The sequence below is a fragment of the Rhipicephalus microplus genome, chromosome 1, assembly GCF_043290135.1.
Source record: "Rhipicephalus microplus isolate Deutch F79 chromosome 1, USDA_Rmic, whole genome shotgun sequence".
Classification (NCBI taxonomy): domain Eukaryota; kingdom Metazoa; phylum Arthropoda; class Arachnida; order Ixodida; family Ixodidae; genus Rhipicephalus; species Rhipicephalus microplus.
Window position 1 is genome coordinate 261,334,667 of NC_134700.1, and position 288,358 is coordinate 261,623,024.

At 45.3% G+C, this 288,358-nt stretch overlaps 12 protein-coding genes across 23 annotated transcripts in view; 7 read left to right on the forward strand and 5 right to left on the reverse strand.

Annotated features, from left to right (window-relative positions):
- Positions 1 to 25,937: 25,937 nt before the first annotated feature.
- Positions 25,938 to 47,342, forward strand: LOC142769607 (lachesin-like). The gene is made up of 8 exons (XM_075872652.1): positions 25,938 to 26,054; positions 35,496 to 35,703; positions 37,759 to 37,917; positions 39,412 to 39,540; positions 41,116 to 41,406; positions 42,671 to 42,781; positions 42,981 to 43,067; positions 46,348 to 47,342. Exons 2-8 carry the CDS (start codon positions 35,505 to 35,507, stop codon positions 46,446 to 46,448), a joined length of 1,077 nt encoding a protein of 358 aa, XP_075728767.1. The 5' UTR covers positions 25,938 to 26,054; positions 35,496 to 35,504; the 3' UTR covers positions 46,449 to 47,342.
- A 9,095-nt stretch (positions 47,343 to 56,437) lies between these two features.
- LOC119186953 (uncharacterized) lies at positions 56,438 to 171,289 on the reverse strand. Of its 10 annotated transcripts, XM_075894060.1 has the most exons (28): positions 171,151 to 171,289; positions 154,728 to 154,869; positions 107,041 to 107,259; positions 99,241 to 99,350; positions 98,368 to 98,502; positions 96,813 to 96,896; positions 95,339 to 95,442; positions 94,031 to 94,150; positions 93,851 to 93,947; positions 91,420 to 91,553; positions 90,930 to 91,076; positions 90,134 to 90,441; positions 89,325 to 89,511; positions 88,868 to 89,201; positions 88,597 to 88,782; positions 86,080 to 86,256; positions 80,339 to 80,464; positions 77,039 to 77,148; positions 74,467 to 74,547; positions 69,918 to 70,032; positions 69,474 to 69,823; positions 68,058 to 68,156; positions 66,116 to 66,325; positions 62,358 to 62,477; positions 60,751 to 60,780; positions 60,625 to 60,645; positions 57,658 to 57,868; positions 56,438 to 56,853 (listed from the first exon to the last, which is right to left on the reverse strand). In XM_075894060.1, the coding sequence occupies exons 2-28, from the start codon at positions 154,835 to 154,837 to the stop codon at positions 56,600 to 56,602; spliced, it is 4,179 nt and encodes a 1,392-aa protein (XP_075750175.1). In that variant the 5' UTR covers positions 154,838 to 154,869; positions 171,151 to 171,289; the 3' UTR covers positions 56,438 to 56,599. The 10 variants fall into 10 exon arrangements, with proteins under 10 accessions (XP_075750175.1, XP_075750125.1, XP_075750122.1 ...); XM_075894010.1 differs by lacking the exons at positions 154,728 to 154,869; positions 171,151 to 171,289 and adding an exon at positions 125,061 to 125,653 and having other exon boundaries at positions 56,438 to 56,850; XM_075894007.1 differs by lacking the exons at positions 154,728 to 154,869; positions 171,151 to 171,289 and adding an exon at positions 125,061 to 125,653.
- A 429-nt stretch (positions 171,290 to 171,718) lies between these two features.
- On the forward strand, positions 171,719 to 179,741 carry Tbca (Tubulin binding cofactor A). Its single transcript, XM_037435297.2, has 4 exons — positions 171,719 to 171,917; positions 172,196 to 172,301; positions 174,393 to 174,479; positions 179,079 to 179,741. Exons 1-4 carry the CDS (start codon positions 171,865 to 171,867, stop codon positions 179,166 to 179,168), a joined length of 336 nt encoding a protein of 111 aa, XP_037291194.1. The 5' UTR covers positions 171,719 to 171,864; the 3' UTR covers positions 179,169 to 179,741.
- A 1,871-nt stretch (positions 179,742 to 181,612) lies between these two features.
- On the reverse strand, positions 181,613 to 184,450 carry LOC119164723 (chitinase-3-like protein 1). Its single transcript, XM_037416935.2, has 3 exons — positions 184,135 to 184,450; positions 183,424 to 183,552; positions 181,613 to 182,900 (listed from the first exon to the last, which is right to left on the reverse strand). Exons 1-3 carry the CDS (start codon positions 184,318 to 184,320, stop codon positions 181,869 to 181,871), a joined length of 1,347 nt encoding a protein of 448 aa, XP_037272832.1. The 5' UTR covers positions 184,321 to 184,450; the 3' UTR covers positions 181,613 to 181,868.
- Positions 184,451 to 192,545: 8,095 nt separating this feature from the next.
- Chsy (Chondroitin sulfate synthase) lies at positions 192,546 to 206,520 on the reverse strand. Its single transcript, XM_037435298.2, has 5 exons — positions 205,818 to 206,520; positions 205,105 to 205,349; positions 204,724 to 204,963; positions 202,678 to 202,818; positions 192,546 to 198,145 (listed from the first exon to the last, which is right to left on the reverse strand). Exons 1-5 carry the CDS (start codon positions 206,299 to 206,301, stop codon positions 197,030 to 197,032), a joined length of 2,226 nt encoding a protein of 741 aa, XP_037291195.2. The 5' UTR covers positions 206,302 to 206,520; the 3' UTR covers positions 192,546 to 197,029.
- A 2,881-nt stretch (positions 206,521 to 209,401) lies between these two features.
- LOC119186998 (F-box only protein 33) lies at positions 209,402 to 214,692 on the reverse strand. Its single transcript, XM_037435304.2, has 3 exons — positions 214,209 to 214,692; positions 212,833 to 213,518; positions 209,402 to 210,218 (listed from the first exon to the last, which is right to left on the reverse strand). The coding sequence occupies exons 1-3, from the start codon at positions 214,643 to 214,645 to the stop codon at positions 209,932 to 209,934; spliced, it is 1,410 nt and encodes a 469-aa protein (XP_037291201.2). The 5' UTR covers positions 214,646 to 214,692; the 3' UTR covers positions 209,402 to 209,931.
- Positions 214,693 to 214,894: 202 nt separating this feature from the next.
- On the forward strand, positions 214,895 to 216,652 carry fh (frataxin). Of its 3 annotated transcripts, XM_075894099.1 has the most exons (6): positions 214,895 to 215,089; positions 215,120 to 215,183; positions 215,887 to 215,984; positions 216,058 to 216,181; positions 216,248 to 216,345; positions 216,458 to 216,652. In XM_075894099.1, the coding sequence occupies exons 1-6, from the start codon at positions 215,040 to 215,042 to the stop codon at positions 216,588 to 216,590; spliced, it is 567 nt and encodes a 188-aa protein (XP_075750214.1). In that variant the 5' UTR covers positions 214,895 to 215,039; the 3' UTR covers positions 216,591 to 216,652. The 3 variants fall into 3 exon arrangements, with proteins under 3 accessions (XP_075750214.1, XP_037291207.2, XP_037291214.2); XM_037435310.2 differs by having other exon boundaries at positions 214,895 to 215,183; XM_037435317.2 differs by having other exon boundaries at positions 214,895 to 215,183; positions 215,887 to 215,969.
- Positions 216,653 to 220,567: 3,915 nt separating this feature from the next.
- Positions 220,568 to 222,394, forward strand: LOC142769623 (uncharacterized). Its single transcript, XM_075872653.1, has 2 exons — positions 220,568 to 221,064; positions 221,840 to 222,394. Exons 1-2 carry the CDS (start codon positions 220,696 to 220,698, stop codon positions 222,149 to 222,151), a joined length of 681 nt encoding a protein of 226 aa, XP_075728768.1. The 5' UTR covers positions 220,568 to 220,695; the 3' UTR covers positions 222,152 to 222,394.
- Positions 222,395 to 227,506: 5,112 nt separating this feature from the next.
- LOC142814855 (uncharacterized) lies at positions 227,507 to 240,592 on the forward strand. The gene is made up of 3 exons (XM_075894102.1): positions 227,507 to 227,533; positions 237,060 to 237,240; positions 239,946 to 240,592. Coding segments are annotated over exons 1-3 (513 nt in total). The 5' UTR covers positions 227,507 to 227,531; the 3' UTR covers positions 240,276 to 240,592.
- A 10,898-nt stretch (positions 240,593 to 251,490) lies between these two features.
- Positions 251,491 to 269,027, reverse strand: RIOK2 (RIO kinase 2). The gene is made up of 10 exons (XM_037435322.2): positions 268,820 to 269,027; positions 268,485 to 268,626; positions 268,267 to 268,380; positions 267,788 to 267,842; positions 266,895 to 267,015; positions 266,630 to 266,718; positions 260,590 to 260,781; positions 258,564 to 258,656; positions 253,494 to 253,566; positions 251,491 to 252,214 (listed from the first exon to the last, which is right to left on the reverse strand). The coding sequence occupies exons 1-10, from the start codon at positions 268,883 to 268,885 to the stop codon at positions 251,546 to 251,548; spliced, it is 1,614 nt and encodes a 537-aa protein (XP_037291219.2). The 5' UTR covers positions 268,886 to 269,027; the 3' UTR covers positions 251,491 to 251,545.
- Positions 269,028 to 269,242: 215 nt separating this feature from the next.
- Positions 269,243 to 273,703, forward strand: LOC119187034 (prostaglandin reductase 2). Its single transcript, XM_037435326.2, has 2 exons — positions 269,243 to 270,076; positions 273,000 to 273,703. Exons 1-2 carry the CDS (start codon positions 269,330 to 269,332, stop codon positions 273,378 to 273,380), a joined length of 1,128 nt encoding a protein of 375 aa, XP_037291223.2. The 5' UTR covers positions 269,243 to 269,329; the 3' UTR covers positions 273,381 to 273,703.
- An 898-nt stretch (positions 273,704 to 274,601) lies between these two features.
- Positions 274,602 to 288,358, forward strand: part of LOC119164733 (receptor-type tyrosine-protein phosphatase F) — an 18,046-nt gene continuing 4,289 nt past the window's right edge. The window contains exons 1-6 of the mRNA XM_075894100.1: positions 274,602 to 274,839; positions 282,553 to 282,931; positions 283,560 to 283,874; positions 284,913 to 285,209; positions 286,284 to 286,634; positions 287,395 to 287,676. Of these exons, the coding sequence (XP_075750215.1) occupies positions 274,738 to 274,839; positions 282,553 to 282,931; positions 283,560 to 283,874; positions 284,913 to 285,209; positions 286,284 to 286,634; positions 287,395 to 287,676 (1,726 nt within the window). The 5' untranslated portion in view covers positions 274,602 to 274,737. The remainder of the gene's footprint in view (positions 274,840 to 282,552; positions 282,932 to 283,559; positions 283,875 to 284,912; positions 285,210 to 286,283; positions 286,635 to 287,394; positions 287,677 to 288,358) is intronic.

Sequence of the window (288,358 nt, forward strand, 5' to 3'; positions counted from 1 at the left end):
CAGGATGCGAACCTCCAACTTTTGGCCGATCGAAGGAAAACTGCACGGCTTAACTTTTTCCGCCTTTTATACTTTTCCAGATCAGGATTGCATGCACCAGATTACATAACACAGGACACAACCAGGTCTTCACGTCATAAACATAGTCATAGCATTACACCTATATTTGCACGCACTAACATTTACAAGTATTCATTTTTCCCGAGAACTGTCTCTGATTGGAATGCTCTGCCCCATGATTCCCCTATGCTCAACACGCCGAGATGAAACTATACCCTCTTCATGTTGCTTAAGTCTGCTTCTTTGCCTGTATTTGTCCCTTGTTTTTCACGAATTTTTAATGTACATGAATTTTGTTCTGCAGTGAATGTATACTGCAGCGGAAGTGTATGTATGTAGAAGAATTTTGAACTGTATTGCCCTCTCCTGCATGGACCATACTTGGTCCGCAGTATGTGATAAATAAATAATAAATAAATAAATCAGAAAATGTTAGCCGGAGGCATCAGCAACAAAACTCTACAGCCCCGCACTATAGTCTGCCGGCATGTGCGATAGGTTTCAAACAATGCCATCAGTGACAGTCACCACAGCTAGTACCTCAAACGTAAGTTGACAAATAAGCCGTTCCAAAAGTGACTTTACTGAATAAGCCCCCCGCATTGCATCTGGGACATGTCTTGCTCTTGATTCAACGACAGCCATTGGAAGAGTTCGTGTTGCAACCGGAGTAAAGCTTGCGATGGCCGCATTCCGTCCTCATGAAATCAGCTATAAGCACAGTGTAAGAATTTTTTTTCTTACACAATTTCTGTAAGGCAATGCAAGGTAGCACAACCACTGGCGTTATGCCTCGGCATAAAATATGAAGGCTCCGTAATATAGCTCTGAACGAGCGGTCAATGACCAGCCATGTCGCCAGCGGCGATGGCGAGGCATGTGGGATTGATAGAGCGATCTTTAAAATAAAATAATGAATAAAGGTTCATTTCATCTCGCTCGTGGTTACGCAGCTTTCACCGCGCACTTTTGTACATTAGTTTCGATACCGCTCAACCACACCCCCTTTTCCTCTCTTTTTTTTCCATTTATTTTTTCTCCCTAGTATCATATCTTAAACCCCTTACATCAGTTTTTTTAGGGGGATCTCCTGCGGAATTATTCAGAGCGCTCGTTCAGCCGTTGCGTTGAATAATTGAGTCTCAGAACGGCGCGACACTTCACGCTCCCCATCGTTCAACGTGTTGAAGGATGTTTACAGAGCTGTTGCAATCAGAACAGTGCACTTTCTTTTTCTTGCTTGCTTCATTTATTTTTTTTCGAATCCTGACGTGCACTGCCAGTCTTATCTTTATACCATTTTATGTGAATATAGTTTCGGTCTCTCCAAAAGGCAGCGTCTTCAAGATCACTTTACGCGTGCGTCGGGGTTAAAAAACACCCCGTATTCCCAACGTGAATGACGATGAGTGGGCGAAAATCAAAGAGTTCAGGCATTCATATACGTTTAAAACGTTTTTCTACGTTTCCCCTGTGTGTTTCAAAGCAGGTATGTGATCAGGTTTGGGTGGGTAGCAGTAGCCGTATACGTAACGTTTATTAGCGGGACTTTGCGTGCCAACAAAGAGTCTTTACATACAGAGTGAATCACGTACTCACTGTGAGCACTAAAGCGGGACCATTGGTTCTGAATGTTAGCATTTTTTGTCCAACTATTGTAAAACCACAAGCAATCGCAAACTTTACAACTGGGCCCGAAACTTCAATCAAGAAAGTCGCGCTTCGACCGCGTATCGGCGCCACCGACCTCTCTTAGCGACCGCATTCGGCATGTTGCATCCGCTTCCCGTCCGATTCCACTCTGCCAACAAGCTTGCTTCAAAATCGGGAAACCAAGTCAGTAGGGAGTTTTAGAATAATGTACTCAATGTTTGCGTTCGTCGTGGTCGACCGCTATGTCCGTCATATAACGGGGGCTTGCAAGAGAATAGCGTATGACGCATGCGCAGTGAAGACAAGCATTAACGCAAATCATACTGCACGATATTCTAAAACTGCATTATAAGGTCGAGCATAGAAAAAAAAGCCACCAAGAACACTCATGGTGCGCCCTGGTAATAATAGCATGCTCTCAAACTAGCGCATCTGCCCTCGTTCCTACTTCCTTCTGTGCTCTCGTGGATTGGTCTCCATTAAAAAAAAAATCTGTACCCACTTGACACCATGTGGGACATTTATGTGTGCTTCTTTATGCTATCCAACATACATGAATGGCGCTACTAAACATAAAACCCTTCAACTCCAGAAAGAAGAAATGGGGGAGCGTCAGTGAGGTTAACTAAGGTTAACTGTAAGGTTAATTAAGTAGCTGTGTTGTGTCCTCTCATCCCTTCTCACACGTTTCGTGCTGTGCAACTATGCATGCACCTTAAGTGCACCCTGTGACGGGTGGAAAGTCCCCATCTATGTGCTGTTGTTATATTGTTAAAATTACTATGCTCCTAACCTAAACTTCTAGGCCGCCAGGTCTTCTCTAGCTATTTCTCAAGTTGCTGCCTTAGACTTCGCCGACGAGCAGTAGCTGAGTAGTCTGGTCCCTTCGACCGCAACCGTACGTTCGGTGGCCTGAATTTTTAATCTCAACCGATGTAAGGAAGCTTGGGCCTCTCAATATGCAGCGAGAGTTCCGTAGGTTGCTCAGAATGTACAATTTTAATCAATGTTTCTATGGCCACAGGAAACGCTCGTTGATATTTTTTTATCTCCCTAGCAACAAGCGAACAGTATATAGACTATCCTTCTAGCAACGGGTGTTATCTGTGTCTGAGTTCCTGAACGGCATGTTTTCTTTTCGTTGAAAAAAGTTCTACCGAGTGTACAATCTCCTAAAAACGTGCATTTTTCGTTTACTTTTCTGCATGGATGCAACTTTAATTGAGTTTGACCACTGTGAGATTAAAAAGTGAAGCATGATAAAGCACAAGAACAAATATCGAAACATTGAAGACTGAAGGTATTTTCACTTTGCTTAATTACCTTAGTAGGTTCGTATTTTATCTATAATAATAATAGGATTGTTTAACGCGTTGAAAGACGGTGGAAATACCAGAAAGCGGCACGCAGAAGACATGCGTGTTCCGCATATACGGCGTAGTTTTGGTCAGTCAATGCTATAAGCGTTCACCAGGCTTCTGAACGAGCTTCCAAACCATCAATCAATTCATGAAAACGAGAGAGTAATGCGAAACGGAACTTATGCCCTCACGTTGGTCTAGAGACTACGGTGCTCGAACCCGAAGGTCGCGGGTGCGAATCACGGCTGTTGTGGTCAAATTTCAATGGAGGCGAAGTGCTAGAGGTCAATAGACTGATTTATGTGAAAGATAAAGCACAGGATGGGGTTAACTGACAAAACATTAGAAAGACCTTCGACCTTCGGTGGGTGACGTCATGCTGATGATAATGATAAAGAGCACCAGATGACCAAAATTTCCGCAGTCTTCCACTATGGCATTCGTTATAATCTTATCGGGGTTTTAGAGTGTAACCCCACTCCCCTCTCTACCTCCCCACACACGCTCACAAAAAAAAAATGAAGAAAACTTTTTATTCGTGCTAACAACAAATAACAAATGGGTGGGTATCGGACAACAAAACGCGCAGTCACGCGTGCCGACTATAAAACACGTAGCTAGATTTTAAACACAACCACGCAGATATGTGACGGAAAGAATTAGCACGATCGGCAATATTTCTCGCGTGCTTGTAACTGACGTTCTTGGGATAGGGTTGTTTGTCACGCGGTTCACATCAGGATGGCAGATACCTTCCTAGAGCTGTGTATGTTCATTCCAGTACAAAAAAGGGGAAAAAATGTATACTAAATATCTCTCGAATATTTCTTCGCGTAAGATGCACTTTCTAGTTTAAATCAAAGTTTGTAAAGTTCTCTAGATGTTGCTGCAGGTGGCTGCTCTTGTCTGACCGAATTTTTCGCACTGCAAACTTAAACAAAATTGCAGCGTATCCAGTGTGATCACCTCTAACTGAAGTTTTGCGTGTTATAGTCAGGCAAAGTACTTTCGGATAATCATTTTCAGTCAAGTAAGTTCACTTCCAGATTCCTTTTGACAATAGGTTGGAGGACCGGACTAAATAAAGTTTTCCTGTTTCCAGCTGCGAATTTCAAACTTCATGCCGACCGGCTGATGTAGGCTACCGACTAAGGTGTTCTCCTCCTTTATGACCTACAAAAAAAAATGCTGAATAGAAGACGATTTCTGAATGCGTCTGTGCAAAAATACGGCAGGTTTCACGCCTTGTGAGAACTAGCTTTTTGTGAAGCATTCAGCCACTAGTTCTATGTTGCATCCTTTGGTTCTGAGCCACGGGTTATCGTGTGACGGGCTTTTGTACATTAGGGCGTTGTGTGCACATTCGGCTCCCCAGGTACGACGATTACACTGGCGTTCAAATGATAACTTATGGTCTAACGTAAAAATTCGGGGACCCTTTAGCTTCGCCTTTAAGAGTTGAACGCGATAGCAAAATCCGGTCCCTAGTGCACCTTTCAACCGCTAAGTGCATACTTAATAATATATTTTGTTACATACACACACGCACGCATGCACACACACATGCACACCGTAGATCATACCAGCGTACGCGCCCGAATGGTACATACAGGTTTTTGATCGAAAGCAAGAGTCGCATGGCCTCCAAGATACACGCCGCGCGCTCACCCTCTCGGAAGCCATAAAAAGTCTCACAATGCCTCACAGATGGCAGCACACTATCTAGCGTTTGCTGTTTGCTTGGTCAACGCCTCTGGAAAGGCATGATATGTTTTCCGCCAAATGGACATCGTTTTCCGTTTTTAGAGTTGTTTGAAAGTTCCTGTGTGTTTTTAGCGGCGATGGCTGCACTATGTCGGCCTTTTTCGACGTAGTTTGAGGCTTCCCTATTGCGCCTACAAATCGCTGAATGGGTTCGTTTTCGTCGTGACACCTGTAGAATAAAATGCGTCATCGGGGCCCTGAAACACTTTTTCAAGTAACCATGGAATGAATTCACTAGAAGAGCTTATTGCCTCACAAATTCAACACCGCAATTTTCTTTAAGAATCCATCCAATATGAGTGGAGTTACAAAGGTTTGTCGCATGCTGCAATTTCACTATTTTTTCTCTCGTCCCGACGAAAGCGCTGAAAGCCAAGCAAGGAGGCGTGGCAGGGACAATGAAACTAGCGCGCCTCGTGACCTTGAGCACTTTTTTTCCTTCGAATACGTGGTTTATTCAGTGTAATTGCGTGCCCACGCATTGACAAGTAGCGGCCTCCCACGGCGATCTCTGACTTGCTTTTTTCGCTCACAGACGCAAAGACGATTTTTCGCTCACAACCAATGGGGCCGACGCCGAGATTTTTGCGACAGGAGCTCTCTAACGCTATTGCGTTAAAATAACAATTGCTGGGTTTAACGCCCCAAATCTACGATATGATAGTGAGAGATTCCGTACTGCTGGGCTCCGGAAATTTCGGCAATCTGGGTTTCATTAAACTGCACTCAATCGAAGTACACGGTTCTTGAGCTTTACTGGCTTCACCAAAAATGCGGCCACAGCCGGGATTCGATCCCTTGACCTGCGGGTCAGAGTCAAGCGACATAACCACTAGATCACTGTGGTGGGTCTGACGTGGGATCACCACTCATGTTAAAGGGCAGAAGTCTGTTATACGTGCGGTATACACATCATCGCGTGCACTTTGTTTGATTTGATTGATATGTGGTGTTCAACGTTCCAAAACCACCATATGATTGCGAGAGACGTCGTATTGGAGGGCTCTGGAGATTTCGACCACCTGGGGTTCTTTAACGTGCACCCAAATCTGAGCACACGGGCCTACAACATTTCCGCCTCCATCGGAAATGCAGCTACCGCAGCCGGCTTTCGATCCCGCGACCGGCGGGTCAGCAGCCGAGTACCTTAGCCACTAGACTACCGCGGCGGGGCAGAAAGAGATAAGAGCGCATTGTTAAATATGAAGCGCTCTGTGAAGGCAGGCGATTTTCTTTGCGGTACAGTAAGTTTGCCAGACTGTTCAAGTAAGTCTCTGCTGTATAAACCGGAAGTCGCTTTATATAACTAGCTTTTTTCGGGAGATGCTTTTTGTCCTATTTTCCATTCAGTTACGGTAGGCCGTCGCTGTGGCCCACGAAAGATGGCGCTACGTGCACAGGTCCCCAAATCCTGGTAAATAATGACATTATGCCTGCATATAGCTTTTATATGTGAAGCAGTTCTTTGACTAGTCTGCGTAATGCTGTCCATCCGTGTCTCCACACCAACACGCCGCACCGTGCCCCCCCCCCCCCCCCCCGCAGTTGTTGTAACGATGCCAGGTAGGTCAAGTCACAGCTGCGCGTTAACGTCCCTATCTCCCTCATCCGCAGTATCTGCCGGCTCCCCCCAACACACTTAGGTGGTGTTGCTCCTCCACCTGCTTGCAACACACCTCTCTCGCTCCACCCTCTCCACCGCCCGAAGCGCTTGACCACACGCCGAGTGGACACGCTCTTGCAGCTCGTTTATATGCGGTGAAACTTACCCGAGACCCCACTCGCCTTCCGTGTCTTAGGCACTGCGCCGTGCTCCCGACTGGGTTGCAGAAATTAGGTGCCTTTTCTCATCTTTTAACCACTACCACCACCCTTCCGTGTCTTTGCGTTTCAAAGAAACGTTCACTCGAGTAATGCCTACGTCGAGTTTGGTTTCAAACCGTTCTTCTAGCACCCGCGTCAACGCCCGTTTCAACCGGGTCAACAACATGCGCACCGCTGCTGCTTCGCATTCCATCATGGTTCCTTTCGGGGAGATGCTTCATATTTTTTTTCCAAAATAACTTTTAGACCTGGCGTGGCTCTGTGACAAGATACCCGACTGCCACGCAAAATTCTCGAGTTCGATTCCTGCTGCAATGCTGATTTCTATTCTTTGCACTCGTCTATTCTACGCTGCCGGAGTCAAATTTTCTTAACGCTCTCAAATTAAAAAAAAACAGTGCCCGTTTCGCTGTTGCTGGGTAGATGTAAGTTGTCAATCACATGTGGCGTATACCCGCGTATCACGGCTCTTGGTGTGCGGGCATATACCACACATATCTGGAAGAAAGGGTTTGAGGACGTACGTGGTAAGAATTTTTTTAGTAAATTACTGCTTCGAGACACACAAAACACCATGCTTGCTGCCAGAATTCTCTTCACAAGCGAGAAAATGCGCAGGAATGAAAATCCGGATTGTGACATCATTTTGAACTTCTCGCACCAGTCGCCGTGACGTCATAGATATCAACGGTGCCTGCTGGGGCGTACGTAGCTCTTAATCAGTGAAATGATATACAATGTATTCTGAGAGAGCCATAGACTTAATATACCAGCGTCTAGGGTATTTAGTTCAACCACTGTGGTGATAATACGAATAAGCTGCTGGAAACTTGTGACGCCACCATTTGAGATTTCAACTGGCATTTTAAAAGCGAAGCTTTTGACGTAACTTTTATCATGCGCAAAAAAACCGACGAAGATGAAATTGATGACCGTAGCGTTTTCCAATTAGATTTTATCAGTCTGAACTACCTGGTTTCACTTGAGTGCCCTTTTAAGATGAGTGCGTCAAATATAGCTGCAGGAGACCAATACTTCTCTCTATCTCATGCTGTTCTGATGTCATGGCTCATGTGGACGTGGCGTAAGCCCTTGTCAAGCTATTGCCACCATGGGGAAAATAAACTGGGCAGATCTCACACATTGTAGTAGTCAGCTTCATGCCGAGCAGTGGGCTAGTAATTGTCTACGATGCATTTTTAAAGATGGTAGTCTTGGGGTACTTCATCGCAGAAATTTTGGTCTGTCTGTCTATCCGAGTGCCTGTTTTTCTTCTTTTCCCCCCAATTCAGTATAGAATGGTGAAAGCGTAACCCTTTCCTAAGCAACCTGCCCTCCTGATCTGACTGCCATGCCGAATGCTTCGGTTTCATTCTTGCTAGAATTCTGATATTTATTCATTTCATCCGGGGTCGACGCTTGCAATGTTGGATTTTCTTAATGGCCACAGGTTTAAATAACCAATGTCTGTTCTCATCGCTCCAGGGTATACGCATAACATGTGACTAACTCGGGCGCATACCGCCACACCACGTCACGTGGTATATGGGTACCTGCAACACGTGTCTAGAGAAAAGGGTTTGACTACGTAAGGTGACAAGATTTTCATATTATTCACGTCATGACCCGTCAGTCATAATCATCAAGTCCTTTTACCTTTCCGTACTTATTTTGGCCCACACCAAGTCAGGAAAATGATCGCAAGGGCACTGCAGAGCTAGGCGGCGAGAGATACGTGCGGATAGAAATGCTTTAAGTGCCGGAAGTTCACCAAGGAATGCTTCACATTTAAAAAAAATAAATGTCTGGCTCACCTGCGTGGAATTTCGATGGCACAGAAAAGAACCTTGCATTGAGCACATGGTCTCGAAGGGAGGGTAGTCGACCGCACTAAAGCAACATGCAAAACGAAGATTCTACCAAGGCATTTAAGACACCCGTCACATATCAACATTATTGCTTCATAGGATTCCACTCAACGGTAGAAAACAGGAAACAACACGAAAAAAAACGAAGTGAACAGGCAAGGTACCGGGATAAAGCTAACTTATTTCCGAAATCAGCCGTTCTTCAACGCAACAATCGAGGGCACGCACAGAAATACTAAGCATCTTTGCAAGGCAGTCCCGTTACATACGCGTTACTTTAATCGAGAAAACGTATCTCATTGTCGATTACATAGAAGGCGCTCTCACATTTTCCTGATTCAAGCCAGACTGTCTTTGCACACGACAAAGCGCCAGTTTTTTTTTATTAAAATGTTCGTCCAGTTAGCGTGACCACCTTATAATTATTGCAGTGTTCGGGCACATGTTCCAGTTTCTTTTCTCGAGGGACGTCATTTCCTGAAGCGAATCAAGTTATTTCAGGAACCTTCACCCGCCATGGTATAGTCTTGATGTCCATGGTGCTTGATTCCTGACTTGAAGGTCGTGGGATCGAATCCCGGAAACGTCGGGCGCATTCCGATGAAGGCAAAATGCTAGAGGCTTTTTCTGAAAGATGCATGGCGTGAACACGGACACAAGAAAAAAAACTCCGCGAGGACATCACAAACGCCAACTAACCATTTAACCCACCGTGGTGGTCTAGTGGCTAAGGTACTCGGCTGCTGACCCGCAGGTCGCGGGATTGAATCCCGGCTGCGGCAGCTGCATTTTCAATGAAAGCGAAAATGCTGCAGGCCCGTGTGCTCAGATTTGGGTGCACGTTAAAGAACCCCAGGTGGTCGAAATTTCCGGAGCCCTTCACTACGGCGTCTCTCATAACCATGTGGTGGTTTTGGGACGTTGAACCCCGGATATTAATCAACTAACAATTCAAGAAGTGCACAACGGCGGGAAAGAAACAAGGCACGAAAACTTATCTGCGCGTGCCCATGCCATGTGTGAACCTACCAATCTGGCACGCGAGGGGGCCTACGCGCAAGATAACTGTTCAGACATTTCGTGTCATCATTGTGCAAGTTAATCGATAGTTGGTTCACGTGTGCGCTTCCGCTAATATCGATAAGCGATGCCTCCATCAACAGACGCGTTCCTTCATTCCTGTGACGGTACAAAACTGTGTATAGGAGCGCGCCTATGTACCGGAGACCGTCTATTACACATGCACACAAGGCAGGGCCCAATAGAGAAAACAACGCAGAACAAGGATGGGCGGGAAGAATGACGGCGGAGAGGAGGACCATCGCTAAGAAAATTAGCTAGCCTTGGAGCCGGCTGGACAGTCCTCCACTTAAAGACAAGACTGGAGGGGTCTCGAAAAGTAAAACCAGCTTTATTTCAATGTCAAAAACTATAGACTAAAAGTGGTTGTAGAGTTTCTTTTATAATATTTTACCCAGCCAGAGAGATATATATTTGTCAAACATGTATACCTTTAGGCAATTTTAAATTTGGAACAATCTCATTTTTTGCTCGCTAGATCGCTCTCCATGTGCCTTGTGCTAAACAAATGAAATTGTTCTAAATAGACTCAACAAAAAAACTAGATCTCAGAACTCAAACGAGAGCCGTTTATTACCACGTTTTTTGATTGCCTATTTATTTTTGTCACGTAAACCTGTGTACTTGATAAATCAGTCAAGCAGTCAGTCACCTATTTTAATTGATATGTGGGGTGTAACGTCTCAAAACTACCATATGAATAAAAGAGACGCCATAGTGGAGCACTCCGGAAATTCCGACCTCCTGGGGTTCTTTAACAGGCACCCAAATCTGAGCACACGGGTTTGCAGCATTTCTATTGTGCTCAGTGTCTTGTATTATTTCTTTTTATGTCTGTTTATGACCAGACGGGTCAGCTTTTGACTTCTTTACTGATGATACAAGACACGAGGGGGGGGGGGAGAATGCAGCGTGACGTCTTCCTTGCTTTCTGTTCCATTTCTTGTGATTAATTTTTGTTGCGTTAAATTTAGCGCAAAGCATTGTGAATACACCACACTGCTTGCTATTAGAGCTCTCGTTTTCTTTTTTACTAAGATCTCAATTATTTATTTATTTATTTATTGACCTATTTTACTAAGATGTCAAATATTCATTTATTTATTTCTTTATCTTCTGTTTATCTCTGGCCCGCCTTGTGGAACGTAATTAATACTGCCCAGACCACTTTACGACGCAAACCTGCTTTGACAAAGGCGGTAAGCAAACCCGAGGGCAGCCACCGCAACTCTATTGAAAGAGCCGGCGTCCGCGACAGCACACTGCGGCGGCGGAGGGTCCCGCTTTGGGGATCGGCCGCGCGGTGGCGGGAACGGCGTGGCCGGCGCTCGACCCGACGAGCCCTTTTCCGAGCGAAACGGGAAGCGCGCGCAAACTCTAGTTTCGGGGGCTGCGCATCCCCAACCGACGCACCGCCGACCACGCTGCCGCAGGAAGCTGCGGATGCGAGTTTTTTTTTCGCCCGCACTGCTCGTAAGCTCTGCTCAAATGGCCCCCATGCGCTGACCGGTAAGAGCCGCGTGGACAGCGTTTTGTAACCTTAACCACCGTGTGGTCCCTCTCGTCAGCGTTTGTAAAGTCACGTGCGCACTGAAGGGGTTTTTTTTTCTCTAACCATTTCCCGAGGAGAGACTTTCCAAGTAGGACACTGCTACGGAGAACTCGCAAAGCCATTACTTTGTTTAGCACACTGAATTTCGTATCACTCATGTCATAGAGATGGCCGCGTGGTTCATCTGCTTCTGTGGCCCACGGTGGAGAGAACTCCGGGCATCTTTTCTGCTTCTCTTCATCTCATTTTGCATAGCAGGTAAGTAAAACGTTCACGTTCCTACCTTTATTTCACTTGACTTCTCAATGCGCCCTGTTGTCTTTTCTGTGGAAGCGTTGTATACTGTTGCAAAACCTTCCCGTTGCTTTACAATAGCTCCTCCAACGTTACTTGACCAGCCTCATAGCGGCTTGTTGATCCTATTACTGCTTCGACAAAATGTAATAAAGACGCATCGCAATGCGCTTTGTCATTCTTTTTGTTTTATATCTATCTGAGTTCATTTTGGGACAGAAATGACAGATTTCTCAATGCGGAAAGCTTCATATTGAATTACATGAAGAGCCTCGGCTCAGTGTGTTGCAGAAACAACTGGCTCGCGGAAACATTGCGATGTATTCAGAGGTGCCTCGTAAGGCACTCGCAAAAAGGACAATGAACGTCGAAAAAACACGCGGCTGCATGCACTGACCTTCAGCAGAACTTCATTCGGACCCAAAGGGAAGAAAGAAACGAATGTAATGAATGACACGTGCGGGCCTCTACGAGTAATTCACTTCCGGAAGCAAAAGCATACGCGCTGCGCATCGTCAAAGCTCTTCTTGTGCTACCGCACGTGCTGATCAATAATTGATATTCTCTGTCCCACGGCCGGAATGACTGCTGACTGACACAACCACTTCGTCCGATTGTGAAATTTCCGATGGAGGCGGAAATGTTGTAGGCCCGTGTGCTCAGATTTGGATGCACGTTAAAGAACCCCAGGTGGTCAAAATTTCCGGAGCCCTCCACTACAGCGTCTCTCATAATCATATGGTGCTAATATGGTGATTTTGAGACGTTAAACCCCACATATCATGATTATCATCGATCGTTTGTGAAGGACATTGATCACTTCGCACGCGTTCTCTCTGTGTTCGTGCTTCTATAATATCATCGCATCGCTAAAAGCTTCTGCACAGCTTGCAATATTTAGCGTGAAACTTGGTCGCGCAGCAGCGCTGGTGGGCACGTTTTAGCTTCTCTTGATAACCATCTTTACAGCATACATAGGTTGCGGTTCAGCATGTTTTGGTTGATGGCGATGGTAGTATTTTATCTACGACACCCGGCGAACCTCGCCCATAACAGTTTTAAAGTGGTGCACACCCACACTCTCGGCAATTAGCTGCTAAATCTGATGCCTTGGTTTCGAGCAGCGATCGTTTATTCTGGCTGAGTCTCCCGTTCAAGCTCCTCCCCTTGAGTCTGCATACCTTCGTACTCACGAACGTGAAGCTTGGCACGCGGATCCAGTTTCAACGTAAACACAAGAACAAAATAGCATAACTCTGCATCAGAGAGAAAAAAAAGATCGAGACAATCATAATCACAACAAAATGTAAGCCCAATTTTCGCCCTTCACTCGTGCGTGTCAGACAGTGCGCAAATAACTTTAGTAAGTGCTGGAAAGAAGCGTAAGTTCAAGGGCTTGTTTTCTTTATTATTGGCAAGATTAATGAGAACCTATCATTGAGAAGTATTATGAATTACCAAATAATGGGAACAAGTAAGTGCTGGCATTTTGCTCGGTGACCGGCCCGAAGCAGCAGACAGCATAGCTTGCCAGAAAGTGTGAATAAAGTCGTCACAAACGCGACGGCATAGATGTGTTATTTCTCGTCTTCCGCTTCGCCATTGTCATTTTCATACGAGTGACCATGACTCACCAGTGATACATTATACTTAAGGCTTTCAGAATACGACCGTGGAAATCACTGGGAAGACGATGTTTCGGGGTGTTGCTTTCCGGAAGAATATGCATCTCCAGTGTGAGTTAGGTACCGTCCTTTCATTTTTTTTTAATTTGCACGGCGCTTAGACGCGTTCGATTCAAGTGAGATGCAGTTGTAGATATGCTTCAAGAAACACAACTTTAAACATAACCATGACAAGAAAAATGAGCATTATGCCTTTTCAGATATGTGCGCTACTCGCGCATACAATATTGCCACTCTTGGTCACTATTCTATCTATAATTCAACCCTTCTTTTCACGGATGCGAGGTATTACCATGCACGGCGTCGGCCGAAGAAGAGTCCATGAACCTGGAGGCGAAAACGAGCCCAAGTCTAGTTGGCGATCCACCACGTAAGATAAGCAGAAAAAAGAACAGAGACGTGTGATGGCAATTCCGGGCTCCATCCATCTCCAGTGATTTGGGGATAAAATATGCAACCCGGGCCGGTGTGTGGCTGCGGCCCAAAATCGAGTACTGAGTCGGTGCGCACTGGGGTCTTTCGGATTGCGAGCGAGTCTATGTGTGAGGGCGAGGGGGAGGAAATGTACGTGCAAAAAGAATAGGAACACGAGCCATTTGGACAGCTCGTTTTGGTTTGACCAGCAACTGCTCGAAAAACACGGTGGCTACGGCTTGGCAAGTGCGCCTACATGCGAGTGGCCGACGTGACAACACGGTCGAGTACTACACCTAATCATAGGGCGTCACGTGACTCGTCAAGGCCTGCGGGCTGTTCGAGCCCTTCGCGTAAAAATGTAAAAAAAATAGAGCATCTTTTGTTACTGAGAATGATAAAAAACGGTGGGAAAGAAGGATACAGAGTGGAGAACTTGATCGATCGTTTTACCCAAGGGCGTGTTTTCTTTCTGTATCTGTCTAGCTTTCCTGGTCATTTTTATTTTTTACACATGAGCACTTCGAGAAAAAAAAAGGACTAATAATGGATATTTATTCGTACGGTCCTGAACGGTGCTCGAAAGGTCGCACACTATGAGCTGCTTTTTCCAACATCTTGGAATAATGGCTTATGAGCAGTCGCCACGAAAGCTCCCGCTCGCATCATTGATATGACACTGCCTTAATGTATCACTAAATGACTTCCGTAATGACGTGGACAGTTCCTACTCGTGTCGTTTCTTGTGCACCGAAAGATATGGGGCACGTTGCGCCTCTAGTGCCGCGCAATATTAACGAGATACACAAGGAAACCGTTGAGCCGCCTTGCACAAGCCGCTGTTCTAATCGCAGCACAGGTATTAGCATGCGTAATAGTGTTCGTCTTTTACGGGCGAAGCTCCTTAAGCCATGGGTGGTTCGGCCGTCACCTGTATGTATGCATGTATGTAGTAACCACATCACAGCGTATCCACGGAGTGAATAATTATGAGTGGGGCGAAGGTTCGAAGGGTTTTATTGGCAAACCGTGAATCATCCGCTGGCCGCGTCCGTCCGTGGTCTGTCTGTCTGTTTGACGCACGGACAGACGGATGCACAGATGGACAGACACACGAACGGATGTGCGGACGGATGCATGGACGGACGGAAGCAATAACGAATGGACGGACAGAAGCGCTGACGGACTGACGGATATTTCGCCCCACTCATCATCATTCACTTCGTGGATATGCTGTGATTTTTATTGTTTTTCAGCATTTCGAAGTATCATCATTGCATTTTCGACAAGCTATACATCGTGGAAGAAACTGCTATGTCACACAATATCATTAGAAGCAAAGTCACAGCAAGCAGTTTGAAATGTTTGCACACTATTACATTCTTATATGTTGTCATGTAATTACCCCATATCGATTGACTCACTGAAAAAAAATGCGCAAGGTTGGAGCAGAGCAGTACTGGTCGATACTCTGCTGATGCTGGCTTGATGAGGCACACATGCATTCACAACCCGATGCAAGAAGTATTTACGGGATCACATTGCAAATCCCGATTATTCAATAGGTATCTAACGGGTTCTATCAGTGGATGTCTCCATTTCTTTCAATCTTTTTTTATTTCACTCTCTCTTTCTTTATTTCTTTTTGTCTCAAGTCAGTGATACCTTTCTTTGTTTCTCTCTCTTCCTTTGTTTCGCCTTCAGTCATGATTTGTTTCTCTGTATTTTTCGTGTTTGTTTCTTTTCCTCTCTCAGATTTGGGTGTACGTTAAAGAACCCCAGGTGGACAGAATTTCCGGAGCCCTCCACTACGGCGTCTCTCATATTCATATAAGGGTTTTGGGAAGTTAAACCCCACAAATCAATCAATCTTTTCCTCTCTGTTTGTTTTTCTTTTCTTTTCTCTCTCTCTCTCTCTCTCTCTGTGTGTATTTCTACTTTTCTTTATGTCTACTTCTCTTTATCTCTGTTCGTACATGTTCTCTCGCCCATCCGAGTTATTGCACCCCGCACCGGACATATCAGCGCAGCGGGAGGGCGTGCGCCTGGCACACTTATTCAGGGAGCGAAGCGGAAGATGACAAAGTGGGCACGCGCTGGCATAGTGATAATAGCTTTGTAAAGACGACAATCTATCTTGGAATATTTAGACGCAAAAATTTAGTTCTGTCAGTCTGTCCATCCGATTGTCTGTTTGTCCACCGAAACGGTACCCGAAAGGGCCAAAATTCCCACCCCATCTGCAGCACCCACCAATATTGCTCAAGGTTCAGCGTTCATTCATATTTGTGCGATCGTCAATTAAAATCAATTATTGAGCATATCTGAGGCACAATAACAACACGTCAATATTGCGTATGTGTTTTTTTTTATAGAGAAGGCATACATAAATAATTCTAAAGACCGTAGCGTTTATGACGCTGCGCTGACAATGCAACGCTATGCACAAAAAGGCAAGCGTCTCCAACGCTTTGCTAAAACGACACGGTGGTGGCACCTACCCGTCACCTTGTGTTCTACACCTTATCGCATTCGAGACAGGCACGCATACCATCTTTCGTTTTCGAAGATAACTGCCAGATAGCACTCGTGTCTCACGTGCCTCAATGCACTCGTTCGCCTCCGCTGCACGGATCACTCTACATCGCCTCCAGAATAAATTCACCGATGTTCTCGCGCAGAACATCGAATTAACGTTTTGTTTACTCTCTCCAGACGCCAGACTATCGTCTTTCGACGACATTTGCAGTGAAACATGCAGATATGGGGTCAAGTTTTTAGGGGCGAAGCTTCTTAAAGCGTGGGTCTGTACATCCTCCGATGTTGTTGTACGTAGCCACCGGTGGCGCATACCCGCTCTGAGCCACTGGGGATGCAAGATGTGAGATGACGGTACTTGGAGTGTTCACTAGATAAACGCACGGACGGACTCCTGAACAGACGAACAGACAGACTAGCAGACGTACGGACGGATGGATGGACGCGCGGAGCGGGTATGTGCCACAGAGGATGCGAGATGCGATATGGCGGCACTTGGAGTGTTCGCTAGGGGGACGCACGGATGGACAAACAGACGGATGGACGGACTCACGGACGGACAGATGGACGCACGAACGGAAGGTCAGACTAATGGACGGGCTCACGGACGGACGCTTGGACAGACGGACGGACACGTGGATGGACGCACGGATTTTCGCGCGGACGGACGGAAGCAAAAACGAACGGATGGACGGAAGCAAGGGCGGGCTGACGGACGCTTCACCCTACTCATCATAATTCCCTCCGTGGATATGCTGACTTTTTTTTTTTTTTTGGTCCACACCGCTGACTGGGCAAACGGCGGGCATAACAGCTCGGCTTTAAAACACTTAAAGTAAGCATTGAATGGCGACCAAGAGCCCCAGGCCCAGCGTACACAAGTTCGGAGTAGCTCATCTACCAAGCCACCAATCAAATTTTGCAGGATTTGCAGTATCTAAGCTCTGTGTAGGACGTACGCCTCCGATATCACCACGGAAAGCTTCTAAGATTTCTTCAAAATCCGAAACTCTTCCCTTTTTTTATTCAATGTGACGTGTGAACGATCTATAAGGAAGGAAGTTTCTACGCAGGCACAGTAAAACGCAGTACCGTTTGTTCAAAGCTTGACTCGGTATCGGTCTTCCTGTTTTTACGTGAAGTTACGACAAGAAAGCTTACTGAGCTCTTATCTTAAGTATGATGTATTAGTCTCTGCGCTAGACGTTCAGCCGGCAAGCCAAGGAAATCAATATTGGCCAGTCAGCACACGAGTCAACAGTGAACACCGCTCCCGCAACTCGGAGTAAGATTGTTCGATGTTAGCTATGCTTTCCCCGCTACTCGACAGTTTATGTCGGGCAAGGCTGCATGTCAAGAGTTATATTTGGACGAAACGTGGACAGCGTAGAACGTACACGTGCTGCGTACGTCCCTCGGCGTCTCGTTCGTGCAAGTCAATGAGCTCGTTCCACAGGGCACAAATAGCGCAATCGCTAACTCGGCGGAGCTCGTCCCCTCAGATATCGCACACTTCGCTGTGCCGATATCCACACAGGTATGCTCGGTTACTTATCGGCACGGACGACAGTGCGTTGTATCGACGCTGGCGCGCAAGCGTAACTCATCCGTTCCTTGAACCGGAAGGAAAGCCATTAGCGCGCACTCGCATCATTGCTTCTGAATCCCTAATGAAGGCTCCCATCTCATCGTCCTGACGTGAACGACGAAGGGAGCGCAACCGCGATAAGGCGTGACAGGCGAGCAGCGCAGCCGGACCTCAGCGACCTGTCAAACTTGCCGTCAGGCTAATTTGGCCGTTGACCCGCCGTTAAATACCGTTCTTCCTGTGTGACCTCGTATACGCACACTATATACCGTTATCCCACGGACAATCATTTTAAACAGTCATTTGTCGAGCGAACAAAACTGCGTTTGAGACAACTTAGCTCCCGTCGCAAGGTTGCCCTTTAAGTGTCGCAATTCATTTGCGATTGTACTTCATTCAGAACAACGATTTGTGCTTAAGCGTTAGGTAAACACAGGCACAGTTATCGGACCGCATCACTCATTTAGAAAAAAAAAAAAGGAACTCGTAACATAAGCTCGTCGATCGCTCTCTTTCCTTGACCATGAAAAAGTTCACTGAAGTTGAGCTAGCCTCCCGCTAATGTAAATTGAAGTACGCGCGAAGGCTCCAAGTTTATCAGGATCTTTTTGTAGATTCCATAACCCCAATATTTGGTTACACAAGGCGAAAACAATCGGGACGAATACCGTGCTACTGGGTGATCACATTTATATATATATATATATATATATATATATATATATATATATATATATATATATATATATATATATATATATATATATATATATATATATATATATATATATATATATATATAAACAAACAAACGCCCCGCCGCGGTGGTCTAGTGGCTAAGGTACTCGGCTGCTGACCCGCAGGGCGCGGGTTCGAATCCCGGCTGCGGCGGCTGCATTTCCGATGGAGGCGGAAATGTTGTAGGCCCGTGTGCTCAGATTTGGGTGCACGTTAAAGAACCCCAGGTGGTCTAAATTTCCGGAGCCCTCCACTACGGCGTCTCTCATAATCATATAGTGATTTTGGGACGTTAAACCCCACATATCAATCAATCAATCAAAACGAACAATGATGCCAAGGAAAGTATGGGGGAAGTTATTAGACCGGATTGTAATGTAAGAGTGCAGAAAGAAGAGTGGGTGAAAAGATAACTTGCCGTGGGCAGGAACCGAACCTGCGACCTTCGAATAACGCGTTTGATGCTCTACCACTGAGCTATCACGGCGGCTATCCTCCCAGCCACTTATTGGGTATATATTTTGAATTAAACGTGGCAGTTAGTCTGCGCCACCTACGCCAAGGCGGCGAGTGTGGCACACTCTTTATGAGCCCGTTTGGCGTCACGTAGCACGTGAACTTATTACGACCTGGCAGCTGACCAATAGTCTCTCGTATACAACCTAAAGTAAAGACCCCAAGTCTGCCAGTACGAGACCCTCGTTAGTGAAATTGTTACTATATATATATATATATATATATATATATATATATATATATATATATATATATATATATATATATATATATAGTTAGTGGTTATGGTTATGCTACTCGACTGCTGAAACGCAGGTCGCAGGATCGAATCGCTGCCGCGATGCCAGCATTTTCAATGGAAGCGAGAATGCCTGAGGCACGGGTGTACTTAGATTGAGGCGCAAGTTAGGGGACCTTAGGTGGCCCTCCACTACGGCGTCTCTCATAATCATATCATGGTTGTGGGAAGTTAAACCACAACAATTATCAGCATTCTGCAAAGTGAGCCAAATTTCAGTCCTTCCGGTTCTTGTCTAAGCTTGTCGAACGCACGTGAACCATTAAAGAACGGGACATACAGAGCCTGTTCAGCCTAAAGCAAGCTCATTTCTTGTGCCGACTATTGTTTCAAAGTCCCACTGGGTCTCACAGGAAAAACAGGCAGTACGCGGGTTTTAGGCTCTGACATATCAAAAGACAAAAAAGGGGGCTTTCAGCGCATGCTTAGATCATAAAAATCATAATATTTATGTCCTTTTTTGTCGGTAAGTACTGACGCAGTTAACACGGATCATCAAATATGAAAGATATTCATATTCAGATATCTGTGTCATGAATATTATTATTATTATTATTATTATTATTATTATTATTATTATTATTATTATTATTATTATTATTATTATTATTATTATTATTATTATTATTATTATTATTATTATTATTATTATTATAAGGCCATTTAGTCAACACTTAAAAAAAAGAAGTGTAAATTTAAAGGCTCGTATTTCATTGTTGTTGTTGTTGTTAAACAATCAGTAACATATAACCAATACCCGTTGTTTTCGTAAGTTTCCTAATACAGTTCCAGCTACTGACGTACGGAACACACAGAAAGGTGCGTACACCTAACATTTTGTCATTGTTCAAGAATTCCACACTATTTCTTTATTTCGGAGACTGCAAAGGGCTTGGTTACCATTATTTTCCTTCCCGTTGTTTCTGTCTTTCTATAGTTGGGTAATTTACCATACGAACCGACCTACAAGGTCACCAATTATTACTGACATCCCCTACACGTATTTCTTAGCGCTAAATTTTTGAAAGTTCAGGTTTTTATGAGAGTTTAGTGGTTTACATATTATGAACGAAGAACCTTAGGGTCTCGGCTTGTCGGCGTTGATAATATGTGAGGCTTAACATCCCAAACCCACCATATGATTATGAGAGACGCCGTAGTGGAGGGCTCCGGAAAGGCTTGTCGGCGGGTCACGTCGTCGTCACAGTTCATTATACGCGGGTACGAACAACAAAAAATGAATAAATCTCACTACTCCTCATCGGTTTATACTTGGCATATTATGAGTTAGAGGCTCGTCGTTACTACACAACACGTTCTGTTTGGCTCAACAACAATGTCATAATTCTCGATGGAATCCACCATGGTGCTCAAGCTTCTTCTCAAAGACTATGATACGAACCAGCAAATATACGGTAAGGTCATTCATAACACCACTTCTTGAAACATATCTGCAAACTGATGGTGCGTTATTGGAACGGTGGCGAGTAAAGCAGTTTTAAAGAATTAATATTTTGCTGCAAGAAACACCAGCGCATGCAACATGCTTCGCCCATACCCGTGTTTCTCGTTCATGGAGCTGAAACAGCCTTCCATACGTGAACTTTTGCCACAATTTCTTTATTCGCATTACAGTGAGCGCAAACGTAGCACGAAGTATTTTCCAACTCACTCAACTTTCTACCCTATTTGATATTTTATTTTTGAATAGACTTTCTATTTATTTCTCGCATTTCTTCGCAAGCTCCATTTCTGTATCCCACCAGTCGTGTTTTACTTCGGGTTTTTATCAAAATAGAAAGCACTCGGTCGCACGAAATGAAAACACTTCAATCGCTCTGAGTTTACTCGACAAATACTCGGCGTTGACGCATTGCCTACGCTGCTTCTGAGGGTATAGGCTACTTGGCTTTTCAATTATTTCTAGCAAGATGTTTCGGTTCGTTTATTTCCTGCTTTCTAGTTTTCGATTTTGTGCAGCTGCTTTCTAGTTTTCGATTTTGTGCAGCCGGTGAAAATGCTGCCCCAAGCAGCGCGCCTATAGCACGCACGAAGAGGTACATAAGATCAGACATCTTGGCAAAACTTTGCTCGCAAGATAAACAACGAGGTCTTTGAGTTACCTTCGTTGTGTCTGTAAGCGCGAGTAACTTTCGAGAGAAAGGATTATATATACGATAAGCGAGGAACGTCTGCGTTGACAGTCTGCGAGTCTTTTACTGCAGTACCACACGTAACTCGACTTAATGGGATGGTGCTGGCATGTCTGAGCATTATCTCGGTAGAGCACTTGTACTCTGCACAGCGAAGAAGGCTTTATTAGGTCCATTTCTAATCGACTGGTCAGCGATGCCGATAACCGCCCGCAGCGGGTCACGTCCGCCTTTGTTCGAGAGGTAAGCGTGAGCGTAAAACGGGCTTCTCTAATCATTACTGCGACTCTTCCGGTGCCCAGTACCCCTTTCGAGAAGCACAGCGGTGACTCAAGTGCGCCACTGAGTCTCGAGTTCCTGCAAGTTCACTGTGAGATCATTTGCTTTGGTTCAATTTTGATGATGACCGTGCAGTTAATATGAGCAACAGACGTGATAAAGAATGTTGGCTGTAGTGATCATTTGGGCGGCACTTTTTTTTTGCGTCTCCTGCCTCTGCCTTTCAATTCCATTATCCCTTTCTTGCTCGGTGAAGAATAACCTAACATTATTGGATCTCGTCAACTTCCCAGTTGTTATCTCAGCGCTTTTTTTTTCTTTACTTTTGTGTAGGTTGGACATTCGAGACAGCGCGACGTAGTGCTTCTCAGGGGAAGGAAGTCGGTGCTTTCGTCTATATACCAGGCACCTCTTCAAAATCACTGCATTACCTCGACACTCTTCGCACTACTGCATTACGAAGTTTCGCTTTTTTGTGTGCGTGCATTCGATACCGCGTTATGTATTGCGCAACAGCCATTCCTCGAAGGCGACAGTCGCTCCACTCATGCCACGAAAAATCCTTTCGGAGGCACGCGCAGTGTGAAGCGCGCGACACGACTCGCCCAAGCGCCATCACCGTTGCCAATTATTTTCAGCACTTTGCGCAAGGGCGATTGCGCAATGAGAGCTCCGAATCGCGTGCTGAAGTGCAGTGATGGCGCGTAGTAATGACAGTGTTGCGAAATACGAGTGTGGTTTGCCGGTACGTGAGACGGCAGCTGCTTTGCCTGAGGCGTCTCTTTTGGGAAAGTAGGTTCACCATGCTTGCGCGTGTCGACACCCACGAGAAGGCATGTCGCAACATCTCTCCGACGAAGTGAGGCTATTTGTCCCATCTCATTAATGCGATATCGTTAAGTAACGCGTGTCGAAGAAGATGTGGTGTCACCGTCGACGTCGTTGGCTATGAACGATAAGTCGGCGTTCAAGTTAGCGGGGAATCTGGATAGATACGCAGTTAGAATCAAAGTTTTTAACCGGAATCATGTCCAAGTATACACGTGGCAGTCGACTATGCTACCACAAAGAAACGACAGTGCTTGGAACTCCACCGGACGAGGACATGGTACAGTCTTCATGTCGGTAAAGAAGTCAGTTAACATGTGTAACATTGTAAGGGGCGTGAAAAAAAAGCGTCAGGCGTCACACCATGTATTTTTCATATCGCGTGTCGGCTGACAGCTATCGATCCATCATGAAAGCCTGGGCTACAATCAGTCATCGTTATCGCCACACCATCGACAAAATGGGTATCTACATAGGTGCGCATACCGCCGCACAGTAGCGTAGATTGTGTTTGATTGATATGGGGAGTTTAACGTCCCGAAACCGCCATATGATTATGAGAGACACCGTAGTGGAGGGCTCCCAAGATTTCTACCACCTGGGGTTCTTTAACGTGCACCCAAATCTGAGCACGCGGGCCTACAGCATTTCCGCCTCCATCGAAAATGCAGCCGCCGCAGCCGGTATTTCATCTCGCGACCTGCGAGTCAGCAGCCGGGTACTTTAGCCACTAGACCACCGCGGCGACACCAGACCACAGCTTCTAGACCACTGCAGCTGTCATTGCAGTAGGCGACCATGTAGAGTTTATACAAGTCAATGTCATGCTCGCAGACGTATACCTTCACTCGACGAATCTTTTAGGTGTCCATCTAGGTGCAAAACAAGGCACGCGAATAAAAAAGCGATGGGAATGAGGACTGCAACGCTGCCTCATTTCACTATTCAATGTGAAGAAGATAATTGTATCGCGCAGAGTAACAGAAATGAAATGACTAAAATCATCTGGGACTTTATTTTGAATATAATATGCATGATGAGTAGTTGAAGCGTTGTGGCTTGGTGAGATAAGTGATTCGAATTCATCAAAAAGTTACGCAGTGCAGTGACGCGGGAACAGAATGTCACTAAACATTGCTGTGTTATCAATAAATCTTCCTTGTGTCTATTGTTCCCTTGCGTTGGCGTTGCGTCGGCTTTGAGTAGGTTGTTCTTTTGTTGTTGTTGTCGTCGTCGTCGTCGTCGTCATTGCTGTTGTTGCTGTCATTGCTGTTGTTGTAAAAAACATATAGCTAGCCCCGCCGTGGTAGCCCGATGGCTAAGGTATGACCCGCAGGTTGTGGGATCTAATCCCGGCCATGGCGGCTGAATTTTCTATGGAGGTGGTCCTTTCTATTATTCTCCCTTTCCCACACCTTAGGTGTAGTGTAGTCATTCGAGCCAACCTTGGTTAACCTCTTTGCCTTTCCTCTCCATTTATTTATCTCTCTTTCTTCTGTGGAGGCGAAAATGCTGTAGGCCCGAGTGCTCAGATTTGGGTACACGTTAAAGAACACCAGGTAGTCAAAACTTCCGGAGCCTCCCACCACGGCGTCTCTCATAATCATATGGCGGTTTTTGGACACTAAACCGCAGATGTCATCAAAACGTATTGTAATGCAGGCAGTAAATTCTGTGACTGCAAAGAAGATTCATTTCGTGTTATTTCGTAAACTGCTAGGAGTTACTAAACAGCTTTTTAGAAGCTTTGTGTAGCTTCAATGCATATTGCACACACAGGGAACAGCCTTGGAGGAAAGGGGCATCTAGCCACGCCGCTGCTCTAATAATTAAGAAAAATTAAGGAACAACCAAACTAGCTTCTTTTTTTAGGACTGCTTTGTTGAAGTGATACCATTCACAAAAGGTGGATATAAATGTAGACTAAAATGGTGGAGAGATTCAGCATGGTCTACCCGGCTCGCATTTTTAACACGTAAAGCCAAAATTGAAGTAAATCATGCATGCATTACCCTACCCATGCATGAAAACGACGACCACAGAAACATTTAAAAAAATGACAGCATATCCACGGGGTGAGAGATGGAGAGTGGGGCGAAGCTGTGTCCGCATGCCGCTACCGCGCCGCTTCGGCCTCCCGTTCTCGTACGCCGGGATCTTCTCGGCGGCGCCGCGCAGCTTAATGGCGCGCTTCTGCCTCGCGCGCTCGCACATTGGGGTTCCGTCTTCGAGCGTGAGCCACCGCCGCCTTGCGCGCACGCCGCTTTGCAGCTTTGTCCATCCGCCGATCCTCTCAGTGAGCGCGCGTGCCAAAACGTCCTTTATTACACTACACCGCGCCCTCTAGCGTATGGCACCGCCGATGAACATGCAATTGCCAACGCCTTCGTGTGAAGTCATTCCTATTTTCTCGCGCGCCCGCACGTCTGGGTTCGTCTTCGAGCGCGAGCCACTGCCGCCTTGCGCGTGACACACTTTTTATCGGCAAACCGCAAATCATCCACTGGCCACATCCGTCCGTCGTCCGTCTGTCTGTATGACGCACGGATGTACGCAGAGACGGATGCTCGAACGGATGGACAGGCGGCCGCATGGACGAACGCAAGGACGGACACACGGATGGATGCACGAGAGGACGGCCTGATGGATGCATGGACGGATGCACGAATGGACGGACGCGTGGACGCGCGGATGAACGCACAGGCAGATGGATGGATGGACGGACGGATGGACGTATGAACAAACGCCGGGAGGGACGTACGGTTGGATGGACGGATGGACGCACAGATAGACACCCGGGTGAAAGCACAAGAGGACGGACGGACGAACGCACGGATGAACACATGGACACATAGACGGACGGAAGCAAGAACGAACGGACGGCCGGAAGCATGAACGGAATGACGGACGCTTCGCCTCACTCATCATCATTCGCTTCATGGACATGCTGTGATTTTTATTATTTATCATACTATGAGTAAAGTCCTACAGTATCATACCATTTGCATTTTCCAGCGTATATCCATTTCGTTATATGTGCAAGTACCGCTTTCTACGGCAGGTTCAAGAACTAACAAGAGGTGGCTATATACGATTACTACGGGACGCTCAGCCAAAGCCTTAAGAAGCTTCGCTCCCGGAAAATTCTCCTGAGTGATCGTGGCAAAGTGTTTCTCTTTTCTTTTGTCGACCAAGTTTTGCGCGCCTCCAACAATATATTCATGGTAACTTCATAACTTCATGTTCGTGTGCATTTTCACGCACAATGGGTACCGGTTCGACCTCGTGACCTTATGAACCTCTTCTGCATATTTTTTTCTCGTGTATGCTTTGCGAACTCAGATAAACTCTTACTACGTACAATTACGCTGCCTCGAAACTCAGTTCTTCGCTAATACCTTTTTTTGCAACACAGGTATAACCACAATGGTGACCCAAGCAGAACCCAGCGTAACGCCCCATGCTGAACCACTGTTCGCGGAGCCGATACAGAACATAACGGTGCCTGTTGGCCGAAAGGTGACCCTGTCTTGCGTCGTCGACAACCTCAACAACTACAGGGTGAGTTATCTCCTTGGTGGCGCGCTCATCCCAACATTTCGAACGTACAGGTCAATTTACGAATGGAAGGTCGAGAAGCAGGAACGAAGCTGTGCACCGTCCGCCTCAGCGAAACAGTGGCTATAGTGTACTCGGATGCTGACTCGAAGACCGTGGTTTCGATCCCAGCTGCGGCGCTCACATTTCGATGGAGGTGAAGTGGCACTGTCCCATGTACTGTGCGATGTCGGGGCGCGTTAAAAAAAACAGCAATAGGTCAAAATCCGGAGCCCTCCACTACGCGTTTCTCATAATCTTATGGTGGTTTCCGGATGTAAAACCCCATATATTATTTTATACTATGAAGTTCTATAGAGGGGTCTACTTAAGACAAGCATCACGCACAGTTTGTTGCGAGGATAACATTGAAATAACGCGCAACCGTACAGTTAGAACTACATAGGTTCGTCTCTGTGGTGTCTGACAGCCGCGCTTTTATTTAAAAAATGTAGCGCTGTGCAATTTCAGCGTTGTGTAATGTTGAACGTATTAAATTTTGTTTAACGCGATTTGAAAAAGCTAGGATGACAATGTCCTACTTATCCTTTGTTAATTTGCTTATTGCATAATGCACAAGATGGCAGCTACATGTCTTATTAATCTTCAGTATCTCTTCATTTTGCAACGTAATTTGCTTTGAGCCTAATCCAGCCATCTATTTCACTAAACTTTACTGTAGTGAGCTGAACCAGCAAAATAACGGTTCGCCCCTTTTGTCAAGCCACATCTTAAGTGTGCCTGAGAAATTGCGGTAATCTCCCTTACGCTGAGCACAATCCTGACATTTAGCATATACGCCCCATATTTTTCACGCGTTTTTGTTGCTAACTTCTCCAACAAGCCAAGCTGATTAAGCCAGCCAGAATTTTGTTGCTGCAAACCCACGCCCACTAAGATATCTGAATTTACAAACAACGCAAACAGCGTACGGTTTTACGGCGTGATCGCTTTGAAGCAGCAGAGGGAAATTCTCAAGGAGAGCCACGGTGACTGTTATGCGAGCCGAAGGAACCTCGCATAAAAGTAAGACCTCTTTATCTTATCGGGAGGGCACACTTGAAGTAATCACTCGGCGTTTTCCGTGAGATTAGTGTGTTCCTTATATCTCCACAGAGTGGACAATGAGGCAGAGGCTTACCATCTCGTACGAGCTTCCAGCGACAATAGATGAACGCCATGCGTGCGCCACAGTACGCGCGACCACGAAGCGCTCAACGCGCGATAAAAGCAGACCCGCTTCGCGCACCTAATTCAGCTGTCTATGGCAACATCATCGCCTGCTGACACCCTGACTGAGAAACGGGATGCGTCTTGTTTGCGCACACAACATACGCTAAGCGGCTTACCGGCGATCACAAAAGCTATGGCTTGCGAACGGAAGCTCCCACGCACGAAGCTCTGATCAGCATAAGCGGTGCGACGCGCGCGACTGAAAGCATTGCTTTTAAGCTCTTTATCACCCTCGTGTGGATGGCGTTAGAACCAGACTATAGCTGTCGCTCTCGGATTCCACTGTCGTTTTTTCTTAATCGGATAAAAACTTTAGTTAACGCGACATTCGAGAGATAGTCGCTGCAGTCGTGTGCGCTCATTGCTGTCGGCACCCGTTTATGACGTGCGGGGCACAAATGAATGAAACCGTTGTATTACAGAAGGACACTCCTCCGACTGTGTCGGGCATATTACATCACACCGCGAATGCGCGAAGTTTCAGTGCAAACGAGAAAACTGCAGAGGTGAAAGAGACGTAGACGTGGGGTCACGATTAGTTGCTGTGCTTGACGTTTTCATCCATGTTACGGTAAAAAAAAAAGCTCTTTCGCTCTTTTTTTTCTTTTTGCTTATCTTTCCTCACTCGTTAACCTGTAGAAACTGAGCGAAAAATTCGGCAGATCTCACGTACCTTGGGAATCATTCTTACGTGAAGCATGCGCCTGCAAGCTGACTGTGTTGTAATTTTTTATCAGGCAAAACGTTACGAAGTTGCGCTAAAGATATGTACATATTCACGCACTGACATACGTTAAACATACGCATATGTTTTATATTACCAGTTGTTCACAGTTGCATAATGATGCCAACAGCACCATGGATATTAGCAACACCATAAGCGATAAGCTGATATAAAGCGCTGCTGCTCGCGAGGATCGTAGCCCTGGACACTGCTTCATAAGTAAGCTTAAGCGCATGACACCTGACTACAATTGATATTTACCCGACGTTATTGCTGTATCGCAAAAGTACATATGTAATGTTTATAAAATTTGAAAGCCAGCACTGCAGCCACTGACGTTTCACGAACATTAGGGTCTGTTTCAAAAGTAGTTCCGAGACTTGGCGCGGCTCTGTGGTAGAATATTTGTTTACCACGCAGAATGTTGGGCTTCGATTCCTGCTAGGACCCCGACATTCAGTCTTTGCATTCATCGAGTCAATGTTACCAATGTCAGATTTCTTCTTAACGCTCGCGCAGTGAAGTTACCCATGTCATTTGGTGCAGAAGACTGAGGCGCGAAAAACATAACGTGAAGAATGATGAGCAGGAGAGAAGACATAACAGCGCCAACTACCAACTGTTTAATGACCGTCGAGGAAACGCACTGGAAAGAAGACAAAACCGCACATGCGTGCACAGCCAACAAACATCGCACAGCGTCATGAACAAGGCACTAAAATATCTGTCTTCTCTCCTGCTCATCATTCTTAACGTTATGTTTTTTGCGCCTCAGTCTTCTGCACCAAGTATGCACCAACTAGCCCAAAAACAAGTCCTTTTGGATTACCCATGCCAGTTCTCACTGCTCATGTTTAAATATGAACTGTCAATCACCTGTAGCATATACCCGCATAGCTGAGGCAGCGGCCGAACTGCCGGAGGAAACAACGGTGGCTCGTTTTCGCCGAACGGGGGAAAGGGAGGAGTCAACATCTGGAAGCAGTTTCAGCAGCCGATCCATTGCGGGTTCGGAGCGCTCGTAACACAGGGGTGCTTGGAACACAACACTTTCTTTTTATACCTCAGTGTATTTATTTCCTTTATTTATATCTGCTTTCAAGTTCCTCTTCCTTTCTGCCGCTTTATTTCTTTGTTTTTTTCCCTCCCTTTCCGACCTCTGCCTGCTTATGAAGCATCATCATGTGCTGAAACACCCCCTTTCTCAATTTCACGCCTCGTAATAGATCAGTAAACAAAGCTGCAGCATCAGGTGGGCTAGTGGCACTTGTATTACTATTGTAATACTTGTATAGAACGAAACACAAAACATAGAAAGAAACTAGTGCTTGTGGGACTATTCAGGGGCCGTCACTTCAGCTGCCTTACGTGATCACTCTGAAGTCAGGTAGTTCATGACATATATAGGATCGGTGTAGAAAAGCATGTTCTGTCAAAGGGCATCTACCCGCAACTGGCGGCGACCTTGGTAGCCCACATGCACTCCACGACACCTGTCGTGTAGTGATATGCTGGACGCTGCCAGATTCCGCCATCTAGTCAAAACTCTGTTACGGCTGCATTTAAAGGCAATCAGATCAGCCGTCGCAGCCTTGTGGGCCAAGCGTAATGCCGAGCTCCTTCTCAAGTTCTTGCTATCGCCCCATTACACGTCTGGATACTTCGTTGCGCAAACCGTACCGAATGATTAGAAACCAGCGAGATAATCTTAGAAACTTCCGACGCAATTACGAGTTTCCGTTTCGTGGCCACAAGTTCGGCCAAATAAAGAGAAAACGCTGACTGCTGCCTTTTTCAAAGTCATGATCACGTGACAATATTTGACCAATGGAGGAATATGAAAACGTAGTGGCATTAGACAACGTCCAGTTCAAATCCCGGCTGCGGCGGCTGCATTTCCGATGGAGGCGGAAATGTTGTAGGCCCGTGTGCTCAGATTTGGGTGCACGTTAAAGAACCCCAGGTGGTCGAAATTTCCGGAGCCCCCTCACTACGGCGTCTCTCATAATCATATAGTGGTTTTGGGACGTTAAACCCCACATATCAATCAATTAGACAACGTCCAGGACAGCATGACCGGGTCTGAGCTGGACAATACGGTCCCCATACTGCCCTGTAACAAACCTAAAAAAAACCTCGAACCGGAAGTCACGCCAGGGGTGCGCAGAAATTCGCAGGATTCACCGAGTTCTGGGTGAACAGAATTTCAAAAAATGAGGTATGAATGAACGAACCAGCTAGCGTTATCAGTGAAATTACAGAATTGGATAACAAACAAACAAAACGTACAAGATTATCAAGGTATCGTGAAGGGTAAAGCGGCGGCGAGATTACTTCTAGAAAACCGACACCGGCGTTTGGAAGCGCGCACTGATGGATGGGAAGGTGCTGCATTATCTTTTTTTTCTCTTTTTTATTTTTCTATCAATCTTCCAACGCTCTTCGTTTCGCGGCCCGGAAACGACGAGATCCATAAATGCGAGACGCGTATCTACGAATTGCCGAGAGACCTGCGCGTCCGTGTTGACGAAGACAAATGCGACGTTGCAAGCGCGCCGACGCGCGCCACGAAATATGTGCTTCGTTACTCGCACGTGTGTTTGGGTATGAGAAAGTAAGAGGGCTGGGTGCAGCTACACATTTTGTGCACGCGCGTACGCGCATGTGCGCTGGATGCGTGCCCACGCACGACGCGCGTGTGTTTGTATAAGCGTGCCAGAAGAGTAAGTTTCGCATTTAGCGCGTGTGCGTGAGTGTGAACGCGATGTGCGCCCACGCAGGAGGCACGGAAAGCCCGAGACGTAAATCTGAGTGCCGCGCCAAGGAATCGAAATTCATACCAGCCCTTCGCTCCAAAGGTATAGCGAGACGTGGATTTGCGAGGTCTGCCAATAGTGCAGACTAATTGAGCAGTGTAGAAAGCCAGATAGATGACGATCTTACTCTGCGTCCACCTGATGATTGATTGATTTGTGGGGTTTAACGTCCCAAAACCACCACTTGATTATGAGAGACGCCGTAGTGGAGGGCTCCAGAAATTTTGACCACCTGGGGTTCTTTAACGTGCACCCAAATCTGAGCACACGGGCCTACAACATTTCCGCCTCCATCGGAAATGCAGCCGCCGCAGCCGGGATTCGAACCCGCGACCTGCGGGTCAGCAGCCGAGTACCTTAGCCACTAGACCACCGCGGCGGGGCACGCGTCCACCTGAAACTTTACATGCAACGTACAATACAGCCTCACTTAAAAGCCCCTCATAGCTCATCGATTCCACTGCAAAAGTTTTTGCTTTACGAACTGTTATACAGCGGTGAAAATAGACCTGACGTCGCATGAAAAGAGGCGATTCTTGTGACTTGAGTCCATCGGATCCAGAGCTTGCCGTAGTGTCGATTCAGCTTTCCGTCGAGAATGAAGTATAGGGTACATACCGAGGCACGCAACGCTGCAATCTCTCTGACGCGGAGTGTGACCTGGCTCTTGGCGCGTGAAATGGTGTCGCCAGCACGGAGACCAAAGCCCTCGCTTCGATGGATGCGATTTGTAAACAACTATCGGGCGTGCCACTGAGAAAGAACAGCTGCGTATTTCATCTCCCACAGACTCGCTGCACGCTACCCCTGGGACAAAAAAAAAAAAGGGGGGGGGGGGGGCTGCGTAGTTCACGAAAGGCACTTTGTTGATTTAACGCGAGGACAAACCAGTCGCACTGTGATGCAAAAAAAAAAAAAAACTGAGAAGCTTTGGTTTCAAGCAATCGTCGAGTGCTGTAGACTAATAATGATGGCGTGTGGGGAATCGTCGCGTAGACATTGTAATATAAAAATTTAGCACCAATATCTATTGCTTTGTTACTGAAAAGAAAAAGTTTTAAGAGCAGCAAAATTTAAAACCCTGCATGAAAAAGTATATTACACGTAAAAAACTCTTAATTGTCGCCCGCGCACGCGCGCGTGCGCGCGCGCGTGTGTGTGTGTGTGTGTGTGTGTGTGTGTGTGTGTTTGTGTGTGTCTGTGTGTGTGCGTGTGTGTGCGTGTGTGTGTGTTTGTGTGTGTCTGTGTGTGTGCGTGTGTGTGTGTGTGTGCGTGTGTGCGTGTGTGTGTGTGAGTGTGTGCGTGCGTGTGTGCGTGCGCGTGTGTGTGTGTGTGCGTGCGTGCGTGCGTGTGTGTGTGTGTGTGCGTGTGTGTGTGTGTGTGTGTGTGTGTGTGTGTGTGTGTGTGTGTGTGTGTGTGTGTGTGTGTGTGTGTGTGTGTGTGTGTGTGTGTGTGTGTGTGTGTGTGTGTGTGTGTGTGTGTGTGTGTGTGTGTGTGTGTGTTTAATCGGAGGTAGCGCTGAGCTTGTATGGAAGTCGACAGCATCACAATACCAACTGCTTATGTGCTGCGTGTTAATGATGGTTCGTTATTATGTGTTAAGGTATATGCGTATCGGTTAGCTATTTTTGCTTGAGATTCAGAGCTCAAGAGAGGAAAATTGTGGTGTACCGACAAACCATTATTGCCCGTATGAGACGAAAGCCAACTGCTGTCGTCACGGATTCGTCACGAACGTGCGAAGTGACTTAATCTGGAGCGCGACCTCGGCAGCTCGCGCCTCGCAGACAAGCGCACAGCGAGATGCGCCGTTACGCCACGGCGATTTTCTCGACTCTCTCGCAATGCCGCGAAATATATAGCACGTATAAATTTAAGAGGCGCGCTCGTCTCTTCAAACTGAAACTTTATGGCACCAGATAACAGATCACGTGTTTCTGCCCCACCCGGCCCGAACATTCTCGGACTTGGACGTGGAAAAACAAGACGGCATAAATCTCACCTCGCCCCTCGGGGCACATCCTTAGAGGCAACCTGCGTGGCTCCAAAGTGTTGTAATAATGGACCGACGCTCGCTCGAAGACGCCCGCCGCCGTATTCGACGCGAAGACGCGACTAGAGAGGAAAAGATGATGAAGAAGAAAATGGCTGTCAGTCGTTTTTTACAATCAAGCATTGAAGCAATGTCCTCCGTGCTCAACTTGTTTTTAAGCGTGGAATTCTCTTCATTTTATCTGCCGCTTCTCTTTCTTCTTTTGTGTCTCGCGCGGCCGGTTGTGTCTCCGCCATTCCCCTCTCTCTCTCTTTCGTCAGAAGGAGAGAGAGAGGAGGGCCACGAGCGAGAACTCGGCTGACGTGCACACGCGCCGCTCGTAATATATGTGGGCATTTGCCCGAGATCGTTTTTCAAAAACCTGGTATCCTCCGCTCTTTGACGGTTGTTGATCCCACGAGAAAACTGAGCGGGCGCCTCGTCTCTGAGTGAGGAGCGTGATATGCATAGTGTATATGAGTAGCCGGGGCCCGGGCACGTCACTGGTAACAGAGTAAGCACTCCGCCCTTGTTTCGCCTTGTTCTGTCAATATTTATGTCCAATCAATCGTTCCTGTTTTTTTTTTTAACAGTGTTTGTGCCCTCTTCTATTTTGCTTTAGCCCTCCCCGAGCGAAATTTACGGTCAACGTTCAGCCAAGAATGTGTGAATCGAAGCAAATTTTGACAAACTCGGTTCCAGTGTCTGTATAAACAGGACGTTGTCAGTATGCAGCCTGGGTGAACGCCTTTTCGCGCCATACGCTACCAGTTTAGTTGCGTTGCACTATTTATATTACCAACATGGCTTCCTTTTTTGGCTGTACACGAAGTTTTGTTGCCTACTACAGCAACCTTAGCATTCGCGAAGCATGTACGGCGTATTGCGATGTCATTTACGTCATTCAGAGCGGCGCGTAAAAGTAGTCACTAGTTAGGTAACGTTAACTAACTGAATTACGCAAACTGCTTTGTTCTAAACTGTCCGTAAAAAATCCCGCATATCACACTTGATTGCGCTTTGTAGAATATCTTTAACTTATATAGAATGAGTACTCCTTCATTTTGGAAACAGCAGGAATGTTGAGAGTGCTCCTTGATCGGCTCCTTGATCAGAGTTTTGATAATAAAATGTTAACAACACAGCAAGCAATAGCTTCATTGTCGGCGGATTCTCTCCTTGTAGTGAAAACTGTTCAATGGCGCTATTCGAAGCATACAGAAAAAATAATTGCTGGTTACAGACATATGCCTCTTTTTTTTATGTGATGTCTGCTGGTGCATAACTCAGTATGAACAATCTTTCGGCGGCTATATTTTGAAGGAATATTCTTAAACCTCATCAAACAAATGCACGCTCTAAGACTTACTAATTTGCTCTTTACAACTCCTATTTCACCACCTCTTTGCAGGGTACCAAACCGGTTACTTTTACCAGGTTTACCCCCAGCGTTTTCTTTTCATCTATTTTTCTCCGTTTATTTTGTTTCTTTGTCGTTATGAAAAATACTAGGCACCACGAAATTGTAGAAAACTTTCAATCACTCTAATTATGTACGGTAATTTAGGTGATTCTGTACCTAAATCTTACTTCGCAGTACGCGAGTAACTACTGCAAAGTAATATTGAGTCATTTTAATGTTGACAGAAGGTATTGAATTTGAAACAATATTTCGTCTTGACAGTTGTAAGCCAATCTTGCGTCGCTATTCCCTTCTCAAACTACAATGCATAGCATGCCTCTAACTTGTACTGTGACCTCAAGCAAACTTTCTGCACACCATATATGAGATGATGCTCGGCACTCTATAGCATGCAGCCAGGAATGAACGTAAACGATTGATAATTACCGGACAGTGATTATACCTCGCCGCGCAGAATTATTTTCTCTCTCTACAGTGGCACACGGTGAGCGTGCAAAAAATAAAAACGGCCACAACTGAACATATGCAGTTATCTAAAAACGGTAATCATCCTAACAATCACTTCAAAGAGAGATGCTTATATGTACTGGCCACGTGGACGAGAAGATTCTTGAATTTCTCCCGTTCATCCCTCCACTCCAGGCAAAAGTGATTGATTGATTGATTGATTGATTGATTGATTGATTGATTGATTGATTGATTGATTGATTGATTGATTGATTGATTGATTGATTGATTGATATGTGGGGTTTAACGTCCCAAAACCACCATATGATTATGAAAGACGTCGTAGTGGAGGGCTCCGGAAATTTTGGCCACCTGGGGTTCTTTAACGTGCGCTCAAGTCTAAGCGCATGGGCCTACAGCATTTACGCCTCCATCGCAAATGCAGCCGCCACAGCCGGGATTCGATCCCGCGACCTCCTGCAGGTCAGCAGCCGAGTACCTTAGCCACTAGACCACCACGGCGGGGCATCCAGGCAAAATTGAAAAAGCATTCATGTCATTACGATCGTCACCGCGTCAACGTTCTCTTTTGCCTTATAGTTTATTCTCCTCTTCGAGGCGGGAAAAACTGTTCACCCACTGGTCAAACAAAAGTACGAACCGCTATATCATAATTGTTCGTACGCGCTACTGCTTCACGCCTTACAATGCGGAATCGTCGACTGCGCAGGTGGCCTGGATGTACGTGGAGAAGTTCACGCTGTTGACACTGGCGAAGAGCGTGATCACGCACAACTCCCGCTTCAAGGTGACCCACAACGGCCACCGCACGTGGCACTTGCACATTCACCGCGTCCAGGAGAGGGACCGGGGAGCGTACATGTGCCAGATCAACACATCGCCCATGAAGTCCCAGGTCGGATACCTCAACGTCGTTGGTAAATATGCGCGTATTATATATAAACACGCTTCTGTTTACTGCTGTCCAAGAAGTGGTGGACGTGTACTTCTCAGTGACGCGATATCCGCACCTCTCACCCTGTCTGTCAGAAGCAGCAGTCATTTTTTTAGCAGTGTTAGCATCCTATTACTTGTTACTGAATGAATGAATGAATGAATAGACTATATTTAAAGTCCGGCAGTTTTACCGGTCGAGGTGAAGGAAGAGGGGATTAACCCCTGTCCCTTCCCACTCTCCCTTGATCATGATGGCGGTGCCTCAGGTGACCGCTCGAAGTCCTTGCACCCGGGCGCCATCCTCGGCTTGCCGGACGGCCCGAAGCTAGTCGGCCAGCTCGTCGCTTGTGAGTGCCGCCTCCCAGCGGCAGCGCAGCTGACGCCGCTGATTGGCAACAGTGAGCCACAAAGTTTTAAAACACGGTTTAATTTTTTACCATGCAGTTCTGAAACGTCATAACTCATTTGGAACCGCTTCTTATTCTGAAAATTTAGTCGCATTTGCAGCTCAAATAGACCGTAAAGGGGAATGCGCACCGTATTCCTAACGTTTTTGTCCTTGTGACCCCCTTTCATATATTTCCTGTTGCAAAACAGTTAATTGATCTACTTTTTTTTTCAACCTTTCCCAGGTGTTAACAATGTAGTGACATCTATTCCAGAGCTTTTTTTCTCGTTGGCTGAAGCCTACTTAGTAAAGAACCCGTAGTTGCCGTTCTAGATGAAACATCAGACCACAAGTTTATAATACTGACGCTCAATCTTGGCCATGAGCCCAAAGAACGAAACGAAGTGCGAGTTGTCCCTGTTTCTGCACTTGCAAATGACGTCATCATTATGGATGCACTTAACGAACCATTTTCGAACTTCTTTTCTTTCTATCGATCAGGTGGCTGAATATGTTGAGTAGTTGTGGACATTTTTCAAAAATCTCGTCTTAAGTGCACCAAAAAATTTTCACCTATAAAAAGAAAATGCATAAAGATTTCAAAGCCCTGGCTTACTAACGAAGTCGTTCGCTTTAACGTGAAGAGCCCCGCCGTGGTGGTCTAGTGGCTAAGGTACTCAGCTGCTGACCCGCAGGTCACGGAATAGAATCCCGGCTGCAGTAGCTGCCTTTTCGACGGAGGCGAAAATGCAGCTGTAGGCCCGTGTTCTGAGATTTCGGTGTACGTCGAAGAACCCCAGATGATCGAAATTTCGTGTGCCCTCTACTTCGGCGTCTCTCGAAATCATATGGTGGTTTTGGGACGTTAAACACCACATATCAATCAATCAATCAATCAATCAAGGATGACAAAAAATAGCATAGTGAATGCCGGCGTACCACCCCAAAATTTTTATTATTAATGCTGTAGTGGGTATAAAGCAAGTGTGCTTACAGCAGTTACCCAATGAGTGTTTCGAAAAGGTTTTGAAAGGCCGCTCTTCTAGCTTTCGCTGTGACTGTGCTGCGCCTTCCGCTCAGGCCAAGCGTTTTTTTTTTTTAACTTGCGAGTGGTATGAGAACAGAATGAGCTTCCCGCAGATCTCGTCGAACGCTTGACCACAGCAGATTTCATTCAGGCGCCTAATGCTCTTTTGTCGAGCCTTAAAGTATAATTTAAATATTTCTTTTTTTTTTGCCAATGTTAACTTGCATGTGTCTACGTAAGTACAATTTTTTTTGTTTTTTCACAATACACAATTTCAGTATCGATAATCTTAAGTTGGACAAAGTACATAAATTATTTATGCGGTGTGCAATATGTATTACTAGCATATCGAAGATAACAGTTATAGTGTAAATAATTACAACGGTGATTATCGTTGTAAGTGTTGGTATTATTGCTGTAAAAAAGTAGTGAAAGGTGTGTAGCATGTCATTATCGCCTATTTTGTGTAGTATGTACGTATTGCATTTTTTTTGTATTACTACTCCTGCTTAAAACCTCTTTAGGTTAGCAGAATATTACAAATAAAATAAACTTTTTTTATGAAAATATGAGTTGCCAAAACTATGATGCAGGAAATTTTCAACGTGTCGTGAATCGCAGTGCCGCCCAAAATCGATAAAAATCTGACAAGTGACAGCACGGAAGTGGCTGAAGGTGGCGAAGTGGCATTGCGCTGCGTGGCAAATGGGACACCGGAACCGGAAATCACGTGGCGGAGAGAGGACGCCCAGTACATCTCACTTGACCCATCCAAGAAAGGTCAGAGACGACTTTCGTAAGGCCAGAATGCCTAGCGATACGCCATGGAAACACTGTGGAGATGCACAACCTTTTTTATGTGCTCCCTGCGGTTTTGACCGGAACTACGAAACTCGTATATATAGCTTTCCTAAAATGCAAATTTCCCCGCCGCGGTGGTCTAGTGGCTACGGTACTCGGCTGCTGACCCGCAGGTCGCGGGATCGTATCCCGGCTGCGGCGGCTGCATTTCCGATGGAGGCGAATAAGCTGTAGGCCCGTGTGCTCAGATTTCTGTGCACGTTAAAGAACCCCAGGTGGTCACAATTTCCGGAGTCCTCCACTGCGGCGTCTCTCATAATCATATGGTGGTTTTGGAACGTACGTTAAACCCCACATATCAATCATCAATGAAATCTGAATTGGACCTGAGGTGCTGGCTGATATACTTTCATTATCCACTGGTTCGAGATTTAAGGCAGTCAAATAGGTCTTAGTAACTTTGTCAGCCAATAACATCTGTCAGGATGATGAAACCGGGAATAAGCGCCAAGTATGAGCCGCTTAATAAACCCCATTGTGCTTCCCATATAGATACACTCTGCTTTGTAGATTCTATTCTTCAGACGCTGTTCGTTTCGGGCCTCGGACACATTGCTGTAGCGGAACGCGCTTAAAAAATATTGAACATATTATATAAATTCGTTGAACTAAGAATGTCGCTGGACCTAATATTTCGACGTGTGCACTTGTCTTCGTCAAGGCAGCAACTGTTGCTTTCGCTTCATTTTACACAGTAATGGCATAGAGAAACATACATAAAGAGCGGATACTCCCGTAGGGCCCTGCGGCCCAGCTAGTGTGCTGCTTTCAGCGCCACGAGTCAGACCCGATAACGTCTCCAGCATAAATAAAATAACAACTTTTCTTTCTTTCTGACGCTGGAATTTGAAACCGTGCCCTCACGCTCCGAAAGCGAGTCTTTACCACTACGCTACACTCCCATGCGTCCTCAAAGGGAATACATGTACAGTCCAACTAAACCACATGAATGTGCCTCTTTGTGCAAAACAAATGCAGAAAGACAACACTTTCTAGTCATACTTTACTGTTTTCTGTTGTAGGGCATTAAATGTCCTCAGCGGCACATGATGTACAGCAGATATGGAAAATTGCACAAATTAATAAAAATTTTTCTTTGCAAAAAATTGATGCCAAACTTGGGTATTCATTGTCCTCCTGAGGAGGCTATTACATCTCAACAAAAAAAAGTAAAATTGAGCACGGGTACGTCATCTAGTGGTTAGTCAGACCCTTTCTTGCTGGGCCGTGATCGGCTCCAGTGGCCACTCTTTATATAGTATGTTTCTCTATGGTAATGGACTAATTTCTGAGCTTCTTGGCTAAGCCGTGACTCTCGGTGCGCGCACTGCGATAATCATATCGTGCGCGCATAGAGTGCGTCTGTATGATTGCACTTCTCGTAACGGTCGTGTACTCCTGTCCGGTTCGCAGCATTGTCGGTGAGAGGCACCTGGCTAAACATAACGAAGGTTTCCCGCCTGCATATGAGTGCCTACTTGTGCATTGCAACCAACGGTGTGCTGCCCTCGGTCAGCAAGCGGATCATCCTTGCAGTCAGCTGTGAGTACGTTAGAAGTCATTTGAAGTCCGTTGCTGTGCATATGAAGAGCCTGAAATTATATTTGCATTTGTAAAGTATATGAGGCTGTTGTGTGGTAGGTGGCGAGGGAATGATATAAGCATATCAAGTCAACACGAAATAAATTTATAACTATGTGCAGAGATCATGTCTACATGTGATGGGCTGACTCTTCCTAACTTGTCTCATAAAGAGGAAGAACGACGGCCCTCTAGAAACAAGTTTGTTCAATTCCCGTAAGGTCATTCATGCAATCTGAATCACACAAACATGCTTTACTCTATAAGCTATTTCGTCAACTTAAGAACTATATTAGCGCCATTTTACATCGCTGTACAGAAAGGATATATATTCAGTGATCGCTAGACTCGATAAAATTAAACAGCGCCATTGAAGGCAACTTCGACCGCGGTGGTTATTCAAACAAACATGTTCGACTCGCAGTAAGGAACGTTCAGTAATAGAAGAAAGTTGAACAAGGACTTCTAGCATACCCCGTTTTAATAAACTATCAATTTAAATACATGCCGATGAAGGCAAATAAACATCCGTTTCTTTCCGTCTTCTGGTCTTCAACCGGAATACCAGCATGTTCTCCAGCGCGTACCAGGCAGTATGTTGTCAAGAGAAACTTTAAAGGGAAAGGTTTCAAACAGCTACGAGCTAGAACACGCATGGCCGCTCCTTTCGCGAGTGCCCTTTCGAAACGCCACGAAGCTGCCTAATCAGTATCACAAGGGTGCTCTAGAGCCAACGACCTTCGTTATCTGAAAACCTCGAGGATGGGAAAATGGGGGCTCTCAATGCAAAGTAGTATTCAAATAAAACAAAACGATGATAAGATCACATTACAAGTTGGTGGCACGGTAGCTTATGTTAGAGGAAAAGGATTAAACTTTACGGTAATCCCTGCTTAATTGGTGGGGGAAATTCCGCAGTGTCTGCAGAACCTCAGAATTATCGTGGTGGCAGTGAAAGTCATTACAAGCCAATGTTACTCGTGCAAGAAGTTAAATTTATCTCGTGGCTCCAGCCTACAATAATGTTATCTCTCAGAAAAACAGCGCCGTCAATCTGCTGAACGTAACACCACTTTGCGCGCTGTGCATCTTTTTTGTTCTGTATATGCGCGAAAGCTTATCCCCCTCCCCCAACCCTTGCATTGTGATTTGTGAAGGATGAACGAAGAACGCTAAGGGATGGCACCATGACCTATCCTATTTACCTGCATACTAAAAGTACGGCTTCTCATTTGTCTAATATTGGCTCAGGCTGGTTAAATGATGAGTAACGTATACGCTAATGTCAAACATGAGCTATACGATATAGCTGGTAATCGCTGATTTCGCCTAATATAGGCTATTCGCTGTGGTAACAACGCTAATTATTCAATCTGAATCAAATCATGCTCTCGCATACGAATAGGCAAAACCCTGAGTTCACTGTGCCTCAAGTTTTATCTTTATTTTATTCGTCGAAGAAGAGACAACCTCCGCACAACTTAAACTGAGTAATTTTCAAGCTAAAGTGCCAACGTTTGCCCTCTGTCGCTCTAGTCGCACCCATGATCTGGATCCCGAATCAGCTGGTCGGTGCGAGCGTCGACTCGGACGTGACCCTGGATTGCAACCTAGAGTCTCACCCAAGATCGGTCACCTACTGGACTCGGGGGGCGGACCGTTTGATACACCAGAACGTCAAGTACTCGGTGGTCACCATGCAGCACACCATGTACAAGGTGCGCATGCAGCTAGTCGTACACAGGCTCAAGCCGGAAGACTACGGAGAGTACCGCTGTGCCGCCAAGAACACTCTCGGCGAGACCAAGGGCACCGTCAACCTCTACGGTGAGCGACGACGATTATCATTAGCTGCTCCTTAACAGAGCTCTCAACGGCCCATTCGGACCAAGTTCTTCGCAATCCAGTCGCAGATTTCTGCCTTTGTAATCCTAGAGACAACCTTTGCGATCATTAAATCGAATCAGCCCACACTGATGTCTTATCATATTTTTCTTTCTTTGTTGTCGCTGTTCTTCTCATTTCACGTTTCTTTTTCACTCCTATAACAACGCAGCTTCATTCCTATTGTTGGTCGTAAAATTTCATGGCGTAAACGCAAAACGCCAGAGTGAAGGGCCTTTAACCACCAACTTGCGCGTCCCTCTGCTAGTACATGCGCTCCCTCCTTGCGTTTTCACGTCGCACGATGACGAGGGGCATTCGTAGAGCGGAGCAGACGAACCAACGAACGTGTTCCCTCTAGACTCATGCTCATGCACAACTGCAATGCCGCAACTGAACTTCGACCTCCGTTTTAGGGGCGCGTTAACAATTGAAGAGAAATGGCATATTTTTCTTTGCAATCAGGCATACAGGATATAACCCGACATTAGTTTCAATAAAGAAAACCACAAGACAAGCATAAAAATCACGTGCTGGATGAAGAGGTACTTATGAACGATGGGAACACACTACCCCGCATATCCGGTAAAGATTAGGTGGCAGCTGTTTTGCGCTTCACACGAGGGCTTCGAATGACGTCAAGCGGCCCTGCATTATCCCCGTATATGTTTCCTGCTCTCGTATATAAAAGTACGGCCCGTATACCAACTCATTGAGTTCAATCCAAGATGGATATGGGTAGACAACGTTAAATTAAACACAAGCTAGGACAGCGTGAACACAATGCTCGACAAAATGAAGAAACTCACCTTACTGAAAATTGCTGCGCAACCAATCACGGTCTACACCAGCGACCACAAAGCGATTATCGCTACCATTACTATTTGGTAATAACAAAACATACACCCCTCCTCCACATCAGCATGTGTGGTGTTTGATACAGTTTCACTGACAATTCACGCTCGCATGGCGGGACGGCAGCGATTTCCTCAAGTTTAGGTTAGTCCCCGCGTATTGGTTATTATTTCATATAGCCATGTGCTCTACACTGTTATCGTGGGCAAGTTCCTATTCACACAGTTCTCCAATTCTGTAAGCTATAGAAATAAAAACGTGGCGGCCAAATATCACATTCCTCAAAGCATGTAAGAGGCGATTATACCACAGTTATTGTATACAATTAAACCTTGTCTACGTTTCTCAACAGAAATACCTGCAAGCTCGGGGCCTACGTACCACTCGACGCTTATCTCAAAAGGACTCCACGCAAAGCTACTTGACAAGGAATGGAATAACTCGCCACATTCCCGCAGCCCTGGTGAGCGAGTCATATGGTGCTTCTCAGAGAGTAGCACACGTCACGAATCGCAATGCACGCGACCCTCGTTTTCTTTTGAGATTCATTCTCCGTATTTAATTTACTCTACGGTACATTTTATGTGCGTGATAGGAGTTTCGAACTCAGTTTTCTCGCGTTTCTATTGTTTGAATATTAATATATTAATGTCGTCTTGCAGGCTCGTCGCGTGACTGGTGGCTCAACTTGTACGGTAACGAGACAGATCCCTGGTCTCCACTTGCGCCTGCTGTGGTGAACCTTGAAGGTGCGCGATCACTTCCGTGTACGTCACAAATTGCAATGCACGTGACCCTCGTTTCTCCTTGAGGTTGATGCTCTGCATTTCATTTATTCTACAGGACACTTATTTTATGTGCGTGGTAGGAGTTTCGCTTCCCCTATTCAACCACTTCTGCTATTCCAAGCGCCTCTAATGTTCTTCCGGGCTACTTCTGTACCACGCAAGCCTAGATTGCACGTCGTTGCTGTCCGCCTTTGCTCCGTATCAAGAGAAATGCATTCTTTTATCCTAATGCCGAGCTTGAATCACGTGAATATTTACCGATTGCGTGAAATTGTTAAATTTATATTCTTAAAAATGTGAAGCATGTAACGTAAGCACGTAAGTTTCCCAGCTGCATTTTGTCTAATAAAAAATTATGCCAATTGGACATTTCACATCTGTAGATGCTCGCAGAGTTCAGCTGAAGTAAACACGCGGACGAAAAGATTTTGCGAAGCACAGCTTCGGAAATACGTGAATAAGGTCACACAAAACAAGTGTTTGTCAGTGTTTCATTAAACAAGCGCAATAATATGAAAATAATCTGTATGTACAAGTAAGGTGGTTAAGACGGAAAGTGTGGCTAGTTTGCACCAAACCTAATTGGACATTGTTACTATAGCGTAGCAGAAGACGGGCTCGAAAATAAAATAAAAAAAAAACATGTGGTCTGGAGTGGCTCCTTGTCTTTTCGTCCTAATCTCATTTTACGATATAGTAATCATCTCTTATTATAGCTTGGAAGGTATTTCAAACCAATTTTGAAGTTTGCTGCTTAAGTGGTTGACTTCATCGTGCTGTTGACACCCTCAAAGGGAACTGTTGGGGACCCACTACTTCCCTCACGTAACCACGCTGCAGCAAGAAATTATACGCGTAAATTGTACACCCTTGCCATTTATTTTACAACATCAGGCTACCGTTATTAGAAGCGCCCAATATAGGCACGAAGTAACGCGATTTCTTGCATGATGCGCTAATTCAGAAAGCACAGTGGTTCGCAAGCACCACACGCTACACTGCTAAACGCAAAGCATTTATTTGCGGACTATCTATCTATCTATCTATCTATCTATCTATCTATCTATCTATCTATCTATCTATCTATCTATCTATCCATCTATCTATCCGCCTGCATCTAGGTGTCCACGTGATCACTTTCTTAACTTAGGGTAGACCAAAATTCGTTTGGGGAAGCAAGAGATTTTCGCAATTATGACTTTCTGGTCATGACATCAATAATCTAAAAATTCCGTCGCATACGACATCGATACTTTTTTGCAGACACATGTGGCACATACCCACACACCACGGGCCGCAGTAGGCGTGTATGCGCCACAAATGTTTCAAATTTTATAGGTACATATAAACGATGAGAAAACCGCCTATGGCCCACGCCCGTCGCCTGGCTGCCCGTTGTGCGCGCACGAACGGGCCGATATGGCACATATACTTTGGCAATGCGAAAGAGATGCCACGAGAAAGGACGACGTCAACTGATGGACCCACCGAAATGGGGCGCCTTACTGAGCGATGGCAAGCCGCCCTTCTCAGCGAGGCCCTCAAAGACCAGGTGTGGGCCGTCCGGCGGGCCAGGGCCGTCGCCGAGGAGCTCAGAAGATGTTCATCGAACGATGTGTCCCTGGCAGCCTAGCCCCGGACACAGCAACAACCGTTGGGCAAATAAAGTTTATTCAACTCAACTCAACATTGGTAATTTTAATTTCAGAACGTTCCGCAAAACTGACATAGCCAGCGGTGACTCGACGAATGCAAATGGTATATTTTATGGTCCCAGCAGGAATCAAACCCAATAATACTGCGTGACAATCAAGTATTGTACCACAGAGCCACGCCAGGTCTCAATACTCCTTTGTAAGAGGACCATATGCAGGCGTAACGTTGGTAAAACGTCGATTGTGGTTGTTGTGCTGCCAATCTAATATTATGATTATGTATGCACTGCAATGATACAGGCGTCATCTCGGATTGGCGTAGATTCTATTTAAACGTCACCCACTGAAGTTGGTCTATGTAAACTATCCAGGGCCAGGGGCGAATCTAGCGACTCATTTTAGGGGGTGACGGTTGCCTGAAGTTACAGAAGTAACACCAAATTGGGGGGGGGGGGGGGGTCCTGATTTTGTTTTGTTTTTAGTAGCATGAAAACCCTGTCATAGCCGAAATACTGTTAATATGTGATCACAGTAGTTCCACTCAATTGTTCTAATTGGTGAAATTAGTGATAGTACATGGATGAAAAGCACTGAAGAGAGGGGGGTGCCGACACAGGGGGTTGGGGGAGACGCGATCACCCCTACCACCCTCCCTCTGGATTTGCCTGTACCCAGGGCTGCCATCCTCGCAAGCACAAGCGCAACATTTCATATTACTCTTTCTGGTATTGGTAATACCCATGTTGCTCTTGACGTCGTTACGCAACAGCAAACAACTGGTTATGTAAGCATATGCGACTTTTCAACATATATGTCTGTATGTACAACATTTCTACATATGTTTAACATCATTTTATTTTAAACAACCCCAGGTGGTCAAAATTTCCGGAGCCCTCCACTACGGCGTCTCTCATAATCATATGGTGGCTTTGGGACGTTAAACCCTACAAATCAATCAATCAATCATCAATTTTTTAACAATTCGCTCTACGAAAAAAATATTGTTCATCTTGGAATGTTTGCGCACGCACACGGGGACACAGAAAAGAGTACAAACGGGCGCAAAATATTTCCTCCGTGTCCCCATGCATCCGCGCAAACATTTCAAGATGGGTTTATTCCAACTAGGCCGACTCGCAGTTTTACTTCAAAAAAATTAGGCCACAGTCACCTTCCCTCCGCATGTATTGCATGACAACGATTCACATAGTACGGGGGATCTGCCGAATTTTTTCGCTTAAAAATGCGCACGCACTATCATCCTCGTCTGTGTGATCACGTGTTAAAAAAGTTGATGCAACGCTGGTGTCATATCGCTGATGTTGTTGCACCTCGTTGATATTAAAAACGTCCACGTACAGTGGTCGACATGCGCAAAATAATATTAAAAGTTTGCAAGCGTGTACATTGTAGATTTAGAGCAACATAAATAAATGTCATTGTTGTCATTTAGTTCTAAGGCGTTTATTATAAGCCTTACCTTGTGAGTGAGTTCAACGACGCTTTATCTTAAAAATAAACCAGAAATCTTTCTGGCTCATGATACCTCATGATGTATTTATATATATTTGAATTCGCTTTTGCAGCCACTGCAAACTGCGGTGCATGTCCCAGCACCACAAGCGCAACGCTTCCCGCCAGGCTGCTCGTGAGCTTATTGTCACTGCTAGCAACTGCAGTTTCGTGATCACCGACAGAGAAGCCTTCAAAATGAAGCCTTCATCACACACATCTCACTGCCACGCAAGGCACTCCGGGACACATATCCTGCTGCTGCAAAGACACCTGCCATCTCTGAGTGTTTGTGTGCGGGTGCGTGCGCATGTGATAGACTCCGTGCAAAAGTCTTGGACCCGGTCTCTTTGTCAAACCTTCCAACAAATTCACCACCTATAGTTAACTACATCCGCTTCAATGTTTTCTACGATCTCGCGGTCACAAGCTCACCAACGTTCATCAGATCTGTGAACACCAAGACTTTCCTAGGCGTTCAATGAATCCGCCATTACTGGTACATGGCACATATCATTGCGTGTTCTGAATCAATTTTCCTTTAACTAAGATCAATCTGTTGAATCACTGCAGCGCATCAAGCTATCCAAAGCATTTCCTTTGTGTACTGTCATTACATGTGTTACATTACATATGTTGCATGTGTTCTGTCATTACATGCACGCCATGAACAATTCATGCTAGACATTCACGCAGAGCACTATGAAAAGAGGCATAAAGCTACCATCCACTGGTCCTTCGTTTTCCTTTTTTTATTGCCATTGTGCTGTTTCCTGGCCCTTTGTTATCAAAACGTGGGGTAAAAATAAAAGATACAAAGATGAAACTGCGAAATGATACGATCACAGCCAATGCTAGTAGGCAGCCTCGAAAGCCCAATTTTGTATTGTTTTAACTTGTAGTGCGCGGTAGAAACGGAGGGATTCGGAAAACAGTCTGGTTCATCTGAGAGCAAATCAGCTTTTCTCATAAACAGTGTCCTGTGTTTACTCACAGTTTGGGTGAGTATATTCGAAACACGCTTCACACAAAACCTCGCTCTCGAGTTTTTGCTTGTAAAGCGTGCTTCGTTGCAAACGTATAAGGACCGCAGAAAAGCCAACAGTGCTGTTGACTGGGGGAAATTGAGCGACATCGTCCTTCCCAAGCAAAATGTTGTTAATAATAATAATAATAATAATAATAATAATAATAATAATAATAATAATAATAATAATAATAATAATAATAATAATAACATTTTGCTTGGGAAGGACGAAGTCGCTCAATTTGCCCCAGTCAACAGCAATTATTATTATTATTATTATTATTATTATTATTATTATTATTATTATTATTATTATTATTATTATTATTATTATTATTATTATTATTATTATTATTATTATTATTATTATTATTATTATTATTATTCAGGAAAGTGATACGACCGCTTTTTTTTCTTCGAGTTACGAATAATTCAAGCAAATAAACCTCTCGGCAAGCGAAACTGAGAGCTCAGAAATAAGTACACCTATATCAGACAATATGCACAAAATTTTGAAAACGTCTGACTTGCCATTCTACATGTCTCAAGTCACTTAACAATATTCGTTTTATATACAGCGCCAGAGACACAAACACTGGAACACCCTACATGAAGCTGTTTCACTATTATTCTAACTCGTACACCTCTCTCTACTTTTGTAACAATAATTTGTCGCCAATACGTGTTCTTTGTTTAGTAAAGATATTAGACTGCTAATTTACTTCATTTAGTCAGTCACTGTATCCTTGTGGCTCATATATTGTATGCTCATTAGTTATGCATTGTGCCATTACAAAATTTGAATTATGTTTACTTCACAGTGTCTATCGAAGCTGGAGCCTCATCTTGCTGTTATCGCAGCTGCGTTCTCGTTAACGGGTGTGCATAGCTCACCTTACAAGTCTAGGCATTTTTAACTAAGTGTCTGTAGTGTTTACCTTTAATCGCCGTTACATGTCATACATCCACTGTCGCTAAAACTTAGAAACTGGTATACGAGTTTTATGCCCGAAATTGTTGCCTTGTGCCACAAAAGAGCGGAGACGTGTCCCAGCCGCCTCTTTGGTGCTTTTTCCCACGGCGCTGCCATGAAATTTGGAAAAAATAAATTGCTTGATTGGGATATTCATCTCCATTACAGAAGCGGAGTCTAGTTGACTAACCTACAAACACATCAACATTCGTATTCACTCATAGAAGATACCACTGCCTGTGAGACATGCGAGATGCAGGTATGCCAGAAATTATTTGCGCGTCATTGTCAACGAAGACCTTGGTATGTGTGCGTGTTTTTTTTTTTTCTCCTCCATACTTTTCCCGGTGCGCGGCAAGACGCAGACTTGCAAATGTGACTTCGGCCCTGCGCGTCCGATGTTGTTAATCTGGCTCGGCCTCAGCTGGCGCCGATGATACTCCAGCATTATACAGAGCGACGACCGCAGTGCGCGTGCTTCCAGAATCTAGGCCACATCATTACCAACTAGTTCGGAAGCCACGTGGCACGCAGAGCGAGGTGGAAAGCGCTGACGCCGGGCAACGCCATACTGAAAACTCATTTCAAATGCGTTTCACGGGGTAACACGTGGTATGCTTTAAACTTCGGACAGTCTAATGAGAGTATGAATATCATCTCCTGACTAGACGAAGGAAATCACAAATAACACGCTAAGTTTTAAAATGTCATGCACGTTTTGAAAGCAATATGTCTGTAGGTGACGTCAGTGAGTGACAGGATTTAAGTTCGGAACATAGTCGATGAAACCTCACCTGCGCACCATTCGCAGCGTCTATAGCTACGACACGAACAGCATCTCCGACACATGACTTCACTGCAGACTTTCCGATGCTTCACTCAAGTTTCCCTTTCTTCCTGTTCCAGAACTTCATAACGTGCTTTTTTTCCCTTCAACATCATATATCTTCCTTTCGCAGAACTCACACATTATGGGGTGTTTAGGCTTCATAATTGGTAATAACACGGGACAAAAACAATAACGGGAAGCGACATTACAGGCACTAAAATGAGTTACTTCTTTTAAACGCGTTACGGGCACATCTTACCTGGAATCGACTTCGACCACTTGAAATATTTAACCACAGTTTCCGCCGATTTCATTTCTGTCAGAAATGGAAACTCAAAAGCTCGCAAAGTTTAACGTGCCTAGATTTATATATGTACGTATTTTAAGTTCACAATTTCAGTTACCAACGAGGTAAAGTTTGTGTGGCGGCTTCGGGGCAAACTATCGTATCTTTTCCTAATTACTTGATAACTGACTTACCGACCTTGATTTGCAGCTTTGAAATTTGAGCGCAAGCTTTGTTGTTCGCTGATGTGATTTGCAGAAATTTCAAGCTGAAAACGGGCTCACCTTCTTTCTAAATCAGCGCGTTTTCTGTAATGTATTTCGCCTGGCTATAATAAACTTCTGCTCTCCTTACACTATCCACAGCGTTAAACAGTTTTTTAACTACTAGATGATTGCGCCAGGGCACCAAATTCACAAGTTAACAATAATGCGTTTTTTTTTTTTCTTGCGAAGGACGAAAACGCTCCATTTTTTTCTCTTCAATAGCACTGTTGGCTTTTTTTGCAATACATTAAAGTTTGCCGCAAAGCACGCTTTACAAGCACACAGCCGGACAACGCATTGCACGCAAGCGACTGTCGTTAGGTTACGTTTACCGAACCTTCAATCAAGTGTAGTTCGCTAAATTTAGTCGTATGAAAATTATGTTCACACACTTAAACACCAAGCGAGAACAAAACTGAGTATTCTCAAAACATTCGACCAGTTTTGAGAAAGTGTAGCAAAACGACCTATATGCTTCCGATAGCCAAATCCAGGTACACCGCGAACAAAAACAGTGGGGTGGGGGGTGGCGTTCTTGTGAAACACTTCCAAATACTAACGAGGGAACATGAGTGATCTGCTTTTCCAAAAAAAAAAGCTTATATTATTGAAACCCACAACTCATCGCAAGATCGTCTCGTTCCCGAAGTGTAGGCGCCGACATTGATTGCATTTTCCAATATTGTCGCTATCTCACGTAGAATGCCACCCTTTGCCATGATATGGCACGATTAACTGGGAAAGTGTCGTCACTAGTCGTCGCGTTGTAAGTACTGGACGTCACGCATTCAGTGCGTGAGAACAGCGTAACACGCTTTTACGTCTTCTAGGGGGAAAACGCTTTCGCCAGAAAACTGCAAGAAACGTAATTACAAGTTGACGACAGGAAAGCTCCTACTTATTTGTGATCTTTCTTCACTCCCCGCGTACGCATACCTCTGCGTGCAAGAAATGCGAAGCGCTTGTAATTTAGCATTCCATCGTACTTCGGGAAGTTCACTGCGCGCCTGAATGCTCAAGAGAGTCATTTTTTAGGGACTGCGGAAAGTCGCAAGAAAAGCTTAACTTTGGTTTGTTTGTTTTCAAGACGCCCTCATTATTATTTTTTCCCCATACCTCGACAATGCCTTATGAAGCTCAAAGAATGCTCTCCTTCACGAAAGTAGCAACGAGTAACAAGAGTGCACGGGATTTCAAATTTTATTTTTAATTATAATTAGCGCGTACAACTGCATTCAGTCTACGACTACCAAAAATGCCCGCTAACACACATCGAGTAGGATATAGGCGAACTGGAATACTTTTGACGAAGGCGATCGTCAGATGACCAAAATCGCTTTTTGGGAGTCAAATTGCACAAATCCAATTTCCTCACGTTTCCGCGTTTTCAGTGATCATTTTAGCTATAATTCCCTGGCCGATGAAATAAGCATCATTTTGTAGATATCAGCCATAAATCAAGTAAAACATACCTTTTGAGCCGAGAGCCCAAAAGGTATGCATTTTAATGATTGCCCGTATTCTCTGAATGTATATCTATTATGCTTTGAAAGTGCTCATTCCTTCTAGAGAGATAGAAACTTTATGTCGCACTTCAATGATAAACATTTTCTCCTTCGTAGTTCACTAACCAACATTGATTTTTGCTTTTTTCTATTTTTCTTGCTTCCAGTCTTTGCCTGTTTTTTTTTTTCATCTGCTGTTTATACGTTTTCTAGGTTGAACAAACTGTAACTCTCTCAAAATTCCTATTGTAAATATCTCATTTCATTATAGCATTTTTCATCAAGACAGAATTGTGCATTATTCTGTGCTATGAGCAATTTTTCTTGTAAATTCTAAAAAAAAAAGTCTTTGCTGGCAGAAAAGCATTCCTCTATATCGCAGTGTTACTGAGAGCGCGAGACAAATCTCGTAAGTTGTACCGAACTGCTGCTTTTTGTGACCACGACATATCTGTCCACAGCGTATCAAACCTGTGTTGGTTGTCGTCAAAATGTGCAAGTTGTGTCTCTGCAGTGCTAGCACACCATCACGTAGGAACAATGGGCTAAGACTGCTAGCACACGTGTCATGCTGGCTCTCATTAAGAACTACACGTGCTAGAGTTAGTTGCCTGCGACCAGCTTCCAACGACAATGCGCACACAGGGTCCAAACAGTTTGCACCACAGTCAATTTATCCAACACTTTCTGTAGACAAGCTTTGACGAAAGGCATGCAGCCCTTCTTGAAATTAAAATTCAAAATGCGATCACTTGTTATAGCAAAACTCAGTTTTTTGCCGAGAATATGTATAACACTACATTCGTAATATATACGGGTATGCACGTGTCTGTAGTCATCAGCTTAAATGATAGGTCGGTGCCATTGAAAAGTTCTCTTTCAATGCGATAACTATATGTACACTACAGGAGCATTTTTGTCATCGCCGTCATGTCCATTATAAAGTTAAAATTTATAGCATCAGCTAACGCTTGGTACAACCTACCTCGGTGTAAAAACACGCGAGCACTGCCGCAACGAGCACGGTTCGAGCAAAAATAAAATAGGCCGACCAGCTGCATCGCACAAAAATTGCAAGATAAACGCCGACACAAGCGTTGCAAGGAATGCTACTGTGGTAAAAAACGTGCGCTAGGCAGGACGCTCGCGCGGGTTAATCCCTCCAGTGCTGTATTAGAACGAGCTCCAAAACCAGCCTCCAAAATACGAGAACCTTAAATGCACCGTTTGTCGGGAGTTGGAAGTTGCACATCCGGTGCAAGCTTCATTCCAGACAACTCATCCTTCTCCGGCCAGGATCTTCTAGTGACAAGCAGTTATCCACCAAAAGTTTGCAACTTTCGGTTTTCATTTTATTTGTTTTTAGATGCGAAGCGTCTTATTGTCAAGCTTACTGGTGTGCGGCATGACCACCCGTACAGCGAATGCGCGGCCCTCCTCCTCTTTTCTCTCGTGTCTTCCGCTCTCTCCTCGCAGAGCCGATGCAGCCAATGTCTGCTAGCGAGTTTATTGATTTAAAAACCAATTGCTTGCGCAGTTCAACCATTCACTGGATCTTGACCTCCAAAGCAGTGCCGGTGGGAGATCTGTCTTGTGCGTTGTCGAACGACCGAAATTCGAAGCATGCACGTTAACTAAACGCGGACTGCGAGCCTCTGTGTCCAGTCGCAGTCTTTTGTCTGTCATTGCCCATTAGCAGCGACTAGCATGTTACAGCTAGAAACACCGGTCCATCACTGCGAGCTTTGCGTCTCACCACATTTCTTTCCTGCGCAACGCGGCGATGAGCGCCAGTGTCAACACATCTGCGCATGGTTCTATTTAGCAGGAGATGGTGTAATTTTTTTGCTCTCTGGTGAACCTCCGTATCCTCCCGTGTTCATGCCTCACTCCTGGTACAACTCTTCTGGATAATGCAACCCGGCCTAATGGCACACCCTCAACAACAAACCCGTAAGTTTACGAGTGCCAACGCATTGGCTACGATGCTAACTATAATAAACGCAGAACCTACACCTACTACACATGCCTGAGCGAGAGAATCACAAATTCTGACATCTTCTAGGAAGTGCTGCACGCTAGCAGGTGCCTAAAATAACAATGACATTTGTACTCATGCAAAAAAAAAAAACACTGAGACCCTTTTTTTACCTGGGCCTATCATTCAGGCAGCACAATGTCACACAGATTCTACATAGTGTTAGTTTCTGCAAGCAAATGGCTCAAAAAGAAGGCAGATTTCAGAGGCAGAAATGTAGAATATGGCACTTAAAAGCATTCGCTTGTCGCAACAAAAGAAAATAAAGAAGCTGGCTCGTGACACTTCTACAACGCATCTCGAGGATGCAGTCCAGTCCAGTTGACACAATCCAGTGACTTGCAGTAGTCTTTGCATAAAATTTTGAGCAGCGCGCAGGAGAATCTTGGCACTTAGCGAGAGCATGGAAACTTACAACTACAGATAATTACACAACAGCCTACAAAGTACAGTGTTTATTTAATTCACCGCCCACTGCAGATTGCGCAAGATTATTTACAGTCGCACACTGGCACCAACACATTGTAGGAAGTGGTTCTGTACACTGCAGCCTTTCACTTGAAACAGCTTTGTTAACTTGCAAGCACCCTTAGAAGTGCATAAGGCACAGGACTCTCATTAGGAAGAGCAAAAAAACTTCAGAATGAACGGCTGTTTGAAGCTGCCACGATTGAAATGGTGGGAGACAATAAAAGCCCCAAAATAGCTTGTTTTTGTGAAATAAAGTAAGGCTAAGAAAATCCTGGCGAGAGGTACAAAGACCCTGAATTAGTGTCCGAAGCATCACGTTGGCAAAAACAAACATAGGAAACAGAAACAGCAGATTTGCCCTATTTGTGCCTAATTAGATTTTGGCTACCAGTCTACACAGCAGAGTTAATGACAATGTCTTTAAACACATATGCTGCTGCCTTGGCATTATCAGAGGCTGTTGGAACAATACTATCACAAACAATACATTCTGGAATGTTGCGAATTCACAATCAAATGTGGTGTGTGCAACAAAAAACGAGAACAGTGAAAACTTAATACACGACAACAGGTACATGCAGTTTGCCTGCATGGTGAAAATACTGTGCAGCTCTGACGAGGAGATTCCAAAAGGCATTTCATGAACAGAATGTTACTGCAGGAATGTGAATTCCTTCCATTGTGGTAAAGGCAACAGCCCAAATGTAGATAAATTGAGGCAGGGCCACCCACTTGAAAAAGAGCAGAATGTGTTGCCTGCCATGTCCGGAATGTTTGCCATACGTCCACAGCAATGTTGCTATGGCACACAAACACACACACACACACTAACCCTGACTAGCTGTGTGCTCAATAATCAATACGTAAAAACATATCTGTCAGTGGTCCTTTAGCACGTAATTACCTGAACCCTATGTTAGTTCCCAGGCAATTATTCTTTGTATACATAGAGAGTGTGTATATGGTGTACATATATGTGTATATATATATATATATCTATGTATAAATTTCTTTACAGCCTAAATACATACAAAATACTATAAAGACCTTCCTGAGGCAAGTAGGCACACTAGACACCTGTCACACTATACTGTGAAACAGACAGAAATCAATAAATTGATCACTAAAAGTGGCCCATAGCTACCATGTTTTATAGCGGCTGCAAGAACAGTGAACAAAGTGATTAGCTAGTTAATGTCCACCACTTTTGCACCAAATAATGAAGCCCTTTACCAGTAAGTAAAGAGTTAGCATAATTAAAGATATAACCTGCCTTTTCCATTTTTTCATCTACTGCTGAACGAAATATAGTGAAAGCCCAGCATTTTCGAATTGTCAGCCTTAATCTTTTGGCACTTGGAAAGAAAAAGAAAATAAAACACAACTTCTAATCAATTTAGCTTCGAACTTCTGCAAACTGTCTTGAGACAAATGAGTGCTATGCACTCACCTCAGTAATATGACTGAATCATGACAAATACACATTTTTCTGCAGCAAGGGTAACAGGCTCATTTTTAAACCACTAAAGAGTAACTCTAGCAGTTTAGGCATACCAATTCATGATCGCTGTACTGAAGGAGCAATTGTTACATAACGATGACATAGTTTCACTCTTCTGCAAATCATCTACTGCTCTACAGTTGATGACATACCACACTCACAGGGCTCAACAAAATTGATGCAAAGTTTGTTGGCAAACACAACATGAAACATAGATTGCTAGCTGTCATTTTCCTGCTTGCCTTCACAACAAATTTGCACTTTTCATAGACACTATGTTACACATACGGCAGGTGCAAAAGAAACGTAACAATGATGAAACCAAGTTCGGGAAAAATACAGCAGTGGCAAGCAAATCAAAAGCACGCATGAAAAAGTTTAAAAGCACACAGCAGCCAAGCATTTATTAACAACTCGTGTGAAGTTCACTAGAATACTTGTGCGATGAGAGCAAAATTGCGCGAAGCTGTGGCCTCAGTTGTTGTAAAAATATTGACGCCACACAATGAAAAGCACAAGTAATAATTATGAGACACAGCAACATTCGTGCAGTCCAAAAGTTTCAAATCGCTTGCACACTAATGAGGCAACATGAGGCAATCAGCAACATTGCTTTACGACATTCAGCCATACATTGGTAGTATTTTTTTAATGGTCTTTCATCAAAATGACCAGGTGCGGTGAAAGCATAGGAAGCAGGAAATGACCGTAAGGTTATAATCAAATGATGACCTGTGCTGGCATAAAACCAATACATAGGCTTAACGTTCCTCAACGAATGCAGCTTAGCCAGTTTCACCAAGTAAAAAGCAAAGGGCCTCATCAAATACTGCAGCCCACCATAGACACATTCAACAATCAAAGGAAGTATGTTAACAACACACAGCAGACATGTTCGGCAATGATCATTTGTTCTGCACATTTCGCACCAGACTGGCACAAAGCAGTTTGGTGTGTACAACAAAACACAGAAATAAATCATATTTAGTTGTACCATTAAAAAAATACATATGTAACCCATTGGCAAAGCTTCAGTTTTGCAGAGGCAATGATGCTTTTACAAAATAAAACACTTAAAGCAGGGAAATGTAAAAAAAAGAAAAAAGGTGGCACTCCGTGCCATGCAAGTGTGCTAAATCAAAAAGAATGAAGAATGAGAGTGTGGCGTGTGCCTGAAAACTTGTCAGTACCCATTTTCGGGGATGATAATTACGATATGCCACCTTTGCATGCAAAAGGAAGAAAAGGGTTCAAGCAGAATCAACAGCTTCTTCCTACACTATACTATCAAGCTTTACTAAAACAGAGAAAAAAAAATTGGTATAATGAAAAACAACCATGTTAAAGTGGCATACCTGAAGTATACGTGGGGGTTCGCATGTGCAAATGGCATAATGGCAAGGCAAGGCGTGATCACTATCCTAAGACCTTTAGGACTTGGTAGTTTTGTCCGAATGTCCCTCATGGAGTGGAGGAAATTCCTCAGTAACTGAGCTATCTGACAGAAGCCCCTGTTCAACCCGGCGGTCCCAGTAGGAGCTGCGCTGCAGAATTCCGCGAGAGGCAGCAACTCGAGGTCGGCGCTTGCTGCTTGAGGGATGCCTGGGAACCCCGCTGCCTCCACCCAGCGACGAGCTTGTGGAGCTCTCGTCGGAAGCATAACCGGGTGTGACATCCCCAGCTGCTGTGGCAGGAAAACATCACAGATACAGAATAACCCTATTAGAATGTTGTATGTACAGTAGACAAATCTCCTATAAGTGACCATAAAGTCACTTCACCTCCATGAACATGAATGAGCTGGACTCACTCAAGCATTTGAGAAAAAAATATCACGGGGTGACACCAGCTCAGCAGGTATACATTACACTTTATTTCAAATTCTTCCACAATGCGCTTGGGTTTTAACTCAGTGATAAGTAAGAGACGTGTTGCCTCAAGAGTGATGAAACAGTTTACACCGTCTTTCATAAAACAGTCTACCAAAAATAATCAATATAGCCACTTCTGCCGAAAATCAAGGATGACTGCATGGAGCGCTTAGAAAATCTGCAGCGACTTCACAAGGCTAAACATAAAAATTAATGTTAGGCATTACTTTTGTGCAACTGAAGAGGGTGAGCTCACTCATCCAAAGTTTGACAAATTACTAATATGCGACTTCTTGTTACAACTGGTTGCAAGGCACAACCAAAACTGAAATTAGAACTAACAATTTTTCTTCCTTCCTTTAAAGAAAACTCAAGGCAACTTTTCTTATGTTAGAAGGATGGGCCACTTGGCATTTTATATGATTGAGAAGCACTAGTCCTAGGATATTACAGGCTAGTCAGCCTAATGTAGTGATGACCATTATCTTCAAGTATTTCTATCTAATGATAGAAGTTATAAGAGCAAACTGCAGGACAAGGTTTTCTTCAACTGTCATGAGCTACCACCACCGAATCCATGTTAAAAGCACCACAGCAATAAATCAGTTGCAACATACCGGAAACATTATTGCTGTTGTTTCTGTTGCTGTTGTTGGCTGCTGGCACTTGCAGTGGCTGTGGCTGGAACACTTGTTCGGATAGAGTTCCCGAAGCTGGTGGGGACGTGGGCGATGTGACAACAGTGCGGTTCATTTGACGTGGAACGAGATTTCGTTGAGCGTGCTCCCTAAACTCCCGAGGCAAGCTGCGTGCTGTAAGGCTGTGAACCTAAAAACAGGAAAACAAGCCCAAAGCATCCATAAAACAGGAGAACAAACTTTGTTGTCTAAAGATATTTCAATAGTTAGTCTATCTATTTACTAGCATACAGTTTTATATATGCGTAAATAAGCCTGTAAACTTGCCAACTAATTTTCTTGCAGTATGCTTGGCTTGTCAGCATGCTTTTTGTTTAAAAAAGTTATTAGGCAAATGTTATTAGGCATATTTTTGTGCCAATCTAGTTTCTTTGTGCCAATCTAGTTTCAATCTAGTTTCTACACAACAACTAGTTTCTTTTATTCCCTGTGTATAGTATCTCCAAATTCAGCTGTTTGCCAGAAGATGCACAGGAGATAAGGAATGTGTATGCATAGTATTCATTCAATTACATTGAAAATCTTAAATAATTCTGAGAGTGTAATGCACATTATCAAAGCTTTTGTTCAAACCTAAAAAAAAAAGGACAGTGCACAATCAGCATGACAGAAAACACATAACACATACCATGTGCATAGACAAAATTACTTGTATTGCAAGTGCAAGAAGCAGTGTTGCAAGACGATAGCAGCCCAATATTGAGAACAAACGAGCAGTGCACTCCATGCAGTGTGTGCACAGCAGCGTAAAAGCAAAAAGAAAGATTGACAAAACTGGTGAGCATACTGGCTTTGGATGCATGGCACTGCCATCAAAGTCTGCTATAAAGTAGGCATTTCTTGTAATGCTTGTCACACAACAACAAAAAAAAACTTTGTAAGTTTTCCCCCCACCCCCTTACGCATTCAGTTTCTACGAAAACAACCGATGAACTTTCGTTGTGGTTTTTCCATTTAGCTATTTCTTGTCATTTATTTCTATTACTTATGAATGTACTCATGAACTTTCGTTGTGGTTTTTCTATTTAGTTCTTTCTTGTCCTTTCTTTCTATTACTCATGTATGTATGTAACTATGTACTGCTCTCCTGCATGAACCTACACTCTGCAGTATTGTATAAATAGAAAAATTTTTAAAAATGAAGTGGAACACTGCAACCTAAAAATCTTCACGCATGATGTGTGCTAGAATCTTAAATCACACCTTCATATTTGTTGTTCTCCTATTAGTTAAAAGCAGGCTCCAATTCACTCCTGGCATAACAATCAAAATTCTCCATATTGTCACGGGCAAATATGGAAGAGGATGACGTCGACGAAGTGCTGAGTGGAGCGCACTGAAACTGGCAGCGTTGTATGTTTTGTTATTGAAAATACACTGTGTATAAAGTTTCTTTCCCGTGCTAACATCTTCGGTGAAGCTGCATTAAAAGCAAAAACTTGGGAGCCTATACCCCAATGGATGTATTAATCATAGCGGAGAAAGCATAACAACCCAGCAAGCAGCCCATGTTGCCTTGTAGGAACATTCTACGAGTACCTAACTATAAAGAAGGTAACAAACGAACATGCATCCATGAAATATCTTCTGCTGCATATGCAGTCCACCTTAAGATACATAACTCATTTGCACTAAGTGAGCAAGCTAACAATACAATGGACTTCTTACCCCTAAGTGAGGGTTTTACTCCTCAGTTTTAATTGAACCTGACTTCTTAGATATGTTTCGTTAAAAAAAAAAGATACCATGAGCCCGCTATCGCTTCTTTCAGTACCCAAGCTGCCGCAGTGTTTACTTGGAATTTCGTCAATGCCATAAGTTGTATGTCTGCCCCTATGAAAGCACATAGAAAGCTGAAGTAGCTTAACAACACCGCTTTGCTTACTTTTGAACTTCAACTGAACACTAATGCAGCATGCTCCCTTTTAATTTAAGGAGTTTGCTAAATGCCAAACTAACTTCTCAAGAGGATGTTAAACCAATTTTCTAGGTAATCATAGAACGATCTTAGTACTAAGCCTCGCAAATAGATTGCTGCAAGAACCTCGCTAGTAAACTGGATACAAGGAGTAACAGGGATTTCTTGCACGCTTCATATGCTTACTCGCTTCTCTCATCTCAGTGAATGCGCCGAATTCTACAAAGGGACAGATGGCTTGAGAAAAAAAGGAAAGTCAGTGGGACTCAAGATTTTTAGCACACATGATGAAATACAATCACCCTTCTCAGTTGCAATTTTTATGTGCGCTAGTGTGCCTACTGCGTAACGCTAGCAGCCTATGCCACGGCACCGGCACGTGGTGGCGCCTCCTGTTGAGAAGGAGCACACCTGATCCAAATGCCACTCTTGATTTACAGAGGCTATCAGCCAATAGCATGCTATCTATTGATGGCAACGAAAGTGCTTTAAGAGTGAGAACCCACGTGAAAAGAGTGCACCTGAGAAAATGAAAGCTTCGCACACCACTCTCTCCCTGCCATACACGATTGCGATATTTGGCTAAGCTGTTCATAGTGTCTGCTTTCCACATATTTCACCAAGCTTAAGGGACACTTTTTTGATCACCTGTACACCTGCTGTCTGAAAACTTATAAAAACACGAGCCTCTGATATGATGAATAGACGACCAAGATATCGCACTTGGTAAAAAAGTTGTAAAAGGACAAAAGCCATAATACTCTCAACGTGTTCAATGCATAAGGGCACAGGAACAAGCACACGAATGCTGTGTATACAGGCGTGTGCACACAGACCCATGCATACAACAAGGTGGTCTTCACATAAAGCAGCAGGGAAGTGACAAGGAACACAAGGACAACATTTAAGAGTCAAATCACGAACATGCAACTGCACACGCATTGAGTGAAGTGGTTTTTTTTACGAACCAGACTTTTTCTCGGCAGTGGCTGAAAAGGGGCAACATGTTCATGTTAACAGCAGTGCAAGAGCATTTAGCATTAGCAAAGCTTGATAAGTGAGCTCAAATATTTTGAACAGGTACATTGACTGACCTGGGGCCTTATTGATGGCTCATCAGAATCCTGCAAGTCATAAACCACACGCAGACATCTATTAAAAGCAAGCGCTGCAGTAACATAGACAATACAGGACCTTACCGGGACAACTTTTAGTTCTTTACAACCATCTCATGCTACCTGTCAATTTTTACCAGGGTTATAAGAGCTCTTTGTTTTGTTTCAAAATAATAAAGGACAAAGCGAAACTCGTTTCTCAGACCTCGCATGACCAGATCTTAAAGTTTGCAAAACCAAAAACAAAATGCATTTCTCACTTTTATTACAGTGTTTTCCGATGTATAAATCACAGCTTTGTATAGGACACACCCCCTATTTTTCACAACTGCCGCAGAAAAACATTATATATAAGACACACATTTTTAAGCCAGTCAACAAGATAAAACTATATGATGCACACATCGATTTAATCATCGCAAAATGCATAGCCCCGCACAACACTGAATATCTATAAGCGGCATTATAAAATTCATAAACAACACTTTCCTAATAAATATAAAACCAACATTTATTGCCCTTCACTCAAAGCCACATCCTCCGGTGCACTGTCAAAAGTTCTGCCTCGGTTGGCAGCATGGCCAAGTTGGGTGCTGTTGTCGGCCTTTGAACAACTCATTCCCGCGGCACTGTAAGCACCGTAGAGCGCATCGTTGGCATTGGCTCTAGGAAATATGAGGCTCGGTGGAGACATGCAAAATCACACAGCACACTCAACATCGCAACTACTGAAACGGTGAAACTACTGAACAAAAGCGCACAAAAGGTAAATGGCAACAGGAAGCCACAAGCTTCGACTACTGTTGAATTGCCAAGAAGTGTTATATGGAAACTGGTGATGGCAACAAAGTGGTGCTTTGGTTGTAGTAACTGGTGAATCGTGTAGTAACTGTTGAATCGTCCCCCGTAAAACATTGAGGTTGGTTAGTCAAACTTCATTACAAGTCCTGAGAGATGCGAATAACACACAGTAGGGTGCCCTTTATTTAATGCATCAATCCTGTGGGTTTAATGCTTTATGAAGAAACAACTAGGGCAGCAAGATAGCACTTGTGATGGCATCGGCCTTTATTGGGGCTAATATCTCCATGGTCGCTGTGCTGCTTTAACGGCAATTGGCCGGCATCCGAGATCACAGTTTTTTACAAATGCTGTCACGTGCAGCTTAGCAGGATTACAGGCAAAATATGGACACTCTGGTCGCTCAAGATCGCATGAAACTTCGTGTATATAAGACGCACCTGCGAAATGTTTACAAAAAAGGTGCATTTTATACTTTGGGAAATAGACTATACGTGTAGATAGGAAACTCCTCATATGAGTATGAAGCTTTCCCAGTGATTTACCCCATAAATTCTCATGTAGGTCAGACTCGTTTTGTTCCCCTATAGATAAGCACATCTTTACATTTGACATTTTACCCAACTGAACATTGTGGCTGATGAAAATCCTATGTGACATTTCGCAAGCTTGCAGTCATTTCTAAAAAATTACACATCGTCATTCAAATGCGAATACATGACGCCACACAATTCAGAGCATCAGACAACAATGAAGATGCAACACCTGTTTATGCAAAAGTTTACCTTTTTGATAGACCAAGAATCTTGATGTTTAGCTGCTACATGACGTTCTTTTTGAATAGGGTTCCCCTGGCCATTGAGCGCCTTTTCTTCTAAGATCACTTTCTTATCAGGAAATATGCTCTGTGAGGCAAATGGAAAAAGTTCAGTAAGTGAGTTTAGTTCTCGTTCAAATAATTGAAGCAAACAAAAAAGTAAACCAACATAAGGTCCCACATCCCAAAATACAAGTTCTTGATCTTGTCATTTATCGTAAATATTTTTTTTAAAAAGGTGAGTGAGTGCGCAGGCAACAAAGACTAAAAAAATCTATATCCACCACCAGATACAAAAATGACCAGCAAGGCAGTTGTCACGATCATTAAGACGAAATGGTTTCATTTGATTTGGCTGCAGTCTCTGAACCAGGCTTGTGACGACCTGGCTTCCTTCTTGAGTCCATGTCTGCTCGCACTATCTCTTTTAGAATGGATACAAACCAACTAGCTCAGGTCTCTGTAATTCTAAGTTCTTGAATACTTGAGCTGTGCCACACGAGTTCACTGAGTGCTAAAGTTGAGCATCATTTTTGTGCTTCGTGGCTGCTAATTAAATGAAAAGTAGCACAACAAAATAGGCGGTCTCATCAGCTGGCGATGGCCAATCATTTTGACTCATGGATATGAATCGAAATTAATTTTGCATTCATTCATTTTGCACTCATGGATATGAATGCAAAGAGTTTCTTCTGTTCACTATTGCAGTGCTTTTCAACGTTGAAAATGACAACCTAGAGGTGCCCATTGACGCCACTTTTTCATACAGAAATGCATCTCGGAAGATGTTGCTGAAATAGAACTAGTCTTCATGAGTTCCAAGAGCACAATAATATATGCTCACAACTACCAGGCCATCAAACTTGCAACTTGTTTCTCTTTAAACTAATGTGAACAAAGAGATAACCATACCTGCCAAGTTCAAGGATTCTAAATTCGGGAGATTTCTGCAATTGGGGAGGGGAGGGTTGAGCCAATTTATTACCCCCCCCCTCGTTTTTTGCACAAAAAGAAGCATAAAACATCACAAAAACAAAACAAGGCGGGGAAGTCTATAAACATCAACGATGCATCATTATAATGGCTTGGAGTGGCTGAACACATGAAGGTAGAGTTTCCCAACTGCAGTAGAGGGTGTGAGTCTCAAAGGGGGTGCACAAATATTTGTATCTCCCGAAATTTGGTGTCATAAAAAAACTAAAAAAATCTATTTCTGTCAAAAGAACTTGCATATGTCTTTCTGGGACACACATGAATGAATAGGACGGTGCAACCAGCTTCCAGGAAAGCGTGGGTTAACGCTTCGCTTGAGGCCAACTGAAAACTGAATGTCGAAGTATAGCCAAAGTACATAGACTGACAGGAACGTTACTTAATTTTTTGAACAAAAACGCCAATATGCTTCTTGCCTTTATCACGTCTTTATTGCCTTTAATCTACTGCAGCATTAGCCCTCGGCTAGTACCATATTTACTCTCATAATCCTTGCACTTTCTTTAGCGGAAAACCGATGCAAAGTTGGGGAGTGCGAGATTTCGCGAGGAAAACGTTCCATGAAAACGTACAGAGCGAAAAAGAAAACGAAGTGGCCACAAGTCGGGATTCTCAAGCCAGCAACTAACAGCAAGCTTTGAGAAGTACTAATTAAGACTTACCTCAACAATAAAAGCACAGGTTCAACACAAGGCAAGACTTATTTGAGACACAAAAAGTACAAGCAAATAGTTGAGAATTAGGATACAATACGCAAAGCTTGTGGGTGTAGCGGTAGCGTACGTCGATCAACAAGAGCCCTAAAAAGGTTAGCGTAGAACGTCAGTATTGAGCTGATGGCTATTAAACAGAATCGTCTACAGTTTCCTTCTGAAAAAATAAAGTTTACCATCAATTCCTGTCTTAGGCACACAGAAGGCCCAAGACATCTAGGTGGCTTTCAGCTGCCGTCACCAGTAGCGAACACAAAACTCATCTACTCCGAAGGGCCTACCGGCAGCGCTGTTGCCGTTGTTTAGTGCATCATCAATCACTTTCAACTTGAAAGCAGCCGTGTAGCTTCCATATCGCCCCATAAGGTTACAAGATTAAAGACAACATACAAATCACGCCGCAATGCGCACTTGCCACTTTGGCTTGAATTGGATTGGATTGAATCTCAGTGCAATAATAGTACCCTATTTGCTTAGGAGATGGCCCCAGAAGACGCATGCTATCATCATCAGTAGCTAGAACGAGCAGACGACATTATTGCGGCAATTTTCGGAAGTGCGATAATTACTCGAGGAAAAAAATAAATATTTTTGCCCAGCGATGTGAGGGGTGCGAGTTTTATGCGAGTGTGAGGATTATGCGAGTAAATACTGTAGTCGCTATTGATCGCATCGCAGTGATCACAGTTTCGCACGCGGCCGTTGCGGAAAACGGCACGTTAGTTTTCAATCCGCATGTGCTAACTGCACATGTGCCTTCAAACCAAAACCTATTTATGACAAAGTCTATCTTCAAAACAAAGCTATCCATGATCGCATCTGCCGTGGTTGTGTCCACAGCATTTGTGGAAAGCAATGTTGCTTTGAGTCGTCAAGCGTTGGACGCGCGTGCACTTTAGAGTTCTGACAGTAACGCCATTGCCATACATGCTCATGTCAAGAGCAACCACGCTTTCCTCCACAGCGGTTGTGGCAAACGATAACCACAGTTCTGGCGGTGCGTGCGCTGGCCACACCTATCTTTGCAAAGTTTCGAGCACACTGCCCTCAGCCTTCATTTGACATTTTCGGTACTAAAGTTCATATTACCCGCCACGATGAGGAAAAGTGTTCGGAACATCTGAATTTTCGCACTATGGACACAGTGAAATTTAGCTGAGAAATTTCACGAATTCATGTCTGCCAATTTCGCATCACTGAGTTTCTACAGTACATTTAGACGAATGCCACCCAAATTCATTTACAATAAAACGCAATAGGTTCGCAAAAAGCCTGGATAGAATTGGGCTGGATATTTGTCAATGCGGCCACATCATGCACAGAAATTTCAATTTCCAAAAGATTGTCTATGCTAGTGATCAACTAGTATTGCGTCGTGTCTGTTCCCAAAAGTCAAGTAAATGTCTGCATTTCAGAAGAGCAGGAACTGGCTTCAGGATGTTGCCGAATCAAAGAGTATTGAATCAGTGATGCGTCTTGCACTTTAAATCAAGAACTAAAGTTCTCCATTCCCAAAAATAGAGCAGAAAGTGCAGCCAAAACCAAAAGGCTTGAAGCCTGCTGAGGTGCAACCAGTAACTACTGGAAATACAATATATTTTAAGCAACATAAAATAGAGCTCTGCCACAAAATAAAATCATATTTTTAAGCAAAGCCAGACATGGGTGCCCAAGAAAGAGGAGAGAAGCGGGATGACGTGCCCTAGGTAGGAAAAGCGATAGGGAAAGAGCGGTTTCCAGGAATCAAGCTTTCTGGGAAATAAAAGAAATGCCGTGCTCACATCACCATCACACACTCAGTTATACATAATTCAAAATTGCCTCTAAAGATTAGGTGCAATTTCTAAAATTTCTGGAAGCAATTTTCAGCAAGCTAGAGCAGAGATGTGTTTAGGAATAGGTGTGGACAGATAGTGAAACACCGCAAAGCATTTCAGTGTCTTAGCACTGCTACCACCACCTTGCACAGTCTCTGCACATTTTCCCGCGGCCATATCCAGCGCTCAAGGCCAAGGCAAACCTGAAACTCTTGACCAGGACTGGGAAGGCTCTCTGAATTGGAGCCATCGATGGCTGACTGAGCCGACTGGCTGGCAAACTTGAGCACCAGTTCCCGCACCGAGGGCAACGAAGGGTCGCCCAGCTCCTCTCCCAACTCCTCCTCTCCTTCAGACCTTCGACGCCGACGCCCCGTCCCATTGACAGAATCAAAGGCACCCATGCCGGAACCCTGGTATCAAGAGGCCAGCAGACAAGGGTTGACCTCTCCAAACAAAGTTGACAAAGCACACCTCCAACTCACTTCTGAAAAGCTTTGCACGTCCATTGCCTTCGATAAATGGAACCACACAGGAATTAACTTCGCAAGAACTAGGACTTGGAACGGGCTACCAGCTGTATTCAGTAATTTTGCGAGCATCCCTAGCACCTTGAAACAATATTTTCTTTCTGTGTTAGAGATATAGTAAATTATAAATACTTTGCTAGTCCTGTATAAATATATCTTTTTACTCCTCATCCTGTGCAATTACTGTCACTTAATGTTGTATTACTATGCAACAAAAAAGTTATTCCTCTTGTTCTGCTGATTACATACGTATTTTGCAGTTCAATAGACATGTCTTGTCTATTTATAAAGGCTTGATAGATAATTGTACAGCATATTTTTTAATGTGTCACTATTTCAATGTATCTGGGTGTAGCCTTTGGCACTCTGATATATGTTAGTTCTAAGTTCTTTTATTTACTTTGTATTTACGAGAAATCGACATTGACAGTTTTTTGTTTAATTTGAGCATGACGACCTTCAACTGCAATATGACCTTCAATCGCCTTTGGCTACAGTTATGACGAGTGTTTGTCATCTTTATGGCGACATGAAATAAAAACTTTGATTTGATTTGATCTGTCCACTGATATATGTTTTCATAACACAGACAAATACTCACGACCTAATTCTGCCACAAGAAACCACGAATACATGTACATTTGACTTCATAATTTCCAACTTGCTCTCTTATGCACATTGGCCAATAAATATCAGAAGAAAATATCCTAGTTTAGAAAACAAAAAGGTGTAAACAATACTGTGCAATGAAAAACCACTGCCTACAATGTTGGCAGCCTCAACTATATTTTTTTCAAGTTGCCATATGTTGCTTCTTTATTTCCTCATTCGCTGAAACCTTTTATGTATTACTGGCTTTGACTAGATAGACGCTGAAACCGCTTTGCAGAGACAAGTTGTGAGATTATGATGTGCTCTAGCTTTACAGACCAGTTAATTTTCATTTCTTTGTCTATCCCATTGGTTCTGCCACAAGCTAAATGGCCCTACCGGCACTAGTGAAGCAGCAACCTGATCCACTTCACGAGCGTTTTGCTAAAGTATTCCTACAATAATATCTATGGTGATAAATGCGTGACTTGAACAACAACCGAGGCTTCCTTTGATGCAATGAAAAAAATGCAGGACATATGACATAAAAATTATCACGAAGCAGCAGTAAATTAAAGCCTTCACAGGAAAGCAATGCAGTGATAATGCAAAAATGGCAAACTGAGGACAAACAGCATCAGCTATAATAATCGCTATGACCATTATATTAACCTACAGAGATGGCGCAAGTAATGACTTTTAGGTTCTGGTTTCAGTTTTACCAGCAACCCAGCACGAACAAAACAAAGACTTCATTTTCGTGCTGTTCTTGATGCAGGCTCAGGCTAATTTTCTAGAAGAGTTCAGAGGTATTCTCCAGCAAATGGGGCTTTAGCAGAATGATGTGCACAACTGTTTTTCGCAGAATGTAAATTAGTTACCCAAAGGCTACTTTTCTACCATATATGCAACTGCGGTACATGTAAACAACACCCTGTAAGCAACAACAAAACTCTGTTGTAAAAACACAAATGCTGGAAAAAACGTGTGTTCTAAAATTACAAAAAGTATATATAAAACTCACAGTTGCGTCTTCGATGTTTAGGTGAGGAGTGCTGACAGCTGCTGTGAGTGTCCGCATGTGTACAGTTGGGCGGAATGCCTTTCTAGGACTAGAGTAAACCTTTAAAAAAAAAGTGTTCACTTTGTAAGCACCGCGAAATCACCCTTTTCAGCCACACTCAAGCGACAAAACCGAGACAAAATTTTATTTACTGCAGACATGTTTACCGTATGTTTTAAAAGGTGGTTATTTCTCGGATAAAAGAGCCGCACTGAAAATAGCACCTCCAGAGTCAACGTTGTTATCTACAGCTGCAGTAAAAAAAAACGAAGGCTGAAAAGTAATCTTTGCAAAGTGAGTGTGAAAGCTGGCTTCACTATACAGAACAATGAATTTGAGCAAATACAAAAGACTTCTTCCTCTAGGTGCCAGCTATAATGATATACTCTGAGACAAAGGCAGTACGTACCGTAAAACCATGCTCAAACAAAATCAAAACAAGGCAACAAGTTTGTCTCTAATCAAGACCCTTGCTAGTAAGCTTATGTAGTATAAAGGGCACAGCTTACTTACCGTTATAACTTAGCAGTAGCAATGACCTACTATATTTCTAAAGAACTCATTTTCACTATATGCACATTAATAATATCTGGGCTTTTACGTGCCAAAACCATAATATAATTACGAGGCTCTGGAATTTCAACCCCCTGGTGTTGTTTAACATGCACCGACAACACAAAGCAGATGGTCCTCCAGCATTCTGCCTCCACCAAAATGCAACCACTGTGACCTTCGGGTTCGCAGCTGAGCAATGTATCCAGTACACCCCTGTGGTAGACTGGCTTACATTTTTGCAGAGCTCACAATCATCCCTAGGTGAGAAGCTTTGCACGACTAGCATTTCATCTAACTGTATACTTTTAACCACGTAAATTTCATTTAGAAAGACAAACCGACAAAATAAAATTTGGGAGACGGGTATGAAACAAACCGATGAGTTATTGGCTCTTATTTCTCCTATAAATAATGTTCATGAAATGTATAAAATCACTGAAGTTGCTGCAATGGCAGTAGCAGGTGGCAGTGCAAGTAACAATGTCTTCCAACCATTAGCCTTCCGACACTTGCCTAACTTGACATCTTTTGATTGATTTCTAAACTAGTTATTGCTATAATAAAGCACTACCTCTGCAGTACTTTATTTATGGTGTTTCCTTTTCTATATAATTTTGTACGAGATGGAATTTCTATTGTGAATTATTGGAATTGTTAGCAATTGAATACCACAAACAATATGTTAGTTTTGATAAACCGAATGTTCAGAAGATATACATTTATTTCCAGGCTTCATTATTGCTAAACAGGCCACATGAGATGCTAAATCGTCTGGACAAATGTAACATCAGTAAATTTTGCTCCAAGCTCTTTCAGACTGACCTGTTCTTCAAATGAATGCAGAGTTTCCTCAGGGTCCCCAGACGACGTCAATGATTTTGCACTTTGTAAAGATGATCGCCGTGTAGATGAGGCTTCCACTTGTGCAACAAGCTTAGGATTATTGATGTAGTAATCCCGCAGGTAGGAAGAAGGAAGCACAGGTGAGCAGAAACCATCTTCCTCATTGTCATCTTCGAGTGGTGTGTCAAACGACGAGCTCGTTTTGGCAGTGGTCAGGGAGTCTCGGCGACTTTCACTGGCCCGCCTCGACAAGTTTTCTACGCTGTAGGGGTTGTTCGGCAATGGCACGGCATTCAGCCACTTGGCATGTTCACGCTCTGCTATAGTTCCTGCAAGGGCAAAGAAAAATAAATGTACAGATCAGGAAGAATATGTAAATCAGCAGATATGTTTATGCATTATGCCAAGATGACATGCACTAACCGGGTTTTGGCGGTGCATTCAGCAGTTCAACCGAAGGCACAAGCTCTGTCTGCTCATCAACATTCTTGAATGTTGATGTGTTGTCGTAAGTAAGAGAGCTTTCCCCACTTGCGACCTGCAAAATAAATGTACCTAAGCAAGAGGTGCAATTGAACATGCCAGGAAAAGTAGTCCATGCCCCTAACCTCTTCATTAAAGTAATTATGCAAGATCATTTATTGTCCACTTTACTACCAGAGAATAGTCTTGATGAGTAGAAACATGATGAATGTGAGCAATGCAACCATTAAATTACGCCCACAATCAATTTTAGCTTCTGTCTAGGTACTATATTCAAATGCGTGCATAGACAGAAAAAGGCTGCTAAAGTACAGCAGTGTAGACACACTTCACTTTGCCGAAGCTGCAGAAGTTTATTTGTTTAATCGCAGAACAGTTAGCTAAGGTGACAGGAATTCATCGTGAAGGAGTTGCACTGCAATCCAGACGTGGTTGTAAAAAGTGTTAGACCAAAATTTGTGTCGGGGCGAATCTTCAAAAATAAGAAGTGGTCAAATATGAAAATTGTAAACGCAATCAGCAAAAGGCACAGCCAATGTGCAGTCAATATGCAGCCTATACTAGAGGAAATCGTTACATAAACCTTTAGCACAGTATTCAAGTTATAAAATAGGCAACAATTGGTAAACTAGTTGCCCAAACCACATTCTGCACTGTTCTAGAACAGCACAGAAGTAAAAAAAAGGGAATATCAAGGCTTCAGCATGCTCTCTAAAATGTAAAGAGATGTTCAATAATACTGAGCTATCCATAAGAACCATCAAGATATTTAATCACTCATAATTGAAGGACCCCGACACCAAATTTGGAAACAAGAGATGCTTGTGTAGTTTGAGAGCCTTGTATGCACTTCTGACCGATTATTAGTGATGAGCATTGCCTATAAGATATTTTAATTTGGTTTTAAAGTAAGGGTGCAAACTCGTCTAAGTATTTAGGTGCAATAGACATATTCAGTGCTTTGACGTAGACAGGGGGCACCTTAGTGACATTGCAGACGTCAAGCAATTATTGATGGTATCAGAGTACATTTTCGGGGCGTGCACAATACCCCAAATGGCACCCGGTAAGGACTATTGTTCGTTACCCCTCTCGCTCTGTTGTCGGGCTGCCAGGAATGCTTTTTTTTTTTCCCTGAGAGGAGCATGCTCAAAGCGTCTACATCGTTTCACTCTTCACCACCTGCGGGTCCCACTATTAGAAACGAGCGTTTTCAATGTCACCGAAGCTTGAGCCCACATAGTCTCAGGCGACGCCCCGTCGTGGGGCGCTAGTTTTTTAATAGTATTTAGGTGGCTGTTTCAAACTGGTACACAATCATTCTGAATTAACTATGCTGGCATAAATTATACAATGCTTTATAGCATTTACGTTACAATTTCAGTATTATCATATGCAAAGCTACAAATCACTGAAAAAATATCGCAAACAAAACTTTAGCTGTGAGGGGTCCTTTAAGATTGTACTGATGAACAATAGCTACATTTTTATTTTACTGCTCAAAAACAAGCTGGCATACATGATTAATGCCCACGAAAGACACAACAGTAAAACATGAAGATACAGTCTCCTGAATTTGCAATATTGCGATCCAACTATAATATTTGTCTTGTTCGTGGACGACACTAGACCTGTATTCCTGATGTGCAGTTACCTGGTTGGATCATGTTTGCAGTCAATATTGCCACGTTCCATTTCTCAAGTTTTGTTATCGCCCCAAAACGCTACACAATTCTCAGCGCAAAACTTGCGTGCAGTTTTCGAGAAGCTTCCAGACTTTAGTAGATCATTTCAATAAGATCACGCCCACTCTGCGAACTGTACAGATTATTCTGGAACCTACGCCACCACCAGCGATAACGCTAGAACATTCGATGGCAAGAGTATAAATGCCGACGCACTTCGCCGCTTGTCAGTAGTTGATCGACGGCCGACGCTCCGTTCACTGCTATCTGTGCAAGACTGCTGCTGTAATCGGACTTTCCGTATACCAGGCACAGGTTCGCCCAAATAAACAGTTAAATCCCAATGAACATAAGTTCATTTCTTCAATCATGTATTTTATTTCTATCGCCTTTCGGCATGGTTTCAGCTGTGTATAATGGCTACAACTTGCTTTGTATCTTGTGATTATTGCATACATTGTGTATTAATAACATAATTAACGTTTAACTTCTGCACTGCTCAACGATTATATGATCCTCATGTCCTGTTATTATCCTTGCATGTTCTCACGTCTACATCCTTTTTTTGTGTGTGTAAAAAATTACTGCATTGCCCAACTGCCACGCTCTCGAAGGAGAGTAGCAGTATTGTAAATAAATAAAATAAATAAATAAATACAAAGTATCCTGTCTTCGGCCACGTCATGACCCATTGACAATATGACGGCAGATATTGTGATTCAAAGGACATAAATAATGTGATGACTCTCATGGAAACAATTTATTACGTATTAACTACCAAGATGTGTACTGAATGTAAAAAAAAGCATCACTAATTTGTAACTTATCTGCAAGAAAAAAATACATTCCTTTCCTGGTGTTCAATATTACACAAAATAACTGATGATTGTTTTTCACTACTTTCATAAGTTTTGCTATATTAAACATCATGCAGGCTTTTATTGAACAGCTGTCAATTTAGCCAATTTTGCAGAATTTGTTACACAACAGAAAATTGAGCACTCAGCATGGCAGGTATATAGAGCACAGGAGAGTCCTCTATTTATTAACTAAAATCTGAACTGCATACATATCCTACACCTCAAAATTCAATATCTGCTGATAACAATCGCACCAACTTCTTTAAAGCACAGCAACAATCTGCGGGCGCCACTGTCTGTTTTCTCATTTAACATAAGAAACCTGAAGAGCTCTAGAGAAAGCCCAGACCATCACATTTGCATTGTCTATAGCATAAGAACATTTCGCTGAACATGTAGATAGAAACGTCGGCAGTGACAGGGATATTTTACAATGCTGCCTTTAACTAAACCATTCCCAACTTATGAGAATGAACAATTACCATATTTACTCTATTCTGATGCACAATCTTTACTAAAAGAGAAAAAGAAAAAGAAAGATGCTTGTGCTAAAATTAAGAGCTATAACAGAGTTTTAGACATACCTCATTGTGACAGACATTAAAGTGGACCAACGCAAGGGTTTCTCTGCATATAAAAATGCTCTGCATTCTCTGTGCAACATGTGCAGTGATTCCATGCAAGCAACGCACACATCAAACATAAGTTTAGTGCAATTTAATGGTAACAGTACATGTGTGTGGTGTTGCTAGGCGTACCCCACCTTCAATATAATGACTGTTGGAAAACAGATGTTTTTAACACGAAATTCTGTAACTACTCGTGTGGCTAGCACTAGACGAGTAATTGACGCCATTAAGAAATTTTTGCAGTGGCCTGGATTTGCATCAGATTGCATCGAATTCGTGAAGTGAAGAAACAGTTGATATCCACTTTAATAACAACTACACTGCACTGTCAAGCACGTGGTTGCGGGTTCAAAGTGCAAAAATACGAATCTGTGAGGCAATAGGAGCATATTTAAAAAAAAATGTTACAGGAAGGTAAACCTGAAGCAACACTCCACGGCATTTTTCACAGCTTTGCGTCACTCTGGAATGTGCACGAACTTGAGAAGTCACTTTTAGATCTAGGAGCCCATCTATCACAGAGGCGATCAGTGTGATCACTGGGCAATATCCAACGTGCATCTCACTGCATCCTGACATGTGACAATAAAGCCCAGCAGTCCGTGTGCAAAACTAGCACTGACGTTTGTAGTAAAGAAAAAAAGACCTCGATAATACAGTACTTCTGCATACAGAACAAAAGGATTTCTGCAGATAAATACATAGTAGCAAAGTTTAGCTTTTCAGAGGTCTTCAAACCAAACTGTCAGATAACACTAAAGGTATGCCAAAATTGAGTAAATATGCCACATTGTACCTACCTTCTGAGGTAAAGATTGTCAATTAGGTTATAGCCTTTTTGAAGGCATTTCCAGCTTTTTAAACTCACTAAAAGTATGCCAGAATTGAGCAAATATACCACGTTGTATCTACCTTTTAAGGTAAAGATTGTCAATTAGGCTATAGCCTTATTGAAGGGATTTCCAGCTTTTTAAACTCAATCAAAGAGAGTGATATTTGCCCAAACGCATCTATTGCACACTGCTCAACCACAGCATCACGGTACCATGAGGTGCCACCCACAGAGCGGTCTGCACCCTTGGAGTTTTTGGTATTGTTAGAATGCTCTCACACAGGCCCTTACTATAACCTTAAGCTCTACAAAATTTGTTTCAGCAATTAGTTTTCTTGCACACCAAATCTAAATTACTAACATGTTATGCTCTAGACTAGCTTCCCGCAAGCACCCCATCCAAAAAGCCAATGTACTATACACACCCACACATGCCACAATACAAAGACCACCGAGGTGTTAACAGCAACAAGTCAGCTTTACCTTAGCAGGCTGCATCGCTGCCTGGCGCTCAGCCCATGTGCGCTGTATGACCACAGGTGGATGCCGCCCGACTGGCAGATTCTGCCACACGGGATTCCAAAACCGTGCGAGGTTAGTGCATAACAACAAAGCGCATTGGAGAAAGGCCGCACCACAAGCAAGACACGAAACAGCCACCACAAGATGCAGCAACAAAAGCAGGCATGCAGATAACCACCAGTGAGTAGCCCTTGAGTGCAAGCTTAACCAATATGCAAGTGAGAGTGAACAACCGGCTTATTATTCTCGACACAATTAAGGTAGATATTGATTTGGTAATTATTTTTTAAAGATAATGGGCAAATTCACTAGTTACAATACGTTACATTTAAAATATGAATTCATTATACATGTGATTAAGGTAGTCTACTGTTGTTTTTGTTGCTGGTAAAACAAGTGATGGCACAATAATTATGATTGCACGGTTATATAATGCAGCAGTACAACTAGTAACCTGTTTTTGAAGAAGTTTCTAGGGCTTGAACAGAAATAGGATTAACTATTTGTTTCAGTGCACCGATTTCTCCCGACGTCATTCGCCCCCTCACACAAGCCTTGAGTACATAAATGGAGTTGTAGAAACTGTGACAATGAAAAGAATAGGCAGTGCAGCTCTTATATGGGAAGATCAGATACAATTTTTCTTTATTTCAGCAGAACAAGGTTAACAGGTAGTAACTTTGAAATCAGCTGTTAAATACTGTCGAATTTTGCCTAGAAACTTTGAATACAATGGCCCTGGTGAATATCGAAACACTTGGTTTCATATTACCACACATACCATAACAATTACTCGTGGTGCAACAGCATTACTTTAAATACATGTAGTTTCCCCAAAATAAACATTTCTTTTAATTTTGTAAAAAAAAATATACCCAGCAGTTCTGATGCAACACTTCTTTAGCTAACTTGCATTGCCTTCGTCAATGAAAAATAAGGGCAGGGAAACAATTCGTTGGCTCGTGCTTACTTTAAACAAGCAGCCCAGTTAGCAATACGTAATTCACTGCAATGTTCGGAAAAAACGCACAAGAAATGAAGCTTGGCCTGAATGTGCAGAGATGCAGAGCTACATATAGAAGCATGAACAGATGCATTTACATAGCAGAGGTCACATGTACAATGTTAATAGGTCGTGCCCTGCTCTTTATAAGCTCCTGTACCGAGATCAATGTACACAAATATTACACATAGCAACGACCACTCATTCCCGGTTCCTGCCGCTATACAAGAAGGAAAGCGAGTTCCTTGCAATTTCCACCATTTCCCATCACAGAATATATCAGGCTTGTAGATTACTGGCTCAATCTTACCTCTTACTTACTTAAATTATTTTTTTGCTATGTACTGCTACAGTACAAACATTGAAAAGAAATCAAAACTGAATGCAACCTTACGAAGAAAAATTTATCGCACAATCGAAGCCACCACCACTACAGTTAATGAAGTACCTGTCATGCAAGCTCTATAGAAAACAGCTAGAAATAGTAGAAGCATTGCAGAATGTTGCATCAACACATAGTGATGTACAGCTCTACAAGTTTATGCTCACGTGACAATGCCACCTGACATAAGCCGAGGGGAGTATTCATAGAAATGCCGTTGACCTGGGAAAAAAAAATTCTTGCCCAGTAGTTCCTATATTGGAAAATGCACACAAATGTCTGCACAGGCTAATTTAACTCGCACTCTCTAGTAAATGGCCCAGACTTGCATGTACATCTCATGAAATCATCATAATCTTGGAGAACTGTACACAGTATAAAGCAGAAAACTAGTTATGCACTCCAATGCCCTGCAAGAAAAACTGATTCAATCAGCTAAGCTGGAAGTGGACATACCCATTGCTACAACAATCTCAGCAACAATGGAGATAGTTATACTAAGCATGGTGTCTAAAATATTATGCAGCAACAACGTGTTCTAAGAAAATTCACCAGAAAATTCACTTGCAAAGTAAAATCTGTTGGGTAAATTTTCAGCACGATTCTTAGAACCAGTACAGTGCCTATAGACAACTTATTGCACAAAGCTATGTTTTTCATTTACTTCATTCTTAAACACAGTTAGAAATACCTGTTTAAGCAGAAAGGCTGATTTCTCTGCCTTTCTGTAAATAACATTCTCTCTCTCTCTCTCTTTCTGTCTCTCTCAAATTTTTGTCAGGGCCACAACATTGCAATCTATGCACTACTGGTCAATGGTGATATGTAGGTTAATAAGCAGGCTAGCAGTGGTATTAAGTCAGATCTAAATCAAATTTCAACTTGTGCCGGTTGTTCTACCCAAGGAAGCAAACTACACAGACCTCTTAGACTGTAATAGACAGGATATGAACAGATATTACTGCTTAATTAAGCAGACCACCACTTCTGCATGAGAACATCGCAAATATTTTCTCTTAAAGCACACAATTCATTTAAATCACTGTAGTAATTTAGTTAGACCTCAGTGCAGACTAGATGTTCATAAAGAAGTGCAGCCCTAAATGTCCATTATGCACACTACCGAACTTGGGACAAGAAAGTCTTACTCCTTCAGATTCTGCCTTCTCCACAGTGCTCTTTGAAGGCTGGTGATTGTTTACGTGAGGACTGGATGCTTTGGCTGGTCGTTTGCAAGCTGGCTTCACCTTCAGATCAGCTGTAACAAATGCAGGAAACGAAAATGCTATTCACTTCCCCAGTTTTATTCAACTCACTGAAATCTATAGTACGGCTTCCTAAGAATGAAAAAGTATGGACCCTCTCCCCAAAGGGAAGCGTAATGGGATGCTAAGCAACAGCGGTACGCATGCTGTTGACCCAGCTGAAACGAACGTGGATGTGGGTGCTGAAAGAACGGTTTAAAACGATACCCTGAGTAGCCTTTACTCAAGCTAACGTTTCTTTGAAACGCAAATACACGGGAGGTGGGTTGGGTTTCGTGTAAGTTTCATAACAGATAAACGAGCCGAAAGAGTGTTTTCACTCGATGTGCACTCGGATGTTGCAAGCGATGGAGAGGGTGAAGCGAGATAAATGACACGCGGCAAGCGCGACAGGATAGAAAGAGAGTGACGTCGATGCGCGCGCACTGCAAGGGAAGACATCACCTACTTGGCACCACCTCAACACCTGCAGCCAGGGGAGCATGGTGCGCATGGAGGGACAGCATTACGCGGGCTAATCAAAGAGCTGCTACGCCTCTAAAGAATTTCATGTGGGTCAGGATCGTGAGAATTGCGAGATTCAGTTTCATATGAAGCATCCAGCGAGTAACTGTCAATGCTGCATTTCTTGGCATTGAGTAAAGTATTATTATTTGGATCCAAGAGTATTCCAAACGAAGTAGTTGTGTGCACATTATGCGCTCACCAAGCATGCTGACTACAACGACGTTTAAAGGGTAATTCATGGCCTGTCATAACATCAAAGCTCCTGTCACAGAGCAGAAGTCAGTTTTACTGAAACGAACTGCATACTACATTGGGATTTCACATGCAGTTGTGTGAATACCATGCGTAGCATTCGGTAGTGTGTTTCTCTGGGGTTTAGTAACGATAAAATATGGCTTGCCAAATCATCAGAGTACATATGTAGAGTTTGCTGCACTGTTGTAAGAGTACACTAAAACCCAAATTGGTGTTAGCTAACATGTCTGTATCATAGAAGTACACAGGTAATGTTTATTATCCTGCCATAAAATTGGATAGCCATCACTGCAACTACAATTAACATTGAAAAGACACTACTGTTGCACAGGGTCTTCTTACAATATAGTTTCAAGACCAGGTGTGGCTGTGTAGTAGAAAATAATTGATTGCAATGCAGATTCCCTCGGTTCAATTTCCGCTGCGTCCCAATTTTTATAGCTTTTATTTGTTGGGTCAACACAGCTGATGCCACAATTTCTTGATTATCTACCAATGTCTGCTTTCGCTGTTCCTGGGTACACAAACTGAATCCCCTGCGGGGCATACCCGCATAGAGCAGGCTGCATGTGATATATAGGTTTGTGCCTCATGTGACTGGAGGAACAGGTTTTGGTATGTCCACACCCCAATTTTGGCACTATTTACATGACGACCAGAGAGTCATGATCAACATTCACACCCACGCTTCTCTGTTAATATTGATCATTATCAACTGACCGACATGTATATAAATGTCAAGCCAGAGCAATGGCGCTACAAAAACATTATCAGACAAATGACAATGCAGTCTATGTAGATGCCACAGAATGCCTCAACAAGCCTATGTCTTGAGCGTTGTTTCTAACACTCCACCGAATGGTGTCTAGTTCGACCAATGCTCTATCCTCTCTAAAGGCGGAGGAATCTGCAATCACCTTGGCAATCTCCTCAACCATTGCCATAGTAATCTTTAGTGACTCGAAAACAGCAATCCATAATTTTGCATGAGGCAGGGTTCACAGGTGAGCACCCGAAATTCTGAATTCAATTCAACCCCCGATTAGATGAAATCAACTCCAATGGATAACGGCTCATGCGGGCAACCCAGGAAATGAAGCAACCCACAACACAGTTCGAGCGCACGTCAATCGAGCAGGGCCAACTACAGACCCAGGGAGCGCAATCGAAAGCATGGTTGATTACAAAGAAATCTCCACTACAAGGAGATCCAGCTTCAATATCCCTTCCTCCCTTCCCCCACAAATCGCTCTATAAACTGGAGCAGGTGACCTGGCATGAACTTCAATCGAAGTACCCTTTCATCCCCAGCTCCCCTTGCTCTAATCAACCCTGGCCTCTTCTCCCCTGAATGCACACTCAGATTTTCACCACATCATATACATGAGCGCCGAGTTCCAGCCACTTGTAGAATGACAACTCACCAATGTAGAGCAATGAAAGATAGCAGGGTCCAGCTCTAGGCTGCACAGAAACAGCTGGCAGGCTGGGCTCCAACACTAGCTGAGAACCACAAGCTCCCAGCCACACTATGCGACATCCAGCCGGCCCATCAAAAGGCTGTCATCACAGGCTAAAATAATATATTTTCACCACCACCGTCACCATAAACGCTAAAAGTGCCTTTGTTTCGCTCAGAAATGCTTCCCATTTAGTGCAATTCTGGGGAAACAAATAGCACGGACATTGCGGAGAATATAGAGGACACGGCGCTAAATAAAAATAAATACACGCTCCACTCGCAGTACTGCGGAGCGCCTTCCATTCATCTGTATAAGAGAGTCATGCTTGGTAGTTTCCACTGTAACAATAAATACTTTTTCACTGCTGATTCAATTGATTGATATGTGAGGTTTAACATCTCAAAACTACCATATGATTATGAGAGACGCCGTAGTGGAGGGCTCCGGAAGTTTCAACCACCTGGGGTTCTTTAACGTGCACCCAAATCTGAGCACACAGGCCTACAGCATTTCCGCCTCCATCGGAAATGCAGCGGCCGCAGCTGGGATTCCATTCCACGAAATACCAGACAGCAGCCAAGTACCTTAGTCCCTAGACCTACGTGGCGGGGCTTCACTGCTGATGCAAATGCTAGGCATGTTATGAATTAAAAGTTCACTGTCCCTGGTTAAAATATTATGCTTTGCTGAGCAGTGAAGCCAGAAAGTCCAAGTTTCAAAAGCTACTAGCACCAATATGTACCTGTATAGAAAAGCCACCTACGTAAAATGCACGAGATACGCTCGGCGTTATGTAAATAAGCAATCGCGATTGCATCAGGCACTTATGCAATACTTCTGGGGGTAGAACAGCAGCTAAGGGCGGAGCTTACAATTATCCTTAAGTTGTAGCCAACTTAATAGAGAAGAAGGACGGAATTCTCATATCTGGGAAAAGAGAAGGAAACCACAAACTCACACAGGCGGAAGGTGATTGAGCTATGAGCTCTGCCAACACTGTTCCCAGCCACAGCAGTATATTTGGCTTCATCTTCAGGTGTGGGGCTTTGCATCCTCAAACACCATTCCCCATAGCCTTTGTTCTCTATAGCCGAAGAAAACACACCACATTATCACAATTTTGTTTACTGAACAATGTTGATCAATTGATCAAACACAACTCAAAATGCACCTCACACCCATCACTAAAATATATTTTCACCTATTTAAGCTCTTTAAATTTCAATTAAAAGATCAGTAATGTCGTCAGTAATGTTAATTAATAAAATTCTATAAAGCATGGAAGTATCAAGAAAACATTCATAAGGAATTATTGTTTCAGTAAGCCAGCTAGATTTCTCAGCTGATGACTAACATGTATGTCACAATAACTTTTATATATGTGAGAGCACAACTTAGCTCATCAGTGAAGGCAAGTAGCAGTGATGTAATACAGTCTATTCCCTATATATCAAACTCGGATGTATAGAATTACCGACTATATCAAACAGTTCACAAATCCCCTAGAATTTCCCATGCAAAAGTATGGTAGCAGTGCACCCATATATCGAACTGCCCCGCAGCAGAACATCCACTATATTGAACGCTGCACCACGCCAAAGCCCAAAAAATGAATTTTTCCTAGCAACTACTGATCAATTATCGGCTGGGTTGTAAGAAGTTCCAGTCCCTTTTCGCACACAGGTGGCGAAAAAGGCGGTGTTGTTCTATCGCGCTAATCTGCTCCGTTGCACGGCGCTTGCCATTGCACCTTTATGTTTGATGCGTACATTCTGCAGGTCTTGACACGCGGGCACAGTGTTTTCAAAATGACCGATTGCAGAGGACACCTAAATAAGAATGCAAAGTGATTCGGCCCAATGTCCGCACTCCCTTCCTTGTTTGCTAGCGCACAATGGCATGCAAGCCTGAAAAGCATGGCTTTCAAGACGTGCAACCTTGCGACGTATTTTGTGTTTTCGGTTTTGAAATGCATGTCTCAGAGAATACGCTTTTTCAAGCTTTTCGAATCAAAACACCTGAAAGCAGCAGCTGCACGCTACAAAGCCATAAGTGACATCGGCAACGCGAACAACGTCAACGGAGGGAACTCGACGGCATGGCTCGGCGTTGCCTTTTGCGCCTTGTGGACTTGTGTACTTCTTGCTTCATTCCTGATAAATCCTCATTAGAGAGTCGAACAGAACATTGACCCACACGCAGCGATAGAAATTATGACTGGCACTTGGAGCGACAATAAGTCAAGCAACGTCGTAAACTTTCCTTGCGAGCCAGGTAACGACTTCGGGTGCGTCATGACTGCTGACAATGGCATGCGGTGCCTCAGTGAATTCTGCGACTTATCCGCATTTCCAGGCCCTATCTCGGACAGCGAACGACTTCATCAGTGCAGATGACAATGTAGCCGTTTCTGACTGCATCGATGCGGAGATTATGGCTGCCGTTGTTGCCGTGGAAGTGAACCAATGCGGTTATGAATATACCACTTCCTCTGCTGCCGCCGCTAGTCAACATTTGGCCGCACTACAAAGCTTGCAGCGGGAATCTGCATCAATAATCGTTGTTGTGGCTGAAGGAGCTGGATTCGCTCATTTGAAAAGCTTCAGTGATATTGAAGCTGACTGGAACTTGACGGTGCGCAACAAGTGAGACAAGTTTACGAACTACAGTCAAACCCGCTACAACGAGACAAGTTTACGAACTACAGTGAAACCCGCTACAATGAAACTGACGGGGCACGGAAAAATTTTTTTAAGCGAAAATTTCCTTGTAGTGAAATCGAAAAAATATAGCTGATCTGAGCTAGCAAAACAAAGGAACCTTTATTCTCAACATTGAAAAAATGTCTGCTGCTTCCTATTCTTCCCCAGCAGCGTCACGACGTGATTCTCACCCATGCATAGCGAGGCCATGGTGAAAAGCACGCTGAAACAAAGCCTAAAACCACCTTCGTGAACGAACCAAACAGTTGCATTAACACGTTAACACCAGTCCGCCACCAAAAGTATCCGACAATGCCGAGATGGAGGCAGGGTATCATGGAGCGGGGACTTTTGCATTATTCTATGCCATTCTCATCATCCATCACTCGCAGCTAGCCGATTTTGTCGAAAATGCGGACGAACAGCCGCTCTTATTAGTTACCACAGTGGCAAAGGGGGAACATGATAAGCATCGGGATCGGAAAAAGCATCATTCCGCGGTTGCACCCAGCAGCTGCGTCAATGAAACCATGAACTGAGCGACTGAGCTTCAGCTTCGGACCGTCTGCGGCTCAAAAGCAAGCCAGTGGCAAAAGCAGGGCTAAAGTTGCTACACTCTGGCAAGGCAGTCTCATTGCCATCACTATCAAGCAATCGCAGCGCCCATACTTGCTGAACAGTGGCGGTGTAGCGGCGGTTTCTGGTGGTGCCAACGCATGTTTTAGACTTCGTTGACCCATTTTCAGGCTCTGTCAAAGATTGGGTTTACTGCATAAAAATAAGTATCTGAGCCTGGAATTGCATCGTGAAATTTCGTTGAAGTGGGACGATCGAAGAAAAAGTGTTCATTGTGGCAGCAATATTTATGCATTGACTCCTATGGACTGCTGACGGAGAATCGTGAATTTTTCATTGTAGCGGAAATTTCGTTGAAGCGGTGTTCGTTGTAGCAGAGTTCGACTATTTTCATGCGAAATAAATTGCGGTAACTTGCAGTTGTCTCCTTGTTCTTCATTATACTGTGAGCAAATCATTGTATTAGCACTTGTAACGATTTCAAAGGCCTAAAATGCATTAATTTAGGCCCTAAGCATGCCTATTTTGTATTTCAAATTATCAATACATCAACTATTTCGCGATCCCCTGCGAGTTTGATATATCTGGGATCGACTTCACACAATACAATTTTACACTACTGAACAACACTCTAATCAGGACGCTGTATTGAGAAAAAAAAAATAAGATTTTAATTTTGTTTAGGGTGCCCCATTTCACTCTGGTTCAGCGCTAGTTTCGGGAACAAAAAGTTTATAGCTTTTCATGAACCATTTAGCAGCACTTAACTGGTTCACAATATGGTTTAGAACAGTAAAGTTTATCATCAACGCGTTGTACAGACTTAAATGTGCCAAGCTGAAACACCCTAGGTAGCAGTACTCAAGTGAATGCACTCGCTTGTTGACGATGACTTGTATTTGGCAATTTTTGTTAATTTTCTTTGTCATTTTCGATCAAAGCCTTGAGCTAAATATATGACACGTCATCAAGTTCTGCAAGGAAGTGCACGAAACACATGAAATGATCGTGTTGGCAGGTTTGAAACAGCAACTGAAGTTTTTGTATAAATATCTGTGAAATTCAGAGAACTGTAACAGCAGGCATACTCATAAATGCAGCCATCTTACAAGCACTGCACTGGAAGGCAAGCCTACGCTGATCCTAAATGCATCCAACTCTAAGCTTTCAAAAATTTATTTCCATCACCGAATGTACTGAAAACAGTAGCAAAGCAAGTGAGTGCTTGCAGAGTAAATCCTCAAGCCATATCAAACAGCAATGTTAGAGAAAACAGCCATCAAATATTGACCTAAACAACATAAAAATAAGAGTCTTGTACAATCAGTTCATATCGCTACTACATAGCAACACGCAAATTTGAGACATGCACACTACATTTAACTAAGCAGGATTGTACCTGGTGCAAAATTATATTAAAATTAATGATAGAAGCAAGACTAGTACAACATAGAAGTATCTAATATGAAGCGTAGTGCTAGCTGTGTTGACCTAATCGTGTATCACTTCAAGAAATTTGAACATGTCAAACATGGCAAAGTAATAAATTGTTTTGACTAAATCGGGACAGTTAATTCATAGACTGCATAAAGTCTGCATGAAACTTCCTCAATGGAGGATACCTATTTCGCATAGGTTACCTCTCACGTGCTTGTACAGAAACTCGGTTCTTTTGAACAACAGCACTGGCACATCGAAATTGCTTAGATAAGCCTGCATTTAAACCAGTCCTTCTGTGAAGACTATAACACTGTTGTCACTTATACGTAAACCAGCAATCAATATTTTTCTCATGTGATGTATGATCAGGTTCAGGCCCATTCCAAGAACATTGTAGTGGGATCAGTTACACCCCAATGCATAATAGTAGTAACTTGTTTGCTAAGTAAAAAGGATGTACAGTTGTAATTAAATAGCTTGAAAACCCAGTCACGAAAGTTAAAAAGCTGAACATCCTTGCATCACAGAGAGGGAGACGAATGGGTATGTGAACTGCATAAAACCAACTTTTCAGCATGTATTTCAATCCCAGGTAGCACACCTGCATTGCAAATACTACAGAACTTGTCACATTTCACCATGTTATGTTTTGTGGGAGCTGCATGTGCAAAAAACAAAGGAGCAATGAACACTGAACAGTAAGCATAGAAAAGATAGCAATGTACACACACCCAATGGCGAAGAAAGGCTAAGCATCAGTCAGCAGCAGTCGGGAAATAGGGGAGAGAAAGAGAGAAGACATGAAAAGAAACATGCACACATGTGGCAGTTGCAAAGAGAGAGAGCTCATATATAAGTAGGAGAAATAGCGTAAACATGCAAAGAAGAACCAATCTCAAATGACTATATTAAAATTGAATGTAATCATCACATAATGTCATCATATTTCACCCCTGCACCTAAAACACTTGAAGAATCCCATACGCTTCACTAAAGAGGATTCAAAGGCGAAATCCATTCATGTAGTGCCGCTATTTAATCATCACCATCATTGTCATCAGAGAGAATTCATGTGTCTAGCTTCAACATTAGCTGATGCTGTGGCTGCTGCTGCTGCTTATGAATTATAGCTCAGCTCTCTGTAACGGGTTAATGATTCCCCAACGCTCACTTGTTATGCAATTCACATGGTGCAATTCTATGCTCATGTCACGCATTATTACATTTCTTAATGACGCTCACTGACCAACATAAAGACTGCATAAGGTGTTTTTCAAAAGCTGTTTCGCGCACTACAATGGCTCTTTGGTAGAATACCTGACTGCCGCGCATATTACATGTGCGCTCAATTCCAGCTAACTGAAAAAAAAAAAAAGATTTCAGACTTTTATGGAATTACGTGGGTTCTTGTACCACATGCCATATTTTTAAACATCAATGTCTGATGAAGAACTTGAGGCTTTCCCTTCAATAAACTAATTTAATGCAACTTACCAGTTATAGTGTTGACTTATGACACAATATACAGTACTCTCATTAAACGGAACCTGAAGGGACCGGGAAAATGTGTTCCATTTAACAGGAGTTCCGTTTACTAAAAGGTGAGCTGGGTTGCAGCATTCAAGTATGAAAGCAATCATATCAGAAGCAGTTGTTCCATTTAAGCAGCAGTTCCATTTAACAGATTTCGGTTTACTGAGAGTCCACTGTATTGCTATTGACACTGACCACACCCTGATTGAAATTATAAATCTCAAGCGCCGTACAAATTTTATGCACAACTGGGGGAATTATAGATATTTATCATCGAGATACTATAACACAAAAGAATATTAAATTTATAAAATAGTCAAGATGTTGATTCTATCTAAGAACATATGTAAAATAGGGCACTGCAAAGCGCCAAATGTCCACAGTCGTGTCAAGATGGCTTCTGCCAAAATTTTGTTACCTGCGGCAAATTTACAGAGGCCCCGCTCACCTACACAGAACCTTTCCTCTTCACTGTCAGGAAGGGGTAGGTCATCCCGTAGGAACCAAACTCGTGGCTCAGGGTAACCGCTCACAGTGCACGAGATTTGCACCCAGGGATCTCCAGTCAGCTCTACTATGTGCGGAGCCACCGTGAAGTCTGGTGCATTTGTGGCACGGCTCGTAGCTGTGGCATAAAATGGCAACGCTGAGTTACTTCCTCACAGACATTTTTTCATCACAACCATAAATATGAAACTGATAGAGCCAAAACAAGGCAACATAAATCAGGCGAAAAAGTTCCTTTTTTTTTTATATGCACCCCTTCAATTTTAGCACACAAGTCAGCTGAATGTACTTATTAAGTAATGCATTTCATTTATAACAATTTCTTTTATGGCCAAGTTTTGATAAGACCAACAGGTTTTCTTGGTTCCTTCAAACTCCTTTGAGCAGAATTCTGCAGCATGCAATTAACACCGAACCATGGCAAGCCTTGTTCTGTTTGGTACACTGAATAGTAACGATTTATCACAACATCAAATCTACAGAAGTCTCCCCCAATGAAATCTTCCCAATTACACAATGATTTGTAAAAAACAGCACTGAAAGACAGGATGAAGAGAAGGATAAGTAAACCATAGTGCCAGGATTTGTGTCCTTTTTTTCATAAAATGTTTCAGCACTCTTTTCTACAAATCGTGAACTAACTACCTGAAATGCACACCCTACTACACAAGCAAAGTTGATATGGATGCATATTCATGTAAACAGCACAAGTTTACAACAGAAAAAATAACAAAACAGACATAAGCAGTAAACTGGGCAGGCAGGTATAGGTCCATATTATAAATGTAACGTGAAGGATAATAACCTGCAGCACAGGTACTGTATCTTCATGTTTGTGGGCCCTTTTATTTGCACCACATAGTAATGAAGGAGACACATGGGGGTTAATTAAAGCAGGTAACTCTTTGACAACAAATTTTTTTGTGTGTGAAATGTGTGTCTCAGAAATGTGTATCTGTTACTGAACCATCCATCAGATGAATCTATTTTTAAAAATTGTAAAAAATTTCTGAGTGACCACAAAGGAACAGAAAGTCATTTGTGTTGTTACATACAGGTTCCTTATTTGTGAGTAATAGCAAACAAAATACTAAAAAGTGCTTACACATTTTACCAACAAAAATTATGCATTGTAATAAACATGGCTCCCCACATATTAAGATAAACTCAGAAGAGTACTTTTCCAGTAAATATTTTTGCGCTCTAACTCAAAGCTTCTCAGTGTCTTTAAAGCATGGCTCCACACAGAGTGGTTTTTTGCACTCGAAACACCTGTAGCGTGTTTCTTTACTGAAGTTTCTGTCACCGAGTAGCATTGGCAGACATAGCATCTCCTCTGGATCCTGCTTCCTTTAGCATCGGTAGGCAGAAACTTCCTTGCAAAGCGCGAGGCATGCACTTCTATTGCGTAAGTGAACTGCGTGCGTTAGTGAGCACACAAAACTGTTTGGTTGTGAATCCATCCGAAAATCAAAACAAGTGAAAAAGCTGTAATATTCCTTCGTCTTATCTCCAATGAGATGGAGTTAGCTTTCCTTTGTGCATAAAACAGGAACCACAACCATGACGGCATCGTTTGTGTAATTTAAACTATACAGAACCAGACTAAAGCGCGCCCTGAGGAGCCATACACGAGCGACTAACAAGCAGTCACCCTTTCAGAGATCAGAAACCCGACGGTCGTCAGCTTTGCTGGTGCAAGCAGCGATAATCGCCCGAAGGAGGAAATGAAAATCAGCCGCGCTATGATGCACATTCGGATTGCACAAGCAAAATCCGGTGAGTTGCTGTGGCAAGGAAAAAAAATAATGGAAAGACAATAAAATTCTACGTATTCCCAAAGTGCAGCACATGCAAAGAAGGAGAAATGATCGAAAAAGGCACACTTTTTAAACATACATGCGATGACACATGTGTACATCTTTCACTGTCTTAAGCCTGTTTGGCATACCGTACATGTGCGTATTCACCCATCCTATGGTTACTACCCAGTCTCTACGAAACAAAAGTCCTTACAAACACAATAGAGAGCTGTACAACCCTTCTCTCTCTCACACACACACATATGCACACACGCACACATGATTGATTGATTGATTGATTGATATGTGGGGTTTAACGTCCCAAAACCACCATATGATTATGAGAGACGCCGTAGTGGAGGGCTCCGGAAATTTCGACTACCTGGGGTTTTTTAACGTGCACCCAAATCTGAGCACACGGGCCTACAACATTTCCGCCTCCATCGGAAATGCAGCCGCCGCAGCCGGGATTCGATCCCGCGACCTGCGGGTCAGCAGCCGAGTACCTTAGCCACTAGACCACCGCGGCGGGGCGCACACACGCACACATGCACACACTTGTATTTAGTAGTACATGTACAATATGGCTCAGCCCATCTTCATAAATTGGCCATTCGTACTATACTAAAATAAGAGAATCAAGAAAAGGTGCACACCTCTTACAGCCAAGGCAAAGTCGCACCAGACTTCGTCTTTGTCGGTGTAGGCAACAGCAGAGTAGGTGCCTTCATCGCTTTTGCCAACATTGTAAAGCTCTAAGACATATTCTTTTCCACGAATCCTAGTAATTCGACAATGGTCGTTTGGCACCAGCTGATTCTTGCCTTGAAACCAGGCAACACCTGCAAAAAGCATTGCCAAAGATAAATACTGCAGCTTTTCCTAGGGCTCGAAAAAACAAAAAAAAAATGTTCTCATTATACTTGCCCAGCAGCTTGGGTGTTGACACCTCACAGACAAACTTGGCAATCTTTCCACAATGTAATGTGGTCTTGGCTTCTGGATGCAAATTGAAGTGCAGTGTAGGGTCTCTGCACTGTTTTCTTGCACCAGGATCAGAGTAGGCAGGTATCCTCAACTGTTTCAAAATTATCTTGGCAGCTGAAACATGCTCTTTTTTGTCCTTTTTTGGAGTTGATGTCAATGGCCACCCAGAACTCTTGGAGTCTTGCATCATCTGCAGCGAGGCTCTCAGCTGTGGCTTTGGGAAACCCCTGTTGTCTTTTTCATCCTCTACGAGTGATTTGTACTTCCAATTGGTCTGCACATATTGGAAGCAACAGGCATTACATACCAGAAACTGGGCAATTTAGGTTACTTAATAGGCTGCAAAAATAAGTGGTTAGAAGTAAGCATGGCGAAGAAATAGAATGAATGCTTTTACCGGAGCATCAACAGATTTCCGTGGGCCTGTGGCACTCTTGCCGTTACCATTGATGGTGGCTACTTTCGTGGCCTCCTTCTCAAAAACCTCATTCGCACCCAAGTCCTCTTCAGAGTCCGATGCACTAGACAATTCTAAAGAACCAACAGAAAGCTTCTCAGACATTTCTGAAAGTTCATCAAGGTCCCTGGAACGAAAATGCCAAATCACATTAACGCCAGTACTTAACAGCGAGTTAGCACTACGTGGAAGCCAACAATGTGTACATCAAGTCGCTCGTCTTTTACTAGCACCACTTTCACAATAAAGATCCAAGTAAGGTAGAGCATATGAATACAGATAAGGACACTGTAAAAGGCACGTTTCTCAATGCATCATGCTCATATGCATGTTACTGGTTTAGTTTCAGATAAAAAACTGTCCTTCTGCGGTCAGGAACTTAAAAGGGCACTACAGAGACCAGATGTCATTACATTACACAAATACATTGCCTCTCAACTATAGCTTCACGTACACCTAAACACCTTCACGGATGTTTATCACTTGTGTGCAATAACTTTCCCACATTGAACTCCACTCTAACCATTCTAAATGTGCTTGCAGCCCTACAAGCTCTGTTGTCAAACAGTTGAAAGAATGGTGTCAGACTAATGGTGCCCTACATAGCAAAAGGACAGTGGCCAACATTTGAGAAAAGAGCATTTGCTTGGCTACCCCATTAACTTTACGATAACTAGGTAGGTATCCCAAGCAAATGGCAGTTTTTATGTCTGAACTCTACAAAAGTCCACAAACACACCGATCTTTACCTGCTTCCCAATCGTACCCGTCCGCAATCATCCGAGGGATTAGGAATGACCATGTTTATGGGGTCGTAGTAGGCTGCGTAGCGACCACCCCTGAAGGCACCAAGGGCAGCACTGCGCTTTCGCTGTCGAAACAACCAGTTGTCCTCCCAATCCTGCACACACGTCGTCCAGATGCGAGCTGGCGTATCATCCCCACTGCCTTTGGCACTGGCCTCGTGGCCATCAACATCATCTCCTTCTAGCTCTTCCTCGTCAGAGTCCAAGGCATAGGGAGTGACAATGTCCACACCCATCTCTGGAAAGGGAACCTGCAGAAACGTGAAAAAGGAAGCCGTGTATTGCATTCTTCACCAAACGTTTTTGTTCATGCAGGACATATGTATTCGCCTGGCTGCGTGGCATCTCTTCAGAAGAGAAGCAGAGAGCACTCATGGTTGCGTCTAAGTTTCATTGTCAGTATTGCCATGCGCACACGGTGCCTACTATTACCCCGGCATTACTGCTGTAAGCTATAAAAGTCATGTCATTCTGCAGCTGTACTGCAAATGCATTGTCTCTCCCAACCCATTGTTCTTTTAACTGTGTTTCATCCCGCTTACAACATTGAAAATGTAAGATTAACATTACTTTGCAATTTCATGTTCATGGAAGGTCACATAAAATAAACCATAACCATGCAAGTGAAGGTCACAGTTCATTGTCTCAAGCAAGCTATACATGCATGTTAAAGATAATACACTACTCATTTAACAAAGTAAAAACAGCGAACAAACAAAAGCACAAATAGCGCACCTACCCTATGCTCTCGAGATAAATCCAGGGTGAAGGGAACTTGCATGCGAGAACTGCTGGTGCACTCCTCGGGGTCAGAAAGAGCTCTATTCCTGTCGTCGTCAGATTCCGTGTAAGCCTCGGTGATTTCCTCCTCAATTTTTTCCTCAATCTGTAGATAGAAAAGCGAGCACATTAAAAGTTGTGTAAGTGATTTGAAGGACGTGCTGTCATGAGCCAAATGAATTTTGCATTTGACTCGGAGACACTGGAATGACATGCTTTCACACATTAGCATACCTTCAGCATTACACAGACGTAGTTTTCAGTTTAGCTGTACTTTTAATGTCACTAACAGGAACAAGGACACTAGCTACATAGCCCATGGCAAATGGAAAAGTTACGTGAGGCACAACGCAGTCCATTGAAGGAAGACCACTTTTCAGTTCCCTACCAAACTTTGAATTTTCAGCAGAAGCTTCCATATTCAAGTGCACAGTATTTTAAGAACTCACAATATACTTAAACGGGTCCTCCTTGACACGTGACCAGAAGAACTCGTCAGACTCAGTTTCCTCCGTGAACTCTTCCTCTTCCTGTCCAGAGTCAGACAATGGGATGTCTGATTGGCAGCCGACATCAATATGTTCTGCAAATAAGGCACATGAAAGTGAGGAGCTGGATAAGATACTTATTAACCCTTTCATAACCGTAAGAAAGAAAATTAGAAAAAATAACAAAAAGAAATTTTTCTTGCTCAATTTGTAGAACTTTTTTTAATCAAGCTGTACCATTCTTTCAATGCAATAAAGTTACTTTATGTACCTAATCGTGTTGAATAAAAGATTACCTCAAAGGTGGCTTCATTGCATGGCAATGAAAAGGAACATTAATAATAATAATAATAATTGCTGGTATTTTAACATCCATAAACCACCATATGATAATGAGTGATGCCATTATTAGATAATGTTTTTCTTTTTTTCTAACGCAATAAAATGAAATACAAGATACCAATGGCCCAACACAGACAAGTATGGCTGCCTAGCGTCAAGAAACACAAGTATGAGATAGTACAAGGTGGTTCCATGAGGGACAAATTTTCGTTGATGACGAGTATAGTCTTCACAAGTCATTTTGTTACAAAATCTCAAGATGACTATAGTCGTCAACAGTAGCGAATAGGTTAAAAATCAACGAAGCACTACAGCAAATGTGCTTCTCGCTTCATTTTCCAAGTTACTTCGTTACGTCGGCACAATCTCTGCGCCAAGCCAGCGAACTCCTTGCTCCTTAAATGCTGCATGTTCCTGGCTTGCTTATGTTTACCCGAAAATTCATTCAATCATGACCATTTGTAGGACCAGACACATATGACATTTTTCATGGAACTACAGAAAAGAAATATTCATTATGCCTTGCTGCATCTGCAAATAAAACTGGCACGCTGGATATTCTGAGCTACTTTGAACAATTTCATTTTTTGACTGTTGTATCTCTTAGTGTAGGACCTGGCCTATTGTATGAACTGTTACAAATGTTGACAGGGCTTGTTGCTGAGCTAGTTGCTTCATATTTAAGGGGAAAAACAGATACAGCGTAGTAGACAAATGTTACAAATGCCCATCAACTATTCCTACATGCACCAACACTGTGTAGTTTCTGCTATTATTACTCATCTTCGAGCTACAGTCAGAGACCGATAAATCGGACACCGATAATTCGGACAGCTGCCAGATCTGCATTCTGGACTATGTCCTGCAATCTGGACTGGACTAGGTCCTGCAATCAGGACTATGTTACGAGGAGGGCGCACCGGATCAGCAGCCATTATCTCCTCCGGTACAGACACTATACAAAGTATGGCCTCAGAGATAAAAAATGAAAGCAAACTGGTGATCTCTTAGGATTTATTTCAATTGCCTCCCACCTTTATATTATGGAATGCCAATCTTGGAGGCACTGCTCAACTGTGGGAGGTCATATCAATATCGCGACCTCCTATGTTCCGGTTCCGCTATCCCCACGCTGTTACAACGCTGTACTGCTATCGCCGCCATTCTGTCGCATGTGTCTGCGGTACTGCGTTTTGCTGAATTCTGCGTGCATTCGGTTTTGCGTTGGGACCTGCGTTATTTTGCGCTCTGCTGTCTCAAAAGATCTGAGTTAAATGTCAACAACGGTCCTTCACAGCCAGTGCCGAAGGCAACATTGACGGCGATGAAACACAGCAGACATACACAATGCTAACTATGGGCAAGAAAAACTGCCATCTATCTGCAAGTGCTCAGTGGTCGCCAGCAAGTCGAAGTTGCCCGAGAGTTCAACGTTTCCGGAGTTCAAGAACCCGACACTGCAACTGAAGAGCCGGACTTGCCGCCCAGCACAATGGGCTAAAGTGCAAAAGTTATTGACGACCTGCGAGGCTGCGGTGTGCCATTCCTGATGCAGTTACGTTTGAAGACTTCCCAAACGTGGACAGTTTTGTATCGTCGTGTGCCGAATTAAACGATGACGACATAAATGAGCTGGTTCTTCAACCGGCAAACAGTGAGTCTGACTCTAATGATGACGACGCACCGTGGGCTCCGGAGCCGTCACATGCGGACCTGTCTTGAGCCCTTGCAATTCTTTCGTTGTCCTACCTGTTGTCCTAAAGCGAGCATACCACACTGGTAGAAATACACACGGACTTATTGCATGTAAGCGGAAAGGTGTGCAGTGACGCATTGACAGATTTTTCTGGCCACCGGATCACTGAAGCCTCAATAATTTTTTTTCTGACGCATTTGTTTTTTCGGACATTATATAATTCGTACTTATGTGCATTCCCCGTGGAATCCGTATTATTGGTCATCGACTGTATTAAAACAAGTAAAAAGGTAAATTCTGAAGTTCCTTCAAGCTTCCCACACTGTGAGATCACTGTTTTGTGGCATTTCTCACCTTTTTTTGCTGTCCTGATGATGTCAGGTTCACATGCATTTTTCAAATCCCCAGCTGAACCGTCCGTTGCGTATTTACGTTGAGCCATTTCAACAGCCTACAGGAATAAATAATAAAAGACACAAATGTCTTATGCATTGAACGCACAGCGTTACCTGAGAAAGAGAATAATCAACGTACCTTATTGATGACAGCCACAACGAGAAGCTCCTCATAAGTGTCACAAACAACATCTTCATCATCACTGCCAGAAGCATCAGAACAGGCAGATGCATCTTTCGTTTTCAGGTTACGTTCCTCCTTGGAAGAAAAAGACTTACATGAGCTTTAAATGAGTGCAGATAAAAGACAAGCTTGTATGAATCAATTGACATCTTCGACTGAAGTGCACTGGCACCGTGACGGTGGAAACAAAGTTACGTCAAACACCGCTCGAGTTTCACGCCCCGCTACGGGCCAGACGAAACGTGTGAACCACAAGACTCAAATCCATGACATGCCATCTGCGAAAGACGCCATTGAGCAGACGACAATTCGCAGCGTCCCCTTTGTACTGGGAATAAAAGAGCAAACAACGGAAAACCAGACAATAAAAGACACTTGCGAGATGCTACGTGTCTATTGGGTGCACGTCTGTTCTCCAGGTGGTTGCGCTGCATCAGTTCTGTACCAACTCGACGAGGGTTACAGTAATTCTCGCATTGCCTTCGGTGTCCGGTGAAATCCTGGCAGCAAAGGTAGCCTTGTGCGAGTACGGCCGGACTATGTAAGCTCCCACACGTTCTTTCCGTCGCGTCCAGGCATGTTCTGTGGCAGCGCCAGCTGTAAATTACGCCTGAAATGATGGAACGTCATTGCGTTGACCGCGTCGTCTGCCAGCGCGTGCGGACTGATGGGATTGCACCACGCTCCACCATTGACCTATGCAGTGACAAGCCCTCGTGTCTTGGCCGGCCCAGCCGAACACGTGGCACCGCATGCGTGGTGCCCAGACGAACGTACCCCACCGCACCAGTGCACAAAAAACAGCGCCGGTGCTGCCAGTCGAAGATGCTAAATGTAATTCGCCAGTTTCTATGCCACCATAAGGATACTCCAAAGTTGCCACAACTTTATGAATGTAAGAAATTAAGAGGCTTTTAATTAGTGTGACTGACTAGTTAGGCATTCAAAAAAAAGGGATAAAAATGTAATTTTCATAGGCATTATAGCAAATAGGCATTTCAAAAGTATGAAGAGCAGTTCAGCTGAAAAGCAAGTGGAGCTCTGACACTAGGCTTAAATGCCCTAGCTAGTATTCCTGCTCAATCTGCTTGGGTTGTTCAATCCCCAACAACAAACGACATTCGATGACGCACAAATAGGAAGTCAATCAGGTGTCTAGTTTTTTGCCATCTTGTGTACACGTTTAGCATTTCTTTGCAATGGCTAATAAAAAGAGCTCCTTGTTACACACTGTACACGGGATAGGCACAGAATTCAGCCTACCTGCAAAGTTGGAAGAGCATCCACATAGTTAGTGAGACTAAATATCAGCTCTTTGAGCCTGGCATGTGTGCTAGTAGGTGTCAGGTCTCCTTCACACTGCTTTCCTGCAATCACATCGAAAGATAGCATCTCACTGCGCGAAAGTACACATGGACACTGCACACAACACAACACTTACGCTAAAATAATTGATTATGTATTAAGAGGTGTCTGAAGCCAAAGCGACTCCCCATAAAACAGTTTTGTTTTTTTTTTGGCTGCCATAAATTCATTGCACCCCTGTTATTCTAAACAGAGTTACCCTCGGTTCAGAATAACAGGGGTGCGGTGAATGGAGAAGGCTAGGCAATCTTCTGGTGTTTTATGAAAGGAACTGTACTAGTGTCCTCACACGAAATCACAAACTACAGTCCTTGCAAGCTATGAAATGAAAAAATGGAAGTCTGCACAGCAGTGTGTTTCATCTTGCTGAAATGAAATATGAGAACTTTACTGTTTTGCAACTATACTCTTTGAAAAATTCTTGCTGTAAAGTAACTTTAAAACATTTCTTAAAATATGCTTCGCAACAAGAGAAAAAAAAAAAGAGTTCACACACTTGTTTAGTTTCAGCTCTACACACTGAAACCTGTATTTCCGGTGTTACCACTGTCACCAGCATAGCACTGAATTCATAGAGGCCAAACTAAGGTTTACATAATTTACCCAAGCAGTCCTCTGTAGTAACAATGCCATGTATTAATAACTGCAGTAAATTCTAAAGTATCATCAGCATGAATACATATATGCCAACACAACAGAAAGAAGGAAATTGGAACACCTCTCACGTGGGATTTTATGAACATGTATTGTTACCTCGCTATATGCTATAACTAAATGTTCTGTCCCTCACCTACCATGCAGAGAACATTCAATGTGTCGTAAGTGCTTGCTCTTCCTGGCTGGACAATCTACACTCAAACTTTACACACAGCTGAAATATTGCATGAACCATACTGTGAATAAAGCCTCATTTTCAACTTCAACTTTACAGTTTCATCCACCATACAGCAAGTGCCCCAAGCTGGCGCTGCCTGAAGCAACGTTGGTTAAAAGCAAGTCGAACCAGTGCAATGGTGGCGGCAATAGAGAACACCGCATTTTCAATTTAGTGATGACACATGGGACCGCCGTTTGAAAGTTCCATTTGAATGAAATGTGAGAGAGGCATCTCATCAGATAGCGCACACCTCTAATTTAGTACAAATGGAACTGGGAAGGCATAGCACCGAGAAATGTGATTATCGACAGAACCTGACACAATATTACAGTTTCGCTGCAGATCAGCCAGGTACTATATGCGTAAACACCCAAACCAAAGCCTTACTGCAGCATGCAGCAGTCCTAGTTAGAAGTTGTAATTAAATGCTAAAACACATATAAAGAACAAACAAAAAGCTAAAGAAAATAGTATAAAAAAAGGCCCCATGCTTACCTTGCAATGCAATGAGAAGGGCTCTTGTGAATTGAGAAACACCCTCCAAGAGCTTTTCTTTGTGATCAGTGAAGGTCTTTTCATCTGCAAAAAAAAGCAAAAAATACACAACATATGATATAAATTATTATGTGTTCTTTTTTTTTACGGATATTTTTTTAGAAACTACAGAATTTACTAAAGTTGCAAGTGGCCCATATCAAATACATGGAATGAGGAAAATAATAAGGTTGGTTGCACTAGTTATGGTTTTATTTAATACATCATAGTCTGCAATTTAATCAGATGTATTCAGATCAAACAAATCTTCAGGATGACGTGATTTTTGAGATTGATTGATTGATTTATATAAAGGGTTTAACATCCCAAAACCATCACATCATTATGAGAGACGCCGTAGTGGAGGGCTCTAGAAATTTCGACCACCTAGGGTTCTTTAACGTGCACCCCAATCTGAGTTCACGGGCCTACAACATTTCCGCCTCCATCGGAAATGCAGCCACCGCAGCCGGGATTCGATCCCACAACCTGCGAGTCAGCAGCCGAGTACCTTAGCCACTAGACCACCACAAAGGGGCCAGACTTTTGAGAAATTTATTTTCTCAGTGTACAGGACATAAAACTAGAAAAGTTATTTTTCCACACATTAGCAAATTATCATTTGCCAATAAGAAAGCAGCCCTCCTTAAATGAGAAAGTGCTTGTCCCGTGAGAAAATGCGCAAAAAAAAAACACAGGCGACAACATTTCCTTGAGGTTTCTAGAACAAATCACTCTGACGTTTTTATGTTCGAACAGTATCTTTTTAATCTTTCTCAATTCCGAACATCAATTTCTAACATTGCACTTTAAAACAACATACAACATACCAAGTTTAAGAACATTTGATCAAGTTAGGCCAATACATAAAAATACATTAGAAACAATGTTACCACTCTTGTATACAGGTGCTAAAGTTTCCACTGATATTCAAAAATGAAACTTAGACCCTACTTTTCTTGTCTGGTAATCAACCTATGAATCTATGACAACTAAATAACCAATTCAGTTCTCAAAGATTAATACCGATGTACCTATGACAACTACATTAATAACCAATTGAGTTCTCAAAGAATAATTTATCAGTCTATACTGATTTAGTGTTTGACTTACAACATGTGAAGGAAAAATGACACATTTTTAGCAAATGTTTAATGGTGCACCTGAAAAACACGGGCATTATCAAAGTTAATTCCAATTTTGTATGACTGGCAAATTCACAAGCTACAATGCATGAACTGCAACATGTACCATAATTGAACTAAAGAGTTTAATTAGTCAATCTGTTAGTTGGATGTCCTGATTTCTTGACGTAGCGATTCAGTCAACAGATAAAAATTAGCGAATCTACCATAGGAGCTTGAAAATTTTTAAACACTGAACATAAGCCTAAAAGCATGCTCTATATATAAGAAAATCAGGTAGAACACAAACAAAATAGTACAATACACATGCACACCAATGCACGCACGCACACACACACTAATATCTCATGGTAGTTTGGAAAGAGACTCACAAAGAGGGTGCCTGTAGAGACGACTCACAGAGGCAGAATCTAGCGATTCGCCCAGGAGGCTCTCAATTACAGATTCCACATGCTGTTGAACATCGGATTCCTCTTGCTCTGTAGCTTCTAAATCAGATGCCTTATCTGCAGGGGGCATCAAATAAAAGAACACCAGTGCAAGAGTTTGAATCAACTAATGATAAAACATCATGAACTACACTTTCAAATCTGAAATTCAATGAGTTTCCATCATGGAATGCTTGATTGCCTGGAGGCAAGCAGAAACTTTCAATGATAAAATGTACATGAAAAACAAAGCACATATTGTGATCGTGAAACTGTTTAGACACTAGAAATAAATGTGCACTTGCTTATGTATGGCATAAATTATTGAAAACTCGAGAAGTAGAGTAGACTTTCAGTAAATGGAAATCTCTAAGCATAATTGCAACTTAAATAACACGACTGACCCTAATGAGAATAACTTCATATTTGAGTTCTACATGCCTACTCATCTCTCGGTAAAAAGAACTCCGTCTAAATGAAACACCCATTTCCCGATCACTTAGGTTTCGTTTAACGAGCCTACTGTAGATGAAAACAGATTGAAGAAAAGTAGGGCAGCAAGAGACATTTATTGATATTCTTTTAATGCAAGTCAAAGTGAAGCCCACCCTTTTACCTCATTTTGTGCTGCCAGCTGCACAGGAAGTACCATGTCTTTTTGAAAAATGCAAGATCTCATGGCACAAACATTGAATAAGAGTCCTTAAAAAAGCCATGCCAATATGATCAATCCTCAAAATGGCAATTAACATGCTAGCACCAAAGCACATAAACTGGGAAAAGACTGCCTTGCAATACTGAAAATTATAAACTTGCCTGTTTTCTTTGGGCCATACAGGGACAGGAGAACCTTGGTACTTCCAAAATGGTTAAATTTGACCTTTACGTTTTCGTAAAACCACTCGCAGGACTGTGCACGCAGGCTCCTGCAGGAGACGAAGTCATCTTTCATTTCCAAATGCTCATTTCACAATTCTCAAAGTAGAAACTTGGCAAAACACCCCAGTAAGGCCACAGGTCATGCTACTGTGACTGATGGAACAAGGCAAATCATATGGCGGTTTCATAATAATGCCACTGCAATGATTCATCATGCATAACAGTCAGCCATACTGTTCCAACGGCTCAAAGCAAACAGCTTCAAGACCTTTTGCAGCAGCTGCGCAGTCAAAGTGTACAGCAACCTGTCACGGAGTGTTTAATTCTATCTTCAAGGATGGCTCGTGCCTTTTTTGACAACACATAGAAGAGGTGGCTGTAAGTCGTAAAGCACCCTACATTGTCAAGTATAAAACTGCAACACGAGGCCTATACCTAAATACTCTAAAAAGCAAGCACCACGTGTAGCCATTGAATTTCCAGAATGTATATTAATGTTCTGAGCATCCAAGGAATGGTGGCATAACAACTGTCGGAATTGATGAGGGAGGGGACAATCAGCAGTGGCTAGCTCTTGTGCTACAGAAGAAGCCGCCAAGAGAAAGCCTTCTAATAAATTAGAAGCGAGAGCAACTATGCGAAGTGGCTCCTGCAGCAACACAGCAATTTTCATGCTACAGAACGTAACTTACCTAAACACTGCAATTTTCAAGTGTACAATACAAAGGGCATCGCTCATATCTGATTCGGTGACCAGGAGCTACAATTATTCGTTCTAAGCTAGTACATTTACCTTGTAATGCAATCAGCTTTTTGGTCCTATTATTACTTGATTTTTCTCGTAGTTTTGTTGCTCTTTAGCCCTGTATCCGCTTTCCTACTTACATATTCTTGGACCACCTTTGGGTGCTGCAGATGTCCCAACATAAATAAGCAAAAGCAGCAATTTTTCCAAGTTCAGGATTTTATTTTAGAGCCTTTGTGTTGCACACAGGCAAAGAAATGTTTAGGAGATGGTACACTTAATTGAAATATTTCATTCAATTGATTGATAATCAATTGATCGATGTTACGGGGAAGATTTATTCACCGAGAGCTGGTCTTGCTAACGACTTAAAGAGCGCACAGTCATGCAGGCCAACGGGGGAAGCTCGAGAGTCCAACCCACAACAACCACGTTGTCGTCTTCTTCATTTGGGTGCCGATTCAGCTGTGCCGGGGCGACAGTTCCATGCACGTATCATCACCCCGGCCCGTAAGGCACCGTCTTGGTGCCTGTTAAATGAGCGAGTCGGCGTTGTAGGACTTGAAACGAGAAACGTGGACTACTTCCGTTCTGGGTGCAGCAGCTGATGAGTTTGTGGTAGCGGCAATCTCGTAGGTCACAGGTGTGACCTGACGAATGACTCGGTAGGGCCCAGCGTATCGCGATAGTAGTTTCTCGCAGAGGCCAACACGTCGAGATGGGAGCCACAAGAGAACAAGAGATCCCGCAGAAAAAACGGCATCTCTATGTCAACAGTTATAAAGGGACTTCTGTGCTGTCTGCGACGACGATAACCGAGCGTGCGCTACCGCACGTACCATGAGGGCACGGGTGATCGCATCCTGAGCGTACGAAGTGGAGGATGGGTGGTCTGATGAAAGCAGTGTGTCGAAGGGCAGTAAAGGATGACGTTCGAAGAGTAGATAAAAAGGGGAGTAGCTTGTTGTTTCATGACGCGACGAGTTATAGGGGAACGTTACGAACGGAAGAGTTATGTCCCAATCAGTGCGGTCAAGGGATACGTACATAGAAAGCATGTCTGTCAATGTGCGGTTTAGGCGCTCCGTAAGGCTGTTAGTCTGAGGGTGGTAAGATGTGGTGAAGTTGTGACAGGAAGCACAAGATCCGAGTAGATCATCAACCACACGAGATAGAAAGTAGCGACCACGGTCTGTGAGCAGGTGAGACGGAGCGCCATGCTGGAGAATAATGTCGTACAGCAGGAAGTCGGCAATGTTGGTTGCGCAGCTAGTTGGTAGCGCTCGAGTGATTGCATACCGAGTGGCATAGTCTGTGGCCACTGCAATTCATTCTGTGGCCACTGCAATCCATTTATTTCCAGTTGTAGAAGTAGGAAAGGGACCTAGCAAGTCCAACCCCACTCGATAAAATGGCTCGGCTGGAACTTCAATAGGTTGAAGAAGACCGGCAGGGGGAGTCGTAGGCTTCCTTTGGCGCTGGCAGAGGTCGCAAGATGCGACGTAACGGCGAACAGAGCGGTACAGACCCTTCCAGAATACTCGTCTTCGAATGCGGTCGTAAGTTCTGGAGACTCCTAGATGTCAAGAAGTTGGAGCGTCGTGAAATTGTCGCAGAACATCCTTTCGCAGGTGATGCGGTTCGACGAGTAAAGTTCCACGCCGTCGAGGTCTAAGTTGCGGCAGTACAAAATGTTGTCTTGAAGCAGGTATCTGCTAAAAGAAGGGTCATCATAACGCGATTGAAGGCGGTCAATGATGGTGAGCAGCGATGGATCTCGGCACTGTTCGTCGGCCACGTTCAGAAAGTCAGTGATGGCTAAAACGCAGGCATTGGATTCCAAATCAGTGGAGCTAGGTGGATCAACGGGGTGCCGGGATAAGCAGTCAGCATCGCTGTGCAGCTTTCCAGTTTTGTAAACAACTGAGAATGTGTACTCCTGTAATCGAAGTGCCCATCGGCCGAGTCTTCCTGTACGGTCCTTAAGCGTCGACAGCCAGCAAAGCGCATGATGGTCCGTGATGACTGCAAACGGACGTTCGTATAAGTACGGATGGAATTTCGCAATAGCCCAAACGAGGGCTAAGCGTTCCAACTCAGTGATGGAATAATTTTGTTCTGCTTGCCACAAAAGGTGGCTAGCGTGGGCTATCACACGGTTGGTGCCATTCTGTATCTGAGAGAGTATAGCACCAATGCCATGGCCGCTTGCATCGGTGCGAAGCTCTGTTCGAGCCGCTGGATCAAAATGAGCCAACACAGGTGGTGATGTGAGGGCGGTAATTAGCGGCGCGAAGAAATGTTCTTGGTTCCTTACCCAAGAAAAGGCCACATTCTTTTTGAGGAGATCCGTGAGGGGCCTAGCAAAATTCGCGAAGTTGAAGACAAAGCGGCGGAAGTATGAGCAGAGCCCGATAAAACTGCAAACTTCTTGTGTGGAACGCGGAACCGGGAATTCTCGGACTGCACGGACTTTGTCAGGGTCGGTTTGAACACCAGTGGCGTCAACAAGGTGGCCGAGTAGTTTAATCTGCCGGCGTCCAAATGAGCATTTCGACGAATTCAGTTGGAGACCAGCGCAACGAAAAACGTCAAGAATTGCCGAGAGACGAGACAGGAGGCTTTCGAAGGAGGGCGAGAAAACGATTACATCATCCAGATAGCAAAGGCAGGTCGACCATTTGAAACCGTGAAGAAGAGAGTCCATAATACGTTCAAAAGTAGCCGGGGCATTGCACAACCCAAAAGGCATGACCTTGAATTGGTAAAGGCCGTCGTGTGTGATGAATGCTGTCTTCTCGCGGTCGCAGTCGTCGATCGAAATTTGCCAGTATCCGGATCAAAGGTCAAGGGACGAGAAATAGTTGGCCCCGTGGAGGCAGTCGAGCGCATCATCGATCCAGGGTAAAGAATAAACATCCTTCTTGGTGATCCGATTCAGGTGGCGATAGTCGACGCAAAAGCGCCAGGTGTTATCCTTCTTTTTACCCAGACCACAGGGGATACCCAAGGACTCGATGAAGGCTCAATGATGTCCTTACTCAGCATTTTCTCGACCTCCGTCTGTATAACTTGGCGCTCAGCATGTGACACGTGATAAGGGCGTTTGTGGAGTGGACTGGCGTCGCCGGTGTTGATGCGGTGGGTTACGGCACTTGTGCGGCTCAGGGGACGGTCATCGACGTCAAAGATATCCAGGTAAGAAAATAGAACACCCCGGAGCGCCGCAACTTGGGAAGGTAAGAGGTCGCTGGATATCATTTTGTCGAGGAACGCCTTATATTGCGACGTGGTGGCAAGTTTCGCCATGGTCTTAGTATCAGGGGTAAAAGAACAAATCGAACGTTCATCAAGGATGGAAAGATCGGCTAAAGTGATGCCTTGGGGAAGAACTTGGGTCGACGTAGAGAAGTTCAGAACTGGAAGTAGCACCATGTTGTTAGCAACAACCACTATAGTATGTGGTAGTGTGATGTGGTGCGTAAGGATCAAATCGATGAGGGGAGCCACCAGATAGTCACCATCAGGAACGGACGGGAAGGGCGACAGAGGAATGTACATAGCAGCCTGGGGCCGCAGCCATAGAGACTCCACGGATCGTAGCCGAGTGCGACTTGGAGGAGTAAAATCGGAGCACAAAGGCAATTCGAGCCGTGAGATACCGGTAGAACAATCAATGAGGGCGGAGTGGGCGGTTAAGAAGTCAATTCCAAGGATGACGTCGTGTGGGCAAGCATCGAGGACTGCAAAGAGAACGGAAATGTGGTGGCCAGCAACAGTAATGCAGGCATTGCACATACCAAGCACCGATGTTCGACTTCCGTTGGCAACTCGAACAGTAGAGAATATAGCCGGTGTGAGAACCTTTTTCAGGCGAGATCGAAGTGTGGAACTCATAACAGTTACTTGGGCACCAGTGTCAATTAGAGCAATAACGGCGTGGCCATCAACGAACACCCAAAGTAAATTGCGTCTTGAATTTGTAGCCGGTTGAGGGTTTTCGTTCCAAGTCGTCAACACAGCGCCACCTCCAGGAGATGCACTTGTCAGTTTCCCGGGGAATGGCCAGAATAAGTTGGTGACGGAGAGCGGCGGCGTTGAGGGGAGCGTGACGGCCGACCCTGAGGTGAGGGCGAGCGGCTAGACCAGTTTCTTTGGGCGGCGACGTCAGCGTAGGACGGTTCGGAGCGTGGAGATGAACGGCGAGCTGAAGGGTCCTGAATATGGTCATCTGGAAAACCGGGTTGCGAATAGTGTCCACGGTCCTGACGGCGGTCGACATTAGGAAAGCTTGGCCGGAAATACCACCTGTTGAGGCAATGGCGGGAGATGTGCCCAACTCGAGAGCAAGAAAAGCAGATGAGTCTATCATCGTGCGTGTGCCACTCAGATGGATTTCAGTAGCGTGGTGGAAACCGAGGAGTCGAAGCTACCGCAGCGACAAGTGGAGCAGAGTGGTGGTCAGCGTTGTGGACGGGAGTGCTCATGGGCTGCGGCATAAGTCTGGCGGGCAGGGAACCTGGACGCCCAGGTTAGCAAACTCCTGACGTACGACGGCTTGAATAAGCGAGACTGTTGCCCAGTTGTCTTGCGTAGGGGGCTGATAAGAAGCAGGTGCCATGGCTTCCAGCTCCTGGCGAACAATCCTTGTGATAGTGGCAGGAGGCACAAGTGAACGGGGTGCTGCAGAATCCTTGCAAGACCAAGTCGCAGCAGTGTTTGGTAGTCTCGCGATGTGGTGGGTTATTCGCCTGCTTTTAGCTTGTTCAAATCGTCGGCATTCAGATACGATGGAGTCGACAGTGGTGCAGTTCTTGCACATTAGTATGTTGAAAGCATCATCAGCAATGCCTTTCAACACATTGCTGATCTTGTCCGCCTCGGACATGTTTTTTTCAGTCTTCCGGCACAGTGCCAGTACGTCTTGGAAGTACGTGACGTGCGACTCCTGCGATGATTGAACACGCGACGCGAGTTCCTGCCTGGCTGCCATCTGACGAGCAACTGACCGACCAAACAAATCGCGAAGCTTTTGCTTGCATGTGTCCCAGCTGGTTGATTCCTCTTCATGCATCTCATACCAGGCGCGTGCCGTACCTTGTAGGTAGAATAGAATATTTGCCAGCATAAGCGTTTCATCCCACCTGTAGTGCTTGCTGACGCGCTCGAATAATGCGAGCCATTCTTCGACGTCCGTGCTGTTCGTCCCGGAAAACGTGCCAAGGTCAAGAAGATGGGGGGAATCGCAGGTGATGGAGCCGGCGCAGATGGCGAAGCCTGAGTGCCAGTTTCAGGCATCGCGGCTGGACAAAGCTGGCGTCCACTGCAGAGTTCCAGAACCGGGTTGTGTGAAAACCCCGCACCTTCCACCAAAACATGTTACGCGGAAGATTTATTCACTGAGAGCTGGTCTTGCTAACGGTTTAAAGAGCGCACAGTCATGCAGGCCAACGGGAGAAGCTCGAGAGTCCAACCCACAACAACCACGTTGTCGTCTTATTCATTTGGGTGCCGATTCAGCTGTGTCGGGGCGACAGTTCCATACACGTATCAATATTTTGCAGTAAAATTCCCATCAACACTACAATTTACTCAACTTTATGTGCGAGCTAAGAAGTAAAAAGGTGTAAAGATAATATAAAGAACTGTCTCATAATTAAATCATGACGCCCAAAAAACACGAAGCCTGTATTGAAATAATGCCACGATTGGTCGAATCATAGCAATTTTTTTTTGTACCTGATTTTTTTTAGAACATTTCGTGAAGTTCAAAAGGTGCTCTCGTGCCCAAAAAATTTTTGCCACTGATTATTTTAGGATAGTACTGTAGAGCCATTGTCTATATGTGTGTAACTTTCTCAGATTTTTTAAGGAAAACTGACTTTTGTCGAGTGCCACGATTGGGACATTTGGAGCAAGAACACCCTAATATATGAGAAAATCCGAAATGAAAAGTTTCATCATGCACCAAAACTCAACCAGCATAATGTCATGAATTGCAAAGTGTTTTTCATGTTTTTGTCACAATGGCTCAATAAAATTTGGTGAAAGCTGACAGTTTGAATCTTTGGCCCCCAAAAGTCGACGTCTTTCATTAAGACCTGTTAGGCCATGGAAGATGACGTCAAAAAGTGATGTCACAGCAGCTTATGCAGGAAGTTCAATGTGGCGTTGCCACGTGCACATTCATTTTATGCATTTTCTCTCTTACCGAGAGTCTTTTTGCAGCAAGGAATGTGCTTTCATTCTTGTGAAAAGGTACTTCAGTTATACAGAAAAAGACATTTTTCTCTTTAAAGTCCCTCTTAAAGGAACCCTGCAACGCTTTTTTGACATGGACAGAATACGCGAGCCAAACATTATAGCGCAATACACAACCTAGAATTTACAATTACTTCTCCAAATAAGCTAGAAGTCGATCTCTCTTTTCGTAACAATTGATGCCATAAAATCAAATCACCGCGTCATAAACCCAATGTCCACAGTCATTGGCTGATTCGAGCGTCGTAAGTTGCAGAGCTAGCGTGGCTGCCATGAAACGCCCCCACGTATGCCATCTCGTGAATCACACTGAAAGTAAGTAGCACATTACAAGAAAAAAAAAGGAAGTGCTGAAGGTCATAATGCATGCTGACCAAGGGATGCATCTTCTTTCCCCGTAGTCATTCATTCCCCACCCTGTGTAGCTGTCAGCGTGCTCGCAAGGACAAACGAAGAAAAAGCACTTTGTGGCAAGTGTGGGAGCAAGTCTGGGACAGCTCCCTGTAACTACGGTCGTGCTTGACCAATTCCACAAATTTTTGTGGCAGTCAGTTGATGGAAAAAAAAAGCTTTTTCAATGAAGCCATCTGACGATAATTTTTAAAAGCATTGCAGTGCGCTTTAAGCTATTCCAATTCAATTTTTTATATATAGCTTATTCCTGTAATTTTTTATTTAATTTTTTTTTTCTCTTGTCTTGGTAAGACACGTGTGAAGACAGAAGTGCTTACCTCTGCTGTTCACAGAGGCGGCAGTACCATCCCCGGTCTCGAGAGTCATACGTGGCGCAGTCCCGACACACAAAGAGGCCGCACTCCCGACACACCAGTTTTCGATTGAAGAGAAGATTGAACGTTGAACTGCAGTGGGAGCAGCTCTTGCCTGCGTCCTTACAGACCTCTCTGTGGGCAGAGCCCCGTACGTGGCCTTGCAACTCTTCCTCAAGGCGTCTGCAGAAAGACAGTATAGAGTCCACGCTTAAAAACCTCACAAGACAAAAGTTCTACGCAACTAAATGGAGGCTACAGGTGATCCAACATTGGTCCCACTAAGAGATTCATGGAGCCTATGCTTTGATAACAATCACCGTGTGGAAACGTTGGCTCCGGCAGCTTCCATTGTTCAAACCCTCTTGATCACACCGTCACATAAGCTGCATATGCAGATCAAGTTTGCACTATTCGAAATTAAGTATTGATCTTTTTTTTTCAATCTTTGTTGCTAGTTCTATCCAACCACATCAATTTAAATAGAAAATTCTCGATAACTATCCTGTCTGTTGATATTTCATATTTAGACACACCCCCTAGCATCCAACTAGCCCAACTCAGTGTCAAGCTCTGATTACATTACAGCCTGCAGGATCATGCACTTCATACGGCAGAACGTACAGAAGTATACCAGACTAAATGTTGTGAATAAGGCATTTGCTTAGCTTTTTGGGCATAGCAAGAAAACTGCACACAATATTTGTGAAGTCTCGAGCAAATTTCAGGCAGTCCAACAGATCTTCCCCAGTGTTTAGAAACATTGTTGCGCACTTTGCTGCTTCAATGTTGCATTGCACAGATTCCCATATGTAAGCTTTAAGGAACAATAACATATATCAGCTTACAAAAAAATTAATGAAATCTCAGTTTCTTATGCCAATCCCATATCAGTGATCATTGTCCTCTTCAGGGCCCTGATGCACAAAGTTAGCATGGTTTAGTCACTGAAGACATAACACAAATGCCTGGATACCATTGAATGTAGCTGTCACCAAACGCATGCACCACACCAAAGGCATGGAGACACATCTGTAGATGCAACAAAGGCACGTGTTTTATAAGAGTCACGGCCAACAGCAACTACACCATAAGATAAGATCAGCACTAGGCCCTTCATCAGGAAAAATGATAAGAAGACAAAGGACAGCCCAGATAAGCAAAACAAATGCTTCACAAACTGACTGACAGAAGCAATCTGTCGCACCACCAGACCAAAAAAGAAAAAAACATGAATCTTGTGAACTTTTGCATGTTGAGAACTGCGCTGTGATCTACAAGAATGCAAATTATCTTTGCTACTGAATATACCAGCTGCACGTTGTGCTGTTTGGTGAGAAAAGAAACAAAAAAGCCTTACTTTTTCACTGCGAATTTTTCCATGGCCGATTGCTAATCATTCAAAAAAATATAATCAACCGTACCCAAACCACGTCACTGCCGTAACAGCTGGCCAGACAGGCTTGTTTCTAACAAGCTGTCACTGTCTTTGGCTTTTCATTGCGACCTCCCTTTCACCCCTCTCTTTTGCCTCTGGGTTGCCACTTGCTAGCTTCTGACAGATCTCACAAACAGCTGTTACAGCTCTCCATTCTGGCAGCTCCTCACTCCAATTCTTTGTGCCCCCTCACACTTTCATCTACCGGTACCAAGGGCGAGCATGCCTCAAGCCAACAAGCAGAACCTTAACCTGTAACCTAAAGAAAGCTGTTACAAAAACCAGCGGTGCAAATGCACGGATTCTGTTGCAGGATGAACATTTTCCTATGGCACAGCTGATGCACCCACACGCATAACTCGTTAGTTGTCTCACAAAAAAGCAAAAAATCCTCCTTTTTTTCAAGAACGAAATAATGGAATAAAAAGACGATCTAAATTCTAAACTGCCAGCACTCAGTGAAGGTGCATTCCTTCAGTTTTAGTCCCATGAATACAATTGCATTGTATTGCCCAGAAGCTGAAGGAACCAGGAAAAAATGTTCCATTTAGCAGGAGTTCCATTTATTGAGAGATAACTAGCAGTGTAGACTACAAGTACATAACTAATAATTTCAGAGACAGCTGTTCCATTTCCGCCGCAGTTTCATTTAACAGATTCCCATTTGCTGAGGGTCTGTTTTACATGCTCTACCACTCAAACCCACAGAGTAAAGCATCAAGAATGTGACAATAAATTAAACACACATAATCAAATATGCAGACTAGAACAAGATAGGTGGGTACCATCAACCAATAGTAAGAAAGCAGTAAAAAATTTTAAAAAAGGATGAAGTGCAATGCATTACTGCCAATTTAACATGCCACAGCAATGAAGCTCTACTTCCACCTATTTAATGAACTTGATGACATACTTTATTATAATTGCTGTGACAAGTGTCAATCTCATGCCCACCACAACGTGAAAATGTTAATGACAAGGACACATTACAAAAAACTTTGTAACGTATAGGCTTCACAAGACATTAAATGCAAAATGTTTTGGAAAATTCCAGCAACTAAATGATACCAAGGGCTGCCTCCAAAGAAAGTATACTTCAGAAGTAAATAAGCATTAATGCACCATAAAGTTGATGTGCTCCCCACTCGACCAGCAAGCCGTAAAGCAATAAACAAAGACAACCGGAACCATTAGCACAAAGCAACTTCTTAGAGCACACATACTAGCAAGATAACAGAGTCCAGGTCTCGGCAAACATCAAATGTTGCAACCTGTTCGCAAAGCATGCCCTTTCAAGTAATATAACAAAGTTCAAAATAGCTGCGTCGCACTTTTCATCTCAAATATGTTTCGCTCCCAAGTCATCTTATACCACCCACACATTTTTTCTCATTATTGGCATTCTTTGCATTCATGAAGCCCACTACTGGTGCAGATAAGCAACACCCCCATGAGGAATAATAATGAACAGCAGGGGTGACAATAAATACATCGCTCTAAATCTCAGGCTCTCACACATTACCTATTAAAGGTGTGTTTACTGATGCACTCAGGCAGTGTCCCACCTCTTTTAACCTACATCTCTACAATAATATTGAACTTACAAGCATATTTAATAGTACCCAGCAATCAGTAAATAACAGCAAAGAAACAGTAAAGCTACAAAAAATCAAAATGACGTACTTGAACAAAATTAGATTAGCATAAATGCTTACCTACAACAAAAGTAAGCATTTATTTAGGTTCAGTAATTTTCTAAGGGCAAAAAATGAGACTTGAACGTTACTCTCAAGAGTATAATGTAGGAGCATAATCGGACCACATTTGCATCACCTTCTCATTCACTAGCCAGGCTTCCCTTCTTAATGAACTCCTCAATGTGCCACAAGGAAAGGGGCACCTGTGCCTGAAATGTGCATTTTAAACACTACCCCAACCCATGCTTACTACAAGTACATTAGTGAAATGCCCGCTACACCTTAATTCAGCAAGATTAAAGGGACGAGTTGAGCATGTTGATCCATAATTACGAGACACTGCAGCACAAGAAACACAGACATTGGAGCGAAAACAACAGGGACAAAACAAGCAGCTTTAAGAAAAGTACGATGGTTGATAAGGAAAAATCAACAGTTGCGTCCTCCTTTCATTGTCATTACTCATACAGGGAGCTGTACAATCAGTGACAAGGACAGGAAAGATAATGCAAGAGATTTACTCCCCTGTAATAAGGAAACCCATACTGTGCTAGAAGCGCAAATGCTTCAGTTGCCAAAGATGGGAGCAAATTTCGGAGCGTGACATCATCTTTGGTGCCATGTCTTAATATCTAAAAGAGTATTTTTTTTTCCTTTACTGCTATGGTAATGTAGTTCAGAACAGTACAAAATACAAAAAGCAAATGGCTGTTTAGCTTTGCAACATAGTAAAAAAAAAATTGGCCCTGAAAATTTTGAAGCTAACATCATAAATCTTACCTGCCTATGACTCATAAGAAATCAAACATACAAAGCTTTTGCACAAGAACACTGCATGTTTTGTTTTAGAAAACAGCATTTTTTATCCATCTTAGGAAGAATATAAGATAGGGTAAACTGCAATCATTGAAAGAGATCTGCGTCCTGGAGTAAACCTTAATATGATGATAATGATTATGATGATGATTATGGCTACCTTGCTAATTTAATTGTGTTTATTGAACATCTTTCTTGATCAGACAAAAGCTTCTAAATTCAATGTAACATAGGAAATGAATATTAGCAATTTTTACTAAATGGGGTTATTTAAGATGTGCCTAACTTATAACAACACCAATGATCTTGCATTTTGCCCCCATCCAAACACTGATGCAACGACTGATAATCGTTTTTTTTTTTTTTCTGTCAATTCCATGACGCATGCGCCCTTCCCCTAGCGGGAAAACTCGAGAAACGTGTCTTAATCACGGAGGCTTTCGTTCAGCCAATACCCTCAGAGTTTTTCAATCATACCAGTTGCGAAACTGCGTTGACAAACCCGTACATTCCCATGTCCGATTCTGTGGAGACCTGCAGATCGTCGTGCCATCTTGCAGCAGCAATACGAAATACAAAATCACCCCCTTCCCCCCTGCGTGTGCTTCTCGCAAGTAGCTCCACGACGCCCGCAGCGCTCGCGTTGTCGCGAGCGTTTGTCAGTTATTTTTTTGGCCAACAGAATGCGCAACAATCAGTCGAACCCCGCAAGTTCGGCCAACTGCGAGTTCGGATTTTGATACGTGGGGCCTACGGTGAGTTTCGAAACTCTTGAGATTGAAGCTCTGTTACCACAGCCCCTGCCAAAGCCCCGGAGCGTAGCGAAAAGTATTTTCGAGAGAGAAGGGAGCACCTCCTTTATTAAAACTGAGAAGGGGGGGGGGGGGGGGGCTGCAAAGCCCTACCAAATTGGCAGAGAGGAGAGAGCAGGAAAATGTCAAGGGGGGGAGGGGTGAGATTAAACTCTCATCCTCGCGTTCAGAAACGCCAGGCCCACTGCGGCTGGTCAAGCAATCAAAGCATGACTTCAAATGCAAATCTATAACAAATGCTCTCGACGTTCTACCAAACGTTAGCAACGTTGATTCTACCTGCCAACACGGCGCTACAGAGCGGGAAACGAAATGGCCATTACAACGCACACCTGACGTACAGGATGTATCCGACAGCGACAAAAAAAAAAGGAGGAAAAAAGAAATAAAAGGAAAAACAGCAACCGCGGAGCCACACGACGATGCGAAAAGAAAATGACATCTCGCCGCCACCGCTTCAAGACATCGTCACGGCACGTGGAAACGTCGTTTCGCCGCGGTGAGGAAAAAAAGACATATACAAAAAAAGTCGAAGCTTAAAGAAAGTGAAAGATGCAGGAAAGCAAAGTGAAAGTGCGCGGTGGTAGGGGAAGTCAAGACTACGCGTAGTACGGACGGGTAAAGGGTGCAAAAACAAAACATATATAGACGAAGGAACAGAAGCTAGCAGATCCCGACGGCAACGTGCCCTCACCGTGTGGCAAAGTGCCGGCTGCGCAAACGAATATTCACGTCACATGGCAATGTTCCTTCCACTACTCGAGCATTAATTTTTTTTTTTCGTCTCTCTACCTCTCTCTCTCTCTCTCTCTCTCTCTCTGCGACTATTCATTGCACACGGCCCCATGCACGGCCCAAGCGCTTCGCTTCCCAAGACAACAGCGGTTAATAGGAAAGACGAAAATCGAACTTTGCCTTTCTAGACCAAAATGTCACATTCTCGGTGCACAATATACGCCAGCGTGCTGCAAAAGAAGTAGCGGAAAACGCACTCGCTTAGCTAAAAGAGAGAGAGAGAGAGAGAAATGCTGGGCATTTCCTAGTTGTTCCAGTTTTAAACCCCGAAACCACTACATCATTACGGCAGACATCGTCGTGAAACCTGATGAAGATGATCATGATGATGACGACGTAACAAGTCCAGGACACAGCTCCAGCGATGGAGTGAAAACCCGAGGCCGGAAAGGCAATGATGTCGCGCAGCATCCGATGGTGTCAAGGTTAGAGGAAAACACAGAGGGGAGAGAGACACAAAAAAAACGAGAACAAATAATGAAAGAAAAACGACGGCGGCATTCGTTAGCGGCGCGAATAACGTTTCCCTGCCGATTACGGGCCGGCCTAATGACGACACGCCGAAACTCGTCGAGCATGGAAGACGCGCGTGGCACAAAACCGGGATGCAAATACAATCCGCCTCGCGGGACGCGGCTCGAGCGCATCGACGACCTCGGCAATCGGAACTCGCCCGAGGGCACACTCGGTGTGCACCGACGACCGGGCCGATGATGCACGCCGCCGAGATTTATGAAACAGCAACGCAACGGCTTCCCGCGTCGGGTCGAACGCAGGTCGAACCACGATCGAACGCAGGTCGTGCCATGCACGCGCGGTCGAGGTTGTGACGAAAGACGCCAGCGACACAGAGCAGAGAGTTCGCTACAATATTTACCCCCAGGGGAAAGTCTGGCACTTCGATCGTTCAGCCACCGTGGTGCACGCATTTGCACAACGTTAGTTATGCTTATGCTAAGTAACGTTGGGATTCGCCTTCGTGCTTGCGGCATCGCACCCACTTGTGGCTTTGTATTTATTGTTGTGTCTTGACATTTATTTGGGATAAAAGAATGGTTTGATGCGAAACTCGGTCAGCCTAAACAGGAACAAAGCGGTAAAAAGGGACTGCTGAACTTTAGCTGAACTTCGTCTTACGTCGGAGCAGCTGCATGTCCCACGGAACCAAAAGAACGAAAGCTTACAAGCAAATCCACGCGCTACCCCATCATTCCCATGCTGGCTGAAGTATCATACGTCGTAGCGGCCATACAGACACCAGCGCCAGATTTCCCTCTAGTGTAAAAGGTGCTTGCGCAACCAACTGCAGGCGCACCGGTGGGTGGTAGAAACATTTATTGCCACTGTGTAGCGTGGGGGCCGAGCCCCCTCATGGCACGTGGGTGCACCCTCGCAGTGAGGAGGCACCCTTACAAAGCAAAGGAAAGCCCTTGAAGTGCGATCCTCTTCATGGCGCACGAGATGATCCGGCGCTGATCGAACGCAGAAGTGCTGGTCATGATGGTCTCCCAGTATGACACTGCCACAGCCGGAGGTGGGGGATGTGGGAAGGTGGGACATGTGAGGAGGATGTGGAGGAAGTCTCCTGGTTTGTCGCAAAGTTTGCATGAAGAGGGGAAATGGTCTGGGTAACGGGCGTTTAGTAATACGGGATATGGAGCAGTTCGAGTTTGTAGGCGTCGCCAATGTGTGGCCTGCGCTATGTTTAGGGATGGGGCTGGGGGTGCGTATATTCTTCGTTGTTCCCGGTAATACGATAGAATATCACGAAAAGAGAGCAAGCGCTCCTCGACCTGTGGAGGGGGCTCCATTTCTCCTGCCCGGAATGTGAGACCTCGGGCTAGAGAATGAGCCTCCTCGTTGCCAAGGAGGCCGGCATGTGCTGGCGTCCAGATCAGGGTTGTGGAGCACTGAGGCTGCCAGAAGCGTAGCAAGCGAGCAGCGCTACATGATATCAGGCCATTGGCGTAGTTAAGAATAGCTGATTTCGAGTCGCTAATGATAGTGGTGGCAGGTGTGGAGATGAGAGCAAGCGCGATGGCTGCCTCTTCTGCCTCTGTGGAGGAATTTGTGATAATTGAGCAAGAAGTTAGGAGATTTGCCTGATTGTCAGCCACCGCAAGGGCCATGCGGGATCTTGACGCATATTCCGCTGCGTCAACGTAGACTACATTCTGGTCCTCGCCATATTGTCTCTGGAGGGCCCGGGCCCTTGCCTTTCTGCGTTTCTCGTCGCGCACAGGATGCATGTTCTTGGGAATGGGCGGTACGTTTAGGTGAGAGCGGAGGTTAGAAGAAAGAGGGACCCTTCCAGGTGATTCTGTTATTGGGGATAAGTCTAATTGGGTCAAAAGAGCGCGGCCACTCACCGAATTAGACAGACGACATATTTGTGCCGTAAAGGTGGCTTCAGCGAGTTCCTCAAATGTATTATGTACACCAAGTTTGAAGAGTCTGTCATTGGATGTGCTTGGGGGAAGGCGTAGAGCTGTTTTTGTGCAACTTCGTAGAAGCGCGTTAATGCGGTCTCTCTCTTTTTGTCGGAGAGGTAGGTATGGGAGGGCATACGTGGTGCGGCTGACGATGTAAGCCTGGGTGAGGCGAAGCGTGTTTCGCTCGCGTAGGCCAGCCCGACGGTTCGCTATGCGACGAATCAGCCGAATGGTCTGCTGAGCATGTGTTTGGAGAGTCCTGATGACTTCTCCATGTGCGCCATGTGAGTAGAGTACTAGCCCTAGCACCCGAATTTTTGAGACAAGTGGGATGGGGTGGGCACCTAGCGTGAGAGAGATAGGGGGAATGGCTGAAGCATGCTGCTTCGGTCGGTAAAGAAAGAGCTCTGATTTGGAAGGGGAGCAGGTAAGGCCACGTTCTCGAACATATGTGTCGATGGTGGTTAGTGCCAACTGTAAGTGTTCTTCTATTTCGGCGTCACTACCACGGTTTGCCCAGACGGTGATGTCGTCGGCATAGAAGCTGAAGTGGATGTCGGGGATCTGACCCAGTTTTTGGGGCAGATGTAGAAGTGCTATGTTAAAAAGAATAGGTGAGAGGACTGCTCCCTGGGGCGTACCACGGGCTCCAAGCGTGATGCCTGGCAGGCTGTGATCGCCAAAGGTAAGTGTTGCTGTGCGGTGGCTGAGGAAGTCGCGGACGTAGTTGTACATCTTTACGCCGACTCCCAGGGTTATAAGGTTCTCTAGAATAGCTGAGTGCGCAACGTTGTCAAATGCCTTTGTTAGATCTACTCCTAAGATAGCTCTGGTATCGCAGGTTTGAGAGTCAAGAATGTGATGTTTTAGTTGTAGGAAAACGTCCTGTGTGGAAAGTCCAGGGCGAAATCCAAACATGCAAGCAGGCAAGAGATTCTTGCCTTCTAGGTACTGGCAGAGCCTGGTTTGGAGTACGTGCTCCATGAGTTTGCCGACACAAGAAGTGAGGGATATGGGCCTGAGGTTAGACGTAAGGAGAGGTTTCCCAGGTTTGGGTATAAAGACAACCTTGGCCTCTTTCCATTGTGGTGGGAGGATGCCCCTTAGCCAGCACTCATTAAAGTATTCAGTAAGCTCGGCAATTGATTGGTCGTCGAGATTACGGAGTGCTTTGTTGTGAATATTGTCCGGACCGGGGGCTGAGGAAGTGTTTAGTTTCTGTAGTTCGGCTTGAACTTCGGCTACTGTAATGGGTTGGTCGAGGAGCTCATTAGGAGGACCTGTATAATCGGGATACAATACGGCAGGGTATGTTGGGAAGTACTGATTTCGAAGTTCCTGTAGTAGTTCTGGTGGAGGTTTATCGCAAGTATGTAGGAGTTTGGTGAGGTTGTGTCTTTGGGTAGTCTTTGACTGAGTTGGGTCAATTAAGTGTCGGAACAAATTCCAAGTCTGAGGCATACTCATATTGCCATCTAATTTGTTGCAAAGCGATTCCCAGTTCTGTCGCGAAAGAGTGGCTGCATGGGTCTCTATCTCTTTGCTCAGGCGGGCCAGGCGACGTCTAAGAGTTCGGTTCCAACGCTGGCTTTGCCAGCGTCGTTCTAGGCTTGTTTTAGCGTCCCATAAATGTAGGAGACGAGAGTCAACTGTGTCGCTTGGGCAGTCCTCTCGTACTAGACGAGTTGCGGATCGGACATCACTCCGGAGTTGTTCTGACCATTCAGTGATGTCCGTGATAGAGGCGTGGGTGCGTGTTGCCCTATAAGTGCGGAAAAAATCCCAGTTGGTAAAAGTGGAACCTCTGAGAACCCTGCGGGGTAGTTGCATATTTAAGAGAATTTCGATAATGTAATGGTCACTACCCAAATTCTCTTGTGTGTTGCACCATGTGGCATGAGGGAGGCGATGTGCGAACGAGAGATCTGGTGTAGTGTCCTTGCAGACACTATTCCCTATGCGTGTCGGAAAGGCAGAATCGGTGAGCAGTGAGAGGCCGGCTTGCTGCGCTGCTAACCACACCCGACGTCCTTTTGGTGTGTCGCGCGGATAACCCCAGGCTGTATGTGGGGCATTGAAATCTCCCACGACGAGTAGGGGGCACTTATTGGCTATGCGTTTCGCGAGCGTAAAGAGGCGCTGGAAGTTGCCCTGTAAGCACTTAGGGCTGCTGTATACATTCAGGATGAAGAGGCTTTTAGCTCTGGCATGTTGCGGCACAAGCTCAATTAAGAGGTGATCAATGTCTTGGACTGCTAAACAGTGGGAGATGGTGGTGATTGAGCGATTAATTAGAAACGCCACCCGAGAGGGTGTAGGGGATGTGGGTGTAATAGAAGTATAGCCAGGTAAGGTTAGGGGGTTGGAGGGTTCTTGTAGGGCAAGGATATCGGGTCCCGCAGCGCAAGATAGCAGTTGGTGGACAACATGACGCTTCTGGCCAAAACCTCGGCAGTTCCACTGCCAGAGTGTCAGATTACGGTTTAGAGCTGCCATCATGAGAATTGAGAAGGGGCGTAGCCGCCGCGCAAGGTTGGGAGTCGTTAGTGACGTCAGGGAGTGGATTGTCTTGCCCTTCAGTTGCTTTGGGCTTCTTGCGTTTACTTGGGGTGAGATCCCGTTTTGCAAGGCATGTTGCGAACAAATTGAGCTGTGATTCAAGATTGTTGTAGCGGTCAGTTAATGTTTGAGCTAAAGCATCAAGACGATGATTAAGTGCTGCATTGTCTGTTGTTACACGGATTACCGCATCTTGGAGCGTTGTGCATTCCTGATTGATGCTGGTGATACCTTCCTGCAATTTTGCCTCAAAACGAGCAGTAAAAGACTCAAGCATGGTTGGAATATCGGCTAGTGAGCTGTGTGTTGAGGGACGCGGGGTAATGTCCTGATTTGTGTGCCGAGGAAATGCCGTGTCGATATCTAACTCAAGCGAATCAGAGCAGGATGTCGCGTTGACATGGCTGGGTGGGAAAGACATGCTAGAGGTGTTGGGTGGGTTGTGCGCAGGAGTTTGGGATGTAGTAGGAGTTGGGGTAGGTGGAGTGGCATGGCTTGTGGCGAGAGTACTTATCTGGGTCTCCAGCTTCGCGATGTGTTCTCGAAGGGCAGCGGCTTCAGCTCGGGCTGCTTGAGCTTCTGCTTTGGCTGCCGCTGCCTCCTCCCGAGACTTGGCCAGAGCGTCTTGCAGACTGGAAGTCACTGTTGATGATAGTGCGTTCTTGCAGGGCGAACGGGGAGGGCCCCAATCTTGTTTAAGCGGCTCGGTCCAGGCTTGCTTGGGTTGGCTGAGTTGGCTGGGCTGAGTGGGTCCCGCTGACAACTGGGGGAAGTTGTCCCCGTGTGGAACCGGTTCTTGTCGCTGCGTTTGAGGTTGCTTTGTCGTTTTGCGTGGCTGGTGAAGGTTGCGTCCTTTGCATGAACCAGTGCCGGTAAGATGAGGGCCCTCGCACAGAATGCACCTAGGCGTGCAAGGAGGTTCCTGGGGTGAGTGTTGGCTGCCACAGCGTGGGCAAAGATTAGTCTTGGGGCTTGGGCATACGTCGTGACGATGGCCCGGTAGTCTGCAGTTCGTACAAGCATCCGGACTTCCGCGGTATGGAGTACAGCGGTGAATGGCTCCCATGTATTTAATGGAATGTGGCACCTCATTGGCGTCGAAGGTGATGAGAATGGAGTGCGTCTTCCCCATTCGTCGGGCTGCGAGTATAGAGTATTCAGGATTTCGTTTGACCAGGTCTTCGTACAGCTGGGTTGGCGTCTCGTCGTCAAAGGCGTTTGAGATGACCCCTCTTGTAGCTCCTGGTGGGGGTGCCACGTAAGCCATGCAGGGGTAAGCATGGCCACCAATGGTGAGTGAAGTCAGCGTCTTTAGGAGCTCGGCTGCGGCGGAGTGTGTTGTAGCTGCCGTGAATGTATTATTAGTGGGGTGTATGCGCAGGCAGAAATCATCGGGCAGAGTGGTTTGAAGTGCGGCCTGCACTGCCTTCATGAGTCGAGGCGTTGGGACATCTAGGAGTCGCAGTTGACCTCGCGGACGAACAACGACGCGAATAGCGTTCGGTGGGAGTGGCGGCAGTTGCTTGCTGCGTTTTACAATGATGCGCGTCTCCTTGGTAGCAGGTGGTAGGTGGGTTGGCGTCTTGCCTCTTCCAGTTGCAGCTGCTTCGACGCGCATGGCGTTCGGGTTGGTCTCCTTGACGGTAGCGTTGGGTTGCGAAAGTGGTTTCTGTGAACAGGCTGGTCGAGACGCATAGGCTTTATAGAGAACTGGTGTCCAATTGCCTGCCTGGAGCTCTTCAGCGGAGATGGTGTGGCCCTCAACCGTTACTTCCATAATAACGGGAGGCGTTGCTGCCAGTGTCGACGAAGGAGCGGAGTCTCAGAGAGGCTTAGCTCGGATGCTCAGCGTCTCGGTTCATGAATTGTTGCACACAGAACGTCGGAGCTTGCCCGGAATGGGCGTCGTCTCTGTCTTCCTCAGACCCTTATGTCGCTGTTCGAACAGGCTAGTGACCGCAGGAAAGGTTGGTAAAGAGTAGCACGTACCGTTTGCCGGAGCCGACGTTGCAGGCATCCGCTCACGTTGGCCCCCTAGCGGCGAATCCCCGCAGGCGCACCGGAGCATGACCGCATGTTACACATGCCGCCGCACGCACGCGGATGTGCACAAATGAGGCACGAGGCGTTGCGGCTTCCTCGCGAGAGCAAACAGACGCGCCGTCTCACGCCAAATGTGTAAACGGTGTTGGTGCGACACAAATAATCGGCTCCCTTCCTGTCTACGCCTCTCCCGCGCGGTGGGAAAAGCAAACGCGCCGGATGAAAACGTCGCGATAAGCCAAAGGATCAGCCGGGGCAAGTGTATGGCACCACAAGCCGCCGAAGTGGTACGCGTAAATGGAAGGAGGAGAGAGAGAGGGGGAGAGACGGCGAAAGGTAATGCAGAGACGGGGCGGTACAGCAACCGCACGAAAGATGCCATGCGTTTTTATAACTTATAACTCGAAGAGACGCGGAAAAAGTGGACGAGCAATTGCTCTCGCGGCTGCAGCTGCGTCTGCGGCATACAAAGGAGGAAGTAGCGAAACGACGGAAACTTTCCACAACTGTAGCCATCGTACAAGTAGATGTGCTGACAGGTCTACCGCGACAATGAACCATCAGAATACGCGGCTTCAGGCCTTCCATGACATAATGCGTATTATGTCGAAAGACTTCACGAAACTGTGTGCAGAGACAGAATACGCGGCTACTTCACCCAGGATCACAACACCATTCCTATGGCACGAATTCTTCAGCAATGGCGTTTTGGGATCCTGCGACGACCTCTTACCAAGGAGATAGTGGTCTGCTGACGAGCAGGAACTATTAAAATTCATTGCCATTCATTTACAGCGCGCGCACACACACGCTCACACAGTTTCGTAAACCATCAACTGTGTCAACTCTAAGATAATCTACGTCTGCTAGAAGACAGGTAGGATGGCCGGCGCGTGTCAAGCTGGCCACCGTGCGTTGTGCAAGCGGGCCCAGCTTTGCTTGTCGTTGTTTGTTCTTTTGATCTGTGTCTAATTTTCGCGGCTAAAATACGTCGTTAAGCTTCATTTACGCGTACATCCGTTTATTCTGTGGGCTTTCACGCAAAATACAAGCAGTGCTCTGCACCGCCATGTTGACAATAGGTACTCCGTCTACAGTACTTTTCCAAGACAGCCCCGCTTCCAAAACTTCGCAGGACCCCACACGTCTTGTCCACAACGACCCACACAACGAATGGGCATCTATCATCAATGTATCCAGAAACAGCTGTAGAGAGTGCACAATGGCGTAAACTTTAGAAAGTAACTATACTGGAAGCAAACGTAGTCAACATGGTCAACGGGAGTTAATAGAAACGTATGCCTAGTACAAGACACCGTCACGTAATGGGCAAAGCTTGTATTACATGCTGAGAACATACCAATTAATTCGTAATGCACCCTGAACCATTGGCGTACACTGCGTACACTGATACCACGGCTGGCCGCCGGCACTTCACTTCTGGCTGACGACGCGGTACGTGCCACGCTACCAAGAGACGCCTAATTAGTATGCAACAGTCGCCACAGATGAGATCATAAAAGCCCACGGGACGTTCGATGTCGAGGTCTCCTTATCGCACTGTGCGTGTCTACATGCACATAAGCGAAGAGCCGAAACGTGGAAGCAACCATATATAAATAGACGTATTAAGCTCGCTAATTATGTTATTAAAGCGAGTACGATGAGTTCATACATTCCGTTCGTTAATTGCGTCATGCGTACGACACTAGACGCGCCCGTTTTTTATAAGCGAAACTGCGTATGAACGATGGCGCAATTCCGTCATGCAAACTGGACTGCTTGCGCGACAAATCACACCATGACGTTTCAGTATAGTTAACTTCCTGTTTATCCGCCTTAGAATATATAAACAGCGCATTTTTAAAACTGTTTTAATAACCGGATCATAAGAGACCATCTTAACTGTATCATCAACGTATGCGAATTACAAAATTTGTGCTCCATACATGTAACTTTCATTGCTGTACTACATGTATTTAATTTAAACATTCTCGCGTATAAACCTTCGAACATTTCATTAAAAAGTTCACTATTGCAATTCAGCTATTTTGCTATGTGGCGGCCCAGCTCCCATGAAATCCAGCTGGAGCGACAAAACTTCGCTGTCAGCAACATACCTTTATTGAGCGCGTTTCCGTAAAAAGTTACCTGTGATAGATACACGTAGAGACGACCAAAGCGATAATCAATCTCACGTCAAAGCAGCCTAAGCTGGGCATGATGATTCGGCAATTAAAGGTATACAAAGATAAACTATTACTTCAACGTCGATTGTTGAAATAGCTGTTCAGAAACCTCGTAGTGTTACTTTTGTGCATGGTGTAAGAATATACAGGTGCTGACACACACCCCGCAACGCGTTGAAAAGCGCAACCCCAGCGCATCCAGATAATGTTCGGGACGTTATCAATTATCTTCCAGCTTCATCGGTGCCTTCTTAGATGGCGCTCCGACGAGCGGGGTCAGCCGTCTCGGTTTAGGCAACATGCTAGGCAGAAAGAAACATGCATGCTGCTGATGCTGGTTCTTTTTATTGACATGTGTGACCGCACTGTTTTGAAAGCAGATTTTTTTTTGTTCGCGTATTTTTAATGCTATTTTGTCGAAGGGGATGAGAAGAAGAAGAAATGACGATGATGAGATGTCGAAGAAGAGAGGTACTGGGATCGATACCCAGCACCTCCACCAATTTGTTAAGGCGTTTATTAGCCGGCAACCAGTGAGCATGTACGCAATGGTGACAGTCACGGCCAAGCACGGACTCTCAGCGCGAGCGGAGTCCTTGTTGGGTAGCCCCACTAGAAGGTACTCAAGTGTTCGACCCATTTCAGAATTTGGAGGCTTCGCTACAACATGAAATTGCTGAATGGTTCTAAAAATGGTTAAAACGTGTTTTCGGCCGAATAGCCATTCTGACTTCAGACTTGTATGGAGCGTGTGCTTCTCCAAAGTGCCGTTTGACAGTGATCGTCTGACGGTGATCGTTGACATAAATATGTGTATTCGCATCGTAACAACTAGCCATGAACAATCGCATTGCTTTAGTGTGCTGTATATGAAATACTTGCGTGGTTCAAATATTCATATATTTCGTGGAACAACAGCATTGCTCTAGTGTGCTTGATATGGAATACTTGCGCCTTTCAGATATGTATTTATATCGCTTTCACATTGAACAAGTGCAACTATGCTTCAACAATTTCCTGTGTAAATGAAAGCAGTGTTACGCATGAAATACGTTCTTGGCGCAGTAAAGATTCTCTTTTAATAGAAAGGTAATTACTCATGATGGGGGGTTTACGCGTCAAAACCGTGATTTGATTACGAGGGACGCCATGGTGTAGGGCCCCTCTCTAATTTGACCATCCGGGGTAGTTAAACAGGCACCTACATCTAAACACGTAGAGGTTCCTTGCATTAGGCTAGAAACCCGCTTTCCAGGCCGACCTCTCCTCTTTCTTCACATTCAACACCTTCTCCTTCTCCTCCTCCTCCTCCTCCTCCTCATCCTTCTTCTTCTTCTTCTTCTTCTTCTTCTTCTTCTTCTTCTTCTTCTTCTTCTTCTTCTTCTTCTTCTTCTTCTTCTCTTTCTTCTTCTCTTTCTTCTTCTCTTTCTTCTTCTCCTTCTTCTTCTCCTTCTTCTTCTTCTTCTTCCCCACGGGGAAGTGTTTTGATGGCGGAATGGAGCCTAGACGGGACGTCAAGACTTAACGTAGGGTCAAGCGAGTCACAGTCGGGCATGCCTGAAATGCGGTTGATTCCATTGTGGCGCGGTTTGTTGGCAGGCAAGCCAGCCGAGCTTCCGTGCAGCATCGGTCTTAGAAAGTGATAGTAGCAGTTTATGGTCTCCTGCGTGGGCTGAGCGAGCAGCTTGATCGGCCTGTTCATTGCCAATGATTCCACAGTGACTGGGTAACCACTGAAATGTAATTTGGTGCCCTTTCTCAGTTAGGTGGTGTATAACCTCTGCTATTTGAAGTACCAGCTGCCCATCCAGTCCACAGTGTAAGGCTCAATAGTAGACTGCAGTGCCACCTTCGAGTCACAGAAAATAGTCCACTTGCGTGTAGGTTGATCAATGACGAATTGTAAAGCAGTACGAAGGGCTGCCGATTCTGCTGCCGTTGATGTTGTTACGTGGGATGTATTGAATTCAATCGTCGTGATCAATTTCCTGCCATTGGCTCTGAGATGGCAGACGTGTTTTGGTTTAACTGCGCCCCACTAGATGGCACGACCTGTCCAGTTTAACCACGCGAACATCGAATTTTTGAACCACTCGCGCCATTTCCCATAGTAACGTCCGGCGGTTCTTCTTTCCCTGAATGAAACAAAAACGAACAAGCAGCATTTTATTGCGTCTCTTGATGCACGGAAGGTTCTTTATTTAGTGCAGCTAGATCGATTAGTAGTGATTAATTCTAGGCGGTTCGTCAGACGTCATCGGTATCATTTTGAGAATGTCCTACTGCGGCGCATGTATTCTTTTGCATTTACCTCAAGTTATCGGTAAGTAGGGCACTGCTGTTGTTATAGTGTCGTTTTAGATGTTGTCATACATTTGAGCTTTCACTCTGACATAAATTGTTATTTGGCTTTAGTATCTCTTTAACAGGCACCCAAAAAAAATATGACCTGTCCCGCTCCATATCTTTCTTTTCAAACCTGACATGCATCAGAGTCTTAAGGTTGGTGAGTGCGGTCATTGGTAAGTAATCAAGCGAATTCCTCCGAGCAAAAACATCCGATGAAGCTGTCGCGCTTGTAACTAGATATTTTTTTCACGTCTAGGCGTAATGTAAGAACATGCATTCAAAAACGCCAGAATTGAGATACCGACACAGCACGGCGTATGTCAAGTTTACACCCCCGGTTCTCTCTTGCGCGCAAATTTATCGCAAATGCTCGGAACAGCAGCAGGTTTACCGCCTTCAAAGCACAAAAGATTACGACCACGACAAATACCACAGAGGTCTTCAGATTACGACAACGACAATCCCCATTTGCATGAAGCCGTGTTGCTGAGACAAGGAGGTCGTGCTAACATAACAGCACGACGGAGTGCTGGCAGCGTTAGAAAGATGATTTTGCCGGAGCACGCAAATTGCTGCGTCAGTGAACGTGTGCCACTGTTTCAAGCACTTTGTTGCTGTCTCAGGACTGTCGAACAGACCACTTCCTCAAAACCGAGTGTGATCACGTTGATATTCGAGCAAACTAATAGAATACAATCTCATAAATCAAATGGGTGACGCCCGTCCAGCGCGAACTAATGACCAAAGCACTTCGACGACGGCGGCCTTTTTATCACCACGTGCATGCCCCTGCTCCCGTTTTTAGCGGTGCATAGCTGCATAAGCACGCACGATCCCAACGGGTTTTTTCTCACCGGGTGCTCTTGGCGTCGGCCTCCTTGAGCGCGGCCAAGAAAGCGGAGGTCCAGCGAAGGGTCAAGTTGATCAACGACGTCCAGCGGGCGATGAGCAACCAGGCGAAACCGGTGGCGGCGCTGAGCCACACGCGAGGACTGGCCAGCACCGCCACCCACGTAATCCACGAGCGGCGACCGCATACTTGGGATGCTTTGGAGCTGCTCTTCGAGGCCCGCCGCGGCGGCGACGACTGCTTCTCGGGCGAAGACGTCAGCGAGGAAGGCGTGTCGGGCTCCGCGCTCAGAAGACGGGCGCGCCGCAGCGGCCCGGCGAGCAGCGATGCCAACACGAACTTGAACGCTCCCCAAAGGCCCCACCCGAGATCCCAGAGCCGGATGCTGCTCTGCCGCTGAAGGGACGGCCGACGATGGATGGAGGACACTTCCATGTTCGACTTAACCACACACTCGCGCGGCGCACGAGACTAACGGCAACACTGGGCCGCACGACGAGCACTGACGAAGAATACGTCGACGGGCATCATCCTCTTTAGCGTCGAGTACACTGCTGCTCGGCTAGAAGGGACGCGGGCGTGCCGCTCCTGTTTACACGCTCCTCCTAAACCGATAACGAAAAGCGCGCGCGGCGGCGGACGGCGAAGACACCGCGCCAGCAAGCACCGCCACGACCGGCGAGACCGAAAGCGAAGTCTTCTCGCAAAGCGTCGTTCGTGCCTCCGGGCTCAGGTCTTCCTCCTCTCTCGCGCACCTCCAGTTCAACCGCGGAGGACCGCCACGGCAGCGCTATTTCCCTTCTCGGCTGCTGCTGCTGTTCTTTTGCATCGCCGCCGGTGTCTGTGTGTGTGTGTGTGTGCTCGGGCACTTTTTTTTTTTCGTCTCTGTATTTATTGTCCCGCTGGCCGGCGAAGAGCCGCTGAACCAACTGAACGTCTTCCTTTACTTCGTTTTCTCTTCTCCGCGGCCGAGTGGGAGGTGGGCCCGCACCTCACTCGCTCGCCGATGTGAAGGTCGAACGTCGGTCGGAAAAGAGGAGCGACGCGCGAGGGGCTGGCCTCTGCCTGCTCCGCGCACGATCCAGCCGCCGCAGGGGCCCTCTCCAATCCCCACACCCTCCGCGCACACTCGCGGCGCACGTGCGCAATGCCACACCACCACTGGCGCACAAGACGCAGGTCTCCTCCGGGAAGTTTTCCTCATCTCGTTCTTTAATGTCGTTGTCGCCGACCGACTGGCGTCGTCGTGACGCGAGGGACCCACTACTGGCTCTTTCCGCGGCCGCTTCGCCAGTGGCGTCAGGGAAGACGAGCGGGCGCCACCGGAGCAATTACACCGCAGCGCGGCTACAACCCCTTTTGTCGTCGCCCACAGAGGTGCAAGGGGGAGGGCTCCGCACCCTCGCCCCGTTGATGATGAAGTGCGCTTTTCGAAAAAAACGGGCGCGCGAGCAAACAAAGGAAAAATAAAAAAACGGAACACCCGATCCAGGCAGCCCTCTCACGCAATCTCCCTCTCGCGCTTCTTTACCCGCACATTCGACGCTGAGAAAGTGAGAGATGCACTTCGCACTCGTTTCCACCACAATTCTTGCAGTTTCGTACTCAAACATTTTTTTTTTTTTAATGTTACGTTTTCCACGTAATGGGGCACCACTTTCCAAAGCGGATAGAAGACACGCCTCGCCGCTTCCTGCGCGAACAGCGCTGCGGAACACCAATAGAAATTCCCTAGCGCTTCAATGAAGTAGGCGTCGGACTGGGTAAAAGTTGTTTAAAAGCGTGATGATGAGAGATGGGGGCCATTTTTCTTCACTCGTTGCTGTTTTTAACATGGCAGCACCTCGTTGTAGGCATGTACTTTCCTTCGCGTAGAGAATGTCCGATGCTCGTTCCAAGTTTGCCAAGCATGGCCACCTATGGTGGTGGTGGTGGTGGTGGTGGTGGTGGTGGTGGTAGTGGTTAGAAGATGAGAAAAGGCACATAATTTCTGCAACCCGGTCGGGAGCATGGCGCAGTGCCTAGCCACCTATGCAGCACATGTGTGTGTGTGTGCTGTGTTAGTGCTGCCTTTCTCCCTCTTTCCTCTCACTCTTTCAATCTCCCCCATCCTTTTTACATGTGTAGGATAGCAAACCGGTCGTCTCGAACAGGTTTATCTTCCAGCCTTTCGTTCTCTGCTATTTGTTCTCTCTCTTCACTTGCGTAATAATGACTGCTCACGTCGCTATACAGAATGCCACCACACTAATGAGTGTTATAGCGCTCACAGAAACGTTGCACCGGGTTCAATCAAGCTTTACAAACAAACTCTCACCAATGTGAAGTGAGCTTCTTTGCGTCTTCTGAAAATTCCCAGTAAATCGGGCAAAAACCAGCGCCAAATAAAGAAAAAGAAATGGTAGAACGGGGGATAACCAACGAATATATGAAACATTGGCCGCCGGTACCCCCCCCCCCCTCCTTTTTTTTTTTCATTGCAAATCAGTACCACGAAATTCATCAAAGCGGCGGAATGGAAAATGAAATTAAGAAATACCCGTTACAAACATGTAGCACGATCATTACAACGATTTTTTCGTGACTTCGTCCGGTTATTTATTTCCCTTTCTTTAAATATTGGTAATGTGTACTATTCTCGCCAGGAAAGGCAAGAAGGTTAGCTAGACTCTCAAATTCGTTGCCGTATACACGCGGAGAGGGTGTTTGGCGAGTAAGAATAGAGCAAGGCCAAGCGTCCGGATCGATTATGTCAATAGCTTTCAAATGCTGCAGAAGGGGCTAGGATTTATTGATTGATATGTGGGGTTTAACTTCCAAAACCACCATATGATTATGAAAGACGCCGTAGTGGATGGCTCCGGAAATTTCGACCACCTGGGGTCCTTTAACGTGCACCCGAATCCGAGCACACGGACCTACATCGTTTCCGCCTCCATCGGAAATGCAGCCGCCGCAGCCGGGATTAGATCCCGCGACCTGCGGGTCAGCAGTCGAGTACCTTAGCCACTAGACCACCGCGGCGGGGCGGGCTAGTATTTACGTCTGTCCAATGTCTACACGTGGGATCGAACACTAATCACGTGTACTTCATCAGAAAACAAATAGAGAGCTCTTATATGCAGTTCGAGCGAGGCGACGTTCGCGGAATGCGACGGCCATATATGCGTCACCGCTACCACACTCAACGTGAACGTTATGTATATACTACCACACCTTCGAGAACGATAACGACAAAACGACGACGGACAAGCACCCTTATCTGAATGCGCATTCAGCACGAGGTGGCTGGACAAGCAAAACGAGAGGGCCTTAACCACCCAAGGGGCTCCGCCATCTCGGCGCGACCAGCGCGCAGCGAGATATATAATGTCGAAAAAGAAGAAAGAAAAGAAAGAAAGACGCGCACGCATATTACGAGTTCTCTTTTCCGGACAGCAGGTCAGCCTCCTTATCTCGACGCACCTCGCAACCAGACGGGCAGGAACGAGAGCCGCGCGGCCCATAAGTTGCGCACGTGTGCGATCACTGTCAAAAAGTGGACGGCGGCCACTGACACACTTGACCGGGACGCGTCTGTCGGGAAATCGGACGTCCTTGCCTTGCACCGCATTCGGAAAAAGAAAAAAAAAAGGAGGTCTCGCGAAGTGAAGCAAAACAGGATGCGCTCTCGCACTCTGACGTGCGTTAACTATATAATATACACGCGAAGTGCCCTGTTTGTACATATACCGTATTCTCGTTCGTGACCCTCTCAGACGAGCAGCGAAAATTTGCTGCTCTTGCACACACTATAGCGAGCAATCGAAATTTGACCAGGATGTGGCCAAACAGAACGTATACTATTTTATTACCACTTTGGTCGATTCGTGTAATGCCGGCATGACAGAGTCAGGTCTACATACACATGGGCGTCGGCGCGGATAGGGGGGAGGGTGAAAAGGTCACTTTTTTTCTTCTCCTCCCGAAAGCCACACCAACGCTCCCGTTACGATACGTTTCACTTGACCGAATCAGCTCATTTGTCATTGGGGGTGGGGGGTCCTCCTCGAACGTTGGCACAGCTCCTTCAAGTTCGGTTGATCGACGTGCGAGCGGCATGACTGTGTCTGTGCATGGCTTACGATATTTGTTGCGTTTTGAGACATACGAACGGCGATATCTTTCCGAAAATATACGACAGACTTCACTACGTTAAGAGTGTCGAGCGAAGCAGCCCCCGTAGGCGCAATAATGACAGCGCGTAACGTCAGAGCAATGCGTTGCATGGGCACACGCGATAAGACGCCTCCACACTGAAACTTCACGATAATGTACCAGACTGCACGTTCAAGTCAAGCCTTTTGTGTCAACGAGAGTATAGGCACAACTTATATGCGCATTCTACAGACCTGAAAAAGGTGTAGCAGCATTCAACTGCTTCTATTGGTAGAGTTTATATTAGTAATATTGACTGTGCCCCACCGCGGTGGTCTAGTAGCTATAAAGTACTCGGCTGCTGACCCGCAGGTCGCGGGATCAAATACCGGCGGCTGCATTTCCGATGGAGGCGGAAATGTTGTAGGCCCGTGTGCTCAGATTTGGCTGCACGTCAAAGAACCCTAGATGGTCGAAGTTTCCGGAGCCCTCCACTACGGCGTCTCTCATAACCATATATGGTGGGTTTGGGACGTTAAACCCCACGTATCAATCAATTAGTAATATTGACTGCGTGCTATCAAATTGACTGTGCGTGCGCGCAGTGAATTCCGGGTCGTCCGTTTACTCCCACTCCTTCGGCTTACGCGTCCCAACTTACGTTGGAATACCCCGAGATGAAAACGCGGATGAGGACGCAGCAGAGCTGCAAAAATACATATGTAGTATTTCAAAAGGTGAATGTTCCTGTTATGTGCCGTTTGCAAGCTGTTCGCAGAGCGCTAACCTTTAAACGACAACGTAAATGTCGGTCGACCGACAACAATACACTCCAATTAATCAATCCATTCCTAAGTGAGCAGACGTTATGTTGCCGTCAAGAATGTTTCACCGAAGTAATCAATTCTCTTCGAATGGATCACACGACCATCGCCTTTTACTACTTGTTCGGAGAGAGGAGCAAAATTCGATGCGTGATGAATGCCAGGAGCTATACTAACAGTGCTGTACATTTTATGCGTACGTGCTCGCATTCGGAAGCACGTCGACAAAAACACACTTCCACGCGCGGCACATGCCACTTTACACCATTGTTCACTTATAAGGAGACAGCGCGCTGGTGTACGTCAGACCGATGTGATCAGCTGTTTCGATGATAAAGATTTCTTCAGTGAGCGACATTCTTGAATGGGACTTAAGCAATGACGCTTTAGCTGCATGTAGTCGCCAAGTTTCTACGCCCCTTATCTGGCGCAGCATAGCCAGAGTCGCTCTTAAGCCGTTAAGCTTAGCCAACGCTCCTATTTCGCCGCAACTCAGGTGTGAAGGCCACGCTACAACGCTATGGCATGAAGAGGCTCTTTCGCCTTTACGCACTCGGGCTAAGTCACGCATACCATTTACATATACTGTTCGGCAACGCTTTTCTGAGTATGCAGTATGGAGGTCATTGTCCGGTAGATTACCGTAAATAAATGTCAGCCTGCACCGAAACGTACGCATCTATGCGCACATTTTTCTATCAACACGCTTTCCACACACAGTGAACTTTACACTGAGGAGCGCCCACAGCTACATCGGCATGTGCAGAGGGTGTAGCCTGCAAATTCGGAATTTGAAGCAGTTTTTTTTTTCAATAGACAAAAAAAAACTCAAGGAAAAACTTTTTATCACGCTACATAAAAGTACAACGTACACTCTCAAATTCTTCGCAGTCCAAAGAAACTGCAATATGCGATAAAAAGTGGGCTAATTGGTACATGTCGTTTAAGTAATGAAAAAAAAAAAAACTGCGTATAAACGGGAAGGAGCGAAGGATGCACACAAGGACGGGCATGCCCGTACTCGTGTGTTTCTTTCGCTCCACCCGGTTCATGTACTGTCTTTTTTTTATTATTCCTTAAACTGCAATATATTTCATAAAACGTGGATGACTCGTTTGTTTCAGAGAGACTGCGGTAGCAAACAATGCGAGGCGAACGGGTACACAAATGAGGTGGATATAGCCGAGACGATACGCAAGTACCAGTGACGTCGACGGCAGCACGACGCTCATTCAGAGCCACTGCAGGGCAGAACTACGAGCAGTGACGTAGACTGCACGGAGTACGGCTGCGACGTACATACAACCGACACGCTCAACTACCCCACCTACGAGCGCGCGAACCGGTGTGTCGTCACGCTCCTTCGGTGCGTAACCGTGACGGAGCTTTCTCACCGGACGACAAAAAGAACACGGCTCGGTGTACATTCACTTGAACTGATAATGGTATACTGAGCGCGGCATTCCTAACTGCGGGTCCCCAACTATCGAAGGAGAAAAAAAAGCGAATTGTGCGAACAAAAGAAAGTGAAAAAATGAAGAAAAGAAAAACGAGGAAGCATGGCAAGCGACCTTGTCAACCGCACGCTTTGTTTGTTTGTTTTCTACGCAGAAACTCAAGAACGAACGATCTTAGACACTAATTACCTTCGATTCATCAAGCAAACGAAGAAGCAGAGCATACGTGTGAACTGCATACATGAAATCAGTGCATACTCTATCTGCCTATATCTACTTTCGAAGGGTGTACCTTATTAAGCCCCCCTTTGTCCCAATAGTTTCCGCTGTTTTTCTTGCCGCAATAACTAAAAGCAAATAATAATGGAGAACTGAATGTAAACATTAGGCAGATTGAGGTCATGCAGTCTGCGCGGTCGCAAAAGAATGAACAATAAGTTGTGGTATTATTAAATGCGTTTTCCGAATCTCATTCCTCGCCTGAAAACGACAATATGCCCAGCGGCGTCAAGCTATAGACACGTTCGACATGTTCGTGACGCGCTTGAAAATAAGCGCGCGCAGAAGAAAGAGAGAGAACAGCACTTCAAGCGGCATCCAGTGCACATTTTGACTTCGTGATACAAACATAAAAAAGGTAGACTTATACTCGAGAACGATTCAGTAATACACCGCTGCGTGTGTAGAGAACACATTGAGTGCACTCTGCCAGCAGAGCACAGGAGGAGTCTTCGAAAAGCCTCCGCGGTTGCTATTGTCAATCTTTTGTCGCGCGCGCAGAACAACGCACCTTGCGCGCGCTTGTGTGTGTCGCTCAGCAGAAGCGGACATGACTCCACGCCTCAAACAATGGGTGGCACTTTAAGCACGCCGCAAGCAGCCAGCACACGCGTTCATTTCACGACGCTCGCTCTCGCACAACAGCGCCGTAAAACAACACGTGGTAGCCTTCTCGACCTTCGTGAACTAGCCGTGAAACTATAAATTCATTTGCAAGCCGGCAAGTCATGAGCTCTTGCGAGACAAGTGGATTCGCATAGTTGGTGCCCTTATTGGTGTACGAGAACAACTTTCATCGAGGGAAAGAAAAGAAAAGCGCTCAAGCTCACCATGGACAAGGACGTTTAGGGGGATTCGGTAATGCGTCGCTTAAAGCGCAATAACAGGACGCTCCGCGGTCGTTTGCGACGCGAATCGTCTTCGCTTGTTGTCCGCGAAGAAGACGATCGTTCCATCATTCGCGGTCGCACAAAAAGAAACCACCAGGAAGATATAGATACCACGTGTCATGCTCGTCGTAAACTGCAGGGGGAAAAGAAAAGAGAATCACGTGTCATGGGTTCTTCGTATAGGTAGGGGAACGAGGAAATATCGGCACGAGCTGCGCGGATCGTCCTTATGTATATACTACATACCAGATCGTTCCGCTTGTCAAGGCATCATCGTGTAGACAGAAATCGGCGACAATAAAACTAGATCATTACTCCAACGCGCGATCTCTATATGACGAGCTATTGCGGTTGGACAGCGGCGGCGAAATAAAAGCTCCACGTAAGGACGAGCGTGCATTGCACGCGTGTGTCGTGGTTTAGCGCAGTCCATCAAGTGTGTTTGCTTAACTATACCATATAATTGATGTTCATTACGCGATGTACGCTCAACCACTGCGTATATATATATATATATATATATATATATATATATATATATATATATATATATATATATATATATATATAAGGGAAAGAAGTGTTTACCTAAGGGCTCGTTTTTCCGTGTTTTAACACAATATTAATGAGATCTAACAGACAGTAATGCCAAGAAATGTACAGGGGAAGTTATTAGAACCAATGGAATGTAAATAAGAAGAAAGAAAAGTGGGTGAAAAAATAACCAGCCGTGAGCAGGAATCGAACCTACGACCTTCGAATAACGCGTTCGATGATCTAACCACTGAGCTATCCCAGCAGCCTTCCCTCCACCCACTTTTTTTTTGGGTTTATATGTGAATTTAGAAGTAGGAGAGACAGTCAGCGCCATCTATAAGCCATATATATATATATATATATATATATATATATATATATATATATATATATATATATATATATATATATATATATATATATATATCGATGCCACGCTCTTCAAGTGATCGACACATACACAGAGCGCTCTGTGTGTGTGTCTCTTTTTGTGTCCTTGTCGCGGTGCGCTATACCCATATGAATGAAAATATTTCTAGCTCCGTTCCACGAAGCTTCATCGGGTGAACTGTCGTATTGCATATGGGCATCACCACCTGATTTGGCACAAATTCAACTTCGAAAATTCATGAGCGTATACATATACTGACAGACGAGGTTCCACTTGAGGAACTATATAGGAAAAGCTGTCCCTATCTCAATCGATAAACTTAACGACAGATTCATCGGCCAATAGCTCACTCAATGAATGTTTATCACCGCGATTTAGACACCGTGGCACCATCAACTGTGCCTCGACTCCGACGACCAGCTTCGAGGTGGTCGAGCAAATGGTCATTGCACTCGCCATGCAAGACGGTCGGAGAGACAGCGTGTATATAGCGACTCCAAAACAGCCGTCAGGGCATTTCAGAAAGGCCGGTTAGCCCGGCCGGTATATAGTTCATATCTTGAGAAACGCCAGAAACAGCGACAGCGCCACACACTGCATCTTCTGGTTCCCTGCTGACGTCGGGGCAATCGAGGGGGTTACTCTGAACGTTAACGAGTCTGCCCAAGAGTGGGCGCGTGGCTATATCAGCCGCACTTCCCTCGGATCGGACGACTTTCCTCCTCGACACTGCAGGAACGCACCTAGCACGCACAATGAGATAACGAAATTATTTTATTAAGAGAGAAGGCTCTTCCCGCCACCTCATAACAAGCTAAACAGACCGCAGGCGGTCACACTCAGACTATATATACTGCAAACCAACTCTTACCCTAATCCTGCGTTCCTTAATAGCATCTATCTATCCGGAAATTTACACGGACAGTTCTTGCGCAGCTTGTGGCGAGGTTGCTATACTTTGCCTCGCGCGCTCTGGGAGTGCAGGTCGCTGCGGCCGACGTTTAGCAAAAGGAATAGTGGGGCACGCTTCTGCGAAGTCCCGTCTTCAAAGACCAAATCCTGGCCGTCTGCAGCGCGCCCGTCATCGAGCCGGCCGGCTAGACTTGTCGGTCCCGTCGCGAGATCAGCCAGGTGCACTTTTTGTCGTGTTTTGCCGGACCAAATAAAAGTTTATTCACTCACTCACAACGTGGCACTCGGTATCTGTGAATGCCCTTGAAAATTACTGAGATAATGCAATGCTAAACAACATTGTATCAGATTAATAAAACATTTCGTACATACACTATTGCGATTCACAATACACTATGGCGATTCCAAAGTTGTTTTTGTATCCGACTTGTGCAGTTGCTGCCTTCATTCTAATGTGACAATAGTGATGCGTACGAAGTCCAGCAGGCTAGCTGTTCTAAATTATTGCGCTCGGCCGATAAAGCACGAACGAAGACGAAACAGAGAAAGAGAGCGAGAGATGTCTCAAAAGCCGTCTCGCTTACAAAATGGTTCCTGAATAAGCACGACATGCCGAGATACAGAGCGTGTTGCGAATTGTATTTTCTAAATTTGCCAACAGCAGATACGTCTTCAGGTCACTGCATCTGCCAGGTGTCGCCCCGAAAGCAGGGTCACGTTGCGTAATATGGTTACAGAGGAGAGATTCGAGCATCAGATGGGAGGTCGCGCACGAGTGACTCTTGGTACAAAAAATATCTTGTTACAGTTTACAACAACTTCGCATTTCACAGCCACGATCATAATTCCTTTAAATCAACACTTTCAAGCGAATGAGCGCTCCGTGTGCAGCACAAAACAAAGACTCGACTACAATGACATTGCTGCGAGGCCGTGAGTGACGTCAGCGCCGCGGAAGGGCTGACGTATGCAGCGCAGCACCGACACGCCATCGTGCACGTGCACCGAAGAGCAGAGTATAATTTTCCAGTAAAATCTGAAACAGTTAATACAGGAACACTATGCAGCCCCCTCTATATACAACAGGTGCGTTCAAGTTTTCCGGTTAGCCGCGCAACAATAAATCAAATTTCCCGCGCGCACAAACATTCCGCGGTCACGAGCGCGAGATGACAAAGCTTTTACTTCGGCACCATCCATTAAGCAAAGAGAGAACACAATGGAGAACGCTCAGAGTCGCGTAAGCATCCACAACGAAAACAAACAAACGTCCAAGTCAACCACAAGAGATGCAAGAAAAATGCAGCTTTCCAGGAACCATTCTGTTCGACGCATGTAGGGCGAACAGGTGGTCTGTATATACCTCAAACAGCCAACAAGTGCGTGGAGGCAGTCGCGAAAGTTATTTCATGACGCTTCACTTGAGTACAGAAGACAACGCACAACCCTGAGAAATATGACATCTAACACACTAAGTTCATGTTTGCGGAAATACGTGTGTGGGAGAAAAATGGGGTGGGGAGCTGCTGCATTAATTTCAAGGAAAATTTCAGGGATGGCTTCATCTTCCTGACATTATGGCATATTTTACGTTTCAGCCCCCTAACATGAACACAAACAACCCTGCGGCTGTTGTAATGATCAATCGTGAACTATCATTTCGTAAATAATGGAAATGTATACTGGTTATTTATCACTTTACATATTTCAGATGTATTGTAGTGCAGGATAAGGCCAGTCACGCATTTTTATTACGTTTTTTTTTTTTGTAAAAGCACCATTGCTCGAAATATTTTTTTTTTCCTTGTCACAGCACGTCAGACATTAACTCTAGTGTTAGAAAATAAAGTGGCTGATCTTGTTCCTGACACATTTTTAGAGTATGAAACACCGACGCTGTTCTGTGACAATTTTATGCAGTCGTCTTGAAGTTTTCGCAGTTTTCTAAAGCTGTGAATGTTGCTTACAAAACGTGTTGGCCATGAAACGGACTACGTGCTGATCGTAATAAACTCCCGGAAAAAAAATAAGCATATAGGCCGAGGAGCACACAAACACAGCCGGAGTAACTCGGAATAAGCGCGAAAGCAGCGGCGAATGGTCGCGTGATACGATTCCGCAAATTTGAGTTTCAGTTCCAATTTTCCAACCGCTCTGCTGTCATCACGGATAAAAATGTGCCTTCTTAATTTCTTTGTTTGTCATCTGGTGCACTCTCGACAGAAAATCTTGTGACTAATAAGCGCGAAATACCAACTTAACACGTGCATTCACGCCACATTCATCTTCTTTCCCAGACTGCAACAGGGCGTTTCCGAGACGCTTTCGAGTACTAATGTATGCCACCATCTCCGAGAAAAGAATTATATTTTATTCTCTTCTGCTTCACAGCTAAAAACCAAATTTGGTGAGCATGTTCTTTAATGAACCAGCTATCCAAACATACTCAAATTAAAAAGCCGTTTTTTTAACCTGATATTTCCTAAGGACCGATATTACTTGTGATGTGCGCACACGAATCTGACGAACTGATCTGAATTATGAGCACTATATAGCGCTTTGCCAGCTTCTATATAGCCATCACCGCCCCTTGAATGCGATTTCAGCTATTTCTCACTGCTCCCTCACGACTGCAGTCATTGACAATCGGAACACGTATAAGATTCAGCACGTGCTCTCTCGATTGCTTATTTAGTTCGACCGTCCGTCTATCTGTCTTTTTATTTTTGTTTGTTCGTTTGTTCTTTCACATAAGCACGCAAAATACCAGCTTAATTTTTCCTAGCAACGTCGAAATGAGGGCTAAGCCACCTCTAGGGACCCCGCAAATAGGTTTTACCAGATGACACTCTCGGTGGATGGATGAAAAAAAAAATACTAATAATAAATGAAGCGAAGGGAAAAAAGAAAAAAGGGAATATTTGTGGTAGGTCCCTACTTATAAGCACACCATGAAGTGATCCGACCCGTTCCGTCAGGTACAAGAGGCGCTTTCGTGCTTCAAGTCCCCGCCATGCGAGGAGGATCTCCCACAACAGCGTATATACTCTCGAGTTATCGAATCCGAAAGCTGTTCTGCATTGTAAGTTCCTGTTCGCTTTTCAAATGTCCTTGTCAGGGCACGCACGCACGTTAAGTAACGCACCGAGCCTGCACTGCCTCCAGCCATCGACGACCTACAGGCAGGAAGAAATCAACAGCTGCACGGCCTGTGCTGACGTCGAAATGGAAAGGTATATACGTCACCAAGAGTGACGCCAATGAACTTCGGGGAAAAGAACTAAAGAAAACGAAGCGGCAAAAAAAAAAGAAAAACGTGGCTCGGCAACAACAACGAAATAACAAACCTGCTTAATACGCATTCAAGGAAACGCCGATGACGACAGAGCAAGATGGGAGAAAATGGTAAACAAAAAAACTAAAGTAATGAAGGAAATAAGCTCGGTAAGAGAGACATTACTCGTATGACGGGGAACGACGCGCCGAATTTCACAGTATGATAGCGAGCGCACAGACGATCAAGCAGCCGTTAAAGGGCGACGAGGCTTGAACAAAAGTTGCCCCGAACACATTTGTATGTCATCTTCTGCATGATGCAGCTGCCTCGCAATGGAATCACTATGTGTTTACAATAACTTGCACCAAGTCCCACTTTTTTTTATTTAAAAAAATAAAACTAAACAGGGCAGCTTTCTTGGCATAAATTAAATATTTCAACGCTGCTCAACACACGTTCCAACTTTACTGTGGAACATTTTTCGTGACTATTTTAAAGCTTAATTAAGAAATTCCTAAATACACGACTTCGCAGTGTATCAGTTGTTTGTGGGAACTGTTGATTTACAGAGTCTCAGGTTCATAAACAGTCTTTCGGACCTCTCACTCAGGATATATGACATGCTTAGGACTTCAAAGCATTGTAAAGCAAATGTGCTGCGGAAATGTATTCGCACAACACCCCTAAGCACAGCGTCAAATTACGACAGAGTAAGAGGGCGAGACAGAGTGCAGTTTCGGTAATCTGCAAAACGTGCTTATCTATAATTGATAGCTCCTGCCGCCAGACTAAATATATGTAGAGGGATAGAGTTTACACGAGATATCTAGAGCGTGGAAATCATCTGTTGGCCTGTTTGGTCAACTATTGCTAGCAGTGACCACAAAGCCCCACTCCCCTTGTTCCCGGCATATAATGTACATATACGATCACTCAAAATTAAACGAGCTCATTTTCGTCAAATACAACCGCCATCGAAAACCATTTTAGAGTGTAGACATCGCAATCCATCGTAAATGAGCGCTACGAAGAGGCGGTCGCAGATTTGAAAAAAGACAGGCCTACACAAACGGCTACAGGCTTAATTGGTGCTTGTTATGATAACGATATATGGTGTTTAACGTCCCGACACTACGATACGATGACGAGGCACGTCGAAGTGGAGGGCTCCAGAAGTTTTGAACATCTGGCGATGTTTAACGTGCACTGACATTGCACAAAACGCAGACCTCTATCATTATTTTATAACATATCATGATATCTATCATATATCTCACTGCGCACTATCAGCTGCCTATAGGCAGCTGATAGAGTGCACAGAGAGAGTCCGTCGCAATTCTTGTAAACTGATTGTGCATCTGCTCTCTCCCTCTCTCTCTCAACCTGCCCCACCTCCATTCACCAGTGCAGGGTAGCGCACCGGATTTTTCCTGACTGATTTTTCCTCCCGATTAGCCTCTATGCATTTTCCTTCGGTACTGCGTCTTTTGGCCTATACCTTTCTCCGTTAAATAATTCGCACATGAACGAGCCGACGAAGTGCCAAAATATGGTTTGCGATGAAAAAGTGCGATGCGCGCGCCGCCGGAGCGGGGGCGAACGAGCGCATCGAGGCACTCTAATTTAAGTCCTGGAGTGGCACCCTTTAACTTGTGACGTCAATTTGAGGATTCCACTTTCGACCACACTGCAGCCGCCGCAGCTCCTGCACGCAGATTGTCTGCTTCAGAAGGAAACTTCGTCGAACTAACAGCCTTGCGAGAATCAGCGAACGACGCCTTCAACGACTGTTTTCGAGTGTAATTATAATCTTGTTTCAGTTACAGCCCGATCGACAGGGCCAGGAAACGCCACGGACGGCCGACGAAAGCGCCGATGCTATACCGACCACATTTGCGGGTAAGAAAGTGAAACTACTCGTGTGCGTGTGTGTTGTTCTCTCTCGTTATCACACTTTCCGCGGTACGATACTAATTTGTTCGGGTGTTTTTTTTTTTTCGATGTTTCAGTAACTACAAGTCTGTAGATAAAACTCGTGAAACGTGGCGGTATACGACGGGCGAGGCTGTGTACGACGCAGACCACGTTGTTGAACGCGCGGCCGAGGCAGTCAGTCGACGGAGACCACATCACCATCGTGGCTTCCAACCTGCAAACAAGTGGACTTGCGAACCCGTTACACAACGTCTCCGTCGTGATCGACTGCGGCGAAGTGGCGAACGCTAGCTGTTCGTGAAAATCAGGATGAGGCAATGTCAACGCATGTAGCTTAGCATGTGTGAAGCAGGTTGAGGCAATGACTTCGCGTAACCTAACATAGAAGTTATGTTCACTGCTGGTCTGCAGTTGCTGTCGAGCCATATAACATTTTGCATTGATTGTGTTAACTTTTGTAAAGTAGAAACGTACTTAGAACTCCGAACTAGTTTGAAGATTTAATGTAGCCACCATTCTGAACTTAATAATGAAATATTTAAGTGTGGCGCCACAAATTTTTATTATTCCTGTTAATAAAAAGAGACCATAAATATTTTACAGCTTTAAAATTTGTATTGCCATTACAACATAAGACTGTCGGTTACAAAGGTGGAATACAAATTCCTACTTTATGCATGAGCCAGGAAAGGCCAATAAAAAGGCAGTATAATGTAGTTAACATAATCGATACGTGCCTTTTAACGTTTACCATTGCGCAGCACTCGCCGCAGAGACAAGCGGCCGCACGTAATTCTGTGGAACAAGGCGCTGTGCTTTCAAAATGGGTTACAAAGCGGAGACTGACGGTTGTCAGAATAGCGACGGTGGCCACCACACATCAGAAAACTAAATGTTCCGCTTCTTTCACGAGCTCATATCACGCACTGTGATTTCTATGAGGCACCAGGCCTCAAAACGAAAGCGCCTGAATCCCCAAAATTTACGTCATACATGCGACGTTAGCAGCGTCGCCATCATTCGCACGCCATGGCCATATCACCGCGATCAAACGTGATCGTTGCTCAGAGCCATTATTTCTCTTTCGCGCAACACAAACGTTGGACGGTCTCCAAGTGAGCGGTCTGCCTGATTAACATGGCTTAGCACTCACGCTTATTATATGTGTCGAACTCACGTCAGCCACTGAGCAGCATACTAAGTGGCCACGTTGGTATGTTCTGCTGGTATGCTGCCTCTAAGGCTCGGGCAACTTCGGGGTAAAAACTGGTCGCGTATTTACATAGGTCACGCAAGCTACACGATATATGTTTGTGGGCCGTATTTCAAATAAACGGCGCATGTGTCAAGCGCCATTGCGAGGATTAGCTGCGGCGTGGAAAAAAATAAAATAACGTATCAAGAAACACAAGCGAAGCCACAGCTGAGACCTGTTGCCAACGCCAATTCGGACCATCTCGTAAGTGAAGGAAGTAAGAAGAAAAGGCTGCGCTCTACTGCTCTCATCCGCTAAAGGACATGTGTGCGCGATCAGCGATTTTCGAGAACCAATCTAATACAAATAGAATACAAGCGCATCCAATCGAACGTCAAATAACAATCGATTGTTTATAAGAAATTACCAAACATACGTTTCTGCAACATCAAATGATGTTCACTCTCGGTAATCACATTCTCAACACTAGAAGTACAAATTGAGTCTCAGGAACAAATAACCATGTTCTTATAAAGTGCACAGACTTCTTAAAAAGAAGCGAACTATCGTTGCATAGTCGCCAAGGTCTGGCCTTCCGGGGCGACGTTTTTTCGCACTTATGCAGCAAGTTTCGCATTTATTTGGTTGCAGTTAACACTTCGAAGTACTCGTCAACTGTCAGGAAAAAATATTCGCACTTACGAATGGTGACGACTCGATCAGTTGTTCAAAATTTTCGAATATTCACACAGCCCCCATCGCAGAGGACGATACCACAAATGTCACACGAATGTCGAAGGCAGTATTACGCCTACGATTACACAAAACTCGTCGCACGACCGCGTTAGCCGCAAAGCGAAAGGTCGCAATTAAATGGCCGCTTTGATCGCAATCCGACTGCTTTGGCTCAGTCGCTCACTGCTCAATTTCAGACGCGCGACTGCAGTCTACAACCTCTAAACCAATAAGATGTTGCAGAAGTAAGACGTCAGTTTCAATAGCAGCGCACTAGCAATTCGATCCAACGTGAATTCAGCGTGGCGACGGATACAAGGTCGCACGTACACTATAGCTTTTTGGTCGCCAGTCGCAAATGGTCGAGCGACCGGTGCGAAGGAACCTTTAGAGTACCGCTATACGCATGCAGCGAAAGGAAATCTTCCCGACAAGACGAACGAGACGCGGCGGATATCGCCGATTATAAGAGTCAGTTCGAGCAGCAGAGACGGAAGGATCCACGCGCGGGTCGCACTGTACACACGTCCCTCAAACGGTTGACACGACACGACACGGCTGCGCGTACGACGTACGCACTCGAGCGCGCCTATGTGGCTGCATAACGGCGCGCCGATGTCGGAAGCGAAGCGCGACGCTGGCTGGGCGTGTATGTCGAGCGCCGCTTGCACGCTTGACGGCGCCCAGATGCGAGCTCGTCTTCCTCGAACGAAGCTTACGTTACGTAAGAGGAGGAAAATAAGTGAATAAAGTAAAAGTGCTAGATGCACGGTTCCTTGTACGCTTGCAAGAATTTCGGCCGAATTCTCGCGGCATGTCCGAAGAAAAAGCGCTATACGCGCGTTCGGACAATTACAAGCGTGCAACGCTCTCCCAGGAGGGGAGTTCTCCCGCTGAACTGCTTCTCTTTCTAAACACCAGCGCGACGCCTTCTTCACTGCGAAACTGCCTGCTGAATGAACATCGCGGAACGGTCTCGTTACGCCGAATACTTTCGCTCGACGTGAAATCTGAGCGAGAAGTCTCGCAGTATTAAAGAAGAAGCAAAAAAAAAGCGCAAGAGGGGGACGGTCAGGGGGAGGGGACGGCATTCATCTGCGTCACGACTTGATTGACATTCAGTTATCGAATGTTGAGAGACTGAAGTAAGAAGAGTGAGGAGTTCTGTTGAAATCGAGTGAGATTTTCTCGGCGCAGAAATATTCACGTACACACAAACTGCGCAAAAGGAAGAGAAGAAAAAGGGAGGAAATGGAAAACATGCCTTAAAATAAAGGGAAGCATACAAAAAAAAAGATTTCGAAAATGTGTAATGCTGCGTAGTTTCAATTTGAACGCTATGTTGCCAGTTATCAAAACAGTACATACTGTCTGTACGCAGTTACACCAATTGTTTCCTTTCTGTCCGTAAATATAATTGCGCAGCACGAAAAAAGATGTGGGACATTGATTGATACAAGATAGTGATGTGAGAATCGATGAACTATAATATCGGCATTATTTTAACGCGTAATGCAGCTCACGGATAGAATACCCAGCAGGGAAAAAAAAGAAACGTTTAGACAGGAAAACCGCGCTGTTTAGGCAATCTATACTACAGAGACGTTTACAGATGGGAGTCAGTAAGTTCGTGATTGCGATGAAGTCACGCAGTTCGGTTCCCGAATAGCCGTTACCATAATTATACGTTGACGGCGAATGATCATCGACGGCGAACATTGCCAGCGACTACACATTAAGTCTCGTAAAGTAGTGATAATTGTTGGGGTTACCAGTGTAATTAAAGGTGCTATTTAAAGCGCGCATTCCACGAGTTCGTCTCAACAGCTGCGACAGCAGAAGCAGCTCTGAACATAATAACGTGTGGGGGCACAGGCACACGCGAGCGCACATTGACTCGCGTGCTTTCAAAAGCGAGACAGAAACGAAGTCACGAAGCAGCTGGCAACGCGAAGTCTGTGTCTCTGACAATTCAACTGTAAAGCCCAGCGAGCAGACTAAAGACAAGTCAGGTGATACCATGGGCTCTTGTGCCAGAGAATATAGAGATACCACAAGCGAACAACTAAAATAAATAAATAAATAAATAAATAAATAAATAAAAGTATCTGTGATAACACCACGATATAATTATTAGGCACGCCGTTATGGATGACTTTAGAATGAATTTCGACCATATTGAGTTCTCTGATGTACCCGTCTAAAGGTACCAAGTTTTTATTTTTGTTTTGCCTCCGCGGACATGCAACCGCCTAGACCAGGAATAATCGACTTGTTTTTCAGGAACAAAATGCCATGTTAGATTCAGCAACCACGGGTGGATGCTTTGCCGCATATATATGTGCAGGGAAAGGAGCTATTTCCGTTACGCTACCACACGTCGACAAGCGAACAACGGAACAACGTTCGCCCCAAAAGAGGAACTCTGCGCAAGCCTATACGGTAGCAACGCATAGTTCACTTGCGGGAGTTCACCTCGCAATAAAGCGTTTATACGCACTACAGTTTCGTCGATAAGTTCTACGCAAAGTACGCGGAATAGCATATAACTTCAGATACAGCTGCGCATGATTTCCGGGTAACCATGCATTTCTTTTTTTATTTATTTAAGCCGCAAAAAAGTACAGATATGGAGTATAGCCGAGGTCATATAAACCTCGACCTTTGCACAGTAAGCAAGTTAGAACAGAAGAACGGACGTAGACAGCAGGGTCAATGAAATACTACGCGTCACGGAGGAACACAAATGGAAGAGGACCAAATTCACGACGATTCGTCTTTCGCGCGAACGCGTACGTATACATAAAAGCCGTCCCACTACGCGAGACTAGAAACACTGCACAAGAAAAAAAAAGGAGGGGGTGAGGGAGGAGAGAGAGAGAGGGTAGGTAGATGGGTAGCAGTTATTACTCGACAGTACCGCGTTCGAAATCGGTCGCGCGTCTCCATTGTACTCTGGCCGAGCAAAGCTGGGCGGCCTCTCTGTTTTGATTATTTCTTTTTTTTTTTACAGCGTCCCTGTCCTTTGTAAAGCGACTTTTGAGCAGTGCACCACCACTTTACCGCGAGCGCAGTCACCGGAAGAATGATGACGTGCGAGCTGTTTCGTCACGAAGGAATAGTGACTATGAACATAATGGCCCTCGGGTAACGTAGACGTGCGGAGTATACGCGAAACTGAAGTCCAGACTAAAGTCCGCAAGGCACGGCCGGTGCGCGGCAGACTAGCGCGCTGTGAAGGGCGCGTAGGTCGACTTGCGTAGTTCGTATATAGTACAGAGAGACACTGAATGGCACAGCGTCTCGTAGTGCGAGGGCTGTAACGCCCGCCGGAGTGATGATAGACTCAGTGCTCCCGAAGCGTCACTCTCGTTTCGAAGGGCTTCACCAATTAAACACAGGCAAGGAACTCGCGCTGCGACGATGCCATAACACGCAGCGACCGCGTTTTGGCTATCGAAATGTCCCGAATAAGCATCCCCCCTCCCTCTACGCTCCCTCCTGCCTCCCCCCCAACTAATGTCTCCATCAGCAGCTATCCACCTTTTTTTCTGGAGAGGGGGATTTCCTTCTTTCTTGGCTGTTGCACGATAGTACGAAAGCCGACGTCACAGCCTCGGCAGTGCTTTATTTTTTTTTGGGGGGGGGGGGGGGGGCACTTGCACTAACAACAGCTTAGAGAGGACTATGGCGGTGCCCAGGGAGCCTTGAGTGAAAAGGTCTATATTCTAAAGGAAAAAAAAAATCTTCACATATATGCATTCACTACAAGTTATGTAAGCCTACCATATAATATATTGAAACGCATAAACACGCCAAAAACCGTGCGGCGCCACAAACCCTGCTTCGCAGAGATACACCTCTTATGGCCCACCTAGTAAACAAACGATTTCAATATCTAATCACTCATGACATTAGGAAGCTTTCGAATAGCGTACGCTAAGTTAGCGGGCATTGCCAATGTAGCACTTGCGTACGGGCGCCATATCAGTTTTCAAATAGAATTTGCCCCCCCCCCCCCCCCTCCCGGATGGCCATCTCCTCAAAATCATCGCAAAGGGGCTTTGCGGGCCACGCGCTATTTCAGAATTTCTGCGGGCGAGCCGCAAACGCTCACGGCGGTTAGCGTTATGACGCATGCGCGGTAGCAGCGACCGAAACGAACATCCAACGCAACGAACATCGTACGCGAAGGGTCTTTAATTAGAAAATTATTTCAGCTGTGTGGGTACAATTGCCATACTACAAGGCCAAACTAGCCCTTCTCGTCGCCAGAATATTCAGTGCGCCACAAAAAAAAAAAAAATACGTAACGCAAGGACTGAAATCGAAGACATCGTACTGAAGTGCCCGAAGCTGGGTTTCAGTAGCGAACAAAAAAAAACGTACGAAAACTTAACGTTTACTTTTTTTTTCCTCTCTATAGAGCAAATAGCCGCGAAAGACGCAAGATCCTTGCAAGGTTAGTTTAACCACGACTCCTTACTTTCTGTTTTGCCCCGTCGCGGTGGTCTAGCGGCTAAGGCCCTCGGCTGCTGATCAGCAGGTTGCGGGATCAAATCCCGGCTGCGGCGGCTGCATTTCCGATGGAGGCGAAAATGCTGTTGGCCCGTGTGCTCAGATTCGGGTGCATGTTAAAAAAGACCCAGGTGGTCAAAATTTACGGATTTCTCCACTACGGCGTCATGACTTATGGTGGTTTTGGGGCGTTAAACCTCGCATATCAGTCAGTCAATCAATCAATAGTTCCTTTTTTTAGCGCTTCTCAATCACGTGCAGCCTCAGTGATCCATCGAGTAACGCCGCTTGCAAAGCCGGTAAGCGCTGGCCGTTGATATGCATTCACTTTGCTCGCGCAGCCCGCCTTTATTTCGAAGAGGGAGCCTATCCTTCGGCTAAACCAAAGGTCAGAGATAACCGTTCGCGAAACAACTTTCGCAGCTGAAAAAGAAAAAAAAAATAGCTTACAAGCACCGCGCGATAGCGCTATTTACATAGAGCGCCAACCGTTTTACCCGCAACGCTTGTAGCGCAGCCATCTCGGAGAGAATCGTATGGGGTCTGCGTCACGTAAAATTCCCCCAAGGAGCCCAACAACGAGCGGCCTTGGGGGAAATGATAGGCTGAGAAGCGTGCGGTTTCAGATTTCCATCAACGTTATCACAACAACGGGGGGACATTTACGTCGTTCGCGAAAGCCTGCAACACGAGCACCGCGTGCGAGAACTTATTTTCGGAGGCAAACCTCATTTCGCAAAGCACGCCCGCTCACTTTTTTATTTTTTATTTAGATGCGGAGCATCTTATACTCGCGCCTTGTAGTGCGCCGTCCGCACCGCTTCTCGAACGTTCGACAGCTGACGCGCGCGCATGCGCCGTCGCGCCGTCGCCCACTCTTCCACCATCTGTGCATCCCTTTCTCCTCTACACACCGCGCGCGCTTCACTCCTCCACCATCTGTGCACCCTTCCTCTTCTACACACCGCGTTCGACATCTACAATTCTCCTGATTCTCCAGTGGACGCGCATGTGGCGTCGCGCTTCGAGAACATTCAACAGCTGACAGTGCATGCGCCGTCGTGCTGTATATATACTCAAGGTCGGCGCTCGCTCGCTCAGTTGCCGCTCGTCGGTTGGTTTGTACGGCGCGTCGACGTCCAAGGTCGCGGTGAAATGAATTCCAACGAATCCACAAACACAATGATCGACGTCCCTTCGACCAGCGCCGCCCTTTCGCATACGTGTGTACGTGTTCACTCATTTAACACCCCCTCCTACAACCACGTTAACCAATTTAGCCATCGACCCAAGTAAGTCGCAATTTAACACCCCATTTCACAACCACGTTAACCAATTTAGCCATCGACCCAAGTAAGTCGCACTTTAACACCCCGTTAACCAATTATATGGTCCGCATCCTCCTCAGTGTTCCCCCGAGGGAAGCTGCGGGCAATTTTTTTAATAATACTGTCAACCCTCGCTTGAGGGACAGAACAGGGAAGGAGTAAAATATGAGTACAAACAGAACACCCAAAAAAACCACTAAGCAATAATAAACACAGGAAAACAGAATGGGCAGTACTTAAACCATTACCAAAATAAGCATCAGTTTCTCTATCAAAAGTTTGCACATCGGTACTATTAATAACATGTTGGGGTAAAAAATTCCATTGTTCTATAGCATCCGGGAAAAATGACCACCGAAAGATGTCAGTGCGAGTGCTAAAAGGTTCAATGGTGGCATCATGATTCAATCTAGTGCTACGTTTTCCGGGAAGGCGTATGTACTCGTCTTTGGGTATTTTGAATATCCCTTGGATTATACGAAATAATGTTTTAAGTTTTTGTTTCCGTCTTCGAATTTCCAGTGATTCTAAATTGCATGAATTTAGCATATCAGTTACTGAATACAACGGCCCACGCGCCAATGCACGGACTGCCTGCACAATGGCAAAATACGAGCGCGTCAGAGACAAAGAGCGGAGGATTCGACTATACAGAGCCATCTCGAAAAAAATGTATTTGATTATTTTTGTGTATATATTCAGATTACGCGTTCACTAATAAAATACTACCGGTAAGGAGTCCAAGTACGGTGAGCAAAGAACAATTATTTGCTCCCGAAGGACAGATTGAAAGAAGTTGGCAACGCGCTTTTCACGCAATTTCTTCAATCGAAACGTAGAGGATCGAGAATTTCAGCGACCCGACTTTAATACAACGCTAACGAAGGCACGAAATAACGATATTTGCACAAACAGTATATACAGGTCACAGACGCCGGGGGAAATGCCGCAGTTGGTTTACCGAGTTAGAAACTAAGATATAACGGGGCACTAAGGAGAAACAATGACTCGGCATAGATTGACAAACTGCACCCTGAGAACTTTAATGTCATATGTTTCCCTATCACGAGTCGACTATCGGCGGAGAAAAATCAAGGTTTTCGTTTTTCGATTTTGCGCCGAAATATTCGCGCGTGACGTCAAAATTTTCAAAATGTATTCGTAATTTCCCAAAGCTGGTTCGATGAAATTTTCTGAAAATTCGTAACCTAGGTTTATGTCACGTTCAGAGAGCAATGTACTTCATTTTTACCGATTAGAAGCTACGCAGGACACAGCAGACGCTTTCAAAATCTGCGACGTCACGGTGTTTGGTGCGGGGTGGCGTCTCTTCCCGCTCTTTTTTTTTTTGCGTTTTCTCGCTTACCAAGCACAGTGTCGCGGTAAAGAGTGGAGTTTTCGCTATTGTGAAATAGTACTTTACTAAGACGCAAAAAACAGGTTTGCTCTTTATTGTTCCTTTAAAAATGACGAATGCGTGGTAAAATTATATCAAAACACACACACACACATTCGCACACACCGGCAACCCCCCCTTCCTCCATGTCAAATGAAGCAAACCCGTTACTACGTTACGGAAACGAAACGCTTTAGAATTAGCTTCTCGTACAAGCCGACAATGGACAGGGAAGAGGAAAATGAAAGAGACGCAACAACGAAGCGCTTCTCGTCGCGGTGTTTTTTTTTTTTTTTGTTCCAGACCGCTGTTTTTGTAGGAAGTCACACCAATAAGCAACCAAAGCCACACGACCATCTAAAAGTCGGACGCCGCCTGACAAAGGCGGGACGAGGTGAAGGCCGCACTACGCAATCTCTCGAGTAAGAGCTCCGCGTAAGAGCTTTGTGTCACGAGAACCAAGAGGGAGGCAGAGAAAAAAAAAAAGAAACACTTCGAACTACGTTGTGTTTCCAGGGCATAAGAGGTCCACGTAGGGTGCGAACAAAACGTCTCGTATCGAGCAACTTGCAGAAAAGAAGTAAAACTTTGCGAGCCATTCTACTCTGCGAAGGTGGACCCACCAGTGAAGTTGTCGAGCACACGACGCAGACGTTACGTGGCGGTTTGGTAGGCCAGCTGGGATGCGAACGTGCCCGTCAAAGTTAACGCCACTGCACACAGTCCGCCGCGTATCACACAGGCGTCAAACCCACTTACAAGAGGACACTTCGCGGCGTGCGTCGTCTCGCCTGACAAGCCGCATGCTCTCGACGCGTGCGCACAACGTGCAGAATCTTCACAGGCGTCATGCCGACCGGCGGCGTTGCCACTATCTTCCCCCGTATGAAACTTGCTCGCCGGGAGTCCTTGTTATGTGCGGCCGTGCCCCGGTTAATGCAGAACATAAATACAATGTGCAAACAACAGCTGCTATATAGCTTTATCTGTTTCATTTGGCTCTGGCATGTACTTCTTTTCTTGATTAGTAGGCTTCAGGGGCGACATAGCTTCCAGACGCGACACAAGCTGCGTCAAACTTGAACATGAAGGTCCTCAGACTCTTTTTATAACTATTTTTGTTAAATGGCTTCCGTTGCCCCGAGTCACGTGTGTGTCCTGGTAGAGCGCGGACGCGGCAGCATGCTGTTTTCATTTCATCGTGCTCCAAAGTGGACGACTAAATAACTCGGGGAGCCTGGGGAAACTAGCCATTTGTTGGACATTGGACTTTTTGCACACGGTCGACGCCACGAAACCCCGGACGTTAGCCATATTCAGGTTCATTGTAAAAAAAAAAATGACCCGAGTTGATCCTTGAGCTTCTCTCCATTGACGAATGCGACAACATTACGTATTAATCTGCCACTATTTGTCGATATCTGTATGGATTCCAATATCACAGTGTCATGTTGTGATACTGCTGCTGTCCGCACGGTGCTTGGTAGCTATCGCCACTGCAGCTGAAAGCAGCCACAAATTATATTCGCCGAGCTTTTGGCCATTGTAACACCCCTAATGATCGATGGATTTGTGGGGTTTAACGTCCCAAAACCACCATATGATTATGAGAGACGCCGTAGTAGAGGACTCCGGAAATTTTGACCACCTGGGGTTCTTTAACGTGCACCCAAATCTCTGAGCACACGGGCCTACAGCATTTCCGCCTCCATCGGAAATGCAGCCGCCGCAGCCGGGATTCGATCCCGCGACCTGCGGGTCAGCAGCCGACGGTACCTTAGCCACTAGACCACCGCGGCAGGGCCACCCATAATTATTAGGCCACAGCAGGAGTACATATACCGTCAGTGGCACATATAAAGCGACTTTTCTGACGGTACTCGGGCATTTGGGCTTGGTGCCACGCCACATATACTCAAGCACAACAAGTACTGGCGATTGGTTTCCAAGTGAGAATGCTATTTCATTAAAACAGCGCTGGTACAACAGCAAGCGAACCTGCAGCGACATCATTTCCGTATCATCGTCGTCAGATAACGGAGAAGACGAAGTCCTCTACTGTGTATAACATCAAGGCGATAGTCGAGCTCCATACGTAGCAAAGTAACGATAGAACCAAGGAGATAAGTTCAAGGCAAAACGGCACCCCTAAGAAGAAGCAGAGGGATTAACCCCCGTATTCTAGAACGCCCCTTCACTCAACGCTCCACCTTCACTTGAGATAGCCGATGGGAGCGCCATCTCTATGCAGGGCAAGTCACTGCATATAAGTGATAATTTGCTGCTGTTCTTGAGTAGCGCAGCGTCATTTTCAGCCGAGCAGCGGCGCAGTGCTCAAGTCTGTCAAGTGAAGGGTGAAAGTCGAGTCGAGGAGCGCTTGTGAATACGGGAGTGAGACATGATTTACGCCACCGCACCGCAGTTCAATCAGAGAAGCGCACGAAACGAAAGCGAAGGCCTCCGACACGGCCCCAAAGGCCAAGGACCGCCCGTGTTTGGCAATCAAGGGCGAATGAAAGCGGCTCGTTTATCCTAGCGAAACGGCCCGCGCTGCAGAGGCGCGCGTCGGCTTATCGCACTGCGGTGCTCTGCGCGGCGCCGATCCATACAACTCGCAAAGCAAACCGTTACCGCCTCACGAGATGACCGTTAGACTTTTTAACTGGATCTGTAGCACGGGTGGACCGCGTCGCAGATACCATCGGCGGGAACCACCCGCGGCACTACTGCATGCCAGCGCTGTAGTATACGAACACCGACTGTTTCGGGGCGAGACCAAGCAACACGGTCAGCTGGCGAACCTGCCAGACAGCCGGCCGCCGCCGAAACAAAAGTGTGCCACAAAACACGCCATCGGCGCGCACGCTGCTTCGAGCGAGCGCTACCATGTGCGCGCTCCGCCGAAGGGCAAACTTATTAAGAAAGAGTAATTGAACGAAAGCAGGGTAACAAAAAAAAAAAAGTCGCTGGCTATGCGACGTGCATTCGAGAGCCGTTCCAGTTCGGTAACTACCGCTTTTTCGCGGGAAATACGGCCTTGACGAATAACAAAAGATTTGTACTACCGACTTTCATGCTTCCTCATTTTCGACGGTATGCGATGCTTTACGATGAGCTGACGGGCATAAAGGGGGGGGGGGGGGGGTTAAGGCGAGCGTGGGAGGTGCAGTGCGGACACTACATGGAGACCATCAAAAACGCATGTTACAGTCTGCAACCTGTATGGAGGCGATGTGCAAGCATCAAAAAGTGCATCCTCAGTTTCTGTACACGAGCGTCGTGCAGGCCACGAGGAAATTCAGTCTTCTCCATAGCCGCCGGGACGTGAAAACGCCGGTGAACGACACGTACACAGTCGTATACACACAGACGGCCATTCGAACGGCACGAGCTACCAAGAGGGTGAAGAGAGAACCAGTCAAAAGCCGGCTGCTGGCGCTCGGCGATTACATGAGGGGGAAAGAAATGAAAAAGAAGGCGTGGAGGGAAAGACCCAACTGCTCTTTCCAGCTAGCAACCGAAGCGAGACTCCTCGCGTTAGAGGAAAATACAGCAGCCCGTGGACGGCCGGGCCGGGCCGGCCTTTCGGCACATCCAAAGCCGCGCGCGCGCCCTCTGTCCTCCTGACGTGTGTATGTAATATAGTACCCACGTAGTGCGCGGTATATGCGATGACCCCCTGTACGGGAGGCCTCACCGCGTGGCAAAAGAAGAGAAACCGCAGCCACGTTTCTATATCGAAATCGAAGTTCGCACAGAGGGAACCCACCCACACACGCGCGCACACAGCGGGGAAAAACGAGTGAGGAAGAATAAGGGTCGACTGAGATAGACAGTCTATAAAACGGGCAAACGCGCTTTGTAAACACACGCGGCTACAGCCGCAAACAAAACCTGATCGAGCAGCACGACGACCTCGGTGAGCCGAAGGTGACACGAGCGTATACAGTCAACGACAAGAAGGAAGAAAAAAAAAAGAGACACGCAGTCGCTCGCGATTGAATTGAGAAGAAAGCGCAGGCAATCGCACGTTCGAAACGGCGAGCAAAAGGCATAGACACACGCGCGCGCCAGTAGACAGATGTATAGGGAGGCAAGGCGACCTTCGACAACCTTAGCCCAGATCAGCGTTCTATCTCGACTGGGCACCGACCGTTTTGTGCGGGCATTGCCGCGAGCGCTCACGCACAAGGCGACTCGTGGAACCAGAGGGCGCCACGCGAACGACTTCGGGTCGCAGACTCCGAAACGGGTCGCGGAGAGAGCGCCATATATACCTACACAGACATAACGGCGCTGCGGTAAAATATTCGGGGCAAGTATAGGGGGAAACAGAAATATTACGGGTAATCCGATTTATCTGCGCCTCCGAGAGTATACGTGCACCCGTGTTCCTGTGAAGGTAGCAACCTTGAACTGCATAAAACGGCAATTGTCGTACGTTTGTATTACTGCAGTTCAATCACACCGACCAAGGACGTTGTGCGACGCGTATACCTCGATGATCGCACCAAATTCTATTCTTTCCAGTGGCAGAGGGCGGCGGGCGAGTCTTCCCCGGTATCAGAAACATATGCTGAAACGACTTTTAGCAGAACCATTCGAACAAGTGAAACAGTCGCGTTCAGTGCTTTTTAAGGGCGAAGCTCCTCAAATATAGTCTAACCTTGTCACTGGCCACGTGTAACCGAGAGAAGAAGAGACGGGAAAGAAGGCTAAAGAATTGAATGACCATTTCTCGTCTCACTTTCTAGATGGCGTTACTCTGCCGCAACTCTCCGATTGGCTGCTGAGCACGCATTGCCTGAGTGCGCAGAGAACGAGTGCCTCTCAGTCTACTGGATAGTCACCGTATGTGCTGGATCGTTGGTGGGGCGTGGACGAAGCAGCGCGGCGGGCGCGTTGAAGATTCTTGCGCTCGGCTCCTTTGGCTCGCGTCGCGTCGGTGTTACCCGTGCGCCGTCTGCACTGTCGAACGCGATCGGACGCATCACGGACGGACGGACGGATAGACGGACGGACGCTTCGCCCCACTCATCATCATTCACTTCACGAATACGCTGTGACTTTTTAATTTTTTTCTGTTTAAGTGGGAATAAAAGGCGAAAAAAAACAATACTAAACGGGCATTTTACGCAGAGTGTACAATTTACCCAAACACCTACATTGTATATGCGTTCTGCACTTCCCGTCCTTGCAGTACCCCAAATATAATATAGAGATGCGAATTGAAGCAACTGTAAGGAAGTTAAGCAGATAAAAATATCTTATTTGATACATTGATGACGGGCGGCGGGGATAACGAGTCGATAAACAGTAAAGAAAAAAAAGGGGGGGGGAGATATACCATCATCGAAAGATTTGAAAGAAAATGATTAAGACAAATTTTTGTCTGTGTAGAATGGATACTAATAATAGTTGGGGTTTTACGTCTTACCACCGCAATATGATTATGAGAGGCACCGTTGAGAGGGGCTCTGATAATTGTCGACCACCGGGGGCATGTTTAATGTGCGCCCTGATGTAATCACAAGGGCGTCCAGCATTTCTCCCCCACGGGAATGCCGATGCTGAGGCCAGGATTCGATCTTGGGACCTTCGGGTCAGCAGACGAGCACCATAGACACTGGACCCAGGCCTGTAGCCAGCAGGGAGAGTGAAGACCCCCCCCCCCCCCGCCCCATTTGAATTGATGCGGGGGAATAATGAAAACGAAAAAAAACGAGTTTTTTTAAGGCCTGCATCTGGTGGCCCTCCCCCGAGAAAAAAATATTCTGGCTACGGCCTTGACTAGACCGTGGCGGGTGCGACGAGATGAACCGTGGAAAGTCGACACGAAAAGACACGTGATCTGACATACCCGAGGCGCTCTTTCTCTCGTGCTCGCAGCTCGAGGTCGCGCTGGATGACGGCCAGAATGCGCTCGCACTCCTCCTGGCTCAGGTGCGACAGGTTCAGCCTCCGGCCCATGGCTGCTGCGGCAGCCCTGATCACATGGCACCCTGCAAGCAACAAGCCACTTGAGAAAAATTTCTTCTTGGCCTAAGAGAAGTACTTGAGAAGTACCTTGGCTTGGGTTAGTTGGTTCATAGTGCTCCCATAGAAAGGGCAGCACAGAAACTCGGAAAAAAAAAGGACAGTAGAGACAGAGCGCTGTTGGCATTGCTTGCTGAATTACATTCTGCCGCCTTTAAAAACACACACAAAAGAGAGAGAGGGGGGGGAGAAGAACACGTGTCTACTATAGAGGCCTCTTGTATCACCAAGTTGGGTGATGAATGTATTAGTGAAACTGCAATACAGCTGCGGTCTTCCGAGATTAGATTGTTTGAGATGTGGGTAGGTTAGACAGTGCGGGCTATTCTGCGCACGCGTGGGTTACTTTTCAAGTACCGCTCTGGTTCATGCTTGAAATGAATCAGTTGGAAGTGCCGCCCTTGTCGTCGTGTTCGCGTCTAGTGCGTGCGTGCGTGCGTGCGTGCGTGCGTGCGTGCGTGCGTGTCAAGGACCGAACCAGCGACCTTCGAATAAACAACTGTTGTCGGTGCTCCAGTGCGATTTAATTGAGATGTTTCGAGGGAAGGCACAAACTACGTAAACACATTGACACGCACACTGCAATTCGTACTAAAGTGGTCGCTGTAATGAAGGATCGCTCAAACACTTATCGCCGTAGAGAGTAATCAACCTATACTCACAATTAAGGAAACGAACGCCCTCGAACGAGCCGTCAGCAATCGAAACGTGAAAAAAAAACATTCACAGATATATACATGTTCCTCATTCCCTCTTTCATTCAGTGAACAGCTAACGCGCGTGGCGACGAATTTTCCTGCATTGCACATTCATTCCGCATACGCCACAGTATACGCTCTACTAATGACTCGTGCGTGTAGTAGTTGTACATTACCGAAACGGATGCGCCACGTCTATAGAAGTTCGCTTAAAGGGAGAGACAACCATGTAGACCATAGTTATACCGAACTGAAAATGAAAACTCACAAAAGATCCAGCTGCCAAATCCGCTCCGGAAGCGAATGACACACGCGCATTCCGGGATAAAAACACCACCATCACGCCGTCGCAAAGAAGTATGCATCTTTTAGAATCACCCTTCAATGTCGTCCGTTCTAGCGCAACTGACTCAATAACGTTTCGCGCTTATATATATATATATATATATATATATATATATATATATATATATATATATATATATATATATATATATATATATACATATATATACACATATATATACACATATATATATATATACATATATATACACATATATATATATATATATATATATATATATATATATATATGTGTGTGTGTGTGTGTGTGTGTGTGTGTGTGTGTGTGTGTGTGTGTGTGTGTGTGTGTGTGTGTGTGTGTGTGTGTGTGTGTGTGTGTGTGTGTGTGTGTGTGTGTGTGTGTGTGTGTGTGTGTGTGTGTGTGTGTGTGTGTGTGTGTGTGTGTGTGTGTGTGTGTGTGTGTGTGTGTGTGTGTGTGTGTGTGTGTGTGTGTGTGTGTGTGTGTGTGTGTGTGTGTGTGTGTGTGTGTGTGTGTGTGTGTGTGTGTGTGTGTGTGTGTGTGTGTGTGTGTGTGTGTGTGTGTGTGTGTGTGTGTGTGTGTGTGTGTGTGTGTGTGTGTGTGTGTGTGTTCTGCCTACTTGAAAGCTGTATACTCGTAACAAAATCCGCCTGCGTGCCAGCTGCTAACCATTACCGCCAGCCGGAAAAAAACACTACTGCTCTTTTCTTGAAAACATCATTGTAAAACAAAGCACGGCGAACTGAACGTTGACAGACCCGCGGCTCGCACTTCTCTTTACATATCATTCCCGCGTTTTTTTTTTTATGGGTGGCTCGTTTGCTGAATTGTATAACTGCTACGCCTTTTATGAACTTACATCATAGCGAAATACCGATTCCGGTTCGGCGTCCATATATATATTCACGTGCATACATGGAGTGCGACACCGAAACGAGATTCGCGTGCCACGCATATTCGAATCAACTAAAGAAGGGAAACACAGACAAATGGACAGAACAGGCAATGACGCCGGTGAAAGCCTATAAGCGATACTAAAGTATGCGTAACTGTAGTGCACTAACTGTAACGTGAATTGAACAGAATAAACGCGAACAAAAAAAAATCACTTTTTCGTCGATGGGATGCGACACCCGCACCTTTCGAATCGCGCGTCCAATGCTCTATACCACACGGGTCACAAGACAGGACTACACTCAAAACTGCGATTCAAGCGCGCTTATACGTGTTGACATCGCCGGTCATCGCACACTTGACAGCGTTATGCTCGATGCTCGTTTTATCCACCATTCCTCCTTTTCAACGCAGAGAACGTATTAGAGTGCATGATATCAAAGTTAATTTTTTGTTGTTTATAGTTTTCAAACAAAAAAGGGAAAAAATGATCTGGTTCCTCGATTCTGGTTAATCCTCCTGCTTCTCTGGACGCAACGTATACATGCCGAAACCGAACACGCGCACTGACACTTTCGCAACCACGGCGCGCTCATCCGAAAAATGACAGCACTTCTCGCGCCACAGCTCGCACTTCCGAGGGATCCACAGACTGGGCCTTATACCGGAGGGCCTCACGTAGCTAGCTGCACCGAATGCTTGCACTTAATTGAGCTGTCACTAAAACTCGCGCCACGTTTCTGGCGACCGCGTCGCGACGCGTTTAAATTTAACCCGCGGAGACTCATCGGTGCAAGCGTGTGTATGTGGCTATATGCCATAGCAGCTGCGAGAATTTCACCCGTCACGGACTTCAGACATGCCAGCGGCCGCCGCCGTTCGGATGTACATATGGGCATGGTGGCGTCATGCGTATACAAACGTGCGCCGCCGGTCTTCGTCTCCAGCCGGAACTCATTCTGGAGTCTGTGTTGCGTGTGTGTATACACAGGGTGCATTCGAATGCAAATCCAGAAACGCTGGAAAAGGAGGTATACCCGTCCGAGAACTGCGAGTGTCGTCCGAAGGCATTCGTTGGGCGTCACATGTATACACATGTGCCCTGTTGCTTGTATTCCGCAAAAGAAACTTTAGTCGCGAGAGGAGCAGCGCTATACAACGGAAGGTACCTTTGTAGGTGCGGTTACATATTTATATAGCCGAAAGGATACCTCCTAGCCCTATAGTGGTACGACTCGTGCCGCCATCTTATAAGCTGCTAAAGTTATAGTTTAGCATACGTAACGACTAAATTTGAACGGCACTAAAGAGTGAAGACTCGTGCGCATGCAGGAGAACTGCTGTGCGAATGCATTCGGCGTTTCGTGATCTCCTTATTCTGACGTCGCGATGTGCGAAAGACCGATATGATCGGTGGGAAAGCCCAAGATGTGTCTGACCATGGTTTAAAAAAAAAGACATGCATTCACAAGAGATGATGCTGAAATAATGTGAATCCTCTAGCGTCGGAATACCTGCCGTTCACTTCGAGACTTCACTGCTTTGTCAAACAAAGGCTGCAGGACAGTGTACGAGACTTAATCAGGAGCTACGAGTACACCAGGTGCAAACACTGTAAGCAAAAGTTAGCCGAGATGGGAGTTTCTCCAGCACATGAGCCCACAAAACTCTCCTGCCCCAATTATTTACTCCCTGGTAGAGAGTGAACTCGGCACATGTCATCGTAAAACGCCCCCTACAGAGTTTATGAACGACATGAACTTGTTAAACTCCCCAGGGAGTTTCAGGTCACGTGGTTACAAACTCCCTATAGGAGCTTTAAAAGCCCTCTTTGGGCGTGTGTGTGCGTGTGTGTGTGTGTGTGTGTGTGTGTGTGTGTGTGTGTGTGTGTGTGTGTGTGTGTGTGTGTGTGTGTGTGTGTGTGTGTGTGTGTGTGTGTGTGTGTGTGTGTGTGTGTGTGTGTGTGTGTGTGTGTGTGTGTGTGTGTGTGTGTGTGTGTGTGTGTGTGTGTGTGTGTGTGTGTGTGTGTGTGTGTGTGTGTGTGTGTGTGTGTGTGTGTGTGTGTGTGTGTGTGTGTGTGTGTGTGTGTGTGTGTGTGTGTGTGTACGGGCATATGTTTGCACGTCGGTGCGAAACACATGTGCTTTGTATGGCTAACGGTGTAAGCATCTGTCAACAGGCAACGAAATTATAAGTGCAGCGAAGAATAGCAACGACCGGTTGGTATTTACTGGGAACATTTCAATATATTTCGCACCGTAAACCACGCTGCACATCGGTCCAATTCTTCAACGAAACGTCGTGAATGCCGCGCTTCAAAGGGCCGAGTAACAAAACACTTCGAAGAATAAATTAATGGTAGCAAAAGTAAGCTGTTACGATCGTCAGCGGCTGCTCCTGGAGTTTCACCATCAGAAACTTCGAAGTGGTCTGAAGTAGGCTTCGCTCGACTACGGCAGGCTGGCCGGCAACCAGTCTCAGAGTTGCGCCGGCGACGCGGTCGCCCCGTCTCCGCCGATAGTGGCTTCTCGGAGTGTCACCGGTATTTCACCGGCTGCAACATCTAAGCGGTAGGAAGGCCTCGCTATGGCGTCGGTATCAAGCCGGCATCGTATCGAGCTCGCACTGCGCACCGGCCGCCGTGGCGAGCTCTGCGAGCTATACATGCAATGCATGCGAGCAATGAGAACAGCGGCTGCGAACCGTCTCATTCGTTTAAGTCTATCGCTCTGTAGCTTAAACTGCGTGAATAGCGGACACCTATTTCTGTGCATGGGAAAAATGAGACGTAAACTGCACATCAGCAAGCATTTTGTGATCGCCAGCTGTCATTCATCGAATCACCGTGCCGTACTCGGGAGTGAGGCCTAGTCGTCGAACGCGGTAGCGGCGGTCTACCTCGGTTCATCGCTGGAGCTGCTAAATGTGCCTCGTTAATGTGTTCATTCAAGGCCGCGCGCACTTTGTGTATGATTCCGTGCATTTTACGGGTCCACAAACAGTAGTGCTAATGCAAATTCAGCCCGTACGACAGAGCGTCAACTGATGAAACTTTTTCGCTATAGTAAAAAAAATAATAAATATTAGGCAGGCTTAGGATAAAAGGCATGTGTGTTGAAGTGCTTGCATCAGACCACCGCAAGTTCATACTTACGCCGTGCGTATTTATTGCCTAATTAACAGCAAAAAAAGGCTTTCACCAGGGCGACATGGGAGGTAAAAATGTGGTGCATATATATACCCGGTGACTACGTGGTAGGTGTGTACTGCGTGTGGCAAGCTGTGGTGAGTGCGAGTGTTGTGGTATAACGTGAACATTGTGATAATGTTTGTGTACTGTATTCATTGTTGTGCGCATTAAATGTTATGTAATTAAAGTTACGCTAGCGCATGGTACGGCTGCTGACGTAATTTTTTTCTTTGTCGATGCAAAAAATTTACTCCCATACTGACCTGAAAAAGTTCCCCAATGGATGTAAATAAAAACCCCCCTGGCACCATGCAAAAACCCCCTACGGATGGGGAGTAAATTTTTTACTCCCAACGGAGGGGTTTATAAAACTCCCATCGGGGCGTGCACTAGAGGACAAGGTCATTTACTCCCATCTCGGCTTATTTCTGTTTACAGTGAAGTTACAAATTTAGTCGACAAAAATTAATAGGGATAGGCTCCCTTCGGCGTGCCTTATATGATCAGATGATGACACGTATAAAACCGTAGCACTTATTTTTTAATTTTTATTTCTTCAAATTTATATTGGTTACGTCACGAAGAATTTCTAGAATTTTCTGCGGAAAGCCCCCGGGCGATACGATTTTTCAGATAATACGAAGATCCGCGAGGATCACGTCAACACGTTTCCTCTTACCTCGCGCATCTCATTTATCTATATTTCTATTTATCTAATCCGCTTCTTTAGCTATCTTTCCCTGAAATGTTGATCGCAAATTTGCATCATCTTCAGATCCAAAACATTGCAGTTAGCGCATCTTACCGTTAGTAACGAATTATTGCGACTATTTCATTTGAAACCAATATTTCATGCGTAATAGTTTTAGTCATGACTGTTGCTTGCATACGCATAGACATGCATTTTAATGAGCCCTCCAACAAACAGCCCATATATCCAAATTGCGGATAGTCCAAATTTTCAAATACGCGGCCCGCAGACCTTCCGATAGCGGCCAGGCCCGTACATAACTGTCCTCGTTTCCCTTTTTTTTATTTTCTTATGTTCATGAGCTATACAGGGGCATGACTCGTCTAAGGTTTTTTTTTTTTTTTTTTTTTTTTTTCTGGGACATCCCATGCGGCCACTACGTGTTGATACATAACCGTAAAACAGCCGTATTCCAGAATCGGCGTCTCGAGTTTAGACATTTTGGAGATCGGTATCCATATGCTGCTGGCACCAAAATTCCTTCAGAAATGGCCCATATACGAGATATGGTTAAGATGAAACTATGTAAGAGTGGGCATGTTAGCGGTGACACGCGGTGAAACTTATAGCGTCAAAAAAAATTACACTGACCTCAGCAAGTGGCTACGGTGCGATGCGCCTACTTTCAAAAGAACGTTTATTGGCTGACAAAGCAAATCAAATGAAACGACAACCAGGGGTCGGGGGCACATTGATTACGCCGAGCGCTCCCGCTCCCTAGAGTTATCGTTTCATTTGATTCGTTACGTCAGCCCAGCCAGGTCTCTTAGCACGTGCGCGCACTGGTGAACGTATATGCTCCACACTTCTGTTCAATAAAAGATGTCTGTTGTAAGTAAGCGCCTCACCCCGTCACTACTTTCTCTGTCTTCTTTTTTTTTTTTTAGGAGTGAAGCTCCTCTTGGTCTAATCTTGTCCCGCGTCAGGCGTAACTGGTCGTGTCTCCCGAACGGTATAATAGATGGCGCTGTCTCATAGAAGTACATACAAACTGCAGTTGAGCGAAGATATTCTAGATGGAGCAGTACCGCAACTCTCCGATTGGCTGCTGCGCGGGCTGAGCATGGGTGCACGGGGAATGAGTGCCTCTCACAAGTCTCCTGGATCGTGGCCGTATACGTGTCGGATCGTTGTTGAGGCATGGGCGAAGCACGGAGGGCTGCGTCGGCTCGTGCTCGTCGCCAGACAGACGCACGGACGAACGCACGGACGGACGCTTCGCTCCACTCGTTATCATTCACTGTGTGGATAAGCTATGATTTTTTTTTCGCTACAAGTTTCATCATGGCAAAGGTATCGCTAGTGGCAACGTCAGCTGATATTTTGTAGGTCCTTTCCCCCCTCCTACGTTCGTTCGTCACTTTACATGCCCTTAACGTACTAAATTTCGCGAGTGTGGCTCGCTAGCTGGGGTAAGTTTGAGATCCTTGGTTAAGCCTTTGAAGACCCTACGAAGTATATACGGAGTCTGCGGGTCAAGTGGTTCTCAGCGAGCTGAGGCTGCCCCGCTGTCGCCATCTGGGACACGCACAATGAAAGACAAGAGACAAAAGCGACAAGGACGGCCGGTGGCACAGTTTTTTTTTTTTTCATTGCGTGAGCAACGCGCGCGCGCTTTCTCTTTTCCGGCGGAACCCGAGCCACCTAAGCAGAAGGCAGTGAACCGCGAACGTTTCATTGCAAAACAGTCGATTATTCCGGCGGATACTATATAGGGCGTATATTCAGGCTTGCTCAAAGAAGAGAGACGGACACTTCTCAGGGCCAGCACGGGCTACGAGCTCGGAGATACTTTCCCGCCACATAAACCGTGGACTCTGTGAGCGCAGCCGCAATGTGCCGCCTTCTACATTGTTTTCCGCAACTTATTGCACAATGCACAACCAGGGTCTAATTAAATATATTTGACCCAATCATACAAAGACACACTAAAAGAAAGTAACAAGAAATCAAACCAACTCGACATGATGCTGTCGTAAACTCATTTAACGAAGACAGTCCCAAGACTTGTTCAGCCCGCCACGGTGGTCCCAGAGCTGACCCGAAAAAGGTGGTGCATGGGACCAAATGGCGGGCGGGTCCGGAGGTGAAATGCTACAGGGCGTGTGTTGGGGGCTATAGCTGGCAAGACCTTTCAATTAAACTAACTTAAGCTGAACCTGGAACTCTGATGCTCCGTCCCAGGCACAGTTTAACTGAAATGTTCGAGATCCGTGCACTCCGATTTAGGTGCACGTTACCAGATTCTCCGAATTTCCGGCGTCTCCTACATCGATAATTTGCCCCGCCGCGACGGTCTAGTGGTTATATTACGGCAATCGACAGCTAGCCTAAGGATCGCGGGATCAAATCCCAGTTGCGGCGGCTGCATCTTTGATGGAGGCCAAAATGCTTTGAGGCCCGTGTACCTAGATTTAGGTGCAAGTTAAATATCCCCACGCGGTCGAAATTTCAGGAGCACTTCTCTACAGCATTTCTCATGATATAGTGGTTTTGGGGCGTTAAACCCCAAACAGTATTCTTATATCGTGGATTTGGTACTTAAAAGCCGAACGATTATCGGTATTATCGGAACTCGTTTAGGGCCACTTTAATGAAGTTAAGCAGCGTTATTGTGCAACCATGACTATGGATGGCGTAAAGAACGCGCAAAGGTACACAATAATGTACTTCAACATAAGCCGCAGAAGCACACTAGACAAAGCAGCGAAAATAGAACGCGTGAAAAAACAACGAGCAGAATGACGCGACACGATAAAGCACCAGCGCAACTAAGGACTGATCACTTGGGTGACAAAGCAAGCACTGTCGCAATTGTTCTCTTCAACGACCACGCTTGTGTCTTGGTCTCCCGTGTCCGTATTCGCACGCATCACACCTTTTATGAAGAATTAAAGCGTATACGTGTTTTCGCAGATAAGCGAGGCGGCGCACTTGCATGACATTGTTCTTTGATCTGTAATGACACTTCTTTCGAATGTTCTTCGGTGCTTCGTCGTCACGATGTATTCTACCGCGCACGAACGAATCCGAACAACGCCTTTTGGGCCAGTGAATTGCGGAAACCACGAGGTGGCGCTACGCGGCCGCAGTTTTCACCGCACTATAGCTCGTCTACGCTGGGCTCTACGGAAATCGTTGCACTAGACGACCACCCCTCCTCTGATGTAGAGCGCAGTTAGCGCAATTTCTCGAGCATGAAACGAGATTTAGCAAGTTTCAAGATTTGCGTTCTAACCAGAAGACTCCACTACGGCAAGCTGCAGATGCATACCCAGAGTATATACTCTGTCCTCACGCATATATCCTGCAGCGCCGACTGTGGGTGTTGTTGGGACTCCGGGTCCTGCCGGTCTCGTTTTCGGTAGCTGGCCCCGTCGCAGGATCCATCGTCTAACAAATCAGCGAGAAGAAGCGCCCGAACGAACAACAGAGATTTATTTACATGTGGAAAAGTGGTCAACTGACCCAAAGAGAGAAGAGTGCGTGTGATACAAAACGTCTTCGGCATTTTATAGCGCCGCGCCGTTGACACTGGGCGCCCCGTCCGCATCGTCAGCCAATACGGTGTCTCCGGCAGCTCGGCCACGAGAGAGGGGGAAACACACCTCACAACACATGGAGTGGCACAACCTAACACGAGGTCCATATATGGTCACGGCGCCCCAAAATGTTACCAAATATGGTCACGAACGCACAGCAGACCCCGGAGCTCTCCCGGCGAGAAGAGGAACCCGAATGGGGAGGTGGGGGTGGACGACACCGTCGGTCAAGAACCGGTTCTCCCCCAAACTCTTCCTGCTTGGCTCCCCAGGGCCGGTCGTAAAAGTGTGTTCCAATACTGACCGTAGACGACTAAATGGTCAGCTAAGTGGACGGCGGCCACCTTAAGACCCACTCCAAGTTCTCACGTAGCCGACAAAATAGACAGCTTCGAGACGACGGCATCGTCAGCAAAAACGATGCAGGCTACTTTGCTGTACAAACAAGATGGCGGCTCAGCGACTTGCTCGGACAGTTCTGATCTCGCCGAAATGGTCGCCTGCACATGAGCAGACGCTTCTCCAGACACTTCTACAGTGAAGTTCAATCTTTCTTAGATTTGAACACGAAATAAGCTAAAGAATATAGCAGTTGCGTTTGTTTATCTCAGCTTTCTCTTCTCGACGCGAACTGGCGTCTCGGCGCGTACAAAAGCCGTCCAGACGTGTTCTATTCTCGGAAAACAAAGGCTCGATGTTGTCATCTAAGCTGTCAGCGTAGCAGTCTACGATGTTGTTAGAACTGGAACACATTCTGTATACACCTAATATTTATCGCTTTGATAGGCGCCGTCATAGTGAATATGATACGTCCAATGAGCTAATTCGTTATAGCAGGCGATATCACTGAACGTAAAAATATTTTTCAGCCTCATAACTAGGCGACACTTTCTGCACCCCCCCACCCCCTCAACTTCAACTGCGACTGAGAGGCTATAGAGCATAAAGGAAGAAAAAGAAAGCATGGAGCATTACGTCACACGAGTGAAGCCCACCGTGTCGGCCCAACACGTGATCAATACGTCAGAGCGTGCGGTAGGTTTTAGTACTCTCGGTGCTGTTCCGTCTTTGAACCACCTGCGTGAGCCAGGCTGTGTTCCAATTCTTAGACAGCACGTAGACAGTCTACGAAGAATGCTTAGAAGACAGCATCGAGCCCATGCTGCCCGAGAAATAGAACACATTTAGACTGCTTTCACGCGACAATGCGCCACCTCACGTCGAGAAGGAAAAGGTAAGATAAACAAACGTAATAGTTGTATTTTCTGGCTTATTTCGAGTTGAAATCAAAAACAAATAAACGTTACTCACATTGAGCGTCTGGGAAAGCGCCAGCTTGTGTGCAGACGACCATTCCGGCGATATCCGATCTATCTGAGCGATTCGAAGAGCCGCCATTTTGTTTAGACAGCAAAGTAGCCTGAATCGTATTTGTCTACGATGCGGTCTTCTCGGAGCTGTCTATTTTGCCGGCTACGTGAGAATTGGAATAGGACTTAGGATGGCCGCCGTCCATTTAGCTGTCTATTTAGCCGTCTACGGTGAGTATTGGAACACAGCCCCAGCTGGTCTGCGCCGAGCAAGTTGCGTTTCGATTAAAAGCTACCGGACGCCGTACTTAGAAGTATCGGCAAGTCTCGTTGCTGTCGTGACGTTGCGCAAAAGGCCACTTGTTGGGCCAACAATGCTGGCTTGAAAACGGCACGGCTTGCAAAGGTTGCCTGCGTGGCGTCACGCTCCCTTTCTTTTTTTTTTTTTTCTCCATGGGCTGGGGTTAGGGAGTGGAGAGGGATACGGCAGTGCGGCCAACTTGATTATTATTATTATTATTATTATTATTATTATTATTATTATTATTATTATTATTATTATTATTATTATTATTATTATTATTTGAGGTTGAAAGTCCCAAAACACTAGCACGATTATTAGGGGACGCCGTAGTGGAGGCCTTCGGAAATGTCGAACAATGTCTGGTGTTCTTTAACGTACCTCGAAATCGAACATTCGGCCTCCGTCGAAATGCGACCTCCACGCCCGGTTCGAACCCACGACCTTGGGGGTCAGAATCCGAGTACCGTACCGGCTACACCAACGCGGTAGACCACCTGAAGAACTTGCAAGCTGAGACTTTACATAGCTGCACCGCCAACACTGTCCCTTTTCGTGCAGAGAGAAACAAAGGGTGGTTATATATTTCGCTCTTAACTACCCGAGTAGTTAAGAGCGAAATTTCTTCAACTGAAACGGTTCATGCGTGATGACGCGCTTTTAGAGAAAAAAGGCGCGGTCTCACTCCCCCCCCCCCCCCCCCCGCCCTCTCTCCTGAAGCAAAGGAAGAAAACAGACGTTTCACAACAACGCTCCATTACGCGTGTGAACTTCCGGGTGCACAACGAAAGTTTTCGAAGCCAAATAAAAACTACGGCGTGAGGCACTCGCTTGTGCACGTGCCAAGAATGCACAAAGCCCGCGTAGAAAAACTTAGTTTCACGGTGACGACGCAATCATTGTGTTTGCAGCTGAGGTATAGTAGGACGGGGGTGAGATAAAAAAGGACAAGAAACACGAAAACGACGACGTGCCCCTTGAATAAAAAACTAACTTGCTCGGCATAAATGACTGGGAGCGCGTGCATACTCAACTAGTGCGTCCTTGGGAGTCCTTTATCAGCCTCTGTGCGTAATTGTTCAAATTACGCAATAATTTACCCAGCAAAACCAGTAACAAGTGTTTCGTTTCGTAGCTCCTGTTACACAGTAATCACGTTAAAAACGACGAAACGTTTTTTTGACACATCTCGATGAGGCTGGATAAACACGCGTGCGCGTGTGTTAGATTTTAGAGTCAGGAGGAGGATATTTTCAGTGCAGTTATTGTCGAAACCATGCAGGTCACTTGCGGGCGTGGTACGCGCGATCGATAGTACAGCTCGCACGCTTTAAGGAATCCCTGACACAAAACCAACCGTTCACATAAATTTTTTTTAGATGCCGTGATGGAGGATGTAACATTGGCAGCGTATACTTCAATTAATGTACACGTCAAGGAGGCCATAGGCGACTAAAAGAAGTTTTCATAGCTTTTTGCTTTCGGGAGCTTTACAACGCATGAATTAGTCAATTACTCCGGCGTTACAGAGGTCCAAATATGATGCTGTCCTTACGCATTGACCGTAAGATTAGGTAGACACTAGTCCGCAATAGATAACAGGGCTTCACTGGTTGCAATGGAGAAGCTGAAAGCATAATTGTGCAATATAAATATATAAAATAATATAATAATATAATATATATATTATATATAATATAATATAAAACGAGCCTAATAATGTTAGTACACTTTATCAATAGCGGCTACTAGAGAGTAAGAAACGAGTGTGATGTGAATGCACGCATAAGAATTTGCCGACCTACGCCGCTTACATACCATGCAAGCGACGCGAAATTTCGTGTGTTCAAAATCCACCCTGCGAAAAAGCTGGTATATGATACGGCTGTGTGGCTAGTACTGCGGCAAATGCTTTCTAACGCGGTATTTGGGGACTTGGTTGGCACTGCTATTGTCTAATACGACTTAAAGGGACACTAAAGTGAAATAACAATTCAGGTCAGAGTGAAGCTCAATGTATGGCAGCGTCTAGAACGACAATATTATCAACAGCAGTGCCCTACTAGCCGATAAATCATTGGGAATGCACGAAAGCACATGCGCCACGTGTAGGACATTCGCAAATAATCCCCTTGACGTCAGTCTTACCACCTACAATTGATCACTAGTAATCGAATTAGCTCCACTAAATAAAGAACCTTTCGTACATTAGGAAACGTAATTAAATTATGCTTGTTCGTTTCTCTTTCATTCATGGAAAGAACCCCCGGACGTTATTATGGAGTAGCTCGAGTGGTTTAAAAGTTCCGCCTGGTTAAACTGGGCAGGTCGTGCCATCTAGCCGGGCCCAGTTAAACCAAGCACGTTGGTCATCTCGGATGCTATGGCAGGAAATTGTTCAAAGGCCGTTGTTGCTGCTGTGGCTCCCGCTACTTCCGTTCTGCTGCTACTAGTGTAGGCGGCTACGCAGTAAAGGCGAGCAACATTGTTCACGGCAAGAGTGACATGAAAAGTTCCACTTGAGGCGGGTAATTTGAACCGTGCTATCGCGATGCAGACCACTCAAACGTGATTTTATTTCGAACTAAGCACTTCCTTGGCACAAAAGTAGCACTACGAGGTTTCTGAACCACTATTTCAGCAATCAACATAGACTTTCATATCTTTCTTTACTGTCCCTTTCACGACCGCTGCGAACAAAAAGGATGAAAAGAAGCAAAGAGGCGGTGAGTGCAGCATTATCTGCCGGCACCATTTAATGCTGCCGCTATCATCGATCATCAAGGAGGCAGTAACAGCACTGATAAACAGGGGAGGGAGTAAGAACCTTGTGACGAGGCACTTAGACAACGATCCTGCGTCAGTCTTGACCCACCAGAGCTACCATTATTTCGCAGGCAGCCCATGGAAGCTCGTACACCCCAACCGAGGAAACGACTAACGGCCCTCATAACGCCGTAAATAAAATGACAGAGCAAGCGGGAAAGATACAAATAGCTTTACTATCTTTATCAAACTTTTCGTGAGTGAGTACTGCGTCTAGCTCAGGAAACTTGTACAAGACTACCGGTGCAGCAATAAGTTGCCACCATGCTTAGCTGGATTTAAATCGTGAAGTTCGTGCAAGTTAGCTTTTCCTAAGTGCTGTGCGCAAAAGGTGGAGGCGGTGGGTCGTCCACATGCTATGGTCCTTCCCGTCCAGGGAACGCCCATACTTTGACGTCATGAGACTTCGGGGGATCAACGCACGTGCACTATGGCGAATGAGTTCGTTATAAACATCGCAGAAGCTGGAAACAACTGCCTACCGGTGTTGGCACTCCGAACATTGCTACAATCACACAAAATTAAGGACGGTCGCGTTTAGCAACCTGTAGAGAAGGATGCAAAAGCAACCAGCTGTATCGACTCACTCCTGCAAATTTGTATCGGCGCCAAACGACCGGTTATTTCAGCGATAACAATGCAGCCCGTCGCGGCCAAAAGTACGTTCCCACACGACTGCAAAATATACAAGGTAAAGAGGGATGAAAGAGTCATCGTCAAAGCGTTACGCCAGAGTGGTATCGTAATGCGATAGACGTAAGAGCAAACATCAAAGCGAATGCTGCGACAGACTACGTAGGCAGCGACCCGCACGCCGTGAAAACATGATCCGCCAGCCGGTTGCACGCGTACGTCGCGCATAATAACGACACGAGCAGGCAGGAAAAAAAAAGCGTGTATATACACTGCGACGTTCACAGGAAACGAGAATATCCCTACGCACGCAAAACGCTTGCATGAGCCGAAAGTATGGTCACAAGCCAAGGCTGCAGCCATTACACTGCGCAAACGGCGGCATGCAAAAAAAACTGGAAACTCCGCAACAGCCGTCACGTCACGTCTTTGAGATTTTGAACACTTCACGGCTGCTTTCCTCTGGCAGCAAGCAACCGCCGGCAGCCACAGCGGCCAATGTCCTTGGCTCCCCGCGTGCAGGTGTTTACAAGGGAGGAGGTAAAGGATCCTCGGACAATTTGCATCCGGCCAACCTCGCCGACACTGAGCGCACTTAACAATGCTAACGACTCGCTCAAAGGGGCACGTGAGAACGCGCCGTTCTCGAACCTGAACGCGAGAGATTACCGCTACTGTTCCGAGGCACGAGATGTGTGTCAATGACATCGACCCGCATATCAATCCGAACGGTCGGCGCAGAAACAAGTCGCCGGGGGCTGAGGCAGGCATGCAGTGCTCCTTTTTCGACGCGGGATACGATGAGCACGGCATAATGTAGCTGCTTAGTTCCGCTGCTTGGCTAGGACCACACGCGTGCATATGCATCCGAGCAGAAACAACCGCAAGAAAAAACCAACGCGCGCGCGCGCGATTGCGCACTCCGGCTTATGCAAATAAACGCACACAGCATCGAACACAAGGTTACGGGAGCAGGGAATGATACCGAAATAGAAAGGGAGCCATGGGCATCGGTGTATAGGAGCCACAGTCGAAGTGGCAGCCAGTTGTTGGTGAGAAACACTACGTTTCAACGTCTGACCCATCACGCTGTTCGTGACAGGCTAAACTCGGGAACGACAGTCCGGTCGAAGACGAAGAAAGGAACGCACACTCGTATAAAAGCGACAAAATAACCAGCCTGATATGGCGCTTCAAACGGGCAGCGCACTGCGTGAGCGGCATACAAGTGAACCCGGACGTGGCTGTGCGCGCCGCGATATTGATGGGCCCTACACTCAAGGTGGGTCCGCGTCTACGTTTCCAGCCACAAAAATTGGAATACGAGTTCAATGCCAGTTCGCAAACCTAGCAAAAGATCGCGGTGGCATCGAACTACGTACAAAGGTGCGAAGCATTGAGCGGCGGATTGAAACGGGCTGACTATCGAGCGACCATCGCCTAACCCAAAAACCTCTGTGCCCCCTCGCGAGAGCTGCTTTTATGCTTATGTTTGGCGTCCACCACACCACGGCAAGCGCAAAAAGAAAGAAGTGCTCTTGTCGTTGACCCTTAGAGGTGCAACCCACAGAAAAACGCGAAGCGTTTCACCCACGAATAGTGCAAAAGTGGCGCGTCAATGCCCCGCATTGAGTGACATGCAACACGAATCGGCCGTAGGAAAGCTTGAGGACGTGGATTTCACGCATCTCGCCCGAGGGGGATGTCCTCTACTGCTCGTAAGCACATTCCCGGAGGATGGCGATACAGTGCAAACGCGGAGTTTCGTTCGACTTACCGCGAATATGGCGCTGTCCCGTTCAGACCCGATCCGCAATGGGCAGCCGCTAACCCCGAGCTCCGTGTTCAACGCTGTTTATGGCATCTGCGGCTTGGTTTCCAAAGCATTCGACCCCCACACCTGTTGCATCTTTCGCATTCACACGAGTTTTCGCATTGTTCCCCAGGGTGCGCCACGTTCTAGCCCACTCGCATGTCCCGTAAGCCTGCCACTTTGAACTAAGTTATTTGAACGCCAGATGGCAGCGCCGACAATCTACTTTCGTTTTGTTCACGTTTTTGTTTGGGCTTTCGACATTTAGACTGGTGAAGATAAGAACCTTTAGACAAGTCATGTTAATTTAAATAAGTTTATTAGGTACCTTAAAATACTTGTAGAGAAAATACTCACACAGAATTTCACTATAGCCGCGTTAAAAACTTAAACAACGTCGTTTTACATTGATGATGATAATAAAAAGCTTGCTTTGTTGGCAGCGGCATCTATCAGCTGGTAAAGAAACAAAGCCACAAAACCTAATGCATTTACAGTTGCGCAAGGCATGCCTGCGCCAGGGGAATTTTCGGCGGTGGTCAAGGGACGGTATATAAACGTCAAATGTAAAAAACATCGGCTGTCTGCATGGGGCGAGCCGTATCTTTGTGACAACACGCTGCTGTCGCAATATATCATTCTTTGTTTTTTCTCAAGTGACTGTACTGTTGCGGAAACATGGACGCAGCAGCTATTCGGAACTTAAAAATTAAGACGGGGATTGTCAAACGGTAGGTTGTGTGATGTAGTGCGTAACGATGATGTACCATGGCTGTACTAGCTGTACCTAATTTATTCTGCTAGAAAGAGGGAGCGATTGTATCGCTACAAACAAATGGAAAAACGTTTGCCGGAGATATTGGATTTGTCGTGACGGCGATGGTCCGTTGTAAAAGCTAGTGCTAGGAGTGTCGTACATTGTACGCGGAAGTGCTTTCACTCTTTTGTGATCATCGCCCACGCCGGTCGTTCTTTTTTTTCTTACAAATGTACTGACCGACTGTTGCAGAATGACAAAGGAAAAAGCGGCCTACCTTAAAGAGGTCGAAGTTGAGAGGGAGAGGGCTGCCAAGATGAAAGAAATGGGCAAAGAAGAATACGATGTGAAGCGGCAGGTGAGCGATAACACGCATTTACAGCGCTCACGCGCGCGCTCGCCTAGCTGGATCGCTTCCGGGCAGGCGTTGCTGATCGCGACTTGTCCGCGGCTGCCGTTGTATGTCCACACGTTTTGCTCTCTGCTTCTGTGTAATGTGTCTGCTGTTTAACCGCAAAGTTGCATCGATGTTTGAGGCTACTGTGTACACGTTCAACAATGCCTTATTGAAACTCGCCATATATACAAGCCGGACGTCCTGAAAATAAATGCCAACGTTCCCGTTTGTCTATCTAGGTGCTGTCTACAAGTTTCCTTGTAGAAAGTTACGCCAACACTCCAATAACAGCAGCTAGTGGCACATCCATACGCACACAGCCTCTTTGTAAAAGTTCCTAGATCCTAGAATGCTCGCTTAGCAACATCCTTGCCACACGTAGCACCAGTGGCTTTCCAGGGAGGCTGTTACATAATTTCATGCGACTGTCTGCTCAGCAGCGTTGTTGCTTCTGACATGGCTCTGCAGGCAAGCGGAGCTTCCAGCTTGAGCCAATTTTTTCGAATATGTTTTCCTTGCACGCTATCGACATGACTTACCAAAGCTCAATGCACTATAGAACCAAGAAAGTACTGCTATCGCTATGTTTTCATGCACAACCTCCAAGTAATATCCATTGTTAAAGTGCGAGAGCAATTAACAAAACTTATCTGTTATCTATAGTTCTGATGACTTCAAAGATGCCTCCGCATGTACTTCCAATTATTGCAGATTCTAGGATTGAAGCTTTTTCCTCATTGGGCATTGTATAAGTTCTTCTCTTTACAACGCGAGTCAGCCCTACAGCTCATGTACTTGTAAGTCACTGTCAGGTATCCATAAAATTTTACACCTAACTATGAAATTGCCTGCACCGTAAGAGAACTGTTATAGCTTTGTATATAGATAATCAAAGTGCATTATTATACTGGTAAGTTGTCTTTAGTCCTTACAAGTTGTGTGCTGCCTTTCCTCTCAGGGGAAGGTTAAGCATGTCATTATCATCATCACCATCAGCCTGACTACGGCCACTGCAAGGCAAAGGCCTCTCCTATGATCCGCCAATCAACCGGGTCTGGTGCTTTCTGCTGCCACGTTATACCTGTGAACTCTTCAATCTCATCGGCCCGCCTAACTTCGTTTTCCCTTGTGTGTTTCCCCCTCTGGTAATCCAGTCAGTTACCCTTAATCACCGGTGGCTATCCTGATTACATGCTATGTGCCCGGCGCATGAACACATCAATCAAGCATTTGTCATTATGAGTGTACAAATGCAAAAGTTAAACATGAACATAGGTTCATGTTTAACAAGTGCGACTTTGTTTTCAACAACATTTTAACTTTGTGCCTAAAATAATGGATCACCAGCCAGCCACATCGGGAAGCGTTTATCATTGTTCATTTTCTAAGAGACAGAATCCAGTGAATGAATTTGGGCAATTTGCATGCACATGGTATCCCTGATTCAGCCGTTGATATGCCAACACTGTGCCTTATTTGATGTACAGTTGTCAGCAAGCTCAACGCAAATACTCCGTTGCATGATCTGAACTTGACTTATGCCAGCTGCGAAGCACTGGACGCTGTTGTTGATGTAACACCTTAGTACGCTAGGATAGTATGTCTGCATGCACAGGTAACATAACTGCAGCAAAACTAAAAGCTACGTGGCACTAGCGTCGAACTGTTTAAGGACCTGCTGCAAAGTGTTCGTGTTAAGATCGCTTACGACTTTACATTATGGTAGCTGCCATCAGTAAGTTCTTCAGTGTCTTGGACATGTAGTGTGAGCAATGCAGCAGGTGTGTGCACTAGAACTAAACCAGTAGTGGCACAACGAATATGTGGGACTTTAGTAGGTCATGTAGGTCCTTTAGCATGGTGGATAAGAATATGTTAATACAAGTCATGTGCCTCTGAAACTTTTTTGCTGTAGTATAAATCTATTTTGAAGACTGAAGCTCAGGGAAAGCGTGATGGTCTGAAGTGATTACGATCTTGTTCTGTAGCATTACTTCTTGTCTTGGGAAGACTTTTCAGATTATTCTTGGATTTTATTTCGTTCTGTTATAGGAGGAAGTGATCAATGAGACCCTCAGCATGATCCCCGACAGCCAGAAGAGGCTGCTTGTCGCCTACAACGAGCTCAAAGAGGTCCTCGTAAGTGGTGTTCACCTCCATCCATGTAGATTTATTCACTTAATGCTTAAAGTGAGGAGGTGAAATAAATTTAGTACCTGTCAAGACATATGAGGATAGGTAGTCTGAATATTTTAAATAGCAACATGAAAGGTAGACGTTCTTATTTTCACTTCATGATTTTATTGAAAGGAAGGAAAATAGGAGGAAAAGAACGGCAGAGAGGTTGACCAGTCTATAGGCAGCTGGTTTGCTACCCTGTGCATGAGAGGGTGATGAGGGAAATGAAAGATAGAGAGAAGAGAGGGAACAGAGATAAACACAGCACATTAAGCAGCACATGCGCTCACACTCAGTCACAGTCCAGTCTTACATAGTGCGTCGTACAGTATGTTTGCATAGAAAATTGCTAAACAAGCGATTCTCTTATGTGACGAAGAGCTTGCCGTAGTTTCCTTTTAAGTTCCTAGTACCAGTGTTTGTTCCATACAAACTTCAACTGTGTAACATTGATACATCAGCGCTGTAATTGGTGTCTACAGGGTGATGTTTATCGGGCTCATGTTATTCTTTCTCACTTACCTACCATGTCCCCTGATTACAGCCCAAACTTAGGGGCTACTGTGTTGTGATGTTCATTCTTGGTTCACTTAATTTTTATATGGTCAAAAAGTGAATGCATGCAGTGGTATGAATCTCCTCTTGACTGTCCTCATTACCATTACATGCTCACTTTTGACAGCATTATTCATTTTAATTGACAGTAACTAAATTTCTCAGGCCGACAATCTTGAGGTGTTTTTAATATTTAAGTCAGAAGTATGAGAAGTAACACCAAAAATAAGAATCTGCATGCTTTTGTAAAATTATTTCACCTTTATGTAAACTTTCTGCTTATGTGCATTGAGTGCAAATAATTGACAAGAGCTCATATCTGACAGCCGAATGACTTACAAAGATGCATTACACCTCAATGATAATATTGGTGGATTCAATTCACGGCTTCTGAGTGTCCAACGAATTTCGTGAAGGGCAACCGAAGGGAATCTGCCAGTGGAACACAGGCACTCTCGCCAGAGCTAGTCGCAGAGTGTGCTAGTAATGCACATCCGCTTCCGGAAAAGGCCAACATTCCTTTCACTTTGCCCAGTTCTTGCCTTCACGTGCATGTGCTGAGAGAACATGTATGCTCGAGCAGTGCATTTCGTCGGTTACATTGTATGCTGTGCTCTGCACACTCGTGGAGCACATGCAACTTCTGGCGAAATTCATTGCTTTTCACGGAGTAGAGATAGCTGCTCCAGATCTGCCAACCAAATATACAGGGTGCACTTTCAATCTGCTTATGCAACAGACCTCCTCCGCATGGAGCAGAAAAATTGCTACTGGAAGTGCTCTGAATCAGCCAGTGCAATTCACCATAAGATTTATTGCCATTTGTATGTTTACACATATCTGTGAATGGCATTTAGCTCTTTGGAAGTAGTTAATATCCATTTTTTGTGGGCATGTAACTAGTGTCGCAAGAGCGCTTCAAGTTTTTTTCAATGCCAGTTAGACGCGCCCAAACTAACCGTTCACCACCTTCTCCTATTATCCTTTCCTACTTTTCCCCCCATCGGCTAGCACTCACGCCTGCTTTGCATTCATGGGTAAAAGTACCTTTCATGTGGTTCCTTAATATAGAAATAAGGGGAAGTGATTTTTCGTTCAGCTGTGTTTCAATGCGCGGAGCGATATTTTGCATCTTTCGAGATAAGCAGTGTATGGGATGGCGTCTCCCCATTTGTGGCATTTTGGAGGCTCCCGAAGGGGACGCGTCACTGCGACCCTGCTGCATGTACTGGCTTTAAAATGTGCCACGTGAGGGCTGCGACGTGGCAGTGATGTTTTTAGCTTCAAAGGAAGGAGTACGGAGGAGTAAATCTGACACACGTAACATAGCGGAGGGACGGCGCATCTACCGCTCCTTCACGGGCACAGCAGCATCGTACGCTTCTGATGCTTGTGCGACACAAGGGGACATACCCTTTAGGTGTTGTCGCACCATGCACCTACCTGAACTGAGGTAGGCGAGCTGTTCCTATTGAGGAGAAAGTGTTTGCAGTGGCATCGAAAAATAAAATTGTGGAGGCATTGGTTTATTTTTTTTTATTTACAAATACTGCTGGCCAGAGGCCAAAGCAGGAGGGGCAAGATAATACAGTTGTCATACACATTTTAAAACAACATGAACAATAAAGAGAGTAAAAAGTGGAAAGCGTGACATATTTATACAAAAGCAACAAAAGGAAAGAGTGGGGAGGGAAAAGAGGAAATAGTTGGAATAGTTAAAAAAACAACTTCAAATTTCAGCGTAAATAAGATCGGGAGAGTGTAAACTGCTTGCAGGCAAATCGTTCCACTCTTCAATGGTACGAGGAAAGAAGGAAAATTTGAACAAGTTAGTACGAGCAAAATATGGTGTTAAAGAAAGTGCGTGTGAATGCCGAGTCTGGCGTGTTCTTAGTGGTGTGAGGTAGGGGTCAGGGTTCAGAGCAAATTTGCGGTTAGAAAGTTGGTACGAAAATTTGAGACGTAAGAATCTGCGTCTCGACTGCAAAGATGTGATACCATTTGAAAGCATTACACTAGTTGCAGAACTACCAGGCTTGTAAAAAGAATAAATGAAACGAACTGCCCTACGCTGAATTTTTTCTAATGCATCAATGTTAGTTTTAGTGTAAGGATCCCAGGCAACGCATACATATTATAATTTAGGGAGAATCAAGGATTGGTAAGCTAAAAATTTCACTTTCGTAGGAGCATCCTTAAGTTTGTGCCTTAGCATGCATAATTTGCGGAAAGCTGCGGAAGAAACTTGTTTAATGTGGGAATTCCTACTTAAATTATTCGTTAGAGTGACACCAAGATACTTGTATTCCTTAACTTCTTTAAGAGGTTGGTTAGAGAGCGTGTAGTCAGTTAGTACTGGCTTTTTCTTGTTAGTGATACGGAGCAGAACTAATTTATTCAAGTTTAGTTTCATCCCTCATTGATTGCACCATAGACATATATTGTTTAGAGTGGACTGGAGAGCTGCTTGGTCATTAGAACTAGTTATCGAGTTAAACAGAATACAATCATCTGCAAAAAGTCGAATGTTAACAGGTGGGTTTACACAATTTACTACATCATTACAGTATATCAAAAATAGTAGGGGACCGAGTACACTGCCCTGTGGGACACCTGAAGTAACCGGCAGAAGAATTGAGTTCTGATTATTAATGCACACAAACTGGGAGCGATCAGACAGGTAGTTACAAATCCAGGCTAATAGAAAATTTGGAAGTCCAATAAGCTGTAATTTAACCATAAGTTTATCATGGGGGATGCAGTCGAAAGCTTTGCAGAAATCTAGGAATATGACGTCTACTTGGCCGCCCTTATCAATCACAGATGCAAGAGAATGAATGACTGTACATAACTGAGTTGTTGTCGACAAGCCCTTTCGAAAACCATGCTGATACGGAGATAAAAAGTTATGCTCATCTAGGTGTTTTGATATGAATGTTGTGACAATGTGTTCTAACATTTTGCTACAAGACGATATAATCGAAATTGGCCGATAATTGAAGACAAGAAGAGGGTCTCCCTTTTTGGGAATTGGCTTGACACGAGCCATTTTCAATTCTTTAGGTAACGTTGCAGTACGGATTGAAGCTTCCAAAATTGTAACAAGGTATTTGGACAAGGGCTCGGCATACCGTCGAAAAAATTCGTTCGGTATTCCTTCTGGCCCACCGGAGGATTTTACTTTTATTCGAAGAACCATGTTTAAAACTCCTTCATATGAAATTAAATTTCCTGGTGGAGTATCTGCGGAATCATGTACAAAAGCCACAGGCTGAGAAGACTGACAGAAAACACTATGAAAAAAAGAGTTAAAATGATCAGCAATCGCTTTCGCATCCGATACCAGAGAACTGTTCACAGAAATTTGTTCTACGTTCTTTTTGCGATCGCTAATGTAGGCCCAAAACTTCTGCGGGTCATCTTTAATAAAATTAGCCAGTGTGGTATTGAAATAAAAGCTTTTCTCTCGTTGAATCGCTTCGTGTAAAGCAGAACGGACTTGACCTAGGCGCTGGGAAGCTGCCCTCTTTTTCCTGAGACGTTCAGCCTTTCGTTTTAGATGCAGTATAGGTCTCGTGACCCACGGAGTGAACTTAGTGCGTTTTTTTAGCTTATTGGGAATGAATTTATCTAAACAAAACGTACAGATGTTCTTGAATTTCTCCCAAAGGTGTTCCACATTGTCACCACAAAACTCAGCCACGTGATCATCCAAAAACTTTAGTTCGATTACCAACTATATCAGGTTTAGTTGAGAGTGTGCATTGAATTCTTCATTGCAGAAGCGGCATTCTCATTTTTGTACTACGCAAAAACCTTTCTTTACAAGGCCTCAGGTGCATAATTGGGTTTTGAAGATATAACCTAGAAGCCTTAACCACAGCATTTTACATAGACCTTGTGTTGCATACACACATGCACCCTATCGAGTCAGTTGCTAAATTGTTAGTTACTGATCACTTGCTAAAGTTCACTAAACATGGTTTTTAATATTTCTCATTGCAGGAGGGCTCTGAACACCTCTCAGAAACGGAGGAATACCTCATTGCCAAGGAGGTGCTGGAGCAGGCACGACAGTCGTTAGAATCTATTTAGCTTATATGAATTAATTAGCCCAAAACAAACAATGCTTATAATGTGCTTAAGTTATTCAAGTCGCCTTCAGCTTATTTCTGACGACCATTTGTGCCCTTTTTTTGTGTGTGAAAAGAAGTACTTGAATTGGAAAGTTTTTTTGTTTTTTTTTTTCATATTTTACATTGGCTGCTAGAATGATAAGTAATGGAGCAAGATGTCTCGGTTCAGTTGAAATGTGCAAGATTCATGAGCAAGTCTTGGAATTCACAAATACTAAATGTAGGATAAATATAAAACAAGGTCTATATTAATGTCTTTCCACATTTAATGTTACACCGTTTATTTCACTTAATATTCATATGCCAGCATAATCCAGCTAGAAAGCAAAAACTTCAGATTTTATGGAAATAAAGCATCGAACAGTCCATTTTAAAATGCTGTTAAGTAACTACAAAGCATTACGTCTGTTTGCCTTGTTTTTTTTCCACTTGAAGGGTGATTTTTTTTTCTTTATATGCCAAGTAACGTTGCAAGGCTGTACCACATTTTTTGTATGTGAATTTGTAATAAAACAACCTCAGCAACAACCTACACTGCGAGCCATTGTGGACTCAAAAGTAAATTTATGATACAAATGTACACTGCTCACAGAATGAAGCTCCTCAAGTCAGGGCTCCACCATCCTTGCATTATGCCACACAGGCCTAACACTGGCTCATATACTTGTGTTAGAGCCAACATCCCTGTTACTAGCTCTGCAACATGACATAGTTATCACGAGCAGTTAATTGAACATACCACTTGTAATACATCTCTAACGTAGTGTGTCATTTTGTGAGCACAGTTCATTATGTGCAAATACGTATAGTGCTTTCTTTTTCCATGTAATGAGCTTTTGTTTATGCATTGGAATTGTCTTTCTAGGTGGAGTATCAAGGATAATTAGTTTGCTAGAGATATATAGTAAACACTCGTTAATTTTGATTTCACAGGAATAAGAAACTGCCCGAATGAACCTAATTGCAAATTATTGAAAATATCAAGAAAATAATAAATGTCTTTCAACAGTGCACTTTCATTTTTTATGTATACACAAATTCAGTAATATTTTGCATAAGAACAGTGCAAAAGCCACAACTTTACTCATTTGCCAATTTGTTCACGACGTGAACACTGGTCATGATCCCTGTGTATTAATCTGAAATGTGCAATGAACCCATAGCATTCAACATACAAACAACGGGATTGCGGATGACTGCCACTCCATCATAACGCCCAGCCCGCAGCCATTGCAGCTGTCGATGAATGCCGTTCTTATTTGTTTACTTCGCACATTCGTGACACCCAGCACAAAATTGAATGTAATCCGAATCAACCTGGTTGTGGCCAAATATTACCAAATGAACGAGAGTTCGATGTCATTAAAGAATGCATATGCTGGCCAGGGTCAGAGAACATGTCCAGGTTTTCCAAATTAATGAGCATTTAATTGATGAACTCTGTGTTGCCCTTTACGTAATACCAAATAGTTGGAGATCTGGACTACAGCAGTAATGCTGATAGCTGTACTTCGTGATGTTTCGTCTAGTCGCAATATATTGGTAACAGACTTGGTAAGTAACAATGTTGGTAAGTATTCTGAAAGGCAGGGGCATGCAAACAGGTACACAAGAAATAATTTGGTGGTCCATATTTGCATGCCCTGTCTTTTAATATTGCACATAGGTTTTGATGTTACATAGCACTTAGTATCAAAGTAAAAAAAGGTGATGTGTTGAGTTTCATGTCACTGTCAAAACTTTACATGCACAATCAAGTAAATATAGTTCGTTACTGTATTGAAATGTTTGGACTCGATAAGTATGGCGAGCTTGCTAGGGAAATCGCGCATGCATAGACCCTGGCACTACTTTTTCACTGCTAGCTGATTATGGCATAGTGAGCTTTGAATAGAATTCAATGATATTTTTGAAACGTCCAATATTATGCGCCCATTGAGAAACGAAGCAGGTCAGCAGTTGAGAAGGTGACGCGATGCCCACGTGGCCCGATTACGCTATCGCGAACATCCCTTGAAGGCAAAGCTTAAGCGTCCTCTACTCATCTTCTTCTTCACTCTTCTCCATTTTCCGGAATTGGTGACCATGTTAAAGAAATATTGGGTCTTTTGTGCTGAATAAAAATTTTATGCAATTGATAATCGACGACATAATGGTTGGTGCACAAAAATTAAAATTTGTAAGCATGGCTGGAATTACATCATCTGTTCTCGGAACTTGTATCTGAAAGGGTTTGTACTTGTAAGCAATTCGTTACCCGCATCATAATGACAATGTTTCAAATGGCCACTGTCAACTAGATCTCTTGGATATTACGTAATCACCCCACCCCCACCCCCCCAAAAAATGACCTCTGATATACAACATAAAGGCATCCGCGATGCCAAATACATTTATGAGACGTCCTTGAGCATGCACAGCATGCATTTATTCATTGTGCTGCGCACGGACGTGGGGACATGCGCTAGAATGAAGCTAGGACCATGATGATGACCCGCGACAGAAACCACAACCGTGATTTGCCTAGCGAGCATAGGTGGTTAAAAATGGCGAGGCTTAGAGGCCGTTCCGAACGTACAAGAAATTGAGTCCTTGTCTCGGAGGTCTGAATGCGACGAAAGATGACGGTGATACACGAGTAGAGGGTGAGCTGGCGCCGTTAGTCGAGTTTAAACACAGTCTGGAAGTTCTGGTAAATGGTCTGCACGAGAACGTTCGGCGAGCCGCAGTCCCCCCGGTAGTCGTCGCTGGACACGTCCCAGACCATCATGCCCGCTAAGGACCGGTTGCGCACGTACTCCGCCTTGGCCATCAAGCTTTGCTGGTCCTCGTAGGCGACCCACTGGTCGTCCGAGTACGCGTACGGGCACTCGGCGACGTCGTCCCACGCGCGCGTCCAGTTCTCGAACACGAGCCGCCTGCAGATCTCGAAGTAGCTGAGCACTCCCGGACAACGCGTGAAGAGACCCGGGATTCCTTCAGATCGGCCCGCGAGTAGCACGGAGCCCGGCTTGTGATCCGCCTTCTCGTCGAGCGTGTACGAAGCCCCGTCTAGAGAGACGCTCACGATGAGCTTGTGCACGGGGACGCCGCTGGCCAGCGCGCGCTGCACGGCGGTGTCGAAGTCCGTCGTCACGTTCAGGGCCGACCGGCTCCGCATCGGGCTGGGAAAGTCTGCAAACACTTCGCTGCGGAAGCCGTGCGCCACGACGACCGCGTAGTCGACGTACGAGCAGATCTTGCCCCCCAGCAGCGGCTGGTTGAAGACGTCCGTCTCCGGCTCGAACACCACGATGAGCGTGAGGCCGTGGCGCTCGAAGTGCACCCACAACTTCTGAAGCAGCACGATGATGCCGCGTCGGTCTTCGCCGGGCGAGCCGCTCGTGAACATTCGGTGGATGACGAGTCCGTCGAAGCCGTTGCCGAGCGTCCAGCGAAGCACAGCGCTGCAGAACTGCACCGTCGCGTGCATCGACTCAGCGGCGTAGCGGAACAGGCCATTGTTCACCTCGTATTCGCCGACGCTGACGAGAATCTTAAGCGCGGGTCGCTCTTTCTTTAGCCGCACCATTTCGCGGTACAAGTTCGGATGGGTGATCTTGTGCGTGTAGTCGTAGTGTAACATGTCATCGGACCAGTCGGCGGAGCCGGACAGCGGGAACACGACGTGCGAGCACAAGTTCGAAGGCACCTGCGCAAGGTTTGGGGAAGATAAAAGTTCAGAATTCTATAAGCCGCGGACCGCATTATCCGGTGTGCGCATGATATGGCTCTGTCATAATGCACGGGATTCCTATTATTACGGAAAACCTGCTTCTCTCAGCGGTTCCTGCACGTCTCACTGTCAGGCCAAAGCTGTTCGGTCGTTCGCTCTTACTGAAAGGGAACGTTCACACAACTTCACCTTCAAGTGCTTCAGTCTCCTGCGAAATATATAAAGTATACGAGAATCGATGCAGAAGTTGCGGCTTTTACTTCTGAGGTGGTACGAGTTTGACACGAGATCACCATGTGAGCAGTCAACTGCATGTAGCCTTCAGCTTGATCTGTATCTTGCCCTCACTTTCGCGAAGCCATTAAACCTAGGGTCAATTATCGCTTGTTTCTTTTTTTTTTCAGAAAAATTCGCATACTTTTTTTTTCCACACTGCATGGCGAAAGACGGAGACAGACATTGATTGGTGCGCTTATCACGCTATCGCATTATTGCATACCTGTTCCAATGTGTAAGTCATAGGCGGGGGCCGCTGAAAACTGGTGGAATTGACCATGCACATGATCAAAGGTCTGTCCGGTCCATCGTAGGCTTGTCGGCTTAGTCGTGTCTTAGGACGCATGTCAACCTGCAAGTTGCGAAGTATAAGCTCTGAAGTGTAAAAGACACAAGTGAAACACTGCGGCGCAGGGGTGAATAAATGAAACGTGTGGGGGTAAGATCAACTTTGCAACCAAACCTTGCTGGTCAAGAGCACGCACCCCTAGCCCTCCTGCAAATGTTCGATCATAGGTTATGCCACTACAGTGGCTTACTCAGCGAGTTTCTCGGTGCGAGGATGACACTGCGTAGCAACTATCAAAGTGCACTGCAACCATACACGATTGCGATGTTTGAGCGGCTGTCTAGCCAAAAGCTAACAGCACTAAAGAAAATGCTTTGTGAAACTGACCCCATATTCCGTAGGAATTACGACTCAGCGTTTGCGGAAGATGAGAGGCCGCCTAAATCTCACTCGAAGCACGTGCTGTGCACGACACTAGACGTACACCGCGCTCAAAACGCTGGTTATGGGGGACACATGAGCGTGCGAACGGTGACCTTCCCAGCACTGCGGCTTGTGCGAACCATCACAGAGGGCTGCGCAGTAACGTCAAAGGCGATATCTCAATGCGCGGAGGTAAGCCAGGAAGGTAGTTTGTATGCGTACCTGGTAGGGCTTTTCTCGGCGCAGCGTGGTGAGTAATATCCCCGGCAGGACGAAGATGAACACGACGACAAAGATGAGACAAGCGCTGGCCGTGTGCACCAGGGCGCTGTTGATGAACGGGTCGCCGAGGTCCACGGCCGGCTGGCTTTCCCGCTGCCCGACCAGCGTGGTCTCCTCGTTCTCCATGCTGCCACGGGGCCTAAGCCTCACCAGCACAGCAGCCGGTTACAGCCACCGGCCATCTTGCGAGCACGGGGCACCAGGGTGCGCGATGGCGATGTCTGTGACCGTGGTTGTTATAGCTGTTGTCTTCTGGCCATGGCTCACACCCAATGCAAGGAAATGGTCAGGTAGTGTGAGGATGTCTCCTACAAGTTCTATAGGGTAGCATATATATGTAGGTGCTATAGAGCTGTCAGACACCCATAGTGACGTATTCAGGAATCTTTAAAACAGGTCACCTCTCGCAGCTACACCCCCGCCTGAAGACTTAAAAGTCCCATGAGTGAAGTACCTCCTTATCCTGACTTGGGGCTGGGCAGGAGGATGAAGTCGAGTGACAGTGTTATGAAGCGTGTTATACACATGGGAGATAAATTTCGGGAGAGCCACGTGCCCCGTTACTCCCTGGCTAAGCTCCTGGAGAAATCGCATAGCCTTTCCGCTCTTGCTATACACAGACATGTTCCAGATCTTGTTGCCAACCGACACGATTGAACCCTTCAGGGGCGCGATCCCGTAACTAACACAATCGCGGTGAACATTTTTGGGCACTCGCATTTCGTTGTCAATTTCGCACTTCGAGCATCACCTATTCACTCATTACTAGCACCTCACATTCTGCAGCGCCACTCGCGATGTGTGCGCAGCCTTGGGCGTCGGCAGGGGAGCTCAAACGGGGCACTTACGCCCCTCAAGCGACATCAACACTTTCCCCTTACCCAAGCTACATCAGTGATGTTCCCCTCCCTCAGCTGCGATGCAACATGGATTTGCATACCCAAGACTAAATCCTGCCGACGGCCATGGGCACAGTCCTTGTTTGGTTTCTGAAATCCCGCAGTGGATGTTCGCTCCACAGATTGTCGCGAAAAAGCAGGCTTGTTTTTGCATGCATGAGCGAAGAGATCAATTCACATTTCGAGCGTCATGTATTTCCTGCGCTAAATGAAGCACGATCCTTTGCGAGTGGTTCTTAGCGACATTCTGACAATAATGATGATGTTCCTGGGACGATTGGCGCCCACCCACTCAGGGGCAACATGCAATGACACCCGCCACGCAAGTGTAGATGATACGGTGCTCGGCTGCAGACCTGAAGGTCGCATAATGAAATCTAGGCCGCGGCGACCGCTTTTCTGCGAAATACCACAGTTATATTTAAGTGCAGTTTAAATAACACCAGATGGTCAAAATCATACTGGAGCCCTCCACTACGTCGCCTGCCGTAATCATATCGTGGGTTTGACAGGTGCAACGCCCAACAATTATAATACGACACACACAATGACGCGTGATCACGACTTCGTGTCAAAGCTAAAATTTCCACAGTCTCTGTTGCGACGCAGGGTATTTGTTATCTATACCCGAAACAGTTGCATTTGCCTGAAGAAAAATAACTAAATGATAAATTATTCATCTCCCGTCATAGCGCGTCCTTCAATGGTATAGTATGCCATAGCGGACAAATGTTCTTGTTCACTAATTAGCTGTGGCGAACACCCACTGTGGGGGATTGACCGAAAATTACTACTGATTGAAGAACAAAAAGAAGAAGAAGAAGAAGAAGACGCACCGCCGCAGGCTGGAGGATACCGCCGCAACGACAATAGGGAGATACGTCCCGACACACGTCTTGTGTGCCAAACGACGACGCGATGCGCAAAAGTCCGACGGCGTCGGCCAGGCCGTCATTGCGCCAGGGCGGCCGCAACACGCCTTTAGCGACGCCGAGTCCTCCGAGCGAGAACAGAGAGGAGCGACCCAGCATCCTCAGCCTGTTCTTCGTTGTTCTGCTCACTTTCTCGTTCATCACTGCACTCGTCACGGCACTCTTCTTCGGTGGGTATAGTAGACGCTACACAGGGGTGTAGGCAAGATTTCCTCATTACGAAGGGCAAAGTTCAACCTTCTTCCCTCACTCTTGTTGGTAGAGTTGAAAAGGCAACATATGGTTCACAGTTAATGAATAAAAAAGACGCTGCAGGTCCATGAATTAAGCTCCATTGACGATAAAGAATGTTTATTTTTTTTAACCATATGCGCGCTGTGTATACGCTCTGTAGACGGTATTGCGCAGAGACGTTTCGCTCCTGGGCTTCAACCATGGGGACGACGGCGAGCCTGGACGACAACGATCCGACATCGTGAGGTCCCAAGAGGCTTCGATTCTGAAAATAGAAGTGAAGCAGAGAAGTGCTTTCCGCAATGGCCTGAATATAGTCTCTGGCTCTACGGGAGTAACGATAGAAAGTAAACGGCTCTATAGGAATGCAACATATAAGGGGCCTTTGATCACCATTTGGTCAGCAACTTGCGTTGCTCGTTAGGCAATGACTGAACACGCTCAACTGAGCAACAAATGGAGAAAAAGCAGCCGCGGCGGTCTTTAGTGCTTCAGGTGCTCGCCTGCTGACGCGCCCGTCGCGGTACCGAATCCCGGACGCGGCGACCCAATTTTCGACGGTGGCCAAAATGCTTGAAGCCTGTGTATTATACAATTAGGGGCATGTTAAAAAAGGTCGACATTTCCAGAGCTCTCCACTCTATAAGGCGACCCTCATAATCATATTGTGGTTTCGGGACGTCAAACCTTAGCAACTATTATGAAAAAAAAATACTTTGCCCCCTCCCCAAACCCTGCCCAGGTGTTCAGGAAGCATGTCACTTTTTTATTACATTTTTGTTGTTAGTGGTGGTGGTCTTATATTACACAACATAATGAACTATGTAAGAAAATTTTCAAGAGGGATAATCAGAAGGCAAGCTGTTTTCGGTATCCAGTAGGCCGTTCTTTTCGTCACATTAAAGGAGTGCCAAGAACAGCAATGAGTGCGATAACGGAAAAAAAAAGAGGGGGGGGGGGGTATCGTGTTGGGAACTAAAATGTTTTGCATGCATTATAAAGTAAGGCCTGGGTGAGCGCCAGAGAAGTTTGTTTAGGCCCGCATTAGTTTTCAGCTGCGCGGTGTTTTTTTTTTTTTCAGAGTCCCGTAAATATTTGCAGAGCTGCGCACATATATTCGACATATAATCTTTTTTTTTCCTTTCGGCAGCATACGCCCACGAAATCGAACAACGACCGCTTCCCACTGCGCCACCAGCAAACGCGTCAACGCAGTCAACGGGTGTCCCACGTCCTCCTACAGCTCCGCCCACTGTCGCCAAACCCGGCGCAAGAAAAGCCACCCAGCCGCGGGAGACTTCCAGAAGGCCGTCTAAGAGGACGAAGAAACGCCGCCGGCGCAAGAGGCCGGCGACGGTTTCCCATACGCCGCCGCCGTCGTCGTCCGAGGAAGCGGAAGATGTGACGACGACTGCGGAGATGGGGCACGACAGGTTCACCGAAGGCGTTGGGCCGCCAGAGGTCGACAGCGCGGAAGCGAACGCAACGCGCTCCCCGCCGGAGACCGCGTCTCCCGTTAGCCAACAAGACCCGAGAGACGAAACGGGGCTGTGGGAATCGTCCAGTACCGACGGGACGACGACGCTAGATGAGCTGACCAACGACGAAGCGACGGACACCACGAATACTCCCTCACCTGGCGCAGACACGCCATTCACAACGTTCGATGAGTGGACAGAAGAAAGTCGCGAGCTGGCCACGTCCGCTGGAGATCCGACGGACCATACGAGCAGTCGTTGGACGTTCACTGAGGAATCCGTAAGTGATACAGGCACAGTCAGGCATGACGTCAACGAAGCAAACGTCACGACGCAAGCAACATCGTTCGAGGAATCGACGGAGCCGTACGAGGAGCCTGGTGCCACTGGTCTTGACGAGGAGACCTGACTGCAGGTGCAAGAGGGCAGCGCCGCGACAAGGTCGACGGTGAACTGAACGCTTTCTGCCTGGAGCAACGAATCCATAACTGTTTTGCCAAACGAACGTTAGCGATGTTAACGATGGTTTAGGTATTATTCAGTGTTTTACAATTTTGCATTCTAAATAGCATCGATAAACAGAGCAAAAAGATACTATCGCTTTTTTTTCCGCACAGCGAAATGAGTGTTTAGGTTACATTAAACTTCGTAACTAAGCTACACATTTGCTTGTTACTCGTGCCAATTGCATTGTAAGTCCATTAAACAAAAGCAAATCCACGAAATTTAAATCGCCAGTTGCGATATGTAGTAATAGGAAAGACGACTCTAAACGTATATAAATATTCAAAATCATTTCTAGTGCCGAGTAGCAAGACATAAAACCGGTCCATACACCTTCAAGTGAAAGCGGTGGCTTCAGTCTATTTCGGTAGTTGCGAGTTAGATTACGCTATAAAGTGAACGTTAATGGAACACTTTCGTTGCGCTGAACCATGACTTCTTACATATTTTTTTTCGAGGGCTTCGATCTAAGCTCATCCATTAGTAATTCCCAATCGATCTACATCATTGTCTGCTTTATCACGAGAACATTAAGCTTAATTGAAGTATATACTTTATGGAAGTGAAGCCGACGAACCTCAGGTGTTCCTATTTCAATTTATATCAACGCAGAAATACCAGTGCCGAAACAAACCTTGACATCTACTCCGAAGGAGTACGCCAGAGGTAACAGCAACAAGGGACTTTCCGTATACACTTCCAGCCGCGCAAAATTAACGTCTCGCGAATTTGGGACAATGATTCTGTGGGTACCGTGTGTATTCTGTGCTTGTTGAAACTTGTCGAAAGGAGTCCACAAACCCAAACTTTGACCTATCGTGTTGTGAAAGCTAGCTTCTCTGCAACAAGACAAATGCTGAGGTGAAGCCTGCTTCTAGGCATCTTTTTTTTTTTTTTTTTTTTGTACAGTATGCATAGGCAGATGACTCGGAATTCATTTTGACCGCCCGCAATCACATAAACTGCACACGGGCGTTTTTATATGCCTCCCACCTAACTGAATCATCCGAAGCCGGGAGTTTAATTCAAAGCCTCGTGTTCAGTAGCGCGAAGCCAAGTACACCGCCACAGATGTGACTGTAGTGTGGGAACGATAGTAAGGCAATGGCAATGCGTGTGCCACTCGCCGATGATAGCCGCGTCAGCTAGTTGATTCGAGGATCGAAGTCCACGCATGTGAAACAATACGTTAGCGGCCACTGCGCATGAGCGCCAGATGCTGGGGTATAAATTCAGGGAGCAGCAACTGAGGTCGTGGTCCGGGCCAGATTATATCGACTTCGACATATCTTACGACAGACACAATTTTTGCCTTTGTTGTCTATTCAGCATGCACCTCGATTATGACTTCTGAGACGTCAAGGATTGGCTTACGAATGCTGAAATAGGAGATGCATCCAAAACGTCTCAAATGTGCAGTCCCTCTGTCAAAGACAAGGTCAAGGGCGCTTCTAGTTATCGTTGTAGGGCCAACTTCCAACCATGTTTGTTCAGATCCCAGTGACACCTAAACGAAATGGAGAAACCACTGTTTTTGATGTCCTATGTGTTCACATCGACATCGCGAGGCTATATTAAGTCCTATGCTATACTACATTGCATGTCACTGCGTTACACGTACCTTTCCTATTGCAAAACTATTACTATGCATCTACGAGAGCACGCCTATCTCACACCCAGGCGCCTTCGGCGGTGTACTCTCGCTCCCAGAGACGTCAAAATTTGTTTTGAGCTGCCAAGGCGTGCCTCGCTAGCATGGCAAGCAGAGGCTCTGGGACTTTGAATTGCGAAAAGGCGCCTGTTCACGCTGCGCCCACTTATAAGATGTCGTCTGGGTACCACTGCACCGTCTTCAAATGCAACAACCAGCGCAACCGATTGCTGAGCACTGCCTGTGAAGTTCACACCGCATCGTCGGAATCGTGACAGTGCGGTGTTTTCACTTTTCACCGATTTCCATCCGCAACAAAAAGCGCCGAGCTTCGTCGCCAATGGATAAATGCCGTGAACGGAAAAGACGTGCGAGCCTATAGTAAATATGCACGAGTAAGCACACTTACTGCGTGTATTCACGCGCGACGCTAACCACTGCGCTTCCAAGAAGTCGTCTGGGCACTACTGCACCGTCTTCTTATACGAAAACGACCAGCGCAAGAGTAAGATATTACTCACCGCTGTCTGTGAAGATCACAACACAATGCGGCCATCGTGCCGGTGCGGTGTTTCACGATTGCACAGATTTCCATCCGCAACGAAAAACGCCGAGCTCCGCCGCCTGTGTATATAATCGCAATCATCAGGAAAAAGTACGAGCACAGTAAAAGCGTACGGGTAAGTGTACTTATTGCGTTTATTCAAGCACGACGCCACCAGTTCCACTTTACAGCAGCGATTTGCGCGCAGTATGCCTGTACTATGCGGCACCAAATCATTGCCGTATACTCTTTCGCAGGCCGCATGCCAATGATAATATATATTACGACTCACGCGTGGATGTGCTTACCGGGCACGTTTAGTACAATTGTAACGGCGTACTATCGCGTTGAAAAGATACGCGAACGGCGCGGAAAGCACGTCTTTCTAATCAGTCGAACTGCGGCATGCCTTGACTGTCACTAGGCGAATATGTGCTTCCGGCCGGCGTCACCGTAGCATTTCAAAATCTTGTTCTGGCTGGTACTTTCGCACCGCGTGTGTGTTCCGAGTGCCCGGCATGACTGGAAAATGGCAAACACATGCAGTGAATGAGCGCAAGTTGGAGCGAGATTCTAGCGCTATACGCTGACGCCGACTTACAGCAAATACTCTACATTGCCACAGCTAAGCCACGCCGTAATTCGACTGAGTTGAAAAAAACAGTTTCCGCTGTTCGCGTTTTTTTTTTTTTCAATCGCGATAGTACGTACCAGATAAGTTGCTTCCGCAGCCTGCACTGCACGTGCTGTAGACATTCCGGATTGTCGAGAAAGGTCTCCTCAACAGTACGTTATGTTGAGCTAGTTGGTACATATTAAGTTGAAATACGTGGCGCAAGGTTGCCAATGAGAAGAACGAGAGGAGACAGACTCGTTCTTCTCATTGGCAACCTTGCGCCACGTATTTAAACTTAAAGGTCTCATCTACGTTTCACACTAAATGAGCACCGAATTCCAGAAGAGCAAGAGCGCGAAACATGCTTACAGACGGACTCGGGTTGTGTAGTTTCGCGTTTGATTTGCGGATCATCTGCTCCCGTGGCAGTGCATGGGTCTTGCTTCGCCGCGCTTGCAACAGATGGCGCGACGTGCTTTTCAATATGGAAGCACGCACTGAGCTCACTGTGTTCTGGTGCATAGAGTTTATAAGCGTCAGTTTGGTAAACTTTTCATATGCATACATCTAGAAATTACTTAATCGACAGAGGCCAGGACATCTTTTATCATTCACAAATCGCAGGGAAGGAGACGGTGCGCCAAGATATGTTCTTAATATGGGCGTCCGGAGGGAGGTGCAAGGAGAAGTGCGGCTGCTCCACCCGCACACCTATACGCACACGCTGTCGCATTCTTTGCTTCTCGGTGGAGACATACTACTATACCGCAAGAAAAGCCAAAGTGCAAGTCTCCCTCCGGCTCTTATCTTTATTAGCATCTACCTTGAATTTTCGCTCACGGCCAACGCTGCTTTTCACCTACAATGAATGCTTTTCGCCACCGTCGACACCAGAATTTCTGCGAAACGGGCTTGTATACGCTATCACATAATAATAATAATAATAATAATAATAATAATAATAATAATAATAATAATAATAATAAACTCCCGGCGTTCCACGTCCCAAAACTACGAAGTCATTATGACAAACGCCGTAGTGGAGGAAGCCGGAAATGTAGACCACCTGGGGCCCGTTAACGCGCACCTACAATTAAATCCAACCACGGGTGGTCGAAATTTTCGGAGCCCTTCACTACGGCGTCTCTCATGAGTCATAACCATATGGCTGTTTCGGGACGTTAAGCCCCACAGAGCGCAATCAATCAAATCTATGCACATGGACCTCTAGTATTTCACTTCCCTCGAAAAGCAGCCACCGCGGCCAGGATTCTGTTCCGTGACCATCAAGTCAACAGCCAAATGCCATAATACCAGATCACCACGGCGGGTCAATTGAATTTCATAGGCCGATTCTGCAGCACGCTGTGACTATCTTTACTCTTCTCTTCTGCGAAGCGAGAAAGATAACGAGAGAAAATTCAATAAAGAAAAAAATGTGAAGTGTTCATAGCGTGGACACATACGCGTGCATACGAAGTAAACAAGAAAAATACTTTGACAAATAAAATGAGTTTATTGATATAATATTTGACATAAAAACAGTGCTTATTGGCTGTAAAAATCAGTATAAAATGTATAAAGCACAACATGATAAACATAAGAGTCGTCACTACACTAACAATGCCAAGACAAGTTAGGATAAAAATAAATGTTTCAAAGAGCACACAGCAGCAATCTCATTAAATTCTAGTCACGGTGCAGATCGATTGTAGACGTAGTTCATGGCTCATACGACAAAGCTTGATAAGCTTTCTCTAAACCTGTCGATTCGCAAATAAGCTCGCGCTGTTTGTACCCTTGCTGTTTCGAGCTAGCACTGGCACCAGTCTTGGGTGTACGGTGACGGACAAAAGATTTCTCGCGCAAAAAGACATTTTGCGGCGTCGTAACAATCAGATCTTTATCTTTCGAAAAAAAAAAGGATTAAAATTGTCCGGAAAAGAAAATGACGTTCATTTGCAGGGCGCGATAGACATGTGCATCAGTTTAAAGTGACCTTAGAGTACGACTTCATAAAACCAACACTTAGTGAAGCCAAGGAAGCTATAATGGATGTTATTTGTACTGTAGTATTCTTGATATAAACGTGAGCAAAGTAAAGTGAATGACACGGCAACTTGGCGTCAGCAGGGGTCAAACCTGCAACGTTCGGATAGCGCGCCCTGTGCTCTACAAGTTAATTGAGCAATGCCGGCGATCGTCCGCCTGTACATTTTACCAAACATTTCTCTGCAAGCAAGCCTGGCAGTGTCAATTAGTCAGCGCCTCTCGTGGCTATGACGGCGAGCGTGGAACATTCCCAGGTTCACGTAAATGCACAGAAATACCCGATAATGCGGGCGTGAGATCGACCGCCGCCGTAGCTCGACAGGTAGAGCATCGGCCGCATTATCCGAAGGTTGAAGGTTCGAACTCTGCCGGCGCCAAGTTGTCTTATCTTTCAGTTTACTTTCTTCACGATTGTATCATGAATATATTGAATACGGTGCAAATAATCTCCCTTATAGTTTCCTAACCTTCATTATTTGCTGGTTTTCATTACTCAAACAAAGATACGAGCCCTTACAATTTCCTTCTTTGGTTCGCTTTAGTGCCCGTTATACTCAAATTGAAATTGGATAATGAAACAACTAACTTCGCGGTGTGCGTATTTATAGGTTTTTGCATTCGCCACCGCAGCGCCGTTTCGTGCGCGATCTGGTACAAGAACGCGCCCTAGCGAGAGTTTCCGAATGGTGCCGACTCTTATTTCTTTTCTCGCTGTGACCGTGTTCATTAAATGTGCGAGAAAAACAACATTGTGCGCCTTATCTAAGCGAGCGTCGTTATCCAAATACCGCTTCTCGTCTGTCACACGCTTTTGATTTTCCTACCTCACTGTACAGTTGCCCGTATTTCGTGGAAAAGAACGCTCACACGTACTTACTCGATTGTAACGCGAGGGGTGACTTTTTATTGCGTCCAGGAAGAAAAAAGAATTAATTTTCATATTCGATCCTAACGCGAGGGTCAGGATTAGGTAGCAAACATCTGGAACAAGTCGCGTTACATTCGAGTAAATACGGTATTTCTTTCCATGAAAGTCGACAGGTGGGGGGGGGGCGCATTCTTCGCGCTTGACCCTCCCCCAATCCACACTGCGCCCCCCTCCCAAGACATTCTGCGGACATATTAGCTGTCCGTATTAGCATGAAGCTCCACAGCTGCAAAGCCCGCGTTAAAAAAAAATGCCCACGTTATCACCGGTCTTATAACTTGTAAAGATTTATACGTAACAGAAAAGCGATGCGCACAGCAGTCGCGAAAATTTGGCATCATTACACACGAAAAGAGCTTTGTCTTCTAGGCTCTAAAACCATCTGTATGACAAGCAGCTTCAATCAGCACTCAGTCATAACGCACCCTCGGCTGTGACAGCCTTGGCAGACACACGAGAAAAAGAGACTCGATACTTGGACTTCCGGTTACACGAACTACACCGGAAGTGGCACTCAATGCCTTCGGACGCCCGAGCTGATCTATGCCGGAAACAATTTGGCACGCGGCGTCCGGCGCGAAACCTTTCTGTCAATCAGCCGCACAGCGATGACGTGTGCGGCTGAGATCGCGCACGTCACGTGTGCGATAAGCAACCGCGACGCAAGCAATGCCTTTCGAAAATACTCACACGGCGTAACAATACTCCACGCAAGGTGACTAACAACACTTACTATCAACAGGCGTGCAGGGCACAGACAACAACATAGGCAGTTTCACAAAGATGTAGTAAAACGCACATGGCGCCAAGACACGACGCACGTAAAAGGTCTAAAAACCAACTGTGTAAATTCATACAGTTTGCACATACTTTGGCGGAGTCAAGGCACAGAGATAAAAGTGCGATCTTAAAGCTTAAGTTTTTGGTCACAATGCAAAAACAAGTGGGAGTGTAAAAGGTAAATAGATAAATACATGAGTAAGGTGTAAGGACATGTGCCATACACGAAGATTGCAAGACTGCACTTGGAGTGGCAGTTATATCGAATGAACATTATCAAACCTGGGCTTAAAAACGTCAGCATATGCAACAAGAAACACTTATAAAAAAAGTCACAGTTTCTTCAAAATGGCATCGCAATCAATGCGATAGCAACATATTCGAATGTTTTACGAAGCAAGGCTGTCATTTTTAGGAGCAATATTAAATGTAGTAAACGTGCGCTTGCTAAGTAAGTAACCAAGTTTCCTGCGGCGCGGCCACAGTATATGACCACAACAAGGCTCATGCGTAGTGACGGCGTTGATATACTAAGTGGGCTGGATTAAAGAACTCCAAATGGTCAAAATTTCCGGAGCCCTCCACTACGGCGTCTCTCATAATCATATAGTGGTTTCGGGACGTTAAACTCCACATGTAAATCAATCTATCGAAGTGGGCTGGCAGTCTACTCATTTAGATTCCATCTCACGTAACTCTAAAAAACGCTGATGTAAGAGAACAAGGCCGCTCGAGGTACACTTTTGGCACCGTTTTGTGTGTGTGTGTGTGTGTGTGTGTGTGTGTGTGTGTGTGTGTGTGTGTGTGTGTGCGTGCGTGCGTGCGTGCGTGCGTGCGTGCGTGTGTTGAGAGCACAGCCCGTAGAAACTCCCACCCACTGTGGTGGCACAGGCCACGCACTGATCGTTGCCGCGATAGCGCTGCAAACCATAAGCGCCCCCCGCCCTTGCTCGCTCACGAGATAAGCGCGCGCGCAGACGATCCCGGCCGGAAAGGCGATGTTGGCTCCACAAAAAAGAGAAGGCTAGCGCATCATATTGGTATACATATACGTGAATGACGGCGGCGGCGGCGGCGATGGCAAAAAACCAGCCGAGACTGTCCATATAATTGCTATCGCAATAAAACAATGCGCCAGGCAAGTAGCACCCGGGAGTCGGCGGAAGCACCGATCTAACGCTTCGTTCACATGCCCCTTTCCACTCTTATTGTGCTTTGCCTCACCACACCGCTGTATTGCAATGAAACCGGCTTAAAAAAAAAACCAATAATTATGAGAGACGTGTTTCAGGAACTTTTGCCTAACGCGCGCTCCTCGATGCGTTTCGGTCTAAAGCTGCGTTAGTTCTATACCATTGCTCGAGTCTGAATCCGACTTAGCCTAGATACCTTGCACATAATGGCAACAATGCGACAGGCCCTCCCGCGTTTGCTTTTACATTTTTTTTTTCGCGTGGTGTAGGGTACATCTGCGAAAAACTTATGGTCGTGCCCGCATTCATAACAAAAATATCAGGCCAAACCCGAGATACATCCAGAAAAAACAGGTGAGTTTTCAGGCAACAATTCTAACCAGAAAAGACAGCACTGATGTAATACATTCGGCGGGAACTATGCAGAAACGGCATAGATCAGTGCCGTAACCCCCCCACCCTTCCCTCCAACCAAAAGTCTTACATTTTATGTGCGCATACATATGCGCACTCCTACTAACACACGCACAAACATATTGTCACGATTATTAGCCGTAAGCACAACAGAGGAGGAAGAAGCCAGCCTCACAAGTGGCAATCCCCAGCGTTTTTCAAGGAAGACGACTTCGGGCGTCTGCTCTTGCATTTTGTTCCTGTGTGCGAATAGAGCCTTGCTGTTCTCGTAGAAACGAAGCATTGTGTCCTGTTCTTGCGACACGTTGCCACAATATGATACAGAAAAGGGGTGGGGAAGGGGAGTCAGGCACCGCTTCCTCCCCCCGCACACAAAAATGAGGCTATGCCCCAGGCTTTGAGTACAACCAAAGTACATACGTCACAGTACTAAATGCATCGGCGATGTGCCATTTGCCAAACAAATGCCTATATTACACATAAGCCGGGCTTGGTATTGCATAGACGTGACAAATATTCATCGCCCTATAGCCAGAGTACGCGCCAACCTGCTCTCTACTAAGGTCCCTAGATAAAAAAGTTTTCTATCGGGAACCTTACTCTCTGCTCCTCAACGCCTGAAGTTGCGCGTGAGCAGCTCGTGATGCCGCTGGGCAATGATAGCGGCCAAGGTGCGCTCGGAGGCAACGCTGTTCCACTTGGTTCCTAGGCACATGTCGAACTGAGCAGAGGCCAAGTCAGGGCTACAGCGCACAGGGTGGAAGACGTGTACAAGGCCAGGGTCCGGAGAACGCACCACGGTCAGGTTGGAAGCCACGACGCGGTCGAACAGGTCAACATCCTCCTTGCCCCAGCCCCGGATGCTGACGTCGAGACCGCCGACGGCCGCCAGGTCCGACTTGTAGATAGCGGCGATGCCGAAGCCAAACTGGCGCCAGTAGCCTTCCTCGGGGGCCACTCGAGGAGGGTCTTCCGGCGAAACGCCCGTGAAGGCTGGGTCGTACTGGCTGAACACGATGGGGAAGTAGGCACTGCGGCGCCGTGCCGTGTGGGTCCGAACCCTGCGCAGCACGCCGGCGTCGAACGTCATGTCCACGTCGATGAAGAACAGCAGTTCGTCGTCCTTGAAGCGCGACGCGCCCAGCTCGAGCGCCGCAGCCCGAGAGAACTCTCCGCCATTGCCGCCTGGCAGGAACTCGACCCGCGACTTGTCGTAGTCGGCACCGAGCACCTTTTCTGCGGTGACCGTGCCTTCTAGGTCGTCTGCTTCGGCCGCTGTGTCCCTGTACTGCACCACGAGCAGGCTACACGCTTCGTCAGCGTCCAGGCACACGTTGTGAAAGATGCGTAGGAAGCGCTCGAACGCGGCTCGGCGGCCACAAAGTGGTAGCACAAAGCGGATGGCGGCTCTCCGTCGCGAATCATCGGCGGAAGGAGTCACGTCACGGATTCGCAGCTGGGTGAAGGGCTGCTGTACGTAGGCGTGACGCCGCACGGGCAGAGTCATCTTGCGGCCGCGGTACTTGCGGTACGTGAGCAGCAGGTCGAGCACATAGTCAGCACCATGAAGCGGGTCTACTCGCAGGTAGCCGTACAGCACGTCCTTGAACTCGATTACGCGACCACGCTGCTTGGAGTAGCGGTTCGTGAGTTCCATCAGGTCGCTGATAACGTTGTTGATGCTGATCTCGTAGTACGATTCGATGCGCCGACGCGGGTTTGTCACCTGTTGCGAAATGCACAAAGTGGCGAACAAAGCAAATATTCAACACTCTACATATCTATAACTTTCGTAACAACCAAGTGAAAATTTCAAGCAAAAGTACAGCCCTGTACGGCGCACTCATACCGAACTCCTGTTAAGTTTTACTTACGATATGTCGAACGTCGCGCCACAATTCTACAAGTGCGCTTCCCATAACCTGCTAGAATAAGTTGTGCCCTCGATGTGGCCGCCAGGTATTACCTGGTCAGCTTTTACGTGGGAAACGTCCGCTCCGCGCTAAAAACGTTCTGCAGGATATGAATAAAAAGTCACAGTTTCCCCGCAAGAGCGAAATAATGAATACGATAGCAACAACTTGGAATGTACCACTGAGAACGACAAGCAGATCGAAACGTGCAGCGCGCTGCTCACGCACAAATAACGAGCGAAAACAACATACACAGGACGAGAGCGAAATATCAATGTTTGCCACTCGACACTTAATGCACTGTTTAAATAAAAACGACGCACGACGTAATCACAAGTACAGATGAATGCAAACTAAGAAGTGTCCTAGTTGTTACACTTCGCTGGGCATGAAAAGTGCGCTATTTTAGCAAACGGGGCCAGCAAACGGGACAAACTAGGCGCCGAGCGCGGGCGGGTTTTTTTTAAGACGATAGTCTTCGTTGGGGCTCTTCGACGGAAAAAAAATTGGTCTGTCTGTCTGTACATTTGTCTGCCCGCCCTTACCGATACCTCAAACGACACCAAACGGCCAACCCCATCCGCAGCGCCGACCAATATTGATCAAGATTCAGCGTTCGTACTTGTGCGATTGTCAATTAAAAAGCAATTATTGCGCATATATGAGGCACCATAACAACACATCGATGTTTTGTATGTGTGCCTTTATAATAGAGAAGGCACACACAAGTAATTCTAACGACCGTAGTGTTTATCACACTGCGCTGACAGTGCAACGCGATGTTCAAAAAGGTAAGTGCTTCCAACGCTTTGGTAAGACGACACGGTGGTGGCACCTGCCCGTCGCTTTGCGTTCTACACCTTATCACCTCCGAGACAAGCGCGCATCTTTTTCCGCAGGTGCGCGCTGCTTCCTTCGTTTTCGAACTGCCAGATGGCACTCGTGTGTAACGTGCCTCAATGCGCTCATTTGCCTCCGCTACACGCTCGAGGCACTAACGCAGTACTTCCAGAATACAATTCGCCAATTTTCTTGTGCAGAACATCAAATAAATGTTTTGTTCATTCTCTCCAGACGCAAGACTATCGTCTTTCAACGACATATGCAGTGTAACATGCAGATTCGTGGCCAATTTTTTTTCTTTCTCGAGTTTTTATATAAACAAACTGGCCGATTTATTTTTATATATATATATATATATATATATATATATATATATATATATATATATATATATATATATATACACGATGCAAGGCGGCAGCGGCAAAAACAAAAAAAAAAAAACAGCCGAGACTGTCCACGTAATTGCTATCACAATAAAATCGTTCCACTCCACTCACCGAAAATATTCATCCCGACCAGACGGAACTGTTTCGGCAGATACAGGGATTGAATATTAAAGGCACTGACGTAAACTGAGCGACGTGTGTGACACAATGTATGGATGATCTATGTAACAATTACACTACTTGCCTTTCACCATGATCAACTTGGTTTATAACGCTCCACCGCAATATAAGAGTGTCATGCGGTGAAGAATAAAATAAGAAAGGACGAACTGCAACGCCGTGAAGCGCATTGCCTGCGGCCTCCTTTATCGGAAAGTTGCCACCTCGCTTCTTAAAGTAGCCCTGAAACACGTTTTCAAGTAGCCATGGAATGGATTCACTAAAAGAGCGTAATGCGTCACGAATTCAACGCCACAAAAATTATAAGAATCCGTCCAGTACGAGCCGAGTTACAAAGATTTGTCGCGCGCTACAATCGCATTCTCCCTTCTCTCGTACCGACGAAAGTGCTGGAAGCCAAGCAGAGAGGGATGGCAAGGGCAAAGAAAATACGTCACGTGCACCTCGTGACATTGAGCACTTCCTTCTTTCTTTTGTTTTTTTGAATACGCTTCCTTTCCAGTGTGATCGAGCCCGCACGCGGGGACAAGTTGCGTCTTCCCGCGGCGATCCTTATAACGACCAAGCGCGGCCATGTTCAAGTCAGCCAATGGATGATAGAAGGCCTTCTACGAGTACTTTCTGGCCGTCTTCCATCATTTGTCGAGAAAAGGGAAAGTAATTTTTCGTTGACTTTTATAATTTATTGTGAATTCCAGGCCTCGTACTGCGCTGTAATATTTGGCTCGCGCGTTCTCGGGAGCCTCTACTACCGATCGGCAGTGTTTTCTGACCATGCCCAGATAGTGTTGCAGGGCACCTTTAAAGAAAGCGAAAAGCGTACCGGCTTGAAACGCGCTTCCCACGAGGCACAGATGAGAGAGAAAACAAAGAATATCACCACAAAAATCGGTAAATTTCTCACTTTTCATGACGTCAATACTCTCCAACAAGCATGAAGTTTTTCGGATTAGCTCCAGATAAACGTGAGTTTTGTAGCGTTAGCTACACTAGCCTCGCTGAGCCAATTTCGCGTGGCAGTGGTCTGCGCATGCGCAATGATACTACGCCGCCGCCGCGCGCTGCTCGCCGCCGGTGTGCGCGCAATTCGATGTGCTGCGCAGACGATCAGTGGTGTCACGCACCATAGCCGGCACCTCCCTAGCACTTGGCCGCGGCCGCGCGCGACTCGTCGCCGCCGGAGTGCGCTTTCCAGAGGAGTGCCGTCATAGCCTTGGTAGACATATGGACGCCGACGCGCGCGCCTTCCCTGTGCAGTCGCCATCTGTTACTGCGCTGGAGCCGCTTGATAGCGCCTCTGACTGGTGTTTGCCGCGTTAACCACTGTAGTATAGCCATGGAGAAGGAGAGTGCAAATGCTGCTCAACGGTGCAGTAGAGCGGAGAAGCTTAACTCATCGGATCCCGAAGTAGTTGCCCGGCAAAATAAAGATACATGTGCCACATCGTACGTATACCGTGTGTGTGTCATAGGAACAGCTGTAAGCATGATATCTGGAAAGCTAAGAATAATCAGCTGAACCTTTGCTAACGCTACGTATATCCTGGCATAGCTGAGCTAAGCCAATGACATTTTTTATGTGGAATTACTAATATATCGAACAATTTCGCAATCGACTTCCAATTCGATATATCGGGGTTAGACTAAAGGATATTAAGCCTTCAAATAGTTTCAAAACCCAAAAATACTGTCCTTGATTTTCCCACAGTGTCGATGTTGCGACACTGTTTAAGCTACAGTGTCGCAACATCCTACCGAAAAAAAATATGGAACAATTTCTGTGAACAAAAGCAACGTCATCCTGAGCTATTTAAGCTACATTTAACTGAAAAAGCATCTGCTTTAATATCCAACATCACAGCTACACTTCACCAACAGGAGCACATCAGTCAATGCAAGAAAATGTGTAATCCTTAATTCCAGCCCCTATCCGAGGTAAGTCCCTATCTCAGGTAGGACCAATTCCAGAAATCCTATATCAAGCCTGCATATTACAAACTAGCCCTTAATTTTATGGTGTTGCCCAACTGCTCAATTCTATGTCACTCCCATCATCTACCATTCAGGGCCAGCTGATCTTACTGACAGCATGGAGGTAGTGCCTTCCTGAGCACTGGCAAAATGCTAAAAGAGCAAAAGGAATTAATGTCAAAAGACACATCTCCACAAAAAATGAAAGAAAGAAAAACCTAGAAAACAGAATGCCAGTGCGCATTGGAAAAGGTGATATACAATAAATCATCTGTGGTTGAACTGGGTTCATGCAATGCCATTCAGCCTTTTGGTCATGTTAACAGACAGGATACCCTTGATATCGTAATCTACCATGATCACAAAACATTAGGATGGCCAGGCTGACTTTATGCTATTGTGTTCTATTGTATTACTGAAACTTAACAGGAGAATAATCTGTGCCCTCGCATCGAGTGGTCCCTTTTCCATCCTTGTCTATTTATCACAATGAAGCTTTTATGTAGCATAATATGGGCACATGCAGGTAGAAACAGTAATTTCATGTTACTGACAACCACCCAGTATTATGTGTGTGCTTGTTTTCACATCACTGTTAAAATCCAATGTGATTCAATGAACATTCATTTGTTTGTTAAAAACTGTAAATATAAACTAACATAATAGTAGCTAACAATGAAACACAATAGCAATAATAATAATAATAATAATAATAATAATTTATCTGGACAGTGCAGGCTTTTGTAAACAATTCTTAAATATAAGTTTATCACAGCAACCTTTATAACACATTATGTGGAAAAAGCACAAACATCATTCATGCTTCTGGATGTGACTGTAGAGAAAGCTATGGCATACATATGATACTGAGTTGTCCAGAATTGGTTTGCCACCCATGCAGTTATCTGGTTTACTGGCATTTCCTATCACTGTATTTGCATGAAATGTCACAAAGGTCTTACTTGATCTGAGTAGAGGCTCTTTGCAAAGAAGTCCCATGTTAGGAGATCTTGAATTTCTCCCGGAAAATACTTCGTGACAGAAGGCATCTCAGAGAGAGCTGAAGATCCATTGACAATACCCTTACACCATGGTGATGCAGCCTAACGAATTTAAAACAAATAAAAGGAGAGTGCAAACTTCAAAGTAAAAAAAAAACTATGTCGATAACTATACCGTTATCGTGTGCAACTCCTAAAGGCGGAGCTTTAATTTTTACCATCAATTTTCATATCTGCCCTATGTCGGTTCTCAACCCAGCTTAGCACCACTAGACAGACAACTTACAACTACATCTAAATCTCACCCATGGCTTCCCCTTTCCAAACTCTTGATGGGCTGACCACAGAGACGTTCATTAGAATGAGTTGTTGGGCTGGTAAGTATTGAATTTTAGAAACGTAAAAGCACACAGAGACAGTGACAAAGTGAAAAGAAACAAAACACAGTACTGTATCTTGTCCCTGTCTGCATGCACTAGAACCTTTTCAAGACAAAAAAAATGTATTGCACTGACACTATGACTTACTGACTGGTTTTATGTTGTTGACTCAATGAACAATGCAGTTCAACTTCCTGTCAGCAACAGTGACAAAAAACTAAGCACACACTCATGAAATTACTACCCTTGTTGTCTCCAGTTATCATATTGACAATTATAGTAAATGAAGCAGGATTGGTAATATTCTAGCTTCAAAATTTGGCATTTTCAATAATACAATAAAAGCGTCTTTGTTTCATAAAACTACAACATCACATAGTGTTCAACTACAGTGTGGCTGGCTTCATCTTATTTTCCTCATAATTGAAACTGCCACAAATTTAAAACCTGTTGAGTCACAGTTTCACGCTGTCATAGTATTGAGCTTCCAGTACTACTATCAGTGCCATAAGTGAAACAAAATGACCTTCTTGATGCATTTGTACAGTGCTCCCAACGACAAATGGGTCAATGCATTTGGATGATGTCCTTGGCATGCCACCATGCTACACTTTGATGACATAGCATCTTTTCGAGCTGTCAGTTTTGCTTATAATAGAATTTGGGTGTCCTTTTTTTTTTCTGAGTCACTTGTATAATTTTCCAGTTGCTTCTCACATTTTTTGGGGTTTATTTGAAATTTTCCAACAGGTATAGTAACTATGGCGATTATCAAATTCACAAATGCACATTTGCCATTCACTAACAGTGTCATAGTGATGACATTTAGCGGTTGAGTGTACAAGTATGTAGATGTGTGCAGAGTTCATTATCAAAATGGGCAAAGATTCATAGCAGCCCCTCTCATCCTACTAGGTCAATGTGGCTGATTTCTTCCTGACTGACCCACTGTCCCATGCGCACACCTATGGTTGAGTGTTGAAGTCAAACATATGTTCGGGAAATCAAGGAATGATGTCAATCGTGCACTGGCAAACGTGCCTTCAACCAGTGGAGACTGACTTGTAGACAATCTTAAATAGAAGCTATGTGGTTTCGTTCACACATTTTTGCTGCACATATCACACAGTTGTACATATTTTTGCTGTACAAAACAGTTAGATGATTCTTTAAAGTTTTGTTGGTATTTGAGTCATCCATTTTTATTATAATAAAAAAAGACTTTCAAGAAAAGAAAAATTGATCGTGTTTGTGCTTGTTTTGGGCTTTTTTTTTTGTGATGAGTATTCACTTCTTTGCCTGGTAGTATTTGGCAACACTGACATCTAAGAAAAGACCACAGTCATCCTAGTATAAACAAACGGTCAGGAAACATCAAAGACTGATCATCTGCATCTGTGCTGTATCGTACCAATGGAAAGAAATCTTTGATAATGAAATATTTATCTGGAAACTCCTGTTCTGTAGACGTCAACCAGGTACACACAGCAGCTCACCTGCCTAGTTCTTGCTGTTTGCACACCATCGCTTGAATTTACATTACATTTCACTTCCAGCAGAAGAGTATATCAACATTCACTGACATTTGTACCTTGTGAAAGCTTAATGCTGTCACAATCAGACTTACTTGGCTTGGCGATACACATCCACCATAGCTTTGAGCAGCCCAGCGAATCTCCCTGAGAAGCTGAAGTGATCGATGTCTCAATTCTTGCGCACGAAATCCACCAAAGTATGCATGCACCTTATACATTTCTCGAGGATCCTTGATTGGGTGCAGCGTTAGTGACCGGTGCACCTCGCGTCGCCGCACACGGCCTTTCAGAGCCACCTCACCAAAGAAGTTGTGATAAAATATTGTTTGCATCTGTAAGGCAATGAAGAATGCTTACTAAATCAATGCAACAGTAAGATCAATCCAAGCATATAGAAGTCTGCCTGAACACCACCATCACAAAATATGCTGTTAGCATTGTGACATGTAACTGAATAAAATTAGATACGATACCTCGTAAGACCAAGTGCAAGGAATGCCAACGTGCCGTCTCACACAACGTCCAACTTCAACGTCCTCATGTGTCGAATAAAGGTGCTTCAGGCAGGTTGAGATGTGTGGAACAAGGCGCCGAAGCGTCTCCCTGCTAAAAAGTACACCAGGGCCACCCATGCAAAAGTTCTCATCGGGCTCAAGGCTCAGCTGGCCAAATTCTTCTTTGTTTCCAAGTCCAGCTTGCCCGATGTACTGTGGCTTGCCTGCATGCAGTCAGGTGCACGGTCAAAGACAGTGATGCACTTTGAAACACAAAGATGCATTAGCTGTGCCAGCCACGGCGATAAGCTAATTATATCAAGCATGAACACAGCCAGAGCATGCTAAAATCAACATAGTAGAGATGTAGTGAAGAGGAAAATAACTGAACAGTTGTAGCATGTCATCGACAAGTACACCTCCTTTCTGGACTGCCGCACGGGAGTACAAAGGCAGACGTCACTGCCTCGGCAATGCGTTCGTATATTTCTTCACGGAAGGCTCCTTGGGAGATGCCATGATCCCTTCATGGGAATTGCAAATAAATATCACCCTTCAGAAAAAAAAAAAAAAAGCACTGCCGAGGCAAGGACGTCAGTTCTTGTATTCCGGTGCTACAGTCCAGAATGGTTGTGTTTCTTTTCCCATGTGCGACGGAGTGCGATCGAACGGTTTGCGGAAAGAAGACTTACTTGAGTTAACTGAGCGTAGGAAGCGCTCCAGTCTTTCGACGTGCACGTAAACGTCGTCGTCGCAGCGCATGAACCATTCGTACTGGTCGATGTAGTGATCGTGCATGTACTTGAGCATTAGAAACGACTTCTTCTGCGGCGGGTAGGAATCATCAACGCCGCGGAGCGCGACCAGCGGTAGCTTTTCCTCGCCATCCCAATGGGACGTACCGCTCGAGAAGAACGCCAGCCTTCCGCTCAAGGCTTTGCCCCAAGTTCGCTGGATAGCGAGAGCTCGTGTAGACAGATACTTCTCCGCCGTCATAACGCCGACAAACAGGAGGCGAGACTTCGGTGTCGCTTGCGTTCGCCTGAAAGGCGACGAGTCACAGAAGTTCTCGCTGTTGAGCCACAGTAAAATCTGACTAGTGATCACGAATCCAATGAGGGTGCCAGCAAGCAGGCTAACGACCGGAGACAAAAACCCCGACCCCGTGCTTTTCATCGTTTCCTGTGCGCGCAACGAGCCGGTGAACTCTACCACAGCGAGTTTGCGAATCCGATTAATTCAAAACGAAGGTTCTAACACTTGTCGCCGCGATGCACATCAGTTATGCAGTTGTTTAGGTTCACAAGTAGGCGCAGAAACTTTGTTTAGGGCGGCTGCAACACACACACGAGCGCAAGTGCCGCGCGGGAAGTGAAAGAAAGCAAAACAAAAGACGCTAAGTTTCATTTTCATCGTTGTTTCCAGACGTTATCGTCGTTTCGCTCCGTATTTGGCGACGCGGATGTCGAGGTTACTTGTTACATCGGCAGAGACTCTTGTAGGACGAACCTCACCTTAGTATGCAACGCTCACATGCCAACAGGTATCTCGGTTCTTGTGCTAATTTCCTTAAGGAAAGGCGATGGTCTTAATTTTTCTTTAATTATTAACCTACTGTCATAAAAATTACCATGCATGTGTACCATTGAATGGAGATTTCAAATCTCCATACAAATTTCGAGTGTCTCATTTAGAAAAAAAAGTAATGACAAATTTCCACATTATAATTTGGTAATTTCTTATGAGTCGTTATGGTAAGCCACAATAAAAGAAACGTTAGTTTTCAAAACTACATGTTTCTGATAAAAGGTTCTCCCCACAGGCTAAAGCAAAGTATAGAAGTCAAAACGGACATTTATTTCACTAGAAATAATTTTCAAACTTGGAAGGTAAAAATGAGCTTCCAGTAATCAGCTGGTATTTGTCATATAATTACAATTATATCAAAGTTGAGAGAAAAATAAATGCTTTAGCCTGTAGTTCAAGTGGTGCGTAAACTAATGGTACCAAGTTTGTTTAGATATCTTCACAGAAACTTGCTGAAAACTTCCATAAGGCACATTTACTTCACAAAAATGACAATGCCAAGAAAATTATGTTTTCAGTTTTAAAAACATCTGTAATTTCATATATTAAGCTTTTAACAAAAAGAAATGGCATTTTCCCGTAATATCAAATTTTTTCAAAACACACTTTCGACTATAAATACCTCAAATTGCAATTTTTGAAAGTCGACACTTTTTACAATTTTGTGTTTTTTAAGACCCTTATCCCCCCTTAAAAAAACGAGCACACAGCCCGCATCGCCCGATTTTTGATGTCCTATCTCGCAGGCACTGCACACGATCACAGTGCGCAGTGCCTGCGAGATATTCCTTCTGCGCAATATATTCCTCGAGGAATATATTACACGACGCTTCTTGCACACTCTAAATGAATATTCCGTTCGCAGCCTTTTCAAACCAAAATAATGGGCAGCACCTCACGTAAGTGTTTTTAACAAACCAAAGTTTTCAAGCTATGCGTGCAAATTAGCCACAGACATTATAGACAGCCTTGATTTCATTGTAAATTCAACAGATCGGACCACGCAAATTAAGACTGTGGTCACGAGGAGGAAACTTACACGAAGTCTTTGGACAACACGAGACAAATATAACTACTTTTTTTGGCAGAATTAAGTAGGCCAACATGCTGTCTGGACTATAATACACAAGGTCTTCTCAAGGTGTCCTTTAGCCTGCTGACAAGAGATGATCCACCCCAGAGTGGCTCACAGCCACTTCAGAACTACAAGGACTGCCTATTCGAAGAGTTCTGTAGTAGCTTCAAGGAGCTCTGTAATGCTGTTACTGGAAGACATGGCCTTATTCTGAGCAAGGTGATGCTATGGTCATAGAGCCACAGCATAAACATAAATCTGAACAGGCTTTTGCCATACTCCACGAGAACAACACTATTCTTGTGTGGGCATATGGTAAAGCTCTTTCAAAATTTGGTTTACCAGACTGATTTCATTAATTTACTGCAACATTCGGTTTGGCCATGGCATTCCCATTACTGCACAATATACCACGGGGGTTGCTGAAAAATATTTATGGTGTTTCATGTGCAAGAATTATGTTACGAGCAGGACTGTACCTAGGATTTTTTTCCGGGGGTGTTTATGTGAAGAACAGCTAACTTTAGGCACTCGTAGTCGATTTGAAATTGTGTACATTAGCGTTACCCGAAAAGTTAAAGCATGAAGAAACTTCGGGGCTGTCAGAGCCCCCTCAACTCTCCCCAAGTGATGGCCTTGGTGCCATGGCAAAATCAGATCAATTTTGACTGCCTGGAGTTTTTTCATGTGTGCCTAAGTCTGCATACATGAGTGCTTTTGCATTTTTCACATATCAAAATGCAGCTGCCATGGCCAGGAGCCAAACCCACATCTTGATGCTTCGCAGATGGGGTGTTACTTATGCTACATTCATGCGAAATATAACGAGGAATTTATCAGTGCAAAAATCACGCTGCACGACGCTCAGTTGAAATATCCAGAGGGAACATATTGAAGAATGTATACCAGGTGATAACATACTTAAAATGTCTTTATTTGTGGGCTACAATACATAACTTTCAAAGGACATTTCCACGTCCTGAGCACCTTTAAGAACTTGAAAAACAAGACATTTGCTGGAAAACAACAGATTCACATATAGCACTGATGTTGACTATGGCACAACATGTGCCCTGTTCACAAAACAAAAAGTGCACAAAGAACAGTAAAAAAAAATGTGCACACATCAAAGTTTCAAAAGACAGAAACGCAATGCAAATAACAATGTGCTCAAAGTTACACATCTAAAAGAAAATTGGCTGTCAAAATATATTAAACCTCTTGCCAAGTTAACAAATGCTCATGGGCACTGTGCATTGGATAGTATTATAGAGGCACAGATACAATATAGATCTCTGAAGACATTGGCCACGGTTTGGAAAAGACTGACTTCTGAAAGCAGATCACAAAGATGGCACCGATAAGAGGGGCACGTGTGGCCAAATGTGAAATCTGCTTAGTCTAGATGTATTGTTTGGTCTTGGATGGAACCTTAAGAAGTGGTGTTAAACAAGAGCTAGTCTCTGGAATTTGAGAGCCGGTTGACAGGGCAGTATAGCAGCCGTGTAGCCCGTCATGCAACACGGCCACTTGGAATTTGCGCACTGCACTTCGTGGTGTGATAGGCATGTCCTGTGTGTGTGGTGTTCAGTTGGTAAGCATGTGTCAGTGGCGTTGTTCTAACTTGGCACACTTGAAAAACCTTGAGACCACACTGCCGGCTTGTAAAAAGCCAGCAGGAATATCACATTTGCATCACAGGTGGCCCAATAAAAAGACTTTACTGCCTGCGGTCCACGCACTGGATGTCAGCTGCAGCGCAGCACAAAACAACTGGTTCAAAAATGAGAGATGTTTACAGTAACAGACAGCCCTTTTAGCGGGCTGTGCGTCAACAGGGTGATGAGTGTTATATGCTTTGCTGTTCAACAATACGCTATCGTCAATCAAGGGGAACTCTTGTGTACAAAAGCAACCGCGATTCTCCCCAGTGGAATAAAAGTTGTACAGGTACTTCAACAACGGTTGCACATCTGGGTGCAGCCACTTGCCAACTTTACACCCGTTTAGAGGCCATAAGCTGGCCATATACCAGTTAGGATGAACACGGTGCCTCGGGGTAACAGGCTGGCATGGAATGAGCAAATGGCAGATGACTCTCGGGCAACGCCTTCAAGAAGCAAGTGGCTGCAACGTAGACAATGCTACAAGCTTGTATAACTCTGAAGCTCTTGTATAGAGCGCATGTAGCTCCGAATTTCTCCCATTTCATTCTGGGCAGGGGACTGGCGATTGGTCAATGTCCACGTCCTCTGTAAGCTCAGGGAGACTTCTGTTTCCAGGTGTTCGACGTCAGCGAGGCGAAGCTCGCTGTAGTACGGCCCACCAATGCTGCTGCCCGACACGCAGTCAGCTGGAATGACCAATTCCTTCAGCTGTGGCCCCCGCAACCGTGCCACGGCAATGAGGTCAAAGTCCGCTATTTCATGGCCTGCGCACAAAACATGACAATTACAGCCTCACTACATGAAATCAATAACATATCATGCAGCAAAGCAGTCAACCAGAGCAATCAAGTGGGATATAAACCGAAAAAAGAAAAAAGCTAATTTATGTGGGACTACTGCCATTGTTTGAACAACAGATTTTTTAACAATGTTACAAAAGAACAAAGAACACTAAAGAGAAATAATGAAGCTGTTTAGGTTGATAAATTGTACTGTCAAAGCTCTAATGTCATTAATTTGGCCATGATAGGTTTATTAATAAAAGAAAACACCAAGTTTAAATTTTCATTTTTAAATTTCACGCCAAAGTAGTCGCACGTGATGTCACAAATTTTAAAGTGCATTTATCGTATTTTTTGGCACCACTGGCTCTACAAAATTTCTTCAAACTTGTTAAGCCTATGGCACCCTCAGAAAAGAATACACTTCATTTTTGGTGATAAAGAACTTCGTAGGCGCTAGAAGGCACTGTCAAACTATGCAACCTCACGGCGAATGGTGCATAAACGTCCAAGCTGGTGTCGCTACCCACGTTTTCTTTTAGTGCATTTTCTCGCTTGCTGAGCATCTTCTCACTACAAGCATGGTGTTTTAAGTATCGTGAAAGAGTAGTTTACAAGTATGAAAAAATCTTATTGCTTTTTAGTGTCCCTTCAATTTTAGGATGGCCACCAACTCATGATCATTTTATCTATGCAATACATGCACCAGTAGCTAGAATTTAGGCCCCCTTTTGCATATGCACACAGATTGGCTGCCATTTAGAAGTGGCAGCACCATCACTAGAGTTTTCAACCTAGCATGTTATGATGCACCCTCAGGCACTCGAAATCAGCGATCGTCGAACAGCTCTTCAGTGCCAGGAGACATTAAAATGAAATGCTAGTGTGCATACTTGCTTGTGATTACATTGGTATGTCAAGTGAATATGCAAAGCTTTCTTTGTTATCATTCACCAACCTTTCTTGTGGCAGCAGACACAGCACCAGTGCTTGTTATGTCTTTCCATGCAAGGAAGAGGTACCTCAGAGTTTAACATGAAATAAGTTCCCCCCATTTCATATCATATCTCTAAAATGGTTGAAGACAGACAACTGCCTAGAAAATGTGGAGCAGGAATCGTGATATTCAATTTCCACATAATGTCGCAAATATACCGTGTCATATCATCTTGCGAGAAGCCTTTTTATTAAGCAATGAAAAGATTGACGCATACTGTACTTAGTATGCTGCTTAGTGCCGCCATGCTTATGCCTAGAATCGCAGCCTTATAGGGACACTAAAGAGGAACTATGAGTTGGTATATATGGGTAAACTGCACTCTAATGCCACAAGTTTTACTGTCATTAGTTCATAACTAGTGGAGAAAAGCTGAAGTTTCATTTTAAAATTTTTGCACCATAATCTCCACGCATAACATTAAAAAATTTGAAAATGTATTTCTCATATTTTTGTAGCATTGCCTCGATTAAATTTTCTGAATCTTCGTATGCAGTCTATGGCACTCAATTAGAAGCTATGTAGGACCCAGTAAATGCCTTCAGAATTGAAGACGTCACGGTGTTTGGCGTGGGAATCTTAAGGTGGCGTCTCCATTAGCATACTTTTTTTCATGTGTTGTCTCCCTTACCAAGCAGCGTGTCGCCGTAAGAATGGTGTTTTTGGGATTGCGAAACTGCACTACACTAATATGCCAGAAATCATGTTGCTCTTCAGTATCCCTTTCATACATAGGCATTTAATTGTACAAGGTTGTGTAGAGGAAAATGTTCATGCAGACAAGCAGTGTGGTCATCCCATCAAAGAACGTAACCTTAAACACCGATTGTCATATAGGATGAGAAAAAGAAAGTGGATGAAAAATCACCCTTTCCGTCACTGGGATCTGAACCCACAAACTTAGATAGCAAGCAAAAGTTTATTGGTCAGCCCACATCTCAAGGGAAGATCGTGTGTCCCGTAACACCCTCAGGCAAAAAACAGTGTTCTAAACTTGCCGCCTGGGCTATGAGTGGCACTGGCTAATCCTCCCAGGTATGGAACACACAAATACCCGACAAAAAGTGGATGAGAGAGCGCCCTCTGTCATACCTCGAATGTTAGAGCATTGGACACATAATTCGAAGGTTGCAGGTTTGCATCGTACCGACAGAGAGGTAGAGTTTTTGTCCACTTCAATTCCTTTTAATATAAGTGAAAATCATCACACCACAGTTCAGAAACTACAAATAATGTCTCCTATGTTTTCCTCAGCTTACTTGTCTGTTGCCTTTGTTAGTTTATATAAGACATGAACACTGCTTTTGCTTTGAACAAAATTAGTCACCAACACATAAAGAGACAATGGTTGGAACATGCCAAGTAAATTTTTTCATGCATTTGTAAGGCAAAACAGAAAATAAACTCCATGTATTAAAATTTCAGTTGGTCAAACACACTTTCAACAAGGTGACATGTAAGGAAACATGCAAAAACAGTCACATATAAACTTAGGGTTGCTCCTACTAACACCTTCTGCTTTAGGTTTCTCCCATAATCTGCAAGTACGAATAACAGAACAATGTTTGACATAGCAGAAGTCTGAGATCTACAACTCACCAACCAATTTAAGGCTTCTCAGTCGATGGCAACGCCACGCTAGCATGACCACTGGACTTTCAGCTCGCACGGCGAAGGTTCGTTGAGGAATACCTTCAATACCTGAGAGAGCACTTACAACAGTGACTGCTTCCAACGTTTCAGCGTACTGTGCAGAGAGCAAATCGAGGACATCACTTCGGAATCCATCGCTGAAGTACGACTGAAACTTTGCCAGCGGTATGGCAGCATTGAGAAGGCCCTTGATAGCACTCCATGGCTCGCAGGTGTGCAGAAGGGCGATAGTGACGCGAAGCTTAGGGCACCGCCTGCTCAATTCAAGCCATGAGCCTTCGCAAACCGTCTGCTGGTCATCTAGACCGTGAACGTGCAGCACCAATTTCAACAGCACGCTTCGTTCGCTCAGAAGCAGAAGCAACTGGTCGCATACGTAATCGTAGTCGATGCTAAGAGTTGACAGGCATTCGAAATGCTGTAGTTGCCAGAAGTGGATTTCGGGGATGGGGTAGTGGTCGGGGTCTTCTTTCACGCTTGCGAGGTGTAGTTGCGAAAGGGAACGCCGCTGGTGCAAGCTAAGTAGCGTCAGGAAGCTGTCCGAATGGTGGAATAGGTCCTCTAGGCAGCCAAGAGAGAAGTACTCCAAGTGACAGGACGTACAGATGACTTGCCCGATTACTTCGAGGAACCTGCGCCGGAATAACCAGACCGCGTTTGATTACTTGAAGTGAATTTAAGAAAAGCGTGGCTGCAATTTTAACAATATAACGAGATGCGACGCTGTAAGCGCGAAGCGATTGAACTCGAGCGGCGTAATACGTGTCATTTTGTTTCGTTGCAAGCCGAACTTGTGGTCAGTGCTGACCAACATCTATTCTGAAACGGCCGCACAACCTAGACGCACGATTGACGAGACGACGCAAGCATTATGGTGCATGCAATATTTACCACTGGACAGTACTATACTTTGCAGGTCAATCAAAACTTTAGTTAGGGCGAGTTCGTTCAGGGTCGAACGCTTAAAACAGCGAATTAGACGCATACACAAAACGAGCCCTGAATTGCCCTTATTACCATAAGGCGTACGAATTGCCACGGCAACCTTCAATTAAACCTTTTTACGGTCATGTCCAAACAGTTAAAGCTTTTTGAGAGTGTTTACGGGCTTATTTGCGCAAATTGGTGAAATTACGAAGTGCCAGTAGAGTACAAACGACAAACGTCACGTGACAGGCCGTAGATTGCAAGCGACATACCGAGCACAGTGCTGTGTAAACAGCAATGAAAGCGTACTATTTTTGGTTGCGACTTGGCGCTCTAATAAAGGCTCGAAACCAAGCGATAGCGGAGATCGACACCGCAGCGCATTGTTCGCTTACCTGTCGTAGACGGCGATGGTTTCGCTTTCATTGCCTGAACATTTGGAGGCATCGTAGAGGCGATGCGGCCAGGCAACAACGCAGGCAGTCGGACGGAGGCATAGCGACGTTAGTTGACGGTTTTCTCCGAGCAAAGCGAGGACCGCGATGCACTGCTGCACTATCTGCGGGCTCGTGCAGTCGAACTCCAGGGTGAAATGACGCACAAAGCGGCCGCATTTCTTGGCCAGAAACTCAGCTTGACGCCAGGCGTTTCGCTTGCGGCTAAGGCGGATCGTAAGCGTCGTCCAGAATCTCGGGTGGAAAAGGCAGTCCCGCCAAGCTCGACACGTAGAGGAAGCCTTCAATTTGTCCCTGAACGAGAGATATTCGTAAATTTCGACTAGGACAACGGACGGTAGCGCAGCAAAGTTCCCGTGCGCCCACCCCACCGACATTACAGCGCGGACCCTCCTCCCACATGTGAAACTGCTGGCACTGAGCAACTGCCGACTGACCGCGAATCACTTAAAAATAAATCGCACAATTGGCGTTATTTATTACACAGTGTCTAATAAAAAACTACAACACAAACGAGTAAAATACGCTCGTAATACTAGATGCCCTAAATTTATAATTTACTACTACGTACACTGACTTTTAACCATTTTGCGCGCCTAGAGATGGCGCTAGTGTTTTGAGCCGCTTCATTTGTTTAAAAAACATTATAACATAGATGATGACGAAATCACGCTGATATTGTTGTTGAAGTGACATTATTAGAACGCATTCAATGCGTTCCCAAGTCAACACCGAAAACGTTTCTTGAGGGTGCGAGCGTTTCTGAGGAGCATGGACGCGCTACGGCGAATTTTCGTGAGGAAACGCTGGACATCGCTGCTGCAGTGTCGTGTCAAAATTCTGACAACGGCACAGTGTCGTGTGAAAGCGACTTCGTCGATGCATCTAAGGGCTTTCGCAGCTGTCAAGAAAAGTGTTAGTTGACCAGTGCTCACCAAAGCCGTGATGTCAAATAGCGACCGTGCCTGTGAAACCGTTTGTTCTACACTGTATTTCACGCGTGTTGTGTGAATGTTTAAAAATGTCGCAATCTTGTTATTTTGTGACTGGGCAGCGCACATGCGAAATAAGGGTGGGCGAAGGGCTCACAGCTGTATTCCGCACCTTACCTTCTTTGAAGCGATCAATTCATTAATGGAACTTGAGAACTAAGAAACGCTAGTGAGTTTGTTAGGGGGTTTGCTGTGTTCCCACGATATAAAGTCCTTCCATGGATGACCCCCCCCCCCCCCCGCTTCCCAAATAATTGCACTGTGTTTTCACCCTCGCATCACTTGATATGCGACCCTTACATCCGGGAATCGAGCCGGCGGCCTTGTGCTCAGAAGCATAACTTCGCAGACAGCGAACCATCGCGTCGTTCCAATCGGTGCTTTAGTCAGTTTTTCATTGTGGCAGTAGTCGGTGTGTCAAATACAATTACCCTACCATCGCGCGCCTTGCCTCTGTAATGTGATTTTCGTGCTCCGCTGATTTTCGAACTTTGTTGAAGTTGCATTACGAATCGAAGCGCAGGTAAACGGAGCTCAATTGTTTTCAGGAATAAGGACCGTGGCTGCTAATTGATAGTGCTCTCTACTTGTTGCAGGCCAATGATTTCTCGTCCCTTGTTTTTCAGGCACTGACGGGATTCGTTCATAACAGAAGCGAAAAAAGCCTGACCCTGTGCCGAGCATTCTCTTCACAAGGAGTACTTGATGAGTATGAAGCTGTCTCGTATGTAACACAGTTACCTAGATCAGTTTGATGTAGCTTAGGCCTAACGTTCTGTCCTCTGCAATGTTTTCAGGCCTTCCATGACCGAAGCCGAATATGAGGCCATTACAAAAGATACGTTGGAATCTTTAGCTGAGAGATTTGATGAAATCATTGAAGACCTCAGTGATGTTCCTGAAGCGGACTTTGCATTGAGTGTAAGTGAGGCTAGGTAAATGCATATCTTATGCTTGAACATTTCATCGTACTTTTCCCCTACCCAGGATGGTGTTTTGACTATACACCTTGGGCGAAAATATGGTACCTATGTAATCAACAAGCAGACTCCGAACAGACAGATATGGCTTTCATCACCTGTCAGGTAATAATTTTTTCAATATCTGCTTCTTTAATGGTTACGAAAATATGTACCATTGTTCACAGATAGCCAGTAAAAAGATAATGTGTCAAAGACATATGCATTGCCCTTTCAGTGGTCCAAAGAGGTACGACTACGTGGGAGACACATGGGTGTACAAACACGATGGTGTATCTCTTCGTGAACTCCTGGAAAGTGAGCTATCTTCGTTGCTAAAAAAGCCTATAAAGTTTGATTGTTGCTTATAGGAAATGTTTATTATAGGTTTCCAAACATTTATATTTAGTGTAAATAAACATTTGTTGACAAATCCGTTTCGTTTTACTGATTCATAAACACCTACCCATCTTCTGCAAGCTCCTTGTACATGTTGTACACTCTATTTTCACAGTGCTTACACCCGTCAGTGAGAAGGACAGGCATCAGACGAATGATATAGGAATGGGTGCTCTTTCATTTCCCCTTGGGCTACAAACATTCGGCAGCGCCAGTTACCAGCTGTGTTCATTTACGAACAATTCATACATGCCTGACCAATGATTAAATCAGGACGACGACTTATCGTGCTGCGCCTCCCTCCATTCACATTTAGCTGCTGACGTGGCGTACGAGTAGACACCAACAATTTCTTCGTCAAACCCACATGCCATAAGGCAAGAGATAAGGGAGAAGACCCATCATTTACACATGACCACTGCATTCAAGTAGTAGCCTAGTATAAAACCTCTATTATAAAGGTATGTACTATTCTGTGCAGGTGTAAGGAGTGACCCACGATCTTCGATTACGGTCTTCAGAATTGACCCAGTTTTGAACAGAAGTATAAGGAGAGTAGGTATATACAAAGAAAGGCACACTCTAACTGTTTTTTAGTTGAAGGGGCGATGCAACACTTTTTTAATGCACAAGATGTGCTGTGAGCAAAATAATATCATAATAAATAACATGTGAACAAAATAATATATCGTTTACTTTCAAAAGCAGCCAAAATTAGCCTGCTCCCTCTCTCCCGATTCTGTCGTGCATGTAGCAAGTGGACCGAACAGGTATTGGCTGATTCTGTGTTCACTCTTGTGCACATTCCTTGTGTATATAGGAATGTCTTCAAACTACTCCTGCCTCCCCCCCCCCCCCCCCCGCGCACCCTAAAGTTAGTGTGCACAGTGCCGTGCAATGTTTGTCGTGCAAAAAACTTATGAAGTCCATCTCCCTAGTTGTAAATAAGTAATTTAAATGCGGAATAAAATGAAAGTTAAATTATTCACATTATTAAAATGATGATCACAAACATCCTTGAGATCATATTTATGTTGGTGTTGGATCCTATCACTTGAAAAAAAAAAAGAAATTAGGGCAGCTACGCACGGGTTGTGTGAACACTGGTGGAGCTGGTGGAGTTTCTCTCTTTCTCGCCCCTTGTTGTACTATATTGTACAACTATTTCGGTCTTACTTCAGTATAACATACAAGACTGTGCTATACTTTACCCTTTCCTTACTACTCACCTTCACTTGCCTTTCCCATCTATTTGCTTGACCATACTATAAAGGGTTAGGCTATGCATCACCCTAGCTTTCTCTTTTCCTTCCTATTTACACTGACACCACTCATTCCTACGGTCACTTTCCCACCTCCTTCCTGTACTATACTGCAAGGATTCACCATGCTTTACCACCTCCCACACCATTTACTTTATTGTGACTTTTCCCACCAGCAGCCCATATATGGCTTCCATAAATGTTTGTACTCAGTAGTGGGGCTTGCTGAATTCCTTTGTCTCAGCAATGTGTGAAGGACAAAAAGACTGGAGAGGGCCAACACATGACAATGCTTGCTCTTTCCTACAGCACGTATGTATGTGCCACAGAAATCGGACTACTCATTCTGGTGCTCCACTAAAAATTAACGAAACATATGGTGGGCAAACACTGATTATGAGCCACACTTTTCAGCCTCTCTTGTTAATCATGTGTACCGAGTGCCTTGGTGGAAATTGAGCGCATGCCAGTTCATGACACGGTAATTTTCTAATTACAACAAAAAAAAACTTATGTCAGTGGCTCAAGCAATTATACTCAAAATTTAACTAACCAATGTAGACTTGATATTCACGGGGAAGTTTAGAGTAAGAGCAGTAAAAACATGTATGCGTTTCAACATTGACAGACAGGTTGATAGCGGCATGTGACTGGTACTGCCATTCGTAGTATACTATGTATACGACCTGTATGGCTGGCCTGCAGCATCCATGGTCATTGGCAGGATTTTCTCTTGGGGGGGGGGGGGGGGTTCAAACCTTTGTTTTGCATCGCGGCTTAGAGAGAAGGAGTGCACTGGTCTAGCTTGGATGAGGGCAAGTGCTGTTGTGGCTTGAGGGAAAGGGCCTCTTTTTCACCCCCTGCTGACGCCCATGGTCGCATCTCCTGAGATCTCAAAAGGACACTATATTTCTCTTGATGAAACTCGGCCTCATTATTTCGGGTCCTTGTGACACTGGTGATTAGCTGTCCTTCAATCGCTCTTTCGGTATAGTTTCGCAGTTGGTGACAGTCACAGAAGAAGACGAAGCAAAGAAACAACATGTTACGATCTTTGGTCCCGTCCCAGCTGAAGTACCTGAAACTAGTATGGGTCCCAGGTCACTGTGGGTTAACATTAAATGAAATGGCCGACACTTCAGCCCGTTCATGGCTACATCTCCCAATAGTTCAGGTTCTCCCGGTGGTAGAATACTTCACCGCAATCAGGTTTAGAAGGTTAGCTATTCACACAGATAGGATGGAAGCAATGACCACGTGGACGGAATATAATCAGCTAAAATATCCATGGAAAATGGCAGTGGAGCCATTCTCGACAATCAGAAGTGACGATCACCAGATTTCGATGTCGTGTCCCCGCATTAAACTTTCATTGGTACAGGGCTGGTCTGACAACATCACCCCTCTGCCAATTCTGCGGAGAACTGGAAAATATTGCTCATTACTTTTAGTCGTGTTCAAGATACTCTCGTATTAAACTCAACTTCTAATTAATCCTTTTGCAAAAAAAAGGCTTGACCTTATCGGAGGAAAATGTTATAAGCTTCGGTGCCTCAGGTTTGGGTTACTGCCACAGGTATGCCTTTGATGACATGTGTAATTCCGTTATAACTACTCAACGAGTACCATTTTAATCTGGTATTTAAAATTATGCGTCGTTTCATTAAGCTAAAAACTAAGTTTTCAAAATTGTCCCCATCATGTTATTACGGCAGTCTGGAATACAAGCTCAAAAGCATATTACTTGTTTAATTAAATTGAATAATTTACGTATTATTGCCATTTAATTTCTTTATTTTTGGTTTTTAATTTCATAGCTTACCTAAAATAACATTTAACAGTCTCAATGTTGCATCCCCCAAAGTGGGTACGTGCCATTTATATAGGGAGACAAACATGCTGACAATCATTGTGTAGTTTTCACATATAGGCACTGTTCAATCGAGTTTCCCAGTCTGACTGCAGCGCCAGAATACAGAGCCTAGCGGATAAAAAAGCAACCTTGAGACTTCGTCGGTAAGGAACGCGACGCGTGCGTCTCGCGCCTTGCATCTGTCGGTCGATTGTGCCCGGGATATATCGTAGTAGTGGTTAGAAAAGGAGAAAGGCACCTAATTTCTGCACCCTTTGCAAAAACAACGGCAACACTGGGCGGCGGCGTCCATGATAAAGGAAGAAACGACCACAAAAAGCGAGCGTCCACCGGGATCCGTTCTTGTCTAGTATTCCGTCTTCGTTATGGCATCGGCGTACGTCCCACGCGATTCTACGCTGAAGTTGTAGCTGCGGTCCCAGGAGCACCCTGTCGTCAACTTGCCTCGGTAAAACTCAACTAGCCTGTCTTTGTTTAGAGGCGGAAGGCAAAAAAGATCACTTTCCCACCCGTACGTGGCGAAAACAATCGCCACTGCCATAACGAAGGCGGAGTGGACAATAACGGAGCCCAGTGGACGCACGCTTTCTGTGATAGTTTCTTCCTTTACCATGGATGCCGCCGCCCAGTGTTGACGTTATTGCAAGGAGCCTATAGCGCGCACACGCCTGTTTTCTGCATGCTCCTGACGGCGAATGTCAGACTGAGACGGAGCAACGCAGCTCCCTCTGGTCAGTGTGCGGTGCCTATGCTCTTTCTTGGCCAATGCCCTAGACTGGGTATGTGCCAGCGATGACAGGTAACAAACAACCAAGCATGGGCACCACCCCTTCCGTGGCCAATCCCCCTTGGTGGGTAGAACCAACCAACCAACCATTTCCATTATTTAATCCCCATTAGTGGGTGAGCGCCATTAGCAGGAGGACTTCCATCATAATCGTGATGATCATGGTCATCATCATAGGAGGCAGTGTATGGGTCGCTGGCCAGCGTCGGCGTGGTGGGCAGAGACATGCCCTGGAGGCTGACACTGCGACGGCGCCCGCAGACATGGTGCCTCCTCGGAGTTGGATAACCACGTTGGCCGCCCTCACGACGCTCATGGCGTCCAACACCGAGCCAACGCCGCCGCAACTGGGTGATGGTGATGGTCCTCCCCGGCTCGACCATCAGCCGCATCTGCTGCGCGCACACACGGCTAAGACCTTGGTGGGCCGAATGGAAGGGCTCGCACCTTCGTCCGCGGCACTGGAGAGGCGCACTCCACCAAGCTCGAGAACACCGCGGTTCGACCTGGTCACCATAGCCCAGGTGCACGCTGTCACGACACAACCTGTACAGTGGCACTCAACACGTGTTGCAACACAGCGGCCATGCTTGAGCCTTGCCCCAGCTTTGGCTGTAACGCCAGCAAACGCGAAATCGGTTTTGCAAATACCAGTAGTCATAGTCGAAAGAAGGAATAACGTACGTCGACGCCAGCACGCAGTGATGGCGCGCCGCTTCGATCACAGGTAGCGTGTTGCAATCCGTATTGGGCGCGCCTGTACGTTGCGATATGGGCCTACTGCTCGAAAAATTCGGTTAGATATACAGTGTGCCGCCCGCAAGTACGAGGACCAAGTAAACGCATACAGAAAACGCCGTAAACGAGAGAGCATATGCGAATCGCCGAAGTTGTCTGCACGTTGGCTCTTCTACACTTTTCGTGTAGAACACAGCACGCGAAGCACGCACAGAGGCAAGGACGAGGAAGCAAGGCGTGTGAACTGAGTGGGCTGTGAAAATTTTCAAACTGAATTTTTGTTTTACTGAGTACCGCTATACCTAGTATATATAACTATACTAGCTCTACTCAGTACAACTGTTCTACTGAGTACCGAAGTCGTAGCGCGAACGAGCACGGGCAGACCAAGGAAAAGGCCACATGCGCTTGTGGAGTCCTTTCTTCGGCCGTGCTCCTTCGCGATACAATGACTTCTGCACACTTAAACCATCTCGCTCGAGAAGTCTTTCTGCGTTATTCTTTGGCGTCCTAGCGCAACCACGTTTCTTTTTTTTTCTTTTTGAATGCGTCACTACATAGGTGGCACTGATAACAGCCACGGTGTCCAGTCTGGTACTGGGACTGTCCTGTTACGCCTGCCACAGAGTGCGAGCCAAGAGCGACGGTCGGCGCTGCCGCTACGCCAAAGTCGCCGACGGTACTGCAACGCCCGACCGGCGGCGCACGCTGAGACTGTCGCCCATCGGACCTGCTGCCAGGTGCAACCGCGACAACTGGGCTTCCATCTCGCTCGTCAACCTGCTCAACAAGTATCCTGCCAAGGACGTCGAAGCGGCCGTCCAGCCCAACGACCGCGATGATGACGAGGGCAGCAGGACAAGTGACACGTGACCGCAGCGCTGCAGTGTTGTGCGCGTTTATAAGAATGCCAACAGAAAAGTGGCTTTGTTGCAAGTGTAACTCCGGGAGCCCAAACGGAAATGTATAGCTACTTCTTACGTTAGTAATGTTTAACCGCATTAACGACGCCTACGTTTTACACGACGAAAGACAGCATGCAGAGGAGTGCTGTGGATTAGCAATGTACGCCGTTTTTCTCAGAAATAATTACCAAATTAAGGGCCATGCCCAACAGTAGATGTGTATCACAGTCGACAACGGCAACAGGTAGCCAGCCGTTTGGGTCGTTCCGTGCACTTTAGAGAATTTATGAATGGGTTGTCTTTTGCTTTAAAATATGGGCAGTTGAATCCGATGGTTAAACAAACTACATTTGACTGCGTAACATCGGAGTGTGCGCGCTTGGGCACGAATTCCAGCATTTTTATACCATACATTAGAGCTGACTACTTATGCGTTTTTTAAAAATAATTTTATAGTTTATACTATGATGATGCATTATATGTACAATAATGTATGTAGTTTTTGTGACTGGCAAAACGAGGAAGCCATATTCAGTGCGTTGTTTCGAGAAGGCATTAAAATACCGTGCACTTTGCAAAACGTATGCATTCTGATCAACTCTTTCCAACTTATGTAATGGGAGAGAAATTTCGCTTTGCCTTATGCGTGTCTAGCTTTGAAAAATTATTTTCTAAGCAGCCACAGGAAATTGAAGCAGCAGTTCAGAGGACATTGCTTATTAGCTGCGCAAGACTGCGCAGGTATGATAGTGAACTCCGGGAGGAGTTGCTTAAAACAAGAACCAACAAGTTACAAGAGACAACAAAGAACTTATTAAATGAACGCTTGGCGATCCTTTGCGAAGGGATTAAGATTTGCGAAAGAGTATAATAGGGACTATTTAAAGCACTTTTCTCCCCGTATTGTCGAATCAGCAGTGCCTGACCCACAAGACTGCTACGGCTCCTCCGATGGGCTTAAAACGCCGCCGTTGACAAATAAGACAATCTGGTGTACCAGCACAGATTTTTAAATTAGGTTACAACTACTAATTTTTAAAGTGGACGCTCCGAGCCTACATATTACAATTTCATGTAAGTTACATGAAAGTTTTGTGCGGCTCAAGAAAAAAAATTTATGGCAGCTTCGCACTAGTGATGCCAAGCTTGAAGGCAAGGCGGAGCTGAGTGGCCTTTCTTGTTTATGTTTCTTTAACAACGATATTTCGGCTATAACCGTGCCCTGTGCGGTCTGCGGGTATGCGCCGTGCGGTATACGTGAAAACTATCATCATCATAAACGAACTGACAAGCAGGCAAGGTAAGGTAAGGATAGGTTAAGTAAACAACTTTACTTTCACGAAGGGATCATGTGAAATGGGGCGTGGGAAGAGGTGTAAGCAGGGTGACGATGGGCCCTCGGGCCCTTTTAGATGGTCGGACGTCTCAGCGACCCCATCGGGCCCATCCCACTGCCCGGAGCCGTAGGGTCGTGAGCTGCGCAGAGTAGCCTCTCATCGCATCGGTGTTCTGACCCTTGCCGCGGGGACTTGCGTTTGTTCGGACAATTCAGAAAGATATATGACTAAAGTCTGCTCTGACGTTAGAACACAAGTTTCAGGGAAGAGAGGTTTTACCCTGCGTTTTAAGGGAGACAAGGAAAAGGAACATGCCACAGGAATTGCGCCAGTTCCACTGCTCACCCCTGGTCCGCTAAAAATGAAGAAAAACTATCGTCATCAAACGGCTATGTGAAGATCCCCAGAGACGACAATGTTCCCGCTGACCAATGAAAAAAGCGAATGCTTGGTTCGAGCGCGAGGTCCTGTCTCTTGAGGATGGACATTCGCGTCGTGTCTGTGTGGGGCTTTAATTGGAACCTCTCTGCGTTGAGAATCAACGCAAGAGCACCTTTTTATCACATAGCAGAAGCCTAGAAACCATCATCTATAGCTTCTAGCTAAAGCCTATAGGAACAACCTAGAAGTAAATATAGATTAGTCTGCAGAATCGTCGCCAATTTGGCTCTTTCTTCTCCCTGTTCTGTATCGGTTTTTTGTACCTGTTGCTAGCTATTGTATTCATATCTGTATCCATCTCTTTTTCTCACTCTTTCTATATTTCTCTCTCTTTCGTTATTTCGCTCTTTGCTTTTTTTTTCTGTCTGGCTCTCGGTTTGTTCTCTCTCTTTCTCGAGTCAGTTTTTTTCCCCTATCCTTTTCTCTCTGTTTGTAGGTATATTTCTGTATTTCCACGTTTATTTATCTTTCTTCCCATTTCATTCTCTCGGTTTCTTTCTTTTTCTTTCTGTCTTGCTCACTGTTTCTTTATCTCTTTTTCGTCTCTGTATTTCTCTTTCTTTCTTTCGTCCTCTCTCTCTTTCTCTCTCAATTTTGTCTTTATTTCTCTTTCTTTCACGTGGTTCACGTGCTCCCCTTCGTCAAGTAGATGTTTCGCTTGTTCGCACCTGCGGAACTCGGTAGAGGAGCCTGTCCAATTCCTGTGGCGCATGTCCATCTGTGGTTTTCTGCGGTCACTAAAGTTTTTACGGTCGTCTTAAATGTTGCGCTCTTTCTAAAACTGAAATAATAAAATCCGTGAATATTTCGGTCGCCTGTTTTTCATGCCCCGTTTATAATTATATCTTCTGTGATATATCATAGTTGAATGAAAAAGTAATTAACTTTTAACTGCCAGAATTAATTAGCACCTAACAGGGAATGAAGAGATCATCTGTTATACGGTGTGCGACGGTGTGCCCTGTGTGATGGTGTGCGACATGTAATGTCGGGATAATGACATTACACCAACATCACATGTCGCACAATAATGCTCAATAATTAACGAATTACTGTAGAGATATAACATGCCCACCCAGGAAATTACACAGATAACAATGTTGCAAGCGAGCTTCTTTGTTAATTTTAGTCATAATCCACCGGTGCGTTCGCGAGCCGTGAAAGTTCTTGCGAAAAAAAGTGACCCGCCGACAGTTTTGAATGCTCTCAGTCGACGCGCCCGACCGGTCTTTGTTGCAGCACCACACAGAGGGCAGCACCGTCGCCCCAGGGCCGAAACTCATTTTCCGCGCGTTGTTCGCACCACTTTTAGAGAGCAGCACTATTCCTTCGACCACGCTCTCCGTGAGACCGTCTATTGGAGCACAATGCCGAGCGGTGAAAGAACTATTAGTCGCCGCGATTTCGTAGACAGAGTGGCGTGCGGATGGACCTGTGGGGTCAAGAGTTCGGTTCGTCGTCGCTAACAGCTGGGACGACCGTAGCGCCACCTTGAGAAGGTAAATGTGCACAGCACATCGATTTTTGTTTTCGGTTTTGCCCACTCTGCCGCCGCTTAGACCGCGCGACAGGTGGTTTGGCCGATGGAAAACCCGATTAAGCCTTCGGTGTCTTCAAAGCGCCTTACGTGAGCCCCCGCTTCGCCGCACGCCGCCCCGAGACATGCGTCAGCTGTTTATTATTTTTTTTTCTTTGCTTATTGAGCGCGCGCTTGTGCTTTTCATTGCAGAAGATGACGTGCAGCTAAAGTCGCAGCGCTATGCATTGTGAATTAAAACGAACGGAGAGGCATAGTTAGACAGACCCAACAACGGGCCTACCCAGGACGCAACAGGCGGCCGACATCGCGACTGCAGATGTCAATATTCGAAACACATTTTCAGTACGCTGTTGCATACGAATAAAATAAACATAGGAAACACGAGCTGTGTGAAAGGAGGGACAACGAGTAATTGTGAAACCGCGATATTACAGAAGACAGGTGGGGACAATTAAATGTGCTGGTAGGCATTTCGGGCATCGGTGCGCTTGAATGAGTAAGTAAGCCAGAGATCGCGACAGGAAGTGTTGGCGCCAAGAGCATATTCATGGTTTAATAAATTAAGCGCGAATAATTAAACAGCGCGCAACTGCAAGCCGTCTGCTGACCTGTTCCAGACGGGCGAGTGAGGCTAGCGTCGTGGGAGTGAGGGAAGGGGGCGAGATGAAAGAAGTGCTTAATGCGATGACATGACTGTGGGGGCGTAAAATAAAATTGGGCGTGATGATGAGCCAGTCAAGTCGATAAAGCAAGGCGCGGAGATGTCTGCGCCAGAGGAGGGTAGGGGGCTATAATCTACCTGTCGCGTGTGCCCCTGGTGTCGAGGTTGCCCTCGGAGAATTCAAGATGGCGACGAATCGATGAGAGCAGCGGAAGGGAAAGGAGGAAGCGTTTTAGGGACAGAGAGGTACACTTCGGGGGAAGAGCGGGAGACGCCGGTTTGACCAAGTTCTCTTGTCGCGTGGTGCGCTGGCAAGCGCTTTTATTCCGCAAGATATATTCTTTCGGCGGCGACTCAAGTGGAGGTAATGATCCATCGAGACAAGGGTGCTCGTGCGAATAAGACAACGCTGATCACTCTCACTAAGCTTTTTGACGAGTGTGCAGATACGACAGTTCTTTCTTGTTTTTTTTTTTTAGTAGGAACTTAAACATGAAAAGCACTCGAGAGAAGTGGTACGCCTCTGAAGATTGGCTCGAGTGGCTGAGAATCGGTACTCAGAAATATAAAGGAAAGGAATGAACCTAGAAAGGAGACGAACTGAAAGACGAACTTCTTTCCATCTCTTGCAAGACTGGTTACATGCCCTAAAATAGCAACGCTTAACCAACAAAAGTTACACGCCATAGAATCAGTAATTTGCTTTCTAAATAGCCTCTCTTATACTGCTTTGGCAACACATAGTTGCGATCCGAGCAAAACTTAAAAAAAAAATGTAGAAGAAAAACGAAAGCAGACGCGCAAGAAAGACTTCTCGCTCCCTATGTTGCACGAGATTACATATGTAACAACTTTCTATCGCTTCTCTAAAGGTACGCCATGCACCAGCACTAAGTCGGGAAGGACTATCTACATCTCACTGTCAGTTCGAACGGGGAAGGACACTTGGTGAAAGCTTATATATCAAACCTTTGCTATTGTAATTATGAGCCGCACTTTATTTTTATTTTGTAGCCAGGCTTCGAGCACTTAGTTTGTCGCACAATACCTGAAACTGTCTTCCTAAAAGCAAAAAAAAAAATAATTACTCTGGGTGAAATTGCCTCGATAACTGAATCGCACACAGTTTTGAGTTGCTGTTGTCTCTCGCTCCTTTAAGAGATTCATAGCACACCGAATTCCAGGCGAATATCACTCGAGGTAGAAGCATAAATCTTCATAATTGTAAAGTATTCACCAGACACATTCGTAACGAACTTTACGTTGGATAATGTAAATCATAGTGTTGGTCCGCAGGAAAATAGCGTGACGACTTACCGTATATTCATATGGTTTTGCAGGCAGCTGCTGGACATTCCAAAGCGCAAAAATGTAAGTTTATTTTGTCGCTGTATTTCATTTTATGACGACGCGTATGAAGAAAATTTATTTTATGCAAGAGTGTTTCCTCATTAGCTTGCGTTCGGGTACTCACTGCCGCTCATAGTAGTAATCTGCATGATAATCCTGTCACTGCCATCAGCACACGGATTTTAAGAGCCATGTGCTGATGGAAACGATAGGATCAGACATCTGTCCGAGATAAACAATACGTTACAGGTTCAAGTCATTTTCATACATTTGCCTTCGATGAGTACTCCTTCACAGGTTGAAGTCATTTTCAAGAGAGCCACTTTCGCACGTACGTAATACGGGTTCATGGATGCTTAACAGGACCCGCACACCATTGAACCATCGATATTGGCCAGACGATTATTAGTCACTGAGCAACCGTGGTGCTCATCTATAAGAGCATCCTTGGTACATCACACACGACACGCGTGCTCAACACAGGCAGTTTATTTTTAGGCCTGATAACCTATACGATGGTTGATTGATTGATTGATTGATTGATTTGTGGGGTTCAACGCTCCAAAACCATCATATGATTATGAGAGACACCGTAGTGGAGGGCTCCGGAAATTTCGACCACCTGGGGTTCTTTAACGTGCACCCAAATCTGAGCACATGGGCCTACAACATTTCCGCCTCCATCGGAAATGCAGCCGCCGCAGCCGGGATTCGAACCCGCGACCTGCGGGTCGGCAGCCGAGCACCTTAGCCACTAGACCACCACGGCGGGGCGAACCTATACGACGGTTCGTGCAAGCTCTTATACATAGAACACATGCACATCAAACCAGCGCTACGGGAGTACAGAAACCTATCGCTAACTAGATAAACGCTTTTTTTTTTCGAAAATGCATCTTTTTTTCATATTAATCGAGAAAGAAGAAACTTATCTAGTTCGACAGGTCTGCACTCGGACTGACACTGTAGCTACAAATAGTTACCGATCAATGACACTGCTTCTACGTGTAGGTAGAATTCCAGCGTACCGACCCACTTGCAAGGCTTCTGCTGTTTCCTGCACGATACGCGCAAAGATCAGGAAACATGCATGATCCTACATCTTTCGCGGAATCACGTCCACATGACGCAAAACTGCTGTCCTGTAACGTCTTCGTTAAAGCTGGCTTTTCCACAGTAGGAAGCTTAGTGGGGAAAAGCCGCCCGCTGCACTTCTGTTCTTTCCTTACATGCGTGTGCGGTTAGCCAAGCATGTGGCCTTGCCTACGGTAAAGTTACGAGGAATTATTGAACATTCGTACGATCCTTACACTGTAAACTCTTATACTGTAAACTCTTATCCTTATACTAGTAAACTCTGATACTGGCGAAGAGCAAGTTGATTGTCAAGCTTTTTTTTGTTTTGTTCTTTTTATGGAATGAAGATCTACAGTGAATACTACAGAACTTTTTAAAGAATCTTGACTGGATAGTCGTCTTTCGCAATAATTTCTGTTAGATACGTTTACCCTTAAAGCACGTCAACACGAAATGAAATTAAATGAACGTTTGATAGTGTCATCACTGAATATGCGACAATGTCGGTGTCGATTGATGGTCCCAACTCAGGACTGTACCCGCTGTACAAATGTTTTTTTTTATTTCATTCATGTCTTTCAAAATACACTTTTGCCTAGAATATATGAAAACGCTCATTAGGTTTTTTTTTTTCAATAGGAATGTTGTCGCAAATGAATATCAGAATGACAGGGAGCCTCTAAATACTTAGCGACGCATCCAGATATGGCGATTACAGAGGATTACATTGTAAGCCTCACCGATTCAGTCTTCTAATAATGCAAACTAACTTCACTCAATGATAATATTTAGCATCCTAATCTCTCTCACTCCTTCGCAAACTAGCGCGATAGAGAGACAGAGTTCATGCAATACCACCCACGGCCAATAAACAAAATGAGGCACAACATGTTGGTACAGAGCACACTACATTTCCTTCATATACCATGTAATGATCCTGGGATGTTAACAACCATCCATGTGACGGGTCCAAGCTCCGTCACATGGGACTTTGGCCGACGGTCTCGCATATGCGCAAAGTTACGAAAGCCCTCTTGTGATTCACCGCCGAACTTCACGAGCGCTTCTTAAAGATCAGCGTGAGACCGTACTGTGTATTGTCGAGCTGACTATTTATCCATCTCTTTCTTACTCTTCTTCTCTATCTCTTTCCTTTCTATTATTCGGTGCCCCTTTCCCCAACCCAAAGTGTAGGGTAGCCAACCGAGTCAAGCTTGGTTAACCTCTCTGCCTTTCCTCTCCATTTCTGTCTCTCTCTCCCTCTCCCATTAGCAATTCATATTTTAGTCATGATCTCTTTAATTTCTTCGCAAGCGAGCCAAGCTTGGTTAACCTCCCTGCCTTTTCTCTCAATTACTCTCTCTCCCATTAGCGATTCATATTTAAGTCATAATCTCTCAAATTTCTTCACAAGCGAGCCAAGCTTGGTTAACCTCCCTGCCTTTTCTCTCCATTTCTCTCTCTCACTAGTAATCGATATTTAAGTCCCAATCTCTCTAGTTTCTTCGCAAGCAAGCTGAAGAGAGACAGAGTTCATGAAACGATGACAAGCCTGGACCTGGCGAGTTTTTCTTTCCGTCTTTAGGAGCGGTTCTTCTCCTGGGGAATCTATATTCCAGCCTTGTTTCCTTCTTGATACCGTCCATGTATGCACGTTATGACGAATTCCATTGAAAGAACAGGAGTAGGGGCGCCGAGCAGTGAGGTAGGGCTACTCGATCTCCCAATACAATGCGGCACACTTCGGGAGAGAAGGAGACGGTTGGAGATAAATATAGCATCTGAGCAAAACATTCGAAGGCTCCATATTCTCTGCGGGTCACCAGCGAAATACGCGTGAAAATTGTCACTCGCATGTTCGCCATTATCGTAATCACGAAATTACGTATGTTAGTGCAGGGACGCATTCACCAAATGTTGCTATACGTACACTTCGTAGCCGTAATAGTTGCTACCGTTACTATCATCAAACGACACGTGGTGGTGCCACCACGCTCACCGGCAAAAAGAAAAGAAATAATAATAAAGAACGAAAACAAATACGGCGAATGTGACAATTAAAAGTCGCGTGATTCGTCGTATACTGCGCCTATACTCCGCTTTTCAGGCGAGAGCACTACAAGTACCCCTGCCTGCTCTTGCAGCAACAAAAGCACCCTCGCTCTATACCCATGGATGGCACTGCTCGAGCATGTTCCTACAACTGTTCGACCACTGAAACACGCCGGCAATGAAGAGACCACTTTCAGCTTGCTTTTGAGTGCTTCTGTTCTCTCAATAGAATTCGCCATTAGTGGCAAGCGGCCATGAAGATTGCGAGAAATCGTCGAGTGAAATGAAGCACAGTTCAGAAATGAACGCTGTGGACAGGGTTCACGAAGATTCACATTTCTGCATACTTAAGGCGCATATCTCAGGGGCCGAATTCACATAATTTCTCTTTCGTGCGTGCGTTAACCGTTTCTTCAGAAGGCTTCGTTATTGATATGTTCTACATTGTGATTGGCCGAAATATTCTGACCGTAAAAGTTTTAGCGTAAGAAGTTGTTGTAAATACGGGCCCAACAGTACACTGACAATGAAAGGGCGTTACAGGACGTGAAGTTTCTATAACACTGCATTGTATTCATCAGTGCCGTTATACTCTGACAAAGGCAAGTTTCCTTTTCGAAACGTTGAGTACGGAGACATCTCTTGGTCGTTGGTCGACAACTGTTCGTGTTATCTGACAATGCAATGCACATGAACCTGTCTTCTTTAGGTGTACAGTTCTGTCAAAGCAGTGGCAGCGAGCACAGTGACAGCAACGACACACTATTCCAGGTCGCATTCCTCAGCAGCAGAGATGCTGTTAGAATGCGTCGAAGTGCAAGGAAAGGTTGTTGAATGCGTATACATTAGCGTTTATGGTTGAATACTGCCTCATTGGATGCTACCGCGTTGAGGAAGCCCAACTGGGCTAAACCTCTGCGTGACGCTATAACCAACGGTGGTACTTGACGCCGGCCATAATCTATTGAGCGCTGCACCGTTCGCTTTAGGGTCGCGCAAACATCGAATTGAAGAAAAAACTCTACTGCAATAGTATAAATGCATCATGCCTGCACTAAAGCGCTGCAAGCTGTTGCCTAATGTCAGTTGCGAAATTCCCGGGCGCGGGAAACAAGGCCACTGGAATAATGGATTTTTACTGCCGCTTAGATATTCATTACCTCTGTTCTCCTGCGCTTTTTGTGCTTTCACGCAGCTGATATGGAAGCAACAGCTGCTTTCAACATGCCCTTATTCGAGAAACTTGCCATTCGTTCTGGTTAACGTTCTCTTTATGGTGCCGAGTATAGAGGAATTCATAGTTCCACAAAGTTGGCTTGCTTCGTTGAAGAACCCTGGAAGATAGGAGTTTATTTGTTTGCTACTTAATTTATATACTTAATTATAATTTATATATAATTTATATAATGTATACTTAATTAATTTATATACTTAATTTTGGTACTTAATTTATATATTTATATGTACTTAATCTTATTTTTATATGGTACTTAATTTATATAAATGGTACCCAATTTATGTACGTACGCAATTATTTACGAAGAAAACTCAAAGAGTGGTCACTATACGGCGTAACGGCTGCTCATGCATATTAATGGTGACACAGTGTATATCCCTCTATTAAGGCGGAAGCCTTAGGTGCCCCATCAAACGCGAGAAATTGATCGATCGTCGGCGTCACCACAAGTGATGAAAAAAAACCATCATCAGTTGGCAGTGGCATCATATGACGTAATCGCGACGTCACAGGCGCCAGAATTTGCTACGTCAAATGATGACGTCATCCCACGACGTCGCTTCGTCGAAGGTGCACCGATCACGAAGGTAGTGCAAAAACAGGCTAGGTGTAAAAAGCTCGCGATACGTCCGATCATGGAGGCAATGTAATTAGGGCCCAAAGCCTTCGAAAACGGGTGTACGAGGATCAAAACATCAACTGAAAAAAAAAACGATGATGGCATTATTTTTTGCCCGAGCACTCGAATGATGCTCGCTTTCAAGTCTGACAAAAAATGACAACAAAAAAAAGTTATTAAGCGAAACGCGCGTCGACGAGATTAACGTCGGGTTTGTTACCTATACATTTACGCAAAACGGGCAACGGAAGGAGGAAACGAGAGAGGAAGCAAACACTGCGCGCACGCGCGAAGATGCGCAGGTGGTATACTTTAGTATGAGATTCTTTATCGCCCAGGATTCCTCGGTTCACCAAAATCGATCCATTCGTTCCCTAGAAGGAGCCCACGCATTACCGATCACAATAGAAAAGACCCAGACAACAGCGCCGTTCGGCTGCGTGCCCTCATTCATGTTGTATATAGCACGCTCTGTCTGGAACTTTTGCTCAACGCAAGGTGCCCCGTGCACGCACTGATCGATCGGTCCTGTCAGAATTGCACAAGCGGTTATCCCTATTCGAAAAAAAAAATGGAACCTTTCATTTTGAAACCATGTATTCTGAGCAGAATACAATTCCTGGGTGCTTCGAGCGTCAATACACCAGGTAATCCAAGCGTGATATACTTCGGACGAGCTAGATTTCACGCGAAAGCAAACCAACAAGCAAACAAACAAACAAAACTTGAGGAAACTTAGAATGGTGGATTCCCACCCATGCGACGTTACACTTAGGAGTGTGCGGTAGGGGTTCATGTTCTAGCAAACGCTATCTTTCAACGTTTGTCAAGTGAGGTAGGATTGTATGCAGTAGTAGCGACTACACAGTGGATACAGCAGTTACTTCACTATTCGAGGTGGTACTTTGTCACCAGTTATCAAATAATGCTTGGGCCTAAAAGTTTAATGCTTCATATGATAGCACATTACGAATGTCGGGACAATGACACGATTATGAGCGCAGATCAGCGCAACCGACAGGAGGGCACAGAAAAGAGGACACACAGTGCTGACAAAATCCAGTGCTCCGTTTCCTCTTTTCTGTCCCCTCCCGTCGGTTGCGCCGATTTCCGCTCATAATCATACGCTCAATGCTTCTATGATAATGACAGTGAATTGGGGCCGCATTTGCTTCGGCAACATTAAGTGCATGTATCTTGGCAATCTACTAGCTATAAAAAAAGAAAAAAAATGATACTTCGCTATTTCAACGTGTTGATTCTTAGGTGTCCCTCCAGCGTTAATTATTCGAAAAGTAGTCCAAAATATTTAGTACTTTCAACATGCCCTATTCGATTCGAGTACCGAGTGGAATCGAATGCAATGTTATTTGATTTGTTATTAGAAATTTTCGAATATGATATAACTTCTCTTTCTCTCTTTACAATTTCACACACACACACACACACACACACACACACACACACACACACACACACACACACACGCACACACACACACACGCACACGCACACACGCACGCACGCACGCACGCACGCACGACACACACACAGTTCCGTAATGTGTACTTTCTTCTCCCTCACCCCCATTTCTTAAACAATAACTAAGTAAATGGCGACTAACAATTACCTCACGAAATCATATATCCAGACCTTGAAAGGAAGGACGCTCATACAGATCAGAAGTGGCGCTGCTATCAGTTCCGACAGCATTGGACATGCCAGTGGGAGCGAAGACCCGCATGACAGCATCTGGCACACTGAATCAGAATTCATGATCTCATACATGACCGACGAACGCGACCAAGGCGGCCTTCGTGCGGCCTTTTTCACCAGATACCGCGGACGCAGGCTTCCCTAGGCCCGTTTTGTAAACAAAGCAGAAACTAATCGATCCCAAGGAGCGACTCGGGGAGAGAATGAGTGCCGATCGAACTTTGCACATGGCTCACCAGCCTTGTCGAGACAGTTTTTCTTTTTTTTTTTGCGCCTCCAATATTGGGTGCGTGTCACGTTCATGGTGCCGCTTGCGCCTCTGCTCTGGACTCGAGCGTACACTGCCTCCGATGCGCCGCTGGGACTGACCGCTCCATGCTAAGATCGATGACTTTCGTCTTTACGCTGCGTCAAAGCCCTGCGCTCATTCCAAGTACACTACGAGTTTTTCTTATATTAAGCCTTTTCTACTCCCCTCTCTTCCACTATCTTCGAAGGGCTGAACAGAGCCACCGGAAGACTGCGGATCTGTCCCGTTTTCGCAAGAAACTTCTCTTTGAGCTAGAGCTTCCTTTGTGTACAATGAAAGGCGAAACATTAAAGCAGGCTCACGGCCGCCAGACAGCACTTACGGACGAAAACTTGCAAGGCGAGAGCCGTAGATGCCGCGCCGAACGCGGGGATGACCGTCAACGGCAACACGAGCACGCGCTGCGAATAATTATCACGCGACGTAATCACGACGTCACAAATCGACAGAATTTGTGACGTCACAGCGACGCCACAAAACGTGACGACGTCACAACACGGTGACGTTCTCTCATCACATCCTCACTTGGTCCAAAGTGAGCCGATCACGGAGGCCATAGGCTAGGTGCAGAATGCCTGCAATGCCTCTGATCCTGGAGGCAACACGAAAACCACATTGGGTGAGAAAAGCCACCGAATTAGGGCGGGGCAGCATCGGTACATTGACTGAGAAGAAAAAAGTTGGCTAATGCCTTCTGGTCATCTTAGGCGAATGCATCGGAGACCATGGAAGTTCTTATTATTCCGATCGCGGGTCCCCTGAGAACATCAAGACTCGACAGAAACCTGCTTCATTTCTTTATTATTGCGTTCATTATTATTCTAGCGCATCTTACGTTTCGTCTATGTACGCTATAAACCATTATTTTCTTGGAATCCCAAAAAACATTTTGAGTATCAGCAATAGTGCAATCGTGCCTTGCTTTGAACGCCTGTCGCATGTAAGAACATACCGATAGTTCTTGGTTGTTACCTTTTGGGCATACGATTCTCACATCTGGAGGACTCATTCGTGATTTCACGCAAATGGGAAACAAGTCAGAACTTGCGTCACAGAGGCATAAGCTGCGAGCGTCGGAAAGCGTCATGTATGGATACAGAAAGCTACATACAGAGGTTATATAAAAAGCAATGGAAGGGACACGCTCTCTGGATTTAGTGCCAATCGGTTGTGCCCCCGCTATCTCCGACGACAGCGAAGCACTGGCCGACTGGCTCGCCCTACGCCATCTCCTGCCGCCGACAAGAGCTCTCGCTGAGTGGTGCCCCGTCCTCAGAATCCTGCGACCGTGTCCATCTTTCCTATCTTCTCCTTCCTTCTGGTTGTCGCTGTCCCTGCGCCGCGCTCTCTCCTTTAATCTCTCTATCTCTATGCATTTTATCCCTCCTTACCCCCATCCCTCGTGAGCTACTGTTGAGGTGTCGCACTCTGATGCAGACAGTTGCGAGGCTCACTTTTCTCTTCTTTTCTCTTTAAGAATCACATAAGAAAAAGCAATGGAAAATCGTCACTGAAAACAGGACGGCCTATATATGAGGAAAAGGTGCAAAATTATGCACGCGCTCATTCATTCACCGTAGCAGGAAGTCGCCGGCTTTATGTGCAGGAGAGACACGTGAGCTATGAACAGCGGTGATAACAATAATTGTTAACATCCTAAAACTCGACATCTTTCCCACGCAAATCCACCCTTACAGAAAGAAGTCAAGGAAAAAAATCGAGAGAGAGAGAGAGAGAGAGAGAGAGCAATGGCAGGTATGTTAACCAGTTTGGTATAACCGGTATACCACCTTGCACAGATGAAGGGACGCGGGAGAAATTAGTATAATAATAATAATAAAAACACAGTAAGCGACGAAGTTCCTAAACTACTATTCGTAAATGTGCTCATTCCAGCCGATGAGCCCTTAAGAATGGTCAATAACTGTGTACAAGCAAACTGATCGAACGTATACCATTGATTAGTTGCGGCAGCAGGTAACACAATAGTGAACTTTATGGCATACTGTATCCATAAACATGAAGCTTTTTTTTTTTAATTTCCAAATTTGTATTCGAGCTTTGAGAGATAATAAAACAAGTTACGTGAGCACAACAGTATTTTGACCCCCGCCGCGGTGGTCTAGTGGCTAAAGTACTCGGCTGCTAATCCGCAGGTCGCGGGATCAAATCCCGGCTGCGGCGGCTGCATTTCCGATGGAGGCGGAAATGTTGTAGGCCCGTGTGCGCAGATTTGGGCGCACGTTAAAGAACCCCAGGTGGTCGAAATTTCCGGAGCCCTCCACTACGGCGTCTCTCATAATCATATGGTGGTTTTGGGACGTTAAACCCCACGTATCAATCAATCAACAACAATATTCTGCAACTATAGAGTGAAATTGTTTCATCTCTGGCCCTTCATGTTTTGTGTATACCTTACAGAACAGCTGAAGGAATGTTGCTGGACAAGCTCGAAAGTCTAGAGACGGTTCAGGAATACTGTTACGACAGTGAACGTTAGTTCGCTACTCTGTGTGACGTCAGCGCACTCGCGCAGGTCGTCGCACATCCGGCTGTTCCACCGGCGCAACCAAAGCCGCGAGCAGCGGCTTCTGGCCATCCAGCAGGCGGCCACCGCGGCCAGCAGGGGCCAGCATCTGTCGCGGGATATGAAGGCCCTGCTCACCAACCTGTCGCCCGCAGAGCGAAGGCTGGTAGCCATCAAGAACAACCTACAGGTACGGCACTTCTTCTGACACCCATTTTTCAGGGTCCCTTTGCCTATTTGAAAAGCTCTTAGACGAAACACGTTTCACTCAGACGTAAATTTACCCGCATCTAAAAAAGTCTTCGTGACTATATAAGCCGGCGCACACCGAGTTGTCGGGCAAGTGTACTCGTGTTCACAAAAACATCGCAAATAAATAAGAAGTCGTATGAGAATACTTGAGCCAATCACGATGCGGGATATATAATTAGCCAAGTCGGCTGACCAATGGGAAAACGTGCTATCGAAAGCGAAGTTTCGTTAATTCGGCCCTTGATGAAGTCGCGATCACGGACCAAGTCATGGTGAAAAACACACAAGTATGGGTCCCGAAACGCCTTTGTGTAGTACAGACTGCTGGGCGAGCCTATGGCGTGTTTTCACCTCGACTTGGTTGGAGACATTTTCATATGTTACATCATGAAACCACCATTCTACCAGAACAGACAAAATACCGCCGATCTCTTAATTACACAGTGTGAAACTATACTGCAAATCCACAAGCTACTCTTGGGCAATGAACTTTTTAGCTGTGTGCGAGTTGGAATTTTCGCATAAGCAGGCCCTTGCGGTGACTCGCGTGGAACAGAAAGACAACCTTTCTCAACGGTTCGCCGTTTGTAGGAGTTTCCACAATTTTCCGTTCCTCAAGTTGTTACTTTGCGTTGTCGAATCAAGTGTGTTATGATGGCTATCGCATTCCATAAGTAGACACACATAGGTTATTTGTAATGGATATTCGCGAGCAGGTTCCATTTAGCTCTCCTATGCGCGTGGCAGCGTTTCGAGTGGACGGATCACAGTGTACATGCGACATGAGACGGCTTGACAGCGAAGGCACACATGAAATGGTTGATTATCGTATAGCGCAGCTGCCGAACAGCACGGTCACTATACCCAGGCGCCCATGCACTTTTGAAACACGGCATTTCTCGGTGGATACAGTTTTCCTCGTCTCTGTCCCGGTGCGCAAACACGTCCTCGTGATTGGTTCAATGTGTACATCGCCATCCATGGATGGAGACCGTTGTTATGTCAGCCGTTATTTCGATTGCTTTCCGCGAAATAATCGCGGGAAAGCGACAACGAAACGCGAAAGTATTTTTCCGAAATTAACGTGCATCGAGACACTTCGTGAATTGTCGTAACACTATAAACACCGGCGCGCGTCCATCTAGTGGACACGTTGTGTCCGTGGCAAAACCGTCCAGTGGGTAGAAAAACAAACTCGCGGCGTTACCTTTGTGCCATCAGGTTTTGTACGCTGACGTATGTGAGCAGGCCTTAAACGACTTGAGGAACGCGGAACATCGATGTGATGTGTGTATACAAGAGTGGATCGTTCCCTGAGGCATACGCCTCAATGCTGCTCTTTGCTGCTCAGGGAGCTCAAGACACTACATCCACAGTCAGCAAGACCTAGTAAAAGATCGACAGACTTTGCATAATTGTCTCGCCATAAAAAGAATGCAAGACGTGTCGCAGGGAGCCGTGTCCTGAATGATGGCAGACAATTAATAGATGACGTTGCCAAAGACTCCCATCGCTTGTGGCTGCTTTGCCAATGATACGCCTAAAGGACACGCACTGGCACTCTGCACGAAAGCATGGATTAGAATAGGTGTAAACGCAGTCACTGACGATCCCATATAAATTAGAGTATAGGAAGCGCGAGTCGTGAAAAAACTATCATTGAAGGAGAGGGAGTGGCATTGAGCACTGGGTGCCGGGAAGTTATTCTCCAAAGTAGACAGTCTTAATGAAAACCATGCTTCATTTTGAAATAATACTGCGTTTGGCGTCACCATCGTGCGAAACTGAAACGTATACCATCTTCTTTTGTGCGTGAAGTCCTTTCGCAGTGCCCAGACATGTAGAGAAAAGGCGATAACATTTCTAACCTTTGTGAGACACGCTATAGCGCTCTCCTGGCGAAGTCATAAATAACGGTTCGCAAACTTATATGGATACGTTTGGTTCATTTACGGCATGTTTGGATTTGCCTGGGAGTTGCCTTTTTACTGTCGATAAAAGCGGAGCCGACAACAAGGAAGCCTGTTGCGTTTGCGATATTATCCATCAGACAAAGCTCTCCACGGCTGAAGAGCAGCATACACGATCACCTTTCAGTAACTAGTGCGCACAGGACATGTGATGTACTTTCCACGCACGCAGGCGCATATATTCGATGGCATCTTCGGTCGAGCACAACTTTCACAATCAAGATCAAGCTTCGATGACCGACCAATCGCCCTTTAATTACTTATTTGTGTAATTTCAAAGGTGTTACGGTAGAATTCTTACATATAGTCAACACAGTATACAGTCTTAAGAATGAACTGCAGAGGGTAGCTTTGCCCCGCATTGAGTAATATTGCAGAGAAGGCAGTTTTAAAGGGGGCGAATGACCGACGTGCAGACATTCGACATTCTGCCTAGCTTTACACAACCTTTCCTTAACTAAGCTATGTAGCAGTCACGCTCGTCCGAGATTCAGCAATTTTTACGTAAATACGAACTGAATCTAATCGACTTGCCTGCAAATCACATTTGACGTTATCGCACCAATCACTTGAGAGCGCGAAATGCGCACAAGCCGCAGCAGTGCGATTGACTATTAGTTCATTATAATTATGCAACGCCACTAATGCGCCACTTGTGCCACGCGCTTCGCAGGTGACGCCTGGCCAGGCGGTGCCCTTTAGGCGGGTGCGTTCGCAGTCGGTGATGTTCCAGGTTGACCCCAGTCGACGGAGCCCCGTGCGCACTCGCTCGCTGTCGGTCAGCGATTTCGGCGACCGGTCCCGGCTGCAACAGCTAGGCGCACCGCAGCGACTCACGGAGCACGAGGAGGACGACCGATTCAGGACGTACACGCGTCAGGTCTATGTCCTGTTTGCGGTGCTGGCCGCGGTTGTCGCCGCAGTCGCTTGCTACACCTTCCAGAGGATCCACCACCGGAGGGACCAACAGCCCCAGGATGCGACCCAACAGCTGGACTTATGAGCAGTCAGCACCTCCGGAAACCGCAGGGAGATACTGCAACAGCCTTTCGTGATAGTACATTCGGGCTTCATAAATCGATTACCATCTCGACTTTTGCCACCATGAACTCTTCACACTCGATGCTCGGGAGGGTGATCGAGGCGAAGGTAGCCAAGTACAGCCGGCGATTCCAGTGACCCTTCGGAAATCGGCACCAACGTGGCACGCTCCAGCTGTGCCGACAAATAGGCGGCACGCACTCTTGGATTCGAGAGGGAGACCACAGCGAATTGTGGCTATCGACTCGTTCGCAAAACCAGTGATTCTGACTCTTCGGTGGCGATGCCACGGATTCTGGTTATGATCAGGGAAACCTGCACTCCATGTCTGCCCAACATCGATGCGGACAGGCTGGTCATGACCTGCCATCCATCCACGACGAAGACAAGACACAAGAACGATAGTGACAGTGTTTCCAACTGGTGTTGTCGCTTTAGATATGTCCGGAGAAAATCGAAACGCAGACATGCTGGCCGCACGCGAGAGGCGATTTGTTCAGTGCCGGCTTCAACATGTCTTCGTCAAGGTGACATCGTACATTGGGTATGACTGCTGTTTACAGCAATCTTGTTTCTCAAACAGCAAATGCGGGCGCTGTTATGCTATCCCCTGCGTTGACTCCCTCGACAGCGCCTGCCGTTTTATCGATCGTTTAACAATCATTTTCCTCGTGGGACACACTATTTTATCAATAGCTTAATCGCTCTTTCCGTGCACAGCACGCTCCTTGCGAAGAGTCGCTATAGGGGCCATAGAATTTGGCAGGCTGTGCTAATATGCCTGCTAGTCGCGAGGCGATATATGTCGTTCTAGAGCAGTTGTTGCCTGTCGCCAGACCTCTTCGCCACCGAACGTCTTCTATATCTCCTAGCAATACACATTCGACTAGTTCACGCCTGTCTCACGAAATATTCACCACTTTTGCACTTCACCGTCTCGCTTGTGAAAAACTCAGCACTGCACGGTCCTATATTTCATGCTGTGTTCCCCTCATGGTTGGCGTTACACTCAGATGAACGTTTAAACTTTGTAGGACGTACAATGTTCCAGCAGTACTGTACACTCCCTCGTATCATCTATATTTCACTCTAATAGCTCACACTTGCTTTGGAGCCTCAAATGAAATCTTTTTTGTTTGTAGCAACGCTAAACTCTGTAGAGTTCGGCAAAACGCAGAGATCGGCATTCGAGTTCGGCTATCCAGCCTCTCGACTAAATTTCACGCAATGCTGTTCGCGTCGTCTGTCCAGTCTTTCAGCTTTCATATATTCTGTGCGTGCGCTTCAAGAGCTTTAAGAACACGTAATAAACAGAAAAAAAATATCTATGCCAAGCCATATTTACTAAAAACTTCATCACTTGGTGGCACAAATTTTAACTTTGAAATTCGTGAATTTAGCCTCCTTTTTCAAGCAATCTGCACTCCGCCAGAGATAAAAACAGGCATTGCAACCACTCGATCAGGAAGGACCATCACGCGATATGCTATAGCGGGCCGTGCACTATCGGAGCGCCACACCAGCGGGTCGTATATGCGTGGCTGGCTAATTATGCTGGGCGATATGCGGCGTATGCAAGAAACATTTGTCTCACGCACGACCTTCATCTCGTTCCTCAAGCGCTGTAACGTCGTTGTTCACGCGTATATCTCGGTGACAAAGCGTACACTCGGATATAGTGTTATTTACTATTGCGCGAATATGCATTCACAAATGACGGTGACGGAGAGTTTTCCTCTTTCACGTGTGCAGGCAATGGCCGTAAATGAGGGTTACAGCGTCTAAAACAGTCAGCTCAGCATTGAAAACACTCGCAGGGCTGCCGTCATCAGGTTTAACAGCCGCGGCTCTCTGTTTTCCTCCTTATTTTCAGCCTCTGACGCAGGTTAAAAAAAAAACATTTTGATGGTTCTTGTTGCTTTCGTTTCGTATCGCTTCACTCTGGCTCGATGCGTACAGCATGAATACATAAACAGGCTGCAGCAAATGAAACGAGATGATTCAGACGCGTGGCCTCCATTCTGCGCGATTGTGACGCGCGTATATATACGCTTCCGCCGGTGGCACGTGACAGGAGAGGAGACGACAGTTTCATTGCAGCACACGATTGTTTCTACATTTATCGGAGCATAGTTTGGCTGGCTGATTGGCTGGTTTATGGGGCTTGCAAGTCAGACTGTGAGAGATGCCGTAGTTGAGGGGTCCGGATTATTTCAACCATCTGAAGTTATTCAGTGGGCACTGAAATCGCGAAGTACACGAGCCCCTAGCAATCCACCGCTATCTAAATCATCGCTATCGCTATCGAGATCGGACCCATGTTTGGACATGCTTTGACCATTATAGCATGTTTTGGTAGACGAAACTGATAAAAGGAAAACAAGCTGCGCGAATGTAAAACTTTTCCAAAATGGCGGGACATTGGGCATGTCGCAGTAATGGACCTCATATTTTATAGCGATTGAACTGCTAGAAGAAACAACTTTATTCTGCAAACGACTGTGGAGTACGGCAAAAAACAATACAAGGTCGTATATTGATATAAAGGTTTAAAACGTATTTTCCCCAGCATATTTATTATACGCGCACAGGAACTTTTGAGAAGACCACCCGCGCCCTCCCGCCCATCAGAAAGAGAGAAATACTGCCGAAGATTAATAAAAAAATGCGTTTTAATAATGCACAATCAGACGATGCCTCAACGGTTGCTCCCTAATCGCGAATGAATATTCATGATCACGAGGATTTCTTGCACGAACTTTCGCACGATAATTAGTGAACATGCCCCGCTTTCGTTCGCTAAGCTACTGCAAAAATTTATTTGTTTATCTTAACAACAAACCAATTTGTCTGAAATCCGGTATACACGGAAGAGCACCGACACTCACATATACATGGCGCTGTGCCATACGCAACACACTTGTCGCTACGCGCCAACAGCTAACAGCGATAGGAAAGAATGAGAATGCCGAACCAAAAAGCCCCCGCCGGAATCAATCGATCGCTCGGCTCAGATAAATAAACCGCAGAAGTCCGGACGCCAGAAGTGTTTGTTCACGCGGCTTCGGTGTCTGGTGTTGCCGCGCTTACAGTGCGGTGCGTGCGTTGGGCACACTGCGGCAAAACGCGAACGGCCCCGCGCCGATAATTAGTCGGCCCTCGCACAGACTACCTTTCTTCGTGCATCAAATGCACTGTTCGCCGAGGCGACGTGGCAAACATATCCAATCACATGTAGGCGAAAAATCGAAGCGGCGCCCGACTTCATAGTACGGCCTCGGGCTGACGAAATCGAACTGTTCATAGCCCCACTATACATCTTTTCACAGGAAGGAAAAAAAAAAAAAAACACCGCCATGATGGGCTGTACGCGGGAGTACAAAGGCTAAGGGCACAGCGTTGTCAGTGCATTTTCGAGGGGACGCGCCAATTCGCACAGCCCAAGGAGGGCTATGGCGGCGCCCAGGGAGGCGTTTATGAAAAGGTGAATACTGAGTTTGAAAACCAATCGCTCGGTAGCCCTACCGCCACCACAGCTCCCAAAAACCGTATTCCCGGAAAGCCGACAGTGTATACCTTGAAGAAAGAACGAAATAAATGCACTGAACAAATATTGCAAGCATACGAAAGGTATTTGTGACGCAAATGCGACCGACAGCGCTGGTGGCGACGTCTCTTGGCCACCAATGTGCGCTATGTGCACACATTGCGAATTTGCGCAAGTTTTGGCGAGCGACCACGCTTTGATTGGTTGATATGTGGGGTTTAACATCCCAAAAGCACTATATGATTATAAGAGACACCGTAGTGGAGGGCTCCGGATATTTCGACCACCTGGGGTTCTTTAACGTGCACCTAAATCTGAGCACACGGGCCTACAACTGTTCCGCCTCCATCGAAAATGCAGCCGCCGCAGCCGGGATTTGAACCCGCGACCTGCGGGTCAGCAGCCGAGTACCTTAGCCAAAAAACCAACGCGGCGGGGTGAGCGACCACGCTTAAATCGTTTATGTGATGGAATATAGAAGCGCTGATATTGAAATAGCCACCAGGAAGGCTTCTAATTAGCACGCTTACAAAGATTGATTGATTGATTTTCTGGGGTTTAACGTCCCAAAATCACCATATGATTATGAGAGACGCCATAGTGCAGGGCTCCGGAAATTTCGACCAGCTGGGGTTTTTCAACGTGCACCCAAATCTGCCCCAAACAAAGATTCGTGCAAAACATACAACGCGGTTGATCGTGCAGTCACATGTACCAACGGCACGGTCCTTAAGTGTTTCCGGAATCACGTTCCGTTATCAAGGCATACTCCAGTGACAGTGTGACTGTGCAATGCAAGGGTGGGTGAGCTGGATCAAGAAACATATCAACTGACTATCCCTTTCTCTATCACGGACAGTTCCCGTAAAAAGTTTTGGCATCTTCCTTGCTGCGAATACACCGCTTTATCTCATCGAGGAAAATGACCATGTTTTAAAATCACTGCACAATTTAGAAACTGAATATCATCGAAATATAAAGCTCAGTCGTTAAAACATATTTTTCACTAGTATCACCCACCTCTAATATGAGGCCTGAGGAAGGCATGCGTTATGCAAGAACTTCAATACAATAGAAACAATAAGTGAGTAGCTGAGCTAAGATGCGGGCGACAAAAAGAGCAAATTTTATGCTTAGTTCGAGAGCGGCAGCTGACCAATAAGATACGCACTTGCGAATCGCCCACAAAAAGAGCTATCATATAACGTCTGCCGTTCGGTTACACCGTAGCAGAAATGCTCAGAGTCAAAAAGAATGACAGCTGGAACGAATCGCAGCTGGGCTCGCGTGCGTGCTTTTAATAAGGCCTGCAGGAGACCGTCAGCTTGTTGTGCACTGACGCGTCACGCGTGCGGTCGTGCGAACAGTGTGGCAATTGCTTGCGGTCTGTGCTGCAGACGATGCTTACACTACATTTTGACGGCCTGAAACAATGCAACTTGTACCAGGCGGCCTACTGGAAAAGATAACCAACACGAGAAAGAGCCCAAGTGACTACCAATATGACAGGCCCCACCAATATGGACATGCAAAGACGAACACAACATACGTAATTCGTAAACAATCACACATGCGAAATTGGTGTTGTGCATTTCACTTGCTTTTGCGTTCTTCGTCATGCTGCTGTTGAATGCATTCTTGAGAGCATATTGTGGATCTGGCACAAGGGCACACTTCGTATTCTCTCAAGCACCCCTTCACACTCTGTTATTGCAGCTACATGAAAGTCGCCTTCACCGTATTTCGCAGCTCTGACTCCCAAATATTTTCTTACTCATAGCTTGTTCATTCGAATGAAGGTTTTGAAATTTCAATTAAACATATGGGCCACTGATGCCACTGCAGAAATGTCCGAACTGATTGAGGCTTCCTGAGAATTGTTAATGAGAAGCTAAATCAAAACGTAAAAGTGCTTTGGCCCGAGAACTTGGCAAAATCGATCACAAACAGCGACAAACAAAGGTGAAAATGAAATGCTTATCAATCAATGTTGCAGCAAAGCGAACTTCCTATGATCCAATGACCAGGATTATTTAGTGGGCAAAATCGTGCAATCTGCTGTCACGTGCAAATGACTTCTGTATGCCTTAATAAATTTGCTTGCAACGGCTTTTAGCTGAGAGAAATTTCATGCTTTTGGGAGAATAGAAAGCACTTAAAAGCGAAATGATTATCTAGAGGCATTCTGCTGATTCCAACAACTAAGCAGGCAGTGCACATCTTGTTTTCATATTATTTTTGCATTGTTTACACAGAACAACCCGGGGGGGGGGGGGGGCATTATCAAGGTGTCCAATCATGGACATGTGTGATTCACCAGCGCGTTCAATTATGAAAAAAAAAAAAAAACAATGAGTCATGACGTCATGGCACGCTTGTACACGTCAGTGCACCGAACCCGCCAGCACATTCACAGCGTAGAAAAAAAGTCACAGTTTCGCCGCAAGAGCGAAGCAATGAATGCGACAGCAACAACTTGGAATGTCACGCTGAGAACGGCAAGCAGATCGAAACATCCAGCGCACTGCTCACACACAAATGACGCACAAAAACACAGAACGAGAGCGAACTAACAATGTCTACCGCTCGACACAAAAAGCGCTGTTTAAACAAAAACGACGCATGAAACCTACAGAATCGAAAGTTGGGCTAGTTGGATATGCATGGTATAACTATCAGTTAAAGCGCACGAAAATAGACAGGAAGACAGGACAAGCGCTTGTCCTGTCTTCCTGTCTATTTTCGTGCGCTTTAACTGATAGTTATACCATGAAATCTAATCACAGGTACAGATTAGTGTAAACTAAGCAGTGCCCCAGTTATACATCGCTGTGTATGAAAAGCGCGCCCTTTCACAAACAAAGCCTGTGCAGTTGCCGGGCCCACTTTGTGGGCCCGGCAACTAACGCTCGAGTGAAAGCCGAAGGCACACGATTCTCCCCACCAAAGGATAAGCGCGCGCACAAGCATTTGAACCCCCCCCCCCCATCCGCGGGGCAAAGTACGCGTGAAAGATGAGCGCGGCGCATCGCGACGAGATGGGCGCCGAGCGCGTGAGGTTTTTCTTTATCGAGTGTTCATATATATATAGATACGTATCTATATACGGTGAATTATGGTGGTGGCGGTGACGGCAAAACAACCAGCCGAGACTGTCCATATATTTGCTATCGCAATAAAACCAAGTTGACAAAATGTAGGGTAACAGGGCTGTTATACAAACCAGAGAAGTCTGAACGTGCGAATGAATGTATTGAGATCTTTGAAGAGCGATGCAGGAAATGCATACAGACTTTTCAGAGGCGTCAGGCGGGCTGCTGCGTTAAACATAATTCACGGACTAACGTGGTTAGAGTCTATGTATGGCCTCAGAGATGTGCATCTAAAAGCGGATCTTTCGGGGCAGCATTTGTAGCGGCGAAATGCATTCCCTCTTTCTCATTTGTGCCGAGAGTTGTAAAAGCTGCGTGGCGTCAAAATGACGTTGCGGAAGAAAGACCAGAAACGGGCGGCGCGCACCAGCCAATCAGGGGAGGCCGAAAATTGGACACCGCGAGAATAGCTTCACTGTGCTGCACCTTTGGCTAATAGAGATAAAACACTACATCAAATGCTTTTTTTATGTGTGAATGTGTGGTTTGTCTTTTTACAGTCTTAAGTGTACAAATATGTCATGCAACATTTGTTATCTATATGAAAAAAGTCTATATGTATAAAGCAACACGATGTATACTATGTGCCGTTGATCACTGCTGTGATGCCCTCCGTCGATGTCACTAACTTATTCAGTTTGGCTTGAGCATGATCGTTGCATGCAGTGCTTCATTAGAGTAAAATGTGTGCACTGCTGTGAAGCCTTTGTGTGGATACCTCACTGTGACATTACTTCGATTCTCAAATTTAAATACTCAGTAAGCAAAATGCAAATATGAATGCGTTAGCCGAGGAAAAAAAAACCTTAAGAATCATTCAGTTTTTTGAAGAACCAAATTTTCCTTTAGCACATGCAAATGAATGAAAGCTTTAGTGTATAACTTTGGCATTTCCGGTTTCACTTTTAATGTTAGTTTGTGTGCAAATGAACTGCAAAACAACTTTTTCTTCCTTACAAAGCTGTACACTGAATGTTCAGAAAAACAAAACCATGGCTTGCTGTAGCAGAGAAAAACACTGTGATACTGCATAACTGTTTTTTTGTGTAAAATGTAACAAAGGTGACATGCAGACACAAGTGCACCCAATCAATATTTTATCAGCAACGTCCTCAAAGCGAATTTAAACTTAGTTACAACTGTGTTAGCCTGTGTGGAAAGCAACAATGGAAGAGCAGCCAGGCAATGCAACAGAGAGGTGTGCATAAATTAGTGAACATTGTAATAGTTGTGCCACTGATCATGACACTAGCTGTGTGAATGAAAGGGAAAAGAATAGCTTAATCACAAGAAGTCATGGTGAGGTATCCCCAATCGTCATGTGTATGCCTTCTGACGTTTGCCAGGCACATGACCTTTGGCGTATTCCGCTCACAAGATGATTCCGTCATTACACATTGTGCGTCTTGTTCAACATCATTATTTTTCTGCTCTTTTAATGATTATTCTGCACTACTCATCCATGACATGTACAGAAAACTGGTGCAACCGATGAGATAGCATGCATGCAAATATTTATGGATGTTGCGCTGTTGATTGGCACAAGCTACAAATCTGACGGAGCATTCAGGAATATATAAATAGGGGTAGCAGGTGTACAGTAGTCAGCATGCTTAACGTGAACGCTCCAATGCGTAACCTGGACCAGTTTGACTGATGCCAGCTGCGAAGCGCTGGGTGCTGTTGTCGAGATAATAGCTCGGTATGCTTGAATAGTACATGAGCATGCATGGTAACATCCTGGCAACATAACCCAGAGCTACATGACGCTATAGTGCCAAACTGTTTCAGGACATGCTGCATAGCGTTCGTATTAAGCTTGCTGACTGTACATGACTCTTACAACTAAACCCCTGGTTGATTTCAAAAAGAATTTCGCACAGAGGTAGCATTTTACAGTGGGCCCAGGAGTCTTACTTGCCTATTTTGTTCACAAGGAAGTCTAAGTAAGAAAACACTCAAGAAGTCCTGATATTAGACCCATGAGAAAAGTGGTACCACACAATATTGCTACGATGAAGGGCACGAGCTGCCACAGCCATGAAAGATGACACCATTGTTCTGTAGCAGCAAAAATTGTATGCTTTCATGTTGCTGCAGAAAATATGCATGGTAGTTACAATATTATACACTACCCAATATGATACTTCTGTGCAATACCAGCACAGAAATCAGTCAGTAAGATTCACTTACACTTGGTATTCATTGTACAACATTCAGCAAAATGGAGAAATAGCTAAATATATATGATGTTTAACGGTAAAATGTGCTTTAAAACAGAGACATTTTTGGTGCATATATTGATGTTGCTGTACAGTGAGTATTTTTGTTCAAATGTGATACAAGTAAAACAATATAAACAAAAAATGTCTCACCCAAGTTAATGTCTTCATGGATGTTCCAAAAGTTCCATCGCAACAATAGATGTGTTGTCACCTGTAGCCAGATTGGTCACACAACAGGCTTTGGAAATAAAAAACTGAGGAGGAGCCGGATGAGAGCTGTTTGCTGCAGGCGAGCCTAGTCTTAATGAGATTGCCAGCAACTGTTTTACCCGAACACCACCCATCAAGCACAGTACATTCAGAAGTTCATCACATCTAATATTAACTTGTGGTAGATTATCCAAACCACACTAACTTGAGCATTGCACAAAGCACGTCTCTCTGAGATATCTAATGTCCTCACAGGAGTGGAGTATCACTTACTTGAGAGTATACAGCTATCGTCACAAGTAACTCAAAGCTGTCAGTGAAGGTCTTGACCAAGTAGCACAAGGGTCAAACTGACTTTAGCCAGAGGGCTGCAGTCATTAAATACAGCACTGCGATGGCAGGGTAGTGCAGAAGGTTGAAACAAGAGGGGGCGGGGGGGCTGTTAGAATAAAAAGTCAGCTAATGCAGGCATTTGAAAGGAAGCCTTTTCCATATATGATATATTTCTGAAGGGGATTCGGGGTATGCGAGATGTATGGAGAGACAGTACAACATCGATACCGATCTGCAGAATGAGTGAAACCTGGACGCCGATTCTGAAATAGAGAGTTCAATGGTTGTTTCAACACATGGTGACCACATGGAGTGCACGAAAATAATGCTTGATATTTTTCATATCTGTGTAGCCCATGGATAAACTTATTAAGAAAAAATATATGGGACAACAACAACGTTGTGGGAGCTGAGCCGCTGGCTAAAAGTTAGCATGTGGCTTGCTGCTTGTTCGAGACATTTAAAGTAAAAGCAAATGAACCAAATGTATTCTACAAGAGTTCAAGTTTGTATCAGTTTGACATGCTCTAGAAATTGATAAAGCAAGACACGTACAAAATGCTCAAGCACAGAAATCGCACAATCTCACAGAAGCTCCTATGTACCACTGCGTTTGTGATCTTAAAATTCTATACCAAGGTCAATGACGACACGAAGCTATCTTTCCCACTGCCGCGATCGAAAGCTTAAAATGCAACAGTGCTGATCCAGTTTAACAGCAAACACATAGAATATATCTCTAAAATGCAATTTTCAACACTGTTTCACCATGTCTGCGACATGACGTGTGGTATCCATGCAAGCATGTTTGAGATGTGCTCTTTGCGATGCTACTTCAGGTGAGAGTTAGATGAGACACCACTGAGTGCAGATTTCAGTATACATAGCATCATTAGAGCATCGTCTTAGCCTATGGTATTCTGCTATAAGTAAAGGCTTACCAAAATATTAAAATAGAATATCTGAGGCTTTGAAATAAAAAACTGAGGAGGGGCTGGATAAGAGCTGTTTGCTACAGGTGAGTCTAGTCTTAATGCTCGCGTAGCTGTCATACATCACATAGTATGTGTATGCACAATGTAGAAAATAATAACCATATCAGCAGTTCTACATGGTCGAACACAGTAGACAGTGCCAGGCCATTTGTTTGGTCAACTCAAGTTTTTGCATGCTTTATTCATCTTGCATTATTTTTCAAGTAAGTGATAAACGAACCATTGACGTCATGTGGCACCAGCTATGAAAGACCAAAAAAAGTCTAGCAAATGCATAATCCACTACCTTAAACGCTCCGTAAGCATCTGCCACCACTTGATAAGCCCAGTATCGATTATATGAGTGTGGCCCTCAGAAACAGTGTCAAATAGACATGAATACTTAGCTCTCTAAGCTTAAAGACGCGAATCTAAAGCAAATAGAGGCAAAACTAACCAACTACAAAGTGCAGAATGGCCACTTGATAGATTTGAGGTAGATGGCAACCTGTTTTGTCAAGGCGGCCATGTTTTCCGTGTGTTTCTATGTGCATCCGGCTTTCTTTAGTAGCTTGTAGCGTGTGCGCATGCCCAGTTCATCCCTAGTATTCCACCATAGCCCAAACGCTTTGCATGCAGTGGAATGTTGGCCAAACTAAAACAATATGTTGCAACAAAAATGTGTCTATAATGCACACTAAGCACTTTAGCCCATAAAGCTATAACCGTAGCAATATTAAGGCTAGAACCATAGCAACATTTTTATTAGGCAAGAGCTTCAAACTGCCCTTTCACACCCAGAAATGAAGATCCTGTTTCACAGTGTCCCTGTTCTCACGCCTTTGCCGAGTCACTGCACTGGCCTCGCCCTTCACAATGACCTTTTTGCTCCGTGCACGCTCCTTGCTGGACAGCTGCTTCTTCACGCGTGCTTTAATTTCCTCAGGTGCGATTGTAGTGCAGCTTGTCATACTGTAATATGTTCTAATGCTCCTGCTGTCTTCGCTCCTTGTGTGTGCCTCCACAGGCTGTTGGTCACTCCCGTCCTCTGGGACCAGTTCCGGAACTATGTCTTTATCTCTATTACCCATTGTTTTCTCCTGTGAATCTCCCAGCGAGAGGGAAGAAATATCAGCATTAGATACCAGAGTTGGTGCATCATCTCTGCTGGCATCCCCACTGTGGGTGTCTTTTTCAGATTCTGGAATGGTCTCTGAACCATCCTCTAGAATGGTTTTGCAGTTATCTTGGTTATTTTGGAAACTTGCCTCATCCTTGCACTGCTGTTGAGTGTCAGTGATGAAACGTTCCATAATGTGACTTGCTGACTTCTGTGCTGCCTTGGCTCTCCGATGATTTTTCTCAGAAGAACTGGGCTGAAGTACATTTGTGTCTTTCAAGGAGTCCTTGTCATCATCACCAGAATCCTCTTCCGAATCTTCTTTCATCTGTTGCACAGCCTATTAGCAAGATGGAGCCATGAGTCTCCACAATGACATTTGAATGGAAATATCTAACAATAGCAGTGAATGTCAAGGTAAATTTTGCAGTAGTTATGAGAGTAAATCTGGATGAACAAATGTAAAATTACGAACCTAATACAATTGCAAGTTTAAGCTCATCATTTTCACTACAGTAAAGTTTCAGAAATAACCCTTAGTTATACAAGGCGTCTATGAAAAATAATGTAAAACTGATTACATCTGCTGCTAAACTTTACATTGCAGACACGAGTAATTCAAACTGCATCTACACTACTATGATCAGCTGTAACCCTTCTGTACAGTTCTCATAGACTGACACACAACGTAAATACTTTCAATATAGTATTAAGATAACCACATCCTTTTCCTATGAATCTATCTGCTAAGGCAATCTTGACTCTGATAGAAGGTCCCAAGTCAAAATTACATAAATATGACACGAACTTAAGAGAGTAGAAACAAAAGTACACGCATTACTTAGCCCTAAATTGTAATGCCTCAAGCCGTGAGCACTGCACATCTACCTATATGTATAATTCTGTCTTGGAATAAGTAAGTGTTACGCTTGCGACCAAAAAAAATTGCTTGAGAGCCACATATGATTAATTAGTTCACGGGCAAAAAGACAGGTTATACGGCCAAGTAATACTTTTGACCTTTATCGAGCACTAACTACAAATATAGCTCACGTTACAGAACAAAAAAACAATGAATGAAAAATACCTATGGGAGAAGTTACAACTATTCAAAAGTCATTAGACACTAGAACGAGCTGGCGCAAAATATTTTAGATATGTAAAGCTCACATATATATGATGTGGCTCTTTCAACAAAATGGCAGACTTTCTTTAGCTTTACTAAAGTGCACATTTGATTACCTTAGTTCTTAGAGACAACGGAAATGGGGGTAGGAATATCAATAAACAAATTAAGTCAACAGAAATATAGCATTTATAACAAACCACCAAATGCTGATCTGTCAAAACACAAAAATAAAAAGGATGAGTACATAATTTCTTGACTATAATTTGGGTTATTTATAAAAGCAGATAGTGGTAAAAGCTTAGACTGTAAAACCGTAGACACAAAATGATTACTACTTAGGTGACTGATGTAAGACTTGAGAGAAAAAAAGTGCCAATTCACTGAAAATGTTCTAGCATTACTGAAACTCAGTTGACATGTGTGACAAACGTCATTTCCAATAACTGAAAAAAAGTACTATAAAAAGCATTAGGCATTTCAAACAACACACCTCGTCAAGTTCCTCCTTGACCTCTTTTGAAAACCCGCTTGCAGCTGTCTCAAGGTCAAGGGTGTCATCTCTCCTGCAATTTTAATTAAAGGTTATTGGTAATTCCTGCAAAAATTATCTACTTTTGTACCCATATTAATCTCATCTAATCTCCGAGTATTCACAATCATAAATATTTATGAGTACTGCAATTCCTTATTATTAAGAAGTTGTTTTACTCAAAATTTTTTCCCGTCTTAATCCAAAAACATCCATATTAAACCGCATTACTCAAAAAGTGTGAAGAGCTAGACATACTTAGAACAAAGCAGCGGCCACCCTTTCGCGCATGCACTGTCGAAGTAGCGCCGCCAACGTTTTATTCAGACACAGAAGTGACCACAAATGTATCAAACTTATGAACACCAGGTAACCGGTACCAAGCAAGTGTTTAGTGCCCCCCCGCTGTTTACAGTCGCCGACGATATTTTTTTCAACTTCGAAATTTCAAACTTCAAGGGTATTTTGGATTTCATAAATCCACAATCAAGGTCCCCATAGCATCGATACATATCTGCAACTAATATTTCGGACATATTTATGCACCAAGTTTGATTTTTAGACCAACTCGCTCATTTTGAGCTGCGCCTATAGGACCTACCTATACTCTGTTTCACCACTTTGGTAGCACTACCTAAGCTACTGGGAGTAAGAAAGCCACACACTTGTGCAGCAAAACATAGTCCCAGATATAATTAGTGCCATAAAATTGACCGGGTTCACTAAATTTTGTGTTTGTTTGGTGTGTGTTACGCCACATCGGTATGTGTTACGTTGTGGAAATTAAGGCTAGCCTGCCGCCTTTACGCGGGCTTTGCCGCCTCTTTCTGCCGTTCTCATGTTGTGGTAGTGGTTAGAAGAAAAAAAAGACACCTAATTTCTTAGGTGCATCCTTAGGTGCATCCTTAGGTGAGATGTACATCCTCCCCTTTTGGGTGAGGATGGCCCCGCCGCGGTGGTCTAGTGGCTAAGGCACTCGGCTGCTGACCCGCATGGCGCGGGTTCGAATCCCGGCTGCGGCGGCTGCATTTCCGATGGAGGCGGAAATGTTGTAGGCCCGTGTGCTCAGATTTGGGTGCACGTTAAAGAACCCCAGGTGGTCAAAATTTCCGGAGCCCTCCACTACGGCGTCTCTCATAATCATATGGTGGTTTTGGGACGTTAAACCCGACATATCAATGGGTGAGGATGTACATCTGCAGCGTCTATAATAGTGGCATCTATGTGGTGTCTGCAGTGAAATGGAATTCTTTTATAGTACTATTATCCCTTTTTAGTTCACTATAGTGCCTTCTGCTACGGCCCGGCTACCATATTTCAGATGCCGATGAGATGATGGCGTCCCACCGTTCGTCAAAAGTGCCGCCAAGTGTGTTGGCCAAAATAGTCGGCGGCAGTGACTGCCGCCACACCCGTTTACAACCAAATATTCTTGTCCTCAAGCGTAGCAGGAAACAGGGCATTATTCGAGATTATTCGAGGCTGCTTTACTCTAAATAAGCTTCATGTTCATGTCTACACAACCTTTTAGAAATATTTTGCAGTTTCTGCCTGGCCTGGAAAATCGGTCAGAAAATGTAGCGGAACGAAACTGAGCTGTCGAATTCCATCGTGCAGAGTGCCCAAACTATTTATCTCGATCGTAATCACATTTCTGCTGTCCCTAATAATAAAATCTAGGGGAAAATTAAGTTTTCCTGGTGCTTTACAATGCAAGTAAACCAAAACAAAAGTCTCTTGGATGCAGAAAAGTATCCAAAATATAAAGAGCTGACTTGAGCTATAGCATTTCACTGGGTACACGGTGTGATTGGCCATGCGAATGCGTTATTGAGAGTGCTTTTGTTTTTTTTTAAAATAAGGTTGCTTCATCAAATACATCACAGTTCTAGCACAATGAAAGCTCGACTTCTCTACATTTTTTTTAAGTGGCCGCTTATATCGAAATAGTACCACTTACAACAAATTTTTTTGCCATCCCACTGACTTCATTATAGCGAGGGATTACTTCTTCAACAGCTACCCATCCGCATTGTAGAATATTACCGTATGTAAGAGCACTTGAGCTATAAAACTTCAAACTATAGTTATTTTCAAACATTCAGTCATTATAGACCCCTTAGACGACTTGTACCACAGAAGTTCCAAATAGACACTTTTTTTTTTCTGATGCACTCATTTTGTATTCATCAAACAAAACTGGTGTGATTATGTGGCATGTCAAATTAAGAAAGAGGCAGAAAAGAAACAAAATATGCAACTGATTTTGTCAGTATTCGATAAATGATAAAACATCCTCCATTTGAATACGCATCGACACTCTATAGGTACAAAGTAGAAAACTAACTTAACTTCAACTCGAGTTTGAAGCACATAAGCTGCATTGAAATTAATGCCGACCAATTATTCGAAAATAAAAAAGCATGTTATGATGTACATGAACGAAGAGACACACTTTATCTTGGAGGACCGGATTGAAAATGTATTTCAAGGAGAGACACTGCTTTTTAAACTTTTTTAAACTGTTCAATTATGATAAAATATGCTCAGTTGATGTATACTTGTGAGCCATATTCAAATAAACAATTATTATTCTAGTAATGCAAGTTGTAGCTTAAAATAAAACACGCTCAGTTGATGTATACTTGTGAGCCATTTTCAAATAAACAATTATTATTCTAGTAATGCAAGTTGTAGCTTAAAAAAAAAACACTTCATGTGCTTTTCTTGAGTAAAATCTTTCCTTAGTTGAGACAGTTGCAAAGTAAACCTGCATATCACAATAACCTGGACAGAGAACTGTATGCAATAAAACAAGAATGGTTATTCTTATTTTATTGCATACAGTTCTCTGCAACAGTTATGGCATGATAAACGTTTACAAGTGAATTGATTTCGAACTGAAATTTTGTTTATAAATGCTCATCATAGGTTCCATAACAAATTAAAAGAGCTTTAAAGTGCAGTGAGCCACCTTGATGTCCATCAACTTTTTATCATTATGAAACACAAAATATGTTGTTTTCTCCATGTCAGACAGCGCAGGATATTCGCACCCCTCTAGTGGCCAAGCTCTCATTGCAGAGCCCCATAGCTCCTACAATACAGCTGCAGTCACAAACCCCACCTGTGCTGTCACTAGGCCCATGTGAGAATATTAAAAATTTCAAATATTCTCGAGTAGTGCTTTCTATTTGATTCAATTCACACTGGATTGAAAGTAGATTGGACTCACACTGATTTGATTCACACTAGATTCATGTCTGATTAAAAGTGACCCCTTAAAATCTTTAATATGCTTCACCTCATTATATTTTCGTGTTGCGACAAAGCTGCCTTTCAGAGTTCACTACAGTCAAGTTTGAAATACAGTCGTTTAATTCAAAATGACCCCCTTCAGATTTTTTTTCAAATGCTTCACTTCGTCACACTCCCGTATTGCAGCAAAACTGCCTTTCCAGCTTCAATACGGTTGCCAATGTATTAAAGGGGCCCTGCAACACTTTTTGAGCACGGTCAGAAAACGCTGCCGATCGGTGGTAGAGGCTCCCGAGAACACGCGAGCCACATGTTATAGCGCAAAACGCGGTCTGGAATTCACAATAAATGATCAAAGTCGGCTAAATATTGCTTTTTCTTCCCTCGACAAATGACAGAAGACACTCAGAAATCACTCGTACAATGCCAATTTATCAGCCATTGGATGATTAGAATTTGGCACGCTCGGTCGTTACAGAGATCGCAACAGGACATCACTTGTCCACGCGTGCACACGCTATCACACTAAAAAACTTGCGTATTCGAAGAAAAAAAAAAAGAACAACTGCTCAAGGTCCCGAGGCATGACGTTTTTTGTTTGCCCCTCCAATTTCCCCTTGCTTAGCTTCCAGCGCTTTCGTCTGGACGAGAGAAGAGTGAATGTGACCGCAGTGTATGACAAATTTTTGTAACTCCGCTCGTACAGGATGGATTCTCAAACTTTTTGCAGCATTGAACTTGTGAGACAATAAGCTCTTCCAGTGAATTAATTCCATGGTTATTTTAGAAATGTTTCAGGGCACCTTTAAGTCAAGAAAATGCTGGTTCCAATATAGAGATGATAGATGTGACAGAGGTAGGGGCTCAATTAATGCTGTTTTTGACCTCAATTTTGGGCCGGAAGTCCGAAAAATCAGATGCCAACAATTTTTAGTATCCAAAATTTTAGATCTTACAATATATTGATGTCTACAAGGCAGATTTCAAGCCCTGGACTCGAAAGTAGCACACTCTTGTCTGTGCCATTAGTTAGGCTTCCACAGAAGTTGAAAGAGGTGGAGGGGCCAAAGAAGTGGCATCTTTGCCATTCACACCTAAAACGAACCTAATCTAACCTATTGTCGGCAATACTTTGGCTGCACCAAATCATGTACATACATACAAGTTGGCCTCTGCATTTCCTCATTCTTGATAAGACTATGAAATACCACCCCACCAGCACTTCATCAATGTAGTGTAAAGAAACACTTTAATCTTGCTACATCTGATAAGAATATGCTTAAGAATGCTCTCTAACATTTTTCTTCCCACAATTTCGCTTTGAACTACTCAAAAGATATTGAAAAAAATATTAGATTTACCTAATGCGCACTCACAGTTTAATATTTGAATTTGCTTCACTCCCAAAATTTAGTCGTTTGCACAGCTCTAGCTACTGCTTGCCCCTCCTCCTGGTTGAATTTCAGTATGGAGCATGCCAAGAACTTACTATATGCCACAAGGCTGGTGCAAGAAGACAATTTGCATATTTTTCAAGTAAGTAGAACCTTCATTTGTGATAATCAGGCGTTTTCTCTCGCTGAAAGCACTTGATCTATTCTTTTGTTAGTGGTACTAAATGCAAAATTTATCACATGGTTTGAACCTAGCTGATGATTTTCGAGGAAACAAAAGCTGTGCTATGAGAGTACTAGACAGATGTAATAAAGAAACCTTAAAATGGTTTGTTAAAGCAAACATTAAAATTGTCCAAGGTCTGTCGTAAGTACTTACTCAATGTCATTGAACTTTGGGAAAAGTTCACTTTCATAACCAAAGCGCTTCTTGAAGAACTCCCTCACACAGTTGACATCCCTATCAAAGTACCTGAAACAAAAACAATAAAAAAGTAGGAGAGGAAATCACGCAGGAAAAGTAATAATAAAGCATACGAATACTTAAAGTAGGCATCAGTCACAAGGTAGGAAAGCCAGATTCAGAAAGTCGGATACTTTAAATCTACACATGGGCGTTTATAGTCAGATAGCTAGCTGTACTCGGTGTGCCTAAATGAATTTATGATGTGCATATTTGTTTAAGCTTTATGTGAACTCACGAGAAATACACACCTGTATTACATGAGCATATGGTTGAGTCAAATATACACTCGCACACACTACACTAAAGGTTCATCTGGAGTGAAGCCTCAGTCAACAGCGGGGAGCGGGCAACAAATTCCCTCATGCCTCAGCTTGCTATCACTTATAACAAGTAACCCCATGTAGTGACATCTACATCCCCACAGGTGTCACAGGCAGACCTTGAAAACTACACTGTAATTGGTCCAATGAACATGAATACAATAACTGTTTTTTAACGTGATAGCGTTAAAGAGCTCGTTTCACAGAAATTCTGGTGTCGGCATTGGTGTCATTGGTTGTGAGCAAAAAATCATAATGTGGGGGACTGAAAAATCGAGAAAGAAGGAAATAAAATAAATAAAAATTCTGGGCCTGAGTGAGAATCGAACCCGGGTATTTTGCGTGGCAAGCCAGTGTTCTACCATAGAGCTATGTGTTTGCTTGGAAATATAGTGAAAAGGACTTCTGCTGGAAAATGCAGTGACGATAAATTGCATTCTTCACAAACACACGCATCCTGTACACATTCTTCACAATGCAACATGTAATATCGCAAAATAATGTGTGATACAAGCGTGTACATTGTAATCGGGGGTCAGAACATGCGATTAACATGAATACATGATTTAAAGCAGGTCAACCACTATAAAAGGCACACTCGTTATTGTGCATCTTCCCTTAATGCATGGGTGCATAGCAAGTTCGAAAACATTACAAGCGCACGGTTGACCGTGGTTTAAAACATGCTACCCATTACACAGAATGCAGCCGTATGCGAAAGCTTCACTGCCACAAGCCATCACTGCCACACGCACTAGGAACAGGATACTGCTATTGCATTCAACTTTTAAAGGCGGAGCTTAAGAGTTCTCCAGTTTTTACTATTGCCATTGTGTGCGCGCACGCACACGCACACACACACACAAAGAGAAGATGCTGTGCCTAATCACATGAAATATCAGCACAATGATGTTAACCAATACTACATTGAAAACAGACGGGGCTGATCCAAAGTATATGACAAGCAATCCAACGTGCTTCATGCAGCCTTGTAGGACTTACGTAAGAAGATACATTTCAATTTTTTCATGCCATACATTAGCCAGCTAAACGGCTACAATGCAAACGCTTGGCCCTAAACCATGGCCACTGTTCATGACTCACTCAAACATGTTAACAGGTCCAGATTTACTAGAGGCAGCACCACGAGGCAAACTGAACTCAATGTGTACAACCAAAATGTGTGCAACCAATGTTTCAATGTGTGCAACCAAAAAAAAACAAGACGGAGCAAATACCTTTCTCACAGGAAGTGAGCAAATGCCCTCGAAAGGACTAAATTTACAGAATGTTTACATCGTGCACCAAGAGCCTAGCATTACTAAAATAAAGCGTTAACTACACAGTACTTCTTGCCTCGTGCATGTGGCTAGGCTGCTTGACACAGTGTTATAAGGCACACAAACATAAAAAGAAAGCGCCATAGACCACTGCCCATATATGTTGTGCTCTTCTTTTCTCAACTTATTCCATGCAATGCTTTCCTCAATTCTATTCAATGCCAAGAATAGGAAACATGCTGTTAGTAAAGTTAAATATATTTTTTTCACTAGCTATGGTGCGACAGTGGCACAACAGTAAAAATGTTCACGAAATACAGTGTCTACTTATAAACGTACCATTCTGCGTTGGGATGGGACGTGGACATCATCTGGGGAAAATCGATCAGCGTGGGCTTGTCCTCGCTGTTCAGCATCAAGTTGAACTCATTGAAGTCTCCATGTATAAGGCCACAGTTGCCCAACTTAACAAGCAGGTCCATGAGCTGGTCATACAGCTGTGCTGGATCTTCCAAGTCATGAACATGGCACCTAAGATAGAGAGGTTGACAGTTCACATTATTCAAATAAAGTAATTAGCATAAACATGTCACCCCAAATTATAACAAGTCCGTATACATTTCATCTATGTTTCAGAGGAGGTAATTGTGCATCACATCAGCTATAAAACAACACAGTGTACTAAAACACTAGGCATGTTGAGTGGTGCAGATGGTATACAGGTGGTTGGGGGCAGAAGTACCACACTTTGTTTTCATATCATTTCTGTGCCTCTCTCAACTCAAGAGCACAAGAAACACAAGAACTACTAAAAGACTGTTTTTATTTTTCGCTTCAAACTCTAAAACAGACAACTGATCATGTGCAGTTGCAGAAAGAGTATAGTGTTTCTAGCCAAGCTGGTTAGCAGTGGACTAAATAAACAGCAAGCAAGTAGCTGCAAGCATCAGAATACTCAAGTAATTAAAACTCACTCACAGTAATCCTGTACATTCAAGAAGAATTTGAAAAAATTTAATAACAGAGTTTTAACTAGCAAATCGAGATATAATTATTAAGCATGACTGAACGATTGATTGATAGATTGATTTGTGGGGTTCAACATCCCAAAACCACCATTTGACTATGAGAGACGCCGTAGTGGAGGGCTCCAAAAATTCTGACCACCTGGGGTTCTTTAACGTGCACCCAAACATGACTGAACACAAAAAATTTCTGAATGTCATTCTATTACACAGTTAGCTTAATGTACAATTAAAATCATGGTTAATAGTATGATACCAATGCATCAAGATAAGTTAGGGATCCCTGTCTGTTTGGTACAATTAAAATCAACTTCAATATTGTCACTAACAATACATCTAGACGGGCTAGGCTATTTCCCTTTTGTAGCAACAGGTGTCACATATCAATAGGCAAGACTTGCATTACCTTCATCACCACCAAAACGTTCCAACCAATGCCCATATACTACAGCATCATGCTTTTGCTACTTGAATCCCAAAATTTAGTTTCCCAAAAAAAAGAACTCGGACCATCTCTCCATAAAGGGAACCACGAGTAGATGCGAAGCAGCGAGCACTAACGCCTACACTGGCGGCGACGTTGACGCTGGCGCTCATGAAGCGAAGGCCGAGTAAAGACGCCCTTGACCGAATTGCGAACGTGCAATTCAATGCCTACATATACGGGGTGACCAGTGAAGGGTTGTGCAGTATGAGCAGTCAGTTTTTTACTAGCAGACGCTGCCTGCGTTGGCCTTGCGAGGTGAGAGAGGGAGGGGAGCAACAGTTTTGCGGGTGTCTTCCTGGGCCGGCACGAGATGCGAGACGTGAGCAAGCGCAGTGAGGGTTTATGGAGGGACAGTGTTACACAGGCTAGTCAAAGAGCTGCTTCGCATCTAAACTTAGCCATTTAAACTTGGCCAGTGAGAGCCTGCATTAGAACGACTACCATTCCAAGATGCCAACTACCAATGAATAGTTTAAATCACACAATGATTTGCCCTTTTCAGTCTGATTACACAGCCCTATTTCCAATGATAATTCATTTCACTTGCACAGCTTGGAGCAGCAATTATTGTGACATACCATATAAACAGGAATATAAGTCGAGATATTTTCAATAAAATATTATCCTAAAGTCGCCCCTCGTCTTATATAGCAATGTCTAGCCGTAAGTGCAACGCTGTCTGACAACATGTGGCTTGCATGTGCTTGAGAAGCAGGACGCGGCCATAACCACATCCAAATCCAATCGCAGGCTGTTTTTTTTCTCTCTGTCTGTTTTCTTGGGTTCGTGATTTGCTTCCGATCTGTTCAGAGTTTTCGCTCCGCTTGAAATTGTGCTGCATTTTTAGTGGTATTTTTTTTTCGTTCAGTCAATATGAGTAGCGGTACGAGGAGACAGTACTCAGCTGCGTTTAAACTAAATCTTGATGAGTTCGCAGAAGCGAACCGGCATATGGCTGCTCAGTGCCGCTTTAGTGTATCGGAAAAAAAGCGTGCGCTATTGGAGGGCGCAGAAAGAGAAGATGCAGATGTGCAATCTTCGAAAAATGCTGTTTCGTGGACGAAGTGCCATTCATCCGCAGCTGGAGGATAAGCTAGCGCACTTTGTGCGGGAAGTTCATGCGCGCTCGCTGCCAGTGACCGTGGATACCATTCGCAAGAAAGCCGTGGAACTCGCTCGAGAAGCTAGGCTCACGAGAGAAGAGTTTCGTGCACCAGACCATTGGGTGCGTCGATTTATGCGATGCAAAGGATTTTCTCTTCGGCGGCGCACATCAATCTGTCAGAAGTTGCTCGAGGAGTTTGAGGACAAGCTTATAACTTTCAGTGCTTCGTGAACCGGCTTCTGGCGCAGAACGACTACATGATGGAGTAGATTGGCAACGCCGATGAGACCCCCGTGTAGTTTGACATGTCTTCGTCGACCACGATCACGCAGCACGGCGCCAAGGATGTGAAGCTGTTGTCCACTAGCAATGAGCACTCGCGCTTCACCGTCATGCTGGCATGCATGGCAGATGGTAGAAAGCTTCCGCCCTTCATCATTTTCAAATGCAAGACAATGCTGAAGGAGGTGTTCCCGCCCGGTGTTGTCTTTCGCGTCAACAAAAAGGGATACATGGACGAGGCCATGATGCTCGAATGGATAAGAGTAGTGTGGAACCGTCGGGCAAGTGCACTGCTGCGTCTTCGCAGCATGCTGGTGTTGGATGCGTTTCGTGGTCACTTAACCGACGCTGTGAAACGCGCACTCGGCGACGGTAAAATGGACCTCGCCGTGATACCAGGTGGTATGACGTCCACCCTCCAGCTGCTCGACGTTGTGCTGAACAAGCCGTTCAAGGACCGAGTGCGGCTGGAGTACCAAGAGTGAATGTCCGGCGACATCCTAGACACCGACGGGCCGCCTACAGAGGCCTCCGCTTGTGACTGTTTGTGGCTGGGTGCTTTCCGCCTGACGTTCCTTGCCAGATTCCATGGTGGAAAAGGCTTTCAAGAAATGTTGCTTCAGCAACTCACTGGATGGCACGGAGGGCGATGCACTGTGGGAGGCAGCCAGCGACAAACTCTCGTCTTCGGAGGACAGTGGTGCTTCGTCGGACGAATAGGATCCAGTTGTGATGGTGGTTGAGGAGAGCTTCGACGATCGGGGTGTGGTGTGCCCAATTCGCGAATAAACGTGGTTCGGCAGTTTTGGGTTGTTTTCCCTTTTTTTTTCTTTTTTGGTAACCTGAACTTGGGGGGTTGACCTATATTCCCACTTGACCTATAGTCCGGTTTATACGGTAGGTATTTCTAGCATTCTGGAGAGTGCACAAATCACAGAACAAATAAAAGAAGTGGGTAGTTCAACGATGGCCACCAATCCGTTGTATTGTTGAGGAGTCGCTTGATAAACACAGGATTTCAAACACGAAGCAACCATTTGGAAGTCAACATATTTTGTCTTTCATAGTTATGCAGAGCTACCCAAGAGGAATGGTGATGGCTAATGAGTGAATAGGGTTTCATTCCATTCTATGAAGATAATGTTTTTCTGTTTTTGCCTTTCTTTACTGTAAGTATTATCAGCTGTTTTTTATTGCTAAGCCATCATGGGTGCATTCAATTTCTTCACAGTTCAGGTGCTCTACTGTTATTTCACGGTCAATATTCTACTTCTGATCCAGAAAACATTATACGAGTTTATGTATGATGCAAGAATGTTCATAGATTACAGATTTTTCAGTTTCTCAAGTGAGGGGGGCCATGCTTTTTTTTTTGTCTCTCTCTCTGTGCCTGCATCTGTGTGTAAATGCAGAATTACTATGCGACTTTTATTCAGCAGTAGTTTAAAGGCCAAGCCTTACGACCACATGTGCAACAAGTCGGCGCTATTCTTCTCCGTCAATACCAAAGTCGTACCAGCCGGTGATGCAAAGGGAAGGAAGAAGGTCGATAGGTGATTGATAAGCAGCCAGGCAGTAGAAAAGGGAATACGACATATAAAATTTTTGGAGAGTCTAACTTTCAATTTGATAATTTTAACATAACTGTACTCTCTAAAATGCCGGTACCACAATGTTACTGTGAAGCACTCTAGTGGGAGACTCCAGATTAATTTTTATCCTCTGGGAAGCCACTTGTTTCGCTTAAGAAACATAGCACATAGGAAGGAAAAAAGTGTACATTTAAGGGCTCATTTTTCTTTGTTGGACAAAATATTAGTGAGACCTAACAGGCGATCATGCTAAGGAAAGTATAAGTGATGGTATAAAAAGTAACTGTAATGTAAATGTGAAGAAAGAAAAATGGACAAAAGGATAACTTGCCGCAGGCAGGGACCGAACCTGCGACCTTCAAATAATGCGTCTGGAGTAACACAAACGCTCCCTTGCCAACACGTTTTTGCTTCAAAGCAGAGTCCCTTTGTTTTCCGCCAAAAGTTCATTAAAGGATGAGTAATACTGTTGCTGTTCGATGACGGAACTGGTAGTAAGACACTTTACTGACCAACCAAAAATAAGTACCATCTTCAATTCTTTGCCCACTATGGGCACGTTGATGATTGATTTGCGAGGTTTAACGTCCCAAAACCACCATATGATTATGAGAGACGCCATAGTGGAGGGCTCTGGAAATTTTCACTACCCGGGGGGCCTTAACGTGCACCCAAATCTGAGCACACGGGCCTACAGCATTTCCACCCCCATCGGAAATGCAGCCACCACAGCCGGGATTCGATCCCGCGACCTGCGGGTCAGCAGCCGAATAGCTTAGCCACTAGACCACCACTATGGGCAGGTTGAACGAGCTCCCATTCATAGATATCCCAAGAAACTACACTCTTTTTTCTTGGTGAGACACTCTGTGAAATTATTCATTGACTGGCTGTATCGGGAATGGTTTTGGTTCTCAGCATTTCGGTTTTCTTGGAACAAACAGGTGTCCCTGTGTGATTCAAGACTTCCTTTAACTTATCGTAGCTGTAGAGGGGACTTTGGTTGTTCAGCCAGGAAACATATTTTAGACCTATATATGCATTTGAGGGGCATTTTCCACTGAATGTTTTAGTTGACACAAGCCTAAGAACTAAATCTCAAAATGCCTGAAATAAAAAAAAAGCAGGAATAAATGGGACCCTGTGATATAGCTGTTAAATACGGTGGCCAACAGTCTAATGTCAATGGGTGCGGACCTGAGCCAAGCACTTGCGTAAATAACAAATCCCAGCCAGCACCCTATCAAGCCATGGGGGGAGGAGGTGCGCAATATTCATTGCCTTCCCCCATAGTTTAAACTTATGTGGACATATTCTCGTGGAGCTCGAGCATGGTTTCGCAAAGTGGATTCCGCAGGCCCCTCCTCAGATTTCAGCAAGCCACTGATGAATTTTCCCTCTACCGTGTTCACCAAGCCCCTTGGACAGTGATGGTGCAATCGATCTAAGGAACCTCCATTACCCACGCCTGAGTTTCAATAAGCACATCTCAGTCCATAACAGAAACGTGCAGGCTGTGCAATAAATTCCACCAGCAGCTTGTTGCAAGCCAGACTGCGAAAACTGGCCGTGTGGTTCCTTTATTCACACGTCTGCTTGATAAGGCAGTGGGCATGCTGCTGCTATTTACAACAACATATCCTTGTGAGCACGTATTCTTGACACTAGCCTATCTGATCTGAAAAAAAAATATAATAAGCACCGGAATAATCTCAATCCCGCAGCTAACATCTGGATGGCCCTGTGTGTGACTGGGCGTTGCATTGATTTGTTGGTACAACATAGTCGCATGTCATTGACATATTTTTTGGAAATATATTCTTTCTTTTGAGCTTACTGCATCTGACTTCAGGGCCCATTTAACTAAATTTGAATATAAAACACTTACAATGGGTGTCCATTGATGAGTTCCATAAGGATGCAGTGACGATTGAAGCCCACTGGCTCAGGTACTGGAAACCCTCTGTCATGAAGGGCCTGAAAGGTCAGTACAACCAAATATATATAGTTGTTTCTATCTATATATGTGTCCATTTCATAAAAAGCAACTTTAGTAGCTAAGTGAGCATGAAAACGACACAGGCTAGACAAGAATGGGTCAAGTATGAAATGGATGACCAAGGGCTAACAAGAAATGAAAGATATCCACAAACCTTCATGAATGCATACTCTTTCACAGCAGCCAGTCTCGACAGGTAGATCCAAGAGGCCTTGTTGCGATGCTTGTGGTAATCTCGCTTTTCTTTAAGCTTTCGGAAGCATACTCGGCCCAATCTGCACACAATGGTAAGGTGAATCCATGAAGAAAAACGCAAAGAATAGGCGAAACAAAGTCTGCAAATACCTACTAGCATGACCCAACCGCTATGCTTGCGGCAAAACTCACTTTGGTCAGTGAGAAAAAGGAGCAAGAAGAAAAATGAGGGGGCTACGCCACCTTAAAACTCGCACACCAATAACCATGATGTTATAGATTTTGATGACGTTACTATGGTCTGCATAGTTCCTAACCATTGAAAATGAAGTACATTGCCTTCCAAAGGGGCCAGAGACTTGACATTTTAAGATTCAGGAAATTTTGTTGGGCCAATGTCAGAGATATACGAAAAATACACTGCAAAATAGGTGACGTCAGATGTGGAGACATTGAAGCAAAATTTAAAAATGAAACGTTTGCCTTGATATTAAAGTCATTATTGTGAAGTTAATGTTGTGAATGTTTTCCGAGCACGATTTATCAATCTAAACCGATTTATTGTTTCACTTTATCATCCCTTTACGGCCAACTACATCAATACACGAAGGCCAACTGCACCAAACCTTCACTATGGTATCATCCATGACTTTGCCTGTATTTTTACATGGTTGGAATCTTCACTGGCACTAATTTTATATTTCAGGCTTAAATATAGGTTCCTAGCAAGCTTGCATATTCTCTAAAAAGCTCTGGCTTTCTGCTAAAACAAATATTTTGTTAAGTTTGAATATCTGCTGAACATCAGTTCACATGAATTCAATGCACAAAATGATGATTAAAATGACTTACCGGCTAATCTTGAGCACCAGGTCCCTTCCTTCTTCATTTGCTGCCACGTATATATCTAAACGAATATGCAAACAAACACATCATAACACCGCACGACTCTGGTTTCATACAAATTGCATATACTAGCGCCAAGTAAATAACATTGTGATTGGAGTGGCAAGATCGACAGTGCTGTGTCATTATGTCTGCGCTCAACATATTAAGAAGGAGCGAGTAAAAATTACATTGACGACTGGGTATTCCACAATAAGCCACTGCTGCGTGAACGACTTTTTGTAGCACTGTTCAGAAGTAACTTTAGTTTGACCAGAATTCCGATGCATTGGCTGCGACAGACAGTCACCAAAAAGGTAAATCTTTTTGTTTGTCTTAACGGACACACTTGTACGTGTGGCAGATGTCCTGTCTCGGATGCTTAGTGCGGCATTCGAGCCCATGAAATCGGCCAGAATTTACCGTAACAAGAAAGAAAGACGTACCAGATTCTTTGCCAACACCAATTTGGTTTCCGACGGAGTGCACCAATCCTTGCGAACAGAGAGTCTTCAGGGCGAGGTAATCGTAGCCCATGTTCGTCAGCCGGTAACCATCGTCTGGCAGGAGGAATAAACGACTTCAATTAACAGTTCCCCACAAACTGAGCAAGGAGGCACTCTTAACTACGGGCAACTGCTTTAGCGATGAATGCATTGCTTACATCTCTTGCCACGTTCGTAAGACAGCAGTTTCTGTTTGCACAGCTCTCGGAGGTGCTTGTGGCATCCTCCGTGTTTCAGGTTGGCAATCGTGGCCACAAGTGCTCCAGGCACAAGTTCGTGGTTCTTCATGCCCATTTCAACCTGTAAGTAAACTTTGATTGAGTCTGGCGGAACTTTCATGCAGTGCAAGATGCACGAAGCTAACCGAGGTTTGTCTTACGTCCAAGCCATTTTTTTTTTAACCTGTTCCCGCACACGTTGATACTTGATCTTTCGTACTGCGGATTTATTTAGATACAGACACGACAAAAAAGATGCAGAAAGAAATTCTTACCGCAGTCAAGACTCTGAAGTCGTCAGACGACATATATCGAAGCAAAGTAAGGTTTAGTTTTCCCATGTTGATTGAGGCTAGCACGTTTTGCCACGCACCTATTACTGTTTATAAAACTGCGCTTAGTCAGCTCTCCGGTTAGCACAGCCTGTAAAATACATTATGATCTACGATACGTGAAAATTGGAGAAAACACCACGCTTCGGCGGCCCTGCACGCGTGATTGCAAAGAACCAAACAAGCTAAGGGCTGAGGATTGGATTGGATACTGTTGGAAGCAATCATTAGTAAAAAAATTATGATATCTTGGAATGCTCTGCTTCAATAAAACACATTTTTTATAATAAATTTATTCAAATGTGATTTTAAAGTTATTTATTATAATAATTGATTTGCTTTGTGTTTGTTTTGACAGAATGCTTCACAAAATGGCAGCGCCCAGGTCATCGTTCTCTATGTAGCGGTTCAAACGTTTTTTCTAGGTACTCGAACTTCGGCCGCGGTTTAGACATGGAATCTCGTTGCGAATGTGCAACTTCTACGACTAATGAGAGCCCTTCTTCGTTCTCCGGTCCGATTAACAAACGCGTTGTGCTCAAGTCTCGTCCTGGCGTCGATGGCGAGCCTCAGCTGAGCAACTTCGCTACGGAGCAGTGCGGTACACCGCAGGACTTCGCTGACGGAGAGGTCCTGGTTCGCAGCGTGTTCCTGTCCATCGATCCGGCCTTACGATGTCGCATGAACGAAAACACGGGCGTCCACTACCTGACGCCGTGGCTTATCGGTCGCTGCGTCGAAGGACTGGGTGGAGTCGGCGTCATCGAGCAATCGCACAGCCCGCTTCTCGAGAAAGGTGACGTTGTCTGCAGAGCCATGTCGTGGCCCTGGCAGCTGTATTTCAAGACGACCGCCGATTCGCTGCAAAAATTGGACGTCAAAGAAGTCGGCGGCGATGTCTCCGTCGTACTGACGTGCCTCGGTCTGACGGGACTCACGGCTCTGCTGGGACTGCGGGAGAAGGGCGGACTCAAACCGTCCGCCAACCAGACTTGCGTTGTGTCCGCTGCTGCTGGCGCCTGCGGATCCCTAGCGGGCCAGATTGCCAAGCTAGAAGGCTGCAAGAGAGTGGTCGGCATATGCGGCTCGGACGAGAAGTGCGACTTCTTGACCAACACGCTCAAGTTAGACGCGGCCATTAATTACAAGACTCAGGACGTGGACAAGAGGCTGACTGAGACGTGCCCCGGTGGCGTACAAGTGAGCAGAGCTACTTTTCATAGAACTTTCAATTAAAGGGGTTGGTGGCATGGTAACACGAAACAGCAGTATCGGCGCAACATTGAGCCACCGAAAGTCACGCACTTTCTCTTCTCGTCCCGATAAGCTGTGAATATATACCGCGTGATTAATTATCACCCGCTAGAAAGTATCGCATAGTAATCGTGTCAGTTTTGTCACAGCATCTCAGACTGCATATCCAGGTTTTAATTCCGGAGAGAAGGGATCCGACTTTCATATGCCTGCGATTGTGTGTGCAGACGTGTGCATGTACTACCAGCCTCAAATGAAACCAGAACAGCGGCAGGCCTTCGCGATGGTATAGTGCGTGCCGTCTACTTACCACAAAGGGCCGGCACGCGCATACTGTTCTGCAGCACTGCGCATATATACGCTGCTGTCCATGGTGATAAGCGGATGGCACTCGCTATACCATCGCGAAGGCTTGCCGCTGTTCTGGTTTCATTTGAGGCTGACAGTACTACATCCAGTACAGCTCATCTTGGCAGTGGAACGAACACACACACACACTCGTGTGTGTGTGTGGGGGGGGGGGATGTAGATGAGAGAGACATTTCGATTGTTTAGTATACGCTTAATTCAGGGCCACGTTTCGAGCACATTGTTTTCCGTGAACTTAACGGCGAGTTTGCTTCCGCGCACGGACCAACTGACCTACGACTTCTCGTAATAGTAGATAAAGCAGTATTTATTTGAGCACGGGAAATGAGAAAATGATCAATAAATCTAGGTACTATTTCCTGGTGCGCCAGCAGGCGTGCGTTTCGGTTCTGTAGCTTCTACAGCACTGCCGAAATAATGTTGCCCCCTCGTGCAAAAAAAAAAAAAAAAAAAAAAATGTGGGCTCACGTCAACGGAGTTACGCTTCTGAACAAAGCAATAGCGCATATCAGTGCACCAAACCTGGAACACAAAGTCGCGTGTGGGTGCGGAATACGAAGAGGTATACAGTACCTCGGACCTCCCGTGGCTACACCTTGCATCCCACCGCTGACTGTTGAGCTTCGCGTAAATCCTGAGTCACCTCCCGAGGTGCTTTGCCGCGGTAAAGTGTGAGACGGGCTTGACGAGGTCGATATCTCACATTTGTGTCTCTGTTTCACTCTACTAACAGCGCATCACCAACTGACCCAAACTTCGACTCTCTTAAAGGCTTTTGCCGATATTTGATTCTGCCGGCATTAGTGTGTTCATTGTTTGACGCTTCTTTATTTACCATGTGCTTCTTTATCTGTGTTCCTGCGAACGATGAGTAAATGTAGTAACAGAGTTTTCGTTCTCGTAAACAAGCTGAGTAAAAAGAAATACTTAAAAAATACAATAAAATCTGGGGGAAGGGTTTTACCATAGTTTATGTATGTTCGTACGTGCTTTTGTATGTGTACATGTAATATACGCTAGCAAAATTGAAAAATATTGTGGAGTTGCAAAATGGTATTTAATAAAGCATTTCATTGGAAGCACGTGCAGAGTCCGTAATCTGGAATTTTGATATGTGACCGAGCAATCCTGTTTTCCCCCTTGGGTTATCTTTCGCCGTGGTGTGTCTGTGGAGGGGAGGGGGGGGGGGGGCTTACTCGATGTTTTACAGTAGTTTATTCTAACTATTTACAGGCATTGAAGGCAAGAAAATCGTGTGGAACGTTATTTGAGGTTTCCAGTTGAAGTGTAATAATCGTGAGGTAAAATAGAATTTATTTTAAAATACTTGCAACTCGGCTCTGCGCCTGCAACATAGGGGGGGGGGGGGGGAGCAACTGCGCCCACAAGAACGTGGTGTTCCTGCCTTGCGCATGTGAAAAACTGAGTCGCTAGCCGGTTTCCGCTAGAACCGCAGACATTTTTTGGGTGATAATTTAAATAACACGTATATTAATAATTAAACGGCTGTTGCTACACCCTGAAACATCAGGCTTGGCTGAACAGCGATGTCATGACTCCTAACGCGATATAATAGGGTGTTCAAGTTATCTAAAAGAACGGCACAGACGTGGGTTTATATATCAGAGGCACGCGATGATGTTGACCGCTGACCTTAGTGACAAGTGTAAATTTCCAAAGTTTAAACGCTTTCTTTTTTTCTCGTCATCTTTCGGAATAACTTCAGTTTCCGTGTACCAATCGTTACTCTTTCATTTATTTCATCCAGGTGTCCGATGCCACACACACACCGGTGCTACACTGAGAAGGCAGTCGGAAACAACGTTAGTCGAAAAGACGCTTTGCAGCGTCTCACCACCCCCACCTTTTTTTTTTTTTTCGTTTGCTTCCGTGAAGGCTTTCAGAAGTGTCCAAGCTTCTGAAAAAGATTGCATGTTTGCAATATCTATCTTCCTTTGCCGCAGAAATGCAAAAGCGTTGTCATCTGGTGTGCCAACATTGATTGATTGATTGATATCTGGGGTTTAACGTCCCAAAACCACTATATGATTATGAGAGACGCCGTAGTGGAGGGCTCCGGAAATTTAGACCACCTGGGGTTCTTTAACGTGCACCCAAATCTGAGCACACGGGCCTACAACATTTCCGCCTCCATCGGAAACGCAGCCGCCGCATCCGGGATTTGAACCCGCGCCCTGCGGGTCAGCAGCCGAGTACCTTAGCCACTAGACCACCACGGCGGGGCGTGCCAACATTGAAGGCTGCATGTTTAGCTATCCGTATGCATAGGCGTCAACGTTGCCTAGAGAGAACTGTTGCATTCTGCCTAATTGCGTCCCCCTTCCCCCCTCCCCAAAGCTGCGGAGGGGAACGCATATCTAGGCATTTCAATCATCACCCAATACTTTTACCGCAAGCGATGATGACGATTAAGCGTGATTGACATATACACATGCATTATTCCGGTGTCGCTTACCAGGAGATTCTTTCGCGCTCGCAGGTGTACTTCGACAACGTCGGTGGCCCCATCAGCGACGCCGTCATCCGGCACATGGCTCCGGACTCGAACATCGTGTTGTGTGGCCAAATATCCGTGTACAACAAGAACGTTGAATACCCGCCGCCACTGTCTGAGGACGTGCAGAAGATCGTCCAGGAGAAGCGCATCAGCCGCGACCGGTTCCTGGTGCTCCAGTACCAGGACAAGTTTGACGAGTCCCTCGCCCATCTGAAAGCCTGGCTCAACGAAGGAAAGCTCATCGCGCGGCAGACCGTCGAGAGGGGCATCGAAAACGCGCCGCAAGCTTTCATCAACATGATGAACGGAAAAAATATCGGGAAGCAAGTGGTCATCGTCAGCGACCTTGCAGAATCCGCGTGACGTGCTTCAAGCCCGAAGTAAGAGTCATCAACGTACAAGGCATCTGAAGAAGACGCGACAAATCGCGTGTCAGGTATTGCTGGCAAGTATGCCGCATTTCCCAAAGCTGCATCGTGCTCTCTGGACTGCTCGGCCCTTAAAAAGAAAGAGAGAGAGAGAGAGGATTGTTTCCTGGGACCAATATAATTATGCTTCGACGGCACGTGCGATTCCTCACTGCGAATTCTCGCCGCTTTCCTGCATCTGCGCTTGCAGAAATAACCGCTTCAGCCTTTCGTAAGTTCTAGGCTCGTTGTGTATAATAAAACGTCGTATATAGGCTTGCTGGTTGCTTTCATGACTGCCATTTTTCGTTTGTACTGCACAAATGCGTGAAAGTTACTGCTTCTCTGATTGTAGTATAAATTTCCGCAAGTGATACGGAAAGTCGTGGTGTACGGAAATGCGACTGTCATTTTAGCACTAAACTTATCATAGGAAGGGCTGCAACGCATGAGAACGTTAAGGCGCGGTCACGTTCTTTTAAAACACGAGGGCAAACAATGCACGTGCTTAACTCGAGAACGGAAGTCGTTGAAGACAGGACCGGGCGTCAGTGTTCGCATTCGTCACTCTAATCAGACGATGGTCGCTTCGTTGTCGAGCTTTTTTTCTTTCTTTTTGCATGCCGACAGTTGTCTTTATGACCTTATAGGCGATAGCCGTAGCTGATAATGGCGTCCTTGTGAAGGAGTTTGATTAGTCACTCTACGAAAAGCTTTACAAGTCCGCAAACATGCTTGTATAAGTTCAGCGTGGAAAAAAAGACTGCGAAGATAGGAAAACTCGTGGTGTCCAATTAAACGATCGCCCGTCGTTTCCGCTTGGAGCTCGCACCATCTGGAGCCCACAAGCGCGTTCTCTGGCGAATCGCTCGCTTGCCGCACTTCGCTCTTCGTTCGTAACGCAATACCCCCAGCACAGACTCCTCTCGCTCTATGCGGGCACAAAGCGTCTTTTCAAACCGATCCCGCCAATCCCAGAGCGTCGATGGCAACGATGCGCCGTCGGTTGCAAGCTCAAGATAAACACGCCGAACGTCACTGTCGCGGCGGCTTTGCTTATTGCACAAGGTGTGCGGGCAACCTGAATCCACTCCAAAACATGCCTCGCGCACCCCCCCCCCCCCTAGAGACACAACTCGGGCGCGCTGATAAAGAGCCGTGCGATAACGTGTATCCTTTGGCGGACTTAGCAGTCGCCGATGGGCGGATGACAAGCGCAGAGCCACGACGGTTGTTAAGCGCGTCGAACCCTTGTTCCTAGCCCTGCAGAGGTGCGCCAGAGAAGCTGTCATAGACGTTACTCCCGAACCACGATGGCTGCCGGGGTGACTCGCAAGGAGATATGTTTTCTAGCGGTCGTCCTGTGCTGTACGGTACCTGTCGCTACTGCCTCGGCCAACTCGACCGTTGAACAGGTGAGTGGCGGTGGTGCACGCGCTTGGCACACGCCAGGGCCCGCCTAATCTCTACAACGGGCACGAGTTGCACGTTTGTAAGTGTACGCCACGTGATGAATAGCCTCGGAAGTATCTTTCCCGGAGTTTTGGCCGTATCACAATATCTACATTAAGCGCTACTAAACTGACAAGAACATGGCGGCGGTACAGTTTTGAACTCGCAGCTCTGCTCGCCAAGTCCTGCACGTTCACGATTCAGTAGGCCTACTGACGTTAACTTCATGCAACCAACACTTGCTGAGCCTTCCTCATTCACGTTGTCTTAGTTTTTACGACAAATCAATTCTCGCCCCGTAACCTGACGGAAGGTTAAAACTATGTTGGAGATTAGGCTTTTTTTGGAGAGCGATGAGATATCGGCTCAATCAAACAACGCTCAGATGGTGTCGTCGTCTTTGACGTTTGCCGAGCGTTATTCACGATAAGCAGAGCGGAACTGCTCGGAGACAGCTACGTGGTTTTCGTTCTCGCTTGCTGAAGGAGCAACACGACTGATGCTTTTAAAGCTGTGTTGAACGGTCAACAAGCTACTGGCAGGCACCTTAGAAACTCGGCGATGTGTAGATACCTACTTGCGCAATGACCCTTGACACGTCCCTGCCGAGCACGTGGCACCTCTGATTCGTGCCGTGGAATGAGCCGATAAGGGATCAATGTGAATAGGTGGCATTGTCTAGCACTCCGGCCATTCCATGAAGGAAGCGATGGCAAATAATTGAACAACCACAACGGTGAACGTCAGTTTTGCAAGCAGCTGTCGAGAGGATGAGAGCACGCTGAAACATCCGTCGAATCTTGGTTTGCTCGTAACACACGGAAGGTTGCGTTGTATACCTCAGGCGGCGAGAAATATACGATTAGGGCAGGGAGGATCCCCAAGTCCTACGAACATGAAATACGGGTCTTACTTCAGAAATCAATAAGTTGAATTCCCAAAATGGGCCACATTGAGAAAACAGAAGTTAAGGACAATACCTTCATGACGGTGTTAAGCGCCTTCAAAATGCGTTGATATACAAGTGACTTCATTGTAAAAGTTGAACACAGCATTGATCGCAGTGTACGTAACCTGCATGTAAGGAACCCTTCGTTATACAGGAAACTTCGTTTTAGAGGTTGTCGACTGATATATACATATATATATATACATATATATATATATATATATATATATATATATATATATATATATATATATATATATATATATATATATATATATATATATATATATATATATAATGTCGTGCACACAATCGTAATGCGTAAACTGTTTTGTTCACTTTCAAAAACCAAACTACAACTCCGTGAAATTCAATATAGAAAAAAAACGTGACGTTGCTAAAACATATCCGAAAGCGTTGGTTCATTGCCGACTTAGCGAGGTTCCTTTTTTTTTTTTTGAAATTTCCATTCTTTATTTCACATGCGTAAAATTCAATAGGTCTCCCATGAGTTTCACCATGATTTCCAGGCTGTTGTGCAAAGAAGCCGAGCTTCTTATTTCATTTTTTATTTATTTCAATATATTGCAGACCTTCTCGGTCCAAGCAGGAGTGGTAATACAGAAAGTTATTACAATTCTGCCGAAAGTGACAATCACATTAAAGAACAATAAAAATCAGTTCCATGCTGGATGGTTGTCAACAGTTTCAAAGATACAGTGTTTATATCGCATGCGAGCATGTTACAAAATGTAATACACTAACTAGAACGAAAACTATTGCTGATTTCTTGAGCGAAAGATTCTACCGTTTAACAGTTCACCGCATATGATGGTAGACTGTTCCAGTATGGTATTGATGATGGAGAAGCAGAGTTTTTATGAATGTCATGGTGACTTTTAGGCAGTCGTATTGACTTGTTGTGGTTAGTTCTTGAGGAGTGTCTGGGGGGGGGGGGGTGAAGGATATGTTCTGTTCCGGATATTTTATAATGCTCATTATACAAATTATACACAAATTTAAGTTTGGAAATTATTCTGTGTTGATCAAGACAACACAGCTCGGCTTTTTTACGCAGAGCTGTAACACTGGTATGCCGGAAATAACTTGAAAACACATAATGAACTGCTAAATTTTGAACTCGCTCAATTTTTTTGATGACAAGTTTGTGATGGGGACTCCAAATTGTGTCGGAATATTCTAGTGCCGGTCCAATTACTGTCTCATACGCGGTTAGTTTAACCTCACGAGGCGCTTTTCTTAGTCTTCTCTTGACAAACGACAGCTTTCTTCGCGCTTTTGCACAAATAGTCGCTATGTGTGGTTCCCAACTGGGATTGGATGTTAATGCAACTCCCAAGTATTTCACATGGTTACTTTTGGTGATTTGTGAATTTCCTAATTTGTATGTGAAATTAAGAGGCTTTTCCTTGTTTGTAAAACTTATGGCTACCATTTTCCTTGCGTTCAGTGTCATTCCCCATTTCGAGCACCATGCCTGATTTTTTTTTTTTTCGTAGCGAGTGATTAAGGTGAAGCGTTCATTGTATGCATAGCGAGGGCCTCGACTGACCCCTTCAGGCAGCGTGCAAGGGTTGATTGGTCACTCAAGAAGTTCACGCACTATGGGACGCCTGCATTTGACAAATTGTTCCACATTAAGCGTCATGTCTGAGTGGTGGCGCTGGAAAACCTTTTTCGGGGTTAGCACCGTAGCTCTCAACCCTTGAAAAAAAAAAATAGAAGAAAAATGAGATGGTTAAACGGCACCGCGGTATCTCATCGCAGATTGCGTCTGCATGCTTCTTCACCGAAGCTGGGGCCGTGTAACTTTGTGCTCACAGTTGACGGGCACGAGGACTATTTTCGTTCTACCATAAAACCAACTCCGAGCTGAACGAGCGCCGCCATTAAAAATGACATCGTCCATTTCAACATTTCTTTCTTCCCACTGTTCTGTCGCTCCTTCCTCCCCTCTTTATCTCTTCCCTCAGTGCGGGGTAGTAAACCGGACGTGTGTCTGATTAGCCTCCCTGCCTTTCCTTTCATGTATCTCTCTCTCTCTCTTCGATTTCAACGAAGTGCCTTTATTCGCATATGGTGCTTGAATTCACTGTAATCTACGCTTTTCTTCTGCCTTGTGTGTCGATGTCAATTAGGTAATTGTAACCCACTGCAAACTCTGAATTCCCGTGCATGTGCTGCTTTTCCGTTTAAGGCAGTGAAAGCAAAGCAGTGTTTATATATATAGTGTAGGTATGGGGCCCCTTAATCGGACATATCAGCCTGTAGAAAAGCTCGACGGGTTCGACGTATCGTTTGGAAGAGCGTATGCAAGCTGTGAAATACATTTATCGTGAGCTGCATATTCCCTTAAACGACGCACGTACCCATGTATGTAATAACCAAACGTGTAATCATTTAGAAGATCTTCTATCAGCAACTTGCCCAAAGAATCCGCTCGAGTGATTCCTTGGGCAAGTTGGTGATACTGTCAATGTCCTTACGGCTCGAAAACGACACGGACCTATAGACGAGGAACTAACATAAATGGGTAATTGACAAATCGCCTTGTCTGTTGAGTTATTTCATCTTTATACATGTGTCGTTTCCTTGGCGTGAGCCTTTGACAGCGTAATAATGTAATCTCTAGAATGTCGACAGAAAACACTTCGAGGTACTATGACGGGTGTGATTTTTTTTTTATCTCTGTGCGTAGCTCAACTTAAGTATATATATGCTGCTAGCGTGGTACTATACAGAGTACGCATGCGCGAGACAACGAAAGTGTGGTTATCGAAGAGGTCAAAAATAAACGAACTCTAGATAAAGCGCTTACTTGTTGTTATGTACAACCATGGAGTGTACCAACGTTACTAGATTATCTAGTAACGTTGCTATCTAGTAACGTTGGGAGTGTACAACTGAGTCGCGTTCAAAGTTCAGAGCGCGAAATATATCGCGGGCAGCCGCGTTGCGCGCTTGTTCGCAACCAGAAGGCTTGTCCGTGCTTCTGCGCTTTGCTGACCGTGAGGTGCTGTTGTCTTGAGGACTAGTTCACGCTTTAGTGATACTGTTACGGCGTATACAGGGTAGCATACTGCTAGCAGTATGTGTATAATAATCGAATTATATAGAAGAAACCCCAATGCTTTATACATGCGGAAACCGTCAAGGGGCCCTGAAAGGCTTTTTCAAGTAATCATCGAATGACTTCACTGTCGGTGTTTATTGCTCCATGAATTGACTAACGCAAAAAAAAAATTATCTCGCACATTAAACGCTCTCACATTTTCCTTTCATCTCAGCGAGCGCGGCGAAAGCTTAATCAGGGTCCTACCCTGGCTTCACGGAGGCTCGAAGCGGGGGAGGGGCCCAACAGTTACGTGCGTACAAGATTGGTTAACATAACTGAGCACTCTCTTTTCACTCTTCTTGTTTCTATTTTTTTGATCACGTGGTTTACCTCCAGCGTTATTTCAAGCGCCGTGGTCTTCAGCATGATGTTGACATAGTGGCACCCCGCGGCTGGCGCGGCAGTCATTCATCGGGCAGTCAACGTGACCATGAGCTTATGACACAGTTGCGATTCAGTCCATACGCCACCGTTCATCGAGAGAAGACGGAGCTATTTGTAGCTGAATTTCGAACATCAAACTCTCCGTCGCGTACTGCGCTACAATATTGCCGTGGTGGTTATAGGTCGCCGGTTCGACACCGGCCGTGGCGGTCGCGTTTTAATGGAGGCGAAATGTCTGAGGTCCGTGTACTGTGTGATATCAGTGCACGTTAGAGAACACCAGCTGGTCGAAATTTCCAGAGCCTTCCACTACGGCGTATTCATATCGTGTGTTTGGGATATTATTATGAGCAATAATATCTGGCTCACATGTTCGCAGGAGCTTCGAGTACAGATCATCTACATTTTCGTGCCACGTTCGAAAAAAATAATAATAATTTCCCGCTACAACACTGCGGAAAAGACTTCTAGAAACAACAGTGGGTATACATAATACGTGCACACATTGTTCCTTGGTCATCCGGTACAACGGTAGTATGTTCCAACTTGCTGCCGGAGATAAGCAGGACGTTGCCGCTGCGGTGCGCCCTGGCTCGCGGTGTGCATGGAGGATGCCCAGCGCTGTCGGCACCTGCTCAAGCTATTCAAACGTTCGTGTGCGTTTTTTTTCTGTTTTTCTTTTTGAAAAATGCGCACGAAATATTCGAGAACACTGTGCCCCTCAAAATTAAAGGGTGCGGCCATCGGGCGAATTTGCACACAGGGTAATTTTTTTTTCTTTTTTCAGAATATGCAGTTTTTCAAGTTTTGATGAAAATGCTGTCACAGTCAGGCTCCTGTCGTCTTCGCACATGAACGTTACGTGGAGGTGCAAATAATTTGCCGCAGCTAAAGTGACATCGAAGTGACTGATAACTATTTCATTACATTTTTTATTACTTTTATATAAACGCCATTGTTCAGATGAGAAACATAGCAGGCGCTCTTTCTTTTTTTTAATGACAGAAGTTGCGCGCTATTTGAGATATTCATCGTGGAATTTTACGGCCGATCCTGAAACCGACCGCACCTGGCGCACAAGAAACGCGGCCGTTCTGGTACGTCATACCGCAGCTTCCGCTTACAAGAAAGTGACGATTTCGAACGAAGGCACGACGCGCCAAGTGTATTATCGTGGACAGCGGCCAGTCGTTTATATAGCTTACACCAGCGGATGTCACGAAAACGGCGCCTACGCCACTCTTACCCCCGTATTCACAAACGCTCCTCGACTCGACTTTCGCCCTTTACTTGACAGAGTTGAGCACTGCTGCGCCACAGCTCGGATCAAAATGACGCTGCACTACTCAAAAATCGCAGCATGCAGATTATCGCTGATATGGAGTGAATTGCCGTGCCTAGAGACGGCGCTCCCGTCGGCTTTCTCAAGTGAAGGTGAAGCGTTGAGTGAAGGGACGTTCCAGAATACGGGGGCTAGTTCAAGGACAGGAGAGATTTCTTCCTCGCTTTCACATTCCTGCAGGCGCTGTCTCCTCGCCACTTAATTCTTCGGGAAACAAGTGCACGATGTCAGCACTAAGCACTGAGCCTATCGGGATTTCGCGCTTTTGCGCTACGCATGCATGAACTGTTACCTCCGCTTGCGCTGTCGCAAACTACTTAACGGAATGAAATCGAACGGTATTCATGCATGGGGGGGAGCATCGCTTGGTACAATCACTGAGGCAGTTCAAAGCCAGGTGAATCGCGAACCGCTTACAACGCCTACGATGCAGGCGAACGAAGTCGTGCGTAGCCAGAAAATTTTTCGGAAGAGGGAAGGCGGGATGTTCAACCGCACGTTATATAACACTGATAGCTGGCGGTCGAGCTATTCGAGCGTGATTGTCATTTTCTGTCCCGTCTCGGCGCGCTGTTTCACGCTCAGTACTTCATGTATGTTCGTGCGCGCGTTTTCGTGTGTGATTGTATCTTATACAAACGAAAAATTGAAACATTTCGCGGAGGAAAGTTTTAACACCTCGTCGCTCTCTGGCTATGCCATTGCCTCCGATGGGCAGTGAAAAACCACGTCATGTTTAAGGTCAAACTAAAGGTTCTTTCCCTACGGCAAAGTTGACGCGAGAGATTCTTGACGATGAATCTCGGCGGGGGTGAAGTGTTTCGTTGGAGACGTTGAGTGATTATGAGCAAACTGTATTACATTTGCATAGGGTAATTACAGGTGGGAAGACTAACCTGAACTTAATAATGGGTGCAACCAAGAGGCCCTCACTCTTTCACACATCACTTGGTGTTAGAGAGCAGGGCACTGCGAGGAAGTACGCAGCACAGAGCCTCGCCGTTCTTACCACACCGTATAGTTACAGCCCGCACTGCTCTTCCAATCGAAGAACACAAGGGTGTGAGGGTGTTTATAATCGAAGAACACAAGGGGGCGGGGGAGAGAAAAAGAAAAAGTAGAAAGGGAGAGAACAGTTTGGCCCCACGCGAATGGCGTTGCGCCTTTCCTCGCTGCTGACACGGGTCTCGAACTGCCCCCTGACCCCCGCTCATGGCTCGTATTCCCACGCACATCCACTGGCTCGGGGCTCTCTTATTCTTGCGCACGCATACAGATTCGCAAGTGCGCTGATATTTAGTGTGGATGGGGGGGGGGGGGGGCAGCCGATTCTCCTATTTGTATATAGAGCGAGGCCTCAGTTATACCGGGGAAGACTTCTGGCGCTCCAAATGCTTTATTCACCCGACCCTCTGGAGAGCACGACTTCTCGTCGGCGGCATCCATTCCTGGTCCCAAGACCATGACGCTCTGCGGCGTAACTCAAGCCCGGCTTCAAACGTTCCCCGTACGAGTATAACTAAGCTCCACGTCCGTTCGTCTAAACATAACAGGCCAATATATTGCATCGGGAAAGCCGTCGCTCGTACACTCCCTGTCCCGAGACGATGATGCTCCGCGGCATAACTCAAGCCCGGCCTTACAGTTAACGTAACTATACTTACCTGCGGACATCTTTTTTGTAGGGGAGGGGTGGGTCAAGAGATCGATTGAGACGAAAAAAATGATGACTTTCACATAAGAGTTGTCTTAGGCGAATGCATAAGGGAATTTGTGAGTTTGGAGCATATATACGAGAATGTCCAGAGGCATATACGAGACTGTCCAGAGACATTCGTCATTTCTCGTTTTCGGTCTTTCTGCAGCCGCCAGCCTCGGCGAGTGCACTCGATGACGCGGCTGCGAACGTCACGGAGTCGGCGAACGCGACCTGGTGCGTGGGCCACGAGCCATCATTCACCGTGAGCAGCTCGTCTAGCGCCGTGAAGGTCATTCTGGACGAGCCACAGGACGAGGATCAGTGGACCTGCGTGTGCGCCATCAACGCGCTGCTGGCGCCCCGCATGAAGGAGATTGCGTGCTCGAGAAACAACTCCGTCCGGACACCGCCACTGTGCCGCAGCGGTAATTCCAGCACCATCTACATCGGAAGTCTCACGGCCGAGACCAAATACACGGTCTGCGTGCGCTATCTTTGCGCGGGAGAGAATGCCAGCGATGTCACCTGTAAGCCCACTACAACAGGTAAGATTATGAATGAATGAATGAATGAATGAATGAATGAATGAATGAATGAATGAATGAATGAATGAATGAATGAATGAATGAATGAATGAATGGGAGCACAGTTGTTCAAATAACTGGGAACGCGGTAACAAAGATGACAGACAAGGTAGAATCGCACCATGCGAACGCTTGAACAACTGTATGGATTTCCATGTTTTAGGGGGAGAGTTCTGAATAGAGCAGCTAATTGCGAGTGAAGTGATATCAGTAGTATTATTTGGTGGCAACGAACAGTTCACAAGGGGAAGAAAAGTCCATGTTGAAACTTCTTGAGAAGTTTCTCATGGGATGCGTAAGCATATAAATCTTCCGGATACGTATAGTGGCCGTCCTTAGAACGTTGGTTAAGAAACCGGGCCTCAGATGCCACCAATACAGCTTATGTTGTCTTATTCATTTGTATTCCTTCACGGCGATGGATCTTTTTACGCGACAAAGAGACAGATAGACAGTTTCCTCGTTGAGTCAGCTTTAAAAAGGTTGCGCACATTAAACGAAATGACAATGCGTGGCAGTATACGAGTAACATGCAGTCCACGGAGGCTGATATGGATTCAAGTGCTATTTCACCGCGATATATACGCAGGACCCACACCGAAGAGTCAGCCGGTGCTGTCGACCCCATTCGAAATGACCGTCCACGTCGTGGCTACGAGCACCACCGCTAACGTGACGTGGAGCACGACCGAAGCCGCTGCTCACGGGTTCACCGTGTCGCTGTGGAAGCCGGTCACGCACAGCGCCCACGATCAGGTGCCCGTTCAGTTGGTCAAAACCGAGGAGCCCCACTGCGAGTTCCGGTCGCTGGAACCGTACACGGTTTATAAGGTGGAAGTGAGCACTGTCGTTCCCAATGGCGGAATCGTAGCCAATGAAACCATCTTCAAGACGCAGCCAGGAGGTGAGCTTTTGCAGCAACGACTGACGCTATTGGAAGGACACATACATTATTCTAAATATTTGAGCAACCCACAGTTTGAAAACATACTTAAAACGTATTTTTAGAGAGTAGACGTGATATCAAAATGTTTTGTCTGCGAAAGTGACGAATAATTTCGCAGGACTAACATGCATGGGAATCATATCGTTGAGCGCTCCCGTCGTTGCAACCATTGGCCGCAAAGGGCACTTTTTCCGTCTTCAAGCTTGCCGTATTGGCCAGCATTGTCCAACACAAAGAAGCGCACAAAACGAGATAGTTTGAAGGCGCGAAATAGTTTGAAAGGGAAGACACGTGCGCCCGTAGCGTCTCTATTGGTGCCATGTTGATGCACGCACTGTTTCATGATCGACTCTGAAAATAGGCGCTACGTGGCTTGGTGTTCGCACAGATTCCGTCATCGCGGATAGACAATGTTAACTGCGCATCGATGTGACAGCCGTGAACTGAAGTTTTCTCCGGTCAAAAAGATTGCGGATTCGCCAGATAAGATAGCGCGACGCGTTCGTGGTAAACATTGCAGAAGCGCGTCCGGCCCTTCGCGATTGGTCTCCGAAGATTAAACCGATCTCGCGCCGACTCCTCGAAACGTTTCGCGCATCGGTCTGTACAAGCGGGCACATTAAACGCGAACGTCTCGGATACCGCACGTCGGCGACGAATATACTCTTTAGAAAATTCAGACTGGAAACATGGCTCTTCCGACATATCTTATTTACTTGTTCACTCGTGCGAGCTGGCGGGCTGTGTGTTCCAGCGACGCCAATGAGCGTTCCCTGCAGCGGCGCACATGGACACCGCTTGCGTTTCTGCAGGACGTGTATCGCGTTTCAGACGGTACGCCAACGAGCGTCCCTTGGGTGAAGAAGACATGGCGGAAGAATGGTATTGGTTTCGTTCGATAGGCGGCACTGAATTTTGAAAAGGGTCTATTGAAACTATATCTGCCATTTTCACTGGAGCCCTCTGAATTTCAGTGAGCACCGTTTGCTGTTTCAGCACCCACTGCACCACAGCACCTGCGGCTAACAGGCATATCCAGCACTGCGATAAGTCTCGAGTGGTCGGCGCCACAAGAGATGCGCGGCCCTTTGTTCGGCTACACGGTATTCTACGGTCCGGCACGCGAACATCAAAAGCGCAGCTCTCTGGAAACGCAGAACACTTCGGTGACCGTGACGCATCTAACTCCGGACACGTTCTTCGAAGTGTACGTCAAGGCGTTTAACAAGCTGCACGACGGCACAGAGGTGGCCAGCGTTCCGGCCCGCATCGAGGTCAAGACCAGCATCGGAGGTTAGTGTGCGCGCTTAGATAAACTATCTATTGGCGATTTATACTGGTAGCTGAGCTGTTTGAGGGCCAATGTAAATCCCTAGAGACCTGTTGTTCCCGCCGAAAACTGACGATGGGGAGAGCATGAGTAAAGCAAGTGGGTGAGAGGGAAGCCTTGTGAAGCGTGTTGAGCTGGTTCAGCCTGCTAGATAAAGGGTAGCTGCGGGGAGAGGGCAAAGCTGAGTAGAGATGAGGACGACAAAGGCGAAGCTACGGCAGGAGTGAAGTGTGGAGGCGAGGATCAGCAGATAACCATTCTGGGAAAGCGGAAGGTCTCGCGTCCCCGTTTTGAACGTTCGGCGACAGCTCCACGGCTGGTGCCACAGTAGTTCTGCTCTTTCTGTTTAAATTCAGTTAAAACTGCACATAATTCTTTTTTTTTTCAACTACCGTTCAATTACCTAGACATTTCTGAGGCTTTGATTTTGCCTCGCTCAAAGCCGTATCCTGAATGTCGCTGGGATAAGCCACTCGTTATGCTAAAAAGAGCCATAATTTTGCCCTTTATTTCTTAATTCGTCAGTTATTTACTCGCTCTTGATGTTTTCTCAAAGCTTAGTTTTCGCAATCAGCTTACGTATCTATACCGGATGATGTTTAGACCAATGGAAGCGACAGTGGAAAAGAGGCGACAGTGTCGCCTGTCTTGGTATTTGACCTTCTCTTACAGCTCTCTTGTTAGCTTATGTTTTATGCAAGGCGGCATTACAGATAATCTTAGAACTTATACACTCAAGGGTAAAAGGGTGTGTGGTTCGTCCTTTTGGGGACTAATTGGGCTGCCACAACCATGAATACTTTTAAAGACTAACGGCACCGAGTCTAACAGTTAGTCCCCACAGGCGAGCTCAAAAGACTAACATTTAGTCCTCACATTTACACCTTAGTGAGCAAAAAGGGACCATGTTCAGTGACCGTGAGTGCCTCACGGGGTCTAAAACTTCGATCGTGCCCTTCTTCGCGCTGTACCGAAAACGTCCAATAATTTTGGTCCTCTCTACCCGTAATCGATACAACATATTTCGTCACGTGCAGCCCCTTCCAAGATTCAAAACCTGCGCGTGGTTAGCCGCTCGACGAGCACGGTGGTGGTGAGCTGGAGCGCGCCGCTCAAGTCCAACGGGCCCTTGGACGGATACGTGGTGCATTGGTGCAACCATAGCAGCGATGGCAACAACTCTAGCTACGCCGACTGGATGGCGAAGCTGACTAACCACTCCGAGTGCCACACGTTGAAGTCTGCGAGGGATACTCGGGCCACCGTCGGTCCACTGGTCCCGGAATCTACGTACGTGGTTGCCGTGAGCGCCTACAATCTGCAGGCTGACCGCCACCGGTGGATTGAGAGCAGTCCCGAGACCATCACTGTCGAGACGCTGCCAGAAGGTATAAACTCGGTTTCGTGGCCAAGCAGGCTTTAATGGATCACATACACTGCAGTGGTAGAAGGCGTGCTATAGGTGGGAATTAAACGTCAAAACTGGAATGTTACACACATTGTCCACGTCCTGCCTCTTAGATCGGTAATTCGAGAATTCTGTGTTTGTAAAGGGGCACAGAAAGGTCGAAATTTATTTGTTGCTTTTCAGTTGTACACGGGTCTGATACAAACATGAGCTGCTAGAACTTTTCGAAATGCTGTCGTATACTAGCGAGGCTACGCGCGTTTGCTGATCTCATTTCGCCCTTTCATTTGATACGCTCTGTTCGACGGCTCTCTTCTCCTCCTGGCTGAGGTATTCTTCCTGTCTTGAGAGGAGGAAGATCAAATGATATGACCAGATTATCTTGACAACGTCACTACCAACGCCGGAGATACAAAAAGTCCCGGAGCGTGGGGTCGTTCTTGCTGTGTTTTTTTTTTCTGTTTCGATGGCGCGTGCCACGTTTCGTAATGTTTAGCGTTGTGGCATTCTGATTTCGACGAGCATGTTTACTTTAAGTGTTAAAGATTAGGGGTCACTCTTAAATGTCTGTTTCAAAGGTCGTGGTACAGAAAATATCACCGGATCCAAAAAGTGAGAGCGCGAGCCGCGCGCTGAAGTCTGCATTTCAAATATAGTGTAACAAACGCTTCTTCAGGCCGCTTCGCAAAAAACAAGGTACTCTAGTGTTTGGCTGCTACACAGACATGTCGTTATCGCAGCGCCGCCCGCACTTCGCGCCTTGGATGTGCGCATGGTGAGCGCCGACTCGGTCGAGACCAACTGGGAGTCCCCGGCGCCTGGCGTCGTGGGCTACGTGGTCGCCTGGTGCCAGAACCAGCGCTGCTCGGAGAAAACTGTTACGGGTACGCGCCTTATCATCCACAACCTACACGCCGACAGCGACTACAACGTCAGCGTGGTGCCCTTCCGAATGGACAGCCAGAACAACAAGGTGCTTGGGCCTCTCACCACTAAGCAAGTCACCGTCACCGACAGCATCGGTTCGTGCACCCGCTGTATATATTCACCAATGGCTCGGTACTTATTATCGCTGGTATCGAAGAAAGTAACCTTTACACTTAAAAAAATAAGTATTTGGGGAGTGTTTCTGCTACAAAACAATAATCATCTACTTAGAGTACTTTCCTCGCGCTATCACCACGGTTCCGGTAGTTCGCGGTCACGAACGGCGCCTGCGTTATCAGTGTGACATGGCATTCGCGACAGGAAAGTGGCTAGCGCCAGGTTTTCAAGAAAATAAATACGAGCCAATCAGATGACGATAATTGTTGTGTAGCAGCACTATACTTCCAGAATACTCCATTTTTTTTATTAGAGTGTACATTGATGCATGTCTCTATAATTGCTCTGTTGTTGGCACGGCCTTCTTCGTCACTCGCTAGATTTTACGCTTAGCTTGCTTTGAGGCGGAGGAAATTGGCTATAGCCTAGCACGGATACCAAAATACAGGCAGGCCGTTGACTTTACCCAAACAATAATGCCTGCGATTTATAGCTGTTTTCACAGTAAATCGGTTTGCGCCCTTGAGGGTGCTAGCCGTGCGCATAACACCCTACGATAAGGGTGTTTTGACAAAACCAAAACAGCCATGCCATGTGTGTTTTGAAACGCCAGTTTTGGTTTGTCAGAACACCCTTATCGTAGGGTGTTTGTTACGTGGT

Bases quoted from the DNA above. Each gene is read 5' to 3' on its own strand.
- LOC142769607 (XM_075872652.1), top strand. From the start codon at position 35,505: ATGTACGTGGAGAAGTTCACGCTGTTGACACTGGCGAAGAGCGTGATC. The intron at 37,918-39,411 runs GTCAGAGACGAC...TCCGGTTCGCAG, and splicing joins ACTTGACCCATCCAAGAAAG to CATTGTCGGTGAGAGGCACC. The intron at 42,782-42,980 runs GTGAGCGAGTCA...GTCGTCTTGCAG, and splicing joins GCCACATTCCCGCAGCCCTG to GCTCGTCGCGTGACTGGTGG.
- LOC119186953 (XM_075894007.1), bottom strand. From the start codon at position 125,491: ATGGAAGTGTCCTCCATCCATCGTCGGCCGTCCCTTCAGCGGCAGAGC. The intron at 89,202-89,324 runs GTAAAAGCATTC...CAATATGTGCAG, and splicing joins GGAAATCTGTTGATGCTCCG to ACCAATTGGAAGTACAAATC. The intron at 69,824-69,917 runs GTTAGTGCATGT...TTGCCCTTGCAG, and splicing joins GAATGCACCGCCAAAACCCG to GAACTATAGCAGAGCGTGAA.
- Tbca (XM_037435297.2), top strand. From the start codon at position 171,865: ATGGACGCAGCAGCTATTCGGAACTTAAAAATTAAGACGGGGATTGTC. The intron at 171,918-172,195 runs GTAGGTTGTGTG...CGACTGTTGCAG, and splicing joins AAGACGGGGATTGTCAAACG to AATGACAAAGGAAAAAGCGG. The intron at 172,302-174,392 runs GTGAGCGATAAC...GTTCTGTTATAG, and splicing joins AATACGATGTGAAGCGGCAG to GAGGAAGTGATCAATGAGAC.
- LOC119164723 (XM_037416935.2), bottom strand. From the start codon at position 184,320: ATGGAGAACGAGGAGACCACGCTGGTCGGGCAGCGGGAAAGCCAGCCG. The intron at 183,553-184,134 runs GTACGCATACAA...CGCAACTTGCAG, and splicing joins GCCGAGAAAAGCCCTACCAG to GTTGACATGCGTCCTAAGAC. The intron at 182,901-183,423 runs GTATGCAATAAT...AACCTTGCGCAG, and splicing joins TGACTTACACATTGGAACAG to GTGCCTTCGAACTTGTGCTC.
- Chsy (XM_037435298.2), bottom strand. From the start codon at position 206,301: ATGAAAAGCACGGGGTCGGGGTTTTTGTCTCCGGTCGTTAGCCTGCTT. The intron at 205,350-205,817 runs GTAAGTCTTCTT...GACTGCATGCAG, and splicing joins CCTACGCTCAGTTAACTCAA to GCAAGCCACAGTACATCGGG. The intron at 202,819-204,723 runs GTAAGTCTGATT...TAAATTCGTTAG, and splicing joins GATGTGTATCGCCAAGCCAA to GCTGCATCACCATGGTGTAA.
- LOC119186998 (XM_037435304.2), bottom strand. From the start codon at position 214,645: ATGTCGGTGGGGTGGGCGCACGGGAACTTTGCTGCGCTACCGTCCGTT. The intron at 213,519-214,208 runs GTAAGCGAACAA...ATTCCGGCGCAG, and splicing joins ACCATCGCCGTCTACGACAG to GTTCCTCGAAGTAATCGGGC. The intron at 210,219-212,832 runs GTGAGTTGTAGA...TTTTGTGCGCAG, and splicing joins GAGAAGCCTTAAATTGGTTG to GCCATGAAATAGCGGACTTT.
- fh (XM_037435310.2), top strand. From the start codon at position 215,040: ATGGACGCGCTACGGCGAATTTTCGTGAGGAAACGCTGGACATCGCTG. The intron at 215,184-215,886 runs GTTAGTTGACCA...CTTGTTTTTCAG, and splicing joins TCGCAGCTGTCAAGAAAAGT to GCACTGACGGGATTCGTTCA. The intron at 216,182-216,247 runs GTAAGTGAGGCT...TCCCCTACCCAG, and splicing joins AAGCGGACTTTGCATTGAGT to GATGGTGTTTTGACTATACA.
- LOC142769623 (XM_075872653.1), top strand. From the start codon at position 220,696: ATGATCATGGTCATCATCATAGGAGGCAGTGTATGGGTCGCTGGCCAG. The intron at 221,065-221,839 runs GTGCACGCTGTC...GTCACTACATAG, and splicing joins ACCTGGTCACCATAGCCCAG to GTGGCACTGATAACAGCCAC.
- LOC142814855 (XM_075894102.1), top strand. The intron at 237,241-239,945 runs GTACGGCACTTC...CGCGCTTCGCAG, and splicing joins CCATCAAGAACAACCTACAG to GTGACGCCTGGCCAGGCGGT.
- RIOK2 (XM_037435322.2), bottom strand. From the start codon at position 268,885: ATGGGAAAACTAAACCTTACTTTGCTTCGATATATGTCGTCTGACGAC. The intron at 266,719-266,894 runs GTTTGTGGATAT...CTGACCTTTCAG, and splicing joins AAGAGTATGCATTCATGAAG to GCCCTTCATGACAGAGGGTT. The intron at 260,782-266,629 runs GTAAGTGTTTTA...TCTCTATCTTAG, and splicing joins CTCATCAATGGACACCCATT to GTGCCATGTTCATGACTTGG.
- LOC119187034 (XM_037435326.2), top strand. From the start codon at position 269,330: ATGGAATCTCGTTGCGAATGTGCAACTTCTACGACTAATGAGAGCCCT. The intron at 270,077-272,999 runs GTGAGCAGAGCT...TCGCGCTCGCAG, and splicing joins CGTGCCCCGGTGGCGTACAA to GTGTACTTCGACAACGTCGG.